The following is a 218986-nucleotide window of genomic DNA, read 5'->3' on the forward strand; positions in this document are numbered from 1 at the left end:
TCTCCCCCTCTCTCCACTTCTCTGTCTACTGACATCTTTTATAAACCATCCAATTCTCATTGCTATATTGATTATACCTTATCCAGCCCATTCACATGTCAAAAAATGCTATTTCCTTTTCTCAGTTCCTTCATCTCCAGGACTTCAACTCTTTCAAAGAATGGGGTTTCCCTTCCTCCATCATTGATGCTGCCCTCCATTTCCCAAACATTGGCATTCTCCCCATCGTCCTGCCACCTCAACAGGGATAGAGTTTCTCCTGTCCACCTACCACCCCATGAGCCTCCGCATCCAACACATCATTCTCTGCAGCTTCTGTTATCTTCAACAAGATCCCCACCACCACTCTCCACTTTCCATAGGGACTGCTCCTTCCATGATTCCTGTGCCCATCTGTCCCTCCCCACTAATCTTCCTCCTGGCACATATCTCTGTAAGTGTCAGAAATGCTACACCTGCCCATTCAGCTCCTCACTCCCTTCCATTTAGTGTCCCAAACAGTTGTTCAGGTGAGGCAGCACTTCACATGCGAATCTGTTGTGGTCATCAATTGTGTCTGGTGCTCCCAATGTGGCCTCTTCTACCTTGATGAGACCCGACATAATTGGGGGACCACTTTGTTGAGCACTTCCACACCATCTGCTAAAAGTGGAATCTCCTGGTAGCCAAGCATTTTAATCCGTCTCCCATTCCTGTTCCGACATGTCGGTCTATGGCCTCCACTTTTGGCACAATGAGACTACTAGCAGTAACACCTCATATTCCATTCAGATAGCCTGCAAACTGATGACATGAATTTCAATTTCTCCTTGTAATTTTTCCCACCCCATTCCCCACTCTGGCCTCACCTGCTCATCACCTCCTTCTTCCCTTTCTCCTATAGTCCACTCTCTTCTGTCAGATTCCTTCTTCTCCAGCCCTTTACCTTTCCCATTCACCTGACTTCACCTATCACCTTCTCTGTCCACATTTTTACTCTCTCATCTTCTCTCTTCCTTTCCATTCCTGACCTGCTGAGTTTCTCCAGTGTTTTGTGTGTGATGATATGCCTCTCTCTTGTTTATATGCTGTCTTTGACTTCCCTTGTCAGCCATGGTTACATCCTTTACTCTACAGTAGTATTGAGACATCTGACTTTAGCTTCTCCCTCTCAAATTGCAGGGTGAATTCTATCACATGATCACTGCCTACTAAGATCTCCTTGACTTTAAGCTCCCAAATCAAATCTGGTTCATTGCACAACACAATCCAGAATTGTTTCTCTCCTACTGCGCTCAACCACTCTGCTCTTAAAAAACCATCTCAGAATCAGAATAAGGTTTAATATCACCAGCATATGTCGTGAAATTTATTAATGCAATACATGATAAATATAGAAAGAAACAAAGTAAATCAATTACAGTGTGTATGTGTGTGTGGTGTGTGTGTGTATATATATATATATATATATATGTGTGTGTGTGTGTGTATATATATGTGTGTATATATATCTATATATATATATGTATGTGTGTGTGTGGTGTGTGTGTGTATATATATATATATATATATGTGTGTGTGTGTGTGTGTGTGTGGTGTGTATGTATATATATATATATATATATATATATATATATATATATGTGTGTGTGTGTGTGTGTGGTGTGTGTGTATATATATATATATGTGTGTGTGTGTGTGTGTGTGTGGTGTGTGTGTGTATATATATATGTGTGTGTGTGTGTGTGTATGTATATGTGTGTATATATATCTATATATATATATGAGAGAGAGAGAAGCTGAATGGGCAGGTGTAAATATACGTGTGTATATATAAGTCAAATTAAAAAGTGCAGAAACAGAAATATAAAAAAGTGAGGTGGTGTTCCTGGGTTCAATGTCCATTTAGGAATCGGATGGTAGAGGGGAAGAAGCTGTTCCTGAATTGCTGAGTGTGTGGCTTCAGGCTTCTGTCCCTCATAGACATTCTGCAAATTTCTTCTCAGGATCCAGTACCAACTTGATTTTCCCAATCTATCTGCGTACTGAAATCCCCCATGACCATCATAACATTGCCCTTTTTACATGCCTTTCCTATCTCCTATTGCAATTTGTACCCTACAGCCTGGCTACTGTTCGAAAGGCTGTATATTAGGGTCATTTTACCCTTGCAGTTCCTTAACTATACCCACAAAAGGATTCTACACCTTCCAATCCTATGTCACTTATTTCTAAAGATTTGATCTCAGTTTTTACAACATAGCCCCCCCCCCGCCCCCACACACACCCTCTGCCTACTTGCCTATCCTTTCAATATAATGTGTATCCTTGGATGTTAAGCTTGATCGTTCGGCCGCGACTCAATGACACCCACAACGTCATACCTGCCAATCTCTAACTGCACTGCAAGATGACCTACCCTATTCCATACACTGTGTGCATTCAAATTTAACACCTTCAGTCCTGTATCCAGTGGTTGCCTATTCTCTTCCCTCTCCTGACAATCACCCAGGTCCCTGCCTTCTGCAACACTGGGATGACTACTTCCCTGTAGCTCTGATCTATCACCTCCTCATTCTCCCGTATGAACTGATGGCCATCCACCTGCAGCTCCAGTTCCTTAACAGGTCTCTAAGGAGATGCAGCTTGATGCACTTCGTGCAGATCAGGGAGATGAGAGGTCCCACATCTCACACGAAGGACATAGCACTAGCCCTGTACCCATTCTCACCACACTCACTATGTACAAATAAACAAGAAGGAGGGAGAAAAAAAAACTTACTAGAAATACTTAGAGCTCTCCCGTTCTCACCCAAGTCTGTCCATTCCAATACTCTCCATTTCAACAATGGCCACTCCATGTTTTCTTTTAATTGGCCTTTGCCAAGTGCTTAATAGGTTAAAAGGAGACATGAGGGGTAAGTTTTTCCACACAGGGGTTTGTGAGTATATGGAAAGAACTCACAGGAAGTGGTTGAGGCAGGGATAATAGTATCATTTAAGAAGCACATGAAGTAGTAGGTCTTCAAGCGATATGGAACAAGCACAGGAAATTGGGTATGTGGGCACCATAGTTAGCACAGTTGCCAAAGGGCCTATGTATGACTATGATTTTAATGCCAGGATTCAATCCTGGTGATATATATTAATAACCAGATATGCAAGTTAAATACAACAAATCATTGACATTAAGGGTAAACAGCCTGGAGAACTAGGTAGGGAGAAACAGCAGGAATGTGGGATTGATAACTCTTTGATTTCATTACAGGGAAGCTACTCCTAATCTTGTTCAGCATGTTCATCAAATGGGTTCTTACACAAAAATAATAACAGAACATTTTTGATATTGCCACATTAGAAAAGACTCAGCACAAGCGTTTGAAGTTTTTAAAACAATTTTATTATCAATCAAACCAGAATCAACTAAACTGCATATGGTCCCTCCAAATAGGAAAGGCACAGTGAGCTCCTCAAGCAGACATTTTGTGCTGTTGGGACAAGTAAACTGTAAGGTTTAGTCTGCTCTTGTTTTCTTTTACTTCATGAGCCGGTGATCAACTGACCAAACTGCCAACAGACTACAGGCTAATGGTGGAAAAGGACAGTCAATGTTACTTTATATTTTTGGAAGTTATTACCTTTTATGTTCCACAAATTGCTCTCAGAAGTCATTGAAACGTGATTGAGCATCTTGCTCATGCAGGACAACTAAAAGCTTTAAATAAAACTATTGTTTGTAAAATATTTTACAACAACAGCACCTTTAATATGGAAAAATTCAGACTGTGTTCAGTCACGAGAACAACATTTTTGTGCACAGGAAACATTCAAGGAAATTGGACGAGGGAAGTATTTAAACAGCAAGGCAAGAGTTTTGCACTTGCGGTTCTGGGAAATGATTATGGCAGGAAAGGTGTGCTGATGAGGTACCAAAAAAAAACCCAAAAAAGGGTTAGAAATGTTGTTATTGTGACAGTCAGAAGATGTTGTCTGCCTTGTCAGGCTAAGCTGGTGGAAGTTGGAATTTAAGTCTGGCTGCCAGAGGCAGCGCCGGGGTCAAGAGGGCGCCGCAGAAAGCAACTTCATTCCATTGAGCAAAAAAGTGGAGTTTGTCTCCACTTCTTCAATGCCCTGCCCCAATCCACCATGAAAAAAGTGCAAAATGCTCGAAGAGTTGGAAATCTAAAATTGGTTAGCATGACAGTATTACAGCACCAGTGACCCAGGTTCAATTCCCACTGCTGCCTGTAAGGAGTTTATATGTTCTCCCCATGACTGCGTGGGTTTCCTCCGGGTGCTCTGGTTTCCTCCCACAGTCCAAAGCTGTACGGTTAGTAGGGTAATTGGTCACATGGTTGTAACTGGACAGCAGAGGCTATGTTGGACTCAAAGGGTATGTGACCGCATTGTATCTCTAAACTAATTTTTAAAAAGTGAAGAGGTTGAAAATGCACAGCAAGTCAAGAAGTGTCAACAAGAGTTAATATTTCACTTGCTGACCTTAATTTTAATGGTTTCTCTCTCCATTGATGCTGCCACACTTGCTGAGTGCTTACAGAACTTCTATTCCAGTATGATTTCTGGCAGCTGTAATATCTTGCAATTGTCCCATGTTTATGTAACTCATAGCATCACATTTATATTTCAATTTTAAATGAATTTTCTCATTTTAAACACCAAAATTCTTTTAAAAGCTATAAATAAGGCTGGTATCACATCATTCTGGGAAGTTCAGAAGAATGAGGAAGGATCTCATTGAAACCTATCAAATATTGAAAAGCCTAGGTACAGCGGATATGGAGAGGATGTTCCCTATCATGGGGGCCTAGGAGCAGAGGGCACAGCCTCAGAATCGAGAGGCATCCCTTTACAGCAGAGATGAGGAGGAATTTCTTTAGCCAGAGAGTGGTGAATCTATGGAACTCATTGCCACAGACGGCTTTGAAGTCAAAGTCATTGGGTATATTTGATGCGGAGGTTCATAGGTTGTTGATTAGTCAGGACATCAAAGGTTACAGGGAGAAGGCAAGAGAATGGGGTTCAGAGGGAAAATAAATCAGCCATGATGGGCTGAGTGCCCTAATTCTACTCCTATGCGTTATGATCTTATGTGCAAAAATCACAGTGTTAACGTGCATAATAATTCATCCTTTACAAGGATGTTACCTGGATTGGGGAGCATGCCTTATGAAAACAGGTTGAGTGTGAACTCGGCCTTTTCTCTTTGGAGTGACGGAGGATGAGAGGTGACCTGACAGAGGTGGACAAGATAATGAGAGGCATTGATCATGTGGATAGTCAGAGGCTTTTTCCCGGAGTTGAAATGGCTAGCACAAGAGGACACAGGTTTAAGGTGCTGGGGAGTAGGTACAGAGGAGATGTCAGGGGTAAGTTTTTTACGCAGAAAGTGGTGAGTGCGTGGAATAGGCTGCTGGCAACGGTGGTGGAGGCAGATATGATAGGGTCTTTTAAGATACTTTTGGATAGGTATATGTTCAGAAAAATAGAAGGCTATGGGTAAGTCTGGTAATTTCTAAGGTAGGGGCATGTTCGGTCCAACTTTGTGGGCCAAAGGGCCTGTATTGTGCTGTATGTTTTCTATGTTTCATCCCCTTCACTTTTGATTCCTTTGCTAAATTTGATGCAGGTGGGCAGAGGATGAATTTAATTTTCCTTTATTGTACATGTTTTATCTCTGATCTTTTGGTCTGTGTGTTGAAGGTGTGGAACAGCTTATTGGAGCATTTCAGTCAAAATACTATTGTGCTGAGTTAGGTCAGAGAGAGAGAAGTCTTTTTCCATTAGCAGCTGATTTAAGGAACTGTGTGGGGACAAAGCGATAAGAGGAGAGAAGAAAGCTTTATGCAGAGCTATTTGTTGTGCTGTTTTCCCCAACAAGGCAGGTTAAAGTACTCAGAGTCTTCAAAGGGAAATTTGAATTCAACAAAGACCCTGGAGAGGGAGGATAATTTACAGAGTTATGGAATAAGGATGAGATGACTGGACTGCTTTATAAGTGTCAGCATGGACTTATCAGGCTGAATGGTCTTAACCTGTGCAGAACTGAATCTATGCCCAAACATCATGCGGGCAGCATACAGGGCTTTTGCTACACATACATTGTGTGGTTTCGTTTCTTTCCTGGCTTCCCCAGTCGCTCCCCTACCTGGAACAAGCCTGTGACTCAGTGTGCAGAGTTCTTAGCCTGATATGTTGACTGTCCATTTCCTTCTGTAGATACTGAGTTCCCCCAGTACTTTTTGTGCGTTGATGCAGGTCTCCAGCATACGCAGACTCTCTCCTGCCTCTTTTGTGCAGCTTCTGCTTCGACTAGCAGTAGGTGAGCCAAAACTCATTGTTTTGGCACTTTCATGGAGCTGAAAATACCCCATCTGTAGCACCCAAAGTAACACACGCAGCAAAGTTAGAGGTCGACTGCATCATTTTCCACTTTAACGATGATGTTTCCGAATACGTAAGTGGAGGACTGCTTCTCGCCAAAAGTCTGAGAGGGCAGAACCATGTGGTCAGCCTCTGGGGGAAGTGGAGGAACCTTCAGGTAGTGTTTGGGCAAAGGCTCACCCTGCTGTTTGTCACTGCACTCCAGTGCCCTGCCACAGGGCATGAAGACCAGCGAGGCAGCGGAGGCCGCCGGGCCGAACGCAAGCAGCTCTTCTAAGGGCTGGTCGGCTGCGCTGTGGGGCAGCGAGCTGATGGAGAAGACGGAACAGGAATGGGCCTGGAGCCCTGGCTGTTGGGGACTCAGCCGGCCGACGCCGCTCACGTTGGAGCTGCTTCTGGCTGGGCCGCCTGGCGGCTTAACATGCCGCAAGAAGCCGGCGAGTCCGGCTCCACCGCCACTGGTTGCCGCTGCCCTCCCACCCTCCTCCCGCTGCGGCCTCTGCCCGAAGCCCACCTTGGCCTCCAGCCGCCGCTGCCAGTGGTGCAGCGCCTTGCGGAACCGTTTGCTGAGGAGCGCATACAACAGCGGGTTGATGTCCGAGTTGAGAAGGGCCAGCCAGTGGGCTGCTGTCACCAAGCCGGACGGCACACTAGAGACCCGCCGGCCACCCGCCACCGCCGCCTCGACTGCCTGCACCAGCCCTACCACCTCGTAGGGCATCCAGCAGCAGAAGAAGGCGAAGATGACCAGGAAGAGGCGGAAAGTGCCGCGGTGCTCGCGGCCCGGGCAGCCGCCACCACCAGCATACTTGCAGAAGATGTCTGGCGCCCATCTCTGCAAACCGGGGTGACGGCAGCCATGCTGCACTTCTCCGCAACCGTGCTGGGTCACGATTGGGGAGTTGAGGCTGGAGATGAGGTGAGAGAAGGTGGGCATATTGGAAGTGGGGCCTCCATCATCAGCTGGCACCAGTGACCGCTGCTGCAGCTGGTTCTCGATGTCATGGATACGCTTGGCATGGCCCCGAGCCACCCGCACAATGCGTGCGTAGCAGAAGATCATGACAGCGGCCGGCAGCAGGAAGGAGATGATGGCCATGAAGCCCGCGTAACTCAGACTGTTGCCCCACGCCACCGAGCAGCTGTGGATGGCTGGCGAGTAACCGAAGCGACCCCAGCCCAGCAGTGGAGGGCAGCTGCTGAGCGCCGACTGCAGCCAGATCCACACCACCGTAGCGGCCGTGCGGCGCACAGTACTCCGCGAGTTGTACTGCAGGCAGTCGATGATGGCGTGGTAGCGGTCCAGAGCAATGGCGGCCAGGGTCAGCACCGATGCCGTACAATAAACTGACGAGGTGTAGCCCACGTAGAGGCATAGGTTCTGCAGCCGGACAGAAACAAAACAAGGGGAGAGTGACTGTCACAGCAGTGGAGACACGGACGCAGATCACATATGCCGGCACTAGATACACATACATCCACAGGACAATAACCTCTGCTCTGCCCCTACACAAACACACAGACACACACAGACACACACACACACACAGACACACACGCACACACACACACACACACACACACGTGCACACACAGATGCACATACACAGACACACTCACACACACCAGCACCAGTCAGGCACTCTGACGGGATCATAATCCCCCTTCAACTTTCACACAGGACAACCATGGGACAATCCCCCATGGTACTACAGAGGTACAGGACAATACCCTCTGTCTTCCACACACACAGTGACATACAGACACCAATAGGACCATCCCCACCCACACACTGTCAGTGAGATGCAGACACACCAATGGGACTGTTCCCACCCACACACTCCATCACTGAGATACAGACATACCAATGGGACTGTCCCCACACACACACCCACCATCAGTGAGATACAGACACGCCACTGGGACTGTCGCCACCCACACACTCCATCAGTGAGATCCAGATACAACACTGGGACTATCCCAACACACAAACACCATCAGTGAGACACCGACACACCAATGGGACTATCACCACCCACACACGCATTCACTGAAATACAGACACACCAATGGGACTGTCCCCACCCACACAAACCGTCACTGAGATAAAGACACACGAATGGGACCCTCCCCACCCACACAGTCCGTGAGATACAGACACACCAATGGGACTGTCCCCACACACACAGTCAGTGAGGTACAGGCACACGAATGGGACTATCCCCACCTACACACACCGTCACTGAGATACAGACACACCAATGGGACTGTCCCAACCCACACACACCATCACTGAGATACAGACACACCAATGAGATCGTCCCCACACACTTCACACCGTCAGTGCGATACAGACACACCAATGGAACTGTCACCACCCACACACACAGTCAATGGGATACAGACACACCAGTGGGACTATCCCCACCCACACACACTGTCATTGAGATACAGACACACCAATGGAACTGTCACCACCCACACACACAGTCAGTGAGATACAGACACACCAGTGGGACTGTCCCCACCCACACACCGTCACTCAGATACAGACACACCAATGGGACTGTCCCCACTCACACACACCATCAGTGAGATACAGACACACCAATGGAACTGTTCCCAAACACACACACCATCACTGAGATTACAGGCACACCAGTGGGTCTATCCCCATCCACACTCACTGTCAGTGAGATACAGACACACCAATGCGACTGTCCCCACCCACAAACACCGTCACTGAGATACACACACACGAATAGGACTGTCCCCAGCCACACACACCGTCACTCTGATACAAACACACCAACGGGACTATCCCCACCCACACACACTGACACTGAGATACAGACACACCAATGGGACTATCCCCACCCACACACACTGTCAATGAGAATACAGACAGACCACAGGGACCGTCCCCCCCAGACACACAGATACTGAGATACAGACACTCCAATAGGACTATCCCAATGTACGCACACCGTCACTGTGATTCAGACACACCAATAGGACTATCCCCACCAACACACATCCTCAGTGAGACACAGACATATTGACAGGACTATCCACACATACACACACCATCACTGAGAATTCAGACACACAAATAGGACTGTCCCCACCCACACACACTGCGAGTGAGACACAGACACACCCATGGGACTGTCCCCACCCACACACACCATCACTGAGATACAGACACACAAACAGGACCATCCCCACCAACAAACACCGTCAGTGAGATACAGACATTCCAATGGGACTGTCCCGACCCACACACACCATCACTGAGATAACAGACATACCAATTTTGACTGTTCCCAACCACAAACACCATCACAAAGACTACAGACAGACAAATGGGATTGTCCCCACCCAGACACACTATCACTGAGGTACAGACACACCAATGGGACTGTCCCCACTGCCGCTGAGATACAGACACACGAATAGGACTATCCCCACCAACACACACCATCACTGAGATACAGACACACCAATGGGAGTGTCCTCACCCACACAAACCATCACTGGTTACAGACACAGCAATGGGACTGTCCCTACCCACACACACCATCACTGAGATACAGACACACCAATGGGACCATCCCCACGCACTCTGTCGCTGTGATTCAGGAACACCAATGGGAGTATCCCCACCCACACACACCATCACTGTGATAGTCATAGTAGTCATAGTCATACTTTATTGATCCCAGGGGAAATTGGTTTTCGTTACAGTTGGACCATAAATAATTAAATAGTAATAAAACCATAAATCGTTAAATAGTAATATGTTTACTTATGCCAGGAAATAAATCCAGGACCAGCCCATTGGCTCAGGGTGTCTGACCCTCCAAGGGAGGAGTTGTAAAGTTTGATGGCCACAGGCAGGAATGATTTCCTATGACACTCTGTGTTGCATCTCGGTGGAATGAGTCTCTGGCTGAATGTACTCCCGTGCCCAACTAGTACATTATGTAGTGGATGGGAGACATTGTCCAAGATGGCATGCAACTTGGACAGCATCCTCTTTTCAGACACCACCGACAGAGAGTCCAGTTCCATCCCCACAACATCACTGGCCTTACAAATGAGTTTGTTGATTCTGTTGGTGTCTGCTACCCTCAGCCTGCTGCCCCAGCACACAACAGCAAACATGATCGCACTGGCCACCACAGACTCGTAGAACATCCTCAGCATCATCCGGCAGATGTTGAAGGACCTCAATCTCCTCAGGAAATAGAGACGGCTCTGACCCTTCTTGTAGACAGCCTCAGTGTTCTTTGACCAGTCCAGTTTATTGTCAATTCGTATCCCCAGGTATTTGTAATCCTCCACCATGTCCACACTGACCTCCTGGATGGAAGCTATCCCCAGCCACACACACTGTCAGTGAGAATACAGACAGACCACTGGGACTGCCCCCCCATACACACAGAAACTGAGATACAGACACTCCAATAGGGCTATCCACATACCGTCACTGAGACTACGGACACACAAATGTGACAGGACCCATCCAGACACACCATCACTGAGATTACAGACACAGCAATGGGACTATCCCCACCCACACAAATCATCACTGTGATTCAGGAACACCAATGGGACTATCCCCACCAACACACACCCTCAGTGAAACACAAACACATCGCCAGGACTATCCACACGTACACACACCGTCACTGAGAATACAGCCACACAAATGGGACTGTCCCCACCCACACAATGTGAGTGAGACACAGACACACCCATGGGACTGTCCCCACCCACACACATCATCAGTGAGATACACACACACCAATAGGACTGTCCCCACCCACACACACTGTCACTAAGATACAGACACACCCATGGGACTATTCCCAACCACATACACCATTACTGAGATACAGACACAGATATGGGACTGTCCCCACCCACACACACCATCAGTGAGAAACAGACACCCAATGAGACTGACCCCACGAGTACACACAGCGTCACTGAGATACAGACAGACTAATGGGACCATCGCCACCCACAAACACCATCACTGAGATACAAACCAATGGGACTGTCTGCATGAGCACACACCATCACTGAGTTTACAGACTCACCAGTGGGACTGTCCCCACCCATACACACCGTCAGTGAGATACAGACACACCAAAGGGAATGTCCCCACGCACATACACCCCCAGTGTGACACAAACACACTGACAGGACTATCCACACGTATACACACTGTCACTGAGAATACAGACACACGAATGGTACTGTCCCCACCCAGACACACTTTCACTGAGATTACAGACACACAAATGGGACTGTCCCCACGCACACACACTGACAGGACTATCCACACGTATACACACTGTCACTGAGAATACAGACACACGAATGGTACTGTCCCCACCCAGACACACTTTCACTGAGATTACAGACACACAAATGGGACTGTCCCCACGCACACACACCATCAGTGAGATACAGATGCACCATAGGGACCGTCCCCAACCACACACAAGATTACTGAGATACAGACACACCAATAGGACTATCCCTATCCACAAATACTGAAAATGAGACATGGACACTCCAGTGGGACTGTTCCCAACCGTCACTGAGATACAAACAGATCAATAGGACTGTTCCCAACCCCACACATACTATCACTGAGATACAGACACACCAATGGAAGAGTCCCCACCCACAAACACTGTCACTGAGATACAGACACACCAATGGGAATATCCGCACTAACACACCCTCAGTGAGACACAAACACACCGACAGAACTATCTAAACGTACACACACCGTCACTGAGACTCAGTGCTCAAAGCTTGTGGCTCTCAGCTATGTGGAGTACTTCGCCATGTCTTCAACTTGAGCCTGAGGCTCCGGAGGGTTCCTGTGCTGTGGAAGGCGTCCTGCCTCGTCCCTGTGCCGAAGACGCCGCGCCCCAGCGGCCTCAATGACTACAGACCGGTGGCATTGACCTCCCACATCATGAAGACCCTGGAGAGACTTGTTCTGGAGCTGCTCCGGCCTATGGTCAGGCCACACTTAGATCCCCTCCAGTTCACCTACCAGCCCCAACTAGGAATTGAGGATGCTATCATCTACCTGCTGAACCGTGTCTACGCCCACCTGGACAAGCCATCGAGCACTGTGACGGTCATATTTTTTGACTTCTCCAGTGCGTTCAACACCATCTGCCCTGCTCTGCTGGGGGAAGAGCTGACAGCGATGCAGGTGGATACTTTCCTGGTGTCATAGATTCCTGATTACATGACTGGCAGACCACAGTATGTGTGCTTGCAATACTGTGTGTCCGACAGAGTGATCAGCAGCACGGGGGCTCCATAGGGGACTGTCTTGTCTCCCTTTGTCTTCACCATTTACACCTTGGACTTCAACTACTGCACAGAGTCTTGTCATCTTCAGAAGTTTTCTGATGACTCTGCCATAGTTGGATGCATCAGCAGGGGAGATGAGGCTGAGTACAGGGCCACGGTAGGAAACTTTGTCACATAGTGTGAGCAGAATTATCTGCAGCTTAATGTGAAAAAGACTAAGGAGCTGGTGGTAGAGCTGAGGAGAGCTAAGGTACCTGTGCGCCTGTTTCCATCCTGGTGGTCAGTATGGACATGGTGGAGGATTACAAATACCTGGGGATACGAATTGACAATAAACTGGACTGGTCAAAGAATACTGAGGCTGTCTACAAGAAGGGTCAGAGTCGTCTCTATTTCCTGAGGAGACTGAGGTCCTTTAACATCTGCCAGACGATTTTGAGGATGTTCTACGAGTCTGTGGTGGCCAGTGCGATCATGTTTGCTGTTGTGTGCTGGGGCAGCAGGCTGAGGGTAGCAGACACCAACAGAATCGTAAGGCCAGTGATGTTGTGGGGATGGAACTGGACTCTCTGAAGGTGCTGTCTGAAAAGAGGATGCTGTCCTTGTTGCATGCCATCCTGGACAATGTCTCCCATCCACTACATAATGTACTGGTTGGGCACAGGAGTACATTCAGCCAGAGACTCATTCCACCGAGATGCAACACAGAGCGTCATAGGAAGTCATTCCTGCCTGTGGCCATCAAACTTTACAACTCCTCCCTTGGAGGGTCAGACACCCTAAGCCAATAGGCTGGTCCTGGATTTATTTCCTGGCATAATTTACAAATTACTATTTAATTATTTATGGTTTTATTACTATTTAATTATTTATGGTGCAACTGTAACAAAAACCAATTTCCCCCGGGATCAAAAAAGTATGACTACGACAATGACATACAAATGGGACTTTCCCCACCCAGACACACTTTCACTGAGATTACAGACACACAAATGGGACAGTCCCCACCCACACACACAATCACTGAGATACAGACACACCAATCGGACTATCCCCACCCACACACACCGTCACTGAGATATAGACTCCCCAATGGTACTGTCCCCACCCACACACCGTCATTAACATACAGACACACCAATGGGATTCTCCCCACCCACACTCTGCCACTGAGATACAGACACACCAATAGGACTATCCCCACCCACAAACACTGTCAGTGAGATAAGGACACACCAATGGGACTGTCCCCACCCATGCACACGGTCACTGTGATACAGACACACTAACGGGACTGTCCCCACCTACACACACACTCACTGAGATACAGACACACCAATGGGAGTGTCCCTACCCACAAAAACCATCACTGGATACAGACACACAAATGGGACTGTCCCCACCCACAAACACCATCACTGAGATACAGACACAGCAATGGGACTATTCCCAACCATGTACACCATCACTGAGATACAGACACAGAAATGAGACTGCCCCACCCACACACACCATCAGTGAGATACAGTCACACCAATGAGACTGACCCCATGTACACACAGCGTCACTGAGATACAGACACACCAATGGGACTATCCACACCAACACATACCGTCACTGAAATACAGACAAATGGGACCATCACCACCTACAAGCACCATCACTGAGAAACAAACCAATGGGACCGTCCGCATGTGCACACATCATCACTGAGTCTACAGCAACACAAATGAGATTGTCCTCACCCAAACACACCATTAGTGAGATTCAGGCACACCAATGGTACTATCTCCACCCACACACAGAGTCACTGAAATACAGACACACCAGTGGTACTATCTCCACCCACACACACTGTCACTGAAATACAGACACACCAATGGTACTATCTCCACCCACACACCCCGTCACTGAAATACAGACACACCAATGGTACTATCCCCACCCACATACACCGTCACTGAGATACAGACACATCAATAGGATTGTTCCCACTCAAACACACCATCCCTGAGGTTCAAACACACCAATGGGATTCTCCCCACCCACACACTGCCACTGAGATACAGAAAAACCAATAGGACTATCCCCACCCACACATACCATCACTGAGATTACAGACTGACAAATGGGACTGACCCCACCCACACACGCCGTCAATGAGATACAGACACAATAGTGGGACTGTCCCCACCAACACACACCAGCACTGAGATACAGACACATCAAAGGGAATGTCCCCACCCACATACACCCTCAGTGAGACACAAACACACCGACAAGACTATCCACACATATACACACTGTCACTGAGGCTACAGACACACAAATGGTACTGTCCCCACCGAGGCACACTTTCACTGAGATTACAGACACACAAATGGGACTGACCCACTCACACACACCATTAGTGAGATACAGACACACCATAGGGACCGTCCCCAACCACACACAAGATCGCTGAAATACAGATACACCAATAGGACTATCCCTACCCACGAATACTGTCAATAAGACACAGACACTCCAATGGGACTGTTCCCAACCACATACACACCGTCACAGAGATACAGACAGAAAAATAGGACTGTTCCCAACCCCACACATACCATCACTGAGATACACACACACCAATGGGAGTGTCCCCACCCACAAACACTGTCACTGAGATACAGACACACCAATGGGAATATCTGCACCAACATACACCCTCAGTGAGACACAAACACACTGACAGAACTATCTACACGTACACACACTGTCACTGAGATACAGACACCCCAATGGTACTGTCTCCACCCACACACCGTCACTAACATATAGATACACCATTGGGATTCTCCCCACTCACACTCTGCCACTGAGATACAGACACACCACTAGGACTAACCCCACCCACAAACACTGTCAGTGAGATACAGACGTACCAGTGGGACTATCCCCACCCACAAACACCGTCACTGAGATACAGACACAGCAATGGGACTGTCCCCACCCACACACACCGTCACTGAGATACAGACAAACAATGGGATTCTCCCCACCCACAAACATAGTCAGTAAGATACAGACACACTAATGGAACTATCCCCACCAGAACACACCATCACTGAAGTACAGACCCACAAATGGGAGTATCTAAAACCACACACACACAGTCAGTGCGGTACAGACACACCAATGGGACTATCCCAACCCACACACCGGCACTGACATACAGACACACCAGTGCGACTGTCCCACCCACACACATCATCACTGAGATCACAGAATCACCAATGGGACTGGTCCAAACCACATGCACAATCACAGAGATAAAGACACAGAAATGGGACTGTCCCCACCCAAACACACGGTCAGAGAGATACAGACAGACCAATGGGACTATCCCCACCCACACACACCATCACTGAGATACAAACACATGAATAGGACTGTCCCCACTCAAACACACTGTCAGTGAGGTACAGACACACCAATGGGATTCTCCCCACCCACACACTTCAACTGAGATAGAGACAAAACAATAGGACTATCCCCACCCACACACACCATCAATGAGATTACAGACTCACGAATGGGACTGTCCCCACCCATACACACAGTCAGTGAGATACAGACACAACAATGGGACTGTACCCACCGACACACACCGTCACTGAGATATAGACATACCAATGGGACTGTCACCACCCAAAAACATCGTCACTGAGATACAGGCACACCAATGGGACTATCCCCACCCACACGCACTGTCACTGAGATACAGGCGCCCCAATGGGACGGCCCCACCCACACACACGGACAGTGAGATACAGACACAACAATGGGACCATTCTTACCCACAAACACCATCACTGAGATACGGACACACCAATGGGACTATCCCCACACACGCACACTGTCACTGAGATACAGACACACCAGTGGGACTGTCCCCACCCTCAAACATCATCACTGAGATACAGACGCAACAATGGGATCGTCCCCACCTACACACACCGTCAGGAAGACACAGACACACCCATGGGACTGTTCCCACCCACACACACCATCAGTGAGATACACACACACCAATGGGACTATCCCCACCCACACACACAGTCACTGAGATACAGACACACCAATGGGACTGTCCCCATCAAGACACACTTTCACTGAGTTTACTGACACACAAATGGGACTGCCCCACCCACACTCTGCCACTGAGATACAGACACACCACTAGGACTATCCTCACCCACAAACACTGTCAGTGAGATACAGATGTACCTGTAGGACTATCCCCACCCACACACACTGTCACTGAGATACAGACACACCAATGGGACTGTCCCCACCCACAAACATCATCACTGAGATACAGACGCAACAATGGGATCGTCCCCACCTACACACACCGTCAGGAAGACACAGACACACCCATGGGACTGTTCCCACCCACACACACCATCAGTGAGATACACACACACCAATGGGACTATCCCCACCCACACGCACAGTCACTGAGATACAGACACAAGAATGGGACAATCCCCACCAACATACACCGTCACTGAGATACAGAAACACGAATGGGACTGTTCCCACCCAGACACACGGTCACTGAGATGCAGAGTGACCAGTCGGACTGTCCCCACCCACAAACACCGTCACTGAGATACAGACACAGCAATGGGCCCGTCTCCACCCACACACACTGTCAGTGACACACAGACATACCAATGGGACAATCCCCACCAACACACACCGTCACTGCGATACAAACACACTAATGGGACCATCACCACCCAGAATCACCATCACTGAGATACAGACATACCAATGGGACTGTCCCCATGTGCACACACCACCACTGAGATTACAGAAACACAAATGGGTATGTCCCCACCCACACACACTGTTATTGAGCTATAGACACACCAATGGGACTGTCCCCACCCACACACACCGTCACTAAGATACAGGCATACCATAAGACCATAAGACAAAGGAGCAGAAGTCGGCCATTCGACCCATCGAGTCTGCTCCGCCATTTTATCATGAGCTGATCCATTCTCCCATTTAGTCCTACTCCCCCGCCTTCTCACCATAACCTTTGATGCCCTGGCTACTCAGATACCTATCAACCTCTGCCTTAAATACACCCAATGACTTGGCCTCCACTGCTGCCCGTGGCAACAGATTCCATAGATTCACCAACCTCTGACTAAAAAAATTTCTTTGCTTTTCTGTTCTGAATGGGCGCCCTTCAATCCTTAAGTCATGCCCTCTCGTACTAGACTCCCCCATCATGGGAAAGAACTTTGCCACATCCACTCTACCCATGCCTTTCAACATTCAAAATGTTTCTATGATGTCTCCCCTCATTCTTCTAAATTCCAAGGAATACTGTCCAAGAGCTGACAAATGTTCCTAATATGTTAACCCTCTCATTCCCGAAATCATTCTAATGAATCTTCTCTGTACCCTCTCCAACGTCAGCACATCCTTTCTTAAATAAGGACACCAAAACTGCCCACAGTACTCCAAGTGAGGTCTCACCAGCGTCATATAGAGCCTCAACATCACATCCCTGCTCCTATACTCTATTCCTCTAGAAATGAATGCCAACATTGCATTCGCCTTCTTCACTACTGACTCAACCTGGATGTTAACTTTAAGGGTATCCTGTACGAGGACTCCCAAGTCCCGTTGCATCTCAGAACTTTGAATTCTTTCCCCATTTAAATAATAGTCTGCCCGTTTATTTTTCCTGCCAAAGTGCATAACCATACACTTTCCAACATTGTACTTCATTTGCCACTTCTCTGCCCATTCTTCCAATCTATCCAAGTCTCTTGCAGACTCTCCGCTTCCTCAGCACTACCAGCCCCTCCACCTATCTTCGTATCATCTGCAAACTTAGCCACAAAGCCATCTATTCCATAATCCAAATCGTTGATGTACAATGTAAAAAGAAGCGGCCCCAACATGGGCCCCTGTGGAACACCGCTGGTAACCGGCAGCCAACCAGAATAGGATCCCTTCATTCCCACTCTGTTTCCTGCCAATCAGCCAACACTCTATCCACGTATGTAACTTTCCCATAATTCCATGGGCTCTTACCTTGTTAAGTAGCCTCATGTGTGGCACCTTGTCAAAGGCCTTCTGAAAATCCAAATATACAACATCCACTGCATCTCCCTTGTCTAGCCTACTGGTAATTTCCTCAAAAAATTGTAATAGGTTTGTCAGGCAGGATTTTCCTTTCAGGAATCCATGCTGAGTTCTGCCTATCTTGTCATATGCCTCCAGGTACTCTGTAACCTCATCCTTGACAATCAACTCCAACAACTTCCCAACCACCGATGTCAAGCTAACAGGTCTATAATTTCCTCTTTGCTTCCTTGCCCCCTTCTTAAATAGTGGAGTGAAATTTGCAATCTCCCAGTCCTCCGGAACCATGCCAGAATCTATTGACTTTTGAAAGATCATCGCTAATGCCTCCGCAAACTCCACAGCTACTTCCTTCAGAACACGCGGGTGCATTCCATCTGGTCCAGGAGATTTATCTACCTTTAGACTATTCAGCTTCTGAGTACTTTCTCTGTCGTAATTGTGACAGCGCACACTTCTCTTCCCTGCCACCCTTGAGTGTCCGGTATACTGCTGATGTCTTCCTCAGTGAAGACTGATGCAAAATACTCGTTCAGTTCCTCTGCCATCTCTGTATCTCCCATTACAATTTCTCCAGCATCATTTTCTATTGGTCCTATATCTACTCTCACCTGCCTTTTACTACTTATATACTTGAAAAAGCTTTTAGTATCCTCTTTGATATTATTTGCTAGCTTCCTTTCATAGTTAATCTTTTCCCTCTTAATGACCTTCTTGGTTTCCTTTTGTAAGGTTTTAAAAACTTTCCAATCCTCTGTCTTCCCACTAATTTTTGCTTCCTTGTATGCCCTCTCCTTTGCTTTAACTTTGGCTTTGACTTCTCTTGTCAACCACGGTTGCATCCTTTTTCCACTCAAAAATTTCTTCTTTTTTGGAATATACCTGTCTTGCACCTTCCTCATTTCTCGCATAAACTCCAGCCACTGCTGCTCTGCTGTCTTTCCCGCCAGTGTCCCTTTCCAGTCAACTTTGGCCAGTTCCTCTCTCTTGCCATTGTAATTTCCTTTACTCCACTGACATACCGACACATCAGATTTCGGCTTCTCTTTTTCAAATTTCACAGTGAACTCAATCATATTATGATCACTGCCTCCTCAGGGTTCCTTCACCTCAATCTCTCTAATCACCTCTGGTTCATTACACAATACCCAAGCCAGTACAGCCGATTCCCTAGTGGTCTCAACATCAAGCTGTTCTAAAAGGCCATCTCGCAGACATTCTACAAATTCTCTCTCTTGAGATCCAGTGTCTACCTAATTTTCCTAATCCACTCGCATGTTAAAATCCCCCACAATTATCATATCACTGCCCTTCTGACAAGCCTTTACTATTTCCAGTTGTAATTTGTAGTCCACATCCCTGCAGCTGGTTTGGAGACCTATAAATAACTGCCATCAGGGTCCTTTTACCCCTGCTATTTCTTAGCTCAACACATAAAGATTCTGCACCTTCCGATCCTATATCACCTCTTTCTAATGATTTAATATCATTTCTTACCAATAAAGCCACACCTCCCCCTCTGCCTACCTTCCTATCCTTCCAATACACCGTGTATCCTTGGACGTTCAGCTCCCAGAGACATGCATCCTTTAGCCAGGTCTCAGTGATGGCCACAATATCATACCTGCCAATCTATAACTGTATGACAAGATCATCCACCTTATTCCTTATGCTGCGTGCATTTAAGTACAACACCTTAAGACCAGTAGTTGATACATTTCGCTTTGATTTCACTGCAACTTTATTGCACTGCAACTCATCCCAATGGCTACAAATTTGCCCAATCACCTGCCTGTCTTTCCTGACATCTTTACTGCTCACTTTCTTAGATTTATTTATGTTTTCCCTTTCCTCCGCTCCGTCATTCTGGTTCCCATTCCCCTGCCAAATTGGTTTAAACCCTCCCTAACAGCTCTATTCAACTTTCCCGCCAGGATATTGGTCCCCTTCGGGTTCAGGTGTAACCTGTCCTTTTGGAACAGGTCATACTTCCCCCAGAAGAGATCCCAATTATCCAAGAATCTGAAGCCCTGCCCCCTACACCCAGTCTCCCAGTCACGCATTCATCTGCCTGATCCTACTATTCTTGCCCTCGCTAGCACGTGGCACAGGTAGCAATCCGGGGATTACTACCCTGGAGGTCCTGCTTCTCAGCTTCCTTCCTAAGTCCTGGAAATCTCTCTTCAGGACCTCCTCCTTTGTCCTATCTATGTCATTGGTACCAACATGTACCAAGACAACTGGCTACTCACCCTCCCCCTTTAGAATATTCAGGACCCGATCCGAGACATCCCGTACTCTGGCACCTGGGAGGCAACACACCATGCGGGTATCTCTATCAGGCTCACAGAATCTCCTGTCCGTTCCGCTGACTATGGAATCCCCTACGACGACCGTATTTCTCTTCTCCCTCCTTCTCTCCTGCACAACATCGCCAGGCCCAGTGCCAGAGACCCGGTCACCGTGGGGACCTGTCAGGTCATCCCCCTCAACAGCATCGAGAACAAGATATTTGTTGCTGACGGGGACAGCCACAGCTGTGCTCTCCACTATCCGGGCATTTCCCTTCCCTCTCTTGACAGTGACCCAGTTTTCTGACCCCTGTAGCCTCGGGATGACTACCACCCTGTAGCTCCTGTCTATCACCTCTTCACTTCAATGGGACTATCCCCACCCGTAAACACCGTCAGTGAGACACAGACGCACCAATGGGGCTGTCCCCACTCAAACACACTGTCACTGAGGTACAGACACACCAATGGTATTCTCCCCACTCACACACTGCCGCTGTGATACAGATAAATCAATAGGTCTATCCCCACCCACACACACTGTCATTGAGATTACAAACACACCAATGGGACTGTCACCACCCACACATGCTGTCAGTGAGATACAGACACACTAATGGGACTATTCCCACCCACACACAAGATCACTGAGATACAAATACACCAATAAGACTATCCCCACCCACAAACACTGTCAATGAGACACAGACACTCCAGTGGGACTGTTCCCAACCACATACACACCTTCACTGAGATATAGACACATCAATTGGACTGTTCCCAACCCCACACACATCATCACTGAGATACAGACACACCAATGGGGCTATCCCCACCCACACACACCATCACTGAGATACAAACACACTAGTGGGACTATTCCAACCCACATACACCATCACTGAGATACAGACACACCAATGGGACTATCCCCACCCACATAAACCATCACTGAGATACAGACACACCAATGGGACTATCCCCACCCACATACACCATCACTGAGATACAGACACACCAATTGGGCTGCTCCAAACCACATACACCATTACTGAGATACAGACACAGATATAGGACTGTCCCCACCCAAACACATGGTCAGAGAGACACAGACACACCAATCGGACTAACCCCACCAACACACACCATCACTGAGATATAGACACCCCAACGGTACTGTCCCCACCCACACACCGTCACTAACATACAGACACACCAATGGGATTCTCCCCACACACACTCTGCCACTGAGATACAGACACACCAATAGGACTATCCCCACACACAAGCACTGTCAGTGAGATACAGACACACTAATGGGACCATCCACACCCAGAGACACCATCACTAAAGTACAGACACACAAATGGGAGTATCTTGAACCATACACACAGTCAGTGAGATACAGACACACCAATGGGACCGTCCCCACCCACACACATGATCACTGAGATACAGACACAACAATGGGACTATCCCGACCCACACACCGGCACTGACATACAGACACATCAATGGGACTGCCCCCACCCAAACACTGTGTTGCTAAGATACAGACACACCAGTGGGACTGTCCCCACCCACACACAGCGTCACTGACATACAGGCACACCAATGGGACCTCCTCATCTACACAAACCGTCACTGACATACAGACACACCCATGGGACCGTCTGCACCCACACACACCATCAGTGAGATACAGACACACCAGTGGGACTATCCCCACCCACACACACTGACAGTGAGACACAGACACACGAATGGGACTGTCCCCACTCAAACACACCGTCACTGAGGTACAGACACACCAATGGGATTCTCCCCACCCACACACAAGTACACTGAGATACAAACACACCAATAGGACTATCCCCACCCACAAACACTGGCAATGAGACACAGACACTCCAATGGGACTGTTCCCAACCACATACACACTGTTACTGAGATACAGACACAACAATGGGACTATCCCGGCCCACACACCGGCACTAACATACAGACACATCAATGGGACTGCCCCCACCCAAACACTGCATTGCTGAAATACAGACACATCAATGGGAGTGTTCCCACCCACACACAGTGTCACTGACATACAGGCACACCAATAGGACTATCCCCACCCACAAATACTGTCAATGAGACACAGACACTCCAATGGGACTGTTCGCAACCAGATACACACCGTCACTGAGATACAGACACATCAATTGGACTGTTCCCAACGCCACACACACCATCACTGAGATACAGACACTCCAATGGGACTATCTCCACCCACACACACTGTCACTAAGATTACAGACTCACCAATGGGGCTGTTCCAAACCACATGCAATATTACTGAGATACAGACACAGATATAGGACTGTCCCCACCCAAACACACGGTCAGAGAGATACAGACACACCAATCGGACTATCCCCACCCACACACACAGTCACTGAGATATAGATACCCCAACGGTACTGTCCCCACCCAAACACCATCACTAACATACAGACATACCAATGGGATTCTCCCCACACACACTCTGCCACTGAGATACAGACAAACTAATAGGACTATCCCCACCCACACAAATCATCACTGAGATACAGCACAGATATGGAACTTCCCCACCCACACACACCATCAGTGAGAAACAGACACACCAATGAGATGGGCCCCACGTACACACAACGTCACTGAGATACAGACATAGTAATGGGACCATCACCACCCACAAACACCATCACTGAGATACAAACCAATGTGACTGTCTGCATGAGCACACACCGTCACTGAGTCTACAGCAACACAAATGGGAATGTCCCCACCGAAACACACCGTTAGTGAGATACAGACACATCAATAGTACTATCTCCACCCACAGACACCGTCACCGAGATTACAGACTCACCAATGGGACTGTCCCCACCCACACACACCGTCAGTGAGACACAAACACACTGACAGGGCTATCCACGCGTATACACACTGTCACTGAGACTACAGACACACAAATGGTACTGTCCCCACCCAGACACACTTCCACTGAGATTACAGACACACAAATGGGACAGTCCCCACCCACACACACCATCAGTGAGATACAGGCACACCAATGGGACTATCCACACACACACACACACACACACACACACACACACGGGCGCGATCACTGAGATTACAGACTCACCAATGGGACTATCTACACCACACACACTGTCAGTGAGACACAGACACACCAATCGGACTATCCTCACCCACACACACCGTCACTGAGATATAGATGCCCCAGTGGTACTGTCCACACACACACAGCGTCACTAACATACAGACACACCAATGGGATTCTCCCCACCCACACTCTACCACTGAGATAAAGACACACCAGTGGGACAATCCACACCCACCCTCACTGTCACTGAGATACAGACACAGCAATGGGTCTCTCCCCAACCACACACACCGTCACTGAGATACAGACACACGAATGGGACTGTCCCCATCCACACAAACCATCACTGGATACAAACACACCAATGGGATTGTCCCCAACCACTAACGCCATCAGTGAGATACAGACACACCAATGAGACTGACCCCACGTACACACGGTGTCACTGAGATACAGACACACCAATGGTACTATCTCCACCCACTCACACCGTCACTGAGATACAGACACATCAATAGGACTGTTCCCACTCAAACACACCGTCACTGAGGTACAGACACACCAATGGGATTCTCCCCACCCACACACTGCCACTGAGATACAGACAATATAATAGGACTATCTCCACCCACAAATACCGTCACTGAGATTACAGACTCACCAATGGGACTGTCCCCACCCACACAAACCATCACTGGATACAAACACACCAATGGGATTGTCCCCAACCACTAACGCCATCACTGAGATACAGATACAGAAATGGGACTGCTCCGCCCACGCATACTGTCAGTGAGATACAGATACAACAGTGGGACTGTCCCCACCCAAACACACCATCACTGAAGTACAGACCCACAAATGGGAATATCTCGAACCACACACACAGCCAGTGCGATACAGACACACCAATGGGACTATCCCAACCCACACACTGGCACTGACATACAGACACACCAATGCGATTGCCCCACCCACACACACTGTCACTGAGATTACAGAATCACCAATGGGACTGTTCCAAACCACATGCACCATCACTGAGATACAGACACAGAAATGGGACTGTCCCCACCCAAACACACCATCAGTGAGATACAGACACACCAATAGGATTCTCCCCACTCACACTCTGCCACTGAGATACAGACACACCAATAGGACTATCCCCACCCACAAACACTGTCAGTGAGATACCAACACATCAGTAGGACTGTCCCCACTCAAACACACTGTCAGTGAGGTACAGACACACCAATGGGATTCTCCCCACCTACACACTGCCACTGAGATATAGACAAAACAATAGGACTATCCCCACCCACACACGCCGTCACTGAGATTACAGACTCACCAATGGGACTGTCCCCACCCATGCACACAGTCAGTGAGATACAGACACACCAATGGGACTGTCCCTACCGATACCCACCATCACTGAGATAACAGACACACCAATTTGGACTGTCCCCACCAACACACACCGTCACTGAGATATAGACACACCAATGGGACTGTCACCACCGAAAAACACCGTTACTGAGATACAGGTACACCAATGGGACTATACCCACCCACACGCACTGTCACTGAGATACAGACACACCAGTGGGACTATCTCCACCCACACACACTGTCACTGAGATGCAGACACACCAATGGGACTGCCCCACCCACAAACATCATCACTGAAATACAGACGCAACAATAGGATCGTCCCCACCTACACACACCGTCAGGGAGACACAGACACACCCATGGGACTGTCCCCACCCACACACACCATCAGTGAGATACAGACACACCAATGGGACTATCCCCACCACACACACGGTAACTGAGATACAGACACACCAATGGGACTATCCCCACCCACATAAACCATCACTGAGATACAGACACAGAAATGGGACTGTCCCCACCCACATACACGATCACTGAGATACAGACACACCAATGGGACTGTCCTCATGTGCACACACCACCACTGAGACTACAGAAACACAAATGGGTATGTCCCCACCCAAACACACCATTAGTGAGATACAGACACACGAATGGGACTCTCCCCACCCACAAACACCGTCCCTGAGATACAGACACCCCAATGGGACTGTCCCCACCCACACACACAACATCACTGAGATACAGACACAGAAATGGGACTGTCCCCAAACACACACACTGTCAGTGAGATACAGACACACCAATGGGATGATGATCACCCAAACACACCGTCACTGAAGTACAGTACACCAATGGGAGTATCTTGAACCACACACACCGTAAGGTACATACAGAAACACCAGTGGGACTATCTCCACCCACAAACACCGTCAGCACGATACAGACACACCAATGGTACCGTACCGACCTATACACACGATCACGGAGATACAGACAGACCAATGGGACTATACACACCCACACACCATCAGTGAGACACAGATACACCAATGGGACTATACCAAACCACACACAACGTCAGTCAGATACAGACAAACCAATGGGAGTGTCCACACCCACACATATTGTCACTGAGTTACAGGCACACCAATGGGACTGTCCCCACCCACACACACCATCAGTGAGATACACACACACCAATGGGACAGTCCCCTCTCACAAACACCATCACTGAGATACAGACACACAAATGGGACAGTGCCCACCCACGTACACCGTCACTGAGATACAGAGACACCAGTGGAACTGTGCCCCCACCCACAAATACCATCATTGAGATACAGACCAAACAATGGGACTGTCTGCATGTGCGCACAACTACACTGAGACTACAGATACACAAATGAGAATGTCGCCACCCACACACAACGTTAGTGAGATACAGACACAACAATGGGACTATCCTCACCCACACACACTGCCACTGAGATACAGACACACCAATGGGACTGTCCCCACCCACAAACGGCATCACTGAGATACAGACGCAACAATGGGATCGTCCCCACCAACACACACCATCAGGGAGACACAGACACACCCATGGGACTATCCCCACGCACACGCACCATCATTGAGATACAGACACAGAAATGGGACTGTCCCCAGCAACAAACACTGTTAATGAGATGCAGGCACACCAATGGGACTATCATCACCCAAGCACACCGTCACTGAAGTACAGACACACCAATGGGAGTATCTCAAACCACAGACAGGATCACGGAGATACAGACACACCAATGGGACTGCCACACCTACACACACTGTCACTGAGATACAGACACACCAATGGGACTGTCCCCACCAACGCACACCGTCATAGAGATACAGACACACCGATGGGACCATGCCCACCCACACACACCGTTACTGACGTATGGACACACCAGTGGGACTGTCCCCACCCACACACACCGTCACTGAGATACAGACACACAAATGGGACTATCACCACCCACCAACACCGTCAGTGAGACACAGACTCACCAATAGGACTGTCCCCACCCACACACAGCATCACTGAGATACAGACACACGAGTGGGTCGATCCCCACCCGCCCACACTGTCAGGGAGACACAGGCAAACCAACGGGTCTATTCCCACCCACCAATACTGTCAGTGAGAAACAGACACACCAATGGGACCGTCCACACCCAAACACATTGTCACTATGATTCAGACACACCAATGTGACCATCCTCAACAACACATACAGTCACTGAGATAGAGACAAACCAATGGGACTGTTCCGATGCACACACACAATAACCGAGACTACAGAAACACAACTGGGAATGTCCCCACTCAAAACACAGTTAGTGAGATACAGACACACCAGAGGGACTCTCCCCACCCACACACTGTCACTGAGAAATAGACACACCAATGGGACTGTCACCACCCACAAACACCATCACTGAGATACAGGAACAGCAATGGGACTGTCATCACCACACAACGCTTCACTGTGATACAGGCACACCAATGAGACTGTCACCACCCACACAAAGCTTCACATGTGCTGTGTGTGTTTGGATGCACTGTGTGTTTGGATGCGCTGTGTGTGTTTGAATAGTAACTGTGTGTGTTTGGATAGTAACTGTGTGTGTTTGGATGTGCTGAGTGTGTTTGGATAGTAACTGTGTGTGCTTGGATGTGTGTGTGTGTCTGGATGCTCTGTGTGTGTTTGGATGCGCTGTGTGTGTTTGGTTAGTAACTGTGTGTGTTTGTATGCACCGTGTGTGTTTGGATGCGCTGTGTGAGTTTGGATGTGCTGTGTGTGATTGAATGCGCTATGTATGTTTGGTTAGTAGCAGTGTGTGTTTGGATGCGCTGTGAGCATTTGGATGTGCTGTGTGTTTGGATAGTAACTGTGTGTGTTTGGATGTGCTGTGGGTGTTTGGACGTGCTGTGTGTGTTTGTATGCACCGTGTGTGTTTGGATGTGCTGTGTGTGTTTGTATGCACGGTGTGTGTTTGGACACACTGTGTGTGTTTGGATAGTAACTATGTATGTTTGGACACACTGTGTGTGTTTGGATGCGCTGTGTGTGTTTGGATGCACTGTATGCGTTTGCATAGTAACTGTGTGTGTTTGGAGCGCTATGTGCGTTTGGATAGCAACTGTGAGTGTTTGGATGCACTGTGTGTGTTTGGATGTGCTGTGTGTGTTTGGATGCACTGTGTGTGCTTGGATAGTAACTGTGTGTGTTTGGATAGTAACTGTGTATGTTTGGACACACTGTGTGTGTTTGGATGCGCTGTGTGTGTTTGGATGCACTGTATGCATTTGCATAGTAATTATGTGTGTTTGGAGCGCTGTGTGCGTTTGGATAGCAACTGTGAGTGTTTGGATGTACTGTGTGTGTTTGGATGTGCTGTGTGTGTTTGGATGCACTGTGTGTGCTTGGATAGTAACTGTGTGTGTTTGGATAGTAACTGTGTATGTTTGGACACACTGTGTGTGTTTGGATGCGCTGTGTGTGTTTGGATGCACTGTATGCATTTGCATAGTAATTATGTGTGTTTGGAGCGCTGTGTGCGTTTGGATAGCAACTGTGAGTGTTTGGATGTACTGTGTGTGTTTGGATGTGCTGTGTGTGTTTGGATGCACTGTGTGTGTTTGGATGTGCTGTGTGTGTTTGGATAGTAACTGTGTGTGTTTGGATAGTAACTGTGTGTGTCTGGATAGTAACTGTGTGTGTTTGGATGCACTGTGTGTGTTTGGATAGTAACTTTGTGTGTTCGGATGAGCTGTGTGTGTTTGGATAGAAACTGTGTGTTTGGATAGTAATTGTGTGTATTTGGATGCGCTGTGTGTATTTAGATAGTAACTGTCTGTGTTTGGATGTGCTGTGTGTGTTTGGATAGAAACTGTATCTGTTTGGATGTGCTGTGTGTGTTTGGATGTGCTGTGTATGTTTGTATGCACCGTGTGTGTTTGGACGTGCTGTGTGTGTTTGGATGTGCTATGTGTGTTTGGATGCACTGTGTGTGTTTGGATAGTAAATGTGTGTGTTTGGATGTGCTATGTGTGTTTGGATGCGCTGCGTGTGTTTGGATGCACTCTGGGTGTTTGGATGCACTCTGGGTGTTTGGATGCACTCTGTGTGTTTGGATAGTAACTGTGTATGTTTGGATAGTAACTGTGTGTGTTTGGATGCGCTGTGAATGTTTGGATAGTAACTGTGTGTGTTTCGATAGTAACTGTGTGTGTTTGGATGCGCTGTGTTGGATTAGCTGCGCTGTGTGTGTTTGGATAGCAACTGCGTGTGTTTGGATAGTAACTGTGTGTGTTTGGATGGTAACTGTGTGTATTTGGATGTGCTATGTGTGCTTGGACACACTGTGTGTGTTTGGATAGTAACTCTGAGTGTTTGGACAGTAACTGTGTGTGTTTGGATGTGCTGTGTGTGTTTGGATAGCAACTGTGTGTGTTTGGATGCGCTGTGTGTGTTTGAATGCACTATGTGTGTTTGGGTAGTAACTCTGTGTGTTTGGACAGTGTGTTTGTTTGGATGTGCTGTGTGTGTTTGGATAGTAACTGTGTGTGTTTGGATGCACTGTGTGTGTTTGGATAGTAACTGTGTGTGTTTGGATAGTAACTGTGTGTGTTTGGATGCACTGTGTGTGTTTGGATGTGCAGTGTGTGTTTGGATAGTAACAGTGTGTTCGGATGTGCTGTGGTTGGATGTGCTGTGTGTGTTTGTATGCACCGTGTGTGTTTGGATGTGCTGTGTGTGTTTGGATGTGCTGCGTGTGTCTGGATGTGCTATGTGTGTTTGGACTCACTGTAACTGTGTATGTTTGGATGCGCAGTGTGTTTGGATAGTAACTGTGTGTGTTTGGATGCACTGCGTGTGCGTAGCTGCACTGTGTGTGTTTGGATAGTAATTGTCTGTGTTTGGATAGTAACTGTGTGTGTTTGGATAATAACTGTGTGTGTTTGGATATTAACGGTGTGTGTTTGGATGTGCTGTGTGTGTTTGGATAGTAACTGTGTGTGTTTGGATGTGCTGAGTGTGTTTGGATGTGCTGAGTGTGTTTGGATAGAACTGTGTGTGCTTGGATGCACTGTGTGTTTGGATGCGCTGTGTTTGTTTGAATAGTAACTGTAGGTGTTTGCATAGTAACAGTGTGCGTTTGGATGCGCTGTCTGTGTTTGGATAATAACTGTGAGTGTTTGGATGTAGTGAGTGTGTTTGGAGAGTAACTGTGTGTGCTTGGATGTGCTGTGTGTGTCTGGATGCTCTGTGTGTGTTTGGATGTGCTGTGTGTGTTTGGTTAGTAACTGTGTGTGTTTGTATGCACCGTGTATGTTTGGACGTGCTGTGTGTGTTTGGATGTGCTGAGTGTGCTTGGATAGTAACTGTGTGTGTTTGGATGTGCTGCGTGTGTTTCGATGCGCTGTGTGTGTTTGGATGCGCTGTGTGAGTTTGGATGTGCTGTGTGTGGTTGAATGCGCTGTGTGTGTTTGGTTAGTAGCAGTGTGTGTTTGGTTGCGCTGTGTGTTTGGATAGTAGCTGTATGCGTTTGGATGTGCGTTGTGTGTTTGGACGTGCTGTGTGTGTTTGTATGCACTGTATGTGTTTGGATGCGCTGTGTATGTTTGGATGCACTGTATGCGTTTGCATAGTAATTGTGTGTGTTTGGAGCTCTGTGTGTGTTTGGATAGCAACTGTGAGTGTATGGATGCATTGTGTGTGTTTGGATAGTAACTGTGTATGTTTGGACACACTGTGTGTGTTTGGATGCGCTGTGTGTGTTTGGATGTGCTGTGTGTGTTTGGATATGCTGTGTGTTTGGATAGTAACTGTGTTTGTTTGGATGTGCTGTGTGTGTTTGGACAGTAGCTGTATGTGTGTGGATGTGCTGTGTGTGTTTGGATGCAACGTGTGCGTTTGGATGTGCTGTGTGTGTTTGGATAGTAACTGTGTGTGTTTGGATGCACTGTATGTGTTTGCATAGTAATTGTGTGTGTTTGGAGCACTGTGTGTGTTTGGATAGCAACTGTGAGTGGAAGCACTGTGTGTGTTTGGATGTGCTGTGTGTGTTTGGATGCAGTGTGTGTGTTTGGATAGTAACTGTGTGTGTTTGGATAGTAACTGTGTGTGTTTGGATGCACTGTGTGTGTTTGAATAGTAACTTTGTGTGTTCAGATGAGCTGTGTGTGTTTGGATAGAAACTGTGTGTGTTTGGATAGTAATTGCATGTATTTGGATGCGCTGTGTGGGTTTAGATAGTAACTGTCTGTGTTTCGATGTGCTGTGTCTGTTTGGATAGTAACTGTATCTGTTTGGATGTACTGTGTGTGTTTGTATGCACCGTGTGTTTTTGGATGTGCTGTGTGACTTTGGATGAACTGTGTGTGTTTGGATAGTAACTGTGTGTGTTTGGATGCAGTGTGTGTGCTTGGATGTGCAGTGTGTGTTTAGATAGTAACTGTGTATGTTTGGATGTGCTGTGTGTGTTTGGATGTACTATGTGTGTTTGGATGCACTGTGTGTGTTTGGATAGTAACTGTGTGTGTTTGGATGTGCTATGTGTGTTTAGACACACTGTAACTGTGTATGTTTGGATGCGCACTGTGTTTGGATAGTAACTGTCTGTGTTTGGATGCACTGTGTGTGCTTAGCTGCGCTGTATGTGTTTGGATAGTAACTGTCTGTGTATCGATGTGCTGTGTGAGTTTGGATATGCTGTGTGTGATTGAATGCGCTGTGTGTGTTTGGTTAGTAGCAGTGTGTGTTTGGATGCGCTGTGTGTTTGGATAGTAACTGTGTGTGTTTGGATAGTAGCTGTATGCGTTTGGATGTGCTGTGTGTGTTTGGACGTGCTGTGTGTGTTTATATGCACTGTATGTGTTTGGATGCGCTGTGTGTATTTGGATACACTGTATGCATTTGCATAGTAATTGTGTGTGTTTGGATAGCAACTGTGAGTGTATGGATGCACTGTGTGTGTTTGGGTAGTAACTGTGTATGTTTGGACACACTGTGTGTGTTTGGATGTGCTGTGTGTGTTTGGATACGCTGTGTGTTTGGATAGTAACTGTGTGTGTTTGGATGTGCTGTGTGTGTTTGGACAGTAGCTGTATGTGTTTGGATGTGCTGTGTGTGTTTGGACGTGCTGTGTGTGTTTGCATGCAACGTGTGCGTTTGGATGTGCTGTGTGTGTTTGTATGCACTGTGTGTGTTTGGACACACTATGTGTGTTTGGATAGTAACTGTCTATGTTTGGACACTGTGTGTTTGGATGCGCTGTGTGTGTTTGGATGCACTGTATGCGTTTGCATAGTAATTGTGTGTGTTTGGAGCACTGTGTGTGTTTGGATAGCAACTGTGAGTGTTTGGAAGCACTGTGTGTGTTTGGATGTGCTGTGTGTGTTTGGATGCACTGTGTGTGTTTGGATAGAAACTGTGTGTGTTTGGATAGTAATTTTGTGTATTTGGATGTGCTGTGTGTGTTTAGATAGTAACTGTCTGTGTTTCGATGTGCTGTGTCTGTTTGGATAGTAACTGTATCTGTTCGGATGTGCTGTGTGTGTTTGTATGCACTGTGTGTGTTTGGACGTGCTGTGTTACTTTGGATGAACTGTGTGTGTTTGGATCGTAACGGTGTGTGTTTGGATAGTAACTGTGTGTGTTTGGATGCACTGTGTGTGCTTGGATGTGCAGTGTGTGTTTGGATGTGCTGTGTGTGTTTGGATGTGCTGTGTGTGTTTGGATGCGCTGTGTGTGTTTGGATAGTAACTGTGTGTGTTTGGATGTGCTATGTGTGTTTGGACACACTGTAACTGTGTATGTTTGGATGCGCAGTGTGTTTGGATAGTAACTGTGCGTGTTTGGATGTACTGTGTGTGTTTGGATAGTAACTGTCTGTGTTTGGATGCACTGTGTGTGCTTAGCTGCGCTGTGTGTCTTTGGATAGTAACTGTCTGTGTATCGATGTGCTGTGTATGTTTGCATGTGTTGTGTGTGGTTGGACACACTGTTTGTGATTGGATGCGCTGTGTGTGTTTGGATGCGCTGTGTGTGTTTGGATGCGCTGTGTGTGTTTGAATGCACTAAGTGTGTTTGGATAGTAACTGTGTGTGTTTGGACACACTGTGTGTGTTTGGATAGCAACTGTGTATGTTTGGACACAGAGTGTATGTTTGGATGTGCACTGTGTTTGGATAGTAACTGTGTGTGTTTGGATAGTAACTGTGCGTGTTCATATGTGCTGTGTGTGTTTGCAAAGTAACTTTGTGTGTTTGGTTGCACTGAGTGTGTTTGGATGTGCTGTGTGTGTTTGGATAGTAACCGTGTGTGTTTGGATAGTAACTGTGTGTGTTTGGATAGTAACTGTGCATGTTCGGATGTGCTGTGTGTGTTTGCAAAGTAACTGTGTGTGTTTGGATGCACTGAGTGTGTTTGGATGTGCTGTGTGTGTTTGGATACGCTGTGTGTGTTTGGATCCACTGTATATGTTTGGATGCTTGTGTGTGTTTGGATAGTAACTGTGTGTGTTTGGATAATAACTGTGTGTGTTTGCATAGCAACGGTGTGTGTTTGGATGTGCTGTGTGTGTTTGGATAGTAACTGTGTGTGTTTGGATGTGCTGAGTGTGTTTGGATAGAACTGTGTGTGCTTGGATGCACTAAGTGTTTGAATGCGCTGTGTGTGTTTGCATAGTAACGGTGTGTGTTTGGATGCGCTGTCTGTGTTTGGATAGTAAATGTGTGTGTTTGGATGTGCTGAGTGTGTTTGGAGAGTAACTGTGTGTGCTTGGATGTGCTGTGTGTGTCTGGATGCTCTGTGTGTGTTTGGATGTGCTGAGTGTGCATGGATAGTAACTGTGTGTGTTTGGATGTGCTGTTTATGTTTGGATGCACTGTGTGTGTTTGGATGCGCTGTGTGAGTTTGGATGTGCTGTGTGTGATTGAATGCGCTGTGTGTGTTTGGTTAGTAGCAGTGTGTGTTTGGATAGTAACTGTGTGTGTTTGGATGTGCTGTGTGTGTTTGGATAGTAGCTGTATGCGTTCGGATGTGCTGTGTGTGTTTGGACGCGCTGTGTGTGTTTGGATGCACTGTATGCGTTTGCATAGTAATTGTGTGTGTTTGGAGCTCTGTGTGTGTTTGGATAGCAACTGTGAGTGTATGGATGTACTGTGTGTGTTTGGATAGTAACTGTGTGTGTTTGGATGCACTGTGTGTATTTGGATGGTAACTTTGTGTGTTCGGATATAATTGTGTGTATTTGGATGCGCTGTGTGTGTTTAGATAGTAACTGTATCTGTTTCGATGTGCTGTGTGTGTTTGTATGCACCGTGTGTGTTTGGACGTGCTGTGTGACTTCGGATGAACTGTGTGTGTTTGGATAGTAACTGTGTGTGTTTGGATGCACTGTGTGTGTTTGGATGTGCAGTGTGTGTTTAGATAGTAACTGTGTATGTTTGGATGTGCTGTGTGTGTTTGGGTGCGCTGTGTGTGTCTGGATAGTAACTGTGTGTGTTTGGATTTGCTATGTGTGTTTGGACACATTGTAACTGTGTATGTTTGGATGCGCAGTGTGTTTGGATAGTAACTGTGTGTGTTTGGATAGTAACTGTGTGTGTTTCGATAGTAACTGTGTGTGTTTGGATGCACTGTGTGTGTTTGGATGTGCAGTGTGTGTTTGGATAGTAACAGAATGTGTTCGGATATGCTGTGTGTGTTTGGATGCACTGTGTGTGTTTGGATGTGCAGTGTGTGTTTGGATAGTAACAGAATGTGTTCGGATATGCTGTGTGGTTGGATGTGCTGTGTATGTTTGTATCCACCGTGTGTGTTTAGATGTGCTATGTGCGTTTGGACTCACCGTAACTGTGTATGTTGGGATGCACAGTGTGTTTGTATAGTAACTGTGTGTGTTTGGGTGTACTGTGTGTGTTTGGATGCACTGTTTGTGTTTGGATGTTCAGTGTGTGTTTGGATAATAACTATGTGAGTTCGGATGTGCTGTGTCGTTGGTTGTGCTGTGTGTGTTTGTATGCACCGTGTGCGTTTGGATGTGCTGTGTGTGTTTGGATGTGCTGCGTGTGTTTGGGTGCACTGTGTGTGTTTGGATATTAACTGTGCGTGTTTGTATGTGCTATGTTTGTTTGGACACACTGTAACTGTGTATGGACAAACTGTGCATGTTTGGATGCACAGTGTGTTTGGATAGTAACTGTGTGTGTGTAGATGCACTGTGTGTGTTTGGATGTGCAGTGTGTATTTGGATAGTAACTGTGTGTGTTTGGATGCATTGTGTGTTTGGATGCGCTGTGTGTGTTTGAATAGTAACTGTAGGTGTTTGGATAGTAACGGTGTGTGTTTGGATGCGCTGTCTGTGTTTGGATAGTAACTGTGTGTGCTTGGATGTGCTGTGTGTGTCTGGATGCTCTGTGTGTGTTTGGATGCGCTGTGTGTGTTTGGTTAGTAACTGTGTGTGTTTGTATGCACCGTGTATGTTTGGACGTGCTGTGTGTGTTTGGATGCGCTGTGTGTGTTTGGATGCGTTGTGTGAGTTTGGATGTGCAGTGTGTGATAGAATGCGCTGTGTGTGTTTGGTTAGTAGCAGTGTGTGTTTGGATGCGCTGTGTATTTGGATAGTAACTGTGTGTGTTTGGATAGTAGCTGTATGCGTTTGGATGTGCTGTGTGTGTTTGGACGTGCTGTGTGTGTTTATATGCACTGTATGTGTTTGGATGCGCTGTGTGTATTTGGATGCACTGTATGCGTTTGCATAGTAATTGTGTGTGTTTGGATAGCAACTGTGAGTGTATGGATGCACTGTGTGTGTTTGGATAGTAACTGTGTATGTTTGGACACGCTGTGTGTGTTTGGATGTGCTGTGTGTGTTTGGATACGCTGTGTGTTTGGATAGTAACTGTGTGTGTTTGGATGTGCTGTGTGTGTTTGGACGTGCTGTGTGTGTTTGCATGCAACGTTTGCGTTTGGATGTGCTGTGTGTGTTTGAATGCACTGTGTGTGTTTGGACACACTGTGTGTGTTTGGATAGTAACTGTTTATGTTTGGACACTGTGTGTTTGGATGCGCTGTGTGTGTGTTTGGATGCACTGTATGCGTTTGCATAGTAATTGTGTGTGTTTGGATAGCAACTGTGAGTGTTTGGAAGCACTGTGTGTGTTTGGATGTGCCTTGTGTGTTTGGATGCACTGTGCGTGTTTGGATAGAAACTGTGTGTGTTTGGATAGTAATTTTGTGTATTTGGATGCGCTGTGTGTGTTTAGATAGTAACTGTCTGTGTTTCGATGTGCTGTGTCTGTTTGGATAGTAACTGTATCTGTTTGGATGTGCTGTGTGTGTTTGTATGCATTGTGTGTATTTGGACGTGCTGTGTTACTTTGGATGAACTGTGTGTGTTTGGATAGTAACTGTGTGTGTTTGGATGCACTGTGTGTGCTTGGATGTGCAGTGTGTGTTTAGATAGTAACTGTGTATGTTTGGATGTGCTGTGTGTGTTTGGATGTGCTGTGTGTGTTTGGATGCGCTGTGTGTGTTTGGATAGTAACTGTATCTGTTTGGATGTGCTGTGTGTGTTTGTATGCACTGTGTGTGTTTGGACGTGCTGTGTTACTTTGGATGAACTGTGTATGTTTGGATGTGCTGTGTGTGCTTGGATGTGCTATGTGTGTTTGGACACACTGTAACTGTGTATGTTTGGATGCGCAGTGTGTTTGGATAGTAACTGTGTGTGTTTGGATGCACTGTGTGTGTTTGGATAGTAACTGTCTGTGTTTGGATGCACTGTGTGTGCTTAGCTGCGCTGTGTGTGTTTGGATAGTAACTGTCTGTGTATCGATGTGCTGTGTATGTTTGCATGTGTTGTGTGTGTTTGGACACGCTGTTTGTGATTGGATGCGCTGTGTGTGTTTGGATGCGCTGTGTGTGTTTGCATGCGCTGTGTGTGTTTGAATGCACTAAGTGTGTTTGGGTAGTAACTCTGTGTGTTTGGACAGTGACTGTGTGTTTTTGGATGTGCTGTGTGTGTTTGGATAGTAACTGTGTGTGTTTGGATGCACTGTGTGCGTTTGGATAGTAACTGTGTGTATTTGGATGTGCTATGTGTGTTTGGACACACTGTGTGTGTTTGGATAGCAACTGTGTATGTTTGGACACAGAGTGTATGTTTGGATGCGCAGTGTGTGTTTGGATAGCAACTGTGTATGTTTGGACACAGAGTGTATGTTTGGACACAGAGTGTATGTTTGGATGCGCAGTGTGTTTGGATAGTAACTGTGTGTGTTTGGATAGTAACTGTGCATGTTCATATGTGCTGTGTGTGTTTGCAAAGTAACTGTGTGTGTTTGGTTGCACTGAGTGTGTTTGGATGTGCTGTGTGTGTTTGGATAGTAACCGTGTGTGTTTGGATAGTAACTGTGTATGTTTGGATAGTAACTGTGCATGTTCGGATGTGCTGTGTGTGTTTGGATGTGCTGTGTGTGTTTGGATACGCTGTGTGTGTTTGGATCCGCTGTATATGTTTGGATGCTTGTGTGTGTTTGGATAGTAACTGTGTGTGTTTGGATAATAACTGTGTGTGTTTGCATAGTAACGGTGTGTGTTTGGATGTGCTGTGTGTGTTTGGAGAGTAACTGTGTGTGTTTGGATGTGCTGAGTGTGTTTGGATAGAACTGTGTGTGCTTGGATGCACTAAGTGTTTGAATGCGCTGTGTGTGTTTGCATAGTAACGGTGTGTGTTTGGATGCGCTGTCTGTGTTTGGATAGTAACTGTGTGTGTTTGGATGTGTTGAGTGTGTTTGGAGAGTAACTGTGTGTGCTTGGATGTGCTGTGTGTGATTGAATGCGCTGTGTGTGTTTGGTTAGTAGCAGTGTGTGTTTAGATGCACTATGTGTTTGGATAGTAACTGTGTGTGTTTGGATGTGCTGTGTGTGTTTGGATAGTAGCTGTATGCGTTTGGATGTGCTGTGTGTGTTTGGACGCGCTGTGTGTGTTTGGATAGCAACTGTGAGTGTATGGATGCACTGTGTGTGTTTGGATGCACTGTGTGTGTTTGGATGGTAACTTTGTGTGTTCGGATAGTAATTGTGTGTATTTGGATGCGCTGTGTGTGTTTAGATAGTAACTGTATCTGTTTCGATGTGCTGTGTGTGTTTGTATGCACCGTGTGTGTTTGGATGTGCTGTGTGACTTTGGATGAACTGTGAGTGTTTGGATGCACTGTGTGTGTTTGGATGTGTAGTGTGTGTTTAGATAGTAACTGTGTATGTTTGGATGTGCTGTGTGTGTTTGGGTGCGCTGTGTGTGTTTGGATAGTAACTGTGTGTGTTTGGATTTGCTATGTGTGTTTGGACACATTTTAACTGTGTATGTTTGGCTGCGCAGTGTGTTTGGATAGTAACTGTGTGTGTTTGGATGCACTGTGTGTGTTTGGATGTGCAGTGTGTGTTTGGATAGTGACAGAATGTGTTCGGATGTGCTGTGTGGTTGGATGTGCTGTGTATGTTTGTATCCACCGTGTGTGTTTAGATGTGCTGTGTGTGTTTGGATGTGCTGCGTGTGTCTGGATGTGCTATGTGCATTAGGACTCACTGTAACTGTGTATGTTGGGATGCACAGTGTGTTTGTATAGTAACTGTGTGTGTTTGGGTGTACTGTGTGTGTTTGGATGCACTGTTTGTGTTTGGATGTTCAGTGTGTGTTTGGATAATAACTATGTGAGTTCGGATGTGCTGTGTGGTTGGTTGTGCTGTGTGTGTTTGGATGTGCTGCGTGTGTTTGGGTGCGCTGTGTGTGTTTGGATATTAACTGTGCGTGTTTGTATGTGCTATGTTTGTTTGGACACACTGTAACTGTGTATGGACAAACTGTGCATGTTTGGATGCACAGTGTGTTTGGATAGCAACTGTGTGTGTGTAGATGCACTGTGTGTGTTTGGATGTGCAGTGTGTGTTTGGATAGTAACTGTGTGTGTTTGGATGCATTGTGTGTTTGGATGCGCTGTGTGTGTTTGAATAGTAACTGTAGGTGTTTGGATAGTAACGGTGTGTGTTTGGATGCGCTGTCTGTGTTTGGATAGTAACTGTGTGTGCTTGGATGTGCTGTGTGTGTCTGGATGCTCTGTGTGTGTTTGGATGCGCTGTGTGTGTTTGGTTAGTAACTGTGTGTGTTTGTATGCACTGTGTATGTTTGGACGTGCTGTGTGTGTTTGGATGTGCTGAGTGTACTTGGATAGTAACTGTGTGTGTTTGGATGCGCTGTGTGTGTTTGGATGCGTTGTGTGAGTTTGGATGTGCAGTGTGTGCTTGAATGCGCTGTGTGTTTGGATAGTAACTGTGTGTGTTTGGATAGCAACTGTGTGTGTTTAGATGTGCTATGTGTGTTTGGACACACTGTGTGTGTTTGGATAGTAACTGTGTGTGTTTGGACAGCAACTGTGTGTGTTTGGATGCGCTGTGTGTGTTTGGATAGTAACTGTGTGTGTTTGGATGTACTGTGTGTGCTTAGCTGCGCTGTGTGTGTTTGGATAGTAACTGTCTGTGTATGGATGTGCTGTGTATGTTTGGATGCGCTGTGTGTGTTTGGATGCGCTGTGTGAGTTTGGATGTGCAGTGTGTGTTTGGACACACTGTAACTGTGTATGTTTGGATGCGCAGTGTGTTTGGATAGTAACTGTGTGTGTTTGGATGCACTGTGTGTGTTTGGATAGTAACTGTCTGTGTTTGGATGCACTGTGTGTGCTTAGCTGCGCTGTGTGTGTTTGGATAGTAACTGTCTGTGTATCGATGTGCTGTGTATGTTTGCATGTGTTGTGTGTGTTTGGACACGCTGTTTGTGATTGGATGCGCTGTGTGTGTTTGGATGCGCTGTGTGTGTTTGCATGCGCTGTGTGTGTTTGAATGCACTAAGTGTGTTTGGGTAGTAACTCTGTGTGTTTGGACAGTGACTGTGTGTTTTTGGATGTGCTGTGTGTGTTTGGATAGTAACTGTGTGTGTTTGGATGCACTGTGTGCGTTTGGATAGTAACTGTGTGTATTTGGATGTGCTATGTGTGTTTGGACACACTGTGTGTGTTTGGATAGCAACTGTGTATGTTTGGACACAGAGTGTATGTTTGGATGCGCAGTGTGTGTTTGGATAGCAACTGTGTATGTTTGGACACAGAGTGTATGTTTGGACACAGAGTGTATGTTTGGATGCGCAGTGTGTTTGGATAGTAACTGTGTGTGTTTGGATAGTAACTGTGCATGTTCATATGTGCTGTGTGTGTTTGCAAAGTAACTGTGTGTGTTTGGTTGCACTGAGTGTGTTTGGATGTGCTGTGTGTGTTTGGATAGTAACCGTGTGTGTTTGGATAGTAACTGTGTATGTTTGGATAGTAACTGTGCATGTTCGGATGTGCTGTGTGTGTTTGGATGTGCTGTGTGTGTTTGGATACGCTGTGTGTGTTTGGATCCGCTGTATATGTTTGGATGCTTGTGTGTGTTTGGATAGTAACTGTGTGTGTTTGGATAATAACTGTGTGTGTTTGCATAGTAACGGTGTGTGTTTGGATGTGCTGTGTGTGTTTGGAGAGTAACTGTGTGTGTTTGGATGTGCTGAGTGTGTTTGGATAGAACTGTGTGTGCTTGGATGCACTAAGTGTTTGAATGCGCTGTGTGTGTTTGCATAGTAACGGTGTGTGTTTGGATGCGCTGTCTGTGTTTGGATAGTAACTGTGTGTGTTTGGATGTGTTGAGTGTGTTTGGAGAGTAACTGTGTGTGCTTGGATGTGCTGTGTGTGATTGAATGCGCTGTGTGTGTTTGGTTAGTAGCAGTGTGTGTTTAGATGCACTATGTGTTTGGATAGTAACTGTGTGTGTTTGGATGTGCTGTGTGTGTTTGGATAGTAGCTGTATGCGTTTGGATGTGCTGTGTGTGTTTGGACGCGCTGTGTGTGTTTGGATAGCAACTGTGAGTGTATGGATGCACTGTGTGTGTTTGGATGCACTGTGTGTGTTTGGATGGTAACTTTGTGTGTTCGGATAGTAATTGTGTGTATTTGGATGCGCTGTGTGTGTTTAGATAGTAACTGTATCTGTTTCGATGTGCTGTGTGTGTTTGTATGCACCGTGTGTGTTTGGATGTGCTGTGTGACTTTGGATGAACTGTGAGTGTTTGGATGCACTGTGTGTGTTTGGATGTGTAGTGTGTGTTTAGATAGTAACTGTGTATGTTTGGATGTGCTGTGTGTGTTTGGGTGCGCTGTGTGTGTTTGGATAGTAACTGTGTGTGTTTGGATTTGCTATGTGTGTTTGGACACATTTTAACTGTGTATGTTTGGCTGCGCAGTGTGTTTGGATAGTAACTGTGTGTGTTTGGATGCACTGTGTGTGTTTGGATGTGCAGTGTGTGTTTGGATAGTGACAGAATGTGTTCGGATGTGCTGTGTGGTTGGATGTGCTGTGTATGTTTGTATCCACCGTGTGTGTTTAGATGTGCTGTGTGTGTTTGGATGTGCTGCGTGTGTCTGGATGTGCTATGTGCATTAGGACTCACTGTAACTGTGTATGTTGGGATGCACAGTGTGTTTGTATAGTAACTGTGTGTGTTTGGGTGTACTGTGTGTGTTTGGATGCACTGTTTGTGTTTGGATGTTCAGTGTGTGTTTGGATAATAACTATGTGAGTTCGGATGTGCTGTGTGGTTGGTTGTGCTGTGTGTGTTTGGATGTGCTGCGTGTGTTTGGGTGCGCTGTGTGTGTTTGGATATTAACTGTGCGTGTTTGTATGTGCTATGTTTGTTTGGACACACTGTAACTGTGTATGGACAAACTGTGCATGTTTGGATGCACAGTGTGTTTGGATAGCAACTGTGTGTGTGTAGATGCACTGTGTGTGTTTGGATGTGCAGTGTGTGTTTGGATAGTAACTGTGTGTGTTTGGATGCATTGTGTGTTTGGATGCGCTGTGTGTGTTTGAATAGTAACTGTAGGTGTTTGGATAGTAACGGTGTGTGTTTGGATGCGCTGTCTGTGTTTGGATAGTAACTGTGTGTGCTTGGATGTGCTGTGTGTGTCTGGATGCTCTGTGTGTGTTTGGATGCGCTGTGTGTGTTTGGTTAGTAACTGTGTGTGTTTGTATGCACTGTGTATGTTTGGACGTGCTGTGTGTGTTTGGATGTGCTGAGTGTACTTGGATAGTAACTGTGTGTGTTTGGATGCGCTGTGTGTGTTTGGATGCGTTGTGTGAGTTTGGATGTGCAGTGTGTGCTTGAATGCGCTGTGTGTTTGGATAGTAACTGTGTGTGTTTGGATAGCAACTGTGTGTGTTTAGATGTGCTATGTGTGTTTGGACACACTGTGTGTGTTTGGATAGTAACTGTGTGTGTTTGGACAGCAACTGTGTGTGTTTGGATGCGCTGTGTGTGTTTGGATAGTAACTGTGTGTGTTTGGATGTACTGTGTGTGCTTAGCTGCGCTGTGTGTGTTTGGATAGTAACTGTCTGTGTATGGATGTGCTGTGTATGTTTGGATGCGCTGTGTGTGTTTGGATGCGCTGTGTGAGTTTGGATGTGCAGTGTGTGTTTGGACACACTGTAACTGTGTATGTTTGGATGCGCAGTGTGTTTGGATAGTAACTGTGTGTGTTTGGATGCACTGTGTGTGTTTGGATAGTAACTGTCTGTGTTTGGATGCACTGTGTGTGCTTAGCTGCGCTGTGTGTGTTTGGATAGTAACTGTCTGTGTATGGATGTGCTGTGTATGTTTGGATGCGCTGTGTGTGTTTGGATGCGCTGTGTGAGTTTGGATGTGCAGTGTGTGATTGAATGCGCTGTGTGTGTTTGGATAGTAGCAGTGTGTGTTTGGATGCGCTGTGTGTTTGGATAGTAACTGTGTGTGTTTGGATGGTAACTGTGTGTATTTGGATGTGCTATGTGTGTTTCGACACACTGTGTGTGTTTGGATAGTAACTGTGTGTGTTTGGATAGCAACTGTGTGTGTTTAGATGTGCTATGTGTGTTTGGACACACTGTGTGTGTTTGGATAGTAACTGTGTGTGTTTTGATAGCAACTGTGTGTGTTCGGATGCGCTGTGTGTGTTTGAATGCACTAAGTGTGTTTGGGTAGTAACTCTGTGTGTTTGGACAGTGACTGTGTGTTTTTGGATGTGCTGTGTGTGTTTGGATAGTAACTGTGTGTGTTTGGATGCACTGTGTGTGTTTGGATAGTAACTGTGTGTATTTGGATGTGCTATGTGTGTTTGGACACACTGTGTGTGTTTGGATAGCAACTGTGTATGTTTGGACACAGAGTGTATGTTTGGATGCGCAGTGTGTTTGGATAGTAACTGTGTGTGTTTGGATAGTAACTGTGCGTGTTCATATGTGCTGTGTGTGTTTGCAAAGTAACTGTGTGTGTTTGGTTGCACTGAGTGTGTTTGGATGTGCTGTGTGTGTTTGGATAGTAACCGTGTGTGTTTGGATAGTAACTGTGTGTGATTGGATAGTAACTGTGCATGTTCGGATGTGCTGTGTGTGTTTGGATGCACTGAGTGTGTTTGGATGTGCTGTGTATGTTTGCATGTGTTGTGTGTGTTTGGACACGCTGTTTGTGATTGGATGCGCTGTGTGTGTTTGGATGCGCTGTGTGTGTTTGGATGCGCTGTGTGTGTTTGAATGCACTAAGTGTGTTTGGGTAGTAACTCTGTGTGTTTGGAGAGTGACTGTGTGTTTTTGGATGTGCTGTGTGTGCTTGGATAGTAACTGTGTGTGTTTGGATGCACTGTGTGCGTTTGGATAGTAACTGTGTGTATTTGGATGTGCTATGTGTGTTTGGACACACTGTGTGTGTTTGGATAGCAACTGTGTATGTTTGGACACAGAGTGTATGTTTGGATGCGCAGTGTGTTTGGATAGTAACTGTGTGTGTTTGGATAGTAACTGTGCGTGTTCATATGTGCTGTGTGTGTTTGCAAAGTAAATGTGTGTGTTTGGTTGCATTGAGTGTGTTTGGATGTGCTGTGTGTGTTTGGATAGTAACCGTGTGTGTTTGGATAGTAACTGTGTGTGTTTGGATAGTAACTGTGCATGTTCGGATGTGCTGTGTGTGTTTGGATGCACTGAGTGTGTTTGGATGTGCTGTGTGTGTTTGGATGTGCTGTGTGTGTTTGGATACGCTGTGTGCGTTTGGATCCGCTGTATATGTTTGGATGCTTGTGTGTGTTTGGATAGTAACTGTGTGTGTTTGGATAATAACTGTGTGTGTTTGCATAGTAACGGTGTGTGTTTGGATGTGCTGTGTGTGTTTGGATAGTAACTGTGTGTGTTTGGATGTGCTGAGTGTGTTTGGATAGAACTGTGTGTGCTTGGATGCACTAAGTGTTTGAATGCGCTGTGTGTGTTTGCATAGTAACGGTGTGTGTTTGGATGCGCTGTCTGTGTTTGGATAGTAACTGTGTGTATTTGGATGTGCTGAGTGTGTTTGGAGAGTAACTGTGTGTGCTTGGATGTGCTGTGTGTGTCTGGATGCTCTGTGTGTTTGGATAGTAACTGTCTGTGTATGGATGTGCTGCGTATGTTTGGATGCGCTGTGTGTGTTTGTATGCGCTGTGTGTGTTTGGTTAGTAGCAGTGTGTGTTTGGATGCGCTGTGTGTTTGGATAGTAACTGTGTGTGTTTGGATGGTAACTCTGTGTATTTGGATGTGCTATGTGTGTTTCGACACACTGTGTGTGTTTGGATAGTAACTGTGTGTGTTTTGAGAGCAACTGTGTGTGTTCGGATGCGCTGTTTGTGTTTGGATGCGCTGTGTGTGTTTGGATAGTAACTGTGTGTGTTTGGATGTACTGTGTGTGCTTAGCTGCGCTGTGTGTGTTTGGATAGTAACTGTCTGTGTATGGATGTGCTGCGTATGTTTGGATGTGCTGTGTGTGTTTGGATGCACTGTATGCGTTTGCATAGTAATTGTGTGTGTTTGGAGCGCTGTGTGTGTTTGGATAGCAACTGTGAGTGTTTGGAAGAACTGTGTGTGTTTGGATGTGCTGTGTGTGTTTGGATGCACTGTGTGTGTTTGGATAGTAACTGTGTGTGTTTGGATAGAAACTGTGTGTGTTTGGATAGTAATTTTGTGTATTTGGATGCACTGTGTGTGTTTAGATAGTAACTGTCTGTGTTTCGATGTGCTGTGTCTGTTTGGATAGTAACTGTATCTGTTTGGATGTGCTGTGTGTGTTTGTATGCACTGTGTGTGTTTGGACGTGCTGTGTTACTTTGGATGAACTGTGTGTGTTTGGATGCACTGTGTGTGCTTGGATGTGCAGTGTGTGTTTAGATAGTAACTGTGTATGTTTGGATGTGCTGTGTGTGTTTGGATGTGCTGTGTGTGTTTGGATGCGCTGTGTGTGTTTGGATGTGCTGTGTGTGTTTGGATAGTAACTGTATCTGTTTGGATGTGCTGTGTGTGTTTGTATGCACTGTGTGTGTTTGGACGTGCTGTGTTACTTTGGATGAACTGTGTATGATTGGATGTGCTGTGTGTGTTTGGATGTGCTATGTGTGTTTGGACACACTATAACTGTGTATGTTTGGATGCGCAGTGTGTTTGGATAGTAACTGTGTGTGTTTGGATGCACTGTGTGTGTTTGGATAGTAACTGTCTGTGTTTGGATGCACTGTGTGTGCTTAGCTGCGCTGTGTGTGTTTGGATAGTAACTGTCTGTGTATCGATGTGCTGTGTACGTTTGCATGTGTTGTGTGTGTTTGGACACGCTGTTTGTGATTGGATGCGCTGTGTGTGTTTGGATGCGCTGTGTGTGTTTGGATGCGCTGTGTGTGTTTGAATGTACTAAGTGTGTTTGGGTAGTAACTCTGTGTGTTTGGACAGTGACTGTGTGTTTTTGGATGTGCTGTGTGTGTTTGGATAGTAACTGTGTGTGTTTGGATGCACTGTGTGTGTTTGGATAGTAACTGTGTGTATTTGGATGTGCTATGTGTGTTTGGACACACTGGGTGTGTTTGGATAGCAACTGTGTATGTTTGGACACAGAGTGTATGTTTGGATGCGCAGTGTGTTTGGATAGTAACTGTGTGTGTTTGGATAGTAACTGTCTGTCTTTGGATGTGCTGTGTGTGTTTGGATGTGCTGTGTGTGTTTGGATACACTGTTTGTGTTTGGATGCGCAGTGTGTGTTTGGACAGTAATTGCGTGTGTTTGGATGTGCTGTGTGTGTTTGTATAGCAGCTGTGTGTGTTTGGACACAGAGTGTATGTTTGGATGCGCAGTGTGTTTGGATAGTAACTGTGTGTGTTTGGATAGTAACTGTCTGTCTTTGGATGTGCTGTGTGTGTTTGGATGTGCTGTGTGTGTTTGGATACACTGTTTGTGTTTGGATGCGCAGTGTGTGTTTGGACAGTAATTGCGTGTGTTTGGATGTGCTGTGTGTGTTTGTATAGCAGCTGTGTGTGTTTAATGTGCTGTGAGTGTTTGTATGTGCTGTGTGTGTTTGGACAGTAACTGTGTATGTTTGGACACAATGTGTATGTTTGGATGCAGTGTGTGTGTTTGGATGCACTGTGCATTTTTGGATAGTAACTGTGTGTGTTTGGATGCAGTGTCTGTTTGGAAGCGCTGTATGTGTTTGGATAGTTACTCTGTGTGTTTGGATGTGCTGTGTGTGTTCGTATGCACTGTTTGTGTTTGGATGAGCTGTGTGTGTTTGAATAGTAACTGTGTGTGTTTGGATGTGCTATGTCTGTTTGGACACACTGTGTGTGTTTGGATAGAAACTGTGTGTGTTTGGATGTGCTATGTCTGTTTGGACACACTGTGTGTGTTTGGATAGAAACTGTGTGTGTTTGGATAGTAACTGTGTATGTATGGACGCACTGTGTATATTTGGATGCGCTGTGTGTGTTTGGATAGTAACTGCCTGTCTTTGGATGTGCTGTGTGTGTTTGTATAGCAGCTGTATGTGTTTAATGTGCCGTGTGTGTTTGTATGTGCTGTGTGTGTTTGGATGAGCTGTGGGTGTTTGGAAAGTAATTGTGTGTGTTTGGATGCACTGTGTGTGTTTGAATAGTAACTGTGTGAGTTTGGATGTGCTATGTCTGTTTGAACACATTGTGTGTGTTTGGATAGAAACTGTGTATGTATGGACACACTGTGTATATTTGGATGCGCTGTGTGTGTTTGGATAGTAACCATCTGTCTTTGGATGTGCTGTGTGTGTTTGGATGTGCTGTGTGTGTTTGGATACGCTGTTTGTGTTTGGATGCGCAGCGTGTGTTTGGACAGTAATTGTGTGTGTTTGGATGTGCTGTGTGTGTTTGCATAGCAGCTGTGTGTATTTGTATGTGCTGTGTGTGTTTGGATGAGCTGTGGGTGTTTGGAAAGTAATTGTGTGTGTTTGCATAGTAATTGTGTGTGTTTGGATGCACTGCGTGTGTTTGGATAGTAACAGTGTGTGTTTGGATAATAACTGTGTATGTATGGACGCACTGTGCATATTTGGATGCGCTGTGTGTGTTTGGATAGTTACTCTGTGTCTTTGGATGTGCTGTGTGTGTTTGGATAGCAGCTGTGTGTGTTTAATGTGCCGTGTGTGTTTGGAGGTGCTATGTGTGTTTGGATAGTAACTGTGTGTGTTTGGATGCAGTGTCTGTTTGGAAGCACTGTGTGTGTTTGGATAGTTACTCTGTGTGTTTGGATGCAGTGTGTGTTTGGATAGTAGCTGTGTGTGTTTAATGTGCCGTGTGTGTTTGTATGTGCTGTCTGTGTTTGTATGCACACTGTGTGTTTGGATAGTAACTGCGTGTGTTTGGATGTGCTGTGTGTGTTTGGATAGCAGCTGTGTGTGTTTAATGTGCCGTTTGTATTTGTATGTGCTGTGTGTTCCTATGCACTGTTTGTGTTTGGATGAGCTGTGTGTCTTTTGATGCGCTGTGTGTGTTTGAATAGTAACTGTGAGTGTTTGGATGTGCTATATCTGTTTGGACACACTGTGTGTGCTTGGATAGAAACTGTGTGTGTTTGGATAGTAACTGTGTATGCATGGACGCACTGTGTATATTTGGATGCGCTGTGTGTGTTTGGATAGTAACTGTCTTCTTTGGATGTGCTGTGTGTGTTTGGATGTGCTGTGTGTGTCTGTATAGCAGCTGTATGTGTTTAATGTGCCGTGTGTGTTTGTATGTGCTGTGTGTTCGTATGCACTGTTTGTGTTTGGATGAGCTGTGTGTCTTTGGATGCGCTGTGTGTGTTTGAATAGTAACTGTGAGTGTTTGGATGTGCTATGTCTGTTTGGACACACTGTGTGTGTTTGGATAGAAACTGTGTGTGTTTGGATAGTAACTGTGTATGCATGGATGCACTGTGTATATTTGGATGCGCTGTGTGTGTTTGGATAGTAACTGTCTGTCTTTGGATGTGCTGTGTGTGTTTGGATGTGCTGTGTGTGTTTGTATAGCAGCTGTATGTGTTTAATGTGCCGTGTGTGTTTGTATGTGCTGTGTGTGTTTGGATGAGCTGTGGGTGTTTGGAAAGTAATTGTGTGTCTTTGGATGTGCTGTGTGTGTTGAATAGTAACTGTGTGTGTTTGGACGTGCTATGTCTGTTTGAACACACTGTGTGTGTTTGGATAGAAACTGTGTATGTATGGACGCACTGTGTATATTTGGATGCGCTGTGTGTGTTTGGATGTGCTGTGTGTGTTTGGATACGCTGTTTGTGTTTGGATGCACAGCGTGTGTTTGGACAGTAATTGTGTGTGTTTGGATGTGCTGTGTGTGTTTGCATAGCAGCTGTGTGTATTTGGATGTGCTATGTCTGTTTGAACACACTGTGTGTGTTTGGATAGAAACTGTGTATGTATGGACGCACTGTGTATATTTGGATGTGCTGTGTGTGTTTGGATGTGCTGTGTGTGTTTGGATACGCTGTTTGTGTTTGGATGCGCAGCATGTGTTTGGACAGTAATTGTGTGTGTTTGGATGTGCTGTGTGTGTTTGGATGTGCTGTGTGTGTTTGGATACGCTGTGTGTGTTTGGATCCGCTGTATATGTTTGGATGCTTGTGTGTGTTTGCATAGTAACTGTGTGTGTTTGGATAATAACTGTGTGTGTTTGCATAGTAACGGTGTGTGTTTGGATGTGCTGTGTGTGTTTGGATAGTAACTGTGTGTGTTTGGATGTGCTGAGTGTGTTTGGATAGAACTGTGTGTGCTTGGATGCACTAAGTGTTTGAATGCGCTGTGTGTGTTTGCATAGTAACGGTGTGTGTTTGGATGCGCTGTCTGTGTTTGGATAGTAACTGTGTGTGTTTGGATGTGCTGAGTGTGTTTGGAGAGTAACTGTGTGTGCTTGGATGTGCTGTGTGTGTCTGGATGCTCTGTGTGTGTTTGGATGTGCTGAGTGTGCATGGATAGCAACTGTATGTGTTTAGATGTGCTATGTGTGTTTTTTGACACACTGTGTGTGTTTGGATAGTAACTGTGTGTGTTTGGATAGCAACTGTGTGTGTTTGGATGCGCTGTGTGTGTTTGGATAGTAACTGTGTGTGTTTGGATATACTGTGTGTGCTTAGCTGCGCTGTGTGTGTTTGGATTGTAACTGTCTGTGTATGGATGTGCTGCATATGTTTGGATGCACTGTGTGTGTTTGGATGCGCTGTGTGAGTTTGGATGTGCAGTGTGTGATTGAATGCGCTGTGTGTGTTTGGTTAGTAGCAGTGTGTGTTTGGATGCGCTGTGTGTTTGGATAGTAACTGTGTGTGTTTGGATGGTAACTGTGTGTATTTGGATGTGCTATGTGTGTTTCGACACACTGTGTGTGTTTGGATAGTAACTGTGTGTGTTTGGATAGCAACTGTGTGTGTTTAGATGTGCTATGTGTGTTTGGACACACTGTGTGTGTTTGGATAGTAACTGTGTGTGTTTTGATAGCAACTGTGTGTGTTCGGATGCGCTGTGTGTGTTTGGATGCGCTGTGTGTGTTTGGATAGTAACTGTGTGTGTTTGGATGTACTGTGTGTGCTTAGCTGCGCTGTGTGTGTTTGGATAGTAACTGTCTGTGTATGGATGTGCTGCGTATGTTTGGATGTGCTGTGTGTGTTTGGATGCACTGTATGCGTTTGCATAGTAACTGTGTGTGTTTGGATGCACTGTGTGTGTTTGGATAGTAACTGTGTGTGTTTGGATAGAAACTGTGTGTGTTTGGATAGTAATTTTGTGTATTTGGATGCGCTGTGTGTGTTTAGATAGTAACTGTCTGTGTTTCGATGTGCTGTGTGTGTTTGGATAGCAACTGTGAGTGTTTGGAAGCACTGTGTGTGTTTGGATGTGCTGTGTGTGTTTGGATGCACTGTGTGTGTTTGGATAGTAACTGTGTGTGTTTGGATAGAAACTGTGTGTGTTTGGATAGTAATTTTGTGTATTTGGATGCGCTGTGTGTGTTTAGATAGTAACTGTCTGTGTTTCGATGTGCTGTGTGTGTTGGGATAGTAACTGTATCTGTTTGGATGTGCTGTGTGTGTTTGTATGCACTGTGTGTGTTTGGACGTGCTGTGTTACTTTGGATGAACTGTGTGTGTTTGGATAGTAACTGTGTGTGTTTGGATGCACTGTGTGTGTTTGGATAGTAACTGTGTGTGTTTGGATAGTAACTATGCATGTTCATATGTGCTGTGTGTGTTTGCAAAGTAACTGTGTGTGTTTGGTTGCACTGAGTGTGTTTGGATGTGCTGTGTGAGTTTGGATGTGCTGTGTGTCTTTGGATACGCTGTGTGTGTTTGGATCCGCTGTATATGTTTGGATGCTTGTGTGTGTTTGGATAGTAACTGTATATGTTTGGATGCTTGTGTGTGTTTGGATAGTAACTGTGTGTGTTTGGATGCACTGTCTGTGTTTGGATAGTAACTGTGTGTGTTTGGATGCAGTGTGTGTTTGGGTAGCAGCTGTGTGTGTTTAATGTGCCGTGTGTGTTTGTATGTGCTGTGTGTGTTTGGATGAGCTGTGGGTGATTGGAAAGTAATTGTGTGTGTTTGCATAGTAATTGTGTGTGTTTGGATGCACTTCATGTGTTTGGATAGTAACTGTGTGTGTTTGGATGTTCTGTGTGTGTTTAGATAGCAGCTGTGTGTGTTTAACGTGCCTTTTGTATTTGTATGCGCTGTGTGTTCCTATGCACTGTTTGTGGTTGGATGAGCTGTGTGTGTTTGTATGCACCGTGTGTGTTAGGATGAGCTGTGTATGTTTGCATAGTAACTATGTGTGTTTGGATGTGCTATGTGTGTTTGGCCACACTGTGTGTGTTTGGATAGTAACTGTGTGTGTTTGGATAGTAACTGTGTGTGTTTGGATAGTATCTGTGTGTGTTTGGATGCGCTGTGTGTGTTTGGATGCGCAGTGTTTGTTTGGATAGTAACTGTCTGTCTTTGGATGTGCTTTGTGTGTTTGGACAGTAATTGTGTGTGTTTGGATGTGCTGTGTGTGTTTGGACAGTAATTGTGTGTGTTTAATGTGCCGTGTGTGTTTGTATGTGCTGTGTGTGTTTGAATGTGCTGTGGGTGTTTGGAAAGTAATTGTGTGTGTTTGGATAGTAACTGTGTGTGTTTGGATGCACTGCGTGTGTTTGGATAGTAACTGTGTGCGTTTGGATGTGCTGTGTGTGTTTGGATAGCAGCTGTGTGTGTTTAATGTGCCGTGTGTGTTTGTATGTGCTGTGTGTGTTCTTATGTACTGTGTCTGTTTGCATGAGCTGTGTGTGTTTGGATGCGCTGTGTGTGTTTGGATGCGCTGTGTTTGTTTGGATAGTAACTGTCTGTCTTTGGATGTGCTGTGTGTGTTTGGACAGTAATTGTGTGTGTTTGGATGTGCTGTGTGTGTTTGGACAGTAATTGTGTGTGTTTAATGTGCCGTGTGTGTTTGTATGTGCTGTGTGTGTTTGAATGAGCTGTGGGTGTTTGGAAAGTAATTGTGTGTGTTTGGATAGTAACTATGTGTGTTTGGATGCACTGCGTGTGTTTGGATAGTAACTGTCTGTGGTTGGATAATAACTGTGTATGTATGGACGCACTGTGTATATTTGGATGCGCTGTGTGTGTTTGGATAGTAACTGTGTGTCTTTGGATGTGCTGTGTGTGTTTGGATAGCAGCTGTGTGTGTTTAATGTGCTGTGTGTGTTTGTATGCACCGTGTGTGTTTGGATGAGCTGTGTGTGTTTGGATGCGCTGTTTGTGTTTGGATAGTAACTGTGTGTGTTTGGATAGTAACTGTATATGTTTGGACGCACTGTGCATTTTTGGGTGTGCTGTGTGTGTTTGGACACAATGTGTGTGTTTGGATAGTAACTGAGTATTTTTGGACACACTGCTTATATTTGGATGCACTGTGTGTGTTTGGATAGTAAATGTGTGTGTTTGGATAGTAACTCTGTGTGTGTTTGTATGTGCTGTGTGTGTTTGGACACACTGTGTGTGTTTTGATGCACTGTGTGTGCTTGGATAGTAACTGTGTGTGTTTGTATGCGCTGTGTGTATTTTGATAGTAGCTCTGTGTGTTTGGATGAACTGTGTGTGTTCGGATTTTGCTGTGTGTGTTTGGATGTACTGTGTGCGTTTGGACGCACTGCGTATGTTTAGATGCGCTGTTTCTGTTTGGACGCACTGTGTATGCTTGGATGCGCTGCCTATGTTTGGATGCGCTGTGTTTGGATAGTAACTGTATGTGTTTGGATGCGCTGTGTATGTTTGGATAGTAACTGTGTGTGTTTGAATGTGCTGTGTGTGTTTGGATAGTAACTGTGTGTTTTTGGAAGAGCTGTGTGTGTTTGGATAGGAACTGTGTGTGTTTGGATGTGCTATGTGTGTTTGGACACACTGTGCGTGTTTGGATAGTAACTGTGTGTGTTTGGATGCAGTGCCTGTTTGGATGCGCTGTGTGTGTTTGGATAGTTACTCTGTGTGTTTGGAGGTGCTGTGTGTGTTTGGATAGTAACTGTGCATGTTTAATGTGCCATGTGTGTTTGTATGTGCTATGTGTGTTTGGACACACTGTTGGTGTTTGGATACTGACTGTGTGTGTTTGGATAGTAACTGTGTGTGTTTGGATGTGCTGTGTGTGTTTGGATAGCAGCTGTGTGTGTGTAATGTGCCGTGTGTGTTTGTATGTACTGTGTGTGTTTGGATGAGCTGTGGGTGTTTGGAAAGTAATTATGTGTGTTTGGATAGTAATTGTGTGTGTTTGGATGCACTGCGAGTGTTTGGATAGTAACTGTGTGTGTTTGGATGCAGTGTGTGTTAGGATAGCAGCTGTGTGTGCTTAATGTGCCGTGTGTGTTTGTATTTGCTGTGTGTGTTTGGATGTGCTGTGTGTGTTTGGAAAGTAATTGTGTGTGTTTCGATGTTCTGTGTGTGTTTGGACGCACTGTGTGTGTTTGGATAGTAACTGTGTGTGTTTGGATAGCAGCTGTGTGTGTTTGGACACAATGTGCATGTTTAGATGCACTGTGTGTGTTTGGATGCACTGTGCGTTTTTGGATAGTAACTGTGTGTGTTTGGATGCAGTGTCTGTTTGGAAGCGCTGTACGTGTTTGGATAGTTACTCTGTGTGTTTGGATGTGCTGTGTGTGTTTAATGTGCCGTTTGTATTTCTATGTGCTGTGTGTGTTCATATGCACCGTGGATGTTTCGATGTGCTGTGTGTGCTTGGATGCGCTGTGTGTGTTTGGATGAGCTGTGGGTGTTTGGAAAGTAACTGTGTGTGTTTGGATAGTAACTGTGTGTGTTTGGATGCGCTGTGCGTGTTTGGATAGTAACTGTCTGGCTTTGTATGTGCTGTGTGTGTTTAGATGTGCTGTGTGTGTTTGGATACGCTGTTTGTGTTTGGATGCGCAGTGTGTGTTTGGACAGTAATTGTGTGTGTTTGGATGTGCTGTGTGTGTTTGGATAGCATCTGTGTGTGTTTAATGTGCCATTTGTGTTTGTATGTGCTGTGTGTGTTTGGACGAGCTGTGGGTGTTTGGAAAGTAATTGTGTGTGTTTGGATAGTAATTGTGCGTGTTTGGATGCATTGTGTGTGTTTGGATAGTAACTGTGTGTGTTTGCATGCAGTGTGTGTTTGGATAGCAGCTGTGTGTGTTTAATGTGCCGTGTGTGTTTGTATGCACTGTGTGTGTTTGGATGAGCTGTGTGTGTTTGGATGCGCTGTTTGTGTTTGGATAGTAACTGTGTGTGTTTGGATAGTAACTGTGTATGTTTGGACACACTGTGTATTTTTGGGTGTGCTGTGTGTGTTTGGATAGTAACTGTTGTGTTTGGATGTGTTATGTGTGTTTGGACACACTGTTTGTGTTTGGATATTGACTGTGTGTGTTTTGATAGTAACTGTGTGTGTTTGGATGCTGTGTGTATTTGGATAGCAGCTTTTTGTGTTTAATGTGCTGTTTGTATTTGTATGCGCTGTGTGTGTTCTTATGCACTGTTTATGGTTGGATGAGCTGTGTGTGTTTGGATGCACTGTGTGTGTTTGGATAGCAGCTGTGTGCGTTTAATGTGCCGTGTGTGTTTGTATGCACCGTGTGTGTTTGGATGAGCTGTATGTGTTTGGATGAGCTGTGTGTGTTTGGATGTGCTATGTGTGTTTGGCCACACTGTGTGTGTTTGGATAGTAACTGTGTGTGTTTGTATGCGCTGTGTGTGTTTGGACACACTGTGTGTGTTTTGATGCACTGTGTGTGCTTGGATAGTAACTGTGTGTGTTTTTTTATGCGCTGTGTGTGTGTTTCGATAGCAACTGTGTGTGTTTGTATGCGCTGTGTGTATTTTGATAGTAGCTCTGTGTGTTTGGATGAACTGTGTGTGTTCGGATTTTGCTGTGTGTGTTTGGATGTACTGTGTGCATTTGGACACACTGCGTATGTTTAGATGCGCTGTTTGTGTTTGGACGCACTGTGTATGTTTGGATGCGCTGCCTATGTTTGGATGCGCTGTGTTTGGATGGTAACTGTATGTGTTTGGATGCGCTGTGTGTGTTTGGATGTGCTATGTGTGTTTTGACACACTGTGCGTGTTTGGATAGTAACTGTGTGTATTTGGATGCAGTGCCTGTTTGGATTTTCTGTGTGTGTTTGGATAGTTACTCTGTGTGTTTGGAGGTGCTGTGTGTGTTTGGATAGTAACTGTGTGGGTTTGGATCGTAACTGTAAGTGTTTGGATGCGCTGTTTGTGTTTAGATGTGCTGTGTGTGTTTGGATAGTAACTGTGTGTGTTTGGACAGTAACTATGTATGTTTGGACACAATGTGCATGTTTGGATGCACTGTGTGTGTTTGGATGCACTGTGCATTTTTGGATGCACTGTATGTGTTTGGATGCACTGTGCGTTTTTGGATAGTAACTGTGTGTGTTTGGATGCAGTGTCTGTTTGGAAGCGCTGTATGTGTTTGGATAGCTACTCTGTGTGTTTGGATGTGCTGTTTGTGTTTGGATAGCAGCTGTGTGTGTTTAATGTGCCATTTGTATTTGTATGTGCTGTGTGTGTTCGTATGCACTGTTTGTGTTTGGATGAGCTGTGTGTCTTTGGATGTGCTGTGTGTGTTTGAATAGTAACTGTGTGTGTTTGGATGTGCTATGTCTGTTTGGACACACTGTGTGTGTTTGGATAGAAACTGTGTGTGTTTGGATAGTAACTGTGTATGTATGGACACACTGTGTATATTTGGATGCGCTGTGTGTGTTTGGATAGTAACTGTGTGTGTTTGGATGTGCTATGTGTGTTTGGACACACTGTGTGTGTTTGGATAGTAACTGTGTGTGTTTGGACAGTAACTGTGTATGTTTGGACACAATGTGTATGTTTGGATGCACTGTGTGTGTTTGGATGCACTGTGCATTTTTGGATAGTAACTGTGTGTGTTTGGATGCAGTGTCTGTTTGGAAGCGCTGTATGTGTTTGGATAGTTACTCTGTGTGTTTGGATGTGCTGTGTGTGTTTAATGTGCCGTTTGTATTTGTATGTGCTGTGTGTGTTCGTATGCACTGTTTGCGTTTGGATGAGCTGTGTGTCTTTGGATGTGCTGTGTGTGTTTGAATAGTAACTGTGTGTGTTTGGATGTGCTATGTCTTTTTGGACACACTGTGTGTGTTTGGATAGAAACTGTGTGTGTTTGGATAGTAACTGTGTATGCATGGATGCACTGTGTATATTTGGATGCGCTGTGTGTGTTTGGATAGTAACTGTGTGTGTTTGGATGTGCTATGTGTGTTTGGACACACTGTGTGTGTTTGGATAGTAACTGTGTGTGTTTGGACAGTAACTGTGTATGTTTGGACACAATGTGCATGTTTGGATGCACTGTGTGTGTTTGGATGCACTGTGCATTTTTGGATAGTAACTGTGTGTATTTGGATGCAGTGTCTGTTTGGAAGTGCTGTATGTGTTTGGATAGTTACTCTGTGTGTTTGGATGTGCTGTGTGTGTTCGTATGCACTGTTTGTGTTTGGATGAGCTGTGTGTCTTTGGATGTGCTGTGTGTGTTTGAATAGTAACTGTGTGTGTTTGGATGTGCTATGTCTGTTTGGACACACTATGTGTGTTTGGATAGAAACTGTGTGTGCTTGGATAGTAACTGTGTATGTATGGACGCACTGTGTATATTTGGATGCGCTGTGTGTGTTTGGATAGTAACTGTCTGTCTTTGGATGTGCTGTGTGTGTTTGTATAGCAGCTGTATGTGTTTAATGTGCCGTGTGTGTTTGTATGTGCTGTGTGGGTTTGGATGAGCTGTGGGTGTTTGGAAAGTAATTGTGTGTGTTTGGATGCACTGTGTGTGTTTGAATAGTAACTGTGTGTGTTTGGATGTGCTATGTCTGTTTCAGTACACTGTGTATGTTTGGATAGAAACTGTGTATGTATGGAAGCACTGTGTATATTTGGATGCGCTGTGTGTGTTTGGATGTGCTGTGTGTGTTTGGATACGCTGTTTGTGTTTGGATGCGCAGCGTGTGTTTGGACAGTAATTGTGTGTGTTTGGATGTGCTGTGTGTGTTTGCATAGCAGCTGTGTGTATTTGTATGTGCTGTGTGTGTTTGGATGAGCTGTGGGTGTTTGGAAAGTAATTGTGTGTGTTTGCATAGTAATTGTGTGTGTTTGGATGCACTGTGTATATTTGGCTGCGCTGTGTGTGTTTGGATAGTAACTGTCTGTCTTTGGATGTTCTGTGTGTGTTTGGATGTGCTGTGTGTGTTTGTATAGCAGCTGTTTGTGTTTAATGTGCCGTGTGTGTTTGTATGCGCTGTGTGTGTTTGGATGAGCTGTGGGTGTTTGGAAAGTAATTGTGTGTGTTTGGATGCACTGTGTGTGTTTGAATAGTAACTGTGTGTGTTTGGATGTGCTATGTCTGTTTGAACACACTGTGTGTGTTTGGATAGAAACTGTGTATGTATGGACGCACTGTATATATTTGGATGCGCTGTGTGTGTTTGGATGTGCTGTGTGTGTTTGGATACGCTGTTTGTGTTTGGATGCGCAGCGTGTGTTTGGACAGTAATTGTGTGTGTTTGGATGTGCTGTGTGTGTTTGCATAGCAGCTGTGTGTATTTGTATGTGCTGTGTGTGTTTGGATGAGCTGTGGGTGTTTGGAAAGTAATTGTGTGTGTTTGCATAGTAATTGTGTGTGTTTGTATGCACACTGTGTGTTTGGATAGTAACTGTGTGTGTTTGGATGCAGTGTGTGTTTGGATAGCAGCTGTGTGTGTTTAATGTGCCATTTGTATTTGTATGTACTGTGTGTGTTCGTATGCACTGTTTGTGTTTGGATGAGCTGTGTGTCTTTGGATGCACTGTGTGTGTTTGAATAGTAACTGTGTGTGTTTGGATGTGCTATGTCTGTTTGGACACACTGTGTGTGCTTGGATAGAAACTGTGTGTGTTTGGATGCACTGCGTGTGTTTGGATAGTAACAGTGTGTGTTTGGATAGTAACTGTGTATGCATGGACGCACTGTGTATATTTGGATGCGCTGCGTGTGTCTGGATAGTAACTGTCTGTCTTTGGATGTGCTGTGTGTGTTTGGATGTGCTGTGTGTGTTTGGATACACTGTTTGTGTTTGGATGCGCAGTGTGTGTTTGGACAGTAATTATGTGTGCTTGGATGTGCTGTGTGCGTTTGTATAGCAGCTGTGTGTGTTTAATGTGCCGTGTGTGTTTGTATGTGCTGTGTGTGTTTGGATGAGCTGTAGGTGTTTGCAAAGTAATTGTGTGTTTGCAGAGTAATTGTGTGTGTTTGGATGCGCTGTGTGTGTTTGAATAGTAACTGTGTATGTTTGGATAGAAACTGTGTATGTATGGACGCACTGTATATATTTGGATGCGCTGTGTGTGTTTGGATAGTAACAGTCTGTCTTTGGATGTGCTCTGTGTGTTTAGATGTGCTGTGTGTGTTTGGATACGCTGTTTGTGTTTGGATGCGCAGTGTGTGTTTGGACAGTAATTGTGTGTGTTTGGATGTGCTGTGTGTGTTTGTATAGCAGCTGTGTGTGTTTAATGTGCCGTGTGTGTTTGTATGTGCTGTGTGTGTTTGGATGAGCTGTGGGTGTTTTGAAAGTAATTGTGTGTGTTTGGACAGTAATTGTGTGTGTTTGGATGTGCTGTATGTGTTTGGATAGCAGCTGTGTGTGTTTAATGTGCCATGTCTGTTTGTATGTGCTGTGTGTGTTTGGATGAGCTGTGGGTGTTTTGAAAGTAATTGTGTGTGTTTAGATAGTAACTGTGTGTGTTTGGATAGCAGCTATGTGTGTTTAATGTGCCGTGTGTGTTTGTATGTGCTGTGTGTGTTCTTATGCACTGTGTCTGTTTGCATGAGCTGCGTGTGTTTGAATAGTAACTGTGTGTGTTTGGACACACTGTGTGTGTTTGGATAGTAACTGTGTGTGTTTGAATAGTAACTGTGTATGTTTGGACGCACTGTGTATTTTTGGGTGCACTGTGTGTGTTTGGATAGTAACTGTGTGTGTTTGGATGTGCTATGTGTGTTTGGATGCACTGTGTGTGTTTGGATAGTAAATGTGTGTGTTTGGATAGTAACTCTGTGTGTGTTTGTATGCGCTGTGTGTGTTTGGACACACTGTGTGTGTTTTGATGCACTGTGTGTGCTTGGATAGTAACTGTGTGTGTTTTTTTATGCGCTGTGTGTGTGTTTCGATAGCAACTGTGTGTGTTTGTATGTGCTGTGTGTGTTTGGATGAGCTGTGGGTGTTTGGATAGTAATTGTGTGTGTTTGGATGCAGTGTTTGTTTGGATAGCAGCTGTGTGTGTTTAATGTGCGTGTGTGTTTGTATTTGCTGTGTGTGTTTGGATAGTAACTGTGTGTGTTTGGATGCAGTGTCTGTTTGGAAGCGCTGTGTGTGTTTGGATAGTTACTCTGTGTGTTTGGATGTGCTGTGTGTGTTTGGATAGCAGCTGTGTGTGTTTAATGTGCCGTGTGTGTTTGTATGTGCTGTGTGTGTTTGGACACACTGTGTGTGTTTGAGTAGTAACTGTGTATGTTTGGACGCACTGTGTATTTTTGGGTGCACTGTGTGTGTTTGGATGTGCTATGTGTGCTTGGACGCAATGTGTGTGTTTGGATAGTAAATGTGTGTGTGTTTGGATAGTAACTCTGTGTGTGTTTGTATGCGCTGTGTGTGTTTGGACACACTGTGTGTGTTTTGATGCACTGTGTGTGCTTGGATAGTAACTGTGTGTGTTTTTTTATGCGCTGTGTGTGTGTTTCGATAGCAACTGTGTGTGTTTGTATGTGCTGTGTGTGTTTGGATGAGCTGTGGGTGTTTGGAAAGTAATTGTGTGTGTTTGCATAGTAATTGTGTCTGTTTGGATGCACTGCGTGTGTTTGGATAGTAACTGTGTGTGTTTGGATGTGCTGTGTGTGTTTGGATAGCAGCTTTTTGTGTTTAATGTGCCGTTTGTATTTGTATGTGCTGTGTGTGTTTGGATGAGCTGTGTGTGTTTGTATGCACCGTGTGTGTTTTGATGAGCTGTATGTGTTTGGATGAGCTGTGTGTGTTTGCATAGTAACTGTGTGTGTTTGGATGTGCTATGTGTGTTTGGCCACACTGTGTGTGTTTGGATAGTAACTGTGTGTGTTTGGATGCGCTGTGTGTGTTTGGATAGTAACTGTCTGTCTTTGGATGTGGTCTGTGTGTTTAGATGTGCTGTGTGTGTTTGGATACGCTGTTCGTGTTTGGATGCGCAGTGTGTGTTTGGACAGTAATTGTGTGTGTTTGGATGTGCTGTGTGTGTTCTTATGCACCGTGTCTGTTTGCATGAGCTGTGTGTGTTTGAATAGTAACTGTGTGTGTTTGGACACACTGTGTGTGTTTGGATAGTAACCGTGTGTGTTTGGACAGTAACTGTGTATGTTTGGACACACTGTTCATGTTTGGATGCACTGTATGTGTTTGGATGCACTGTGCATTTTTGGATAGTAACTGTGTGTGTTTGGATGCAGTGTCTGTTTGGTAGCGCTGTATGTGTTTGGATAGTTACTCTGTGTGTTTGGATGTGCTGTGTGTGTTTAATGTGCCGTTTGTATTTGTATGTGCTGTGTGTGTTCGCATGCACTGTTTGTATTTGGATGAGCTGTGTGTCTTTGGATGCGCTGTGTGTGTTTGAATAGTAACTGTGTGTGTTTGGATGTGCTATGTCTGTTTGGACACACTGTGTGTGTTTGGATAGAAACTGTGTGTGTTTGGATAGTAACTGTGTATATTTGGATGCGCTGTGTGTGTTTGGATAGTAACTGTCTGTCTTTGGATGTGCTGTGTGTGTTTGGATGTGCTGTGTGTGTTTGGGTGAGCTGTGGGTGTTTGGAAAGTAATTGTGTGTGTTTGGATGCGCTGTGTGTGTTTGGATAGTAACTGTGTGTGTTTGGATGTGCTATGTCTGTTTGGACACAGTGTGTGTGTTTGGATAGAAACTGTGTATGTATGGACGCACTGTGTATATTTGGATGCGCTGTGTGTGTTTGGATAGTAACCGTCTGTCTTTGGATGTGCTGTGTGTGTTTGGGTGCACTGCGTGTGTTTGGATAGTAACTGTGTGTGTTTGGATGCTGTGTGTGTTTGGATAGCAGCTGTGTGTGTTTAATGTGCCGTGTGTGTTTGTATGCACCGTGTGTGTTTGGATGAGCTGTATGTGTTTGGATGAGCTGTGTGTATTTGCATAGTAACTGTGTGTGTTTGGATGTGCTATGTGTGTTTGGCCACACTGAGTGTGTTTGGATGCGCTGTGTGTGTTTGGATAGTAACTGTCTGTCTTTGGATGTGCTGTGTGTGTTTGGATGTGCTGTGTGTGTTTGGATACACTGTTTGTGTTTGGATGCGCAGTGTGTGTTTGGACAGTAATTGCGTGTGTTTGGATGTGCTGTGTGTGTTTGTACAGCAGCTGTGTGTGTTTAACGTGCCGTGAGTGTTTGTATGTGCTGTGTGTGTTTGGACAGTAACTGTGTATGTTTGGACACAATGTGTATGTTTGGATGCACTGTGTGTGTTTGGATGCACTGTGCATTTTTGGATAGTAACTGTGTGTGTTTGGATGCAGTGTCTGTTTGGAAGCGCTGTATGTATTTGGATAGTTACTCTGTGTGTTTGGATGTGCTGTGTGTGTTCGTATGCACTGTTTGTGTTTGGATGAGCTGTGTGTCTTTGGATGTGCTGTGTGTGTTTGAATAGTAACTGTGTGTGTTTGGATGTGCTATGTCTGTTTGGACACACTGTGTGTGTTTAGATAGAAACTGTGTGTGTTTGGATAGTAACTGTGTATGTATGGACGCACTGTGTATATTTGGATGCGCTGTGTGTGTTTGGATAGTAACTGTCTGTCTTTGGATGTGCTGTGTGTGTTTGTATAGCAGCTGTATGTGTTTAATGTGCCATGTGTGTTTGTATGTGCTGTGTGTGTTTGGATGAGCTGTGGGTGTTTGGAAAGTAATTGTGTGTGTTTGGATGCACTGTGTGTGTTTGAATAGTAACTGTGTGAGTTTGGATGTGCTATGTCTGTTTGAACACACTGTGTGTGTTTGGATAGAAACTGTGTATGTATGGACGCACTGTGTATATTTGGATGCACTGTGTGTATTTGGATAGTAACCATCTGTCTTTGGATGTGCTGTGTGTGTTTGGATGTGCTGTGTGTGCTTGGATACGCTGTTTGTGTTTGGATGCGCAGCGTGTGTTTGGACAGTAATTGTGTGTGTTTGGATGTGCTGTGTGTGTTTGCATAGCAGCTGTGTGTATTTGTATGTGCTGTGTGTGTTTGGATGTGCTGTGTGTGTTTGGATGAGCTGTGGGTGTTTGGAAAGTAATTGTGTGTGTTTGCATAGTAATTGTGTGTGTTTGCATAGTAATTGTGTGTGTGTTTGGATGCACTGCGTGTGTTTGGATAGTAACAGTGTGTGTTTGGATAATAACTGTGTATGTATGGACGCACTGTGTATATTTGGATGCGCTGTGTGTGTTTGGATAGTTACTCTGTGTCTTTGGATGTGCTGTGTGTGTTTGGATAGCAGCTGTGTGTGTTTAATGTGCTGTGTGTGTTTGGATGCACTGTACGTTTTTGGATAGTAACTGTGTGTGTTTGGATGCAGTGTCTGTTTGGAAGTGCTGTGTGTGTTTGGATAGTTACTCTCTGTGTTTGGATGTGCTGTGTGTGTTTGGATAGCAGCTGTGTGTGTTTAATGTGCCGTTTGTATTTGTATGTGCTGTGTGTTCGTATGCACTGTTTGTGTTTGGATGAGCTGTGTGTCTTTGGATGCGCTGTGTGTGTTTGAATAGTAACTGTGAGTGTTTGGATGTGCTATGTCTGTTTGGACACACTGTGTGTGCTTGGATAGAAACTGTGTGTGTTTGGATATTAACTGTGTATGCATGGATGCACTGTGTATATTTGGATGCGCTGTGTGTGTTTGGATAGTAACTGTCTGTCTTTGGATGTGCTGTGTGTGTTTGGATGTGCTGTGTGGGTTTGGATGAGCTGTGGGTGTTTGGAAAGTAATTGTGTGTGTTTGGATGCACTGTGTGTGTTTGAATAGTAACTGTGTGTGTTTGGATGTGCTATGTCTGTTTCAATACACTGTGTATGTTTGGATAGAAACTGTGTATGTATAGAAGCACTGTGTATATTTGGATGCGCTGTGTGTGTTTGGATGTGCTGTGTGTGTTTGGATACGCTGTTTGTGTTTGGATGCGCAGCATGTGTTTGGACAGTAATTGTGTGTGTTTGGATGTGCTGTGTGTGTTTGCATAGCAGCTGTGTGTATTTGTATGTGCTGTGTGTGTTTGGATGAGCTGTGGGTGTTTGGAAAGGAATTGTGTGTGTTTGCATAGTAATTGAGTGTGTTTGTATGCACACTGTGTGTTTGGATAGTAACTGTGTGTGTTTGGATGCAGTGTGTGTTTGGATAGCAGCTGTGTGTGTTTAATGTGCCATTTGTATTTGTATGTACTGTGTGTGTTCGTATGCACTGTTTGTGTTTGGATGAGCTGTGTGTCTTTGGATGCACTGCGTGTGTTTGGATAGTAACTGTGTGTGTTTGGATGCTGTGTGTGTTTGGATAGCAGCTGTGTGTGTTTAATGTGCCGTGTGTGTTTGTATGCACCGTGTGTGTTTGGATGAGCTATATGTGCTTGGATGAGCTGTGTGTATTTGCATAGTATCTGTGTGTGTTTGGATGTGCTATGTGTGTTTGGCCACACTGAGTGTGTTTGGATAGTAACTGTGTGTGTTTGGATGCGCTGTGTGTGTTTGGATAGTAACTGTCTGTCTTTGGATGTGCTGGTGTGTTTGGATGTGCTGTGTGTGTTTGTATGTGCTGTGTGTGTTTGTATGCACTGTGTCTGTTTGCATGAGCTGTGTGTGTTTGAATAGTAACTGTGTGTGTTTGGATGTGCTATGTGTGTTTGGACACACTGTGTGTGTTTGGATAGTAACAGTATGTGTCTGGATAATAACTGTGTATGTATGGACGCACTGTGTATATTTGGATGCGCTGTGTGTGTTTGGATAGTAACTGTGTGTCTTTGGATGTGCTGTGTGTGTTTGGATAGCAGCTGTGTGTGTTTAATGTGCCGTGTGTGTTTGTATGGGCTGTGTGTGTTTGTATGCATCGTGTGTGTTTGGATGTACTGTGTGTGTTTGGATGTGCTGTTTGTGTTTGGATAGTAACTGTTTGTGTTTGGATGGTAACTGTGTGTGTTTGGACGCACTGTGTATTTTTGGGTGTGCTGTGTGTGTTTGGATAGTAACTGTGTGTGTTTGGATGCACTGTGTGTGTTTGGATAGTAACTGTGTGTGTTTGGATAGTAGCTGTGTGTGTTTAATGTGCCGTGTGTGTTTGTATGTACTGAGTGTGTTTGGATGAGCTGTGGGTGTTTGGAAAGTAATTATGTGTGTTTGGATAGTAATTGTGTGTGTTTGGATGCAGTGTTTGTTTGGATAGCAGCTGTGTGTGTTTAATGTGCGTGTGTGTTTGTATTTGCTGTGTGTGTTTGGATAGTAACTGTGTGTGTTTGGATGCAGTGTCTGTTTGGAAGCGCTGTGTGTGTTTGGATAGTTACTCTGTGTGTTTGGATGTGCTGTGTGTGTTTAATGTGCCGTGTGTGTTTGTATGTGCTGTGTGTGTTCTTATGCACTGTGTCTGTTTGCATGAGCTGTGTGTGTTTGAATAGTAACTGTGTGTGTTTGGACACACTGTGTGTGTTTGAATAGTAACTGTGTATGTTTGGACGCACTGTGTATTTTTGGGTGCACTGTGTGTGTTTGGATAGTAACTGTGTGCGTTTGGATGTGCTATGTGTGTTTGGACGCAATGTGTGTGTTTGGATAGTAAATGTGTGTGTGTTTGGATAGTAACTCTGTGTGTGTTTGTATGCGCTGTGTGTGTTTGGACACACTGTGTGTGTTTTGATGCACTGTGTGTGCTTGGATAGTAACTGTGTGTGTTTTTTATGCGCTGTGTGTGTGTTTTGATAGCAACTGTGTGTGTTTGTATGTGCTGTGTGTGTTTGGAAAGTAATTGTGTGTGTTTGCATAGTAATTGTGTCTGTTTGGATGCACTGCGTGTGTTTGGATGTGCTATGTGTATTTGGCCACACTGTGTGTGTTTGGATAGTAACTGTGTGTGTTTGGATGCGCTGTGTGTGTTTAATGTGCCGTGTGTGTTTGTATGTGCTGTGTGTGTTTGTATGCACTGTGTCTGTTTGCATGAGCTGTGTGTGTTTGAATAGTAACTGTGTGTGTTTGGATGTGCTATGTGTGTTTGGACACACTGTGTGTGTTTGGATAGTAACAGTGTGTGTTTGGATAATAACTGTGTATGTATGGACGCACTGTGTATATTTGGATGCGTTGTGTGTGTTTGGATAGTAACTGTGTGTCTTTGTAAGTGCTGTGTGTATTTGGATAGCAGCTGTGTGTGTTTAATGTGCCGTGTGTGTTTGTATGGGCTGTGTGTGTTTGTATGCACCGTGTGTGTTTGGATGTACTGTGTGTGTTTGGATGTGCTGTTTGTGTTTGGATAGTAACTGTGTGTGTTTGGATAGTAACTGTGTGTGTTTGGACGCACTGTGTATTTTTGGGTGTGCTGTGTGTGTTTGGATAGTAACTGTGTGTGTTTGGATGCACTGTGTGTGTTTGGATAGTAACTGTGTGTGTTTGGATGCACTGTGTGTGTTTGGATAGTAACTGTGTGTGTTTGGATAGCAGCTGTGTGTGTTTAATGTGCCGTGTGTGTTTGTATGTACTGAGTGTGTTTGGATGAGCTGTGGGTGTTTGGAAAGTAATTATGTGTGTTTGGATAGTAATTGTGTGTGTTTGGATGCAGTGTTTGTTTGGATAGCAGCTGTGTGTGTTTAATGTGCGTGTGTGTTTGTATTTGCTGCGTGTGTTTGGATAGTAACTGTGTGTGTTTGGATTTAGTGTCTGTTTGGAAGCGCTGTGTGTGTTTGGATAGTTACTCTGTGTGCTTGGATGTGCTGTGTGTGTTTGGATAGCAGCTGTGTGTGTTTAATGTGCCGTGTGTGTTTGTATGTGCTGTGTGTGTTCTTATGCACTGTGTCTGTTTGCATGAGCTGTGTGTGTTTGAATAGTAACTGTGTGTGTTTGGACACACTGTGTGTGTTTGAGTAGTAACTGTGTATGTTTGGACGCACTGTGTATTTTTGGGTGCACTGTGTGTGTTTGGATAGTAACTGTGTGTGTTTGAATAGTAACTGTGTATGTTTGGACGCACTGTGTATTTTTGGGTGCACTGTGTGTGTTTGGATAGTAACTGTGTGTGTTTGGATGTGCTGTGTGTGTTTGGACGCAATGTGTGTGTTTGGATAGTAAATGTGTGTGTGTTTGGATAGTAACTGTGTGTGTGTTTGTATGCGCTGTGTGTGTTTGGACGCACTGTGTGTGTTTTGATGCACTGTGTGTGCTTGGATAGTAACTGTGTGTGTTTTTTTATGCGCTGTGTGTGTGTTTCGATAGCAACTGTGTGTGTTTGTATGTGTTGTGTGTGTTTGGATGAGCTGTGGGTGTTTGGAAAGTAATTGTGTGTGTTTGCATAGTAATTGTGTCTGTTTGGATGCACTGCGTGTGTTTGGATAGTAACTGTGTGTGTTTGGATGTGCTGTGTGTGTTTGGATAGCAGCTTTTTGTGTTTAATGTGCCGTTTGTATTTGTATGTGCTGTGTGTGTTTGGATGAGCTGTGTGTGTTTGTATGCACCGTGTGTGTTTATGAGCTGTATGTGTTTGGATGAGCTGTGTGTGTTTGCATAGTAACTGTGTGTGTTTGGATGTGCTATGTGTGTTTGGCCACACTGTGTGTGTTTGGATAGTAACTGTGTGTGTTTGGATGCGCTGTGTGTGTTTGGATAGTAACTGTCTGTCTTTGGATGTGCTCTGTGTGTTTAGATGTGCTGTGTGTGTTTGGATACGCTGTTTGTGTTTGGATGCGCAGTGTGTGTTTGGACAGTAATTGTGTGTGTTTGGATGTGCTGTGTGTGCTTGGATAGCAGCTGTGTTTGTTTAATGTGCCGTGTGTGTTTGTATGTGCTGTGTGTGTTCTTATGCACCGTGTCTGTTTGCATGAGCTGTGTGTGTTTGAATAGTAACTGTGTGTGTTTGGACACACTGTGTGTGTTTGGATAGTAACCGTGTGTGTTTGGACAGTAACTGTGTATGTTTGGACACACTGTTCATGTTTGGATGCACTGTATGTGTTTGGATGCACTGTGCATTTTTGGATAGTAACTGTGTGTGTTTGGATGCAGTGTCTGTTTGGAAGCGCTGTATGTGTTTGGATAGTTACTCTGTGTGTTTGAATGTGCTGTGTGTGTTTAATGTGCCGTTTGTATTTGTATGTGCTGTGTGTGTTCGCATGCACTGTTTGTGTTTGGATGAGCTGTGTGTCTTTGGATGCGCTGTGTGTGTTTGAATAGTAACTGTGTGTGTTTGGATGTGCTATGTCTGTTTGGACACACTGTGTGTGTTTGGATAGAAACTGTGTGTGTTTGGATAGTAACTGTGTATATTTGGATGCGCTGTGTGTGTTTGGATAGTAACTGTCTGTCTTTGGATGTGCTGTGTGTGTTTGGATGTGCTGTGTGTGTTTGGATGAGCTGTGGGTGTTTGGAAAGTAATTGTGTGTGTTTGGATGCGCTGTGTGTGTTTGGATGTGCTATGTCTGTTTGGACACACTGTGTGTGTTTGGATAGAAACTGTGTATGTATGGACGCACTGTGTATATTTGGATGCGCTGTGTGTGTTTGGATAGTAACCGTCTGTCTTTGGATGTGCTGTGTGTGTTTGGGTGTACTGCGTGTGTTTGGATAGTAACTGTGTGTGTTTGGATAGCAGCTGTGTGTGTTTAATGTGCCGTGTGTGTTTGTATGCACCGTGTGTGTTTGGATGAGCTGTATGTGTTTGGATGAGCTGTGTGTATTTGCATAGTAACTGTGTGTGTTTGGATGTGCTATGTGTGTTTGGCCACACTGAGTGTGTTTGGATGCGCTGTGTGTGTTTGGATAGTAACTGTCTGTCTTTGGATGTGCTGTGTGTGTTTGGATGTGCTGTGTGTGTTTGGATACACTGTTTGTGTTTGGATGCGCAGTGTGTGTTTGGACAGTAATTGCGTGTGTTTGGATGTGCTGTGTGTGTTTGTATAGCAGCTGTGTGTGTTTAATGTGCCGTGAGTGTTTGTATGTGCTGTGTGTGTTTGGACAGTAACTGTGTATGTTTGGACACAATTTGTACGTTTGGATGCACTGTGTGTGTTTGGATGCACTGTGCATTTTTGGATAGTAACTGTGTGTGTTTGGATGCAGTGTCTGTTTGGAAGCGCTGTATGTGTTTGGATAGTTACTCTGTGTGTTTGGATGTGCTGTGTGTGTTCGTATGCACTGTTTGTGTTTGGATGAGCTGTGTGTCTTTGGATGTGCTGTGTGTGTTTGAATAGTAACTGTGTGTGTTTGGATGTGCTATGTCTGTTTGGACACACTGTGTGTGCTTGGATAGAAACTGTGTGTGTTTGGATAGTAACTGTGTATGCATGGACGCACTGTGTATATTTGGATGCGCTGTGTGTGTTTGGATATTAACTGTCTGTCTTTGGATGTGCTGTGTGTGCTTGGATGTGCTGTGTGTGTTTGTATAGCAGCTGTATGTGTTTAATGTGCCGTGTGTGTTTGTATGTGCTGTGTGTGTTTGGATGAGCTGTGGGTGTTTGGAAAGTAATTGTGTGTGTTTGGATGCACTGTGTGTGTTTGAATAGTAACTGTGTGTGTTTGGATGTGTTATGTCTGTTTGAACACACTGTGTGTGTTTGGATAGAAACTGTGTATGTATGGACGCACTGTGTATATTTGGATGCGCTGTGTGTGTTTGGATGTGCTGTGTGTGTTTGGATACGCTGTTTGTGTTTGGATGCACGGCGTGTGTTTGGACAGTAATTGTGTGTGTTTGGATATGCTGTGTGTGTTTGCATAGCAGCTGTGTGTATTTGTATGTGCTGTGTGTGTTTGGATGAGCTGTGGGTGTTTGGAAAGTAATTGTGTGTGTTTGCATAGTAATTGTGTGTGTTTGTATGCACACTGTGTGTTTGGATAGTAACTGTGTGTGTTTGGATGCAGTGTGTGTTTGGATAGCAGCTGTGTGTGTTTAATGTTCCGTTTGTATTTGTATGTGCTGTGTGTGTTCGTATGCACTGTTTGTGTTTGGATGAGCTGTGTGTCTTTGGATGCACTGCGTGTGTTTGAATAGTAACTGTGTGTGTTTGGATGTGCTATGTGTGTTTGGACACACTGTGTGTGTTTGGATAGTAACAGTGTGTGTCTGGATAATAACTGTGTATGTATGGACGCACTGTGTATATTTGGATGCGCTGTGTGTGTTTGGATAGTAACTGTGTGTCTTTGGATGTGCTGTGTGTGTTTGGATAGCAGCTGTGTGTGTTTAATGTGCCGTGTGTGTTTGTATGGGCTGTGTGTGTTTGTATGCACCGTGTGTGTTTGGATGTACTGTGTGTGTTTGGATGTGCTGTTTGTGTTTGGATAGTAACTGTGTGTGTTTGGATAGTAACTGTGTGTGTTTGGACGCACTGTGTATTTTTGGGTGTGCTGTGTGTGTTTGGATAGTAACTGTGTGTGTTTGGATGCACTGTGTGTGTTTGGATAGTAACTGTGTGTGTTTGGATGCACTGTGTGTGTTTGGATAGTAACTGTGTGTGTTTGGATAGCAGCTGTGTGTGTTTAATGTGCCGTGTGTGTTTGTATGTACTGAGTGTGTTTGGATGAGCTGTGGGTGTTTGGAAAGTAATTATGTGTGTTTGGATAGTAATTGTGTGTGTTTGGATGCAGTGTTTGTTTGGATAGCAGCTGTGTGTGTTTAATGTGCGTGTGTGTTTGTATTTGCTGTGTGTGTTTGGATAGTAACTGTGTGTGTTTGGATGCAGTGTCTGTTTGGAAGCGCTGTGTGTGTTTGGATAGTTACTCTGTGTGTTTGGATGTGCTATGTGTGTTTGGATAGCAGCTGTGTGTGTTTAATGTGCGTGTGTGTTTGTATTTGCTGTGTGTGTTTGGATAGTAACTGTGTGTGTTTGGATGCAGTGTCTGTTTGGAAGTGCTGTGTGTGCTTGGATAGTTACTCTGTGTGTTTGGATGTGCTGTGTGTGTTTGGATAGCAGCTGTCTGTGTTTAATGTGCCGTTTGCATTTGTATGTGCTGTGTGTGTCCATATGCACCGTGGATGTTTCGATGTGCTGTGTGTGCTTGGATGCGATGTGTGTGTTTGGATAGTAACTGTGTGTTTTTGGATGTGCTGTGTGTGTTTGGATAGTAATTGTGTGTGTTTGGAGGTGCCGTGTGTGTTCGGATGTGCTGTGTTTGATTATATGCACTGTGTGTGTTTGGATGGGCTGTGTGTGTTTGGATACGCTGTGTGTGTTTGGATAGGAACTGTCTGTCTTTGGATGTGCTGTGTGTGTTTGGATGCACTGTGCATTTTTGGATAGTAACTGTGTGTGTTTGGATGCAGTGTCTGTTTGGAAGCGCTGTATGTGTTTGGATAGTTACTCTGTGTGTTTGGATGTGCTGTGTGTGTTCGTATGCACTGTTTGTGTTTGGATGAGCTGTGTGTCTTTGGATGTGCTGTGTGTGTTTGAATAGTAACTGTGTGTGTTTGGATGTGCTATGTCTGTTTGGACACACTGTGTGTGCTTGGATAGAAACTGTGTGTGTTTGGATAGTAACTGTGTATGCATGGACGCACTGTGTATATTTGGATGTGCTGTGTGTGTTTGGATGTGCTGTGTGTGTTTGTATAGCAGCTGTATGTGTTTAACGTGCCGTGTGTGTTTGTATGTGCTGTGTGTGTTTGGATGAGCTGTGGGTGTTTGGAAAGTAATTGTGTGTGTTTGGATGCACTGTGTGTGTTTGAATAGTAACTGTGTGTGTTTGGATGTGTTATGTCTGTTTGAACACACTGTGTGTGTTTGGATAGAAACTGTGTATGTATGGACGCACTGTGTATATTTGGATGCGCTGTGTGTGTTTGGATGTGCTGTGTGTGTTTGGATACGCTGTTTGTGTTTGGATGCACGGCGTGTGTTTGGACAGTAATTGTGTGTGTTTGGATATGCTGTGTGTGTTTGCATAGCAGCTGTGTGTATTTGTATGTGCTGTGTGTGTTTGGATGAGCTGTGGGTGTTTGGAAAGTAATTGTGTGTGTTTGCATAGTAATTGTGTGTGTTTGTATGCACACTGTGCGTTTGGATAGTAACTGTGTGTGTTTGGATAGCAGCTGTGTGTGTTTAATGTTCCGTTTGTATTTGTATGTGCTGTGTGTGTTCGTATGCACTGTTTGTGTTTGGATGAGCTGTGTGTCTTTGGATGCGCTGTGTGTGTTTGAATAGTAACTGTGTGTGTTTGGATGTGCTATGTCTGTTTGGACACACTGTGTGTGTTTGGATAGAAACTGTGTGTGTTTGGATAGTAACTGTGTATATTTGGATGCGCTGTGTGTGTTTGGATAGTAACTGTCTGTCTTTGGATGTGCTGTGTGTGTTTGGATGTGCTGTGTGTGTTTGGATGAGCTGTGGGTGTTTGGAAAGTAATTGTGTGTGTTTGGATGCGCTGTGTGTGTTTGGATGTGCTATGTCTGTTTGGACACACTGTGTGTGTTTGGATAGAAACTGTGTATGTATGGACGCACTGTGTATATTTGGATGCGCTGTGTGTGTTTGGATAGTAACCGTCTGTCTTTGGATGTGCTGTGTGTGTTTGGGTGTACTGCGTGTGTTTGGATAGTAACTGTGTGTGTTTGGATAGCAGCTGTGTGTGTTTAATGTGCCGTGTGTGTTTGTATGCACCGTGTGTGTTTGGATGAGCTGTATGTGTTTGGATGAGCTGTGTGTATTTGCATAGTAACTGTGTGTGTTTGGATGTGCTATGTGTGTTTGGCCACACTGAGTGTGTTTGGATGCGCTGTGTGTGTTTGGATAGTAACTGTCTGTCTTTGGATGTGCTGTGTGTGTTTGGATGTGCTGTGTGTGTTTGGATACACTGTTTGTGTTTGGATGCGCAGTGTGTGTTTGGACAGTAATTGCGTGTGTTTGGATGTGCTGTGTGTGTTTGTATAGCAGCTGTGTGTGTTTAATGTGCCGTGAGTGTTTGTATGTGCTGTGTGTGTTTGGACAGTAACTGTGTATGTTTGGACACAATTTGTACGTTTGGATGCACTGTGCATTTTTGGATAGTAACTGTGTGTGTTTGGATGCAGTGTCTGTTTGGAAGCGCTGTATGTGTTTGGATAGTTACTCTGTGTGTTTGGATGTGCTGTGTGTGTTCGTATGCACTGTTTGTGTTTGGATGAGCTGTGTGTCTTTGGATGTGCTGTGTGTGTTTGAATAGTAACTGTGTGTGTTTGGATGTGCTATGTCTGTTTGGACACACTGTGTGTGCTTGGATAGAAACTGTGTGTGTTTGGATAGTAACTGTGTATGCATGGACGCACTGTGTATATTTGGATGCGCTGTGTGTGTTTGGATATTAACTCTCTGTCTTTGGATGTGCTGTGTGTGCTTGGATGTGCTGTGTGTGTTTGTATAGCAGCTGTATGTGTTTAATGTGCCGTGTGTGTTTGTATGTGCTGTGTGTGTTTGGATGAGCTGTGGGTGTTTGGAAAGTAATTGTGTGTGTTTGGATGCACTGTGTGTGTTTGAATAGTAACTGTGTGTGTTTGGATGTGTTATGTCTGTTTGAACACACTGTGTGTGTTTGGATAGAAACTGTGTATGTATGGACGCACTGTGTATATTTGGATGCGCTGTGTGTGTTTGGATGTGCTGTGTGTGTTTGGATACGCTGTTTGTGTTTGGATGCACGGCGTGTGTTTGGACAGTAATTGTGTGTGTTTGGATATGCTGTGTGTGTTTGCATAGCAGCTGTGTGTATTTGTATGTGCTGTGTGTGTTTGGATGAGCTGTGGGTGTTTGGAAAGTAATTGTGTGTGTTTGCATAGTAATTGTGTGTGTTTGTATGCACACTGTGTGTTTGGATAGTAACTGTGTGTGTTTGGATGCAGTGTGTGTTTGGATAGCAGCTGTGTGTGTTTAATGTTCCGTTTGTATTTGTATGTGCTGTGTGTGTTCGTATGCACTGTTTGTGTTTGGATGAGCTGTGTGTCTTTGGATGCACTGCGTGTGTTTGAATAGTAACTGTGTGTGTTTGGATGTGCTATGTGTGTTTGGACACACTGTGTGTGTTTGGATAGTAACAGTGTGTGTCTGGATAATAACTGTGTATGTATGGACGCACTGTGTATATTTGGATGCGCTGTGTGTGTTTGGATAGTAACTGTGTGTCTTTGGATGTGCTGTGTGTGTTTGGATAGCAGCTGTGTGTGTTTAATGTGCCGTGTGTGTTTGTATGGGCTGTGTGTGTTTGTATGCACCGTGTGTGTTTGGATGTACTGTGTGTGTTTGGATGTGCTGTTTGTGTTTGGATAGTAACTGTGTGTGTTTGGATAGTAACTGTGTGTGTTTGGACGCACTGTGTATTTTTGGGTGTGCTGTGTGTGTTTGGATAGTAACTGTGTGTGTTTGGATGCACTGTGTGTGTTTGGATAGTAACTGTGTGTGTTTGGATGCACTGTGTGTGTTTGGATAGTAACTGTGTGTGTTTGGATAGCAGCTGTGTGTGTTTAATGTGCCGTGTGTGTTTGTATGTACTGAGTGTGTTTGGATGAGCTGTGGGTGTTTGGAAAGTAATTATGTGTGTTTGGATAGTAATTGTGTGTGTTTGGATGCAGTGTTTGTTTGGATAGCAGCTGTGTGTGTTTAATGTGCGTGTGTGTTTGTATTTGCTGTGTGTGTTTGGATAGTAACTGTGTGTGTTTGGATGCAGTGTCTGTTTGGAAGCGCTGTGTGTGTTTGGATAGTTACTCTGTGTGTTTGGATGTGCTATGTGTGTTTGGATAGCAGCTGTGTGTGTTTAATGTGCGTGTGTGTTTGTATTTGCTGTGTGTGTTTGGATAGTAACTGTGTGTGTTTGGATGCAGTGTCTGTTTGGAAGTGCTGTGTGTGCTTGGATAGTTACTCTGTGTGTTTGGATGTGCTGTGTGTGTTTGGATAGCAGCTGTGTGTGTTTAATGTGCCGTTTGTATTTGTATGTGCTGTGTGTGTCCATATGCACCGTGGATGTTTCGATGTGCTGTGTGTGCTTGGATGCGATGTGTGTGTTTGGATAGTAACTGTGTGTTTTTGGATGTGCTGTGTGTGTTTGGATAGTAATTGTGTGTGTTTGGAGGTGCCGTGTGTGTTCGGATGTGCTGTGTTTGATTATATGCACTGTGTGTGTTTGGATGGGCTGTGTGTGTTTGGATACGCTGTGTGTGTTTGGATAGGAACTGTCTGTCTTTGGATGTGCTGTGTGTGTTTGGATGCACTGTGCATTTTTGGATAGTAACTGTGTGTGTTTGGATGCAGTGTCTGTTTGGAAGCGCTGTATGTGTTTGGATAGTTACTCTGTGTGTTTGGATGTGCTGTGTGTGTTTGTATGCACTGTTTGTGTTTGGATGAGCTGTGTGTCTTTGGATGTGCTGTGTGTGTTTGAATAGTAACTGTGTGTGTTTGGATGTGCTATGTCTGTTTGGACACACTGTGTGTGCTTGGATAGAAACTGTGTGTGTTTGGATAGTAACTGTGTATGCATGGACGCACTGTGTATATTTGGATGCGCTGTGTGTGTTTGGATATTAACTGTCTGTCTTTGGATGTGCTGTGTGTGTTTGGATGTGCTGTGTGTGTTTGTATAGCAGCTGTATGTGTTTAATGTGCCGTGTGTGTTTGTATGTGCTGTGTGTGTTTGGATGAGCTGTGGGTGTTTGGAAAGTAATTGTGTGTGTTTGGATGCACTGTGTGTGTTTGAATAGTAACTGTGTGTGTTTGGATGTGTTATGTCTGTTTGAACACACTGTGTGTGTTTGGATAGAAACTGTGTATGTATGGACGCACTGTGTATATTTGGATGCGCTGTGTGTGTTTGGATGTGCTGTGTGTGTTTGGATACGCTGTTTGTGTTTGGATGCACGGCGTGTGTTTGGACAGTAATTGTGTGTGTTTGGATATGCTGTGTGTGTTTGCATAGCAGCTGTGTGTATTTGTATGTGCTGTGTGTGTTTGGATGAGCTGTGGGTGTTTGGAAAGTAATTGTGTGTGTTTGCATAGTAATTGTGTGTGTTTGTATGCACACTGTGTGTTTGGATAGTAACTGTGTGTGTTTGGATGCAGTGTGTGTTTGGATAGCAGCTGTGTGTGTTTAATGTTCCGTTTGTATTTGTATGTGCTGTGTGTGTTCGTATGCACTGTTTGTGTTTGGATGAGCTGTGTGTCTTTGGATGCACTGCGTGTGTTTGAATAGTAACTGTGTGTGTTTGGATGTGCTATGTGTGTTTGGACACACTGTGTGTGTTTGGATAGTAACAGTGTGTGTCTGGATAATAACTGTGTATGTATGGACGCACTGTGTATATTTGGATGCGCTGTGTGTGTTTGGATAGTAACTGTGTGTCTTTGGATGTGCTGTGTGTGTTTGGATAGCAGCTGTGTGTGTTTAATGTGCCGTGTGTGTTTGTATGGGCTGTGTGTGTTTGTATGCACCGTGTGTGTTTGGATGTACTGTGTGTGTTTGGATGTGCTGTTTGTGTTTGGATAGTAACTGTGTGTGTTTGGATAGTAACTGTGTGTGTTTGGACGCACTGTGTATTTTTGGGTGTGCTGTGTGTGTTTGGATAGTAACTGTGTGTGTTTGGATGCACTGTGTGTGTTTGGATAGTAACTGTGTGTGTTTGGATGCACTGTGTGTGTTTGGATAGTAACTGTGTGTGTTTGGATAGCAGCTGTGTGTGTTTAATGTGCCGTGTGTGTTTGTATGTACTGAGTGTGTTTGGATGAGCTGTGGGTGTTTGGAAAGTAATTATGTGTGTTTGGATAGTAATTGTGTGTGTTTGGATGCAGTGTTTGTTTGGATAGCAGCTGTGTGTGTTTAATGTGCGTGTGTGTTTGTATTTGCTGTGTGTGTTTGGATAGTAACTGTGTGTGTTTGGATGCAGTGTCTGTTTGGAAGCGCTGTGTGTGTTTGGATAGTTACTCTGTGTGTTTGGATGTGCTATGTGTGTTTGGATAGCAGCTGTGTGTGTTTAATGTGCGTGTGTGTTTGTATTTGCTGTGTGTGTTTGGATAGTAACTGTGTGTGTTTGGATGCAGTGTCTGTTTGGAAGTGCTGTGTGTGCTTGGATAGTTACTCTGTGTGTTTGGATGTGCTGTGTGTGTTTGGATAGCAGCTGTGTGTGTTTAATGTGCCGTTTGTATTTGTATGTGCTGTGTGTGTCCATATGCACCGTGGATGTTTCGATGTGAGTGTGTGCTTGGATGCGATGTGTGTGTTTGGATAGTAACTGTGTGTTTTTGGATGTGCTGTGTGTGTTTGGATAGTAATTGTGTGTGTTTGGAGGTGCCGTGTGTGTTCGGATGTGCTGTGTTTGATTATATGCACTGTGTGTGTTTGGATGGGCTGTGTGTGTTTGGATACGCTGTGTGTGTTTGGATAGGAACTGTCTGTCTTTGGATGTGCTGTGTGTGTTTGGATGTGCTGTGTGTGTTTGGATACGCTATATGTGTTTGGATGCGCTGTTTGTGTTTGGATGCGCAGTGTGTGTTTGGACAGTAATTGTGTGTGTTTGGATGTGCTGTGTGCGTTTAATGTGCCCTGTGTGTTTGTATGTGCTGTGTGTGTTTGGATGAGCTGTGGGTGATTGGAAAGTAATTGTGTGTGTTTGGATGCACTGCGTGTGTTTGGATAGTAACTGTGTGTGTTTGGATGCTGTGTGTGTTCGGATAGCAGCTGTGTGTGTTTAACGTGCCATTTGTATTTGTATGCGCTGTGTGTTCCTATGCACTGTTTGTGGTTGGATAAGCTGTGTGTGTTTGGACAGTAATTGTGTGTGTTTGGATGTGCTGTGTGCGTTTAATGTGCCGTGTGTGTTTGTATGTGCTGTGTGTGTTTGGATGAACTGTGGGGGATTGGAAAGTAATTGTGTGTGTTTGGATAGTAACTGTGTGTTTTTGGATGTGCTGTGTGTGTTTGGATAGTAATTGTGTGTGTTTGGAGGTGCCGTGTGTGTTCGGATGTGCTGTGTTTGATTATATGCACTGTGTGTGTTTGGATGGGCTGTGTGTGTTTGGATACGCTGTGTGTGTTTGGATAGGAACTGTCTGTCTTTGGATGTACTGTGTGTGTTTGGATGTGCTGTGTGTGTTTGGTTACGCTATATGTGTTTCGATGAGCTGTTTGTGTTTGGATGCGCAGTGTGTGTTTGGACAGTAATTGTGTGTGTTTGGATGTGCTGTGTGCGTTTAATGTGCCCTGTGTGTTTGTATGTGCTGTGTGTGTTTGGATGAGCTGTGGGTGATTGGAAAGTAATTGTGTGTGTTTGGATGCACTGCGTGTGTTTGGATAGTAACTGTGTGTGTTTGGATGCTGTGTGTGTTCGGATAGCAGCTGTGTGTGTTTAACGTGCCATTTGTATTTGTATGCGCTGTGTGTTCCTATGCACTGTTTGTGGTTGGATAAGCTGTGTGTGTTTGGACAGTAATTGTGTGTGTTTGGATGTGCTGTGTGCGTTTAATGTGCCGTGTGTGTTTGTATGTGCTGTGTGTGTTTGGATGAACTGTGGGGGATTGGAAAGTAATTGTGTGTGTTTGGATAGTAACTGTGTGTGTTTGGATGCTGTGTGTGTTTGGATAGCAGCTGTGTGTGTTTAATGTGCCATTTGTATTTGTATGCGCTGTGTGTTCCTATGCACTGTTTGTGGTTGGATGAGCTGTGTGTGTTTGGATGCACTGCGTGTGTTTGGATAGGAACTGTGTGTGTTTGGATGTGCTATGTGTGTTTGGACACACTGTGTGTGTTTGGATAGTAACTGTGTGTGTTTGGACAGTAACTGCGTATGTTTGGACACACTGTGTGTGTTTGGATAGTAACTGTATGTGTTTCGACAGTAACTGTGTATGTTTGGACACAATGTGCATGTTTGGATGCAGTGTGTGTGTTTGGATGCACTGTGCGTTTTTGGATAGTAACTGTGTGTGTTTGGATGCAGTGTCTGTTTGGAAGCGCTGTATGTGTTTGGATAGTTACTCTGTGTGTTTGGATGTGCTGTGTGTGTTCGTATGCACTGTTTGTGTTTGGATGAGCTGTGTGTCTTTGGATGTGCTGTGTGTGTTTGAATAGTAACTGTGTGTGTTTGGATGTGCTATGTCTGTTTGGACACTGTGTGTGTTTGGATAGAAACTGTGTGTGCTTGGATAGTAACTGTGTATGTATGGACGCACTGTGTATATTTGGATGCGCTGTGTGTGTCTGGATAGTAACTGTCTGTCTTTGGATGTGCTGTGTGTGTTTGGATGTGCTGTGTGTGTTTGGATGTGCTGTGTGTGTTTGGATGTGCTGTGTGTGTTTGGATACACTGTTTGTGTTTGGATGCGCAGTTTGTGTTTGGACAGTAATTGTGTGTGTTTGGATGCGCTGTGTGTGTTTTTATAGCAGCTGTGTGTGTTTAATGTGCCGTGTGTGTTTGTATGTGCTGTGTGTGTTTGGATGAGCTGTGGGTGTTTGGAAAGTAATTGTGTGTGTTTGCAGAGTAATTGAGTGTGTTTGGATGCGCTGTGTGTGTTTGAATAGTAACTGTGTGTGTTTGGATAGAAACTGTGTATATTTGGATGCGCTGTGTGTGTTTGGATAGTAACTGTCTGTCTTTGGATGTGCTGTGTGTGTTTGAATGTGCTGTGTGTGTTTGGATACGCTATATGTGTTTGGATGCGCTGTTTGTGTTTGGATGCGCAGTGTGTGCTTGGACAGTAATTGTGTGTGTTTGGATGTGCTGTGTGCGTTTAATGTGCCATGTGTGTTTGTATGTGCTGTGTGTGTTTGGATGAGCTGTGGGTGATTGGAAAGTAATTGTGTGTGTTTGGATGCACTGTGTGTGTTTGGATAGTAACTGTGTGTGTTTGGATGCTGTGTGTGTTCGGATAGCAGCTGTGTGTGTTTAACGTGCCATTTGTATTTCTATGCGCTGTGTGTTCCTATGCACTGTTTGTGGTTGGATAAGCTGTGTGTGTTTGGACAGTAATTGTGTGTGTTTGGATGTGCTGTGTGCGTTTAATGTGCCGTGTGTGTTTGTATGTGCTGTGTGTGTTTGGATGAGCTGTGGGTGATTGGAAAGTAATTGTGTGTGTTTGCATAGTAATTGTGTGTGTTTGGATGCACTGCGTGTGTTTGGATAGTAACTGTGTGTGTTTGGATGCTGTGTGTGTTTGGATAGCAGCTGTGTGTGTTTAATGTGCCATTTGTATTTGTATGCGCTGTGTGTTCCTATGCACTGTTTGTGGTTGGATGAGCTGTGTGTGTTTGGATGCACTGTGTGTGTTTGGATGCACTGCGTGTGTTTGCATAGTAACTGTGTGTGTTTGGATGCACTGTGTGTGTTTGGATAGCAGCAATGTGTGTGTTTAATGTGCCGTGTGTGTTTGTATGCACCGTGTGTGTTTGGATGAGCTGTGTGTGTTTGCATAGTAACTGTGTGTGTTTGAATGTGCTATGTGTGTTTGGCCACACTGTGTGTGTTTGGATAGTAACTCTGTGTGTTTGGATAGTAACTTTGTGTGTTTGGATGCGCTGTGTGTGTTTGGATAGTAACTGTCTGTCTTTGGATGTGCTGTGTGTGTTTGGATGTGCTGTGTGTGTTTGGATACGCTGTTTGTGTTTGCATGTGCAGTGTGTGTTTGGACAGTAATTGTGTGTGTTTGGATGTGCTGTGTGTGTTTGGAGAGCAGCTGTGTGTGTTTAATGTGCCGTGTGTGTTTGTATGTGCTGTGTGTGTTTGGATGAGCTTTGGGTGTTTGGAAAGTAATTGTGTGTGTTTGGATGTGCTGTGTGTGTTTGGATAGCAGCTATGTGTGTTTAATGTGCCGTGTGTGTTTGTATGTGCTGTGTGTGTTTGGATGAACTGTGGGGGATTGGAAAGTAATTGTGTGTGTTTGGATAGTAACTGTGTGTTTTTGGATGTGCTGTGTGTGTTTGGATAGTAATTGTGTGTGTTTGGAGGTGCCGTGTGTGTTCGGATGTGCTGTGTTTGATTATATGCACTGTGTGTGTTTGGATGTGCTGTGTGTGTTTGGATGTGCTGTGTGTGTTTGGATACACTATATGTGTTTGGATGCGCTGTTTGTGTTTGGATGCGCAGTGTGTGTTTGGACAGTAATTGTGTGTGTTTGGATGTGCTGTGTGCGTTTAATGTGCCCTGTGTGTTTGTATGTGCTGTGTGTGTTTGGATGAGCTGTGGGTGATTGGAAAGTAATTGTGTGTGTTTGGATGCACTGCGTGTGTTTGGATAGTAACTGTGTGTGTTTGGATGCTGTGTGTGTTCGGATAGCAGCTGTGTGTGTTTAACGTGCCATTTGTATTTGTATGCGCTGTGTGTTCCTATGCACTGTTTGTGGTTGGATAAGCTGTGTGTGTTTGGACAGTAATTGTGTGTGTTTGGATGTGCTGTGTGCGTTTAATGTGCTGTGTGCGTTTAATGTGCCGTGTGTGTTTGGATAGGAACTGTGTGTGTTTGGATGTGCTATGTGTGTTTGGACACACTGTGTGTGTTTGGATAGTAACTGTGTGTGTTTGGACAGTAACTGCGTATGTTTGGACACACTGTGTGTGTTTGGATAGTAACTGTATGTGTTTCGACAGTAACTGTGTATGTTTGGACACAATGTGCATGTTTGGATGCAGTGTGTGTGTTTGGATGCACTGTGCGTTTTTGGATAGTAACTGTGTGTGTTTGGATGCAGTGTCTGTTTGGAAGCGCTGTATGTGTTTGGATAGTTACTCTGTGTGTTTGGATGTGCTGTGTGTGTTCGTATGCACTGTTTGTGTTTGGATGAGCTGTGTGTCTTTGGATGCGCTGTGTGTGTTTGAATAGTAACTGTGTGTGTTTGGATGTGCTATGTCTGTTTGGACACACTGTGTGTGCTTGGATAGAAACTGTGTGTGTTTGGATAGTAACTGTGTATGTATGGAGGCACTGTGTATATTTGGATGCGCTGTGTGTGTCTGGATAGTAACTGTCTGTCTTTGGATGTGCTGTGTGTGTTTGGATGTGCTGTGTGTGTTTAACGTGCCATTTGTATTTGTATGCGCTGTGTGTTCCTATGCACTGTTTGTGGTTGGATAAGCTGTGTGTGTTTGGACAGTAATTGTGTGTGTTTGGATGTGCTGTGTGCGTTTAATGTGCCGTGTGTGTTTGTATGTGCTGTGTGTGTTTGGATGAGCTGTGGGTGATTGGAAAGTAATTGTGTGTGTTTGCATAGTAATTGTGTGTGTTTGGATGCACTGCATGTGTTTGGATAGTAACTGTGTGTGTTTGGATGCTGTGTGTGTTTGGATAGCAGCTGTGTGTGTTTAATGTGCCATTTGTATTTGTATGCGCTGTGTGTTCCTATGCACTGTTTGTGGTTGGATGAGCTGTGTGTGTTTGGATGCACTGCGTGTGTTTCGATTGTAACTGTGTGTGTTTGGATGCACTGTGTGTGTTTGGATAGCAGCAATGTGTGTGTTTAATGTGCCGTGTGTGTTTGTATGCACCGTGTGTGTTTGGATGAGCTGTGTGTGTTTGCATAGTAACTGTGTGTGTTTGAATGTGCTATGTGTGTTTGGCCACACTGTGTGTGTTTGGATAGTAACTGTGTGTGTTTGGATAGTAACTGTGTGTGTTTGGATGCGCTGTGTGTGTTTGGATAGTAACTGTCTGTCTTTGGATGTGCTGTGTGTGTTTGGATGTGCTGTGTGTGTTTGGATACGCTGTTTGTGTTTGGATGTGCAGTGTGTGTTTGGACAGTAATTGTGTGTGTTTGGATGTGCTGTGTGTGTTTGGAGAGCAGCTGTGTGTGTTTAATGTGCCGTGTGTGTTTGTATGTGCTGTGTGTGTTTGGATGAGCTGTGGGTGTTTGGAAAGTAATTGTGTGTGTTTGGATAGTAACTGTGTGTGTTTAGATAGCAGCTATGTGTGTTTAATGTGCCATGTGTGTTTGTATGTGCTGTGTGTGTTTGGATGTGCTGTGTGTGTTTGGATAGCAGCTATGTGTGTTTAATGTGCCGTGTGTGTTTGTATGTGCTGTGTGTGTTCTTATGCACTGTGTCTGTTTGGATGCGCTGTGTGTGTTTGGATAGTAACTGTGTGTGTTTGGATAGCAGCAATGTGTGTGTTTAATGTGCCGTGTGTGTTTGTATGCACCGTGTGTGTTTGGATGAGCTGTATGTGTTTGGATGAGCTGTGTGTGTTTGCATAGTAACTGTGTGTGTTTGAATGTGCTATGTGTGTTTGGCCACACTGTGTGTGTTTGGATAGTAACTGTGTGTGTTTGGATAGTAACTGTGTGTGTTTGGATGCGCTGTGTGTGTTTGGATAGTAACTGTCTGTCTTTGGATGTGCTGTGTGTGTTTGGATGTGCTGTGTGTGTTTGGATACGCTGTTTGTGTTTGGATGTGCAGTGTGTGTTTGGACAGTAATTGTGTGTGTTTGGATGTGCTGTGTGTGTTTGGAGAGCAGCTGTGTGTGTTTAATGTGCCGTGTGTGTTTGTATGTGCTGTGTGTGTTTGGATGAGCTGTGGGTGTTTGGAAAGTAATTGTGTGTGTTTGGATAGTAACTGTGTGTGTTTAGATAGCAGCTATGTGTGTTTAATGTGCCATGTGTGTTTGTATGTGCTGTGTGTGTTTGGATGTGCTGTGTGTGTTTGGATAGCAGCTATGTGTGTTTAATGTGCCGTGTGTGTTTGTATGTGCTGTGTGTGTTCTTATGCACTGTGTCTGTTTGGATGCGCTGTGTGTGTTTGGATAGTAACTGTGTGTGTTTGGATGTGCTATGTCTGTTTGGACACACTGTGTGTGTTTGGATAGAAACTGTGTATGTATGGACGCACTGTGTATATTTGGATGCGCTGTGTGTGTTTGGATAGTAACCGTCTGTCTTTGGATGTGCTGTGTGTGTTTGGATGGGCTGTGTGTGTTTGGGTGCACTGCGTGTATTTGGATAGTAACTGTGTGTGTTTGGATGCTGTGTGTGTTTAATGTGCCGTGTGTGTTTGTATGCACCGTGTGTGTTTGGATGAGCTGTATGTGTTTGGATGAGCTGTGTGTATTTGCATAGTAACTGTGTGTGTTTGGATGTGCTATGTGTGTTTGGCCACACTGAGTGTGTTTGGATAGTAACTGTGTGTGTTTGGATAGTAACTGTGTGTGTTTGGATGCGCTGTGTGTGTTTGGATAGTAACTGTCTGTCTTTGGATGTGCTGGTGTGTTTGGATGTGCTGTGTGTATTTGGATACACTGTTTGTGTTTGGATGCGCAGTGTGTGTTTGGATGAGCTGTGTGTATTTGCATAGTAACTGTGTGTGTTTGGATGTGCTATGTGTGTTTGGCCACACTGAGTGTGTTTGGATAGTAACTGTGTGTGTTTGGATAGTAACTGTGTGTGTTTGGATGCGCTGTGTGTGTTTGGATAGTAACTGTCTGTCTTTGGATGTGCTGTGTGTGTTTGGATGTGCTGTGTGTGTTTGGATACACTGTTTGTGTTTGGATGCGCAGTGTGTGTTTGGACAGTAATTGCGTGTGTTTGGATGTGCTGTGTGTGTTTGTATAGCAGCTGTGTGTGTTTAATGTGCCGTGAGTGTTTGTATGTGCTGTGTGTGTTTGGATGAGCTGTGGGTGTTTGGAAAGTAATTGTGTGTGTTTGGATGCACTGTGTGTGTTTGAATAGTAACTGTGTGTGTTTGGATGTGCTATGTCTGTTTGAACACACTGTGTGTGTTTGGTTAGAAACTGTGTATGTATGGACGCACTGTGTATATTTGGATGCGCTGTGTGTGTTTGGATAGTAACCATCTGTCTTTGGATGTGCTGTGTGTGTTTGGATACGCTGTTTGTGTTTGGATGCGCAGCGTGTGTTTGGGCAGTAATTGTGTGTGTTTGGATGTGCTGTGTGTGTTTGCATAGCAGCTGTGTGTATTTGTATGTGCTGTGTGTGTTTGGATGAGCTGTGGGTGTTTGGAAAGTAATTGTGTGTGTTTGCATCGTAATTGTGTGTGTTTGGATGCACTGCGTGTGTTTGGATAGTAACAGTGTGTGTTTGGATAATAACTGTGTATGTATGGACGCACTGTGTATATTTGGATGCGCTGTGTGTGTTTGGATAGTTACTCTGTGTCTTTGGATGTGCTGTGTGTGTTTGGATAGCAGCTGTGTGTGTTTAATGTGCCGTGTGTGTTTGGATGCACTGTGCGTTTTTGGATAGTAACTGTGTGTGTTTGGATGCAGTGTCTGTTTGGAAGCGCTGTGTGTGTTTGGATAGTAGCTGTGTGTGTGAATGTGCCGTGTGTGTTTGTATGTGCTGTCTGTGTTTGTATGCACACTGTGTGTTTGGATAGTAACTGTGTATGTTTGGATGCACTGCGTGTGTTTGGATAGTAACTGTGTGTGTTTGGATGCACTGCGTGTGTTTGGATAGTAACAGTGTGTGTTTGGATAATAACTGTGTATGTATGGATGCACTGTGTATATTTGGATGCGCAGTGTGTGTTTGGACAGTAACTGTGTGTCTTTGGATGTGCTGTGTGTGTTTGGATAGCAGCTGTGTGTGTTTAATGTGCCGTGTGTGTTTGGATGCACTGTGCGTTTTTGGATAGTAACTGTGTGTGTTTGAATGTGCTATGTGTGTTTGGACACACTGTGCGTGTTTGGATAGTAACTGTGTGTGTTTGGATGCAGTGTCTGTTTGGAAGAGCTGTGTGTGTTTGGATAGGAACTGTATGTGTTTGGATGTGCTATGTGTGTTTGGATAGTAACTGTGTGTGTTTGGATGCAGTGTCTGTTTGGAAGCGCTGTGTGTGTTTGGATAGTTACTCTGTGTGTTTGGATGTGCTGTGTGTGTTTGGATAGTAGCTGTGTGTGTTTGGATGTGCTGTGTGTGTTTGGATAGCAGCTGTGTGTGTTTAATGTGCCGTGTGTGTTTGTATGTGCTGTGTGTGTTTGGATGAGCTGTGGGTGTTTTGAAAGTGATTGTGTGTGTTTGGATAGTAACTGTGTGTGTTTAATGTGCCGTGTGTGTTTGTATGTGCTGTGTGTGTTTGTATGTGCTGTGTGTGTTCTTATGCACCGTGTCTGTTTGCATGAGCTGTGTGTGTTTGAATAGTAACTGTGTGTGTTTGGACACACTGTGTGTGTTTGGATAGTAACTGTGTGTGTTTGGATAATAACTGTGTATGTATGGACGCACTGTGTATATTTGGATGCGCTGTGTGTGTTTGGATAGTAACTGTGTGTGTTTAATGTGCCGTGTGTGTTTGTATGTGCTGTGTGTGTTCGTATGCGCTGTTTGTGTTTGGATGAGCTGTGTGTGTTTGAATAGTAATTGTGTGTGTTTGGATGTGCTATGTGTGTTTGGACACACTGTGTGTGTTTGGATAGTAACTGTGTGTGTTTGGATAGTAACTGTGTATGTATGCACGCACTGTGTATATTAGGATGCCCTGTATGTGTTTGGGTGAGCTGTGTGTGTTTGGATGTGCTATGTGTGTTTTGACACACTGTGCGTGTTTGGATAGTAACTGTGTGTATTTGGATGCAGTGCCTGTTTGGAGGTGCTGTGTGTGTTTGGATAGTAACTCTGTGTGTTTGGATCGTAACTGTAAGTGTTTGGATGCGCTGTTTGTGTTTAGATGTGCTGTGTGTGTTTGGATAGTAACTGTGTGTGTTTGGATGTGCTATGTGTGTTTGGACACACTGTGTGTGTTTGGATAGTAACTGTGTGTGTTTGGACAGTAACTGTGTATGTTTGGACACAATGTGCATGTTTGGATGCACTGTGTGTGTTTGGATGCACTGTGCATTTTTGGATAGTAACTGTGTGTGTTTGGATGCAGTGTCCGTTTGGAAGTGCTGTGTGTGTTTGGATAGTTACTCTGTGTGTTTGGATGTGCTGTGTGTGTTTGGATGGTAACTGTGTGTGTTTGGATGTGCTATGTGTGTTTGGACACACTGTGTGTGTTTGGATAGTAACTGTGTGTGTTTGGACAGTAACTGTGTATGTTTGGACACAATGTGCATGTTTGGATGCACTGTGTGTGTTTGCATGCACTGTGCATTTTTGGATAGTAACTGTGTGTGTTTGGATGCAGTGTCTGTTTGGAAGTGCTGTGTGTGTTTGGATAGTAGCTGTGTGTGTTTAATGTGCCGTGTGTGTTTGTATGTGCTGTCTGTGTTTGTATGCACACTGTGTGTTTGGATAGTAACTGTGTGTGTTTGGATAGCAGCTGTGTGTGTTTAATGTGCCGTTTGTATTTGTATGTGCTGTGTTTGTTCATATGCACTGTTTGTGTTTGGATGAGCTGTGTGTCTTTGGATGTGCTGTGTGTGTTTGAATAGTAACTGTGTGTGTTTGGATGTGCTATGTCTGTTTGGACACACTGTGTGTGTTTGGATAGAAACTGTGTGTGTTTGGATAGTAACTGTGTATGTATGGACGCACTGTGTATATTTGGATGTGCTGTGTGTGTTTGGATAGTAACTGTCTGCCTTTGGATGTTCTGTGTGTGTTTGGATGTGCTGTGTGTGTTTGTATAGCAGCTGTATGTGTTTAATGTGCCGTGTGTGTTTGTATGTGCTGTGTGTGTTTGGATGAGCTGTGGGTGTTTGGAAAGTAATTGTGTGTGTTTGGATGCACTGTGTGTGTTTGAATAGTAACTGTGTGTGTTTGGATGTGCTATGTCTGTTTGAACACACTGTGTGTGTTTGGATAGAAACTGTGTATGTATGGACGCACTGTGTATATTTGGATGTGCTGTGTGTGTTTGGATGTGCTGTGTGTGTTTGGATACGCTGTTTGTGTTTGGATGCGCAGCGTGTGTTTGGACAGTAATTGTGTGTGTTTGGATGTGCTGTGTGTGTTTGCATAGCAGCTGTGTGTATTTGTATGTGCTGTGTGTGTTTGGATGAGCTGTGGGTGTTTGGAAAGTAATTGTGTGTGTTTGCATAGTAATTGTGTGTGTTTGTATGCACACTGTGTGTTTGGATAGTAACTGTGTGTGTTTGGATGCAGTGTGTGTTTGGATAGCAGCTGTGTGTGTTTAATGTGCCATTTGTATTTGTATGTACTGTGTGTTTTCGTATGCACTGTTTGTGTTTGGATGAGCTGTGTGTCTTTGGATGCACTGTGTGTGTTTGAATAGTAACTGTGTGTGTTTGGATGTGCTATGTCTGTTTGGACACACTGTGTGTGCTTGGATAGAAACTGTGTGTGTTTGGATGCACTGCGTGTGTTTGGATAGTAACAGTGTGTGTTTGGATAGTAACTGTGTATGCATGGACGCACTGTGTATATTTGGATGCGCTGCGTGTGTCTGGATAGTAACTGTCTGTCTTTGGATGTGCTGCGTGTGTTTGGATGAGCTGTGTGTGTTTACATAGTAACTGTGTGTGTTTGGATGTGCTATGTGTGTTTGGCCACACTGTGTGTGTTTGGATAGTAACTGTGTGTGTTTGGATGCGCTGTGTGTGTTTGGATAGTAACTGTCTGTCTTTGGATGTGCTCTGTGTGTTTAGATGTGCTGTGTGTGTTTGGATACGCTGTTTGTGTTTGGATGCGCAGTGTGTGTTTGGACAGTAATTGTGTGTGTTTGGATGTGCTGTGTGTGTTTGGATAGCAGCTGTGTGTGTTTAATGTGCCGTGTGTGTTTGTATGTGCTGTGTGTGTTCTTATGCACCGTGTCTGTTTGCATGAGCTGTGTGTGTTTGAATAGTAACTGTGTGTGTTTGGACACACTGTGTGTGTTTGGATAGTAACCGTGTGTGTTTGGACAGTAACTGTGTATGTTTGGACACACTGTGCATGTTTGGATGCACTGTATGTGTTTGGATGCACTGTGCATTTTTGGATAGTAACAGTGTGTTTGGATGCAGTGTCTGTTTGGAAGCGCTGTATGTGTTTGGATAGTTACTCTGTGTGTTTGGATGTGCTGTATGTGTTTAATGTGCCGTTTGTATTTGTATGTGCTGTGTGTGTTCGTATGCACTGTTTGTGTTTGGATGAGCTGTGTGTCTTTGGATGCGCTGTGTGTGTTTGAATAGTAACTGTGTGTGTTTGGATGTGCTATTTCTGTTTGGACACACTGTGTGTGTTTGGATAGAAACTGTGTGTGTTTGGATAGTAACTGTGTATATTTGGATGCGCTGTGTGTGTTTGGATAGTAACTGTCTGTCTTTGGATGTGCTGTGTGTGTTTGGATGTGCTGTGTGTGTTTGGATGGTAACTGTGTGTGTTTGGATGTGCTATATGTGTTTGGACACACTGTGTGTGCTTGGATAGTAACTGTGTATGTTTGGACGCACTGTGTGTATTTGTATGCACTGTGTGTGTTTGGACAGTAATTCTGTGTGTTTGGATGTGCTGTGTGTGTTTGGATAGTGACTGTGCGTGTTCGGATGCAGTGTGTGTTTGGAGAGCAGCTGTGTGTGTTTAATGTGCTGTGTGTTTTTGCATGCGCTGTGTGTGTTTGGATGTGCTGTGTGTGTTTGGAAAGTAATTGTGTGTGTTTGGATGCTGTGTGTGTTTGGATAGCAGCTGTGTGTGTTTAATGTGCCGTTTGTATTTGTATGCACTGTGCGTGTTTGTATGCACTGTTTGTGTTTGGATGCGCTGTGTGTGATTGCATAGTGACTGTGTGTGTTTGGATGTGGTATATGTGTTTGGACACACTGTGTGTGCTTGGATAGTAACTGCATGTGTTTGGATAGTAACTGTGTACTTTTGGGTGTGCTGTGTGTGTGTTTGGTTAGTAACTGTATGTGTTTGAATGTGCTGTGTGTGTTTGTATGCACTATCTCTGTTTGGATGTGCTGTGTGTGTTTAGATGCTCTGTGTGTGTTTGGATAGTAACTGTGTGTGTTTGGATGTGTTATGTGTGTTTGGACACAATGTGTGTGTTTCGTTAGTAACTGAGTATTTTTGGACACACTGTGTATGTTTGGATGCGCTGTGTGTGTTTCGATAGTAAATGTGTGTGTTTGGATAGTAACTGTGTGCATGTTTGTATGCGCTGTGTGTGTTTGTATGTGCTGTATGTGTTTGGATGCGCTGTGTGTGTTTGAATAGCAGCTGTGTGTGTTTAATGTGCCGTGTATGTTTGTATGTGCTGTGTGTGTTTGTATGCACTGTGTGTGTTTGGATGAGCTGTGTGTGTTTGAATAGTAACTGTGTGTCTTTGGATGTGCTGTGTGTGTTTGGCACACTCTGTGTGTTTGGATAGTAACTGTGTGTGTTTCGATAGTAAGTGTGTATGTTTGGATGTGCTGTGTGTGTTTGCATGCACTGTGTGTGTTTGGATACAGTGTGTGTTTGGATGCGCTGTGTGTATTTGGATAGTTACTCTGTGTGTTTAATGTGCCGTGTGTGTTTGTATGTGCTGCATGTGTTTGCATGCACACTGTGTGTTTGGATGTGCTATGTCTGTTTGGATAGAAACTGTGTGTGTTTGGATAGCAGCTGTGTGTGTTTAATGTGCCATGTGTGTTTTTTATGTGCTGTGTGTGTTTGGAAGAGCTGTGGGTGTTTGGAAAGTAATTGTGTGTGTCTGGATGTGCCGTGTGTGTTTGGATGAGCTGTTTGAGTTTGAACAGTAACTGTGTGTGTTTGGATGTGCTATGTGTGTTTGGACACAATGTGTGTGTTTGGATAGTAACTGAGTATTTTTGGACACACTGTATGTTTGGATGCGCTGTGTGTGTTTCGATAGTAAATGTGTGTGTTTGGATAGTAACTGTGTGTGTGTTTGGACACACTGTGTGTGTTTGGATAGTAACTGTGTATGTTTGGACACACCATGTGTGTTTGGATGCACTGTGTGTGTTTGGATAGTAACTGTGTGTGTTTGGATAGTAATTGTGTGTGTTTGGATGTGCTGTGTGTGTTTGGATAGTAACTGTGTCTGTTTGGATAGTAACTGTGTATGTTTGGATGCACTGTATTTGTATGCACTGTGTGTGTTTGGACAGTAATTCTGTGTGTTTGGATGTGCTGTGTGTGTTTGGATGAGCTGTGTGTGTTTAATGTGCCGTTTGTATTTGTATGGGCTGTGTGTGTTTGGATGCACTGTTTGTGTTTGGATGCGCTGTGTGTGATTGAATAGTAACTGTGTGTGTTTGGATGTGGTATGTGTGTTTGGACACACTGTGTGTTTGGATAGTAACTGTGTATGTTTGGATAGTAACTGTGTATGTTTGGACGCACTGTGTGTATTTGGATGCGCTGTGTGTGTTTGGATAGTAACTGTGTGTGTTTGAATGTGCTTTGTGTGTTTGGATAGTAACTGTGTGTTTTTGGAAGAGCTGTGTGTGTTTGGATGCAGTGCCTGTTTGGAAGCGCTGTGTGTGTTTGGATAGTAACTGTCTGTCTTTGGATGTGCTCTGTGTGTTTAGATGTGCTGTGTGTGTTTGGATACGCTGTTTGTGTTTGGATGCGCAGTGTGTGTTTGGACAGTAATTGTGTGTGTTTGGATGTGCTGTGTGTGTTTGGATAGCAGCTGTGTGTGTTTAATGTGCCGTGTGTGTTTGTATGTGCTGTGTGTGTTCTTATGCACTGTGTCTGTTTGCATGAGCTGTGTGTGTTTGAATAGTAACTGTGTGTCTTTGGATGTGCTATGTGTGTTTGGACACACTGTGTGTGTTTGGATAGTAACAGTGTGTGTTTGGATAATAACTGTGTATGTTTGGACGCACTGTGTATTTTTGGGTGCACTGTGTGTGTTTGGATAGTAACTGTGTGTGTTTGGATGTGCTATGTGTGTTTGGACGCAATGTGTGTGTTTGGATAGTAAATGTGTGTGTGTTTGGATAGTAACTCTGTGTGTGTTTGTATGCGCTGTGTGTGTTTGGACACACTGTGTGTGTTTTGATGCACTGTGTGTGCTTGGATAGTAACTGTGTGTGTTTTTTTATGCGCTGTGTGTGTGTTTCGATAGCAACTGTGTGTGTTTTTATGTGCTGTGTGTGTTTGGATAGCAGCTTTTTGTGTTTAATGTGCCGTTTGTATTTGTATGTGCTGTGTGTGTTTGTATGCACCGTGTGTGTTTTGATGAGCTGTATGCGTTTGGATGAGCTGTGTGTGTTTGCATAGTAACTGTGTGTGTTTGGATGTGCTATGTGTGTTTGGCCACACTGTGTGTGTTTGGATGGTAACTGTGTGTGTTTGGATGTACTGTGTGTGTTTGGATGTGCTGTTTGTGTTTGGATAGTAACTGTGTGTGTTTGGATAGTAACTGTGTGTGTTTGGACGCACTGTGTATTTTTGGGTGTGCTGTTTGTGTTTGGATAGTAACTATGTGTGTTTGGATGCACTGTGTGTGTTTGGATAGTAACTGTGTGTGTTTGGATGCACTGTGTGTGTTTGGATAGTAACTGTGTGTGTTTGGATAGCAGCTGTGTGTGTTTAATGTGCCGTGTGTGTTTGTATGTACTGAGTGTGTTTGGATGAGCTGTGGGTGTTTGGAAAGTAATTATGTGTGTTTGGATAGTAATTGTGTGTGTTTGGATGCAGTGTGTGTTTGGATAGCAGCTGTGTGTGTTTAATGTGCGTGTGTGTTTGTATTTGCTGTGTGTGTTTGGATAGTAACTGTGTGTGTTTGGATGCAGTGTCTGTTTGGAAGCGCTGTGTGTGTTTGGATAGTTACTCTGTGTGTTTGGATGTGCTATGTGTGTTTGGATAGCAGCTGTGTGTGTTTAATGTGCCATGTGTGTTTGTATGTGCTGTGTGTGTTCTTATGCACTGTGTCTGTTTGCATGAGCTGTGTGTGTTTGAATAGTAACTGTGTGTGTTTGGACACACTGTGTGTGTTTGAGTAGTAACTGTGTATGTTTGGATGCACTGTGCATTTTTGGATAGTAACAGTGTGTTTGGATGCAGTGTCTGTTTGTAAGCGCTGTATGTGTTTGGATAGTTACTCTGTGTGTTTGGATGTGCTGTATGTGTTTAATGTGCCGTTTGTATTTGTATGTGCTGTGTGTGTTCGTATGCACTGTTTGTGTTTGGATGAGCTGTGTGTCTTTGGATGCGCTGTGTGTGTTTGAATAGTAACTGTGTGTGTTTGGATGTGCTATTTCTGTTTGGACACACTGTGTGTGTTTGGATAGAAACTGTGTGTGTTTGGATAGTAACTGTGTATATTTGGATGCGCTGTGTGTGTTTGGATAGTAACTGTCTGTCTTTGGATGTGCTGTGTGTGTTTGGATGTGCTGTGTGTGTTTGGATGGTAACTGTGTGTGTTTGGATGTGCTATATGTGTTTGGACACACTGTGTGTGCTTGGATAGTAACTGTGTATGTTTGGACGCACTGTGTGTATTTGTATGCACTGTGTGTGTTTGGACAGTAATTCTGTGTGTTTGGATGTGCTGTGTGTGTTTGGATAGTGACTGTGCGTGTTCGGATGCAGTGTGTGTTTGGAGAGCAGCTGTGTGTGTTTAATGTGCTGTGTGTTTTTGCATGCGCTGTGTGTGTTTGGATGTGCTGTGTGTGTTTGGAAAGTAATTGTGTGTGTTTGGATGCTGTGTGTGTTTGGATAGCAGCTGTGTGTGTTTAATGTGCCGTTTGTATTTGTATGCACTGTGCGTGTTTGTATGCACTGTTTGTGTTTGGATGCGCTGTGTGTGATTGCATAGTGACTGTGTGTGTTTGGATGTGGTATATGTGTTTGGACACACTGTGTGTGCTTGGATAGTAACTGCATGTGTTTGGATAGTAACTGTGTACTTTTGGGTGTGCTGTGTGTGTGTTTGGTTAGTAACTGTATGTGTTTGTATGTGCTGTGTGTGTTTGTATGCACTGTGTGTGTTTGGATGAGCTGTGTGTGTTTGAATAATAACTGTGTGTCTTTGGATGTGCTGTGTGTGTTTGGCACACTCTGTGTGTTTGGATAGTAACTGTGTGTGTTTCGATAGTAAGTGTGTATGTTTGGATGTGCTGTGTGTGTTTGCATGCACTGTGTGTGTTTGGATACAGTGTGTGTTTGGATGCGCTGTGTGTATTTGGATAGTTACTCTGTGTGTTTAATGTGCCGTGTGTGTTTGTATGTGCTGCATGTGTTTGCATGCACACTGTGTGTTTGGATAGTAACTGTGTGTGTTTGGATGTGCTATGTCTGTTTGGATAGAAACTGTGTGTGTTTGGATAGCAGCTGTGTGTGTTTAATGTGCCATGTGTGTTTTTTATGTGCTGTGTGTGTTTGGAAGAGTTGTGGGTGTTTGGAAAGTAATTGTGTGTGTCTGGATGTGCCGTGTGTGTTTGGATGAGCTGTGTGTGTTTGGATGCGCTGTGTGTGTTTGGATGCGCTGTTTGAGTTTGAACAGTAACTGTGTGTGTTTGGATGTGCTATGTGTGTTTGGACACAATGTGTGTGTTTGGATAGTAACTGAGTATTTTTGGACACACTGTATGTTTGGATGCGCTGTGTGTGTTTCGATAGTAAATGTGTGTGTTTGGATAGTAACTGTGTGTGTGTTTGGACACACTGTGTGTGTTTGGATAGTAACTGTGTATGTTTGGACACACCATGTGTGTTTGGATGCACTGTGTGTGTTTGGATAGTAACTGTGTGTGTTTGGATAGTAATTGTGTGTGTTTGGATGTGCTGTGTGTGTTTGGATAGTAACTGTGTCTGTTTGGATAGTAACTGTGTATGTTTGGATGCACTGTATTTGTATGCACTGCGTGTGTTTGGACAGTAATTCAGTGTGTTTGGATGTGCTGTGTGTGTTTGGATGAGCTGTGTGTGTTTAATGTGCCGTTTGTATTTGTATGGGCTGTGTGTGTTTGGATGCACTGTTTGTGTTTGGATGCGCTGTGTGTGATTGAATAGTAACTGTGTGTGTTTGGATGTGGTATGTGTGTTTGGACACACTGTGTGTTTGGATAGTAACTGTGTATGTTTGGATAGTAACTGTGTATGTTTGGACGCACTGTGTGTATTTGGATGCGCTGTGTGTGTTTGGATAGTAACTGTATGTGTTTGGATGCGCTGTGTATGTTTGGATAGTAACTGTGTGTGTTTGAATGTGCTTTGTGTGTTTGGATAGTAACTGTGTGTTTTTGGAAGAGCTGTGTGTGTTTGGATGCAGTGTCTGTTTGGAAGCGCTGTGTGTGTTTGGATAGTAACTGTCTGTCTTTGGATGTGCTCTGTGTGTTTAGATGTGCTGTGTGTGTTTGGATACGCTGTTTGTGTTTGGATGCGCAGTGTGTGTTTGGACAGTAATTGTGTGTGTTTGGATGTGCTGTGTGTGTTTGGATAGCAGCTATGTGTGTTTAATGTGCCGTGTGTGTTTGTATGTGCTGTGTGTGTTCTTATGCACTGTGTCTGTTTGCATGAGCTGTGTGTGTTTGAATAGTAACTGTGTGTGTTTGGACACACTGTGTGTGTTTGGACAGTAATTCTGTGTGTTTGGATGTGCTGTGTGTGTTTGGATAGTGACTGTGCGTGTTCGGATGCAGTGTGTGTTTGGAGAGCAGCTGTGTGTGTTTAATGTGCTGTGTGTTTTTGCATGCGCTGTGTGTGTTTGGATGTGCTGTGTGTGTTTGGAAAGTAATTGTGTGTGTTTGGATGCTGTGTGTGTTTGGATAGCAGCTGTGTGTGTTTAATGTGCCGTTTGTATTTGTATGCACTGTGCGTGTTTGTATGCACTGTTTGTGTTTGGATGCGCTGTGTGTGATTGCATAGTGACTGTGTGTGTTTGGATGTGGTATATGTGTTTGGACACACTGTGTGTGCTTGGATAGTAACTGCATGTGTTTGGATAGTAACTGTGTACTTTTGGGTGTGCTGTGTGTGTGTTTGGATAGTAACTGTGTGTGTTTGGATAGCAGCTGTGTGTGTTTAACGTGCCGTGTGTGTTTGTATGTACTGAGTGTGTTTGGATGAGTTGTGGGTGTTTGGAAAGTAATTATGTGTGTTTGGATAGTAATTGTGTGTGTTTGGATGCAGTGTTTGTTTGGATAGCAGCTGTGTGTGTTTAATGTGCGTGTGTGTTTGTATTTGCTGTGTGTGTTTGGATAGTAACTGTGTGTGTTTGGATGTGCTGTGTGTGTTTGGATAGCAGCTGTGTGTGTTTAATGTGCGTGTGTGTTTGTATTTGCTGTGTGTGTCTGGATAGTTACTCTGTGTGTTTGGATGTGCTGTGTGTGTTTGGATAGCAGCTGTGTGTGTTTAATGTGCCGTTTGTATTTGTATGTGCTGTGTGTGTTCATATGCACCGTGGATGTTTCGATGTGCTGTGTGTGCTTGGATGCGATGTGTGTGTTTGGATAGTAACTGTGTGTTTTTGGATGTGCTGTGTGTGTTTTGATAGTAATTGTGTGTGTTTGGAGGTGCCGTGTGTGTTCGGATGTGCTGTGTTTGATTATATGCACTGTGTGTGTTTGGATGGGCTGTGTGTGTTTGGATACGCTGTGTGTGTTTGGATAGGAACTGTGTGTGTTTGGATGTGCTATGTGTGTTTGGACACACTGTGTGTGTTTGGATAGTAACTGTGTGTGTTTGGACAGTAACTGCGTATGTTTGGACACACTGTGTGTGTTTGGATAGTAACTGTGTGTGTTTGGACAGTAACTGTGTATGTTTGGACACAATGTGCATGTTTGGATTCAGTGTGTGTGTTTGGATGCACTGTGCGTTTTTGGATAGTAACTGTGTGTGTTTGGATGCAGTGTCTGTTTGGAAGCTCTGTATGTGTTTGGATAGTTACTCTGTGTGTTTGGATGTGCTGTGTGTGTTCGTATGCACTGTTTGTGTTTGGATGAGCTGTGTGTCTTTGGATGCGCTGTGTGTGTTTGAATAGTAACTGTGTATGTATGGACGCACTGTGTATATTTGGATGCGCTGTGTGTGTTTGGATAGTAACCGTCTGTCTTTGGATGCGCTGTGTGTGTTTGGATGTGCTGTGTGTGTTTGGATGCACTGCGTGTGTTTGGATAGTAACTGTGTGTGTTTGGATGCTGTGTGTGTTTGTATAGCAGCTGTGTGTGTTTAATGTGCCATGTGTGTTTGTATGCACCGTGTGTGTTTGGATGAGCTATATGTGTTTGGATGAGCTGTGTGTATTTGCATAGTAACTGTGTGTGTTTGGATGTGCTATGTGTGTTTGGCCACACTGAGTGTGTTTGGATAGTAACTGTGTGTGTTTGGATAGTAACTGTGTGTGTTTGGATGTGCTGTGTGTATTTGGATACACTGTTTGTGTTTGGATGCGCAGTGTGTGTTTGGATGAGCTGTGGGTGATTGGAAAGTAATTGTGTGTATTTGCATAGTAATCGTGTGTGTTTGGATGCGCTGTGTGTGTTTAATGTGCCGTGTGTGTTTGTATGTGCTGTGTGTGTTTGTATGCACTGTGTCTGTTTGCATGAGCTGTGTGTGTTTGAATAGTAACTGTGTGTGTTTGGATGTGCTATGTGTGTTTGGACACACTGTGTGTGTTTGGATAGTAACAGTGTGTGTTTGGATAATAACTGTGTATGTATGGACGCACTGTGTATATTTGGATGCGCTGTGTGTGTTTGGATAGTAACTGTGTGTCTTTGGATGTGCTGTGTGTCTTTGGATGTGTTCTGTGTGTTTGGATAGCAGCTGTGTGTGTTTAATGTGCCGTGTGTGTTTGTATAGGCTGTGTGTGTTTGTATGCACCGTGTGTGTTTGGATGTACTGTGTGTGTTTGGATGTGCTGTTTGTGTTTGGATAGTAACTGTGTGTGTTTGGATAGTAACTGTGTGTGTTTGGACGCACTGTGTATTTTTGGGTGTGCTGTGTGTGTTTGGATAGTAACTGTGTGTGTTTGGATGCACTGTGTGTGTTTGGATAGTAACTGTGTGTGTTTGGATGCACTGTGTGTGTTTGGATAGTAACTGTGTGTGTTTGGATAGCAGCTGTGTGTGTTTAATGTGCCGTGTGTGTTTGTATGTACTGAGTGTGTTTGGATGAGCTGTGGGTGTTTGGAAAGTAATTATGTGTGTTTGGATAGTAATTGTGTGTGTTTGGATGCAGTGTTTGTTTGGATAGCAGCTGTGTGTGTTTAATGTGCGTGTGTGTTTGTATTTGCTGTGTGTGTTTGGATAGTAACTGTGTGTGTTTGGATGTGCTGTGTGTGTTTGGATAGCAGCTGCGTGTGTTTAATGTGCGTGTGTGTTTGTATTTGCTGTGTGTGTTTGGATGCAGTGTCTGTTTGGAAGTGCTGTGTGTGCTTGGATAGTTACTCTGTGTGTTTGGATGTGCTGTGTGTGTTTGGATAGCAGCTGTGTGTGTTTAATATGCCGCTTGTATTTGTATGTGCTGTGTGTGTTCATATGCACCGTAGATGTTTCGATGTGCTGTGTGTGCTTGGATGCGATGTGTGTGTTTGGATAGTAACTGTGTGTTTTTGGATGTGCTGTGTGTGTTTTGATAGTAATTGTGTGTGTTTGGAGGTGCCGTGTGTGTTCGGATGTGCTGTGTTTGATTATATGCACTGTGTGTGTTTGGATGGGCTGTGTGTGTTTGGATACGCTGTGTGTGTTTGGATGTGCTATGTGTGTTTGGACACACTGTGTGTGTTTGGATAGTAACTGTGTGTGTTTGGACAGTAACTGCGAATGTTTGGACACACTGTGTGTGTTTGGATAGTAACTGTGTGTGTTTGGACAGTAACTGTGTATGTTTGGACACAATGTGCATATTTGGATTCAGTGTGTGTGTTTGGATGCACTGTGCGTTTTTGGATAGTAACTGTGTGTGTTTGGATGCAGTGTCTGTTTGGAAGCGCTGTATGTGTTTGGATAGTTACTCTGTGTGTTTGGATGTGCTGTGCGTGTTCGTATGCACTGTTTGTGTTTGGATGAGCTGTGTGTCTTTGGATGCGCTGTGTGTGTTTGAATAGTAACTGTGTGTGTTTGGATGTGCTGTGTGTGTTTGGATAGTTACTCTGTGTGTTTGGATGTGCTGTGTGTGTTTGGATAGCAGCTGTGTGTGTTTAATATGCCGCTTGTATTTGTATGTGCTGTGTGTGTTCATATGCACCGTAGATGTTTCGATGTGCTGTGTGTGCTTGGATGCGATGTGTGTGTTTGGATAGTAACTGTGTGTTTTTGGATGTGCTGTGTGTGTTTTGATAGTAATTGTGTGTGTTTGGAGGTGCCGTGTGTGTTCGGATGTGCTGTGTTTGATTATATGCACTGTGTGTGTTTGGATGGGCTGTGTGTGTTTGGATACGCTGTGTGTGTTTGGATGTGCTATGTGTGTTTGGACACACTGTGTGTGTTTGGATAGTAACTGTGTGTGTTTGGACAGTAACTGCGAATGTTTGGACACACTGTGTGTGTTTGGATAGTAACTGTGTGTGTTTGGACAGTAACTGTGTATGTTTGGACACAATGTGCATATTTGGATTCAGTGTGTGTGTTTGGATGCACTGTGCGTTTTTGGATAGTAACTGTGTGTGTTTGGATGCAGTGTCTGTTTGGAAGCGCTGTATGTGTTTGGATAGTTACTCTGTGTGTTTGGATGTGCTGTGCGTGTTCGTATGCACTGTTTGTGTTTGGATGAGCTGTGTGTCTTTGGATGCGCTGTGTGTGTTTGAATAGTAACTGTGTGTGTTTGGATGTGCTATGTCTGTTTGGACACACTGTGTGTGCTTGGATAGAAACTGTGTGTGTTTGGATAGTAACTGTGTATGTATGGACGCACTGTGTATATTTGGATGCGCTGTGTGTGTCTGGATAGTAACTGTCTGTCTTTGGATGTGCTGTGTGTGTTTGGATACACTGTTTGTGTTTGGATGCGCAGTGTGTGTTTGGACAGTAATTGTGTGTGTTTGGATGTGCTGTGTGTGTTTTTATAGCAGCTGTGTGTGTTTAATGTGCCGTGTGTGTTTGTATGTGCTGTGTGTGTTTGGATGAGCTGTGGGTGTTTGGAAAGTAATTGTGTGTGTTTGCAGAGTAATTGTGTGTGTTTGGATGCGCTGTGTGTGTTTGAATAGTAACTGTGTGTGTTTGGATAGAAACTGTGTATATTTGGATGCGCTGTGTGTGTTTGGATAGTAACTGTCTGTCTTTGGATGTGCTGTGTGTGTTTGGATGTGCTGTGTGTGTTTGGATACGCTATATGTGTTTGGATGCGCTGTTTGTGTTTGGATGCGCAGTGTGTGTTTGGACAGTAATTGTGTGTGTTTGGATGTGCTGTGTGCGTTTAATGTGCCGTGTGTGTTTGTATGTGCTGTGTGTGTTTGGATGAGCTGTGGGTGATTGGAAAGTAATTGTGTGTGTTTGGATGCACTGCGTGTGTTTGGATAGTAACTGTGTGTGTTTGGATGCTGTGTGTGTTCGGATAGCAGCTGTGTGTGTTTAACGTGCCATTTGTATTTGTATGCGCTGTGTGTTCCTATGCACTGTTTGTGGTTGGATAAGCTGTGTGTGTTTGGACAGTAATTGTGTGTGTTTGGATGTGCTGTGTGCGTTTAATGTGCCGTGTGTGTTTGCATGTGCTGTGTGTGTTTGGATGAGCTGTGGGTGATTGGAAAGTAATTGTGTGTGTTTGCATAGTAATTGTGTGTGTTTGGATGTACTGCGTGTGTTTGGATAGTAACTGTGTGTGTTTGGATGCTGTGTGTGTTTGGATAGCAGCTGTGTGTGTTTAATGTGCCATTTGTATTTGTATGCGCTGTGTGTTCCTATGCACTGTTTGTGGTTGGATGAGCTGTGTGTGTTTGGATGCACTGCGTGTGTTTGGATAGTAACTGTGTGTGTTTGGATGCACTGTGTGTGTTTGGATAGCAGCTGTGTGTGTTTAATGTGCCGTGTGTGTTTGTATGCACCGTGTGTGTTTGGATGAGCTGTGTGTGTTTGTATGCACCGTGTGTGTTTGGATGAGCTGTATGTGTTTGGATGAGCTGTGTGTGTTTGCATAGTAACTGTGTGTGTTTGAATGTGCTATGTGTGTTTGGCCTCACTGTGTGTGTTTGGATAGTAACTGTGTGTGTTTGGATAGTAACTGTGTGTGTTTGGATGCGCTGTGTGTGTTTGGATAGTAACTGTCTGTCTTTGGATGTGCTGTGTGTGTTTGGATACGCTGTTTGTGTTTGGATGTGCAGTGTGTGTTTGGACAGTAATTGTGTGTGTTTGGATGTGCTGTGTGTGTTTGGATAGCAGCTGTGTGTGTTTAATGTGCCGTGTGTGTTTGTATGTGCTGTGTGTGTTTGGATGAGCTGTGGGTGTTTGGAAAGTAATTGTGTGTGTTTGGATAGTAACTGTGTGTGTTTGGATAGCAGCTATGTGTGTTTAATGTGCCGTGTGTGTTTGTATGTGCTGTGTGTGTTTGGATGTGCTGTGTGTGTTTGGATAGCAGCTATGTGTGTTTAATGTGCCGTGTGTGTTTGTATGTGCTGTGTGTGTTCTTATGCACTGTGTCTGTTTGCATGAGCTGTGTGTGTTTGAATAGTAACTGTGTGTGTTTGGATGTGCTATGTGTGTTTGGACACACTGTGTGTTTGGATAGTAACTGTGTGTGTTTGGATAGAAACTGTGTATGTATGGATGCACTGTGTATATTTGGATGCGCTGTGTGTGTTTGGATAGTAACTCTGTGTGTGTTTGTATGCGCTGTGTGTGTTTGGACACACTGTGTGTGTTTTGATGCACTGTGTGTGATTTATTATGCACTGTGCGTGTGTTTCGATAGCAACTGTGTGTGTTTGTATGCGCTGTGTGTATTTTGATAGTAGCTCTGTGTGTTTGGATGAACTATGTGTGTTCGGATTTTGCTGTGTGTGTTTGGACGCACTGCGTATGTTTAAATGCGCTGTTTGTGTTTGGACGCACTGTGTATGTTTGGATGCGCTGCCTATGTTTGGATGCGCTGTGTTTGGATGAGCTGTGTGTCTTTGGATGCGCTGTGTATGTTTGGATAGTAACTGTGTGTGTTTGGATGTGCTATGTCTGTTTGGACACACTGTGTGTGCTTGGATAGAAAGTGTGTGTGTTTGGATGCACTGCGTGTGTTTGGATAGTAACAGTGTGTGTTTGGATAGTAACTGTGTATGCATGGACGCACTGTGTATATTTGGATGCGCTGCGTGTGTCTGGATAGTAACTGTCTGTCTTTGGATGTGCTGTGTGTGTTTGGATGTGCTGTGTGTGTTTGGATAGTTACTCTGTGTGTTTGGAGGTGCTGTGTGTGTTTGGATAGTAGCTGTGTGTGTTTAATGTGCCGTGTGAGCTTGTATGTGCGGTATGAGTTTGTATGCACACTGTGTGGTTGCATAGTAACTGTGTGTGTTTGGATGTGCTATGTGTGTTTGGATACACTGTTTGTGATTGGATATTGACTGTGTGGGTTTGGATAGTAACTGTGTGTGTTTGGATGCACTGTGTGTGTTTGGATAGTAACTGTGTCTGTTTGGATAGCAGCTGTGTGTGTGTAATGTGCCGTGTGTGTTTGTATGTACTGTGTGTGTTTGGATGAGCTGTGGGTGTTTGGAAAGTAATTGTGTGTGTTTGGATAGTAATTGTGTGTGTTCAGATTTTGCTGTGTGTGTTTGGATGTACTGTGTGCATTTGGACACACTGCGTATGTTCAGATGCGCTGTTTGTGTTTGGACGCACTGTGTATGTTTGGATGCGTTGTGTTTGGATAGTAACTGTATGTGTTTGGATGCGCTGTGTGTGTTTGGATGTGCTATGTGTGTTTTGACACTCTGTGCGTGTTTGGATAGTAACTGTGTGTATTTGGATGCAGTGCCTGTTTGGATTTGCTGTGTGTGTTTGGATAGTTACTCTGTGTGTTTGGAGGTGCTGTGTGTGTTTGGATAGTAACTGTGTGTGTTTGGATGTGCTATCTGTGTTTGGACACACTGTGTGTGTTTGGATAGTAACTGTGTGTGTTTGGACAGTAACTGTGTATGTTTGGACACAATGTGCATGTTTGGATGCACTGTGTGTGTTTGGATGCACTGTGCATTTTTGGATAGTAACTGTGTGTGTTTGGACGCAGTGTCTGTTTGGAAGCGCTGTATGCGTTTGGATAGTTACTCTGTGTGTTTGGATGTGCTGTGTGTGTTTAATGTGCCGTTTGTATTTGTATGTGCTGTGTGTGTTCGTATGCACTGTTTGTGTTTGGATGAGCTGTGTGTGTTTGGATGCGCTGTGTGTGTTTGAATAGTAACTGTGTGTATTTGGATAGTAACTGTGTATGTATGGATGCACTGTGTATATTTGGATGCGCTGTGTGTGTTTGGATAGTGACTATCTGTCTTTGGATGTGCCGTGCGTGCTTGGGTGTTCTGTGTGTGTTTGGATGCGCTGTTTGTGTTTGGATGCGCAGTGTGTGTTTGGACAGTAATTGTGTGTGTTTGGATGTGCTGTGTGTTTTTGGATAGCAGCTGTGTGTTTTTGTATGCACCGTGTGTGTTTGGATGAGTTGTGGGTGTTGCATAGTAACTGTGTGTGTTTGGGTGTGCTATGTGTGTTTGGCCACACTGTGTGTGTTTGGATAGTAAATGTGTGTGTTTGGATGCAGTGTGTGTTTGGATAGCAGCTGTCTGTTTGTAATGTGCCGTGTGTGTTTGTATGTGCTGTGTGTGTTTGGATGAGCTGTGGGTGTTTGGAAAGTAATTAAGTGTGTTTGGAAAGTAATTGTGTGTGTTTGGATGCAGTGTGTGTTTGGATAGCAGCTGTGTGTGTTTAATGTGCCGTTTGTATTTGTATGTGCTGTTGTGTTCGTTTGCACTGTTTGTGTTTGGATGAGCTGTGTGTGTTTGGATGTGCTGTGTGTGTTTGAATCGTAACTGTGTGTGTTTGGATGTGCTATGTGTGTTTGCATAGTAACTGTGTCTGTTTGGATGTGCTGTGTGTGTTTGGATAGTAACTGTGTATGTTTGGATGCACTGTATTTGTATGCACTGTGTGTGTTTGGACAGTAATTCTGTGTGTTTGGATGTGCTGTGTGTGTTTGGATGAGCTGTGTGTGTTTAATGTGCCGTTTGTATTTGTATGGGCTGTGTGTGTTTGGATGCACTGTTTGTGTTTGGATGCGCTGTGTGTGATTGAATAGTAACTGTGTGTGTTTGGATGTGGTATGTGTGTTTGGACACACTGTGTGTTTGGATAGTAACTGTGAGTGTTTGGATAGTAACTGTGTATGTTTGGACGCACTGTGTGTATTTGGATGCGCTGTGTGTGTTTGGATAGTAACTGTATGTGTTTGGATGCGCTGTGTATGTTTGGATAGTAACTGTGTGTGTTTGAATGTGCTTTGTGTGTTTGGATAGTAACTGTGTGTTTTTGGAAGAGCTGTGTGTGTTTGGATAGTAACTGTGTGTGTTTGGATGCAGTGTTTGTTTGGAAGCGCTGTGTGTGTTTGGATAGTTACTCTGTGTGTTTGGATAGCAGCTGTGTGTGTTTAATGTGCCGTTTGTATTTGTATGTGCTGTGTGTGTTCATATACACCGTGGATGTTTCGATGTGCTGTGTGTGCTCGGATGCGCTGTGTGTGTTTGAATAGTAACTGTGTGTTTTTGGATGTGCTGTGTGTGTTTGGATAGTAACTGTCTATGTTTGGAAGTGCCGTGTGTGTTTGGATGTGCTGTGTTTGATTGTATGCACCGTGTGTGTTTGGATGAGCTGTGTGCGTTTGAATGCGCTCTGTGTGTTTGGATAGTAACTGTGTGTTTTTGGAAGAGCTGTGCGTGCTTGGATGTTCTGTGTGTGTTTGGATACGCTATTTGTGTTTGGATGCGCAGTGTGTGTTTGGACAGTAATTGTGTGTGTTTGGATGTGCTGTGTGTTTTTGGATAGCAGCTGTGTGTTTTTGTATGCACCGTGTGTGTTTGGATGAGCTGTGGGTGTTTGCATAGTAACTGTGTGTGTTTGGATGTGCTATGTGTGTTTGGCCACACTGTGTGCGTTTGGATAGTAACTGTGTGTGTTTGGATGCACTGTGAGTTTTTGGATGGCAACTGTGTGTGTTTGGATAGCAGCTGTCTGTGTTTAATGTGCTGTGTGTGTTTGTATGTGCTGTGTGTGTTTGGATGAGCTGTGGGTGTTTGGATAGCAGCTGTCTGTGTTTAATGTGCCGTGTGTGTTTGTATGTGCTGTGTGTGTTTGGATGAGCTGTGGGTGTTTGGAAAGTAATTGAGTGTGTTTGGATAGTAACTGTGTGTGTTTGGATGCACTGAGTGTGTTTGGATAGTAACTGTGTGTGTTTGGATGTGCTGTGTGTGTTTGGATAGTAACTGTGTGTGTTTGGATAGTAACTGTGTGTGTTTGGATAGTAACTGCGTGTGTTTGGATGTTCTGTGTGTGTTTGGATAGCAGCTGTGTGTGTTTAATGTGCCGTTTGTATTTGTATGTGCTGTGTGTGTTCGTATGCACTGCTTGTGTTTGGATGAGCTGTGTGTGTTTGGATGTGCGGTGTGTGTTTGAATCGTAACTGTGTGTGTTTGGATGTGCTATGTGTGTTTGGACACACTGTGTGTGTTTGGCTAGTAACTGTATGTGTTTGGATAGTAACTGTGTATGTTTGGACGCACTGTGGGTATTTGTATGCACTGTGTGTGTTTGGACAGTAATTGTGTGTGTTTGGATGTGCTGTGTGTGTTTGGATAGCAGTTGTGTGTGTTTGTATGTGCTGTGTGTGTTTGGATGAGCTGTGGGTGTTTGGAAAGTAATTATATGTGTGTTTGGATTAATTGTGTGTGTTTGGATGCACTGTGTGTGTTTGGATAGTAACTGTGTGTGTTTGGATAGTAACTGTGTATGTTTGGACACACTGTGTGTATTTGGATGCACTGTGTGTGTTTGGACAGTAATTGTGTGTGTTTGGATGTGCTGTGTGTGGTTGGATGTGCTGTGTGTGTTTGGATGCGCTGTGTGTGTTTGAATAGTAACTGTGTGTATTTGGATAGTAACTGTGTATGTATGGATGCACTGTGTATATTTGGATGCGCTGTGTGTGTTTGGATAGTGACTATCTGTCTTTGGATGTGCCGTGCGTGCTTGGATGTTCTGTGTGTGTTTGGATACGCTGTTTGTGTTTGGATGCGCAGTGTGTGTTTGGACAGTAATTGTGTGTGTTTGGATGTGCTGTGTGTTTTTGGATAGCAGCTGTGTGTTTTTGTATGCACCGTGTGTGTTTGGATGAGCTGTGGGTGTTTGCATAGTAACTGTGTGTGTTTGGATGTGCTATGTGTGTTTGGCCACACTGTGTGCGTTTGGATAGTAACTGTGTGTGTTTGGATGCACTGTGAGTTTTTGGATGGTAACTGTGTGTGTTTGGATAGCAGCTGTCTGTGTTTAATGTGCTGTGTGTGTTTGTATGTGCTGTGTGTGTTTGGATGAGCTGTGGGTGTTTGGATAGCAGCTGTCTGTGTTTAATGTGCCGTGTGTGTTTGTATGTGCTGTGTGTGTTTGGATGAGCTGTGGGTGTTTGGAAAGTAATTGAGTGTGTTTGGATAGTAACTGTGTGTGTTTGGATGCACTGAGTGTGTTTGGATAGTAACTGTGTGTGTTTGGATGTGCTGTGTGTGTTTGGATAGTAACTGTGTGTGTTTGGATAGTAACTGTGTGTGTTTGGATAGTAACTGCGTGTGTTTGGATGTTCTGTGTGTGTTTGGATAGCAGCTGTGTGTGTTTAATGTGCCGTTTGTATTTGTATGTGCTGTGTGTGTTCGTATGCACTGCTTGTGTTTGGATGAGCTGTGTGTGTTTGGATGTGCGGTGTGTGTTTGAATCGTAACTGTGTGTGTTTGGATGTGCTATGTGTGTTTGGACACACTGTGTGTGTTTGGCTAGTAACTGTATGTGTTTGGATAGTAACTGTGTATGTTTGGACGCACTGTGGGTATTTGTGTGCACTGTGTGTGTTTGGACAGTAATTGTGTGTGTTTGGATGTGCTGTGTGTGTTTGGATAGCAGTTGTGTGTGTTTGTATGTGCTGTGTGTGTTTGGATGAGCTGTGGGTGTTTGGAAAGTAATTATGTGTGTGTTTGGATTAATTGTGTGTGTTTGGATGCACTGTGTGTGTTTGGATAGTAACTGTGTGTGTTTGGATAGTAACTGTGTATGTTTGGACGCACTGTGTGTATTTGGATGCACTGTGTGTGTTTGGACAGTAATTGTGTGTGTTTGGATGTGCTGTGTGTGTTTGGATGTGCTGTGTGTGTTTGGATGCGCTGTGTGTGTTTGAATAGTAACTGTGTGTATTTGGATAGTAACTGTGTATGTATGGATGCACTGTGTATATTTGGATGCGCTGTGTGTGTTTGGATAGTGACTATCTGTCTTTGGATGTGCCGTGCGTGCTTGGATGTTCTGTGTGTGTTTGGATGCGCTGTTTGTGTTTGGATGCGCAGTGTGTGTTTGGACAGTAATTGTGTGTGTTTGGATGTGCTGTGTGTTTTTGGATAGCAGCTGTGTGTTTTTGTATGCACCGTGTGTGTTTGGATGAGCTGTGGGTGTTGCATAGTAACTGTGTGTGTTTGGGTGTGCTATGTGTGTTTGGCCACATTGTGTGTGTTTGGATAGTAAATGTGTGTGTTTGGATGCAGTGTGTGTTTGGATAGCAGCTGTGTGTGTTTGTATGTGCTGTGTGTGTTTGGACGCACTGTGGGTATTTGTATGCACTGTGTGTGTTTGGACAGTAATTGTGTGTGTTTGGATGTGCTGTGTGTTTTGGATAGCAGTTGTGTGTGTTTGTATGTGCTGTGTGTGTTTGGATGAGCTGTGGGTGTTTGGAAAGTAATTATGTGTGTGTTTGGATTAATTGTGTGTGTTTGGATGCACTGTGTGTGTTTGGATAGTAAATGTGTGTGTTTGGATAGTAACTGTGTATGTTTGGACGCACTGTGTGTATTTGGATGCACTGTGTGTGTTTGGACAGTAATTGTGTGTGTTTGGATGTGCTGTGTGTGTTTGGATGTGCTGTGTGTGTTTGGATAGCAGCTGTGTGTGTTTAATGTGCCGTGTGTGTTTGTATGTGCTGTATGTGTTTGGATGAGCTGTGTGTGTTTGTATGCACCGTGTGTGTTTGGATGAGCTGTATGTGTTTGGATGAGCTGTGTGTGTTTGCATAGTAACTGTGTGTGTTTCGATGTGCTGTGGGTGTTTGGAAAGTAATTGTGTGTGTTTGGATAGTAATTCTCTGTGTTTGGATGCACTTTGTGTGTTTGGATACGCTGTTTGTGTTTGGATGCACTGTGTGTGTTTGGATAGTAACTGTGTGTGTTTAATGTGCCGTTTGTATTTGTATGTGCTGTGTGTGTTCGAATGCACTGTTTGTGTTTGGATGCGCTGTGTGTTATTGAATAGTAACTGTGTGTGTTTGGATGTGCTATATGTGTTTGGACACACTGTGTGTGCTTGGATAGTAACTGTGTGTGTTTGGATAGTAACTGTGTATGTTTGGACGCAGTGTGTGTATTTGTTTGCACTGTGTGTGTTTGGACAGTAATTCTGTGTGTTTGGATGTGCTGTGTGTGTTTGGATAGTAACTGTGTGTGTTTGGATGTGCTATATGTGTTTGGACACACTGTGTGTGCTTGGATAGTAACTGTGTATGTTTGGACGCACTGTGTGTATTTGTATGCACTGTGTGTGTTTGGACAGTAATTCTGTGTGTTTGGATGTGCTGTGTGTGTTTGGATAGTGACTGTGCGTGTTCGGATGCAGTGTGTGTTTGGAGAGCAGCTGTGTGTGTTTAATGTGCTGTGTGTTTTTGCATGCGCTGTGTGTGTTTGGATGTGCTGTGTGTGTTTGGAAAGTAATTGTGTGTGTTTGGATGCTGTGTGTGTTTGGATAGCAGCTGTGTGTGTTTAATGTGCCGTTTGTATTTGTATGCACTGTGCGTGTTTGTATGCACTGTTTGTGTTTGGATGCGCTGTGTGTGATTGAATAGTAACTGTGTGTGTTTGGATGTGGTATATGTGTTTGGACACACTGTGTGTGCTTGGATAGTAACTGCATGTGTTTGGATAGTAACTGTGTACTTTTGGGTGTGCTGTGTGTGTGTTTGGTTAGTAACTGTATGTGTTTGAATGTGCTGTGTGTGTTTGTATGCACCATCTCTGTTTGGATGTGCTGTGTGTGTTTAGATGCTCTGTGTGTGTTTGGATAGTAACTGTGTGTGTTTGGATGTGTTATGTGTGTTTGGACACAATGTGTGTGTTTCGTTAGTAACTGAGTATTTTTGGACACACTGTGTATGTTTGGATGCGCTGTGTGTGTTTCGATAGTAAATGTGTGTGTTTGGATAGTAACTGTGTGCATGTTTGTATGCGCTGTGTGTGTTTGTATGTGCTGTATGTGTTTGGATGCGCTGTGTGTGTTTGAATAGCAGCTGTGTGTGTTTAATGTGCCGTGTATGTTTGTATGTGCTGTGTGTGTTTGTATGCACTGTGTGTCTTTGGATGTGCTGTGTGTGTTTGGCACACTCTGTGTGTTTGGATAGTAACTGTGTGTGTTTCGATAGTAAGTGTGTATGTTTGGATGCGCTGTGTGTGTTTGGATAGTAACTGTGTATTTTTGGGTGTGCTGTGTGTGTTTGGATAGTAATTGTATGTGTTTGGATATGCTGTGTGTGTTTGCATGCACTGTGTGTGTTTGGATGCGCTGTGTGTATTTGGATAGTTACTCTGTGTGTTTAATGTGCCGTGTGTGTTTGTATGTGCTGCATGTGTTTGCATGCACACTGTGTGTTTGGATAGTAACTGTGTGTGTTTGGATGTGCTATGTGTGTTTGGATAGTAACTGTGTGTGTTTGGATAGCAGCTGTGTGTGTTTAATGTGCCATGTGTGTTTGGAAGAGCTGTGGGTGCTTGGAAAGTAATTGTGTGTGTCTGGATGTGCCGTGTGTGTTTGGATGAGCTGTGTGTGTTTGGATGCGCTGTGTGTGTTTGGATGCGCTGTGTGAGTTTGAACAGTAACTGTGTGTGTTTGGATAGTAACTGTTTATTTTGGATGCACTATGTATGTTTGGATGTGTTGTGTGTGTTTGTATGCACCGTCTGTGTTTGGATGTGCTGTGTCTGTTTGGATGCACTGTATGTGTTTGGATAGTAACTGTGTGTGTTTGGATGTGCTATGTGTGTTTGGACACAATGTGTGTGTTTGGATAGTAACTGAGTATTTTTGGACACACTGTATGTTTGGATGCGCTGTGTGTGTTTCGATAGTAAATGTGTGTGTTTGGATAGTAACTGTGTGTGTGTTTGGACACACTGTGTGTGTTTGGATAGTAACTGTGTATGTTTGGACACACCATGTGTGTTTGGATGCACTGTGTGTGTTTGGATAGTAACTGTGTGTGTTTGGATAGTAATTGTGTGTGTTTGGATGTGCTGTGTGTGTTTGGATAGTAACTGTGTGTGTTTGGATGCACTGTGTGTGTTTGGGTAGTAACTGTGTGTGTTTGTATGTGCTGTGTGTGTTTGGATAGTAACTGTGTATGTTTGGACACACTGTGTGTGTTTGGATGCACTGTGTGTGTTTGTATAGTAACTATGTGTGTTTGGATAGTAATTGTGTGTGTTTGGATGTGCTGTGTGTGTTTGGATAGTAACTGTGTGTGTTTGGATGCACTGTCTGTTTTTGCATAGTAACTGTGTGTGTCTGGATGCACCGTGTGTGTTTGGTTGCACCATGTCTGTTTAGCTGCGCTGTGTGTGTTTGGATGGTAACTGTGTGTGTTTGGATAGTAACTGTGTGTGTTTGGATGTGCTGTGTGTGTTTGGATGTGCTGTGTGTGTTTGGATGCACTGTGTGTGTTTGGATAGTAACTCTGTGTGTTTGGATTGTAACTGTGTGTTTAGATGTGCTGTGTGTGTTTGGATGCACTGTGTGTGTTTGGATCGTAACTGTATGTGTTTGGATGCGCTGTGTGTGTTTAGATGTGCTGTGTTTTTGGATAGTAACTGTGTGTGTTTGTATGTGCTGTGTGTACTTTGATAGTAACTGTGTGTGCTTGGATGCACTGTGTGTGTTTGGATAGTAACTGTGTGTGTTCGGATGTGCTGTGTGTGGTTGGATAGTAACTGTGTGTGTTTGGATGTGCTGTGTGTGTTTGGATGTGCTGTGCGTGTTTGGATGTGCTGTGCGTGTTTGGATGTGCTGTGTGTGTTTGGATGTGCTGTGTGTGTTTCGATACACTGTGTGTGTTTGGATGCACTGTGTGTGTTTGGATAGTAACTGTGTGTGTTTGGATAGTAACTCTGTGTGCTTGGATGCGCTGTGTGTGTTTGGATAGTAACTTTGTATGTTTGCATGCACTCTGTGTGTTTGGTTGCACTGTGTGTGTTTAGCTGCTCTGTGTGTGTTTGGATAGTAACTGTGTGTTTGGATGCGCTGTGTGTGTTTGGATGCACTGTGTGTGTTGGGATGTGCTGTGTCTGTTTGGATGTGCTGTGTGTGTTTGGATGCGCTGTGTGTGTGTTTGGATGTGGTGTGTGTGTTTGGATAGTAACTGTGTGTGTTTGGATGCGCTGTGTCTGTTTGGATAGTAATTGTGTGTTTGGATATGCTGTGTGTGTTTGGATAGTAACTGTGTGTGTTTGGATGCACTGTGCGTGTTTTGATAGTAATTGTTTGTGTTTGGATGCACTGTGTGTGTTTGGATGTGCTGTGTGTGTTTGGATAGTAACTGTGTATGTTTGGACGCGCTGTGTGTGTTTGTATAGTAACTGTGTATCTTTGGACACACTGTGTGTTTGGATGCACTGTGTGTGTTTGGATAACGACCGTGTGTATGTTTGCATTTCGGCCCCAGAGGAACGCTGTTTCGTTCAGCTGCATTTTGTGTGGTTGATTGACAAATTTGAACTTGATTTCATTTTTATTCCATATTCATTTAATTACTTCATGAACACAAAACAGTGTAAAGTGTACAAGACCTTTGGCCCATCATTTCTGTGCAAACCATGACATGATACCAATCTAAAGTAAATCCAAAGCTGTAACCCTCTGTTCTTGCTTGCTCACATGTATGTCTGAATGCCTCTTTAAGTGTTGTTATCATATTGGACTCACCATCTCCATGGCACCAGTTACCCACATCTATCACTCTCTGTTTAAAAATAAGTTTATTTATATTTATTTAGATATAAAGTGCAGAACAGGTCCTACTGGTCCAACAACTGCCCCACCCAGCAATCCACCTATTTAACACTAGACTAGTCACAGGACATTTACAATGACCAATTAACCTACTAACTAGTATGTCTTTGGACTGTGGGAGGAAACTGGAGTACCCAGAGGAAACCCATACACTTCACAAGAAGGACATACAGGCGGTGCCAAAAATAGAACACAGAATAGTACAACACAGGAACAAGCCACTTGGCCCACAGTGTTCTGCTGAACCAGCTAAAAATCAAATCAAAAAACCCCAAAAATGAATCCCTGCTTCCAACACGATGTCCATATCCCTCCATCTTCATCACATCCACATACCTATCCAAACGTCTCTTAAAAGCCTCTAATGTATTTGCCTCTACCACACCAGGCCACACATTCCAGACATCCACCACTCTCTGAGTAAAAAACTTACCCCTCACATCACCTTTGAACCTACCCCCCTCTCACCTTCAATGCATGGCCTTGGGTATTAGACATTTCTACCCTGGGGTAAAAAGATATTCCCTGTCTACTCTATCTATGCCTCTCGTAATTTTATAAACCTCTATCAGATCTCCCTTCAGCCTCCACCACTCCAAAGAAAACAACCTTACTTTGTCCAGCCTCTCATGATAGCACATGCCTTCTAAACCAGGCAGCATCCTGGTAAACTGCCCAACTTCACGCAGTATGTGAGCTGTGCAACCAGAGGGGAGAGGTCTCTGGATTTGATGTACGCTAACGTTAAGGATGCATACAGCTCCTCTCCCCTCTCCCCACTGGGAAGGTCAAATCACAACCTGGTGCATCTAAAACCCTGTTACATGCCTCTGGTGAAGAGTAAACCTGCAACCTTGAGGACAGTGAGAAAATGGTCGGAGGAGGCTTATGAGGCACTCCAGGGATGTTTTGAGGTGACAGACTGGCAGGCACTCTGTGAGCCACATGGAGAGGATATTGATGGGCTCACAGAGTGCATCACTGATTACATCAACTTCTGTGTGGACTGCAATGTTCCGACAAGAACTGTCCTTTGTTATTCAAATAACAAGCCAAGGGTGACAAAGGACATTAAGGACATCCTGTACGCTAAAAAGAGGGCGTTTAGAGGTGGAAATAAGGAGGAGCTGAGGGCAATACAGAGGGACCTGAAAGCCAGGATCAGGGAGGCTAAAGGCAGGTACAGGAGGAAGCTTGAGTGGAAACTCCAGCAGAACAACATGAGAGAGGTCTGGAGGGGGATGAGGACCATCACTGGGTTCTGGCAAACTAGCAACAGAGGAGCAGAAGGCAGTGTGGACAGGGCCAATGAACTTAACCTGTTCTTTAACAGATTTGACATTGTGGCCCCTGCCCATCCCCCACATGAGCCATCTGTTGTCGGCCCCCAACCAACACATGTTCCACTCTCCCCTCCTACCCCTCCTCACAGTCCCCCACCCTGCTCTCATGACTATACCCCTTCCCCACACGAAACCATCACGGTGGGCTTCACAGCTGAACAGGTGAGAAGACAGCTGAAACGTCTCAACCCAAGCAAGGCTGCAGGACTGAATGGTGTCAGTATCAGGATGCTCAAAGCCTGTGCCCCTCAGCTATGTGGAGCATTTTGTGGAGTATATTCAACCTGAGCCTGAGGCTCTGGAGGGTTCCTGTACTGTGGAAGACGTCCTGCCTCGTCCCTGTGCCGAAGACGCCGCGCCCCAGCGGCCTCAATGACTACAGACCGGTGGCATTGACCTCCCACATCATGAAGACCCTGGAGAGACTTGTTCTGGAGCTGCTCCGGCCTATGGTCAGGCTACACTTAGATCCCCTCCAGTTCGCCTACCAGCCCTGACTAGGAGTTGAGGATGCCATCGTCTACCTGCTGAACTGAGTCTACACCCACCTAGACAAGCCAGCGAGCACTGTGAGGGTCATGTTTTTTGACATCTCCAGTCATTCAATACCATCCGCCCTGCTCTGCTGGGGAAGAAGCTGACAGCGATGCAGGTGAATGCTTCCCTGGTATCATGGATTCTTGACTACCTGACTGGCAGACCACAGTACATGTGCTTGCAACACTGTGTGTCCGATAGAGTGATCAGCAGCACTGGGGCTTCACAGGGGACTGTCTTGTCTCCCTTTCTCTTCACCATTTACACCTCGGACTTCAACTACTGCACAGAGTCTTGTCATCTTCAGAAGTTTTCGGATGACTCTGCCATAGTTGGATGCATCAGCAAGGAAGATGAGGCTGAGTACAGGGCTACGGTGGGAAACTTTGTCACATGGTGTGAGCAGAACTATCTGCAGCTTTATGTGAAAAAGACTAAGGAACTGGTGGTAGACCTGCGGAGAGCTAAGGTACCGGTGACCCTTGTTTCCATCCAGGGGGTCAGTGTGGACATGGTGGAGGATTACAAATACCTGGGGATACGAATTGACAATAAACTGGACTGGTCAAAGTACACTGAGGCTATCTACAAGAAGGGTCAGAGCCGTCTCTATTTCCTGAGGAGACTGAGGTCCTTTAACATCTGCCGGACGATGCTGAGGAAGTTCTAAGATTCTGTGGTGGCCAGTGCTATCATGTTTGCTGTTGTGTGCTGGGGCAGCAGGCTGAGGGTAGCAGACACCAACAGAATCAACAAACTCATTTGTAAGGCCAGTGATGTTGTGGGGATGGAACTGGGCTCTCTCATGGTGGTGTCTGAAAAGAGGATGCTGTCTAAGTTGCATGCCATCTTGGTCAATGTCTCCCATCCACTACATAATGTACTGGGTGGGCACAGGAGTACATTCAGCCAGAGACTCATTCCACCGAGATGTAGCACAGAGCGTCATAGGAAGTCATTCCTGCCTGTGGCCATCAAACTTTACAACTTCTCCCTTGGAGGGTCAGACACTCTGAGCCAATAGGCTGGACTTATTTCATAATTTATTGGCATAATTTACATATTACTATTTAACTATTTATGGTTCTATTATTATTTGTTATTTATGGTGCAACTGTAACAAAAACCAATTTCCCCCGGGATCAATAAAGTATGACTATGACTATGACTAAACCTATTCTGCACTCTCTCCAAAGCCTCAACATCCTGCCTATAGTGGAGCAACCAAAACTGTATGCAATACTCCAGATGAGGCCTAACCAGAGTTTTATAAAGTTGCGTCATAATCTCTTGACCTTGGAATTCAAACATTCCATAAGCCTTCTTAACCACCCTATCAACCTGTGCAGCCACTTTCAAGGAGCTATGAACTTGGATCCCAAGATCTCTCTGCTCAGCAACACTATTAAGGATCTTGCCCTTAACAGTGTTTTGTTTCCTTGCATTCGCCCTACAAGGTGCAACACCTCACACTTGTCTGGGTTAAACTCCATCTGCCAGTCCTCTGCCCATATTTTCAACTGCTCTGTATTGCACTGTATTATTTGCCAGTCTTCCACACCATCCACAACTCTACCAATCTTGGTATCATACGCAGACTTACTAACCCATCCATGTACATTTTCATCCAGGTCATTTAAATACATTACAGAGGTCCATGCACGGATCCCTGTGGAACACCACTATCCAGTTCAAATAAATCCCTTAAGCCACTACCCTCTGGCTCCTATGTGCAAGCCAGTTCTGAATCCAAACAGCCAATTTGCCGCAGACCCAAGCATCTTAACGTTCTGGATTTTCCTCCCATGAGGAACATTGTCAACTGCCTTACTAACATCCTTGTGGACACCATCCACTGCCCTACCTTCACCAATCTCTCGTCATGCCACTCATTAGGAGGCTCAAAACATCCTCCTCCTTGACCTCGAAACACCTAACATATTTATACACTTAGCATTGATTTTCTGGTCCTCCATATCTTTTTTCCTTGGTAAATACCAAAGCAAAGTACTCGTTAAATACCTCACTCACATTTTCTGCATCCAAGCAAATGTTTTCCTTTTCATCCTTGAGTGATCTTACCTTCTCCCTCATTATCCTCCTGCTCTTGATGTTTGTATAGAATGCCTTGGGACCCACCTTAATCCCACCTGCTGAGGACTTTACATGGCTCCTCCTTGCTTTCTTGGTTCCCCTCTTAAGTTTGTTTCATAATCCTTATGTGCCCAGTTTGACCTTAACTTCCAAAGATTTACCTACTTTCCTTTTTCTTCCTGACTAAATTCATCACCTCTTTGTATATCCAAGGTTCTCTTATCTTTCCATCCCCTCCTTCCTTCTAACAGGAAAATACTTTTCCTGTACTCTGTGCAATTGATCTTTAAACACCCTTAATGTCTGATGTGGACTTGCCAGAAAAAAAATGTTCCCAATTAACTCTTATTAGTTCCTGCCTAATGCCCTTGTAATTTGCACTACGCCAATTTAAAACTGTCCTGCAAAGACCATACCTATCCTTATCTATAGCTATCCTGAAAGTTAAGGAGTTGTGGTCACTGTCGCCTAACTGTTCACCCTTTCCCTACCCTTCCTAGCTACAGGGCCGGACTCTGTGCCAAAGGCACGGCCATTGTTGCTTCCCCCAGGTATGCTGTTCCCCCGCATCAGTACTCAAACAGGAGTGCTTATTGTCAAGGGGCACAGCCACAGGGGTACTCTCTATTACCTGATTCTTCCTATTCCCCCTCCTAACTGTAACCCACTTGTCTGCCTCCCATGGCCCGAGCTGTGACTGAGTATTGGAGCAGGAGTGTGGAGGAAGCCTCTTTTGAATTTTTCCGGTTTTTTTTTCATCGGCGTTCAGAGAGGCGGGACTGCGCAGGAGTGTGACGTTGGGGAGTGAAGCGCAGAAGATTTAAAAGCCTTATACAGCAGGCAGCGTCATTTGCGGGCTGCGGAGTGAGCTGGGAGCAGAGTGAAAGCTTAAGGGCTTTGGCTCAACGGGCTTAGGCAGAAACGGGCAAGGCAAGGAAGGTTTGGTATTCATTTTTTGTTGTTATTTGAGGAGGGGGAAGCATGAGTGTGAGGGCAGCTTGTTGATCTCAGTGCCGGATGTGGGAGGTCGTGGAGTCTCCCAGCGTCCCGGACGTCCACATCTGCACCAGGTGCACCGAGATGCAGCTCCTAAGAGACCGCGTTAGGGAACTGGAGCTGCAGCTGGATGACCTTCGTCTTGTCAGAGAGACTGAGGAGTTGATAGAGAGGATTTACAGGCAGGTGGTCACTCGGGGGCCACGGGAGGCAGACAAGTGGGTCACGGTTAGGAGGGGGAATAGGAAGAATCAGGTAATAGAGAGTACTCCTGTGGCTGTGCCCCTTGACAATAAGTACTCCTGTTTGAGTACTGTTGGGGGGGACAGCCTCCGGCACAGAGTCCAGCCCTGTAGCTCAGAAGGGTAGGGAAAGGAAGAGGAGGGCAGTAGTAATAGGGGACTCAATAGTTAGGGGGTCAGATAGGCGATTCTGTGGATGCAGTCCAGAGACCCGGATGGTAGTTTGCCTCCCTGGTGCCAGGGTCCGGGATGTTTCTGATCATGTCCAAGAGATCCTGAAGTGGGAGGGAGAGGAGCCAGAGGTCATGGTACATATAGGTCCCAATGACATAGGTTGGAAAAGGGGAGAGGTCCTGAAAGAAGAATATAGGGAGTTAGGAAGGGAGTTGAGAAAAAGGACCACAAAGGTAGTAATCTCGGGATTACTGCCTGTGCCATGCGACAGTGAGAGTAGGAATGCAATGAGGTGGAGGATAAATGTGTGGCTGAGGGATTGAAGCAGGGGGCAGGGATTCAAGTTTTTGGATCATTGGGACCTCTTTTGGCGCAGGCGTGACCTGTACGAAAAGGACGGGTTACACTTGAATCCTAAGGGGACCAATATCCTGGCAGGGAGATTTGCAAGGGCTACTGAGGTGACTTTAAACTAGAATGGTTGGGGGGAGGGAATCAAATTAAGGAGACTAGGAGAGAGGAGGTTAGTTCACAAATAGAGAAAGCAGGTAGACAGTGTGTGAGGGAGGATAAGCAGGGGACAGAGATCAGGAGCACTCAGACCAAAGATGTAGGGGTCAAGGCAGAAAAAGGTAACAAAGTTATTTGCTCCATTAAGGATAAACAGAGAGTAGGAGGTGGAGAGTTTCTTAAATGCATCTATTTTAATGCTAGGAGCATTATAAGAAAGGTGGATGAGCTTAGAGCATGGATTGATACCTGGAAATATGATGTTGTAGCTATTAGTGAAATGTGGTTGCAGGAGGGGTGTGATTGCCAATTCCAGGATTTCATTGCTTCAGGTGTGATAGAATAAGAGAGTCAAGAGGGGGAGGTGTTGCATTGCTTGTCAGAGAAAATATAACAGCGGTGCTCTGGCAGGATAGATTAGTGGACTCGTCTAGGGAGGCTATTTGGGTGGAATTGAGGAATAGGAAAGGTGTTATAGGGGTATATTATAGACCACCTAATGGGGACCGAGAACTGGAGGAGCAAATTTGTACAGAGATAGCAGATATTTGTAGTAAGCACAAGGATGTGATTGTGGGAGATTTTAATTTTCCACACATAGACTGGGAAGCCCATTCTGTAAAAGGACTGGAAGGTTTGGAGTTTGTCAAATGTGTGCAAGATATTTTTTTGGAGAAATACATAGAGGTACCAACTAGAGAAGGGGCAGTGTTGGATCTCCTGTTAGGGAATAAGACAGGGCAGGTGATGGAGGTATGTGTTGGGGAGCACTTTGGGTCCAGTGATCACAATGCCATTAGTTTCAATATAATTATGGAGAAGGATAGGACTGGACCTAGGATTGAGATTTTTGATTGGAGAAAGGCTAACTTTGAGGAGATGTGAAAGGATTTAGAAGGAGTGGATTGGGGCAATTTGTTTTATGAGAAAGATGTAATAGAGAAATGGAGGTCATTTAAAGGTGAAATTTTGAGGGTACAGGATCTTTATGTTCCTGTTAGGTTGAAAGGAAAGGTTAAAAGTTTGAGAGAGCCATGGTTTTCAAGGGATATTGGAAACTTGGTTCGGAAAAAGAGGGAGGATCTTCAATAAATATAGGCAGCTTGGAGTTAATGAGGTGCTCAAGGAATATAAAGAATATAAAAAGAATCTTAAGAAAGAAATTAGAAAAGCTAAAAGAAGATACGAGGCTGCTTTGGCAAGTAAGGTGAAAATAAATCCAAAGGGTTTCTACAGTTATGTTAATAGCAAAAAGATAGTGAAGGATAAAATTGGTCCCCTAGAGAATCAGAGTGGATGGCTATGTGCGGAGTCAAAAGAGATGGTGGAGATTTTGAACAAGTTCTTTTCTTCAGTGTTCACTAAGGAGAAGGATATTGAATTGTGTAAGGTAAAGGAAACAAGAAGGGTAGTTATAGAAAGTATGACGATTAAAGCAGAGGAAGTACTGGCGCTTTTAAGGAATATAAAAGTGGATAAGTCTCCGGGTCCGGCCAAGGTATTCCCTAGGACCTTGAGGGAAGTTAGTGTGGAAATAGCAGGGGCTCTGACAGAAATATTTCAAATGTCATTAGAAACTGGGATGGTGCCGGAGGATTGCTCATGTGATTCCATTGTTTAAAAAGGGTTCTAAGAGTAAACCTAGCGATTATTGGCCTGTGTGTTTGATGTCAGTGGTGGGTAAATTGATGGAAAGTATTCTTAGAGATGGTATATATGATTATCTGGATAGACAGGGTCTGATTAGGAACAGTCAACATGGATTTGTGTGTGGAAGGTCATGTTTGACAAATCCTATTGAATTTTTTGATCAGGTTACTAAGGAAGTTGATGAGGGTAAAGTGGTGGATGTTGTAAGGCCTTCAGTAAGGCCTTTGACAAGGTTCCACACGGAAGGTTGATTAGGAAGGTTCAATCGTTAGGCATTAATATCGAAGTAGTAAAATGGATTCACAAGTGGCTGGATGGGAGACGCCAGAGAGTAGTGGTGGATAACTGTGTGTCAGATTGGAGGAGGGTGTGTAGCAGTGTGCCTCAGGGATCTGTACTGGGTCCAATGTTGTTTGTCATATATATTAATGATCAGAATGATGGAGTGGTAAACTGGATTAGTAAGTATGCAGGTGATACTAAGAGGTGGCGTTGTGGATAATGAAGTAGGTTTTCAAAGTTTGCAGAGAGATTTAGGCCAGTTAGAAGAGTGGGCTGAAAGATGGCAGATGGAGTTTAATGCTGAAAAATGTGAGGTGCTGCATTTTGGTAGGACTAATCGAAATAGAACATACATGGTAAATGGTAGGGCATTGAAGAATGTTGTAGAACAGAGGGATCTAGGAATAATGGTGCATAGTTCCCTGAAGGTGGAATCTCATGTAGATAGGGTGGTGAAGAAAGCTTTTGGTATGCTGGCCTTTATAAATCAGAGCATTGAGTATAGGAGTTGGGATGTAATGTTGAAATTGTATAAGGCATTGGTGAGGCCAAATTTGGAGTACTGTGTACAATTCTGGTCACCAAATTATAGGAAAGATGTCAATAAAATTGAGAAAGTACAGAGGAGATTTACTAAAATGTTGCCTGGGTTTCATCTCCTAAGTTACAGAGAAAGGTTAAACAAGTTAGGTCTTTATTCTTTGGAGCGTAGAAGATTGAGGGGGGACTTGATAGAGGTGTTTAAAGTTATGAGGGGGATTGATAGAGTTGACATGGATAGGCTTTTTCCATTGAGAATGGGGGAGATTCAAACAAGAGGACATGAGTTGAGAGTTAAAGGGCAAAAGTTTAGGGGTATCATGAGGGGGAGCTTCTTTACTCAGAGAGTAGTAGCTGTGTGGAACGAGCTTCCAGCAGAAGTGGTTGAGGCAGGTTCGATGTTGTCGTTTAAAGTTAAATTGGACAGCTATATGGACAGGAAAGGAATGGAGGGTTATGGGCTGAGTGCAGGTCGGTAGGACTAGGTGAGAGTAAGAGTTTGGCACGGACTAGGAGGGCCGGGATGGCCTGTTTCCGTGCTGTAATTGTTATATGGTTATATGAAGGGTCAGTCACCTGGCCAGGCTCATTACCCAGTACCAGGTCCAGTATAGCCCCTCCTCTCAATAGACCATCTACTTATTGGTTTCAGAACCCCTCCTGGAGACACTTAACAAATTCAGCCCCATCTAAACCCCAGATGTGTAAGAAGGTCCCAGTTTATATAGGGAAGTTGAAATCCCCCAGGACATCAACCCTATTATTTTTACACATTTCCTTAATCTGATTACATATCTGTTCCTCAATGTCCCAGTGGCTATTGGGGGAGGGGGAGGTCTATAGTACAATCTCATCAGTGTGACTGCACCCTTCCTATTCCTGATTTCCACCCAAGTGGACTCAGTGTCTGACCCCTCCATTATGTCTCCCCTGAGTGCAGTTGTGATATTGTCCCTGATTAGTAGTGCAACTGCTCCAACTCTTTTATCCCTTTCTCTATCTTTTCTAAAACTTCAAAAACCTGGTACATTAATCATCTGTTCCTGCCCAACTCTCAAACACGTTTCAGTAATGGCTAAAACATCGTAGTTCCATGTATTGATCCATGCTCCTAGTTCATCAACTTTACCCATAACACTCCTAGCATTAAAGTACACACTTCATACCTGTTATTTCAAATTTACCTTTCAATACCTTTCCTGACATCTGCCTTCTGGTCCAATCCTTCACTTACTGATTTGGCGTTCTGGTTCCCAGCCCCTGCAAAACTAGGTTAAACCCTCATGAGTAGCATCATCAAACCTCCCAGCCAGGATATTGGTTCCCCTCCAGTAAAGGTGCAGCCAGGCTCTCTCATATAGGTCACCCCTTCCGCAGAAAAGGTTCCAATGATCCAAGAACATGAAACCCTGTCCCCTGCACCATCTCCTCAGCCACTCATTCATCTGTGCTATCATCCCATTCCTAACTGCACGAGCCCGTGGCACGAGGAGTAATCTGAAGATTACTACCTTGGAGGTCCTTCTCTTCAGTCTCTTTCCTAACTCAATATACTCACTGTGTAGGACCTCTTCTCCTTTTGTGTCTATGTTACTGGTGCCAATATGCACCACGACCTCTGGCTGGTCATCCTCCCCCTTGAGAATATCCTGCAACCTAGCATGTGGGAGGCAACACATCATCTTGGCATCTCTTTACCAGCCACTGAATCTTCCATCTGTTCCCCCTAATCATCGAGTCCCCAATAACTACAACGTTGCCTGGCTTTACCATTCCCTGCTGAGCCTCAGAGCCACCCACAATGCCACTACAGTGGCTGCTGCTGCCATGCCCTGATAGGTCATCCACCCCCCACCCCCAGTAGTATCAAAAGATGTATTCATGTTGCTAAGGGAAATTGCCACAGAGGAACTCTGCACTGACTTCATAATCCCCTTGCCTCTCCAGGTGGTGACCTATCTACCATCCAAAGTCTGCACTCTGGATGTAACCACCTCTTCAAAAGTGTCAGCAATAACGTCTTCAGTCTCCTGGATGATCCCGAGTATGCACAACTCCTGCTCCAACTCCTTGACCCGGTCAGTCAGAAGGTGAAGTTGGGTGCACTTCCTTCAGATCAGGTATCCTGAATTCCCACATCAGACAGGAAAAGCACTCCCTGTGGAACACCACTTGAATAACACTGGGACACTCAGACAATGGCCGTTCCACTTGACCCTACCTTCCTTTTATTTGTTGTTGGGTTTAGGCCCGACCCTGACAATTACCATGCCCGTGTAGCCGGAAAAAAAATCGGCCTTACCCGAAGCTGATATTTTTTTTCTCCCTCTCCCTCAACCTTTGGCAGGGCACAGCTGATGTTTACCGCACCCCAGCCGCTGAAAGAGGACTGGATTTACCCAATCTGTTCCTTTTCTCCTTCTCCCCCAACCTTTGGCAAGGCTCTGACACTGGCGTTCACCGCACCCCAGCTGCTGAAAAAAGACGAACTCTGGTTTCCGACACCCTGAGCTGTAATATTTTTGTACTAACTGCTATGCTACTGTGCCACCCCAAATTGCCTTACGTATCTCCTTTAACTTTCCTTCTCCTACCGTAAAGCTAAGTCCTCTAGTATTTCACACAAAAAATGCTGGTGAATGCAGCAGGCCAGGCAGCATCTACAAGAAGAAGTACAGTCGACATTTCGGGCCGAGACCCTTCATCGGGACTGTAGTATTTATCCTGTGATTAGGTTAATCACGTTTGTGGAATTGCTGGGGCGGCCTGGCTCCAAGGCCCAGCAGGGCCTACTCTGTGCTGTATCACTGAACTAAAACTAAACTTTATCTTCCAAATTACTCGAGGTAAAGTAAACCTACACGATACTGATGGTAAAATTCCAGCTAGCCAAGCACTGTGTATGTGTTGATTGAACAGTGCAATAACATTAATCCATTGCGAGAAATGAAGCAATTAACAATACATATGTTTTCACTTACAGCAAAGCAATTCAAATTTTATCCAATAATTTTCAGCACAGTAATCACTTAGTCATAATGACAAATATTTTAAGTGATATGAAGTTTATTCATTAACTGACTGACCATTGGGAGTGGGGTTATGGATGGAAATCGGATGAAATATTAATGCTAATCTTTTTTTTCAAGAATCCACTGCACTCTAGTTTTATATGATACTATCACACAATTGGCTACAGTCATTCCGCAGGGCACTTCATTATTTACAACTTATCTTTATATGTCCCCAATGACTCTTACTAATTTTTATCGATGTGCCACAGAAAACATTCTGTCTGGATGATTAGCAGCTTGGTATGAGAACTGCTTTGCATGTGACTACAGGAAACTGCAGACAGTGTGGACACAGCTCAGCTCATCACAGAAACCAGCCTCCCCTCTATGGACTCTGTCTGCACTTCTCACTGCCTCAGTAAAGCAGCCAGCATCATCGAAGATCCATCCACCCTGGATACTCTCTCTCCTCCCCTCTCCCATCAGGCAGACAACACTAAAAGCCTGAAAGCACCTACCACTCAAGGACAGCATCTATCCCACTTATCAGACTCCTGAATGTACCATGTACGATAAGATAAACTCTACCTTTTTCTAGCATAATGCACTGTGTAATGATCTGACACGATTTTCACTGTATAGTAGGACATATGGCAATAATAAAGCAAGACTAACATAGCAGTTATATATTAATTAAAGGGACTTCACCAAGGGATTAGTTGACAAAAATTGCCACATATTGGAGAAAGTGATAATAAGTTTGAATGAACATGATAAAGGAGGGGAGGTATCTGAGGGCAATGTCCAATGCTTGGGCTCCAGAGAGGTGAAGGCAACAGCTTTCAGCTGTAGTGAACTGAAAGGAAATCCAGGTTACGTGATTCATCACCACTCATCTTTAGTGGTTATCTGACAAAAAAAAGCTAATAATTAGTGCCTAATTATTCAAATAAATCTTGCTAAGCTTTACAGCTAATCTGAACCAGTTTATTATAACTTTAGGATATTACTGGGCACTGTGATAACTAGTCAAACAAGTTCATATGGAGGAACACAGCAGGTCAGTCTGCATCTGTGGAGGAAAATAGGCAGTCGATGTTTTGGTTCAGACCTTCGTCTGGACCTATAAGAAAGGGGTTTTTAGCTGGTTTAAAACATGGAGGGAAGAGATGGAACAAAAGGAGGTGGGTGATAGAAGGATCCAGATGGGGAGGGGGTTGATAGGCTGTTGAGGAAGGGGTGAGGGTGGGAATGATGTCTGAAGCTGGGAGGTGATAGGTGGAAATGATAGATGGCTGAAGTTGAGTGTGGATCTTCAGGCTCCTTTACCTCATCCCTTAAAAGTAGTATTGCGAAGAGGACATGTCCGTCCTGTCCTCTTCCCCAAATCCTGAAAACAATGTGCCACAGGACAGAGTCTTAAACATATTCAATTAACTCTTTGTCAGGTCAAGAAATGAAAGGAGGCAAAGAGTGGGAATAAAGGGAGCTTTTTCTGATCGGCTGCTGGTGATGGTGATGGTGGGACCACTTCTTTTTATATTGTATGTCAACAATTTGGATGACAAAATGGAAGGCTTTGTGGCCATGTTTGCAAATGATACAAAGATAGGTGGAGGGGCAGGTGGTGTTACGGAAGAATGCAGTCTGCAGAAAGATTTGAACAGATTAGGAGAATGGGGTAAGAAGTGGCAGATGGAACACAGTATCAGGAAGAGTACGGTCATGCACTGTAGTAGAAGGAATAAAGATGTAGACTATTGTCTAAATGGGGAGAAAATTCAAAAGTCAGAGGCGCAAGGAAATCTGGGAGTCCTTGTGCAGGATTTTCTATAGGTTAACTTGCAGGTTGAATCAGTGGTAAGGAAGGCAAATGCAATGTTACCAGTCATTTCAACAGGACTAGAATATAAAGGTAAGGAAGTAATGCTGAGGCTTTATATGGCATTGAACAGGCAGTATTAGGAGTCTCCCTAAGAAAGGATGTGCAGGCATTGGAGAGGGTACAGAGGAAATTCTGGGAATGAAATGGTTAATGTATGAGGTGTTTGGTGGCTCTGTGCCGTACTTCGCTGGAGTTTGGAAGAATGAGGGGGATCTCATTGAAACATATCAAATATTGAAAGTTCTGGATAGAGTGGATGTGGGGAGGATGTTTCCTATAGGTGAGCCTCTGACCAGAGGGCACAGCCTCAGACTAGAGGGTTGTCCATTTAGAACAGACATGAGGGGAAATTTCTTTAGCCAGAGGCTATGAATCTGTGAAACTCATTGCTACAGATGTCTGTGGAGGCCAAGCCATTGGGTATATATAAATTACTGACAACGACGTGGGCACGCCCTGTGGGATGTGGGCATGCTCTGCTGGTGCCAGAAGCATGGCAACACTTGCAGGATGCCCTTAGTACAATCCTCGGACTGTGTTGGTCATTGACACAAGTGAGGCATTTCACTGTACATTTTGATGCTTTGATGCATAAAGCTAATCTTTCTCTTTTTCTTTCTTTCACAGGATACAGAAGGGAGTATGCACCCAATTGCACTGTAGCTGAAGATCTGCGCTCCGGAGCTAGCAGCATCCACTAGCTCGGCTCATCCACACAGTTACTCCACAATGCCCAGGTCACAGAAGACAGGCGTACTCTAGTCGGGCAATTACCATCCGACCGTGTGGGGTATATAGCAGCCTTGTAAAATTGCAATGACTGCAGTAGTTATAGAGTTCTCCAATGCAGAAACAGGGCCATCAGCCCAGCACAGCTTTGCCGCCTGTTGTCTCTATCTACACTAATCTCATTTATCCAGTATTAGGTCATTATTATAGAACACAGAACAGTTCAGGCCCTTCAGCCCATGACATTGTGCCAACCTTTCAAGCTACTCTAGGATCAATCTAACACTTCCTTCCCACATAGCCCTCCGTTTTTCTTTCAACTATCTGCTACCCAAGAGTCTCTTAAATGGTCCTAACGTCTATCACCACCCTTGGCAGCGTGTTCCACACACTCATCACTCTCTGTGTAAGAAGCCTACCTCTCACAATCCCACTATACTTTCCTCCCACCTTTAAACAATCCCCCTTGTATTAGCTATCTGTGCCCTGGGAAAAAAATTCTCTGGCTGTCCCCACTCTCAATACCTCTTATCATCTTATACACCTCTATCAATTCCCTTTCATCCTCCTTCACTCCAAACAGAAAGCCCCAATTGGCTCAAACTTTCTTCATGATACATGCTCTCTATTCCAGTCAGCATCCTGGTAAATCTCTTTTAGAGTCTCTCTAAAGCTTCCACATCCTTCCTATAATGAAGCGACCGGAACACAACAGAATATTCAAGGTGTGTTCTAACCAGAGTTTTTACAGGCTACAACATGACCTTGCTGCTCTTGAACTCAATCCCTGACTTATGAAGGGTGACACAGCATACCCTTCTTAATCAACCTATCACCTTTGAGGGAACTCTGGGCATAAACCCTCTGTTCCTCCACATTGCTAAGAATCCTATCAATAACCTTGTACACTTTCTTCAAGTTCGACCTTCCAAAGTGTACCACTACACACTTCTCTGGATTGAACTCCATCTGCCACTCTTGGTCCAGCTCTGCACCCTATCACTGTCCTGTTGTAACCTACAACAACCTTCTACAGTAGGAGTCGTCAACCCGTCGATCGCGATTGACTGGTCGATCTTTGAGACTTTCCCAGTAGATCCCCAAAAAAATCAAAAATAAATACACAAATACTGTTGTAATGTGAGCATTATAAACATAAGTAATACTAATTAGGATAATGGTAATATAGCAATACTTTTGCTACAAAGCTGTTTGTAAAGAGAGATTGTTTCCGGGTTGTGGGGTTTTAGTTCCGTTCTTTCTGCCCAGTGCGCATGTGTGTAGCACCCCCGCCATGAACTGTGTTTTCAGCGTAGCTTGTGCTGCATCAAAGTGACCAATTAAATTAGATACGAAGCGGTCCCCAACCACCCAGCCGCGAAGAATGTACTTGCGTCGCCTCTGATCTGGGCAGCACCTAATTAATAAGTTTGTTTATTTCATTTTTTTTTCTTAAAGATGTGCTGGGTGCATTCTGGCCACCGCTGAACCGCTGCATTCTTCGCGGCCTGGAGGTTGGGGACCACTGGATAAGAGTGGTCGCAAACATCAATATACAGCACTCGCTCGTGATATCCTGATAGCATGGCGGAGGCTCCACGAAAGAAGGCGAAAACGTACAAATTCCATCCAGAATGGGAAGGGGAATGTAGCCCCCCGGCCACCCTCAGGGTCGCTCGGCTCGCTGTCGTCTAGGGAAACAGCCTCGGCCCCGCCAAACTGGGTAATTAGTTTGTGTGGATGCTGTGTGATGTACCCCACCCCGCCCAAATAACAGACAATACACCAGATGCAATTAAATGATATACAATTTATAGATATTACTGGAACTATATAATTAAAAGAGAATAAAATATAAAAGGAAAATAAAAGGCGCCACACTTATCAAAGTTCAATCTCTTCGTGCACAAATACTGTTGGAGCTCAAGGACCTTCTTCTTCACCCTGTGACCCCTCGGACCACCTCGACCGGCCGCCTGGGACCAACAACGGTGGTCGACCAGACGCTCCACACGAGTCCGTCTTCGTCTCCTCGCCGAACGTCCCGCTCGGGGTCCGACCCCGTTAGCGGACTCACAGTACCTGGTCCATTCTCTGTCTCACTCTCCCGCCTTCTCCCCCAAAACCCCGCGCATACAGTATCTTCAAATACACCAAAACCATAACAACTATCCCAATTGGTTAATAGCATCCTCTTATCACCCTCTAAACCACAACAAGCTGCTAGTGCAAACTTTCTCAACGTTTAACACAACAAAGCCGCATTCCCCAGATTAATATAACAAAGACGCCATTTTAATTAGCCTCCGCAGTAACATAAAAATCGAAACCCCCTTACATTCTCCCCCCACCAAATAAAGTCATGTCCTCATGACTTCTAAATAACTCACCACCCAGTCCTACAGACACACAACACACACATACACAGATACACACAGTGACAGTGCTCCCCAAACAGAGGACCTTACTCCCGTCCCACGGGCGCTACATAGGCCAACCTATCTGGGAGCTTCATAACCCTCCGAGACCTCCGTACCCCCTCACCTAAACCCTAAGGCTCAGACATCACTAGGGATAGCTCGGGCCCGCTTGCCAACTCCTCTCTCACTCAGGCCACCACTACAGCTCGGAGCCCCCTGTCGCATGTCTGGGGCCCCACCTCTCCTCCTTCCTGATCCTGCCGCAACTCAGACTGCCCACAGCTAGCCCTCCCCACTACATCTGACTCAGTGGGAGAAGGGCCAAAGGTCTCTTCCTCAATCACGGGGAAGTTAGCGAAAGGCAGCATTTACCACATGTGCATCACATCATCCTTCGAACCCGTATCCTTCCTCATTCCCTCGATCGGTAGCTGCTGTTTAAGTTTCTCCAAACTGAAACGTTTAGCCGGGGCTACCCCTTCAGCCTCCTGCAGTCGAGAAGTCAGCTTCTTCGGGAACTCCTTCAACTCTCGCCACAGCCTCAGCAGTTCTGACTCAGGGTTCTTGGCCATCTCAATCTGGGACGCAGTTACCCCACCAGCTTCTTCCTCCCTGACCTGAAAAGCAGCAGTTAAAGAATGTTCAGCCTCCGGTTGTTTCTTCCTGAGGACGTCTTCCAGGTCAACTTTCAGTTTTTCCACTTCATTTAAACTCGCGATAGTCATCTTCAGCTTCCTTTCAAGCGTCCGCCTCCCTTTTCCGAGAACTGTCCTCCATTTCTTCAGCTCCTCAGGAGTGTAGTCAAACTCCCCTCCCTGGGCTCTCGGTTTTCTGCTGACCTTAGTCAGAACACTTCCTTGATCTTCCCCAACTTGTAAGTCTTCCAAACTTTTCTGAATCGACGTCTTGAGTTTCTGCTGATCCCTTCGAGGATGGGTCATTGTTTCTTCTTGCTGGATTAATTCATCAGTACATGACCACAGTGTGGTGCAAATCCCCTCTCTTCCCCGGGTCTCATTCAGATTGACGACCTGGGTTTCCATCCCCCGGTCCACCACCGTCTGTTCCAACACCAGAAATTTCAACTGGTATGTTGGGCCATTTTTCTCACATTGCACCAAAATCCTCCAGCCAAAAACTCCTCCACATTTGACACTTCGCTTCAGTCGCCCGGGCTCAGCCACTGGCCTCGCTTCATAGTCCCCCCAGGCGAATCCAAGCTCTAGGCGGGCATCCACATACGCCAAAGCTCCACACACCTTCACTTCCCCCATGGTCTTCCTCATGCCCCGCGGGAAGGATGCAGGGGCTCCGAATATGCCCTTGGGCTTCTTTTCGGATCGGAAGAATCCTAGAGAACTAGTAACAGCCATCTTCGGCTCAACAGCTGCACTCCTCAGGATCTGGCAACATCCACCCCTCAGATGCAGCACATTAAACCACATCGCATAATCCACACACACGCTGCCTTCATCTCCCACGCCGTCAGGGTCCAGTTGCCGTGACCTCTGTCTCACTGAGGTGTCTTCAGTGGTCAGCTCCCCTCCCTCGTGGTAGTTCGGAGCATCTACTAAGAGGGTCTCACCCTCAGCTACTTTCCCCAAGCCGTACCACCGCTGGGTCTCGTTTAAATTCGGTACTGGCTCAAGGCTGCTACACACGTCCTCAGAAGCAACTCGACACACTGGGTACCTAGAAAATGCCTCCATGACTTCCAGGGTCATTAACCAATCATCGTCTTCTGGATAACTACTGCCACTGGTACCCAAAGTCTCTGGTGCCCTTGCGGTTGTCAAGGGTAAATGCTTCGGACACTGGTTGTAAAACGAACTGGACCTGCGCCCCGGGGTCGAGGATAGCTTTAGCATCGGTTCCCTCTATCCATAGCGACACCCTGGGGCGTGGCCCCTCTAAACCTTCAGGAACAGGGTCTTTTCCTTTCGGAAGTTCATCGGTACATTGCTGGGAACGTGCTTCCCCAGAGACCCCAAGCCGTTCCCCCACTGGGCCTCCACAAAGTTTATCGATCCCTCTCTGATCAGCTGAACAACTGAAGGAGGGGCTCATCCCCCTGAAATGACCCCCCTGGCACTGCAAGCAATTTAGCCGCCCTCCTAGCCAGAGAAGACACACTGAAAACTTTCCCCTCTCTTTCAAATAACTGACAGCTGTCACTACGGTGTAAGTGAACCTGACAGCTCTAACACCGTCACCAGCCCGCCTACTCAAACTTTCAACCAATCCCTGTCGCTCTCCCTCAACAGAGCACTGCCACTCATCTAACAACTGAGAGATCCGCTCCGCCCACGTCTCACACGCCTCCGCCCCTCTTGGGCTGGACACTATCCCAAGTGCCAGGCAGAGCCTGCCAGAGCTAGAACATTTATTCGCAGACCCTACCTCCAAATCAGACCACTCTTTCCTCTCTCTCCAAACTGCATGGACAGCCCCAAGTGCCACCTCCAACTCGTCAATGCCAGCCTGAACTCGAACAAAGACCGCACCCACAACACATACAGCAATCAACAGCAAATAACCCACAGAGACACACATTACAGATTTAAACGGGGTACCCACACAGCATACCAGCAGATACAATCTCGGACAAAGCCCACACAATGTAGCCCCCTCCCGGCCACCCTCAGGGTCGCTCGGCTCGTTGTCGTCTAGGGAAACAGCCTCGGCCCCGGCAAACTGGGTAATTCGTTTGAGTGGATGCTGTGTGAGGTACCCCACCCTGCCCAAATTACAGACAATACACCAGATGCGATTAAATGATTTACAGTTTATAGATATTACTGGAACTATATAATTAATAGAGAATAAAATATAAAAGGAAAATAAAAGGCGCCACACTTATCAAAGTCCAATCTCTTCGTGCACAAAACAGTTGGAGCTCAGGACCTTTCTTCTTCACCCTGTGACCCCCTCGGACCACCTCAACCGGCCGCCTGGGACCAACAACGGTGGTCGACCAGACGCTCCACACGAGTCCGTCTCCGTCTCTTCGCCAAACGCCCTCCTCAGGGTCCGACCCCGTTAGCGGACATCACAGCACCTCATCCATCCTCTGTCTTGCTCTCCTGCCTTCTGCCCCAAAACCCCACGCATACAGTATCTTCAAATACACCAAAACCATAACTATCCCAATTGCTTAATAGCACTCTCTTATCACACTCTAAACCAAAACAAGCTGCTAGCGCAAACTTTCTCAGCGTTTAACACAACAAAGCCGCATTCCCCAGATTAACATAACAAAGACACCATTTTAATTAGCCTCCGCAGTAACATAAAAGTCGAAGCCCCCTTACAGGAATTTCTATTTACCTTGGTGAAAGACAAGTGTGTATGTATGTTGTGAAACCAAACACGAGCACTGATTAAAAGAGGGAATCTGGAGTGGCACCACAACAATAGCCATTAGAAATTTAAAGACACCTACCCCCCAAAGAGCGCAATTCATGCCAGGAAAGTTGATGAGCTGAAATCAGGGTTGAAGGCCCAGCTATCGTTTTTCACAAAACATGCTGCTCAAAATAAGGTTGCTATTGAAACATCATTTCGTGTAAGTCACCTTTTGGCTAAACACAAGAAGCCTTTTACAGGTGGCGATTTATTCAAGAAGCAATGGTCATTACCGCAGAGACTGTTTTTAATGACTTCAAAAACAAAAACGACGTCACAACCTCAATACATAATATACCGCTTGGCCCTGCAACAGTGACAAGGAGGGTAGAGTCACTGTCAGAGGACGTGGATATTTTTCACTACAATTCGATGAATCCCTGGATGTAGGATTAGGATTATGAAGACACGTAATCCTCTTTTATTGTCATTTAGGAATGCATGCATTAAGAAATGATACATTATTTCCTCCGGTGTGATATCACAAAACACAGGACAGACCAAGACTGAAAAAACTGACAAAACCACATAATTATAACATATAGTTACAACAGTGTAACAATACCATAACTTGATGAAGAAGTCCATGAGCACAGTAAAGTTCAAAGTTTCTCAAATGTCTCACATCTCACGCAGACGGGAGAAGGAAGAAAAACTCTCCCTGCCATGCCGACCACAATCCGACTCTGAGTCATCTGAAAACTTTGAGCTCTGATCAGCTCTCCGACACCAAGTACTGAGCGTCATCTCTGTCCAAACGATTCGACCTCCTTCTCGGTCGCCAAAAGCAGGCAAGGCCGGGGATTTTGAGGCCTACTCTCTGAAAGATTCCCAACCACACAGTAACGACAGCAGCGAACGGGCGTTTCAGAAATTTCTCCAGATGTTCCTCTGTGCTTTCACGTCCATTCTCCATCAAATCAGAATTGTGCACGGCCCCTATTTAACAGATACGATATCATTTTTCACCGGAGGGCTGTGCACGCGCAGGCGCGCCACCATCTTCTCCTCCCCCTCAGCTTGTTGTATTTGTCAGAATGGCTTTCCAGGATTTTACAACAAAGGAGGACTTCCTCATTCTTTTGCAATTAAAGGAGAGAATGAGAGGTGAGAATATTTACAATGAGTTTTAAAAAAGTATGTCTGTGAAAATGACAACCCCATTCATAAACTGGTGGCAATTACTACTGATGGGGCCCGCAGTATGCGCGTTGGTTTTATAGCACTAAAAGTCAGTGCTTACTCCGGGTCAATTTATCTATGTGAAATTGCATTTTCACAGATGAAAAATTATTAAATCTAAGTACAGGAGCTGTCTTACTCCTGGCAGACACCTCACAGACTGTCTCAGACTGGCTATCTGTAGTTATGAGCTAAATTTCAGGTAACCAGCAATAAGTATCACACTGATTGCAACAGTCAATTTTTATTCATTTATTTTTCGTGTTGAAACAAAATTAAATAATGAAACTTAGAATTAAAGGTGTGAAGTATTGTAATATTCTTAAAGAAAGATATGCTAGTTACAGTGTTTTCTTGTTTGAATTAATTTGAAAGTTTGACAAAAGTATTTTGTGTAATTCAAATATAATTAGCCCAAATAAAAGGCCTCAAATTGGCAGTACCATCTGAGCTGTTTTTTCTCTAAACAATTTAGTAAGTAGATCTTGCCTTTCACTAAGGTCGAGGTTGGGATCTTGGGCTTAAAAAGGTTGGTGACCACTATTCTACAGTATCCACAACATCAACCTTTGTGTCATCTACAAACTTATGAAGCCACCTTTCCACTTCCTTGTCCGTTAGGGAAAGTGAGAATAAGAAAAGTTAAGGAAGACAACAGAATCAACGGAGCAGAAAGCTCAAGAAGGGATCGTACAGTATGGCCAAGTGAAATAGGAATTGATATGAAAGGTGAGGGGAGTAATGAATTAAAAGTATTATATATGACTACACGAAGTATAAGAAATAAAGTAGATGAGCTTGAGGCGCAGCTGGAAATTGGCAAGTATGACGTTGTGGGAATAACAGAGACATGGCTTCAAGTGGACAGGGTGTTAAGGATCCCGCCTGAACACTGGGTCGAAGGGCCTCTGCTGGTAGCTCTGGATGACAACAGTCTTTAATTTCTGTTTTCTTTCCCCTGGCCATGTGGGTTCTGGCCCAGCCCCTTTCCTTTTTGGACTTCCTCCCATTACCTGCTCGTCTCCTCGTTTGCACCCACCTGTTTCTAATTTTCACTCATTACCCTGTCCATTTAAACCCTGCCTTGACTAGCATCCTCTGCCAGTTTGTCCCAGTTCTGACCTGTGTTGTTCTAGCCTGACACTGTGACTTCTGCCAACTGATTTTGCCTGATTCTGTGTTTTGGATTTTGCCTGTTCTTGGACCTGATTTTTGCCTGTGTGCTCTGGATTGTCTGCCCTTGCCTGACTGCCTTTCCTGGTAAGACCCCTGCCTGCCATTTTGGATTTGTGCCTGCCTTCTGTTTTTGAAAGACTGTTGCCTTTGTGCTCCCTAATAAATCCTGGTGGAAAAAGTATTCATTGGTCTGCATTTGAGTCCCACTGAAACCCGACAGAATGAACTGGACAAGATGGATTCAGTGGACCCCAACCAGGTGTATGAGGCCCTCTCCCGACAGGGCGTGTTGTTAGGGAGACATGAAATGCAGTTTGCCTCTATCAACCAGTCAATGGAAGCCTTCTCCACCACTCTGACCAGCATAGCCTCCCAGCTAGAGCAGATTCAGCTGACACTGAGTTCTAACCCGCCTTCTCTTGCTGCGCCATCAGCCCCACAGACTCCAACCCAACCAGCCTGAGAGCCTCGTTCACCTCCACCTGAACTGTACAATGGTGAACTAGGCACCTGCAGATCCTTCCTGTCTCAATGCTGGCTGATCTTTGAGCTGTAGCCCATGACCTTTCCCTCTGATCAATCCCGTATTGCTTATGTTATCCTGCTGCTGTCAGGAAGAGCAAGAGAGTGGGGTACGGCTGTGTGGGACAGCAGAACCCCTTTTTGCCACATGTTTAAGGACTTTTGTGAGGAGATGAGAAGAGTCTTTGACCGTTCCGAGCAGGGGTGAGAGGCAGCAAGGGAGATGTTGCGAGTTCATCAGGGTAACTGTTCTGTTTCGGACTACGCCATTCAGTTCCGCACACTGACTGCCACTACCAACTGGAATTCGGCGGCCCAGACTGACGTGTTCCTCTATGGGCTTAGCAAGGAGGTTAAGGAGAAACTAGCCAGCCGTGACCTGCCTGCTGGCTTCCAAGAGCTGGTCGATTTGGCCATTAAGATTGACAGCAGCATAAAACAGTGTCAGCAGGAGTGTGATGTCTGGGGGGGGGGGTCACGAAGAACCACCAGGGGGTGTCTGACCTCTTCCCAGTCAGCACCCAGATCTCCTTCCCCAAGTCCTCAGTCACCCCCATCCAGCCCAATGGAGCTCATGCAGATTGATCGTACCCGTCTGTCTCCTTCGGAAAGAAGGAGGAGAGTCAGTACCAACTCCTGTCTGTATTGTGGTCAGGCTGGTCACTATGTATCTACCTGTCCCGTAAAAGCCAACGCTCGCTCGTAAAGAGGGGATTACGGGCGAGGGGATTACGGGCGAGCAGTACTTCCTTCCCCAGTTCCTCATCACTCGAACCCTGCTACCTGCTTTTATACTGGCTGAAGGGAGGAGACGCACCGTTTCAGTTTTTATCAACTCTGGGGCTGAGGGAAACTTTATCAGTTCCAGTTTTGCGGCCAATCTCGGGATGCCACTCTCCTGTCTGAAGCAACCTCTGGAGGCCAGCGGCTTAACCAGAGTGAAACTTGCCATGGTTACCCACTCTACAGCTCTGGTGAGTCTCCTCATTTCTGGCAATCACCAGGAGAACATTGCTTTCCATGTAATAGCTTCCCCCAAAGCTGATGTTGTGTTAGGCCACCCATGGCTAGCTCAGCCGGTCTACACATTGATTGGTCTAATAACAGTGTTAAGTTGGAGTCCTTTCTGCCTACATCATTGTCTGCATGTTGCTCATGCTACTCAAAGTCTGGTTCCTCTGCCTACAGAAGGGTTTCCCGATCTGTCCTCTGTACCCCCTGAATATCTGGACCTCAAGTTGGTATTCAGCAAGACTCGGGCCACCACCTTACCCCCACATCGCCCCTATGACTGCGCCATAGATCTCCTTCCGGGAGCCTCGCCACCTATTCCCTGTCTCCACCTGAAAGGGAAGCGATGGATGAGTATATCCAGGAGGCCTTGGCTGCAGGAATTATCTATCCCTCTTCCTCCCCAGCAAGCTTCCTTGTAGCCAAGAAGGATGGATCTTTGCATCCTTGCGTGGACTATAGAGGTCTCAATGAGGTCACCGTTAAGAACCGCTATCCTCTTCCTCTTAAGTCATCTGCATTTGAATTGCTCCAGGGTGCTTCTATCTTCTCCAAGCTCGACCTCCGCAAAGCTTACCATCTGGTCCGCATAAGTGAAGGGGATAAGTGGAAGACCGCGTTCAATACGCCATCTGGGCACTACGAATATTTGGTAATGCCTTTTGGACTTTCTAATGGTCCTGCTGTGTTCCAGTCCCTGGTGAACGACGTCCTCAGAGGCATGCTGAATCAATTTGTATTTGTGTACTTAGATGACATTCTGATATTTTCTAGGTCCCTCTCTGAACACATCCAGCATGTCCGTCGGGTGCTCCGACTCCTGGAGAATCAGTTATTTGTAAGGCGGAAAAGTGTGAATTTCACCAGAGTTCAATTTCGTTTCTGGGATATGTGATCAGCGCTGGAGGAATCCAGATGGACCCTCAGAAGATCAAGGCGGTAGAGGAATGGCCACAACCCGCCTCTCGACGAGATGTCCAACATTTTCTTGGGTTTGCCAACTTCTATCGCCAGTTCATTCGAAATTTCAGCATTCTGGACACCCCGCTGTCTGCTCTAATCTCCTCCAAGTCGAAGTTCACCTGGAATCTAGCGGCTGAGAAAGCCTTTTCTGATCTAAAGACTCGTTTCACCACGGCACCTATCCTCCTTCAGCCCGATCCTACAAGGCAGTTTATCATAGAGACTGACGCCTCTGATGTAGGAGTAGGGGCTTTTCTAGTCTGGACGGGTCACAAGAACCTGCAATATATCCATTCAGCCAAATGCCTCAACTCCCACCAGGCTCGATGGTCCCTGTTTTTTGCCCATTTTAGATTCACCCCGGCCTACTGTCCTGGCTCTGAGAACGGCAAGCCTGACGCGCTCTCCAGGCAGTTTCCAACAACCGACGAGGCGCCCGAGGTTACGACCATTTTCCCCAAGCAATGTTTGGTTGCCGCAGCACAGTGGGAGATTGAATCTGTGGTCCAGTCTGCCCAGCAGGGTGAGTCTGTTCCTAGTGCCTGCCCTGCTAATCTATTGTATATTCCCCAGTCTGTCCGCTCCCAGGTTCTCCAGTGGGGACATGCCTCCAGACTGGCATGTCACCCTGGCATCAGATGCACGATGGCTTTTATCAGTCGAAGATTTTGGTGGCCATCCCTGAGGAAGGATGTTGAGAGCTTCATTTCTGCCTGCCCAGTCTGTGCACCAGAACAAGACCTCTAGCCAGCCACCAACTAGTCTCCTGCAACCCCTGCCTGTTCCTAGAAGGCCCTGGTCACACATTGCACTGGACTTTGTCACCGGACTCCCTCCGTCCGACGGTAACACTACCGTTCTTACCAGAGTGGATCGTTTTTCCAAATCGGTCCACTTAGTTCCCCTTCCCAAGCTGCCCTCTGCCAAGGAAACTGCCAACCTGGTGATTCAGCATGTTTTCCATATTCACGGTCTCCCCATTGAAGTGGTATCTGATAGAGGTTCACAATTTACCTCCCACTTTTGGAGGGCCTTTTGCAAACTACTCGGGATCAGGGTTAACCTCTCATCCGGGTTTCATGCACAGAGTAATGGCCAGACCGAGCGGGCTAATCAGCAGATGGAGGTGATGCTCCGTTGTGTGATGTCTCAGGAATCTTTCTCTTGGAGTCAGCAACTTCCCTGGGTCGAGTACACCATTAATCCTTTGCCTTCTGCTTCATCAGGTTTATCACCATTCCAGTGCTGTCTTGGCTATCAATCTCCCTTATTCACGTCTCAGGAGGAGGAAGTGAGCGTTCCCTCAGCTGAAGCATTTGTCCAGAGGTGTTCACGGACCTGGAGACAAGCCCGAAAGCTGCTGCTTCAACCTACAGCCAGAATGAAGCAGCCAGCAGGCCATCACTGCATCGAGGCCCCCCCATTACCGCCAGGGTCAGAAGGTGTGGTTATCTTCACGTGACATCCCCTTGAAGGTGGACTCCCGCAAGCTGGCACCACGCTACATTGGACAATTCCCCATCACCAAGGTGATCAGCCCTTCAGCGGTACATCTAAAACTACCCCCTACCCTTCACAGGATCCATCCTACATTCCATGTTTCAAGGATTAAGCCCTTTGTCTGCAGCCCCCTCTGTCCCACCCCAAGCCCCCTCCCACTCCCCGTCTCATCAATGGCTCAGAGACCTTCACTGTGCGCCGATTACTGGACGTTTGACGCAGAGGTCGTGGACTGCAATACCTCATTGATTGAGAGGGCTATGGCCCTGAAGGGAGGTGTTGGGTTCCTGCTCAAGATATCCTGGATCCCTCTCTCATTAAGGACTTTCATAGGAGCCATCCCGTACCAGCAAGAAGGGCATCTGGAGACGCCCATGGAGTGGGGGGGGGGGGGGAGGGCGGGTACTATTAAGGATCAGGCCACTGGGTCGAAGGGCCTCTGCTGGTAGCTCTGGATGACAACAGTCTTTAATTTCTGTTTTCTTTCCCCTGGCCATGTGGGTTCTGGCCCAGCCCCTTTCCTTTTTGGACTTCCTCCAATTACCTGCTCGTCTCCTCATTTGCACCCACCTGTTTCTAATTTTCACTCATTACCCTGTCCATTTAAACCCTGCCTTGACTAGCATTCTCGGCCAGTTGACTTGTGCATGCAGTTTGAACTAGGGGACTGTGAGTTGGATTGGAAGCTAGCTGTGTTTTGCTTGATGTGTGAGTGTGTTTTGGAACCTGTTGAGGGAAAGAGAGTGGGGTAGGAACAGAAATTGCTGGGAGGGGGTCGTGTGGGTCCGGTAATGGCGGACAAGATAAGAGGCGGGGTTGAGGGAAAGAAAGTGGAGAGGAGAGGGATAGAGACTTGGGACCAGAGGTAGGCAGCTGGGGAGAGGTGGATTATTGTGAAGGGAAAAATAAAGGGAATGAGGAGGTAGTGAGGGGTTGGATGAATAAAAACCAAGACAAAGGGAATAAAAGAATAAGAGATGATAGTGGAGAAAGCTCTGAAAGTGAGGAAGATGAACAAGCTCAGAGGAGGTGTTGTCATAATTAGGTTTAATGAGAAGGCTCAGGGACATATGAAGAAAATTAACCTGTTTGTGCTAACAACAACTCTGACAAATAAGATAGGGGAAATAGTATTTGCAAAAGTCCTTAATGATGGCAACTTACTGGTAAGATGTGTGAATGAGGAACAACTTGAGAAAGCACTCAAGCTAAAAGAGATAGGAAAATGCAAGGTGGAATACACTGGGAGGGTGGGAGCACAAAACTGGTTGTAAAGGAGTGATCACGGGGATACCAATGAGTATAAATATGGAGATGAAGAGGAATATCAAAGGAGGGAAAGTAATGAATGTTCAAAGACTGAAAACAACAAAGGAGGGAGTGAGAAAGGAAAGTGAATCAGTATTGATTGAATTTGAAGAAGAAAGAGTGCCAAGGAAGGTGTTCCTAGGTTTCATGAGTTACCCAGTAAGGGTGTATGTGCCAAAGCCACTGAGGTGCTATAATTGTCAAAGGTTTGGACACGTGGCTAAAAACTGTAAAAGGCAGAGGAGATGTGCTAGATGTGGGGGTGATCATGAATATGGAAAGTACAGAACAGGAGTTCAACCAAAATGCTGCAATTGTGGGGGAGCTCATAATGTTGCATATAATGGGTGTGAGGTTGTCAGACGGGAGACTAAAATTCAAGAAATAAGAGTGAAAAGAAAGATCACTTATGCAGAAGCTGTAAGAATGTCAAGAGAACAGAATAATGTTCCTAATGAACAGGGAACAATAGGGATACGAGAGATGCAACAAAGAACAAATGACAGGATTTATGTAGACAAAAAGGCTCTAGTAACATTCATTGCAGGAGTGATTAATAGTATGGCTGAGGTAAAGTCAAAAAGTGACAAAATTCAGCTGGTGGTAAAAGCAGCAGTAAACCATTTAGGGTTAGTAGGACTGACATGGGAGGAAGTGAGGGAGAACCTCAGTAATCAGTCAAGCCAGGAAGTGTCATGTGTTGGTTAATACTAATTATGGTGATTCTTTTACAATGGAATGCAAGGAGCTTACTGGCCAATAGCCAGGAATTCAAGTACTTTATTAAAGAAATGGTTGTAAAACCGGATGTAGTGTGTATTCAGGAAACTTGGTTGAAACCAACTTTAGACTTTGTGGTATATGGGTATACAATGATAAGGAAAGATACAAATCTAGGGGGAGGAGGGGGTTGTGCTATGTTAATCAAGCAAGGTATACCATATAGGGTACTGGAAAAAGGAGATCAGGAATACATAGTGGTGGAAGTGTGGGAGAGAGGGGAGGGAGTGGTTATAATTAACTACTACAATCCATGTAAAAGGTTGGATTTGGACAGCCTATTAAAGATACAAGGACAAAACAGACATAAAGTAGTGTGGTGTGCAGATTTCAATGCTCATAGCACAATATGGGGGGGATCAGATTACAGATCCAAATGGAAAGGTAATTGAAGATTTGATGGAAGAAAGGGATTTGGTGTGTATGAATAATGGTAGCGGCACAAGGATAGATATAACAACAGGAACTGAGTCAGTGTTAGATATTACGTTAGTGTCTAATACCTTGGCTGGCATTAGTAACTGGGGAGTTTGGACTGCTTCAACAGTAGGCAGTGATCACTACCCAGTTTTGTGTTCATTGGGTGAAAGAGTTGAAGTAAGACCAGGTGGCGGAACCCCAAAGTGGGTGTTTGAAAAAGTTGATTGGGGTAAGTTCCAGAAGTTGAGTGAAGAAGGGTTGACAAAGATTGATATTTCTGGAAATGTAGATGAATTAAACAGTCAGGTGACTTCAGCAATTATCATGGCAGCAGAAGGATCTATACCTAGGAGTAAAAATAGGATGAATAGAAAACTGGTACCATGGTGGACAGAGGAATGTTGTCAGGCTGTTAAAAACAGAAATAGAGCATTCAGGCTAGTTAAAAGAACCCATAATATGCAGCATTTGGTTCAATATAAGAAAGCACAAGCAGTGGTGAGAAGAACTATACGTCAAGCTAAAAGGGCAAGTTGGAGGAGTTTTTGCGACAAGGTAGGAAGAACAACACCTGTGGGAGAGATATGGGGAATGATTAAGAGGATGGGAGGAGATAGAAGGGAATGGGAATATCCAGTAATGATATCTGAGGAGGAAACTGCAGTCTCCGGTAGGGATAAGGCTGAGGTCATGGCCAAGTCATTTGTACTGATACACAGTTCAGAAAATTTGTCTGAAGAAGGGTGAAGAAGAAGGGAAAGAATAATGAGCCAACACCCAGGTGTGTTAAGCAGGAGGGAAGGAACAGATGATATAATTGATGATCCATTTACATTAGCAGAAATGGTGAGAGCAATAAAGAGATCGAGACCAACCTCCCCAGGGAAAGATCTGATATGCTCTGTGATGCTAAAAAATCTGGGAGAAGGAGCGCTCTTGAAGTTGCTGCATTTTTATAACAGTGTGGAAGGAGGGAAGATTACCAAGTACATGGAAAGAAGCAGTAGTAATTCCAATAAGGAAGCCTGGCAAGGATCTGTCAAAACCCACTAGCTACAGACCAATTGCATTAACATCAAGTATATGTAAGATAATGGAAAGGATGATAACAGAAAGGTTATCATATGAGCTTGAGAAAAGGGGAATGGTGGCAAGTTATCAGAGTGGTTTTAGAAAGGGAAGGAATTCCATGGACTCAGTGATTATGTTAGAGACTGAAATAAGGAAGGCCCAGGCAAATACAGGTCAGTAGTGGCAGTGTTCTTTGACATTGAAAAAGCCTATGATATGATGTGGAAGGAAGGATTATTAATTAAATTGCACAAGATGGGGGTTGGTGGGAGTGTTTTTAATTGGATTAAAGGTTTTTTGTTTGGTAGAAAAATTCAAGTTTGGATTGGATCAGAATTATCAAAACAGTACATAGTGGAAAATGGCACACCTCAAGGTAGTGTGATTAGCCCGTTACTTCTCATCATTATGATCAATGATGTCTTCACAAAGGTACCAGTGGATATAGGTAGGTCACTGTTTGCGGATGATGGGGCCTTGTGGAAAAGAGGCAGGAACATGGACCATATAATCAGGAAACTACAAGAAGTAATTGGTGGAGTGGGGTTATGATTGGGGATGTAGATTTTCAGTAGACAAAACTCAATCTGTATTTTTTTACCAGGAAAAGGGTTGAGATAGGGAAGAAGTTAAGGATGTATGGGGTTGAATTAGAAAGGGTTGCATCATTTAAATTTCTGGGAGTTATATTTGATTCACGATTAACATGGGCAGACCATATCAAGGAAGTTGAGGAGAAATGTAAAAGTAATAAATGTGATGAGATGTTTGACTGGTAGGGAATGGGGAGCAAGTTGTTCAGCTTTGAAGAGAATGTATGTGGCTTTAGTAAGATCTGTATTGGATTATGGAAATATAGTATATGGATCAGCAGCTCGGTCTCTTATAAGGAAACTGGATGTGATTCAGGCTCAGGCCTTGAGAGTGTGCAGTGGGGCTTTTAAAATGTCACCAGTGTCAGCCCTACAGGTAGAAATGGGAATAATGCCTTTGGAACTAAGAAGGATGCAACTGATGGCAAACTACTGGGCTAACTTGCAGGGGCACAATGATTCTCACCCTACTAAAGGAGTGTTGCAGGAGTGCTGGGAAAATGGGAGGTTAGGAGTTAGGAGTGTTTACAGTGGAGATGCTGGTGGTGTTGGTTGCATTGCAATGGGTGCAGAAAGCCAGACAAGTCAAAGCATTGATATGTTCAGATTCATCCTCAGTTCTAGCAAGTTTAAGGTCTTTTCACACAAACAGTCAGCAAGATGTACTTTATGAAGTCCTTCAGTTAGTTACAAGAATTGCAAATCAGGGAGGTCAGGTAAAATTTCTATGGGTTCCAGCACATGTAGGGGTGAAGGGGAATGAGAGGGTGGATGAGTTGGCAAAGAGGGTGTTAAAGAAAGAAAATGTGGAAATGCACATTAGTATCAGTAAAGCAGAGGTTAAGTGTGTAATCTGGGGGGGAAAAAGTCAACTGAATGTGGCAAGAAAGATGGGACAAGGAGGGGAAAGGGAGGCATTTATATCAAATACAAAAGAGTGTTGCAGTTACTAGGGTAGGTAATGGAAACAGAAGAGAGGAAATTGTGTGGACTAAGTTAAGGCTGGGGCATTGTGCATTAAACAAAGCATTGAAAATGATAGGGAAACACCAGACAGGATTGTGCGAGGAATGTCAGGAAGAGGAGTCAGTAGAACATGTAGTTCTGAGTTGCAGGAAGTATGGGATACAGAGAGAGATGATGAGAAATAAATTAAGGGAGTTGGGGATGCAGGAATTCACATTAAAAGGGTTGCTAGGCATGGGTGAGAGAGCACAAGTCCGGGTATTTTTAGCATTTTTAAGGGGTACAGGGTTTTATAGAATATGATGAATAAACAGGAATAGGATTCTAGGATGGTCAAAGATGGGAGGGTGGTGTGTGTGGTCTAGTGCACATTCTGGAGCAGAGGGTGGTGGTAATGCACCATTAAGCTGGATGCCAACCGCCGTAAAACAAGATACAGACAGACATTCTCGGCCAGTTCATCCCAGTTCTGACCTGTGTCGTTCTAGCCTGTCATTGTGACTTCTGCCAACCGATTTTGCCTGATTCTGTGTTTTGGATTTTTGCCTGTTCTTGGACCTGATTTTTGTCTCTGCACTCTGGACTGTCTGCCCTTGCCTGACTGCCTTTCCTGGTAAGACCTCTGCCTACCATTTTGGATTCGTGCCTGCCTTCTGTTTTTGAAAGACTGTTGCCTTTGTGCTCCCTAATAATCCTGGTGGAAAAAGTATTCATTGGTCTGCACTTGAGTCCCACTGAAACCTGACTCAGGGCCTGGGAAATGAATGTTCAAGGATATACGTCTTATCGAAAGGACAGACAGATGGGCAGAGGAAGTGGGGTGGCTCTGTTGGTGAGGAATGATATTCAGTCCCTTATGGGGGGGGGGGGGGGGGGGAGACATGGAGTCAGTATGGACAGAACTGAGAAATTCGAAGGGTAGAAAGAGCCTAATGGGAGTTATCTACAGGCCCCCAAACAGTAGTCTGGATGTAGGGTGTAAGTTGAATCAAGAGTTAAAATTGGCATGTAGCAAAGGTAATGGGGGATTTCAACATGCAGGTAGACTAGAAGAATCAGGTTGGTACTGGACCCCAAGAAGGGGAGTTTGTGGAGTCCCTCCAAGATGGATTCTTAGAACAGTTTGTACTGGAGCCTACCAGAGAAGGCAATTCTAGATTTAGTGTTGTGCAATGAACTGGATTTGATCAGGGACCTCGAGGTAAAGGAGCCATTAGGAGGTAGTGACCATAATATAATAAGTTTTAATCTACAATTTGAGGGAGAAGGGAAAATTGGAAGTGTCAGTATTACAGTTGAACAAAGGGAACTATGGAGCTATGAGGGAGGAGCTGGCCAAAGTTCAATGGAACAATACCCTAGCAGGGATGACAGTGGAACAACAATGGCAGGTATTTCTGGGAATAATGCAGAAGGTGCAGGATCCCTTCATTCCAAAGAGGAAGAATGGTTCTAAGGGGAGTAAGGGGAGGCTGTGGCTGACAAGGGAAGTAAAGAACAGTATAAAAATAAGAGAAGTACAACATAGCAAAGATGAATGGGAAGCCAGAGGATTGGGAAACTTTTAAAGAGCAACAGAAGATAACTGAAAAGGCAATACACAGAGGAAAAAATGAGGTACGAAGGTAAACTAGCCAAGGATATAAAGGAGGATAGTTAAAAACTTTAGGTATGTGAAAAGGGGGAAAAAAAAGTTAAGACTAAAATTGGACCCTTGAAGATGGAAACAGGTGAATTTATTATGGGGAACAAGGAAATGGCAGACGAGTTGAACAGGTACTTTGGATCTGTCTTTACGAGGGAAGACAAACAATCTCAGATATAATAGTGGCTAAAGGACCTAGGGTAATGGATGAACTGAAGGAAATTTATATTAGGCAGGAAGTGGTGTTGGATAGACTGATGGGACTGAAGGCTGATAAATCCCCAGGGCCTGATGGTCTGCATCTCAGGGTACTTAAGAAAGTGGCTTTAGAAATTGTGGATACATTGGTAATCATTTTCCAGTGTTCTATAGATTCAGGATCAGTTCCTGTGGATTGGAAGGTGGCTAATGTTGTCCCACTTTTCAAGAAAGCAGGGAGAGAGAAAACAGGGAATTACAGACCGGTTAGCCTGACATCAGTGGTAGGAAAGATGCTGAAGTCAATTAAAAAAGATGAAATTACGACACATTTGGATAGCAGTAACAGGTTAGGTCCGACTCAGCATGGATTTATGAAGGGGAAATCGTGCTTTACTAATCCTCTGGAATTTTTTGAGGATGTAACTATGAAAATGGACAAGGGAGAGCCAGTGGATGTAGTGTACCTGGACTTTCAGAAAGCCTTTGATAAAGTCCCACATAGGATATTAGTGGGCAAAATTAGGACACATGGTATTGGGGGCAGAGTACTGACATGGATTGAAAATTGGCTGGTTGACAGGAAACAAAGAGTATAGCAATTAATGGGTCCCTTTCGGAATGGCAGGCAGTGACCAGTGGGGTACCGCAGAGTTCAGTGCTGGGACCGCAGCTGTTTACAATATACATTAATGATTTAGATGAAGGGATTAAAAGTAACATTAGCAAATTTGCAGATGACACAAAGCTGGGTGGCAGTGTGAAATGTGAGGAGGAGGATGTTATGAGAATGCAGGGTGACTTGGACAGGCTGGGTGAGTGGGCAGATGCATGGCAGATGCAGTTTAATGTGGATAAATGTGAGGTTATCCACTTTGGTGGCAAGAACAGGAAGGCAGATTATCTAAATGGAGTCAAGTTAGGAAAAGGGGAAGTACAACGAGATCTAGGTGTTCTTGTATATCAGTCACCGAAAGCAGCATGCAGGTACAGCAGGCAGTGAAGAAAGCTAATGGCATGCTGGCCTTCATAACAAGGGGAATTGAGTATAGGAGCAAAGAGGTCCTTCTGCAGCTGTACAGGGCCCTGGTGAGACCACACCTGGAGTACTGTGTGCAGTTTTGGTCTCCAAATTTGAGGAAGGACATTCTTGCTATTGACGGAGTGCAGCATAGGTTCACGAGGTTAATTCCCGGGATGGCGGGACTGTCATATGTTGGAAGATTGGAGTGACTGGGCTTGTATACACTGGAATTCAGAAGGATGAGAGGGGATCTGATTGAAACATGTAAGATTATTAAGGGATTGGACATGCTGGAGGCCACAATTTAAGAATAAGGGGTAGGCCATTTAGAATGGAGTTGAGGAAAAACTTTTTCACCCAGAGTGATGGATATGTGGAATGCTCTGTCCCAGAAGGCAGTGGAGGCCAAGTCTCTGGATGCTTTCAAGAAAGAGATGGATAGATTTCTTAAAGATAGTGGAATCAAAGGTTATGGGGATAAGGCAGGAACTGGATACTGATTGCGGATAATCAGCCATGATCACAGTGAATGGTGGTGCTGGCTCAAAGGACTGAATGGCCTACTCCTGCACCTATTGTCTATTGTTATTTCTAAAATTCGTACAGAGCAAGGGTCCCAAAACAGATCCCTGGGGAGCAGCACTCGTCCTTTATCTCCAGACAGAATACACTCCATCTACTGTCATCCTCTGCCTTCTGAGGGCTGCCTGAAGAGATGGTGGAGACACAGTCTCACAACATTAAAGAAATAAATATTCAGACAAGTACCTGAATACTGGCATTAACTTTGTATCCTGCCTTCAGCTCTGACCTTCCAAAGTAAATTACTTCACACTTATCTAGATTGAACTCCATCTGCTATTTCTCAACCCAGCTCTGCATCCTGTCAATATCCTACTGTAACCTACGACAACCTTCTACTCTATCCTCAATTATGCCAACTATGATGTACTATGGACTTGTGGTTGATGTTTAGGGATCTTTTGCAGGATGTTAGGGATAAATTTGTCCTGGTGAGGAAGATAAAGAATGGTAGGGTGAAGGAACCATGGGTGACAAGTGAGGTGGAAAATCTAGTCAGGTGGAAGAAGGCAGTATACATGAGGTTTAGGAAGCAAGGATCAGATGGGTCAATTGAGGAATATAGGGAAGCAAGAAAGGAGCTTAAGAAGGGGCTGAGAAGAGCAAGAAGGAGGCATAAGAAGGCCTTGGCAAGTAGGGTAAAGGAAAACCCCAAAGCATTCTTCAATTATGTGAAGGAACAAAGATGACAGGAGTGAGGTAGAACCGATTAGAGATAAAGGTGGGAAGATGTGCCTGGAGGCTGAGGAAGTGAGCGAGGTCCTCAATGAATACTTCTCTTTGGTATTCACCAATGAGGGAACTTGAAGATGGTGAGGACAATATGAGTGAGGTTGATGTTCTGGAACATGTTGATATTAAGGGACAGGAGGTGTTGGAGTTGTTAAAATACATTAGGACAGATAAGTCCCCGGAGCCTGATGGAATATTCCCCAGGCTGCTCCACGAGGCGAGGGAAAAGATTGCTGACCCTCTGGCTAGGATCTTTATGTCCTCGTTGCCCACTGGAATGGTACCGTAGGATTGGAGGGAGGCAAATGTTGTCCCCTTGTTCAAAAAAGGTAGTAGGGATAGTCTGGGTAATTATAGAAGAGTGAGCCTTGCATCTGTGGTGGGAAAGCTGTTGGAAAAGATTCTTAGAGATAGGATCTATGGGCATTTAGAGAATCATGGTCTTATCAGGGACAGTCAGCATGGCAGACAGTCAGAAGGGCAGATCGTGTCTAACAAGCCTGATAGTTCTCTGAGGAGGTGACCAGGCATATAGATGAGGGTAGTGCAGTGGATGTGATCTATATGGATTTTAGTAAGGCATATGACAAGGTTCCACACGGTAGGCTTATTCAGAAAGTCAGAAGGCATGGGATCCAGGGAAGTTCAGCCAGGTGGATTCAGAATTGGCTTGCCTGCAGAAGGCAGAGGGTCATGGTGGAGGGAGTACATTCAGATTGGAGGATTGTGACTAGTGGTGTTCCACAAGGATCTGTTCTGGGACCCCTACTTTTTGTGATTTTCATTAACAACCTGGGTGTTGGGGTAGAAAGGTGTGTTGGCAAGTTTGCAGACGATACAAAGGTTGTGGTGTTGTAAATAGTGTAGAGGATTGTCAAAGATTGCAGAGAGACATTGATAGGATGCAGAAGTGGGCTGAGAAGTGGCAGATGGAGTTCAACCTGGAGAAGTGTGAGGTGGTACACTTTGGAAGGACAAACTCCAAGGCAGAGTACAAAGTAAATGGCAGAATATTTGGTAGTGCGGAGGAGCAGAGGGTTCTGGGGGTACATATCCACAGATCCCTGAAAGTTGCTTCACAGGTAGATAGGGTAGTTGAGAAAGCTTATGGGGTGTTAGCTTTCATAAGTCAAGGGATAGAGTTTAAGAGTTGCAATGTAATGATGCAGCTCTATAAAACTCTGGTTAGGCCACACTTGGCATACTGTGTCCAGTTCTGGTTGCCTCACTATAGGAAGGATGTGGAAGCATTGGAAAAGGTACAGAGGTGATTTACCAGGATGCTGCCTGGTTTAGAGAGTATGCATTATGATCAGAGATTAAGGGAGCTAGGGCTTTACTCTTTGGAGAGAAGGAGGATGAGAGGAGACATGATAGAGGTATACAAGATATTAAGAGGAATAGATAGTGGATAGCCGGTGCCTCTTCCCCAGGGCACCACTGCTCAATACAAGAAGACATGGCTTTAAGGTAAGGGGTGGGAAGTTCAAGGGGGATATTAGAGGAAGGTTTTTTACTCAGTGGTTGGTGCATGGAATGCACTGCCTGAGTAAGTGGTGGAGACAAATACACTAGTGAAGTTTAAGAGACTACTGGACAGGTATATGGAGGAATTTAAGTTAGGGGCTTATATGGGAGGCAGGGTTTGAGGGTCGGCACAACATTGTGGGCTGAAGGGCCTGTACTGTGCTGTACTATTCTATGTTCTATATCTCTTTCAAGTTTGCAATTGACCTTTACTTCTAAGTATTCACAGGATGTGGAGGCCTTTCAGATCAGCTAAATTGGATGGTTACTTCACTACTTAGCATAGAAGAAATAGGAGCAGAAGTTGGCTATCTGGTCCATTGAGTCTGCTCCACCATTGAATAAGATCATGACTGATCTGGCTGTGCACTCAGCTCCACCTACCTACAACCCTCAGTCCCCCTGCTATGCAAAAATCTATCTTACTCTGTCTTAAGTATATTCTATGAGGGAGCTTAGCTTAGGCCAGAAGATATAGGAGCAGAAGTAGGCCACTTGGCCCATTGAGACTGCTCTGTCATTCAGTCACCATGGTGGCTTTGGCTTATCTTGTCACGTGCCTCCAGGTACTCTGTAATCTCATCCCTAACAATCAATTCCAACAACTTTCCAACCACTGATGTCAGACTAACAGGCCTTTCTGCTGTCTCCCACTCTTCTTAAATAGCAGAGTAACATTTGCAATTTTCCAGTCATCTGGTACAATGCCAGAACCTATCGATTCTTGAAAGATCATTGTTAATCCCTTCACAATCTCTCCAACTGCTTCCTTCAGAACCCAAGGGTGTATTCCATCAGGTCCAGGAGATTTATCCACCCTCAGACCATTAAGTTTCCTGAGCACCTTCTCAGTCATAATTTTCACTGCACAAACTTCCCTTCTCTGACAATCTTGAATGTCCACTGTGAAGACTGATGCAATATATGCTTTTCCCTTAGTACTATCTCAGTGCAGCAGAATGAACTGCCTGGATGGCATGCAAGCAAGGCTTTTCACTATACCTTGCTACATATGATTATAATAAGCTGATTACCAAGAAGATTGTCCACCACCACCTTGCCAAGGGCAATTAAACACGAACAACAATTGATATTACAAGTTAAACCCATACTTTTAGATTAAAGTTAATTTTAAAAATTAAGCTCTGTTTCTCCAACTTTGGCCTCCTGCCTGCCAGTTACAAATCTGCCCCAAATTTCTTGTCCTCTCATCTTTGGCACTGATCCTTAAAACTTGCTTCTCCACCTGTGCTAAATATACTTCAGAGCCCATGTCTTACAGGTTTTTGGGCACTATATAAATGCAAGTTATTGTTGTTTCCACCATGAGATTATGCAGGATGTTATGCCTGTGACCTGCACTGAAGGCTCTACAATGAGTAGTCAAAATTGCCAATGCATCACCAGCACCAGCCTACCCACCATCAAGGACATGCCTACCCACCAACAAGGACATACAGTCTATACAGAAAGGTGCCTGATCAGGCCAGTGATATCATGAAGGATCCCACCCACCCTGCTCATGGATGTTTGTCCTGTTCCCATTAGGGAGGAGGGAGGAAACTACATAGCCATTCCCATTAGGGAGGAAACTACATAGCCATCCCCATTAGGGAGGAGATTATGTAGCCATTCCCATTAGGGAGGGAGGAAGGAGACTGCATAGCCATTCCCATTAGGGAGGAGACTGCGTAGCCATTCCCATTAGGGAAGAGGAAGGGGACTACATAGCCATTCCCATTAGGGAGGGGGGAGGAGACTATGTAGCCATTCCCATTAGGGAGGGGGGGAGGAGACTACATAGCCATTCCCATTAGGGAGGAGGGAGGGGACTACATAGCCATTCCCATTAGGGAGGGGACTATGTAGCGATTCCCATTAGGGAGGAGACTACATAGACATTCCCATTAGGGACAGCTTGGACACAAGTGAACATAATGGATACTCAATGCCAGCAGCTTTGGATACAAACAACACAAACATTTACTGATGAAATATGTCATTATGTTAGACTTGCTCTCTTCCCATTTGGCACCTTCCAATAGTGAATGTGCCCAGTTTGTTGCAATGTAGACCTTGGTGATTCTTTGTTTAAAGTATCAGTCTCGGAGATGGGGCTGATATCTTGTGACAAGAGCATAATTGTGAGACAAAGATTTGTATCCATTCAGGAACAGGGACCCAAGCACTGTGCCCACTGGGTTGCACGCTTTCCAGATCGTTCACCACACAGTAATCAGGCTGAACACATTGCATATGGTATATATTTACAGTGAATTACAATCCGGAGGCTCGCTAAGCAGCTCAGCCTTTGTTTATCCTCCGCAAGTCCCATTCCATGTGTTCCCTCCGTTCCCTTTTTCAGAAACCACCTATTTTAATAGGACAGGACAGAGGGTGGTGAGAGTGTGGAACAAGCTGCTGGCAAAAGTAAACACAGACATAGAACATATTAGAGTACAGTACAAGAACAGGCCATTCAGCCCATAATGTTGTGCCGAACCAGCGAATCTTGATGGGGAAATCAGAGGTGGAAAGAGTTAGCAACTTTAAATTCCACAGTGTTATAATTTCAGAAGATCAATCCTGAACCTAGTAAGTGCAATTACGAAGAAAGCATAGCAGTGCCTCTACTTAGAAGTTTGCAAAGCTGCAGCATGACATTTAAACTTCAATAAACTTCTATAGATATGTGGTGGAGAGAATATTGACTTCTACCGATCACATCCTTGCCAGAGGTGGGAAGCCTTCAAAGGAGAAATTTTGAGAGTGCAGAATGTGTATGTTCCTGTCAGGATTAAAGGCAAAGTGAATAGGAATGAGGAACCTTGGTTCTCAAGGGATATTGCAACTCTGATAAAGAAGGAAATCAGGAGGGCTAAAAGAAGACATGAGGTTGTCTTGGCAGTCAAAGTGAAGGATAATCCAAAGAGTTTTTACAGGTATATTAAGAGCAAAAGGATTGTAAGGGATAAAATTGGTCCTCTTGAAGATCAGAGTGGTCAGCTATGTGCGGAACCAAAGGAAATGGTGGAGATCTTAAATAGGTTTTTTGTGTCTGTATTTACTAAGGAAACTGGCATGAAGTCTGTGGAATTAAGGGAAACAAGTAGGGAGATCATGGAAACTGTACAGATCGAAAAGGAGGAGGTCCTTGCTGTCTTGAGGAAAATTAAAGTGGATAAATCCCCGGGACCTGACAGGGTGTTCCGTCAGACCTTGAAGGAGACTAGTGTTGAAATTGCAGGGGCCCTGGCAAAAATACTTAAAATGTCGCTGTCTACAGGTGAGGTGCCGGAGGATTGGAGAGTGGCTCATGTTGTTCTGTTGTTTACAAAAGGATCGAAAAGTAATCCGGGAAATTATAGGCCAGTAAGTTTAACGTCGGTAGTAGGTAAGTTATTGGAGGGAGTACTAAGAGACAGAATCTACAAGCATTTGGCTAGACAGGGACTTATTAGGGAGAGTCAACATGGCTTTGTGCGTGGTAGGTCATGTTTGACCAATCTATTGGAGTTTTTTGAGGAGGTTACCAGGAAAGTGGATGAAGGGAAGGCAGTGGATATTGTCTACATGGACTTCAGTAAGGCCTTTGACAAGGTCCCGCATGGGAGGTTAGTTAGGAAAATTCATTCGCTATGTATACATGGAGAGGTGGTAAATTGGATTAGACATTGGCTCAATGGAAGAAGCCAAAGAGTGGTAGTAGAGAATTGCTTCTCTGAGTGGAGGCCTGTGACTAGTGGTGTGCCACAGGGATCAGTGCTGGGTCCATTGTTATTTGTCATCTATATCAATGATCTGGATGATAATGTGGTAAATTGGATCAGCAAATTTGCTGATGATACAAAGATTGGAGGTGTAGTAGACAGTGAGGAAGGTTTTCGGAGCCTGCAGAGGGATTTGGTCCAGCTGGAAAAATGGGCTGAAAAATGGCAGATGGAGTTTAATACAGACAAGTGTGAGGTATTGCACATTGGAAGGACAAACCAAGGTAGAACATACAAGGTTAATGGTAAGGCACTGAGGAGTGCAGTGGAACAGAGGGATCTGGGAATACAGGTACAAAATTCCCTAAAAGTGGCGTCACAGGTAGACAGGGTTGTAAAGAGAGCTTTTGGTACATTGGCCTTTATTAATCAAAGCATTGAGTATAAGAGCTGGAATGTTACGGTGAGGTTGTATAAGGCATTGGTGAGGCCGAATCTGGAGTATTGTGTTCAGTTTTGGTCACCAAATTACAGGAAGGATATAAATAAGGTTGAAAGAGTGCAGAGAAGGTTTACAAGGATGTTGCCAGGACTTGAGAAACTCAGTTACAGAGAAAGGTTGAATAGGTTAGGACTTTATTCCCTGGAGCGTAGAAGAATGAGGGGAGATTTGATAGAGGTATATAAAATTATGATGGGTATAGAATGCAAGCAGGCTTTTTCCACTGAGGCAAGGGGAGAAAAAAACCAGAGGACATGGGTTAAGGGTGAGGGGGGAAAAGTTTAAAGGGAACATTAGGGGGGTCTTCTTCACACAGAGAGTGGTGGGAGTATGGAATGAGCTGCCATATGAGGTGGTAAATGCGGGTTCTTTTTTAACATTTAAGAATAAATTGGACAGATACGTGGATGAGAGGTGTATGGAGGGATATGGTCCGTGTGCAGGTCAGTGGGACTAGGCAGAAAATAGTTCGGCACAGCCAAGAAGGGGCAAAAGGCCTGTTTCTGTGCTGTAGTTTCTATGGTTCTATGGTTGCATCACAGCCTGGTATAGAAACACCAATGTCTTTGAACAGAAAATACTGCAAAAAGTAATGGATATGTCCAAGTCCGTCATGGGTAAAGCCCTTCCCATCACTGAGCACATTTACACAGAGTGCTGTTGCAGGAAAGCAGCATCCATCATCAAGGGCACCCACTACCCAGACCATGCTCTCTTTTTTTGCTGCTGCCATCAGGAGAAGGTACAGGAGCTTCAGGTCCCACACCACCAGGTTCAGGAACAGCTATTACTCCTCAACCATCAGGCTCTTGCACCAGTGTGGATAACTTCACTCACCCTAGATCTTCCCGTAACCTATAGATTTACTTTCAAGGACTCTTCATGTTTATATTCTTTGTATTTACTAATTATTTGTTTATTATTATTATTTCTGTTTTCTCATTTGTATTTATATAGCATGTTGTCTTTTGCACATTGACTGTTTGTCCGTCCTGTTGTTGGGGTCTTTCATTGATTCTATTAGGTTTCCTGCATTTACTGAGTGTACCCACAGTAAAACAAGTCTCAGGGTTGTATATGGTGACACATAGTTTTTTTAATCAAAATAACTTACTTTAAACTTTGAACTTTTAATATGAATCTCAGGGTAGTATTTGGTAACATATACACACTTTGATCATAAATATAGTTAGAATTTTGAACCTCGAACAGTAGTGTTTCAGTTTAAGTGTGGCATTTGGGGAAAAGGAAAAGATTTAGAATTAGCAGCATGTTTAGTTACATCTAAGGGCTTTCATGATTATCTATAAATGCAATATTAGTCCAATAATCTTGTCAGTTAGTATACTTAGTTAGGGAAGGGTAGCAGACACCAACAGAATCAACAAACTCATTCATAAGGCCAGTGGTGTTGTGGGGATGGGACTGGACTCTCTGACGGTGGTGTCTGAAAAGAGGATGCTGTCCAAGTTGCATGCCATCTTGGTCAATGTCTCCCATCCACAACATAATGTACTGGGTGGGCACAGGAGTACATTCAGCCAGAGGCTCATTCCACCGAGATGCAGCACAGGGCGTCATAGGAAGTCATTCCTGCCTGTGGCCATCAAACTTTACAACTCCTCCCTTGGAGGGTCAGACACCCTGAGCCAATAGGCTGGTCCTGGACTTATTTCATAAGTTACTGGCATAATTTACATATTACTATTTAACTATTTATGGTTCTATTACTTATTATTTATGGTGCAACTGTAACAAAAACCAATTTCCCCTGGGATCAATAAAGTATGACTAAAATCATTACTGTATTAGTTTAAACTTTGTTCATCAGACAAATTGAATTGCCACTTAATTCTAAACACAATAAATTCTGTAAATTCAGAGCAACATACTCAAAATGTTGGGAGGATCTCAGCAGGTCAGGCAGCATCTATGCAGAGGAATAAAGAGTCGACGTTTCAGGCCAAAATCCTACATCTGTATCAGGTGACTAAGGGCTAACATTGACTCTTTTGTATCAGTGATAACTCCGTGACAGAAGAGACTACAGATGATGGAATCTGGAGCAACAAAAAGTTGAAGTTTTGAGCTGAAATCCTTCATAAAGGCTGCAAAGAAAGGGAAGAATCACCAGGTGAAGGAGTACATGCTGCCAGGTGAGGAGGAATGTGGGTGGGTGGGGGATAGGGGATGAAGTGAAAAGCTGGGAGGTGATAAATGGAAGAGGTGATGGCTGAAGAAGAAGGAATCTGATAGGAGAGGCAAGTGAACCATGGGAGAAAGGCAAGGTGGAGGGGCACCAGATGGCCAGAAGGAGATGATGGGCAGGTGAGGAGAAGGGGGAGAAATTACCAGAAGTTAGAGAAATCAATGAATGGAAAAAGAGAAGGTAACCTAATTCGATTCAACATGCTCTCCTTTATAATAGATATATACAAAATGCCAAGCAATAAAAATTTAGAAAGGTTTAGGTTTGTCTAAAATGATTTTCATTCAATTACAGAACTGCACAGCCAAGGAAGGGGCCATTCACTTAATGAAACCTGTGTCAACTCATTAGTAAATCTCTCCAATTGGTCCCTCACCTATTATTTATAAATATTTAGCCACACTTTCCTCTATTTATAGAATTCCTTTAACAGCCTTGTCAACTTGTCCTGCTGATTTATGTTTGGGAACTTCCCTAGTCATGGTATTCTTGTGATTTCTTTAAAATGTTATCATTTATAGATCACTCTGAAGAAATGTATTCACTGACCAGGTAGATTATGTACAAATGAGTTTGTACAATAAGATGGAAAGATTCAAGATTGTAGATTGTTTCATGTAATTTTCAATACACAGTGTATAGGAGAACAAAATAGTTGTTACTCTCGATCCGATGCAGCACAAAAAAAACACTTATAAGATAAAGAACACAACGATAATAAAAACACTATAAATACATAAGATAGCTTATATACATTGTACGTCCATAAAGTGACAGTTAGCACAGGATTGTCTGTACATAAGGTAACTGACAGAAATAATAAAGTAATGGTGGTTGTGAAGGGATAGGTTAGTAGTGGTTGATCAGCCAGACTGATTTTGTCCTGGCATGGATGCTGCATAGCCTCCGCCCTGATAGGAATGGGACAAACAGTTGTCTGCAGTTCTAAATTTGCAAACAAATATTCATAAAAATTCAACCAATCCCATAAAAATATTTTTACCAATGCTAAGCAAAGACTTGGGCTTCAAATTTCAAAAACCATCGGTCTCCTGTGAGATTACTAGTCTGGAGAGAGTTGTGAAGATTGGTAATCAAACAATGTAATGAATGGTATGTCAGATTACATTGTGAACTGTCATCTTGCAGACAGAGAAAGCTTGGAAGTGGCAAGAATGCCAAGATGCCAAAAGCGTTCTTTACCACCCTGTCCACCTGTGACGCCACTTTCAGGGAATTGTGTATCTGAACTCCTAGATCCCTTCGTTCTTCCGCACTCCTCAGTGCCCTACCATTTACTGTGTATGTCCTACCTTGATTTGTCCTTCCAAAATGCAACAACTCACACTTGTCTGCATTAAATTCCATCTTCAATTTTCTAGCTCATTTTTCCAGCTTGTCCAGATCCCTCTTCAAGCTTTGAAAGCCTTCCTCGCCGCCCACCACACCTCCAATCTGAGTGTCATCAGAAAACTTGCTGATCCAATTTTCCACATTTTCATCTAGATCATTGATATAGACAACAAACAACAATGGTCCCAGCACAGATCCCTGAGGCACACCACTAGTCACAGGCCTCCAGTCTGAGACACAATTATCCACTACCACTCTGTCTACTCCCACACAGCCAATTTTGAATCCAGTTTACAACCCCTCCATCGATACCTAGTGTCTGAACCTTCTGAACTACCTCCCATGTGGGACCTTGTCAAGGGCCTTACTAAAGTCCATGTAGACAACATCCACAGCCTTTCCCTCATCTACCTTCTTGGCAACCTCCTCAAAAAAAACTCTACAAGATTCGTTAAACATGATCTACCATGCAGGATAATAATAGTTTTTTCAGTAATATAAAGAGTAAAAGGGAGTTAAGAGTTGATATTGAACCACTGGAAAATGATGCTGGTGAGGTAGTAATTGGGGACAAAGAAATAGTGGATGAACATTGAGTATAGGAGTTGGGATGTTATGGCCAAGTTGTCTAAGACACTGGTGAGGCCAAATTTGGAATATTGTGTGCAGTTCTGGTCACCTAACTATAAGAAGTATATCAGTAAGATTGAAAGTGTGCAGAGAAGATTTACTAAGATGTTGCCAGGTCTTCAGGAGTTGAGTTCCAGGGAAAGACTGAACAGGTTACCACTTTATTCCTTGGAACGTAGAAGAATGAGGGGAGATTTTATAGAGGTTTACAAAATAATGAGGGATATAGACAGAGTAAATGTGAGTAGGATCTTTCCACTTAGATTAGGAGAGATAAACACGAGAGGACGTGGCTTTAGGGTGAAAGGGAAAAGATTTAGTGGGAACATTAGGGGGAACTTCTTCACTCAGAGTTGTGGGAGTGTGGAACGAGCTGCCATCTGACGTGGTAAGTGCAGGCTCACTCTTAAGTTTTAAGAACAAATTGGATAGAAACATGGATGGGAGAGGTCTGGAGAGTTATGGACTGGGTGCAGGTCAATGGGACTAGCGGAATAAAGTTTCGGCACAGACTAGAAAGGCCGAATGGCCTGTTTTCTGTGCTGTAGTGTTCTATAGTTCTATGGTTCTATGCAACGCCTTGTGGAGAGTGAAAGACATGACAAAGCACAGAAGAAGTCATGGTCATTCACTGCAGCCAAGGAAATCCCCATTTGTGATGGCTACTCGTACCACTGGATCCGGGCTTCTGAGATCCCATGGGTGGAACTGCCCTAGAGCAATGGCTTTTCCACTTTAAAAACTCTCCCACACTCTAGGTTTCTTTGTGCAGTTCACATCATGACCTTCACAAAAATATCTGTCATTCTCAGATACAATGGACAATCAACCACATGATAATTATATTACATAACCAGCAATTATTTATCATACATGCACTATATATTTAATAAGCAAATATAAATAGCTGTGGTTGATCTATTATGTACATGTATACAATTATGTATAGGATAATATGTATATATAATCTCCTATAGATAATTGTGTGCATGTAATCTATTGTGACACATTGGGGCTGACATTGTTGTTTTTGGAGCTCACTCCAATGTCTTTTTATGTCACGGTTTCAAAGGATATCAACACTGATTAAGTTACTCCTGGGAGGGAGGTAGGATTGTTTCAGTTCTGGTGACAGGTTAGTTATACAGAATGGAGAATATGAAGTGGACAATATATAAAATAAATAAATAAATAATTTTTGGGGGAAATAAATCCAAAGGGTTTCTACAGTTATGTTAATAGCAAAAGGATAATGAGGGATAAAATTGGTCCCTCAGAGAATCAGAGTGGACAGCTATGTGCGGAGCCAAAAGAAATGGGGGAGATTTTGAACTATTTCTTTTCGGTATTCACTAAGGAGAAGGATATTGAATTGTGTACAGTAAAGGAAACAAGAAGGGTAGTTATGGAAAGTATGATAATTAAAGAAGAGGAAGTACTAGCACTTTTAAGGAATATAAAAGTGGATAAGTCTCTGGTTCTGGACAAGACATTCCCTAGGACCTTGAGGGAAGTTAGTGTGGAAATAGCAGGGGCTCTGACAGAAATATTTCAAATGTCATTAGAAACGGGGATGGTGCCGGAGGACTGGCGTATTGCTCATGTGGTTCCATTGTTTAAAAAGGGTTCTAACAGTAAACCTAGCAATTATCAGCCTGTGAGTTTGACATCAGTGGTGGGTAAATTGATGGAAGTATTCTCAGAGATGGTATATATAATTATCTGGATAGACAGGGTCTGATTAGGAACAGTCAACATGGATTTGTGCGTGGAAGGTCATGTTTGACAAATCTTATTGAATTTTTTGATCAGGTTACTAAGAAAGTTGACGAGGGTAAAGTGGTGGATGTTGTCTATATGGACTTCAGTAAGGCCTTTGACAAGGTTCCACACGGAAGGTTAGTTAGGAAGGTTCAACCGTTAGGCATTAATATCGAAGTAGTAAAATGGATTCAGCAGTGGCTAGATGGGAGACGCCAGGGAGTAGTGGTGGATAACTGTGTGTCAGATTGGAGGACAGTGTGTAGCGGTGTGCCTCAGGGATCTGTACTGAGTCCAATGTTGTTTGTCATATACACTAATGATCCGGATGATGGGGTGGTAAATTGGATTAGTAAGTATGCAGATGATACTGTATATGAGTTGTGGATAATGAAGTAGGTTATCAAAGGGTGCAGAGAGATTTAGGCCAGTTAGAAGAGTGGGCTGAAAGATGGCAGATGGAGCTTAATGCTGAAAAATGTGAGGTGCTACATTTTGGTAGGACTAATCAAAATAGGACATTCATGGTAAATGGCAGGGCATTGAAGAATGCTGTAGAACAGGGGGATCTAGGAATAATGGTGCAGAGTTCCCTGAAGATGGAATCTCGTGGATAGGTTGGTGAAGAAAGCTTTTCATATACTGGTCTTTATTAATCAGAGCACTGAGTATAGGAGTTGGGATGTAATGTTGAAATTGTATAAGGCATTGGTAAGGTCACCGAATTATAGGAAAGATGTCAATAAAATTGAGAGTACAGAGGAGGTTTACTAAAATGTTGCCTGGGTTTTATCTCCTAAGTTACAGAGAAAGGTTGAACAAGTTAGGTCTTTATTCTTTGGAGCTCAGAAGGTTGTGGGGGGACTTGATACAGGTATTTAAAATTTTGAGGGGGATAGATAGCGTTGACGTGGATAGGCTTTTTCCATTGAGAGTAGGGGAGATTCAAACAAGAGGACATGAGTTGAGAGTTCGATGTTGTCGTTTAAAGTTAAATTGGATAAATATATGGACAGGAAAGGAATGGAGGGTGATGGGTTGAGTGCAGGTCGGTGGGACTAGATGAGAGTAAGAGTTCGGCACGGTCTAGAAGGGCTGAAATGTCCTGTTTCTGTGCTGTAATTGTTATATGGTTATAATATGAATGGTGAATGGTGAGTGCAAATGGAGAGAGTCAATGTAATCTCATGGGCTGGGGTGGGGGGCGGGGGCACTGCACAGCTTCAGGAAAAAGCTGCAGAAAGTTGTAAACTCAGCCAGCTCCATCATGGGCACTCACCTCCCCAACGTCCAGGACATCTGCAAAAGGCAATGCCTCAGAAAGGTAACATCCATCATTAAGGATCCCCATCACTTCTTATTGCCACCATCAAGGGGGAAGTACAGGCGCCTGAAGGCACACACTCAACAGCCCCTTCCCCTCTGCCATCAGATTTCTGAATGGACACAACCTCACTCTTTTATTTTGCTCTATTCTGCACTACTTATGTGTGTGTGTGTAAAATATATACATATATAATTTCTTACTGTGATTTATGGTTTATTATTATTAAGTATTACAATGTGCTGCAGCCACAAAACAACAATAATAAACCTGATTCTGATTCTGTTGATCACAGGGATGTAATCAGGTATCTGATAGGATCATGCAAGGACAACTTGTTTGCATGATATTGTGCTGTCTACAGCAGCCAGAACAGAGCATTTTGAGGAGGTTACTCACAATTCAGTGAAGCTTGAATAAAAGGAGAGCTTCATGGGTGTTTGGACATTCTGGTGATCCAATTAGCAGCCAGAACAGAGAACTTTGAAGTAAATAAAAATACAGAAAGGACAAGCAGGGCGGCCATTGTTAGGAGTGGGCCAGCAGTGAGAGTGAGAGCATCAGGCTTTGACTTAAGAGGTCAAGGCCAAAGACACAGGTTAGAAGATTTGGTCTTTGTTGCCCATTGTACAGTGCAGGCAGGGTGGCATATATGGCAGTGGAATGCTCCTCCTGTAGGATGTGGGAATTCATGGAACCTGATGGTATCCCTGATGACTACACCCGTGGGAAGTGCAGCCAACTCCAGCTCATGAAAGACCACATTAAGGAGCTGGAGCTGGATAAACTTAGGATCATCCGGGAGGCAGAGCATTTGATAGATACGACTTTTGAGCAGATGGTTACACCCAGAGTGCGGAATTGAGGGAGTAGATGGGTGAACACCGAGAGGTAAAGGGAGAAGGAAGTCAGTGCAGGGTCCCCCTGTGGCCATTCCCCTCAGCAACAGGTATACCCCTTTGGATACTGATGAGGGGGATGACCTATCTGGGCAAGGCAGCAACAGCCAGACCAATAGCACTGTGGTCGGCTCTGAGCCTCACAAGGTTAGGATGAAATCAGGCGGAACAATAATCATAGGGCGGGGGTCCCCAACCTTTTTTGCACTGCGGACCGGTTTCATGTTGACAATATTCTTGCGGACCGGCCAACCGGGGGGCGGAGGGATGGTTGCCAACGGATAAGAGTAGCAGTCAAATACATTGTGTTTACCCTGAGAAAGACTACAATGACCATGAAGCCTTGCGCGGGCACCAGTGCACATGCGTGCACGGGTCGTTTTCCTTTCTGCAAATCGTTTTTGGCGATTCTGTTCAGGGGAGGGGGTGTTAATCACGACAGCAATATAGGTGATAAGTGGCCAATACACTCAATTTAGTTTCTAAAAGAGCTTATCTAACGAATTTAATATTAAATACACAGTGCATATTTTCCTCGCATGAATATAGCGATAAGTCAATTATCAGGGGAGCTTGAAGTAAGTGTTGAACGAACTTCCAGTAGAAGTGTTAGAGGCAGGTTCGATATTATCATTTAAAGTTAAACTGGACAGCTATATGGACAGGAAAGGAATGGAGGGTTATAGGCTGAGTTCAGGTCAGTGGGACTAGGTGAGAGTAGCGTTCAGCACGGACTAGGAGGGCAGAGATGGCCTTTTTCCGTGCTGTAATTGTTATATGGTTATACAAGTCACTTATAAGTCAATAGCATCATAACATTTTAAGTAACGTTTGGATATTAAACACAGCGCATATTTTCCTCATATGAACATATAAAATCATTGCAACGCACCAACATCGCTGAATCAGTGGGAGCCCTGGGCTGAATACTTGTTTTCCTGCAACAACACGGTCCTATCGAGGGGTGATGGGAGACGGCGATACTCGAGTGGGTTCCTTATGTCCAGTCTATTCTGTAATTTAGTTTTCGTTGCATTCACTGCAGAGATGTGTTGAAAATGGAAGCAACATTTTCAGTGCTTCCGTGTCTATCTCAGGATATTTAGCCTTGACTTTGATCCAGAATGCCAGCAGAGATGTTATGTCAAGCATACTTTTTAGCCCACCATCATTTGCAAGCTCGAGGAGTTGATCTCCTTCCCACGCTGACATGGATGACGAATGCATAATGAGCTCGCTTGCGTTCAAGCTCAACAGTGACCGTGACAGGGAATGAGGAAAGGTGCAGCTGACTCATATCGCCAAATCATATCGTTTCCTCGCGGCCTGGTAGCGCATGCCTTGCGGCCCAGTACTGGTCCGCAGCCCGGTGGTTGGGGACCACCGTCATAGGGGACTCGATAGTTAGGGGACAGATAGGAGATTCTGTGGTAGCAAAAGAGACGCCAGGATAGTGTGTTACCTCCCAGGTGCTACGGTCCAGGATATCTCTGAGCGGTGGCAGAATATTCCTGAAGAAGAGGTGAGCAGCCAGAGGTCATGGCACATATTGATACCAATGACATAAGCAGGAGTGGGGTAGAGGTCCTGTGCAGTAAGTTGAGAGAGTTAGGAAGGAGGCTGAAGAGCAGGACCTCCAAGGTGGTAATCTCTGGATTACTCCTGGTGCAATGAGCTAGAAAAGGTCAGAACAAGATAGCACAGACAAATGAGTGGCTGAGGAGACGGGGCAGGGGCAGGGTTTCAAGTTCTTGGAGTATTGGAACTTTTTCTGGGGAAGGGGTGACCTGTACAAGTGGGACAGGTTGCACCTGAACTGGAGGGGAACCAATATCCTGGGAGGGAGGTTTGCTAATGCTGTTGGGGAGGATTTAAACTAGATTTGCAGGGGGGTGGGAACCGAAGTGAAAAGGTAGAGGATGGGGAGGTTGGTGCACAAGTAGAGGCAGCTTGTAGTGAGTTTGTGAGGAAGGACAAGCAAATGATAGAGCAAAGAAGGACTCAGCCTGATGGTTTGAGATGTGTCTGTTTTAATGCAAGGAGTATCATAAACAAGGCGGATGAACTTAGAGCATGGATCAATGCATAGATCAATACATGGAACTATGACGTTGTGGCCATTACAGGGACTTGGATGTCTCAGGGACAGGAATGGCTGCTGAGTGTGCTGGGCTTTAGATGTTTCAAAAAGGACAGGGAGGGAGGCAAAAGAGGTGGGGGTATGGCATTGCTAATCAGGGATAGTGTCATGGCTACAGAAAATGGGGAAGTCGTGGAGGGATTGTCTACTGAGTCATTGTGGGTGGAAGTCAGAAAGAAGAAGGGGCAATAGCTCTACTGGGTGTTTTTTTTTTATATACCCTCCCAATAGTAAGAGACATTGAGGAGCAGATAGGGAGGCAGATTTGGGAATGGTGCAATAATAGGGTTGTTCTGATAGGTAATTTTAACTTTCCTAATATTCACTGGCATCTCCTTAGAGCAAGGGGTTTGGATGGGATGGTGTTTGTTAGGTGTGTTCGGGAAGGTTTCCTGATGCAATATGTAGATAAGCCAACTAGGAGATGTACTTGATCTGGTACTGGGAAATGAACCTGGTCAGGTATCAGATCTCTCGGTGGGACAGTATTTTAGAGGTAGTGATCACAATTCTATCTCCTTTACCATTGCGCTGGAGAGGGATAGGAACATGTTCAGGGAACATTTGCATGGCGATTTGCATAGGTATGTTCCATTGAGGCAGGAAAAGGATGGGTTAAAGAACCATGGTGTACAAAGGATGTAGAAAAGCTAGTTAAGAAGAAAAGCTTATGAACAGTTCAAGAAACTAGCTACTGTTACAGCTCTAGAAAATTACAAGGGTGCCAGGAAGGAGCTTAAGAATGAAATTAGGAGAGCCAGAAGGGGCCGTGAGAAGGCCTTGGTGAGCAGGATTAAGGAAAACCCCAAGGCATTCTACAAGTATGTGAAGAGCAAGAGGATGAGCCGTGTAAGAACAGGACCAATCAGGTGCGATAGTGGAAATGTGTGCATGGAGTTGGAGGAGGTAGTGGAGGTATTTAATGAGGAGCTAATACTTTGCTTCAGCATTCACCAGTGAAAAGGACCTTGGCAATTGTGGGTATGACTTACAGCAGACTGAAATGCTTGAGTGTATAGACATTAAGAAAGAGGATGTACTGAAGCTGTTGAAAGGTACTAAGTTAAATAAGTCACCAGGACTAAAGGAGACATACCCCAGGCTGTGGGAAGCAAGGGAGGGGATTGCTGAGTCTCTGACAATGATTGTTGCATCATCAATAGGGATGGGAGAAGTACTGGAGCACTGGAGGGTTAAAAATGTTGTTCCCTTATAGAGATAACCCAGGAAATTATAGACCAGTGAGTCTTACTTCAGTGGTGGGCAAGTTGTTGGAGAAGATCCTGAGAGGCAGGATTTATGAGCATTTGGAGAGACAATCTGATTAGGGATAGTCAGCATGGCTTTGTCAAGGGCAGGTTGTGCCTTACGAGCCTGATTGAATTCTTTGAGGATGTGACTAAACACATTAATAAAGGTACAACAGTGAATGTAGGGTATATGGATTTCAGCATTTGATAAGGTTCATCATGCAAGACTCATTCAGAAAGTAAGGAGGCATAGGATCTAAGGAGAACTTGCTTTGTTGATCCAATACTGGCTTGCCGCAAAAGGCAAAGGGAGGTTGGAGATGGTTTGTATTCTGTATGGTTGACGGTGATCAGTGGTGTTCAGCAGGGATCTGTTCTCAGACCCCTCTTCTTTGTGATTTTTATAAATGACCTGGATGAGGAAGTAGAGGGTGGGTTAGTAGGTTTGCTGATGATACAAAATTTGAGGGTGTTGTGGATAGTCTGGAGAGTTGTCAAAGGTTACATCGACAGGATGCAGAAATGGGCTGAGAAGTGGCAGATGGAGTTCAACCCAGATAAGTCTGAAGTGGCTCATCTTGGTAGGTCAAATTTTAAGACAGAATATAATATTAATGGTCAGACTCTTGGCAATGTGGAGGATCAGCGAGATCTTGGGGTCCTTGTCCACAGGACACTCAAAGCTGCTACGCAGGTTGACAGTGTTGTTAAGAATGCATATAGTGTGATGGCCTTCATCAACTGTGGGATTGAGTTCAAGAGCCGTGAGGTAATGTTAAAGGCATATAAGCTTAGTTATACCCCACTTGGAGTACTGTGTTCAGTTCTGATCGCCTCACTACAGGAAGGATGTGGATACTATAGAGAGAGTGCAGACGAGATTTACAAGGATGTTGCCTGCATGCCTTGTGAGAATAGGTTGAGTAAACTTGGCCTTTTCTCCTTGGAGCAACAGAGGATGAGAGAGGTGACCTGATAGAGGTGTATAAGACGATGAGAAGCATTGATCGTGTGGGTAGCCAGAGGCTTTTTCCCAAGGCTGAAATGGCTAACATGAGGGGGCATCGTTTTAAGCTGCTTGGAAGTAGGTACAAGGGGATGTCAGAGTTAAGTTTTTCAGAGAGTGGTGGGTGTGTGGAATGCACTGCCAGTGACGGTGGTAGAGGCAGATACAATAGGGCCTTTTTAGAGACTCTTAGATAGGTACCTGGATCTTAGAAAAATAGAGGACTATGCGGTAGGGAAATTCTGAGCAGTTTCTAGAGTAGGTTACATGGTCGGTACAACATTGTGGGCTAAAGAGCCTGTAATGTGCTGAAGATTTCTGATTCTATGACTCTAGATACAGTGTCTCTTTCAGAAGAATCCCAGTACAGGTGGTTCCAGGTTATGGCAGGGTTTCTCTCCTCTGAAATGTCTGTAACCTGAGTAGTTTGCACATCAAAAATGTGGCTGTGAACTCAGATCCTGGGTGGCAGAAGATATCCACGGCAACCAGAGAATCTGTACCAAAGGTCTCCCAAGCGCTCATCCATTTGTATCGGCTGTACTGTGGATGTCATAGTAATGTAGTGGTTTGCGTAGTGACCTCATTGAAAAGTAACAAATGGTGAATGGTGATAGAGTGGATGTGGAGAGGATGTTTCCTGTGGTGGGAGTGTTTCAGACCAGAAGACACAGCCTCAGAAGAGGGGCATCCTTTTAGAATGGAGATGAGGTGGAATTTCTTTTGCCAGAGAGTGGTGAATCTGTGGAATTAGTTGCCACAAGTAGCTGTGGAGGCCAAGTCCTCCTCTATTTAAGGTAGAGGTTGATAGATTCTTGATTGATCAGATCATAAAGGGATACGTGGAGAAGGTAGGAGATTGGGCCTGAGAGGAAATTTGGATCAGCCATGATGAAATAGTGGAGCAGACTTGATGGGCCAAAATAGCCTAATTCTGCTCCTATATTGAGTACTGTTGCTTCCCCCAAGTAAGTTGTCCCCACAACAGTACTCAACAGTACTCAATATAGGAGCAGAGTTAGGCTATTTTGGTCCATCGAATCTGCTCCACTATTCAGTTCCTTACCCTTTGGCACTGAGTCTGACCCTCTGGCTCAGAAGGGTAAGGTACTGAAGAGGATGGCAGCAGTAATAAGGGACTCTGTAGTGAGGGGAACAGATAAGTGATTCTGTGGATGTGGAAAAGAAACACAGATGGTAGTTTGCATCCCAGGTGCCAGGGTCTGCGATGTTTCTAAACATGTCCACAAAATTCTGAAAAGGCTGGGTAAGCAGCCAGAAGTTGTGGTACGTATTGGTTCCATCGACATGGGTAGAAGAAGGGAGGAGGACCTGAAAACAATACAGGGATTTAGGGAGGAAGCTGAGAAACAGGACCTCAAGGGTAGTAATCTCAGGATTGCTGCCTATGCCACGTGATAGTGAGCAATCTAAGATAGCCTTTCCCCAAGTTTCCCAAGCACAAGCTGCTCTAAAAAGCCATCTCATAAGCATTCAACAAATTCCCTTTCTTACAATTCAACACCAACCTGATTTCCCAAACCCCTTGCATATTGAAGACCCCAATTATAATTGTGACTTTACCTTTATGACATACATTTTCCAACTCCCTTTGCAGTCTCAACCCTGCATCTTGGCTACTACTTGGAGGCCCATATAGGATTCCTATAATGGTTTTTTTATCCTTGCATTTTCTTCATTCCACCCACAAAGATTCAACATTCCCTGACCCTTTGTCACCTCTTTCTAAAGAAGTAATTCCATCTCTTACCAACAGAGCCACACCACCGCCTATGCCTTCCTGCCTGTCCTTTCGGTACAAAGTACATCCTTTGATATTAAGCTCCCAACGATGACTTTCTTTCAGCCCCGACTCAGTGATGCTCACAATGTCATAAAAACCAATCTCTAATTGCACCACGAGCTCGTCCACCTTATTCCCAATGCTGCACGCATCCAAATACAACACCTTCAGTCAAACATTAATTGTCCTTTTGAAGTTTGCCCCTGTGGACAATTTAACTCTTTGCTCTGTCTGTACAGTATTTGTACCCAATCATTGGCTTATCCTTCCTTACATTCATATTACACCCATCATCTACTCGTAAATCTGCTGGCTCATCCTCAGCTCTGTCACACTGGTTCCCATCCCCCTGGCATATTACTTTAATTCTAGTAAACCTGCCCGTAAGGATATTGGTCCCCACAGATTCAAGTGCAACCCGTCCCTCTTGTACAGGTCCCACCTGCCCCAGAAGAGGTCCCAATGATCTAGAAATCTGTATCCCTGCCCCCTGCTCCAATTCTTCAGCTCCTTCCCCATCCTTCTCCAAATTCTTATTTTGACGACTTCTGCCCTTGATCTATTGCCTGCCAGCTTGTACTCCTTCCCCATCCCTCTCCAAATTCTTATTTTGACGACTTCTCCCTTCTTTACCAGTCATGAAGAAGGGTATCTGCCCTGAACTTGGACTGTTCATTCACTTCTATAGATGCTGCCTGATCTGCTGAAGCCCTCTAACATTTTGTAAGCAACACACATAAAAGCTGCTGGTGAACACAGCAGGCCAGGTAACATCTCTAGGTCAGAATGAAGGGTCTCGGCCTGAAACGTCGACTGTACCTCTTCCTAGAGATGCTACCTGGCCTGCTGCGTTCACCAGAAAATTTTATGTGTGTTGCTTGAAATTCCAGCATCTGCAGATTTCCTCGTGTTAACATTTTGTATGTGTTATTTTGAACTAGAGGATACAGGTTTATGATGCAAGGGAAGAAATTAAAAGAAGGACTGAACGGCAAGTTTTCCACACAGACTGGAGTAAAGAGGTGGTGGAGAGATATAGAGCCATAGAAAAGTACAGCACAAAAACAGGCCCTTTGGCCCATCTAGTCCATGCTGAAACCATTTAAACTGCCTACTCCCATCGACGGACACTGGGACATGGCCCTCCATAACCATACCATCCAAGTATCTCTCCAAACTTCTCTTAAACGTTGAAATTGAGTTCGCATGCACTACTGGTGCTGGCAGCTCGTTCCACCCTCTCTCAACCCTCTGAGTGAAGAAGTTTCCCTCATGTTCCCCTTAAATTTTTCACCTTTCACCCTCTGGTTGTAGTCCCACCCAACAAGATTTAGAAGGCAATTGGACAGGTACTTGGATAGAGAAGTAACAGAGGGATACACAACGCTGAAAACCTACACTAATTCCTTAGCTACACATTCATCAGTCAAATCATCCAGCATGGGACCAAATAGATCACCACTATGGGACCAATAGCTCACCGCTTTGGAGCTAAATAGATCACCACTATTAGACTGCATAGACCAGCACCATGGGAATAACTAGATCACTGCTCTGGGATTAAATTGATTACCAGTGTGGGACTAAATAAATCACTGGAATGGTACTAAAAAGATCACCAGTATGGAACTAATTAGATCACTGGTATGGGATGAAACAGATGACCCCTATGGGATTAAATTGATTACTGGTATGGGGCTGAACAGTCACTGGTATGATACAAAATAGTTCACAAATATGGGACTAAATATATCACCACTATGAGACTGAGTAGATCACTGCTATTGGATTAAATTCATTATCAGTGTGGGACTAAATAGATCACCAGTGTGGAACTAAATAGATCACTGGTGCAGGACTAAATAGATCACCAGTATGGGAATAAGTAGATCACTTCTCTGGGACTAAATAGATAACCAGAATGAGACTAAATAGATCACCAATACAGGGCAAAATAGATCGCCAGTATGGGAATAACTAGATCACCAGAATAGGACTAAATAGATCACTGGTGTGGGACTCAATAGATCACTGCTATGGGACTGTGTAGATCACTGGTACTGGGCTGGAAAGCTCACAAGTATGGGACTAAATACTGTAGATCACTGCCGTTCACCACAGTACAGAAAGCAATGAAATGCTTGTACATCCAATTATAATTTTGAACTCTGGGTACATAATCAATAGTGATTCAACATAAGACACATTTCATATGTAATGAGTTGATGAGAAACTCAGTATTTATGTGCCCAGCATACAACCATTAGGTAGCTCCTGTACCTAATAAAGTGCCACTGAGTGATGTTCACGGCCTTCTGCTGCTGCAGCCCATCCATTTCAAGATTCGACCTGCTGTGCATTCAAAGATGCTCTTCTGCATGCCACTGTTGTGATGTGTGGTTATTTGAGTTACTGTCGCCATTCTGTCAGTTTGAATCAGTCTTGCCATTCTCCTCTGACCCCTCCCTCATTAACAAAGTGTTTTCGCCCACAGGACTGCTGCTCACTGGATTTTTTTTTTTTTTGCACCCTTCTCTGTAAGGTCCAGGTGAGAAACTATTATGCGAGAAAATCCCAGGAGATTACCTGAGATGCTCAAACCACCCTATCTGCCACCAACAAATATCCAATGATCAAAAACATTCAGATCACATTTGGTCTGAACAACAACCGAACCTCTTGACCCATGCCTGTATGTTTTTTATGCATTAAGACCATAAGACATAATTCCGCCATTCAGCCCATCAAGTCTTCTCTGCCATTCCATCATGGCTGATCCTGGATCCCACTCAATCTGCCTTCTCACCATAAGCTTTGATGCCCTGACCAATCAGGAAACTATCAATTTCACTTTAACTATACCCATAGTCTTGGCTTCCATAGCTGTCTATGGCAGAGCACTGCAGTTTCACTACTCACTGGCTAAAATTCCTCCTTAAATCGGTTCCAAATACTATCTACAAATTTGCTGATGATACAACCATTGTTGGTAGAATCTCAGATGGTGACAAGAGGGTGTACAGGAGTGAGATATGCCAACTAGTGGAGTGATGCCACAGCAACAATCTGGCACTCAACATCAGTAAGACGAAAGAGCTGATTGTGGACTTCAGGAAGGGTAAGACGAAGGAACACAGAGCAATCCTCATAGAGGGATTAAGTTCCTGGGTGTCAAGATCTGAGGATCTAACCTGGTCCCAACATATCAATGTAGTCATAAAGAAGGCAAGACGCGGCTATATTTTATTAGGAGTTTGAAGAGATTTGGCATGTCAACAAATACACTCAAAAACTTCTATAGTTGTACCGTGGAGAATATTCTGACAGGCTGCATCACTGTCTGGTATGGAGGGGCTACTGCACAGGACCGAAAGCAGCTGCAGAAGGTTGTAAATCTAGTCAGCTTCATCTTGGGCACTAGCCTACAAAGTACCCAGGACATCTTTAGGGAGTGGTGTCTCAGAAAGGCAGTGTCCATTATTAAGGACCTCCAGCACCCAGGGCATGCCCTTTTCTCACTGTTACCATCAGGTAGGAGGTACAGAAGCCTTAAGGCACACAATCAGCGATTCAGAAACATCTTCTTCCCCTCTGCCATCCGATTCCTAAATGGACATTGAAGCTTTGGACACTACCTCACTTTTTTTTTTAATATACAGTATTTCTGTATTTGCACATTTTAAAAAATCTATTCAATATACGTAATTGATTTACTTCAAACAACAGAAATTCTGCAGATGCTGAAAATTCAAGCAACACACATCAAAGTTGCTGATGAACGCAGCAGGCCAGGCAGCATCTGTAGGAAGAGGTGTAGTCGACGTTTCAGGCCGAGACCCTTCGTCAGGACTAACTGAAGGAAGAGTGAGTAAGGGATTTGAAAGTTGGAGGGGGAGGGGGAGATCCAAAATGATAGGAGAAGATGGGAGGGGGAGGGATAGAGCCAAGAGCTGGACGGGTGATAGGCAAAAGGGGATACGAGAGGATCATAGGACAGAAGGTCCGGGAAGAAAGGCAAGGGGGGGGGGACCCAGAGGATGGGCAAGAGGTATATTCAGAGGGACAGAGGGAGAAAAAGGAGAGTGAGAGAAAGAATGTGTGCATAAAAATAAGTAACAGATGGGGTACGAGGGGGAGGTGGAGCCTTAGCGGAAGTTAGAGAAGTCGATGTTCATGCCATCAGGTTGGAGGCTACGCAGACGGAATATAAGGTGTCACACGACGCAGGATCTCCCAGTGGCCACACATTTTAATTCCACATCCCATTCCCATTCTGACATGTCTATCCACGGCCTCCTCTACTGTAAAGATGAAGCCACACTCAGGTTGGAGGAACAACACCTTATATTCCGTCTGGGTAGCCGCCAACCTGATGGCATGAACATCGACTTCTCTAACTTCCGCTAATGCCCCACCTCCCCCTCGTACCCCATCTGTTACTTATTTTTATGCACACATTCTTTCTCTCACTCTCCTTTTTCTCCCTCTGTCCCTCTGAATATACCTCTTGCCCATCCTCTGGGTTCCCCCCACTCCTTGTCTTTCTTCCCGGACCTCCTGTCCCATGATCCTCTCGTATCCCCTTTTGCCTATCACCTGTGCAGCTCTTGGCTCTATCCCTCCCCCTCCTGTCTTCTCCTATCATTTTGGATCTCCCCCTCCCCCTCCAACTTTCAAATCCCTTACTCACACTTCCTTCAGTTAGTCCTGATGAAGGGTCTCGACCTGAAACGTCGACTGCACCTCTTCCTACAGATGCTGCCTGGCCTGCTGCGTTCACCAGCAACTTTGATGTGTGTTAATTGATTTACTTGTTTATTGTTTTTTTTCCTCTCTGCTAGATTATGTATTGCATTGAACCGCTGCTGCTAAGTTAACAAATTCCACAATTCCACGTCACATGCCGGTGATAATAAGACTGATTCTGATTCAAAGGGTTGCCCCTTTAGCTGAGGCTGTGCCCTCTAGTTCTGGATACCCCCACCATAGGAAACATCCTCTCCACATCCACCCTACCTAATCCTTTCAACATTCGGTAGGTTTCAATGAGATCCTCCCCCACCCCCCCCATTCTTCAAAATTTCAGTGAGTACAGGCCCAAAGCTGCCAAATGCAACTCATATATTAACCCAAGCACGAGGAAATCTGCAGATGCTGCAAATTCAAGCAACACACACAAAAATTGCTGGTGAACACAGCAGTCCTGACAAAGGGTCTCGGCCCGAAACGTCGACTGTACCTCTTCCTATAGATGCTGCCTGGCCTGCTGCGTTCACCAGCAATTTTTGTGTGTTGCTTCATATACTAACCCCTTCATTCCTGGAATCATCCTTGTGAACCTCCTCTGGACTTTCTCCAACGACAACACATCCTTCCTGAGGTATGGGGCCCAAAACTGTTGACAATACTCAGTGCAGCCTGACTAGTGTCTTATAAAGGCTCAACATTATCTCCTTGCTTTTATATTCTAATCCCTTTGAAATAATTGCCAACATTGTATTTGCCTTCCTTACCACAGACTCAACCAGAAAATTAATCTTCTGGGGGTCTTGCACGAGGACTCCTAAGTCCCTCTGCACCTCTGATGTTTGAATCTTCTCCCCATTTAGATCACAGTCTGCACTATTGTTCCTTTTAGCAAAATGCATTATCATACATTTCCCAACACGGTATTCCATCAGCCAGTTTTTGCCCATTCTTCCAATTTGTCTAAATCCTGCTGCAATCATATTGCTTCCTCAGCATTACCTACCCCTTCACCTACCTTCATATCATCTGGAAACTTTGCCACAAAACCATTAATTCCATTGACAAAGTAGCGGTCCCAATACTGACCCCTGAGGAACACCACTAGTCACTGACAGCCAACCAGAAAAGGCCCCCTTTATTCCCACTCCTTGCCTCCTGCTTGCCAGCCATTCCTCTATCCATGTCAGTATCTTTCCTGTAATGCCATGGGATTTTATCTTGTTAAGCAGCCTCATCTGTGGCACCTTATCAAATACTTTCTTAAAATCCAAGTAAATGACATCCACTGCCTCTCCTTTGTCCACTCTGCTTGTTACTTCCTTGAAGAACTCTAACAGATTTGTCAGGCAAGATTTCCCTTCACAGCAACCATGCTGACTTTGACTTATTTTATCATTAGTCTCCAAGTACCCAGAAAGCTCATCCTTAATAATAGACTCCAACACTTTCCCAGCCACTGAGGTCTAATTTTAGGTCTAATTCGCCTAAAATTTGTTTTCTTTTGCCTTCCTCCCTTCTTAAAGAGTGGAGTGATATTTGCAATTTTCTAGTCCTCCGGAACCAAGTGATTCTTGAAAGCTCATGACCAATGTATCCATTAGCTCTTCAGCAACCTCTTGCAGGACTCTGGGATGTAGTCCACCTGGCCCAGGTGACTTATCCACCTTAAGATCTTTGAGCTTGCTGTGCACATTTTCCTTTGTAATAGCAATGGCACTCACTCCTGCTCCCTGACACTCACGGACCTCTGGCACACTGTTAGTGTCTTCCACAGTGAAGACTGATGCAAAGTACCTATTAAGTTCATCTGCCATTTCTTTGTCCCCCATTACTACCACACTAGCATAATTTTCCAGTGGTTCAATATTAACTCCCACCTCCTTTTTACTCTTTATATAACTGAAATAAACATAGAGTTGCTGCCAAGCGATTGGCTGATTAGATATTGCACTAACAAGCTGGTGTACAGTTGTACTAGTAAAGTGGTCACTGAGAGTTAATAATTACCTAAGACCATAACATATAGGAGCAGAAGTAGACCATTTGGCCCATTGAGTCTGTTCCGCCATTCAATCATGGGCTGATCCAATTCTTCCAGTCGTTCCCACTACCTTGCCTTCACCCCAGACTCTTTGATGCCCTGGCTAATCAGGAACCTCTGCCTTAAATGCACCCAATGACTTGGCCTCCACAGCTGGTCGTGGCAACAAATTCCACAGATTTACCACCCTCTGGCTAAAGTAATTTCTCCACATCTCAGTTCTAAATGGACATCCTTCAATCCTGAAGTCATGCCCTCTTGTCCTGGACTCCCCTACCATAGGAAATAACTTTGCCATATCTAATCTGCTCAGGCCTTTTAACATTTGGAATGTTTCTATGAGATTTCCCCCCCCCCCCCCCCAATCTCTTGAACTCCAGGGAATACAGCCCAAGAGCTGCCAAACGTTCCTCATATGGTAACCCTTTCATTCCTGGAATCATTCTTGTGAATCTTCTCTGAACCCTTTCCAATGTTAGTATATCCTTTCTAAAATAAGGAGCCCAAAACTGCACATAATATTCCAAGTGTGGTCTCATGAGTGCCTCATAGAGCCTCATCATCACATCCCTGCTCTTATATTCTATACCCTTAGGAATGAATTTGAACTTGAGTAAGGAAAAAAATTCCTTTATTATTGAAAAGAAAGATACATCCATTTCCTTCACTGGTGCATTGATTACACCTTCAATGGACTCCATCAGCAGTAAAGCACTTTGGGAACATCCTGAAGGTGGTATAAAACTGCCACATAAAAGCAAGTTTTTCTTGAACCCTGGTGAACAGGAGCAGTTATCATCAAAGGGCATTTCCTGTCAGCATCTTGCGGCTGCATTGCAACCTTTACTATAGAACAGATAGGGAGAGAAAATGTTAATTTGATTCTGCTACATTCTTTATTTAGCAAACACATCAGGGAGTTTAAAATAAGTGCTTTTGGATTTGCAAATCAGCATCGATTTCTTTCAAAGATATTCTGGTTATTTCAAATGCAAGGTTACATAAAAAAGATAGACCTTTAAATTACAATGATTTAATATTTAGAATCGCAGCTCTTTCATGAAGAGAATAGATCAAAGAATGATGACTGGTTTACGGTGATCGAATGAGTTATTTCCATTTTTATTACCTGAGTGTCCAGGATTTAAGGATATTTTCTTCAAGCCTCTGGAGTATTCGTTTACAGTGACTGAGTAAAACTATGATTTTGTTTTTAATTACACAGACTCCCAAATCCCTTGCCAGCAATTTGCAGCTTAACATCTCCAATTCCTCTTTCTGAAAACACATATTCATTACTACCCTATAACCACAGCTACAGAGGCATAATCGTTCAGCTAATCCATAGGCTTCAGCATGTGGTCTGGAGGTAGAAGTTCAAATCCCATTGCAGCATCTGGGTATTTAAATTATGTTAATTAAATAATCAGGAATTAAATCAGCATTGATAGCAGCAATCGCAAAACTACCAATATTATAAAATAAACCATCTGGTTCAAGGTGCCCTATAAGGGAAGATATCTGCTGCATTTACCTGCTCTGTATAGGACTGAATTGTCCTCATGAATGGTTTAATAAGCCAGTCAGTTTAATGACAGGCAAGGTTTTACAACTAACATTGTCCTTGCTATTGATACCCACATTTTGTATGAACAACATTAGATTTAGGGATCAAATACAACAACTGATAAAGAGCTACAGCATTGATCTTCATTTTTTAAAAGAACACCACCTTTAAAGTTAACTGTTAATTTCTCAGTACAGATATCTATTTATCTAACACTGCTCCAGCTCTCCCTGCTCAAGCTCAAAGGATATGCTGAATTTCAATGAGTGTGCTAAGAACTTTAGCATCTGTGCTGAAATATTCTCAAAGTAAACTGAAATAATTCACAATTCATCTTTGCTTCAAAATGTTAAACATCTTGTGATGCATTTCTCATGTCCAAGATGTCTACGTAGGTCTTGGACATGAGAAATATAGAAACATAGAAAATAGGTGCAGGAGTAGGCCATTCGGCCCTTCAAGCCTGCACCGCCATTTATTATGATCATGGCTGATCATCCAACTCAGAACCCCGCCTCAGCCTTCCCTCCATACCCCCTGATTTCTGTAGCCACAAGGGCCATATCTAACTCCCTCTTAAATATAGCCAATGAACTGGCCTCAACTGTTTCCTGTGGCAGAGAATTCCAGCAGTGTGGAGGATCAGAGAAATCTTAGGGTCTGAGTCCATAGGACACTTAAAGTTGCTGTGCAGGTTGACTCTGTGGTTAAGAAGGCATATGGTGCATTAGCTTTCATCAACTGTAGGACTGAGTTTAGGAGCCAAGAGGTATAGGACCCCACAGAGTCAGCTGTATAGGACCATGGTCAGACCCCACTTGGAGTACTGTGCTCAGTTCTGGTCGCCTCACTACAGGAAGAATGTGGAAAGGGTGTAGAGGAGATTTACAAGGATGTTGCCTGGATTGGGGAGCATGCCTTATGAGAATAGGTTGAGTGAACTCAGCCTTTTCTCCTTGGAGTGATGGAGGATGAGAGGTGACCTGATAGAGGTGTATAAGATGATGAGAGACGTATAAGATGTTGAGAGGCATTGATCGTGTGGGTAGTCAGAGGCTTTTTCCACAGGGTTGAAGTGGCTAGCACAAGAGGGCATAGTTTTAAGGTGCTTGGAAGTATGTACAGAGGAGATGTCAAGGGTAAGTTTTTTACGCAGAGAGTGGTGAGTGCGTGGAATGGGCTGCCAGAGACGATGGTGGAGGCAGATACAACAGGGTCTTTTAAGAAACGCGTGGAGTTTAGAAAAATAGAGGGCTATGGGTAACCTAAGTAATTTCTAAGGTAAGGACATGTTTGGCACAGCTTTACGAGTCAAAGGGCCTGTATTGAGCTGTAGGTTTTCTATGTTTTATGTCTTATATTATGAATCCAGACTCCAATCCAGATTCATCAATTTAAACCCCTTTTTTGTATCTGCTCTAGGTCCATGGTATCCAGATTCCCAAAATCCTTGAATTCTGGCCATCTGCAGATTCCCAATTTTACTTTCTCTACCCTTGCTACCCCCCAAGACCGCAAATGCTGAAATTCTCTCTCTGAGACCACTTCTTCCTCTACAGTCACCATAACAACATTGCTTAAAGTTTAACATAAAATGGCCAATAACAGCATTTCAGGCCGTGCTGTCTTCTTGCTACTACATTTGGGCGGAGATACAGGAGCCTTAGACCCCCACCACTAGATTCAAGAACAGTTATCAGGCTCCTGAACTAATGTCGATAACTTAACTCACCTCAACACTGAACTGATTCAACAACTATGAGCTCACTTTAAAGGGCTCTTCAACTCGTTCTCAGAATTAATTAATTAATTTTCTATGTTTCTATTCATGTATGTATGTACTGTAATTATTTATGTGTATTTGTTGTCAGTCTTTGTGTGTAGTTTTTCATTGATTCTATTGCATTTCTCTGTTCTAGAATGAATTCCTGCAAGAAAATGAACCTCATGTAAATAATACAGTGACAGATACTATGTACTTTGATAATGAGTTTGAGTTTCTCCTATAATTCTACACTTACGTCCGCTGATAAATTTCTGGGCATACCTCTTAGATTGAGCTTTGTAACCTGATGTAATTGTGAATCAAACTGGTTCATGTGGAATTACCTTATTGACATTTGTGCCACACAAATGCTGGTTGTTATTTTTGTGTTTATATGATTTAGTTTTCCTGTAGAAGTGTTTGTTGTCTACTAATTAGCATCAACTGTAGATAGAGTACGTTTCCATGTGTTACAATTAGCAATTGTATGAAAGTTATCTTGGAGTTCAGGTCAGAGGTCAAAAAGGTTATTCCCAAGGTTCCATTGCCTTGTGTAACTGATGGTTTTCTCTTATCTACAAGTGCTCTCCATTAGTCCCAGACACATTGTCTTTGAATGCAGGATGAACCGATCTGCTCAAGCATAGATTATTTTCATTCTAGATCATGATATCACCAAACAATCTTGTTCTAATTATTGGATGCAAAATATCTGTTTGGAAATTTAGAGCAATACTCACATTGTATCTGTTCCAGTCCTGGTAAAACACGGACATGGCAACAAATGGCATGACTCCTAGCCCCACCAAACAGTCGCTGACAGCCAGATTGACCAAGAACACCGAGGTGACCGAGTGGAAGTGTTTGGTAACAGCAATAATTGCAATCACTAGAATGTTACCTGAAAGAGAACGCATTCATTCAGTAATTTCTAGGCAGTTCAGCAAATCAATCTCTCTACAATTGATCAAATTAGATTAGCTTTACTTTATTTGTCATATGTACATCGTAACATACAGTGAAATGTGTCATCTTGCACTAATGACCAATAAAGTCCAAGGGGGCAGCCCAGAAGTGTTGACACACTTCCAGTACTCTCTTTCAAATCTCCTACTAGCTCTTCCTTCAGTTAGTCCTGATGAAGGGCTCGGCCCGAAACGTTGACTGTACCTCTTCTTGCTGCCTGGCCTGCTGCGTTCAGGAACAACCTGGAGTCCGGTTAAAAAAAGTAAAGCCTGTGAATCTCAGAGAAGCAGGCTAACTCACTGATGGGAAACAATGAGTTGAAGAGTGTACTTTCAGCTCAAATACTGGTACTAGTGGACTTTCACAGGGCTCCATTCTCAGCCTGCACATTAATATTTAGTAAGTTAGCCCAAAATTAGGATCCACAATTGGGAGATTTGCAATGATACAAAAATAGTTGTGTAGTCATTAGGAGGAAAGCTTTAGGCTGCAGAAATATGGAGATAATCTCATCAACTGAACAGATAAATGGCAAGCTAAAGTAGAAACCATGGAAAAACTACAGCACAGAAACAGGCCTTTTGGCCCTTCTTGGCTGTGCCGAAGCATTTTCTGCCTAGTCCCACTGACCTGCACACGGACCATATCCCTCCATACACCTCCCATCCATGTATCTGTCCAATTTATTCTTAAATGTTAAAAAAGAACCCGCATTTACCACCTCGTCTGGCAGCTCATTCCATACTCCCACCACTCTCAGTGTGAAGAAGCCCCCCCCGATGTTCCCTTTAAACTTTTCCCACTTCACCCTTAACCCATGTCCTCTGGTTTTTTTCTCCCCTTGCCTCAGTGGAAAAAGCCTGCTTGCATTCACTCTTTCTATACCCATCATAATTTTATATACCTCTATCAAATCTCCCCTCATTCTTCTACGCTCCAGGGAATAAAGTCCTAACCTATTCAACCTTTCTCTGTAACACACATCAAAGTTGCTGGTGAATGCAGCAGGCCAGGCAGCATCTCTAGGAAGAGGTACAGTCGACATTTCAGGCCGAGACCCCTCGTCAGGACTAACTGAAGGAAGAGTGAGTAAGAGATTCTGCTGCATTCACCAGCAATGTTGATGTGTGTTGCTTGAATTTCCGGCATCTGCAGAATTCCTCGTGTTTGCTTTCTCTGTAATTGAGTTTCTCAAGTCCCGGCAACATCCTTGTAAACCTTCTCTGCACTCTTTCAACCTTTTTAATATCCTTCCTGTAATTTGGTGACCAAAACTGAACACAATACTCCATATTCGGCCTCACCAATGCCTTATACAACCTCACCATAACATTCCACCCTTATACTCAATACGAGGAATTCTGCAGATGCTGGAAATTCAAGCAACACACATGAAAGTTGCTGGTGAATGCAGCAGGCCAGGCTTGAATTTTGTTGCTTGAATTTCCAGCATCTGCAGAATTCCTCATGTTTGCGTTTTTAAATTCAATACTGCGAAGCCTCTTCCAGTGATGCCTACACTGAAGAAGTTTAAATCTTCTCTTCGACGGGAGTTCAGTGAAACCATCTCTCACTGCTCCCCATCTGTAATTTCTTCGGCTCTTCAACTTTTCGACCACATTTTGACTCAGACTCGCTATCACAGCCATATATCCTTTCTTGGAATGTGCCTCCACCGCCAACTTACTCCAGTTGGCTTCAGGATTCGTTTTCGAGCCTCTCAATTTGGACCTTCTGAGGATCCCAGGTACTCACATTTTATTGACTCTGCCTCTTGTCGCTTCTCCCGTCAAGCTCTGAAGGCGACCCTCTCCACCATGAGAAGGTATTTGGTGTCCCTGTCCCACACCTTCGAGACACTTCCTTCGCTGTCTCTAATGGACCTGCTCATTATTTCATCCTCCGTCGGATCCATGCCTGCAATCGCCATTTTTTTGACTTTGTCATGTTAGGTAAAGATCGCAAGATCTTACATCTACGGACTCCAGAGCCTGCCGGCCCTGAAACTAGCAGGCATGAACTTCAGATTGCGGCCCCTGCCATTGATATCACCGGCTCCAACACCTCAGGGCATATTCAAAACCCGGACTCCAGCAACGACCATGGACACCTTCACAGCGATTGCGCAACCACCAACAGCGACTCCAACCTTGAACTCCAGGCTGGGTCTTTATGTGCTGCTATTGTGACTCCCGTCTCCCCTTCCCCCACCAATACTCTGCAATCCCGTCTCCTTCAGATCCCATCGTCCGCTCCTGGGTCCTCAGAGGCTCCATCTTCCTCTCCTCAACCCCAACCCTCCCCTCTCCACTGACACTCCCAGCCTCCCTCCCCCTCCCTCCTCTGATCCCAGCTCTCATCCGTGCCGGATCTTTATCATCCCCTCTGACCTTCAACTGTCGGAGGCAGAACGCTCTGTCCTCAGTGAGGGCCTCACCTTTGTCCCCCTTTGCCCACACCTCAGCGAGTTCCGTGTTTGCCATGACGCGGAACTCTTCTTCCTCCGTCTCTGAGCCTACTTTTCGGCAAAGACTCTTCCACCCCCACCGATGACCCCTTCTCCCGTCTTTAACCCTCCTCCTCTTCATGGACACCACCCTGCTCTGATCTTCTGCCTGCTCTGGATCTCTTTATTGCTAACTGCCAATGGGACATCAACTGCCTCGACTTCACCGCACCTTGTTCTCATTCCAACCTAACTCCTTCCGGAAAAAAAAATGCTCTTACTAGCTCTTCTTTCAGTTAGTCCTGACGAAGGGTCTCGGCCCGAAACGTCGATTGTACCTCTTCCTAGAGATGCTGCCTGGCCTGCTGCGTTCACCAGCAACTTTGATGTGTGCTGCTTATACTCAATACTTTGATTAATAAAGGCCAATGTACTAAAAGCTCTCTTTACGACCCTATCTACCTGTGACACCACTTTTAGGGAATTTTGTATCTGTATTCCCAGATCCCTCTGTTTTACTGCACTCTTCAGTGCCTTACCATTTACCCTGTATGTTCTACCTTGGTTTGTCCTTCCAAGATGCAATACCTCACACTTGTCAGTATTAAACTCCATCTGCCATTTTTCAGCCCATTTTTCCAGCTGGTCCAAATCCATCTGCAAGCTTTGAAAACCTTCCTCACTGTCCACTACACCTCCAATCTTTGTATCATCAGCAGATTTGCTGATCCAATTTACCACATTATCATCCAGATCATTGATATAGATGACAAATAACAATGGACCCAGCACTGATCCCTGTGGCACACCATTAATCACTAGTACAGAGTAACGTGAAGGGAATGGTGCAGAAATATAAAGGAAATCCCAGCAAATGTAAGAATATTGAGAGATCTGGAGATACAAAAGAAAATTGGAATTTCTACCCATGGGACATTAAAGGTAGATCGGGTTAGAAAGCATTTGGGCTACTTTCCTTTTCCGGACAAGCTATGGAATAAGGACAAGGCCTGTGTGCCAGGGAGTACACAATACTAATTAGGCCACAACTCACCTACTGTATACAGTACTGGCCACACGTAGATGTGACTGCACTGGAGAGGGTGCAGAGCAGAGTTATGACGATGTTGCTGGAAATGGAAAATTTTAGCTGGGAGGAATAGACTGGACAAGCTACAGCAGTTTCCTTTGCAAAGTGGAGGCAGAGGCTAAGCCTCAATTGAGGCCTGCAAAATATCTATCTGTCCAGAGGAATCGACATAGATTAAACAGGATGGAGACATTTTCCTTTGGGGGGGGGTAGGGGTGTGGTTTAAAGACAAGGGAGGCAGATATTTTAAGTAAAAATTGCAGAAAGAGTGGAGTGGGGTAGGTATAATGAAGAAAGCATTCTCCACAAGTTAATGATATATGTGTGTGGAACTCAGCCTGAAATTAAATTGACAGGAAAAGGCCCTTCAGCCTCTGGGGTCAATCCCACTTAAAGACCATATGACAAAGGAGCAGAATTAGGCCATGCGGCCCATCGAATCTGCTTTGCTATTCCTGCATATGGTCCATGCTCCTTCATTCCCTGCCTATTCCTGTTTGTGACCCACATACCAGTTGGGGCGGAGCATGTAACTGTCCTTGGTGGAGATGGGGGGGGGGGGGAGTGTAATTCTGGTGCCAGGGGTGAGGTTTGAATCTCTTCAGCCAAGACAGCGCAAGGACAAACGCCAATTTTTCTCTCATAATGTTGTACCCGTGCTATTTTTCCTTTAAAATAGTAAACCAAGAAACTGAACCCAGACTCTCCTCTGCCAGCTCGATGGAAGCAGAAATCTAGGGCAGGAAGGACTGAGAACCTTTCAGACCTCGAGGACGTATGCCACCAAACTGATGACAAAATAAAATCACCGCCCAGAATACACAATAAACCTCGAAACAAGCAGAGTCTCGGGACATTTCTGCTTAAACCATCTTTACAAAACGAGGCGCTTTGAGATTCTACGATTTCTTTTCCCAATATTAATAAATATTTCAGATTTAATTTTAATTTGGATATCGGAATTGAGAGCCATATGTGAAATATACACGTGTATGCAAGTACAAATAAGCAGACATTTTACATTAATAGACATATAACACAGACCCATAGATAACCTCTGATTAAAGTCCCTGAAATCGTTTGCTATTCCGGTGGTAGTTTTAATATATTTTATTGTCGTTCGTCTCTCGTGACAAACTATTGTATAATGTTAACCCGCTTGAGTCCAACGCCAATGGCGGGCTTCGGCTTACGATGAGGTGGGGGGTTGGGGTGTCCGTTTTAAAAGGTATAACCATGGTGCAGGCACACTATTACAAGCTAACTTCACAACACGGCAATGAGTTACTCGGGCCAGACCTGTGATAGCAGCTACACACATCAGGACCATGATGGTTTCTAGCAGTATCTTGACCGGGACGGACGAGGAGCGGATGCCCGCCGTGTGCCCTGCCCCGCCGGCGGACTGGTTAGTAAACAGCGACGAGGCGGCACCTGGATCCATCCTGCGCAGATCAGCCCCGCTCCGCCTCCATGGTGCTGAGCCGTGAGGGCAGGAAGCAGCCGGTGCCTGAGACGGTGCAGTGGAGTGGCGCCGGTTCGCAAGTAAAATCCACACGCCCGCACTCAAGACATCCAGAATCTGGCAACCCGCTGCCTCAGATTTAAACAAATGCTGTTTTAGAACAATTGAAATAGTTGATAGCAAAAAATCTCAAAGAGTAAAGCCTCTTGCGCGCAGTTTCATCCTCCGCTGGATGCCGTTTCCTACAACTCCCTATTTTCTCCCCTATATCGGAAGACTGTTCCCGTTCTCAGACATCGTTCAGATTCAGCCTCTATGATGGATCAAACTCCTCCCCGCTGCCCCTCCCTCCCCACCTCTCCCCCTCTCTCTCTCCCCCCTACATACACACATAACTCTGTCTCACACACACAAACACACAGTGCTGTTGCACTCGAAAGATGCACAATGCAAGCAAATTGGGTTGGAACCTGTCCGACACTCCCTCCGGTGTCAATCACTTCGGAGAGCGAACGCTGCCGGACAACGTTTACAGGCAGACCTTCGGGTAGCTTATCTGTATGACAGAGGGAGTTAAGGGCCTTTCTTTGGACCTGTGACAGTCACAGCCAGCCCAGTGCAGAGTACGGCCCCCGTGGTACAATTCACTTGGACTCCTACCAGTTTAGTGTTACTGCAGTCCGGGTTCATAATGTGCTCTCCTCTGAATCAGAGTATACACAGCTTCAGCGGTCACTTCGTGGAACACCTGTGTCCAGTCCACAGTCGTGAGCCTGAACTTCTCGTCGCCTGCCCCTTTAATTAACCGGCCACTCTGACCAGTCGGACTGTGGCCTCTCGTACAAGGAGCCGAGGCTCAACGTAAATTTCAGGAGCAACACCTCATCTTCCGACTGAGCACCGCGCAGCCTTCTAGAATTAGTACCGAATATTCAAGTATCTGATTAACTTGCTTTCATTATTTATACCGGAACAGGCCATTGTTGTCGTGTTTGATATTGGCGCCATTTTACCATACCATAGAAACTACAGCACAGAAACGGGCCCTTTGGCCCTTCTTGGTTGTGCCGAACCATTATCTGCCTAGTCCCACTGACCTGCACACGGACCATATCCCTCCATACACCTCCCATCCATGTATCTGTCCAATTTATTCTTAAATGTTAAAAAGAACCCGCATTTACCACCTCGTCTGGCAGCTCATTCCATACTCCCACCACTCTCTGTGTGAAGAAGCCCCCCCCTAATGTTCCCTTTAAACTTTTCCCCCCTCACCCTTAACCCATGTCCTCTGGTTTTTTTCTCCCCTTGCCTCAGTGGAAAAAGCCTGCTTGCATTCTATACCCATCATAATTTTATATACCTCTATCAAATCTCCCCTCATTCTTCTACGCTCCAGGGAATAAAGTCCTAACCTATTCAACCTTCCTCTGTAACTGAGTTTCTCAAGTCCCGGCAACATCCTTGTAAACCTCCTCTGCACTCTTTCAACCTTATTTATATCCTTCCTGTAACTTGGTGACCAAAACTGAACACAATACTCCAGATTCGGCCTCACCAATGCCTTATACAACCTCACCGTAACATTCCAGCTCTTATACTCAATACTTTGATTAATAAAGGCCAATGTACCAAAAGCTCTCTTTACGACCCTATCTACCTGTGATGACAGTTTTAGGGAATTTTGTATCTGTATTCCCAGATCCCTCTGTTCCACTGCACTCCTCAGTGCCTTACCATTAACCCTGTATGTTCTACGTTGGTTTGTCCTTCCAACGTGCAATACCTCACACTTGTCAGTATTAAACTCCATCTGCCATTCTTCAGCCCATTTTTCCAGCTGGTCCAAGTCCCTCTGCAGGCTCTGAAACCCTTCCTCACTGTCTACTACACCTCCAATCTTTGTATCATCAGCAAACTTGCTGATCTAATTTACCACATTATCATCCAGATCATTGATATAGATGACAAATAACAATGGACCCAGCACTGATCCCTGTGGCACACCACTAGTCACAGGCCTCCACTCAGAGAAGCAATTCTCTACCACCACTCTCTGGCTTCTTCCATCGAGCCAATGTCTAATCCAATTTACCACCTCTCCATGTATACCTAGCGACTGAATTTTCCTAACTAACCTCCCATGCGGGACCTTGTCAAAGGCCTTACTGAAGTCCATGTAGACAATATCCACTGCCTTCCCTTCATCCACTTTCCTGGTAATCTCCTCGAAAAACTCCAACAGATTGGTCAAACATGACCTACCACGCACAAAGCCATGTTGACTCTCCCTAATAAGCCCCTGTCTATCCAAATGCTTGTAGATTCTGTCTCTTAGTACTCCCTCCAATAACTTACCTACTACTGACGTTAAACTCACCGGCCTATAATTTCCCGGATTACTTTTCGATCCTTTTTTAAACAACGGAACAACATGAACCACTCTCCAATCCTCCGGCACTTCACCCGTAGACAGCGACATTTTAAATATTTCTGCCAGGGCCCCAGCAATTTCAACACTAGTCTCCTTCAAGGTCCGAGGGAACACTCTGTCAGGTCCCGGGGATTTATCCACTTTAATTTTCCTCAAGACAGCAAGAACCTCCTCCTTTTCAATCTGTACAGTTTCCATGGTCTCACTACTTGATTCCCTCAATTCCATAGATTTCATGCCAGCTTCTTTAGTAAATACAGACGCAAAAAACCTATTTAAGATCTTCCCCATTTCCTTTGGTTCCGCACAAAGCCGACCACTCTGATTTTCAAGAGGACCAATTTTATCCCTTACTATCCTTTTGCTCTTAATATACTTGTAAAAGCTCTTTGGACCCAAGGCAACCTCATGTCTTCTTTTAGCCCTCCTGATTTCTTTCTTAAGTATTTTCTTGCACTTCTTATACTCCTCAAGCACCTGATTTACCCCCTGTTTCCTATACATTTCATACAACTCCCTCTTCTTCTTTATCAGAGTTGCAATATCCCTTGAGAACCAAGGTTCCTTATTCCTATTCAATTTGCCTTTAATCCTGACAGGAACATACAAACTCTGCACTCTCAAAATTTCCCCTTTGAAGGCTTCCCACCTACCAATCACATCTTTGCCAGAGAACAACCTGTCCCAATCCACGCTTTTTAGATCCTTTCTCATTTCTTCAAATTTGGCCTTCTCCCAGTTCAGAACCTCAACCCTAGGACCAGATCTATCCTTGTCCATGATCAAATTGAAACTAATGGTGTTATGATCACTGGAACCAAAGTGCTCCCCTACACAGACTTCTGTCACTTGCCCTAATTTGTTTCCTAACAGGAGATCCAATATTGCATCCCCTCTAGTTGGTCCCTCTATATATTGATTTAGAAAACATTCCTGAACACATTTTACAAACTCTAAACCATCTAGACCCCTAACAGTATGGGAGTCCCAATCAATGTGTGGAAAATTAAAATCCCCTACCACCGCAACTTTATGTTTCCTGCAGTTGCCTGCTATCTCTCTGCAGATTTGCTCTTCCAATTCTCGTTGACTGTTGGGTGGTCTGTAATACAATCCCACTAATGTGGCCATACCTTTCCTGTTTCTCAGCTCCACCCATAAGGACTCAGTAGACAAGTCCTCTAATCTGTCCTGCCTGAGCACTGCTGTAATATTTTCCCTAACAAGCAATGCTACTCCCCCCCCAACCTTTCATTCCTCTGCCTGGATCACATCTGAAACATCGGAACCCTGGAATATTAAGCTGCCAGTCCTGCCCCTCCTGTAGACAAGTTTCACTAATTGCTACAACATCATAATTTCAAGTGTCAATCCATGCCCTCAACTCATCCGCCTTCCCCGCAATACTCCTAGCATTGAAATATCTACACCTCAGAAGACTTTTACCACCACTCACAACCTTTCTATCAGCGGATTTGCTTAAACTTTCAACATCATTTATTTTCTCCCCCCACCCGCCCTCCATTCCAATAGCACACCCTGACCTACTCTATGTAGCCCATCATTTTTCCTGGTTCAAAATTTCAAAAGTAGATTTATTATCAAAGTACGTATATGTCACCCCGAGATTCATTTTCTTGCGGGCATTTACAGTGGAACATAGAAATACTAAAGAAAAACTACCCAGTCAGTGTGCAGTGCAAGATAAACCATGCAAATGCAAAGAAAACATAATAATTATTAAATCAGTAGCTGTGTACATACATCTATTGATGCTTCTGGACACATCTTCAGTGATGTTCCTGGAATCATCGGGTATTTCGGGTCTTTCAACATCATACAACCTCTTCCAGGCGACCCAGCCGGGGCTGATCAGACCCCAGCTTGTGTCCTGATGGCTAGCTACTTATGACTCCATGGCTCCCCTCTTTTGAGCCACAGCCATCTTGAGGCCCTCTCTGCTGCATCGGTGGTACTGCAGATGGCTCTCCTGTTCCTCTCTCCCTCCATGCCCAAAATGCTGAAGGCCCTAACTAAAGAACGGGCTATGAATCCCCTACAAGCAGCCTCCACTGGGAGACACCTCGCTCTCCATCCAGCCTGCTGACAGTTGCTGACCAGTCCTGCGTACTTGGAGAGCTTCCTTTCAAAGGCCTCTTCCAAGCTATCTTCCCATGGGACTATCAGCTCCAGCAGCACCACTTGCTTAGTAGACTTAGACACTAGGACAATGTCTGGTCGCAGGGTGGTGGCTGCGATATGGTTGGGGAACTTCAGCTGCCCTTCGAGGTCCACCAACAGCTGCCCTTCAAGGTCCCTTGCAGAGGTCAGAATGCCTGCTGATGTTCTTTTGGCAGGTATTGGCTGCTCACCAGCTCTGACAAAGGCAATGGTCTGCTTGGAGGGTCGGGACCACTTCGCCCACTCAACTCCTGCGCTGACGGCTTCAGCGATGGTCTTCAGGACCTGATCATGCCTCCACCTGTACCGACCCTCAACAAGTGCCCTTGCACAGCCACTGAGGATGTGCTCCAGAGTTCCTTGCTTGGAGCACAGTGGGCACACAGATGACTCTGCCTTGCCCCATGTGTGCAGGTTTGATGGGCTTGGAAGCACATCGTACACTGCCTGGATGAGAAATTGGATGCGGTGTGGTGCGGCTTTCCAAAGATCAGCCCAGGTCACTTTCCTCTCAGCCGCATTCTCCCATCTTGTCCAAGCTCCCTGTTGCTTCATTCCCACCGCCTTGCAGGCTCTCATCTCCTCCACTACTGCCCTCACCTCCTCCTGAACTAGACGACGCCTTTCCTTCCCTCTGGTGTCCATTTGGGGAATTGGAAAGGATCCCAGCCCAGCTCAGCCTTGTGTGACCACTCCCACCAGCCTCCTGTGATGCAGCCTCGCCTCTGCCTCCTGAACAGCTTCCTCTGCCCTCCACTTCCTGCCAGTCCTCACTTGGATCCCTGCTCTAGCCACCTTCGGGTCACTTGAGTCCCTATACTGTAGCACTTCTCTGGCTCTGGTTACCTTGAATTCTTCCTCCAAGGATTTGAAGGGCAGTTGCAGTTTGTTGTGGTGTCCATAGAGTGCGATGCTGCTCAGGTTCTTTGGCAGCCCCAGCCATCTCCTGAGGTGGTTGCTAACCCTCCTCTCTAAGGTTTTGACTGTCGAGATTGGAACTGCATAGCCGAGGAGGGGCCACAGGATTCTGGGAAGAATGCCATGCTGATATACCCAGGCTTTAAACTTCCCAGGTAGGCCAGACTTGTCCAGCAATTTCAGCCAGCCATCCAACTCGGTGCAGGTTGCCTGAATGGATGTTGTGTCCCTTAAAGAGCTGTCAAAAACTTTGCCTAAGCTCTTTACTGGCTTTTCTGTGATGGTTGGGATGGCTGTGCCTGCGATGCTGAACTGGAACTTGTTCTCCACCTTCCCTTTCCTCAGCACCATCGACCTTGATTTGGCAGGTTTGAAACGCATCCGGGCCCACTCCACCAACTTTTCGAGCCCTTGCAGAATCCTCCGGCAGCCTGGGACTGATTCTGTGGTGACTGTGAGGTCATCCATGAATGCCCTGATAGGTGGTTGCCGTTGAGTGGAATTCATTCTGGGCCCTCTGCACTCTGGTTCAGCAGACTTAATGAGCATGTTCATGGCTAGGGAGAACAGTGTCACTGAGATAGTGCACCCTGTGATGATGCCGATCTCCACCTTGTGCCAGGTTGATGTAATTGCTCCTGAAGAGACCCTCATCCTGAATTTGCTGTAATAATCAGCGATAAGGTCTCTGATTCTGTTGGGGACGTGATATTTGGTCAGTGTGAGCTGCACCAGCTTGTGCGGAATGGAGCCATATGCATTTGCCAGGTTGAGCCACAACACTGACAGGTTGCCCTTGTTCTCTCTGGCCTCCCTGATGAGCTGTGTCACCACACTGATGTGCTCCAGACAGCCCGGCATCCCTGAAATGCCACCCTTCTGGACTGATGTATCAATATAGGTGTTCTTTGCTAGGTAGGTGCACAACCGGTTGGAAACTGCACTGAAGAAGATCTTCGCCTCGACACACAGCAGGGAGATGATGCGAAACTGATCTATCTGGGTGGCATTTCCTCCTTCAGGATCCACACCCCTTCAGCCACTCTCCACTGTTCTGGGATCTTCCCCCTTCTCCAGAAGATTCTCAGGATCTTCCACAGACGCAGCAGGAGTTTGGGGCAGTTCTTGTATGCTTTGTACGAGGTGTTGCTTGGTCCTGGAGCCGAGCTTGCCCTTGCTTTGCGGACGACCTCTCTGACTTCCTTTAGTTGCAGCTCTGACATGTCGAACTGCACATCCGGTTCAGGTGGGTCTATTAGGGTGTCGCACTCTCAGGATCATTATATATCTTCTTCAGATGTTGGTCTATGTCTTACTGCAAACAGGCCAGTTTCCCACTGCGCTTCTCCCCCAGCAACTCCTTGGTGAACTTGAAGGGGTTGGCGATAAAGGCAGCATGTTTTCGAGCCCTTTCATGACGCCGCCTCCGATGCCACTCTGCCCGGCGGAGGACCCTGATCTTCTTTCGTAGTATGCACATCAGCCGGGCCAAGCCAATGCGCTCCTCTTCTCCTGCCTCTTTGTATTGGGACTTCAGCACTTTCATCTCCTGCCTGATGTTGTGGATCCTCAATGCTCTTTGGTTCTTCAAGTAAGATGTTTTGGAGCCTTCCTTCTCCTCTTCTCCGAAACGTTCAGCTGCGATACTGACAATAATTGTTGTCATGGCTTGCAGCTTCCTATCAACCCCTCCCTTCGCCGTTGCCTCCAGAATTTGGTTAACATCTTCATCAAACTGCTTCCACAGTGAAGTCATGTTAGCTGCCGGCCATTTGATCCGCCTCCTGTTAGACTTCATGTTCGAGGGATTAGTTTGCAACACTTGGAGGTTCCGGGCACTATAAATAAATAATAAAGATTTGTAGAGTCCTTGAGCGCAAAGTCCAGAGGTTGTGGAATCAATTCGGTATTGAGGTGAGTATAGCTATTCAGACTGCTTCAGGAGCCTATAACTGCGGGGTAATAACTGTTTCTGAACCTGGTGGTGTGAGACCTGAGGCTCCTGTACCTCCTCCCTGATAATTGTGGGGTAATAACTGGTCCTGAACCTGCTGGTGTGGGGCCTCCTTCCCAGTGGCAGCAGTGAGAAGAGCATGGTGGGGACCCGTGACGATGAATGCCGCTTTCTTGTGGCAGCGCTCCTTGTAAAAGTGCATTACCCTCCAGTTGGTCCATTAATAACATTCCCTCAGTAATCCTATCTCCAATTGCCTTTTTTTATCCCTCCCTCTCTCACTCATTTTGAAGTTTTACTTCTTTCTCTCTTTCAACCAAAGGTCTTCACGCAAGGAGAGGACTGCGCACATTTTTTCACCTGCCTATCGGGAGGATGTCATCAAACTTTAAAAAGGTGCAGAAAGGATTTACAATGAAGTAACGCAGAAGATAAATTCGGCAAGTCCCCGTCGGCCCTTACCAATTTTTATCGACGCATCATAGAAAGTATTCCGTGTGGAAGCATCATGGCTTGGTGTGGGAACTGCTCTGCCCGTGACTGCAGGAACCTGCAAAGTTGTGGGGACAGCTCAGCACATTGTCCGCTCGGTTCACTGTCTACAGTTCTCACTGCCTCAGTGACGTGGCCAACCCCCGGCATTCTCTCTTCTCAGGCAGGAGTCTGAAGGCACGTACCACCATGCTCAAAGACAGCATCTATCCTGCTGTTATCAGACCCTTGCACAATGAAATGGACTCTTAGCCTCGCAATCTACCTCGGCATGATCTTGCATTTTACTCTGCATTTTTTTTTACCTTATTCTAACTCAATGTACAGTGTAATGATCTGATCAGTCTGCAGTTCCTTAAACCAGGTGGGTGGGGCTGGTAGTGGGGATAAGCTCCCACAGCCTATTAAATGTTCCCGACGGCGTGCGTCTCGAATAGCCTTTGACAACCAGGTCCAGCTCCTGGCTTAGCTACTAGGCTGGGCGGAACCAATCCCACTGACTGGAGAAGCGACAAGGGCGCCTTAAAACCAGTTGCTTCAGGCAGATGGGGCTCGTCAGTCGCGGTTAGCAGCTCGTCTAGAAGGAGGAAAATTCTGATATCAAACCTCCGCTGCTTTGTGGCTATACCCACTCATGGGGAAGGTTTTGGGAATAAACCCTGAGGAAAATTCTGGAACTCGAGTCCCTACATTGAATTCAATGCTGACTGACAACCCCTGCAACGCTACTGGCGCCAAACTCTGCCAGCAAAGGATGTCCACAATTTACCAACCCTAACCTGTAGGCCTGTGGACTGTGAGAGGAAACCGGAGCACCTGGAGGTAACCCACATAGGTCACGGTTTGGGGGTGAGGGTTGGTAATAAAGAAACTCCTTACAGACTGCAGTGAGAATTGAACCTGGGTTGCAGGTGCTGTAATATCATCACACCGACCACTATGCAGCTGTGCCAACCCAAATCACTATCTAGTAGTTAACTTAAAAATGCAAACACGAGGAAATTTGCAGATGCTGGAAATTCAAGCAACACACACAAAATGCTGGTGGAATGCAGCAGGCCATAGGAAGAGGTACAGTCGAAGTTTCGGGCTGAGACCCTTCGTGAGGACTAACTGAAAGAAGAGATAGTAAGAGATTTGAAAGTGGAAGGGGGAGGGGGAGATCCAAACTGATAGGAGAAGACAGGAGGGGGAGGGATGGAGCAAAGAGCTGGAAAGTTGATTGGCAAAAGGGATACAAGGCTGGAGAAGGGAGAGGATCATGGGATGGGAGGCCTAGGGAGAAAGAAAGGGAGAGGGGAGCCCAGAGGAAGTTGGAGAGCAAGCAAGGAATTATAGTGAGAGGGACAGAGAGATAAAAAAAAGGAAAAAATAATAAATAAATAAACAAATAAATAAGGGATGGGGTAAGAAGGGGAGGTGGGGCATTAACGGAAGTTAGAGAAGTCAATGTTCATGCCGTCAGGTTGGAGGCTACCCAGACAGAATATAAGGTGTTGTTCCTCCAACCTGAGTGTGGCTTCATCTTGACAGTAGAGGAGGCCATGGATAGACATAGAATGGGAATGGGACGTGGAATTAAAACATGTGGCCACTGGGAGATCCTGCTTTCTCTGGCGCAGACTGGGAGACCGTTTCGCTGAACAACTACGCTCTGTCCACCAGAGAAAGCACTGCAATGAACTGGAATGCACTGTATATTAAAGGAGTAAAGAGTGAATTCTGGGGTTCAGGGTCTTGGCAGCCACCCGTGCAGCGTTGGAAATCAATGTGGAAGTTTTTAGAAGAGAGATTAATTCAAGTACAAGACTCAAGAGAAAACTGTAGCAGATATAACTCTCAGATGAAGCACAAGAAGGGAGGTTAATGTAGCTGTTCACGATGGTTCATCAAGATGTTATTGGGTTACTGGCAGCTTCAAATGCACAACTTACCTTGGACAAATGCAGAATTAATAAGTGAACAAAACTGCATTGTTTTGGGAGGTTTCTTTTAGAAGGACAATTAGACCTTGTCACTGGAGCAGACATCTGAGCATATACAGTAACAGTATAGACTAGTGCCAATAAAGACATCTTTCAGTAAATGTGTTTGAGAAACACTCAAGTCTTGCCTTTCTGTTTCACAATGTCAGGACATTTCTAAGCCCCCTAAGCCAGTGAAGTAATATTGAAACATTCTCAGTGCTATAATGCTGATTCTTTAAGGTTGTTATAGCTGGGGATGGTAGTGGGGATAAGCTCCTAAATGCTCTCAATAGCATGTGTCTCAAATAGCCTCTGACAACCAAGTCCAGTTCCTGGCTTAGCTACTAAGCCCGGTGGAACCGTTTCTACTGACAGGAGAAGAGACAAAGGTGGGTCACCAGCAATTTAAAACCAGTCACTTTGGGCTGATGGAGCTCTGGTGCCATGGTCGTCAGCTCACTTAGGAGAAGAAAACCTCCGCTGCCTTGCAGCTACTGTAAACACACTCACAGCTCCTGTATTCAGAAGTAAACCCTGAGGAAAAATCCAGAGCTGGAGTCCCTAAGGCAGCCCCTTGTTGAGTTCAATGCTGACTGACAACTCCTGCAACAATACTGGTGGCCATTCCAGAGTCTGAAAATACTGGGATAGAAGCTGTCCTTGAGCCTGATGGTACATGCTTTCAGGCTTCAGTACCTTCTGTCCAATGGGAGAAAGGAGAAGAGAGAATAAATGGGTGAGTGGGGTCTTTGATTATGATGCAGGCTTTACTGAGGCAGTGAGAAGTAAACACAGAGTCTATAGAGTGAGGCTGGTTCCTGTGATGGAGCTGAGCTGTGTCCACAACTCCCTCTGCTTTCTGGTAGTCACATGCAGAGGAGCTGCCATACCAAGCCACTATGCATCCAGGCAGAATGCTTTCTCTGGTACATCAATAAAGATTGGTAAGGGGTAATGCAGACATGCTGTTCCTCAGCCTCATGAGGAAGCTGAGGCATTGGAGAGCTTCCTTGAGCCAACAGCAACAGCATTGGGTCACGTCAGGTGATGTTCACACCTAGAAACATGAAGGCAGGAGAATGAGGTTGAGACGGATAATAAATCAGTCATGATTGAATGGCAGAGCATACCTGATGGGCTGAATAGCCTAATTCTGCTTCCATATCTTATGGTCTTTTCGCCTCTAAAAGATATTACTTTCTAGATTCTGATATTTTATTGTAGTTCACTACAATTTCCCAAGTTCTGAAGCCAGGGGAACAAATCTGTAGATCCTTTTTTTTCCTCTCTCCCTCCTTTTTTAATTAGATAACAATGTTCACTTGAATCAAATATCGCTGTGATGATTGTACGCTCTAGTATCAATTGTTTGGCAACAATAAAATAATAAAGTAATAAACTCTATACTTTCCTGGAGTGCCCAATTGTGTTTTAAGCTCAGTGCCCCTTAACATTTTGAAATAAATCTTTAAAAAATAGTGTCCCAGGGCAGAAGCCAGAAAAATAATATTGGGGGTAAGTTTTCCAACTACCCTGTCCTCTCAGTATACAAAAAGATTAGATCTCATGAGGTATTCAGCCCCAATAACATTACTACAGATTTTATTATATCAGGGGAAGGTTTTCCAAAGACACTGTCCTCTCGGTACAGAACAGGATTAGATCTCATGAGGTATTCAGCCCCAATACCATTGCTACGTATTTTATTATCTCAGGGGTACATTTTCCAGCAACCTGTCTTCTCAGTATAAAACAAGATTAGATGTCATGAGGTATTCAGCCCCAACACATTGCTACAGATTTTATTATATCAGTGGTACATTTTCCAATGAACCTGACCTCTCAGTATACAACAAGATTAGATCTCATGAAGTATTCAGCCCCAATACCATTGCTACATATTTAATTATATCAGGGGTATGTTTTCTAATGACCCTGTCCTCTCGGTACACAACAAGATTAGATCTCATTAGTTATTCAGCCCCAATACCATTGCTACATATTTTATTATATCAGGGGTACGTTTTCCAACCACCCCGTCCTCTCGGTATACAACAAGATTAGATTTCATGAGGTATTCAGCCCCACTACAATTGCTACAGGTTTTATTATATCAGCGGTACGTTTTCCAAAGATACTGTCCTCTCGGTACAAAACAAGATTAGATCTCATGTGGTATTCAGCCCCAATACCGTTGCTACATACTTTATTATCACAGTGGTACGTTTTCCAACTACCCTGTCTTCTCGGTACACAACACAATTAGTTCTCATGAGGTATTCAGCCCCAATACCATTTCTACAGATTTTATTATATCAGGGGTACGTTATCCAACGACCCTGTCCTCTCACTACACACCAAGATTAGATCTCATGAGCTATTCAGCCCCAATACCTTTGCTACAGATTTTATTGTATCAGGAGTATGTTTTCCAATGACCCTCTCCTCTCACCACACACCAAGATTAGATCTGATGAGGTATTCAGCTCCAATAACATTGCTACAGATTTTATTATATCAAGGGTACGTTTTCCAATGACCCTGTCCTCTCAGTATACAAGAAGATTAATTCTCATGAGGTATGCAGCCCCAATACCATTGCTACAGATTTTATTATATCAGGGGTAGGTTTTCCAACAACCCAGTCCTCTCAGAAAACAACAAAATTAGATCTCATTAGTTATTCAACCCCAATACCATTGGTGCAGATTTGATTATACCAGGGGTACGTTTTCCAACAAACCAGTCCTCTCAGTATACAACAAGATTAGATCTTATGAAGTATTCAGCTCCAGTATGACTACTACAGGTTTTATTATATCAGGGGTACGTTTTCCAATGACCCTGTCCTCTCGGTACACACCAAGATTAGAACTCATGAGGTAATCAGCCCCAATACCATTGCTACAGATTTTGTTATATCAGGGGCATGTTTTCCAATGACCCTGTCCTCTCAGTATACAGCAAGATTAGATTTAATGAGGTATTCAGCCCCAGTACCACTGCTGCAGATTATATTATATCAGAGGGATGTTTTCCATTGACCCTGTCCTCGCTATATACAACAAGATTAGATCTCATGAGGCAATCAGCTCCAATACCATTGCTACAGATTTTCTTCTATCAGGGGCACGTTTTTCAACGACTCTGTCCTCTCAGTATACAACAAGATTGGATCTCATGAGGTATTCAGCCCCAGTACCATTGTTACAGATATTATTTTATCAGGGGTAGGTTTTCTAATGACCCCGTCCTCTCAGTATTCAATAAGATTAGATATCATTAGGTATTCAGCCCCAATAGGAAAAAAGAGAAGGGGGAGAAATTACCAGAAGTTAGAGAAATCAATGAATGGAAAAAGAGAGAAGGTAACCTAATTCGATTCAACATGCCCTCCTTTATAATAGATATATACAAAATGCCAAGCAATAAAAATTTAGAAAGGTTTAGGTTTGTCTAAAATGATTTTCATTCAATTACAGAACTGCACAGCCAAGGAAGGGGCCATTCACTTAATGAAACCTGTGTCAACTCATTAGTAAATCTCTCCAATTGGTCCCTCGCCTATTATTTATAAATATTTAGCCACACTTTCCTCTATTTATAGAATTCCTTTAACAGCCTTGTCAACTTGTCCTGCTGATTTATGTTTGGGAACTTCCCTAGTCATGGTATTCTTGTGATTTCTTTAAAATGTTATCATTTATAGATCACTCTGAAGAAATGTATTCACTGACCAGGTAGATTATGTACAAATGAGTTTGTACAGTAAGATGGAAAGATTCAAGATTGTAGATTGTTTCATGTCATTTCCAATACACAGTGTATAGGAGAACAAAATAGTTGTTACTCTTGATCTGATGCAGCACAAAAGAAAACACAATAAGATAAAGAACACAATAATAATAAAAACACAATAAATATAAATACATAAGATAGCTTATATACATTGATTGTATGTCCATAAAGTGACAGTTAGCACAGGATTGTCTGTACATAAGGTAACTGACAGAAATGATAAAGTAGTGGTGGTTGTGAAGGGATAGGTTAGTAGGTGTTGATCAGCCAGACTGTTTTTGTTCTGGCATGGATGCTGCACAGCCTCCGCCCTGATAGGAGTGGGACAAACAGTTGTCTGCAGTTCTAAATTTGCAAACAAATATTCATAAAAATTCAGCCAATCCCATAAAAATGTTTTTACCAATGCTGAGCAAAGACTTGGGCTTCAAATTTCAAAAAAACATCGGCCTCCTGTGAGATTACTAGTCTGGAGAGAGTTGTGAAGATTGGTAATCAAACAATGTAATGAATGGTATGTCAGATTACATTCTGTGAACTGTCATCTTGCAGGCAGAGAAAGCTTGGAAGTGGCAAGAAGTTCCAATGTGATTAGTATTTATTATAGGAAATACATGTGATGCTGAGTGATTACAAGTTAGTAATCATTGTGTCATTGCCTGGACCTCGTGAATAATTGCCTGCATGTTATACAATCCCAGCTATATATTGTTCTATATAAAGAACAACTCAAAATTGTAATGACAGGAAGCTCAATTGAATAAAAAAGGGTTTGCTCTTGTTTTTACTATTAACTCTGTGTTTTCATTCAATTCTATAGGATAATCTTAGGTCTACTTTTATTAAAAGGAGTTATTGAATAATAATGCCTGTAATTTTAATGGTTTTCTGGTTGTATTTTTGAGAAGACTCTTAAATTCTAAGGATCCCTTACTGGATATCACCAATAGCCCGTCCTGGTTCTGCCATGTAGATGCCATGGCCAGGAAACTCACCAATGCTTCTATTTCATCAATTGGCTAAAGAAATTCGACATGTCCCGGACAACCCTTACCAATTTTTATCGATGCACCATAAAAATCTGGATGCATAATGGCTTGGCACAGCAACTGCTCTGCAGGTGATTGTAAGAAAAAGCAGAGAGTTGTGGACACAGCTCAGCACATCACAGGAACCAGTCTCCCCTCTGCAGACTTTATCTGTATTTCTCACTGCACCAGTAAAGTAACAGCATAATCAAAGACCCACCCACCCCAGATATTCTCTCTTCTCCCCACTCCCATCAGGCAAAAGATACAAAAGCACGTACCACCAAGTTCAAGGACAGCTTCTACCCCATTGTTATTTAACTATTAAATGCTTCCCTAGTGAAGCACCTTCAATAACTCTAAAAGACAATGGATATTGTGGTGAACGCTGTGTAAATACTGCCCCATGCAAAGTTATCATTCACCAGGAAATAACAGACTTTACACCAATGTAACATTAAAGAGGAAGTATATTTACAGATACTTCAACTTTAACTAAAGCTTAATAAAACAAAAAAAGAAAAAGCCCAGTACAGTTAAACCAGTCTAAATGCACACATAAACATTGCAGCTCATTTCTGGAGTAGTAGGGACTTCTCTTTGAGTACTCATGCACTGAACCCATGTTCCGAGTGAAAGACACCAGCCACAGTTCGAACTTCCCTCGAAGACCATTACGAACAAACTGACTAACTCAGGAGTATTGGTCCTTCCTCCTTGGAACCATTCGTCTGCACAAAGCACTTCTTACAATGAGGTCTCTCCTTCGAGCAGGATTCTGTGAGCACCTTCACTTGTGCCCTTCCCCTCACCTCATTCTTCTTCCAACCCCTGTCAACAAAGACCCAAACCAGCCCACTGGCCCTCAGAAACCTGATCCCACTCAGTTCTCTTGACTGTTCCATGGCATCCCACTGGACAGAATGTTACCAAGACAAACCCATTTGGCTGACACCACATTCCTAAGCTGAGCAAACAGCTCCTTATCTTAGCAGAAACCAAAATACTGAACTGTGAAACTTAATTAACAGAGCACACTATGTTTTACAGAAAGGCTGCAGAAAATAAAGCGCTCAATAGTGCAACACTAGAAATTCAATAAAAACATGTTCTTAACCCAGGCACTACATATACATCTTGAAATTTGTCTGCTTACAGGCAGCCACCAAACAAGAAACTTGAATAACCGAATTTTAAAAAGACTAAAAAACACTGCACAGAGAAAGAGAAAGGAAAAAAAAACACATGCAAACAATAGAAGCAAGCCAACAGCATTCCAAACCAGACCAAATACCCTGTGGTTAAGTTACTCAATTAGTAAGCTAGGTGACATGGAAGTGTAGGTGTTAGCATGACTCTATTACAGCACCAATAACATGGGTTCAATTCTCGCAACTGTCCGTAAGGAGCTTATATGTTCTCCACATGTCTGCGAGGGTTTCATCTGGGCACTCAGTTTACTCCCACCTTCCAAAGATTTGTGGGTTAGTAGGTTAATCGGTCACATAGGTTGTCACTGTCCTGCATCTCTAAAATTAAAAAAAATAGTCCAAGAGTTGGGAGGTTGAATTAAAAAAAACATTAACTCACCATACCAGCTGGAGAATTTAGAGTTTGTTAATTAAATAAAGTGCAAAATAAGAGGCAATATCTATAATGGCAATCATAAAACCAACAGAATGTCATAAAATCCCATCTGCTATAAAAACAAAGTATGTCATCCTTAGTAAAAACAGAGAGCTGGAAATACTCAGGAAGTCATGCAGCATCTGTGGAGAGACAGACAGACACAACACTTCAGCTTGATGACCTTTCACCAGAAGGTTAAAGGATAAACTGGTTTAATGTTGCAGAGGAAGAGTAGAAAGACAAAAAGAAAAAATCTCCTCACTCTCACCATTTGCTAATATGATTTTAAGGTGGTTGGAGGAAAGTAAAGGGGAATGTCAGAGGTAGGTGTTTCTTTTACACAGAGAGTTGGGGGGTGTGGTTAATGGAATACTCTGCCTGGGATGGTGGAAGATAAATTAATGGCATTTGAGCAACTCTTAGATAGGCACACAGATGATGGAAAAATAGAAAGATTAGATTGATCTTAGAGTTGGTTATAAGATTGACACAACATTGTGGATTTAAGGGCCTGTACTGTGCTGTAATGTTCTATGTCATATGCTTAAAGTGTGTAACAGGGAGGGAGCACAAATAGCATGACAGAAGTGGTAATGGAATGGGCTGATCTGATGAGGTATTTATTTATTACTATTATTTCTTTCTCTTCTTCTTCTGTATTTGCACAGTTTGATGTCTTTTTGTATATTGGTTGTTTGTCTGTCCTGTTGGGTGTGGTCTTTTATTGATTCCATTATGTTTCCTGGATTTACTGAGTATGCCCGCAAGAAAATTAATCTCAGTGTTGTATGTTGTGATATATATGTACTTTGATAATAAATTTTACTTTAAACTTTGAAATCTGAGAGACAAGGATATGGCCTGGATTTCAGAATCTGAGTTATAGGGAAAAGTTGAATAGGTTAGGATTTTATTCCCTAGACTGTAGGAAAATGAGAAGAGGTCTAATACAAGTATCCAAATCGATGAGGGATGTAGATATTGTAAAGCAAGGAGGCTTCTTCCACTGAGGTTGAGTAGATTAGAACAGGAAATCATGGGCTAAAGATGAAAGGTGAAAGGTTTAAGAGGAAGAGGAGAAGCAACTTTTTCCACTCAGAGGGTGGTGGCAGTGCGGAACAAGCTGCCAGTGAATATTGATGTATGCATTTAAGTGAAATATGGGTAGGTACATGGAGGGCTATAGTCCGGATGCAGGTCAATGGGCCTAAGCAGATTAATAGTTCAGTATGGACTAGCTGGGCTGAAGGGCCTGTTATTTGCTATAGAGATGGATGCCTCTGTAACTCTGAGAAAATAAACAAACTGAATGTTACAAAATGAAAAAGGAGATACAGTGAAAGGTATGGAGACTGCCTATAGACTTAGGACAGATATCAACAGGCTTGTGGAATGGGCGGGTAGGTGGCAGATGAAGTTCAATTTTGAGAAATGTGAAGTGAAATATTGTGATAAGAAGAATATCATTTGAAAGGCCTATCTTTTTAAAGGAGGCAAGATCAGACAGATCTAGGGGTATATATGCATATTTCCTCATAAGTGGCAGGGCAGGCTGAGCAGAGGCCATAAGAGTGTATGACCATAAGATACAAAAGCAGAATTAAGCCATTTGGCCCATTGAGTCTGCTCTGCCATTTCATCATAGCCAGTCCATTTCCCTCTCATCTCCAATCTGCTGCCTTCTCCCTGTATCCATTCATGCTCTGGCTAATTAAGAATCTAGCAACCTCTACCTTAAATATGAGTTGACTTCCACAGAACCTGTGGAATTCTGGGTATGAGATCCCAGGCAAAGACAATGAGAAGAAGAAAGTCATGGTGGGGCTTTATAAAACACTGCAACTCTGTCCTCTTCATGGTTACACTTTAGGAAAGATGTGAAAGTTTCAGAGAGGGTCCAGATAACTATGCTATCTGATCATTGCGAATCTTGAGTTGAAGGCTTGGATTTCAGGTCCTCATCCATTATCATTGGCCTAAAGGTCAATTAGAATTCCAGAGGTCAAGGCTTGACAACCAGAACCCTGGGTTTGCACATCTGCCCACGTCCACTGGGAGCCTGAGGCCGGAGATGGCCTGTCCTGGGCTGGTCAATCGGGAAGAATAAGGTTAACTCTGCTGTTGTTATTGTTGTTCTGCAAACATAGTGGGGATGCTATGCTGGCACTGTAAAGAATGGGAACACTTGGTCATCTTTAGGTTGTCCACAGGGCATCCCCCTCCAGTGCCAGGGCTCCTTCATCTCAATGGGGCTCCACCCGTTGTGCCATGCAGCAAGTTTGGTGCCTTCCTCCCATGGCTGTAACGTCTTGGGCTCTCTGGTGCAGGTCGCAATGGAGGCGAGTGATGTGCTCTGCCATGTCCCCCGGGTTGGGGAGCCTGTGTACGTTTGCTCCGTTAGAGCTCCTTGGGAAGGCACGGTGCTGGGTTCCTCAACTTATTCCCTGGGTTTTAAGGCAAAATCTGACGTCAGAGCTCTTCAATCTCGCCGTCAATTTCTCACTCCACTCCTGACACCAATGTGGCCAGCATTTGGTCCATAATGACAGATGAGGAAGCTTGTCAACTCAACAACCACTTAACACAAAACAGACCAGGCGCTGTGACCCGGGGAGAGAACCCACTCAGTCACATACAGACGAGGGAGGTGATTTTTACACACGCCAGTTACAGTCAGGGTGACCCACAAACATACAAGTGGATACTGTATAACCTAAGCCAAAATGTAACGGTAAGTGAACTGGAACTTCCACCATAATGCTACGAAAGCATTTTAACAGAACACAAAGCACTGGTCATCAGAAATGCAGGGTGGGCTGTTGACCGCTCCCCCCTCGCGTCACAATATATATAAATAATAATCTATATCGTGTTTATAATCATTGGAGCTCAATGTGGTGTGATCAATTCAGCTTTATTTCACTTCGTTTACTTACAACATTGAAACGGTTATGCACGGAAGAACCTGTCCCAGGAAAATAAGTCAAGCTTTCTTCAACGTTGTGTGCTAACTAAAAGCTACCTGCACATTCTCCATGAGACCATTGCCTCCATGAGGATTTTCCCACAACGAGATCTGTCCTTTGAAATGGGGTCTGTGAGCGTTTCCCCTTGTTTTTCCACTGCATTCGTTGTCGGTTTCCATTCTACTCCCTCGATCCTGCGCTCTCTACAAAACGGCTGCCTCAATCGTTTCCCACGCTGTCGCGAAAGCATGTTAACAGGACAAACCCTATTGGCTAATTCAACAAGCCTAACTTAATCAACTAAGTTGTTACTTTAACATAAAAAATGAAAAGCCCGATTGTATGATCTAATTAAAGAAACACCTACTGCGTTTTGAGAAAATCTGCGTGAAATAAAATACCCAACCGCATAACTTTATTAGTAAAATAAAGCATGGTCTTAAACCAAGGCATTACACTTATAATAAATAAATTTGACAATAAATTTACTTTAAACTTTGAATTAATGCCTCAGAGACCTCCAAAAATTTTAATCTTTGAACTGGTGATCTGTGCAAAGAACCTGGATCATTGGGGTTGTGAGGCAATTGGCTGTAGCATTGTGCCATCTCTGAGAGTTCAGTGTTTTTGTTATGCATTGCTTCATCCAGCACAGGAACAAAAAACTGTAGCCAAAGCCCATCTGTGATTATTCTGAATCATCAGGCAAGAGATTATTTGAACTTTGAATTAAAGTCTGACAGACCTCCATAATCTGTGGTGCTTCTCCAGGTGTGAGGTGGACTCAGTGTGGTATAAAAAGTAAAAATTACATCCACTTAACTGACGCTGAGATTTGGTGGCAGACTTTCAGTGTGTGCTGAATCTGAGGAACACATTACGACAGATGGCTGTAGAAATCAAGTCTTGTGGATATTTAAAGCGGAGGTTGATAGGTTTTTGATTTGCAAGGGTGTCAAAGGTTATAGGGAGAAGGCAGGAGAGTGAGGGTTAGAAGGATATTAAATTGGCCATGGAATGGTGCAACATAATTGAATGGCCTAGTTCTGCTAATGGTCTGATGAATGATATTTCAGGAGGACTGAGAGGCTGAGAAGTCCTAAGTTAAAAGGCACAATCCCACTGAGTTCTGCTTGCTCCTGAGCCGCTGAAAGAAAGTCACAGTTGGACATCAATGGAGCCCTTACCACACAACACAGCGTTCATCAGAGGATCATCTCATATAACTCTGCCATTCTGAGTCCATCTTTTATTTAAAAAGAATTAAATACTGCCTGACAGCCCTAGGAGATGCAGCAAGATGAATAATTAATTATAAGAATTTTTAAAAAATTATAATGTGACAGGCAAATGTATTTTTTAATTGGTATAATATGACTTCTCCTGGCTGCTGTTACTCTTCTGCGTTTGAGAGAGCTTCCAACTCTCATTAAAAACATTAATTTGGATCCACGATAAGTAACTAGCACAGTAGCATTTTTCTGATTTAAGAGCACTGCTTAAAGGAATTAAACTGCTCTGTATTGAGTGATATAGAGTCACAGAACACTACAGCACAGAAACAGGCCCTTCAGCCCATCTGGTCTTTGCCAAACCATTAACCTGTCCAGTCCCATTGCTCTGCTTCCAGACTATAGCCCTCCAGAACCCCCAGCTAATCCAGGTACCATTCCAAATTTCTCTTCAATGTTAGAAACATAAAAAAACCTACAGCACAATCTAGGCCCTTCGGCCCACAAAGCTGTGTCGAACGTGTCCCTACCTTAGAAATTACTAGGCTTACCCATAGCCCTCTATTTTTCTAAGCTGCATGTACCTATCCAAAAGACTCTTAAAAGACCCTATCATATCCGCCTCCACCACCGTCGCCAGCAGCCCATTCTACACACTTACTACTCTCTGCATAAAAAATGTACCCCTGATATCTCTTCTGTACCTACTCCCCAGCACCTCTTGTGTCCTCTTGTGGCAACCATTTCAGCCCTGGGAAAAAGCCTCTGACTATCCACACGATCAATGCCTCTCATCATCTTATCCTGTAGTGAGGTGACCAGAACTGAGCACAGTACTCCAAGCGGGGTCTGACCAGGGTCCTATACAGCTGCAACATTACCTCTTGGCCCGTTTTGCCCAGATTTGCATCCAATCAATGTCGCACTGTAACCTCTGACAGTCCTCCACACTATCCACAACACCCTCAACCTTTGTGTCATCAGCAAGCTTACTAACCCATCCCTCCACTTCCTTACCCAGGTCATTTATAAAAATCACGAAGAGTAAGGGTCCCAGACCAAATTCCTGAGGCACACCACTGGTCACCCACCTCCATGCAGAATATACCTGGGTTTCAGCACCTGAGTTACAGAGAAAGGTTGAACAAGTTAGGTCTTTATTCTTTGGAGCGTAGAAGGTTGAGGGGGAACTTGACAGAGGTATTTAAAATTATGAGGGGGATAGATAGAGTTGACATGGATAGGCTTTTTCCATTGAGAGTAGGGGAGATTCAAACAAGAGGACATGATTTGAGAGTTAGAGGGCAAAAGTTTAGGAGTAACACGAGGGGGAACTTCTTTACTCAGAGAGTGGTGACTGTGTGGAACGAGCTTCCAGCAGAAGTGGTAGAGGCAGGTTCGATATTGTCATTTAAATGGAAGGTTATGGGCTGAGTGCAGGTCGGTGGGACTAGGTGAGAGTAAGCATTCGGCATGGACTAGAAGGGCCAAGATGGCCTGTTTCTGTGCTGTAATTGTTATATGGTTATATGGTTAATGACCCTATCTACCTGTGACACCACTTTCAAGGAATTATGAATCTGTATTCTCAGAACCCTCTGTTATACCACACTCCACAGTGTCCTAGTGCTCACCATGTAAAACCTACCCTGGTTGGTCCTTTCAAAATACAACACCTCACACTTGTCTGCATTAAATTTCATCTGCCATTTTTTCAGCTGATTTAGAACCCACTACAAGTTTTGATAGTCTTTCTCACTAACCACTTACATCCGTTTTTGGTGTCATCTGCAAATTTGCTGATCTAGTTTACCACATTATTATCTAGATCGTCGATATAGATGACAACCAGCAATGGACTCAGCACCGATCCCTGTGGCACACCACCAGTCACAGACCTCCAGTCAGAGAGGTAACCATCTACTACCAGTCTCTGGCTTTTCCCACAAAGCCAATGTGTAAACCAATTTATAACCTCATCTTGGATGCCAAGTGACTGAACCCTCCTGGCCAGCCTCCCATGTGGGACCTTGTCAAATGCCTTCCTGAAGTCCATGTGGACAACATCCACTGCCTTGCCTTCATCAACTTTCCTGATAACTTCCTTGAAAAACTCTGTAAGATTGGTTAGACACAACTTACCACACACAAAGCCATGCAGGCTATTCCCAATGAGTCCCTCTATGTCATATATCCAGTTCCTTAGAATACTTTCTATGCATTTTCTCACAACTGATGTCAGACTCACTGGCCTGTAAATCATGGCTTATTCTTGGAGCCTTTCTTAAACAACAGAACAACATTAGCTATCGTCCAATCCCTTGACACCTCACCATGGCTAAGAATATTTAAACATCCCTGCTAGGACCCCTGCAATTTCTGCACTAGTCTCCTGCTGGGTCCAAGAGAGCCTCTTCTTAGGCCCCACTGCCCCACTCACATAATAGCCGCTCCAACAAACTTTAAGTGGCCACAGGAGCGGGACCCAGTTGGTCTTTTGCTGCTGTAGATCATCCACCTCAGTTCAACGTATGCGTGTTCAGAGATACTCGTCTGCACACCACTGTTGAAGCACATGTTTATTTGAGTTACTATCGCCTTCCTATCAGTTTGAACCAGTCTGGCCATTCTCCTTTGACCTCTCTCATTAACCAGGCATTTTCAGCCACAGAACTGCCATTCACGTGATGGGTTTTTTTTGTTTTCACACCATATTCTGTAACTCTAGAAATCTTTGTGAGTGAAAATCCCTGTGTAACACTTACAATCATTCCATGGTTAAAGTCACGTAGATCAAGTCTTAGATAGATCAACTAAGACTGTCACAAAATCGAAGGTAATAAAACTAACTTTATCATTGATGAAAGATTTAAATTTGATTGATATATGGAGAAGAATTAATCCTAAAGAAAGAGACTATTCGTTCTATTCTAATAGACACAAAACTTATTCAAGGATAGATCTTTTCCTATTATCAATGCATATTCAATACAGAGTGAAAAATATGGAATATAAAGCAAGAATATTGTCAGATCATTCTCCTCTATTAATGACAATAATAATGACTGATAAGGAAGAAGTGGCTTATAGATGGAGATTTAATTCAACATTATTAAAATGTCAAGATTTTTGTGATTTTATGAAATAGCAGATCCAATTTTTTTTGGATACAAACTGTTATTCAGTGGATGGTAAATTTATACTATGGGATGCGATGAAAGCATATTTGAGGGGTCAGATAATAAATTATACGTCTAAAATTAAGAAAGAATATATGGCAGAACTAGATCAATTGGAAAAAGAGATTACAAAATTAGAAAAAAAATCTCAAAGACATATGACAGAAGAAAAATGAAGGCAACTTGTCAACAAGAAGTTACAATAGAAGTTCAGACATACAGAATAGAAAAAGCAGTCATAAGAACTAAGCAAAGGTATTATGAGTTAGGTGAGAGAGCACATAAAATTCTTGCTTGGCAGTTGAAAACAGGACAGGCTTCCAAAACGATAAATGCAATTAGAACAAGTGCAAATAAAATTACTTATAAACCTTTAGAAATTAATGAAACCTTCAAAAGTTTCTATTCTGAATTATATCAATCAGAATCACAAACTGATGTTAATGAGGTAGAAAGGTTTTTATCACAGGTAACTCTTCCAAAATTGAATTCAGAAGAACAGAAGGGACTAGATATGCCTTTTACATTAAAAGAGGTTGAAGAAGCTTCAGGATCACTCCAAAGTAATCAATCTCCAGAAGAAGATGGTTTTCCACCTGAATTTTATAAAAAGTTTAAAGATTTATTATTTCCTCCATTTATGGAGTTAATATGTCAAGCAGAAAAAATACATAAACTCCCAGAATCTTTTCCAACAGCGATTGTAATAGTATTGCCAAAAAAAGATAGAGATCCTTTAAAACCAGCATCATACAGGCCTATTTCTTTGTTGAACACGGATTATAAAATAATAGCAAAAATTTTATCGAATAGATTATCTAAATATTTACCAAAATTAATACATATGGATCAAACAGGATTTATTAAAAATAGACAATTGGCAGATAATGTAACTTGGCTACTCAGTATAATTCATTTAGCACAAAAAAGGGAGGAGATCAGTATAGTAGTAGCCTTGGATGCAGAAAAAGCATTTGTTAGATTGGAATGGGATTTTTTATTTAAGTATTAGAAAAATATGGGTTAGGAACATCTTTTATAAACTGGATCAAAACTTTAAATACTGACCCTAATGCTAAAGTAGTGACAAATACTCAAATTTCAACACCATTCCAGTTAAAAAGGTCAACTAAACAAGGTTGTCCATTATCACCTGCTTTATTTGTACTGGCAATAGAGCCATTAGCAGAACTAATTAGAATTGATCCAGATATTATGGATTTTAGAGTTAATCAGGAGGAATATAAAATTAATCTTTTTGCTGATGATGTTTTGATTTACTCAACAAACCCACAGCATTCGTTACATAAATTATCTTCTAGATTAGATGAATATGGGAAAGTATCAGGGTATAAAATAAATTGGGATAAAAGTGAAGTATTATCTCTTACTAAAGGAGACTATAGCTAACGTCGACTAGCAACCCAATTTAGATGGCCGGTAAATGGTATAAAGGATTTAGGTATAAGACTTGATAATGATGTAAAGAATTTATATAAATTTAATTATTTACCACTATTGAAAAAAATTCAAGAAGATCTTGACAAATGGATGACACTACCAATAACATTAGTGGGTAGAGTCAATGTTATAAAAATGAATATATTTCCTAGATTACAATATTTCTTTCAAACATTACCAATACAATTGCCACAGAAAGTTTTTCAAGAGTTAAATAAATGTGTGAGAAAATTTCTTTGGAAAGGTAAGATGTCAAGAATATCATTGGAAAAATTGACATGTAAATTTGAGTTAGGAGGGTTACAACTTCCAAACTTTAAGAATTATTATAAAGCAAATCAACTTAGATTTATTGCATCTTTCTTTGATGATCGAAAACTGGCATGGATTAGAATAGAATTAGACAAGATAGGAGAAAATATACCTGAAGATTTTATATATAAATGGGAATCTAAATGGATATGGGAAAAGAAAGAATCTCCTATATTAAAACATTTGATTGATCTATGGAATAAGATAGATGTTGATAATGAAATAAAGAAATCTTTATTAGCAAGGAGACCTTTGTTCCAAAACAGACTTATTCCTTTTACAATGGATAATCAACTTTTTTATAATTGGTACCAAAAAAGGATTAGATCTATAGGAGACTGTTATCAACGAGGTATATTGATGTCATTTGAACAACTAAAGAATAAATATAAAATATCAAACAATACTTCTTTTGCTACCTTCAGTTAAGGGCTTACTTAAAAGGCAAACTGGGTCAAACAATGTTTTTGCCAAAACATAATGAAATTGAAATTTTAATTCAAAAAGGAAAAATTTAAAAATTTATTTCAAATTATCTGGGTAAACTCCATCTGCCATTTCTCAGCCCATGTCTGCAACTGATCTATATCATGCCATATTCTTTGCCATTGTTCTACACTAACCACAATTCCACCAATCTTGGTATCACCCACAAATTTACTAATCCACCCATCTACATTTCCATCCGGGTAATTTATATAAATCACAAACAGCTGAGAACCCAGCACAGATTCCTGCAGAATTCCACTAATTACAGACCTCCAGCTCGAATAAGTCCCTTCGACCACTACCCTCTGTCTTCTACGTGCAAGTCAGTTCTGAATCCTAACAGCCAATTCGCTGTCGACCCCTTGCATCTTAATCTTTTGGATTAGCCTCCCATGAGGGACTTCGTCAAATGCCACGTAGACAACATCCACTGTCCTACCCTCTTCAATCTCTATAGTCACCTTGTCAAAAAACTTAATCAATTTGGTAAGGCACGGCCTGCTCCGCACAAAGCCATGTTGGCTCTTCCAATTAGGCCATGGATTTCCATATAGCCTATCCCTAAGTATTTTCTCCAGCAATTTCCCTACAACTGATGCGAGACTCACCAGTCTATAGTTCCCAGGGTTTTCCCTTATTTCCTTCATAGAGGTGTAACATTAGCCAATTGCCGGACCTCTGGGATCTCACCTGTGGCCAAAGAAGACACAAAAGTACTGGTCAAGGTCCCAAGTCCCAGCACTCTCATCTGTTGCCTCCTTCAATAACCTGTGGTAAACCCATCAGACTCTGGAGACTTTTCCTCCTTGATAGGAGGCCCAAGGCTTGCTCCTCCTTGACCTCTAAAGGCTGGAACATAGTTCTGCACTCAGCACTGATCTCCTGGTCCTCCATATCCTTTTCCTTGGTAAATACTGAAGCAAAGTACTCATAAAGTACCTCACTCACATTCTCTGCATCCAAGCAAATGTTCCCGCCTGTATCTTTGATTGACGCCATCCTCTCCCTAGTTATCCTTTCACTCCTGATGTATGTATAGAGACCATTGAGATTCACCTTAATCCTACTTGCCTTGACTTTTTATGGCCCCTCCTGGATTTCCTAATTCAATTCTTTAGTTCTTTTCTGGCTTTCTGAAACTCCTCATGTGCTTTGTTTGATCCTAACTTCTAAAGCTTTGCATACTTTTTCTTAACTAAATTCATCACCTCTCTGGATAACCAAGGTTCTCTTATCTTTCCATCTCCATCCTTCCTTCTAACAGGAACATACCTTTCCTGTGCAACTGATCTTTAAACATCCACCACATGTCTGATGTGGACTTGCCAGAAAAAATGTGTTATCAATTAACGTGTCTTAGTTCCTGCCTATTGCCCTCATAATTTGTCCTATTTCAATTTAAAACTCTCCCACAGGGACCATACCTATCCTTGTCTATAGTTATCCTGAAAGTCAAGGAGTTGTGGTCAGTGTTCCCTAACTGCTCACCAGGCTTATTATCCAACAGCAGGTCCAGTACAGCCCCTCCTCTCGTTAGACCATCTATATATTGATTTAAGAAACCTTCCTGGGTCCGCTTAACAAGTCCTTCCCTGTCTAAACCCCTTGTTCCCAGTTTATATTAGGGATGTTGAAATCTCCTGTGACAACAACCCTTTTATTTTTACACCTTTCCTTAATCTGATTTCATATCTGTTCCTCAATATCCTAATGGCTATCAGGGAGGTCTATAGTATAGTCCCATCAGTGTGATTGCACCCTTCCTATTCCTGAGTTCCACCCAAATGGAGTCAGTGTCTGACCCCTCCATTATGTCTCCCCTGAGTGCAGTTGTGATATTGTCCCTGATTAGTAGTGCAAATCCACCCCACCTCCCATTTTACCTCCTCTTTTATATTTTCTAAAACGTGGAAAACATGCTACATTAACCTGCCTGTCTCTTGACCAAGTTTCAGTAATGGCCATAACATTGTGGTTCCATGATCCAAGCTCTAAGTTCATTACCCTTACCCATTATACTCCTAACGTTACATAATATATATACTTCAGACTATCTAATCCATCATACCTGTTATTCAGTACTTTCCCTGACATCTACCTTCCGATCCAATCCTTTCTTACTGAACTGATGTTGATAAAACCCTCCCTGGTCAGACCACACGTGGAGTATTGTGTTCAGTTCTGGTCGTCTCACTATGTGGAAGCCTTAGAGAGGGTGCAGAGTAGATGCTGTCTGGACTAGAGGGCATGTCTTATGAGGATAGGTTGAGAGAGCTAGTAAGTCAGGCAACATTATGAGAGAGAAACTGGGTTAAACTTTCAGGTTAAGGATCCAACATTAGCCTCAATTCACCACTAAAAGCATCCTATCAGGGTAAACCACAGCTTAATGTGGCAGCTGCTCTGCACATTATTGAAACTAACTTCCCTCCCCAGGCTTCTCACTCGTACAGCAGTCAACATAATCAAAAACCCACCCACTCCAGACATCCTCTCTCCACCCTTCCAATCGGGTAGAAGATACAAAAGCCCAAATTCACATACCACCGGACTCAAGGACAGCTTGTGTCCCCCTGTAATAAAACCCTTGACTCTATGATAAGATGGACTCTTGACCTCACAATGTACCTCATTTTGACCTTGGAACTTATTGTCTACCTACACAGCACTTGCTCTGTGTACATTCAGTGATTGGTTCCTCTTGTACCAGCTCAATGTTCTATTGTAATGAAGTGATATGCATGGCTGGCATGCAAAACCAAGTATTTCATTACATGTGGCAAAAATAAGCCAATTCCTACTTTGCATCAGAATAAGATCAATAAGTGTCTATCTTCTAAGAAAATGCCACATTTCTTTAGAGGGCCACAGAACATTAATCTCCTTCTAGCTGCCACTGGATTTTTGAAACAAGCAGAGTTGGCCTAGGAAACCAAATCCTAAATACATTAAATGTATCACTCACCCAATTAATGATAGCCAAGGAATCCTGAGATGTAACAGAGAATAGAGGGCTGTGGGAAAGCAGGCAGATCAGCCATCATCATATTGAAGGATGGGGCCGTTTTGATTTGCCGAGTGGTCTACTCCTGCTCCTATATTCTAATATCTTATATATCCTCCATGTTCTGAATATCCTGCAATGAATCACAGCCTGGAAACCAGTGTCAGGTTGCCTGGCAACACAACTCACTCAGTTGTCATTTCCTTATCTTCAAATAAGGTGCCTGAGATTTAGGGAAGGACTCGGCATCATTTTGTGATAAACTAATAAATAAACTCAGTTGCAAAGGCATCTCTTCAACTGGCTAACAATAGAAAATCTACAGATGCTGGAAATCCAAGCAACACACGCAGAATGCTGGAGGAAATTGGCATCTATGGAAAAAAGTAAACAGTCGACGTTTCGGGCCGAGACCCTTCATCTGGACTGGAGAAAAAGATGACGAATCAGAGTTAGAAGATGGGGAATGGTGAGGAGGAAACAGAAGGTGATAGGTGAAACTGGGAGGGGGAGGGGTGAAGTAAACAGCTGGGAATTGATTGGTGAAAGAGATACAGGGCTGGAGAAGCAGAAATCTGATGGGAGAGGACAGAGGCCATGGAAGAGAGAAAAGGGAAAGGAGCTAATGCAGAACACCCTAAAGGTTAACTTACAAGTAGAGCTGGTGGTGAGGAAGGCAAATGCAATGTTAGCATCCACTTCAAGAGGTCTGGGATACAAGAGCAGGGATGTGATGCTGAGGCTTTATAAGGCACTGGTGAGGCTTCACCCTGAGTATTGTGAACTGTTTTGGGTTCCTCATCGAAGAAAAGATGCGCTGGCATTGGAGAGGGTTCAGAGGTGGTTTACAAGGATGAATCTTGGAATGAAAGGGTTATCATATGAGGAACATTTGATACGAGAATGGGTCTGGGACTGTACTTGCTGGAATTCAGAAGGATGAGGGGGGAATCACATTGAAACCTTTCAAATGTTGAAAGATCTAGAGTAGATGTGGAAAGGATATTTCTCATGGTGGGGTAGTCTAGGACAAGAGGGCACAGCCTCAGGATAGAGGGGCATCCATTTAAAACAGAGATGCAGAGTAATTTCTTTAGCCAGAGAGAGGGTGGTGAATTTGTGAAATTTGTTACCACAGGCAGCTGTGGAAGGCAGGTGGATGAGTATATTTCAGTTGGAGATTGATAGGTTCTAGATTAGTGACAGCAACAAGTTTTATGGGCAGAAGGTCGGGGAGGGGGGTCGAAGGAGGGCGAGAAAAGGATTAGCTATGATTACATGGTGGGCTGAGTGGTCTGGTTCTGCTCCTGTATCTTACGGACATTATGGTCTCATGGTCTATGTCTTATAGTCTTATGGACATTATGGCCTTATGGTCTTATGGTCTTACGGACATTGTGGTCTTACGGGCATTATGGTCTGATGGACATGCTCTTTGTTCAGTATGTGACCAACCTTGCTGCATTTTCTGCAAGCTTCACCTTTAAACCTACATTTGTATTGTGAATGTGAGTCCCTATCACAACGGTAGCACAGTTTATTCAGCCAGGCCCGTTTCAGTTTGAATGTTGCAATTTTGTTCACAGTCATTTTCATTCCTGACTGCAACTCAATTGCATCTCTATCTGAGGTTTTCATTGAATCAATGATTTCCGCTGCTATTTGAAATGTAAACTGTGCTTCAGTTTGGAGCTGCTTTTGAATGCTTTCTTTTAAGATTGCACAAGCTAAATGATTTTTCAGTGTATCATTAAGACCATTATCGAACTGACAGTGCTCAGGCAATCTCTTCAATTCAGCTGCGTACGCCAAAATGGATTCTCCTTCTTTTTGATTTTTCTTATGAAACCAAAAGCTCTCTGCAACTAGCATTGGCTTTGTTCGAAGTGTTCCTGCATCACTTTACAATAGTAACAAAGCTTGTTTCTGATGGTTTGGTTGGAGCAGTCAAACTTCATAGCAAACTGTTTGCCTTTAAACCCTATGCCCTTTTTTAAACTTGGCACTCACTTCTCATTGGTTATTTCATTTATTTCAAAATACTGTTTCAATATTTCAATATACACAAGCCAATTACCTGTTGTGTGGTCAAACTCATCAATCTTTCTAATGTTGCCAGCTATTTCTGATTGTTTTTAATGATTATTATCACCCGCTACTCACTCCTTATGAACACCGAATTCTTCTATTTCCTGAGTTTTCTTAAAAAAAAACTTAATTGTGTCTTCACTACCAATGCTATGTTTTGTAACTTCAAAACATTAAATTAATTCAAAGAAGATGCGGGGAGTCTGGGAATATGGGTGTAACTTCACTTTTACTTTAATCAAATCACAAGTAGCATGATGATATATGTAATTAATATATTTTTACATATAACCTGTAATTAATATTAAAACAAACAAGAATGTTATATCTATAAAAAGGAGGTTCATGAAAATGATTCCAGGATTAAATAGCTTGTCACGTGAGGAATGTTTGATGACTCTGGGCCTCTACTCACTGGACTTCAGAAGAATGAGGGGTAACCTCACTGAAATCAGAATCAGAATCAGGTTTATTATCATTGGCATGTGACGTGAAATTTGTCAGCTTAACAGCAGCAGTTCAGTGGAATATATAATCTAGCAAAGAGAAAAAAATAATAAAATAAAATAATAATAAATAAACAAGTAAATCAATTACGTGTATTGAAAAGATTTTTTAAAATGTGCAAAAACAGAAATACCGTATATTAAAAAAAAGTGAGGTAGTGTCCAAAGATTCAATGTCCATTTAGGAATCGGATGGCAGAAGGGAAGAAGCTGTTCCTGAATCGCTGAGTATGTGCCTTCAGGCTTCTGTACCTCCTACTTGATGGTAACAGTGAGAAAAGGGCATGCCCTGGATGCTGGAGGTCCTTAATAATGGAAGAATGTGGGGGGAATGTGGGGGGATCTCATTGAAACCTATCGAATGTTGAAAGGACCAGATGTGGAGAGGATGTTTCCTGTGGTAGGGATATCCAGAACTAAAGGCCACAGCCTCAAAATTGAGGGGCAACCCTTTACCCTTTAGAACAGAGGAATTTTCTTTAGTCAGAGAGTAGTGAATCTGTGGAATGCTCTGCCACGGACTGTGGTGGAGGCCAAGTCCGTGAGAATATATAAGGCAGAATTTGAACATTTCCTGATCGGTCAGGGCATCAAAGGATATGGCGAAAAGGCAGGTGTATGGGGTTGAGTGGGATCCGGGATTAGCCATGATGGAATGGCCACTGAGAGATCCTGCTTTCCCTGATGGACAGAGCATAGGTGTTTAGCAAAATGATCTCCCAGTCTACGTCGGGCCACACATTCTAATTCCACATCCCATTCCCATTCTGATATGTCTATCCACGGCCTCCGCTACTGTAAAGATGAAGCCACACTCAGGTTGGAGGAACAGCACCTTATATTCTGTCTGGGTAGCCTCCAACCTGATGGTATGAACATAGACTTCTCTAACTTCCGCTAATGCCCCACCTCTCCCTCGTGCCCCATCCGTTATTTATTTATATACACACATTCTTTCTCTCTCTCCATTTTCTCCCTCTGTCCCTCTGACTATACCCCTTGCCCATCCTCTGGGTTTTCCCCCCCTCCCCCTTTTCCTTCTCCCTGGGCCTCTTGTCCCATGATCCTCTCATATCCCTTTTGCCAATCACCTGTCCAGCTCTTGGCTCCATCCCTCCCCCTCCTGTCTTCTCCTATCATTTTGGATCTCCCCCTCCCCCTCCCACTTTCAAATTTCTTACTAGCTCTTCCTTCAGTTAGTCCTGATGAAGGGTCTCAGCCCGAAACATCAACTGTACCTCTTCCTAGAAATGCCGCCTGGCCTGCTGCGTTCACTAGCAACTTTGATGAGTGTTGCTTGAATTTCCAGCATCTGCAGAATTCCTCGTGTTTGGGAGGTGTATGGAGGGATATGGTCCGTGTGCAGGTCAGTGGGACTAGGCAGAAAATGGTTCGGCACAGCCAAGAAGGGCCAAAAGGCTTGTTTCTGTGCTGTAGTTTCTATGGTTCTATGGGTTGGGATATTGGTTTACTTAGCTCATATTTTCTTATTTCTAATGATGTGGTGGCATAATGATACTTCTGACATGTAACCCATACATCAAACAAAGGATACTTAAACAATATTTACAATATTAATCAAATATTACTGAAATATTAAACACACAACACTTCTCCTTGCTTAGCTATAAAGTCCAACTCAATATAGAATGCGTATCAACTCAGTCATTGCTCTCTAGTCATCTTGTATACAAGATTTGGGACAACTCTTAAAGAACAAAACCAAATTGTAAAATAGCTGGATTCCTTCATTTATTTGTGACACTCTGCCACTTAATTGGGGCAGGAGACTCGGTGGACAGGTTCTAACTCACATCAGTCACGTGCACTCATGAGGTGGTTAGATACTACGTTGTGTTTAGAGTGAACGGTTTATAAATAACGTCAGTGTGCGTGTGTTTGTGTTCAATTAGTCACTGATGGTTTGGGAAAAATAAGCAGTAAGGCAATTCAGAACTGTTTTGCAGCATCAACTTCATGGACCCAGTACAGATTACAGAGAAGGAGGTGTTTATTGTCTTGGGGCAAATTAGGGTGGGTAAACCCCAGAGCCTGACTAACTGTTCCCTCGGACTCTGTGAGAGGCAAGTGCAGATATTACAGGGGTCCTAGCAGAGATACTTAAATCATCTTCAGTGACAGGTGAGGCACCAGAGGTTTGGAGGATAGCCGCTGTTTAAAAAAGGCTCTAAAAATAAATCAGGAAATTATAGGCCGGTGAGCCTGACATCAGTAGTGGGATAGTCATTGGAAGGTATTCTAAGGGCCTGGATATATGAGTATTTTGATATTGATCAGCTTGGGCCTTCAGCCTTTTTAGTCTGTGGCGAACCACTTAGACTGCCTAATCCCATTGACCTGCACCCAGACCATAGCCCAATATAACCATCCCATCCACGTACCTTTTCAAACTTCCCTTAAATGTAGAAATCAAGCTCAGGTGCACCACCTGTTCCACATTCCTTACGACCTCGAGTGAAGCAATTTCCCCTCATGTTCCTCTTAAACATTTCACCTTTCACTATTAAACATACCGTCTAGTTGTATTCCCACCCAACTGACATTGAAAAACCCTGCTTTTATTTACCCTATCTATACTCCTCATAATTTTCTATACAGTACCTCTATCAAATCTTCCCTCAGTTTTCTACATTCCGAGGAAAAAATCCCTAATCTATTCAATCTTTCTTTATAACTCAGGTCCTCCAGACCTGGTAACATCCTTATAAATTTTCTCCATACTTTTTCAAACTTTTTACATCTTTCCTGTAGGTTGGCGACCAAAACTACACATTTTACTCCAAATTAGGCTTCACCCAACATCTTATACAACTCCAACAAAACATTCCATCTCCTGTACTCAGTACAGGAAGGCCAATGTGCCAAAAGCATTTTTTATGACTCTATCTACCTGTGATGCTACTTTCATTGAATTAAGGATCTGTATTCCCAGATTCCTTTCATCTACCGCAGCGGTCCCTGACCACAGACCGGTACCGGGCCGCAAAGCATGCGCTACCGGGCCGCGAGGAAACGATATGATTTGGTGATATGAGTCAGCTGCACCTTTCCTCATTCCCTGTCATGCACTCTGTTGAGCTTGAACGCACGCGAGGTCATTACCCGCATGTTATCCATGTCAGCGCGGGAAGAAGATCAACTCTTCGAGCTTGCAAATGATGGTGGGCTGAAAGGTATGTTTGACATAACATCTCTGCCAGCATTCTGGATTAAAGTCAAGGCTAAATATCCTGAGATAGCCACGAAAGCACTGAAAACGTTGCTTCCATTTCCAACATATCTCTGCAATGAATGCAACGAAAACTAAATTGCAGAATTGACTGGACATACGGAACCCCCTTCGAATATCGCTGTCTCCCATCACCCCTCGATGGCACCATCTTGTTGCAGGGAAACAAGCCCAGGGCTTCCACTGATTCAGTGATATTGGTGTGTTGCAATGATTTTATACGTTCATACTGGGAAAATATGTGCTGTGTGTTTAATATCCAAACGTTACTTAAAATGTTATGATGCTATTGACTGATAAGTGACTTATATAACCATATAAC

General features: G+C 44.2%; 1 protein-coding gene across 1 annotated transcript; it reads right to left on the reverse strand.

The window, feature by feature from the left end:
• Positions 1-6403: 6403 nt before the first annotated feature.
• LOC140202042 (5-hydroxytryptamine receptor 1D) lies at positions 6404-184023 on the reverse strand. The gene is made up of 3 exons (XM_072266901.1): positions 183611-184023; positions 178550-178710; positions 6404-7762 (listed from the first exon to the last, which is right to left on the reverse strand). Exons 1-3 carry the CDS (start codon positions 183753-183755, stop codon positions 6404-6406), a joined length of 1665 nt encoding a protein of 554 aa, XP_072123002.1. The 5' UTR covers positions 183756-184023.
• Between the last annotated feature and the right edge of the window lie 34963 nt (positions 184024-218986).

The sequence above is a fragment of the Mobula birostris genome, chromosome 8 (assembly GCF_030028105.1).
Source record: "Mobula birostris isolate sMobBir1 chromosome 8, sMobBir1.hap1, whole genome shotgun sequence".
Classification (NCBI taxonomy): domain Eukaryota; kingdom Metazoa; phylum Chordata; class Chondrichthyes; order Myliobatiformes; family Myliobatidae; genus Mobula; species Mobula birostris.

Excerpts from the sequence above, each read along its gene's own strand:
- LOC140202042 (XM_072266901.1), bottom strand. The coding sequence starts at position 183,755 with ATGGATCCAGGTGCCGCCTCGTCGCTGTTTACTAACCAGTCCGCCGGC. Across the intron at positions 178,711-183,610 it reads GTGTGTAGCTGCTATCACAG|GTAACATTCTAGTGATTGCA; the intron begins GTCTGGCCCGAG and ends GTTCTCTTTCAG. Across the intron at positions 7,763-178,549 it reads AGGACTGGAACAGATACAAT|AACCTATGCCTCTACGTGGG; the intron begins GTGAGTATTGCT and ends GTCCGGCTGCAG.